This window comes from Callionymus lyra, chromosome 14, assembly GCF_982586985.1.
Source record: "Callionymus lyra chromosome 14, fCalLyr1.hap1.1, whole genome shotgun sequence".
Lineage (NCBI taxonomy): Eukaryota > Metazoa > Chordata > Actinopteri > Syngnathiformes > Callionymidae > Callionymus > Callionymus lyra.
Window position 1 is genome coordinate 15,560,302 of NC_141831.1, and position 243,793 is coordinate 15,804,094.

General features: G+C 38.1%; 5 protein-coding genes across 8 annotated transcripts; 1 reads left to right on the forward strand and 4 right to left on the reverse strand.

The window, feature by feature from the left end:
* Nucleotides 1–43,190: 43,190 nt before the first annotated feature.
* On the reverse strand, nucleotides 43,191–73,631 carry LOC148066132 (uncharacterized). The gene is made up of 8 exons (XM_087807868.1): nucleotides 73,579–73,631; nucleotides 70,510–71,023; nucleotides 62,812–62,956; nucleotides 61,787–61,880; nucleotides 60,479–60,517; nucleotides 60,361–60,399; nucleotides 56,057–56,327; nucleotides 43,191–44,760 (listed from the first exon to the last, which is right to left on the reverse strand). Exons 2-8 carry the CDS (start codon nucleotides 70,691–70,693, stop codon nucleotides 44,540–44,542), a joined length of 993 nt encoding a protein of 330 aa, XP_087663994.1. The 5' UTR covers nucleotides 70,694–71,023; nucleotides 73,579–73,631; the 3' UTR covers nucleotides 43,191–44,539.
* Nucleotides 73,632–74,978: 1,347 nt separating this feature from the next.
* puraa (purine-rich element binding protein Aa) lies at nucleotides 74,979–81,497 on the reverse strand. Its single transcript, XM_087807316.1, has 2 exons — nucleotides 81,376–81,497; nucleotides 74,979–79,047 (listed from the first exon to the last, which is right to left on the reverse strand). The coding sequence occupies exon 2, from the start codon at nucleotides 78,966–78,968 to the stop codon at nucleotides 78,108–78,110; it is 861 nt and encodes a 286-aa protein (XP_087663442.1). The 5' UTR covers nucleotides 78,969–79,047; nucleotides 81,376–81,497; the 3' UTR covers nucleotides 74,979–78,107.
* Nucleotides 81,498–83,104: 1,607 nt separating this feature from the next.
* nrg2a (neuregulin 2a) lies at nucleotides 83,105–192,525 on the forward strand. Of its 4 annotated transcripts, none has more exons than XM_087807863.1 (11): nucleotides 83,820–84,320; nucleotides 134,985–135,150; nucleotides 137,049–137,167; nucleotides 172,559–172,679; nucleotides 177,199–177,257; nucleotides 182,277–182,300; nucleotides 183,522–183,624; nucleotides 184,606–184,729; nucleotides 184,815–184,942; nucleotides 185,036–185,260; nucleotides 188,510–192,525. In XM_087807863.1, the coding sequence occupies exons 1-11, from the start codon at nucleotides 83,921–83,923 to the stop codon at nucleotides 189,162–189,164; spliced, it is 2,124 nt and encodes a 707-aa protein (XP_087663989.1). In that variant the 5' UTR covers nucleotides 83,820–83,920; the 3' UTR covers nucleotides 189,165–192,525. The 4 variants fall into 4 exon arrangements, with proteins under 4 accessions (XP_087663991.1, XP_087663989.1, XP_087663990.1 ...); XM_087807866.1 differs by lacking the exon at nucleotides 83,820–84,320 and adding an exon at nucleotides 122,004–122,235 and having other exon boundaries at nucleotides 188,510–190,261; XM_087807865.1 differs by lacking the exon at nucleotides 182,277–182,300 and having other exon boundaries at nucleotides 83,105–84,320; nucleotides 188,510–190,261.
* A 3,277-nt stretch (nucleotides 192,526–195,802) lies between these two features.
* Nucleotides 195,803–204,341, reverse strand: slc22a6l (solute carrier family 22 member 6, like). Its single transcript, XM_087807152.1, has 11 exons — nucleotides 204,168–204,341; nucleotides 202,330–202,730; nucleotides 202,166–202,269; nucleotides 201,935–202,089; nucleotides 200,171–200,339; nucleotides 199,131–199,254; nucleotides 198,364–198,479; nucleotides 197,736–197,950; nucleotides 197,544–197,652; nucleotides 196,183–196,386; nucleotides 195,803–196,105 (listed from the first exon to the last, which is right to left on the reverse strand). The coding sequence occupies exons 2-11, from the start codon at nucleotides 202,705–202,707 to the stop codon at nucleotides 196,018–196,020; spliced, it is 1,662 nt and encodes a 553-aa protein (XP_087663278.1). The 5' UTR covers nucleotides 202,708–202,730; nucleotides 204,168–204,341; the 3' UTR covers nucleotides 195,803–196,017.
* A 3,697-nt stretch (nucleotides 204,342–208,038) lies between these two features.
* On the reverse strand, nucleotides 208,039–220,655 carry pygma (phosphorylase, glycogen, muscle A). The gene is made up of 20 exons (XM_087807861.1): nucleotides 220,398–220,655; nucleotides 219,101–219,202; nucleotides 218,132–218,210; nucleotides 217,906–218,009; nucleotides 217,645–217,776; nucleotides 217,468–217,579; nucleotides 217,316–217,398; nucleotides 215,771–215,914; nucleotides 215,453–215,545; nucleotides 215,229–215,375; nucleotides 213,888–214,051; nucleotides 213,690–213,804; nucleotides 213,503–213,604; nucleotides 211,021–211,168; nucleotides 210,899–210,957; nucleotides 210,690–210,831; nucleotides 209,394–209,601; nucleotides 208,474–208,608; nucleotides 208,317–208,383; nucleotides 208,039–208,257 (listed from the first exon to the last, which is right to left on the reverse strand). Exons 1-20 carry the CDS (start codon nucleotides 220,638–220,640, stop codon nucleotides 208,108–208,110), a joined length of 2,529 nt encoding a protein of 842 aa, XP_087663987.1. The 5' UTR covers nucleotides 220,641–220,655; the 3' UTR covers nucleotides 208,039–208,107.
* Between the last annotated feature and the right edge of the window lie 23,138 nt (nucleotides 220,656–243,793).

The window sequence follows — 243,793 nt, forward strand, 5'->3', positions numbered from 1 at the left end:
AACATCTGTTCGTAGCATGACCATTCCGAATTCTGTGAATTGCCAATGCTGTTGGTGTAAAGTCCATCCATCCATCCATCCATCCATCCATCCATCCGGGTTCCATGGACATAGTCAACATTGTTCCCCGTGTCCAGGGCAGTCTCTTCCTAGCTTACCACGAGTTTTAGGAAATTATTATGACCGAGGCGAGAATAAAAAAACACTTTTAAGCCGGTCTTATTTCTGGCATGATGTTACTGTGTTTTGTCTTTTCATCGCTAATTTCAGTCAAATTACTGAACATGAACGTGTCATGCTATTTAGTTCCGAATGTACAATAATTGGCAGATATTGGACATTGATATGTACTGGAAAACATCATGGTATTTCAATGTTTTTCCTCGCATAATTAACACAGTCTTATCCTTGTCCATAATTTTGTTGAGGACTGTCAGTACACGGTCCAGGAACACATGCCTAATGTACTGTTTTGATTTGCCATGTTTTTATAGCAAACCGATTTGCAGGATAGTTTTCATCTAAACTGACAAAAAAAACTTTACCTGGAACGCCTAAATAGTTATCCTGATTTTAACCACTAGATGGTATTTCCTCTTTATCTTTCGTAAAATCTATATGTTGAGACCTCGAGGAGACACTTCGTTATCGGTTATATAAATAAAGATCGGATTTTTGAATGCAACGCAAAATGCGCAAATGGATCGTTTGTTTCCCAGATTTTGTTCTACGCTATATATTTGGCCGAATCTTGTTGCCGAGTATCGAAATATGCCACTGCACATTTCCCAGATCGTGTACGGACAAGAAAATACCCAATTCCGGTTTTGTCCTTACCTACACTATAGTTTGTTATGGGTTTCAAGCCATTGGTGATCTCTTATGTCAATACCACTACTTTTATTGCTAATGCTAATGCTAATCTAGTATTTATCCCACAAGTCATTGAAACAGTTTTAAAGTTACTTAACTGCGCACTTATCCTAAAGCGTAAGTTCACTCAAAATTCCAACTTGGTATATATGAATATTACGTTCCTTTTTGGAGTTATAGACAAAAATGTATGTTTATTTTAACGACTGTGGACCAACTTAAAAGCATCCAAATACCCTTGAAATGAGAAAATATTCCGGGAGAAATAAAAATCACAATTTTACGCCCGTTTGTGGCAAAGAATAACAATATAAACCGGAGAACTCGGGAAGTACTCTGAGTAAATATCGCTAGCGTTTCAAGGGCGCATTCAGTCTATGCTAATGCTAATCTAGTATTTGTGGTTAATCACAAAAGAAAAGAAGCTGCTGGAGATTCCAAAAACATGGAGGGGAAAATTTTTTGGAACTAGTGCGTTAAGGAGTTGCCAATTCCCGGCTTACGAAAGAAATCCTGTGATATTCCCACACGGTTTGTAAGGAATGTGGGATGCAGTGGTCAAAAATGTTGTTTTTTTTGAACGTATTTGTGGGCTTTTTCTTTGTGTACTTCTTTTGTGTGCGACGTTCCACGGTAGGTCCGGGTCGGTAAAGACGAACCAACTGTGCGGGTTCTTTTTTTTTTTTTTAACTGCGTTGTTTACAAGCGCTCGCACCGACGCTTCACGAGCGACCACGGTAGGAAACGGCCTTGATGATATAAAGCCTAACCTCCACGAGCGCCTCCGCGGGGGTCTTTCTCCCTCGTCACACACACACACACACATGCGTTTTTGGAAGGTGGGGGGTTGGAAACTGCCATGGCCCACAAGGTCAGAGATGTCAGAACGCCGGGTTTGTTTTTCTCGTTTTTTTTTTCCTCTCCCTGGGCTCGGCGTCGGAGCTGCTCGTTCGCCTTCCCCGCATCTCCCTTCTATCTGGTCAATACCGCCGCGCAGCTTCGGCCGATCAATCCAGGGTCAATATCTCTCAGACGCCTGCCTCTTTATGCTCTCACGGACTTAGCTACCGCCAACCCAGGACGTCCTTTTTTTTCTTTTTTTTCTCCCTTTTTTTCGATTCTCTTCTATTTTTTAAGAGCCTCGTTCCTGCCTTAAAAATAACCAAACCCGAAGCGCACGGAGACGTAAAGTGAACGCGGCGCTAATATCTATCAAATCTTAAAACTAACTTAACCATCACTGGGATCAGGTGACGACGGCGTCTTCGGAGAAGTTGCTCGAATCTGACTCACGGCGCTGCTTTATTAAGCTTCCAGCGCCGGCTTCCTTCCCCTTTCGCTTCATTGATTCTGCTTTTAATTCGAGACAGCCTCCTCGGAGCGTGATGTTGTGGACGTGTCCGCTGACTATTGAACCAGTACTGTCCAATATACCTTACGTGGGATTATAGCCCAGAACGTTTCCTCACTTCTCACGACCGTGGGGCGATCAAAACCCCATGAAGTACTACATGAATTTGAAGATTATTTAAATGTTTGATTGTTTTTATTGGTGTAAACATGATCTAGAAGCTACATTTTTCTGTTCATAGATCACAAGATTTGTTTTTTTTTATGTCTGACCAATAAGTCTAACATGTGATCTGATAAACTAATAAGGCATACATTTCCAACAAACATGCTGTGTAGTACATGACAGTTGTGTTGTTATGTTGTTTTGTAGTACATGACAATTGTGTTAATGTGTAGTACATGACAATTGTGTTAATGTGTAGTACATGACAATTGTGTTAATCTGTAGTACATGACAGTTGTCCTGTTGTGTAGTACATGACAGTTGTACTGTTTTGTTGTTGTGTAGTAATGACAGTTGTGTTGTTGTGTAGCACATGACAGTTGTCCTGTTGTGTTGTTTAGTACATGACAGTTGTGTTGTTGTGTAGTAAATGACAGTTGTACTGTTTTATTGTTGTGTTGTACATGACAGTTGTGTAGTACATGACAGTGATACTGTTATGTTGTTGTGTAGTACATGACAGTTGTAGTGTTGTGTTGTTGTGTAGCACATGACAGTTCTGTTGTGTTGTTGTGTAGTACATGAAAGTTTTACTGGTATGTTGTTGTGTATTACATGACATTTGTGATGTTGTGAAGGACATGACAGTTGTACTGTTTTGTTGTTGTGTAGTACATGACAGTTGTACTGTTTTGTTGTTGTGTAGTACATGACAGTTGTACCGTTTTGTTGTTGTGTAGTACATGTTAGTTGTACCGTTTTGTTGTTGTGTAGTACATCACAGTTGTACTGTTTTGTTGTTGTGTAGTACATGACAGTTGTGCCGTTATGTTGTTGTGTAGTACATGACAGTTGTGCCGTTATGTTGTTGTGTAGTACATGACAGTTGTACTGTTGTGTTGTTGTGTAGAACATGACTGTTGTACTGTTGTGTTGTTGTGTAGTACATGACAGTTGTAAACAGTTATGTTGTTGTGTAGTACATGACAGTTGTATACAGTTATGTTGTTGTGAAGGACATGACAATTGTGTTATGTCGTACATGACAATTGAACTGTTATCTTGTTGTGTAGTACATGGCAGTTGTACTGTTATGTTGTTGTGTAGTACATGGCAGTTGTACTGTTATGTTGTCATGTAGTACATGACAGTTGTGTTGTTGTGTAGCACATGACAGTTGTCCCGTTGTGTTGTTGTGTAGGACATGACAGTTGTACTGTTTTGTTGTTGTGTAGTACATGACAGTTGTACTGTTTTGTTGCTGTGTAGTACATGACAGTTGTGCCGTTATGTTGTTGTGTAGTACATGACAGTTGTACTGTCGTGTTGTTGTGTAGTACATGACTGTTGTACTGTTGTGTAGTACAAGTCAGTTGTATACAGTTACGTTGTTATGTAGTACATGACAGTTGTACACAGTTATGTTGTTGTGAAGGACATGACAATTGTGTTGTGTAGTACATGACAGTTGTACCGTTATGTTGTTGTGTAGTACATGACAGTTTTGTTGTTGTCAAGTACATCACAGTTGTGTTGTTGTCGATTACATGACAATTGTACTTTTATGTTGTTGTGTAGTACATTACAATTGTGTTATTTGTAGTACATGACAATTGAACTGTTATGTCGTTGTGTAGTACATGATACTTGTACTGTTGTGTTGTTGTGTAGAACATGACTGTTGTACTGTTGTGTTGTTGTGTAGTACATGACAGTTGTAAACAGTTATGTTGTTGTGTAGTACATGACAGTTGTATACAGTTATGTTGTTGTGAAGGACATGACAATTGTGTTATGTCGTACATGACAATTGAACTGTTATCTTGTTGTGTAGTACATGGCAGTTGTACTGCTATGTTGTTGTGTAGTACATGGCAGTTGTACTGTTATGTTGTCATGTAGTACATGACAGTTGTGTTGTTGTGTAGCACATGACAGTTGTCCCGTTGTGTTGTTGTGTAGGACATGACAGTTGTACTGTTTTGTTGTTGTGTAGTACATGACAGTTGTACTGTTTTGTTGCTGTGTAGTACATGACAGTTGTGCCGTTATGTTGTTGTGTAGTACATGACAGTTGTACTGTCGTGTTGTTGTGTAGTACATGACTGTTGTACTGTTGTGTAGTACAAGTCAGTTGTATACAGTTACGTTGTTATGTAGTACATGACAGTTGTACACAGTTATGTTGTTGTGAAGGACATGACAATTGTGTTGTGTAGTACATGACAGTTGTACCGTTATGTTGTTGTGTAGTACATGACAGTTTTGTTGTTGTCAAGTACATCACAGTTGTGTTGTTGTCGATTACATGACAATTGTACTTTTATGTTGTTGTGTAGTACATTACAATTGTGTTATTTGTAGTACATGACAATTGAACTGTTATGTCGTTGTGTAGTACATGATACTTGTACTGTTGTGTTGTGTAGTACATGACAGTTGTTCCGTTGTGTTGTTGTGTAGTCCATGACAGTTGTACTGTTATGTTGTTGTGTATTACATGAAAGTTGTATTGTTGTGTAGTCCATGACAATTGAATTGTTGTGTAGTACATGACAGTTGTTCTGTTATGTTGATGTTATTTGTCTATTGGTCATTTATACAAATATTAATAATAAAATATAGCTTAAAATACATATTTACTGACTTAAATTTCTAACACAAAAAAACAGAAAATTAATAAATATTTTGTATGAATTCCCATCAATTAATAATTTTAATCAGTTTAATCAGTTATTTCATGGCTCAGCAGCTTCGATAACTCGTTGAAACGTCTCTTGTAGAAATGAAATTGTCATTTGAATCAGAAACAATTGAAGTTGAATTTGGATAATCACGACTTTAAAACTAAAAAAAAAAAAACAACCTCAAACCCGCCGTGGTAGCAACAGAGAAGCGAGTGAAGGAGATAAAAGAGAGATGCAGCAGTCTGGGAGGAACAACTGCTCCTCAGACACTGGTGTCTCCTCAGAATGATAATGGGAAGACAAACTTTATTGCCGTAAGTTTACGACTTCAAGACATTTGGCCTCCAGAAAACTAATGCAGATCGAGACGCTGAGAAGGTGACGGAGCACCCGTCAAACGCAAGGCCGAGGGGCCAAATCTGGCACGTCTGTACCTTCATGCGGCCACTGGTGGATTGATCCTCATCTTGATATTGATACGATTGATTGTAAAAGAGGAAGAACACAGACAATTAGAAAGACCAAGTTGTGTTGATGTGTTGTACATAAACCTTATGTTGTCGAGTACATGCCAGTTGTGTTGTTGTCGAGTACATGACAGTTGTGTTGTTGTCGAGTACATGACAGTTGTGTTTTTGCACAGTTGTGCTGTTGTGTAATACATGACCATTGTGTTGTTGTGCAGTACACGAAAGCTGTGCTGTTGTGTAGTACATGACAGTTGTGTTGTTGTGCAGTACACGAAAGCTGTGCTGTTGTGTAGTACATTTTATTTTATTTTATTTTATTTTTTTTTTTTTTTAGAATCCCTTATTATGACAGTTTTGCTGTTGTGTAGTACAAGAAAGTTGTGTTGTCGAGTACGTGACCGTTTTGTTGCTGTGTAGTACATGAAAGTTGTGTAGTACATGACAGTTGTGCTGTCGTGTAGTCAATGAAAGTTGTGCTGTTGTGTAGTACATGACTGATGTGCTGTTGTGTAGTACATGAAAGATGTGCTGTTTTCGAGTTCATGACAGTTGTGTTGCTGTCGAGTTCATGACAGTTGTGTTGTTGTGTAGTACATGACCATTGTGTTGTTGTCTAGTACATAACAGTTTTGCTGTTGTGCAGTACACGAAAGTTGTGTTGTTGTGTAGTACATTACAGGTGTGGTATTGGGTAGTACATGATTGTTGTGTTGTTGTCTAGGACATGAAAGTTGTGTTGTTGTGTAGTACAAGAAAGTTGTGTTGTTGACGAGTACATGACCGTTGTGTTGTTGTGTTGTACATGACAGATGTGCTGTTGTGTAGTACATGACAGTTGTGTTGTTGTGTAGTAAATGACAGTTGTGATGTTGTGTAGTAAATGTTAGTTGTGTTTTTTGTGTTGTAAATGACAGTTGTGTTTTTTGTGTAGTACATGAAAATTGTGTCGTTTCCTGGTACATGACAAATGTATTGTTGTGTAGTACATTGCAGTTATTTTCTTGTGTAGAACATGACTGTTGTGCTGTTATGTTGTTGTGTGTGTATATATATATATATATAAAAACAAAAACAAATGTTGGCTAAAACATATATTGATAAATCAACACGAAGCTCACCTACATGCGGCTCAAGTTTCCTCCCAGCGAGTCGTTTCTCGACATGTTTTGAGGGAAAACAAGCAGCAACAGTTGAGCGACGTCCGGCCACGTAGGTGACGAACGATGGCGGCGCCGCCGCGGAGTCCGGTGACATTATGGTAATTGTCATTAGCGGAGGTTTGAGTGCGTGCGTGACTGACGCCATTAGAGAAAGTGCAATTACAGTAGGCTCCGGTGACCTTGCTGACTAGTGGAGGTCAGGGCTTCTCATTAGAGTGCGGTGGAAGGCAGCCCAGTGTCTCCACTGTGCCAATCAATAAGAGCGTAGCGTGGTCGCTGCTAATCAGAGCTCTGACACAGCCTCACGCCCTGCTACCCCCCAGCGCCGCGCACATCCACCACTCTTATTACCGGCACAAGGGCAACGCTTCAGTCCAGGGATACGAAAAGGGCAGGATTGATATAGACGAGGCGTGCATTTTACAGGAGTTACGCGTTTAAGCTGATGAACAATAAAGGCTTCAGTGTCGTCGTCCGTCCACGTGAACATGTGAAAAAAACCATAAAGATGGAGCGATAAACACCAGGTTTGTTTCACCTGCTAACGTTTTATCTTATTTAAGTGGGAGTAGATGGTTGCGGAAAACATCGACATGGTGGTATATTGCAATATTCTTTTTTCTTTCAAGATACCATATCATATTTTTTTTTTTCCTCCATAGTTCTTTCATGGTTTACACTTTAATAAAGTGTGTTTAAAACAATTAAATTATATATTTGATCAATAACAGTATGGCAATATTCCAAGCTAAAAGGAACAATCAAGTCCCGTGAGATTTCCAGTGATGACTGAGGACGAGAGGATACAGTCGACTCCGGCAGCTTTTAAAATTGATGTTTGGACATATTTTGATTTAAAAACAAGTGAAAACAGTTACAACTTCGTCAAGATTCATGTGGTCTGGAAATTCTGAAACACCAGAGTCAAGTACTCAGACAATACTAGCAATTTATCTTTGTTCCTACAGAAATGTATCAAAGTACCGTATAGTTGTCTCTGTATTGTGATCCGTACAAAAAGAGAAATGCTTTGTTAGCTTGTGAGGCTAACACAGCATTTGTAGTATAACTCAAAGTAGTATTGATTAGATAAGTACTAGTGGACACAATTTCTAATGTTCATTAGTTCCCCCGAAAAAAAAATTACCCGAAGCAGTGGTACATGAGGATCTAAAAGTTACCTTGTTAGCATGGGTAGCAGTAGCATGCTGGTTATTATAAGTTCCAGTAGTAGTGTTGGTGGCAGAATGTTGTTAACATGTGTGGTAAGTATACAAGTAGTAGTGACAGCAGGTGCATTACATGCTAGCTTAAGCTAAAGGTGTTAGCATAGGTAGCTTCTTTGTCAATAGGAAAAGTATTTTATCACTCTTGATACTATAGTTGTCGCAATAGAGGCTGAAGTACTAGTAGTAACTTTCAAACTACTACGTAGTGCAACTAAAGGACAAAGTAAAGTGATAGAAGTTTTGTGTGTTTCGATTTGTGGTAGTAGCAGTGTATTTCTGTAAGTAGATGATGTAGCAGTAGCATCAAGGTTATCATTAAAGCTATGAATCCATCCATCATTTATAGATAGTACTTTGTTGTTGTTGAGTAACTGTATTATTAGAGATTTAATTTGTAGTAGTCAGCTAGTACTGGTAGAAGTTGTATAACTATTTTGAGTGAGTACAGCAGCAGTGCAGAAACTAGTATAAGAGTATTTATTTTAAAAACAAGATTGTAACAGATTAGGTAGTAGAAGTAGGATTGGTATGAGTAGCAAAGGAAGTATCACCAAGTGCGCCAGGATACCCTGAAAGTACTTCTACCACCTGAGATGGTATTTCATGTCACCAGCAGATTTAGAACAGGATGCGACGGTAGAGAAGTGGCCAGAATTGTGGAGCCGACGACGGCGTGTGGTGTTTGAGAAAACAAGACAATCTTTTAACATCACTCTCAGCTTTTCCTGAAGGATTTTTCCAAGAAAACCTCAAACACTCTTCTAATCATCCAGGTTTTTCTAGACGCAGCGTGAGGACTCTAAACCTGCCAACACGTGGCTGTGTTCCGCGTCCAATGAAGATGATAGGCAGAGGAAAACCTGGGTCTCAACAAAAAAAAAAGGACGGAAATATTGGTTCGAAGACGACTGGATTTCATCAGAAAACGTTTTTTTTTTTTAAATCTCATGGAATTCATAGAAAGATCCATAAAGAACTGAACTTTTTTTTGTTGGGTTTCTTGGTTATGGTTTCTGTGTCAAGTACATGACCGTTGTGTTGTTGTGTAGTACATGACCGTTGTGTTGTTGTTGAGTACATGAAAGTTGTGTTGTTGTTCAGTACATGACCGTTGTGTTGTTGTTCAGTACATGAAAGTTGTGTTGTTGTTCAGTACATGACCGTTGTGTTGTTGTTCAGTACATGACCGTTGTGTTGTTGTTCAGTACATGACCGTTGTGTTGTTGTTGAGTACATGAAAGTTGTGTTGTTGTTCAGTACATGACCGTTGTGTTGTTGTTCAGTACATGAAAGTTGTGTTGTTGTTCAGTACATGACCGTTGTGTTGTTGTTCAGTACATGACCGTTGTGTTGTTGTTCAGTACATGACCGTTGTGTTGTTGTTGAGTACATGAAAGTTGTGTTGTGGTGTAGTACATGACCGTTGTGTTGTTGTTGAGTACATGACAGTTGTGTTGTTGTTGAGTACATGAAAGTTGTGTTGTTGTGTAGTACATGACCGTTGTGTTGTTGTTGAGTACATGAAAGTTGTGTTGTTGTTCAGTACATGACCGTTGTGTTGTTGTTCAGTACATGACCGTTGTGTTGTTGTTCAGTACATGACCGTTGTGTTGTTGTTCAGTACATGACCGTTGTGTTGTTGTTCAGTACATGACCGTTGTGTTGTTGTTGAGTACATGAAAGTTGTGTTGTTGTGTAGTACATGACCGTTGTGTTGTTGTTGAGTACATGACAGTTGTGTTGTTGTTGAGTACATGAAAGTTGTGTTGTTGTGTAGTTCATGACCATTGTGTTGTTGTTGAGTACATGACAGTTGTGTTGTTGTTGTTGAGTACATGAAAGTTGTGTTGTTGTGTAGTTCATGACCATTGTGTTGTTGTTGAGTACATGACAGTTGTGTTGTTGTTGAGTACATGACAGTTGTGTTGTTGTTGAGTACATGAAAGTTGTGTTGTTGTGTAGTTCATGACCATTGTGTTGTTTTTGAGTACATGAAAGTTGTGTTGTTGTGTAGTACATGACCGTTGTGTTGTTGTTGAGTACATGACAGTTGTGTTGTTGTTGAGTACATGAAAGTTGTGTTGTTGTGTAGTTCATGACCATTGTGTTGTTTTTGAGTACATGAAAGTTGTGTTGTTGTGTAGTACATGACCATTGTGTTGTTGTCGAGTACATGACAGTTGTGTTGTTGTGTAGTACAAGAAAGTTGTGTTGTTGTCGAGTACATGACAGTTGTGCTGTTGTGTAGTAAATGAAAGATGTGCTGTTGTGTAGTGCATGACAGTTGTGTTGTTGTCGAGTACATGACAGTTGTGTTGTTGTCGAGTACAAGAAAGTTGTGTTGTTGTCGAGTACATGACCGTTGTGTTGTTGTTGAGTACATGAAAGTTGTGTTGTTGTGTAGTACATGACCATTGTGTTGTTGTCGAGTACATGACAGTTGTGTTGTTGTGTAGTACAAGAAAGTTGTGTTGTTGTGGAGTACATGACTGTTGTGTTGTTGTGGAGTACATGACAGTTGTGCTGTTGTGTAGTAAATTACAGATGTGCTGTTGTGTAGTACATGACAGTTTTGTTTTTTGTGTGGTACATGAGAATTGGGTTGTTGCCTGGTACAGGCAGTTGTATTGTTGTGTAGTACATTGCAGTTATTTTCTTGTGTATTACATGACCGTTGTGTTGTTGTTGAGTACATGAAAGTTGTGTTGTTGTGTAGTACATGACCATTGTGTTGTTGTCGAGTACATGACATCTGTGTTGTTGTCGCGTACATGACAGTTGTGCTGTTGTGTAGTAAATGACAGACGTGCTGTTGTGTAGTACATGACAGTTGTGTTTTTTGTGTGGTACATGAGAATTGTGTTGTTGCCTGGTACATGCAGTTGTATTGTTGTGTAGTACATTGCAGTTATTTTCTTGTGTAGAACATGACTGTTGTGCTGTTATGTTGTTGTGTAGTATATATATATATATATATATATTTATAAATAAACAAAAACAAACGTTGGCTAAAACCTGTATTGATAAATCAACACAAAGCTCACCTACATGTGGCTTAACTTTCATCCCAGTGAGTCGTTTCTTTACATGTTTTTTGGCGGAAAAAAAAGGACGGAAATATTGGTTCACAGACGACTGGATTTCATCAGAAAACGATTTTTAAATCTCACGGAATTCATAGAACGATCCATAAAGAACTGAAACATTTTTTTTTGGTTTCTTGGTTTTTGTTTCTGTGGATTCCTCCTATAATGGATGACTCAGCAGTTTTCCCACCTGTCGTTTCACGGCGTAGTTTGTTGGTTTCGACGGAAAAAAAGGTTCAATTCCTCCAAAGCGTGCATCACTGTCAACACTGATGTGAGGGTTTTTTTCGACGTGGCTGGAAGGCAAACACTTTGGCAGGCGGTCTTCAGAGAGCGAGCGATGGAGGGCGGACTGGGGGGGGGGAAGGGATGCAGGTCAGAGGACCACGCCAGATCTTTCCTGTGTACTCTGACATGGTGTTCGACCCGATCTCTGATGATGAAAGAAAATTCTCTCCGCCATGCCAGGCATCGTTAGAAAAAAAAAGCCTGGGTTTTTTATATCCGGTCTTGATACTTCCAGTTTCCGATTTTTTTTTTTTCTCTGGTGGATGTTCTGAGGGAAGGAGCGATGAAGGTTTGGCAGTGGAAGCTGTGATCGTAGCCGAGGTGTTAAACTAGCAACCTGTGGTTTTTTTTTTCCCTCCGTCTCGCTGGTGAAGATGTGCCACTTTGAGGAACATGACGGGAAGGAAGAGAACGGCTATTTTCGGGCGAGTCAACAGATCGGCTCTTAATCTATCCGTCGTTCCGTCTGATTTTATTCCAATCATTTTAACGTTTGTATGTTTTTTAACGTACACAACCACAACAAGTTTAGTTTAACGTGAGTGTGAAGTACAGAGATTATTAAAAACTAGGGCTGTTGGTGGATGGTCACTTTCCACCCTTAACGGCCGCCATCTTAGTGACGTAGATGACGCTAAACGGAAGCTACGTCACTGACGACAAGAAAGAAGAAGTCGAGAAAAACACTCATTTGACCACAAAACAACACAACAACAGTAATAACAAAAAGAAAAACAACTTTGAAAAGTACTGTCAAGTGTCGGCGATAGAATTCCAACGTCAGGTTGCGATCAGCGTTAAAAAGTTAGTAGTAAGTAAGTAAGTAATGATTATTTGTAAACAATCGAAAACAATACACAGTTAATATATATACTGTAACAGGTCAAGACATAAGACAAAAACAGAAAATCAGGGAAAAACCTGCACAAATTAAAATGTCGGTTTCTTGAATGTTTCAGTAATAACATCAGCAGATTCTGATCCACAGACCTCAGAGCCCGAGCTGGGGTGTAAAGCTGGATCAGATCACTGATGTAAGGAGGAGTCTGACCATGACTGGCTTTGAAAGTAAGAACCAGAATTTGATTAAAATTGATCCTGAAAGTAACTGGCAGCCAGTGAAAAGTTTTTAGCATCGGGGAAATGTGAGTTCTTCTACTAGAGCAGGTCAGAATTCTCGCTGCGAGTTTTGCATTAACTATATGTTATATAGTGGAAGAAGAAGCTGTGAGTCATTTCCGGTAAGTGTGTAGCAACAGTGTTTAATTTGAGACAGTACTACCCTGTTGAAATTTTCACACTGCGCAAGTGCACTGTCTTACAGTGTACTGTATATCAGTGCACATAGAGAAGTGCACGATATGAGATATGACAGTAGCTGCATTAAATGATAGCTTAATCTAAAGTTGTTAGCATAGGTAGCTGACTTGTCAAAAGGAAAAGTATTAATTACTTTTGGTTCACTTGTCACAATAGATGATGAAGTAATAATAGGATATAATAGTAACTCTTAAACTACTACATCAACAACTACAAAGCACAGTAAGTATTAATTTACCTAAAAGTAATTATGCTAATGATGTATGTGTTTTTATTAAAACAAATTTACCATAGAAGTACGTTTCCATTTGTAGTAGCAGCAGTGGCTTTCACAGTATTACTACTAGTAGCAGTGTATTAAGCCGAGCCCTGTGATTATTTTCAGGAGACAAAATATATTTTTAAAAGTAGGTTGAACTCAAAGATTAGTCGCAAAATGGCAGATCGAATGGAAGTACAGGGAAAAATTAAAGAAAAATATTGGTCCATCAGATCCTTTAGAGCCTCTTCTTCTGGATTAGTTTGGTCCACAACTCTGGATGTGTCATTTTGGGGGGTTTATACTACAAAAACAAAGTCATCGTAATGCATTGCAAATATGACTCAGTTTTTCTTAACATTTTCGGTCCATAGACTTTCTATGTGATGTCGTCTATAACGCTGAAAAGGCGAAGAACTTTGTAAATTACTTTAAGAGGAGTAAACAAAACTTCAATTTAAGAATTTAAAGGGTTAGTTCCCCCCCAAATATCATACTTTCACTCATTGTTTACTCACTCTCATGTCGACTAAGGGTTGGGATTATTTTCAGAGTAATCTGTTCTTTTTTAGAATTAAAGGCAAAAATGTATGTTCATTTTAACGTAGCGACTGGAGCTCAGTTTGTCCAAAATGACGCTCTTAAAAACATATAAATATCTCCAAACTGCTAATCTGTAACGTCCATCTTGTATTGAAGCCTCGACATGAGAAAATTGTTCCCAAAAAAAATTAAAACTCTATATTTCAAGCTTGTTTTTAGCGGACGATGCTAGGCTAGCTTCCTCGATCTTGCGCAATCGCACTTGCAATGTGTTTCAATGAGGAAAAGACAGACTCATAACTTCCTCTATTCCCAACTTAAAGTATACTAGGCTTAGTTTAATTTTTTCGGAAACAATTATCTATTGTCGCGGCCTCAATACAAGATGGATGATAATGACGAGCAGAATGGAGGTATTTGGAATTACTCTGAAAATACTCTCAGTAGTAGGGTGAGTAGAAAATGAGTGAAATTATTCTTTTTTTGCTGTGTACCATCCCAGTTTTTAAACTTCCTCAATACTTTTCATTATTGTCCAAATTAGAAAAGGATTCATTTGGTAATCACTGTTATTTACTTGAGGTTTTGTATTCAAGATAAACATTTTTTTTAGTCAAAAATGTTTTACCAAATGAGAATCATTGCATGTAGCTTTAGTGAAAGTTAACTTTGTTGTCAGACCAGGATGTTGTTCACCTAAATGTTTCGTTTGCGGTACAATCGTTCTGTTAAACGTCCGCTCGCTCATCGAAAGGCTTTTAACTCACTCGCACGGCGTAGGAAGTGCCGGAACCGAAAAAATGTAGGGCAGACCGATACGGTACTGATCCACACGAGCCACCATAGATCTTTTAAAAAAAAACCCAGAGTTTGAACCTAGATCAGCGTCGAAACGTGGTGAAAATAATTCACGAGACGGAACCAAAGTCACCTTCAGCTGAAGTGTTTTCCTGAGATTTCTCAAAAGCCCAGAAGAGTCAGGTGGACAGATTCTGGCCGACCGCTGTGATGTCTCTCCGTCCAGCGACTGCCGCCCGTGATTGCACGTAATGGATTGTAAACTGCGGCGCAGGCAGCCGAGCTGCACCCCCACACCTCCAGGCGATGCTCCAGCCCTGCGAGCAGCTCGTAGGCTACGCTCCGCTTGTTCGGCCATCGCTTTTCTGGTCAGCACTCCCGGCTCCAGCGCTTCCTCCCCCCCCCCTACATCCCAAACAGCCCTGTGACCTGGTGCCAGCTCCGGCTGCTGCCGTTCTTACTCTGCTGTCACTACAGTTACCTTTCAAATTTAAAAGGATTTAGTCCGATTATTATCACATGTTAGGAGATACAAAGTTACAAATAAAGTCCATACCAAAAACAAGTATGTATAGAACAAACCGTTACTCTACAATTTGGGGTAACGGTAGATTTAAGGCGTCATCTGAAGTATCAAACGCTCCATTTAAAATACCTATAATTGCAAGAGATTGACCTACTTTTTTTTTTGGATGTGTTTTGACACTTGATCCATCGACCACTCGGATGCGAGTACTGCAACAAAATACTGCAATTTGATGTGAAGACATTATTGTAGACACAGGTAGTGTGTGGTCCGGGGGCCTTGTGAGATCTTGGGAATCTATTTTACCGGCCCTTAAGCTACTCTTCACTATTAAAAAAATTAAAATAATAGTGTTATTGTTTGTTTGTTTTGACTTATGTTATTGTACAGTTTTTGTAAATAAATAAAATATATATATATACTGATTTTATATTTTTATATCGTTTATTTATATCAAGGAATGTTTAGATATATACTTATTACAATTAAACATTTAAACAATTTCCTGAAGGAGACCTCCTGAGGATCAATAAAGTTTTACCTTACCTTACCTTATAATAGAATATAATAAATAAAACCTATGAATAAATAATTAAAAGAAAAAATCTCTAAACAATTGAATTTTTTGTTGCTTTTTTGCCATTAAATCCTGTCATTTATTACAGAGCAATAACAAACTGTCTTTTCTTATTATTATTTTTTTTAAGTTTTTTATTGATATTCACGACTTAAAGATTAACCCAGCTTTTTCTCTCTTTCTAAACCGAATGTTTTTATGTCATTTTATCTTTTTTATTTCTATGAAATATTGGATTTTTTTTGCTTTTATTTCATTTGTTGAATGAAATTAATTGTTTTTTTTAAATCATTTATCATGAGCTCATCTTTTGTGACTTTCCTCATAACCAATTCTTCATGTAACACAAATATAATTTCATCATATATTTAAGAATAAACACTTGGTATTCTTCATTTTACTCGTGTTAGTCACTGGTAAAAACCTAGAGTAGCAGTTCACTGATAAGAATAAAAAGGTGTAGAACATTTTCATGAATGAATCCAGGCCGACATTAGGAAAATGTTAGATCAGAACTTGGACCCAAACCGTGTCACGGACTCAACAAAAACCTGCCGACAGACTCCGGAGAGGCTCCAGCGAAAACTCCAGCGAAGCCAAAATCCTGCTCAACAAGGCAATCAGAGCGAAGGAGTCCCGTCGCCAACTGTGACTCATGCTACAGAGGAAAGACTCGCTACTACCTCGACCCCCTTCTCGTCGGCGCTGGAGACGATCAATCTCTTCGACCTCCTCCCCCGCGACGCCTGGACACGGTTTGAACCCCCGGAACACGTCTTCATGGCGTCGTTTGGTCGAGAGTGAAAAACCATTCAATTGCTGTCGGAGGGAAGAGAAACACGTCCGTCGAACGTGGACGTGACACGTCGTGGGCGGCTTTAGACTCGGCTGTGAGGCGAATCCTTTCTGTGGTAATGTAGAGGAAATACAGCATTTATAGTGTTTTTTTGGTTTTGTATCGTTATTTTAGTGCTTTTATTGTGTTAAAAAATGTATTTTTCATCTTTAATCATGTGATTTATAAGGTTATAAGAGAGTTTTATCAAAGATAACCGACCTTAATAAGACCAGATGGGTCGAGAGGCCACATGGGGGCCATCGATTGTAATTATGTGGCCCCCCCGATGAGGTCAAAGGTCATGAGGAAGAAACGATTCATTTGGTATTCATCTATATTATTAATTCCTAGTCTCTTAATATGATAATAGGGATTTTGTTTAGGAATTAATTAAAAAAAATAATAATACTCTTTGCCCCTTGAGAAGATATAAATAAATATAAAAAAATATTCTGGAAAAATCAAAGATATTTTTTTTTAATAAAAGTTATGTAAAACGGAATTAAATCAATATTTTAGTATATTAGGCGTATTTTGATTTTATTATTTATCAGATTAATAATCTGATAATAGGGATTTTGTTTAGGAATTAAAATAAAATAATAACTATATTTCTTTATGTAATTGTGAGTATTTATTACCCCTTAAGATATAAACAAAAATAAAAAAATAGTTGAAAAAATATATATACATCTTTTTTAATAAAAGTGACGTTAAACAGAATTAAAAAAAAACATTTTAGTATATTAGGCGTATTTTGATTTTATTATTTGTCAGATTACTAATATAATAATAGGGATTTTGTTTAGGAATTAATTAAAATAATAATATTTCTTTATGTAATTTTGTGAGTGTTTATTGCCCCTTAAGAAGATAAACGAAAATTAGAAAAAATGTTGAAAAATATATATATAGCATTTTAAATAAAAGTGACGTTAAACAGAATTAAATAAACATTTTAGCATATTATCTTATATTGACTTATTTTCATTATTTGTCAGATTAGGAATCTAACTTAACACCTTTTACTAAAAGAAAGAATAGAAATCAGATCTGGTTTTAAACTTGTATACAAGTGAGAGAGAATATTACAGAGTTTACATGTCTGTCCAGTTCCTTTTTGAAGCACGGAGCTGTTAGTTCGACGTTATATCTTTGTCGCAGTTTTTCCATGTCGGCAATTATCTAAAGATTTCTAAACACAAACTTGGATGAGCTATTATCGCTCAAGGCCGGGGGTCAAGTTTACTCCATCAAAGATCATTTTGTGGTGAAAATAGAATCTCCAATCCTCACATTCCTTTCTCATACAAACACCAGTCAAGTAAAATATTTGTGACGATGAATTTAATTCCCACATCTAGACAACACTCGACACTGTCAACACTTCCATCACTCAAAGTAAAAAATCATTTAAACACTTACGAAAAGGAGCCCAGATAACGAATTAAATCCTTTGAATGTGTCGAATGAACCTCATCAAGTGCGTCCATGGTGTGGAGGCAACACCGGAGCCGCCGCCGACCAAATCAGACTTGATAACAGCTGCAGCTCTGATTGCTGATGGTGCACAGGTGAGCGTGAGGATCGGGGGCCATCTTTAAATCAACATGTGAGAGGGGGTCCGGCTGCAGAACTCTCTTCTCAGGCCCCTCCACCTGCTCTCTAAAGTCCCTTCTTTGCAGACCGCAACAGAATTTTTTCCAAACGTAGATGAAAATCCTGGGAATCTCCCTTAGTCTGTCGTCATGTGATACACGTACATGTTTCCAAAATGTATTTTTCTGACTCGTATCAAATACCTCACCGACTAGCAGGGGTCCCCGCTCCAGGAGTTGGGGACCACTGCTTTAGAACAGTGTCAAAATATCTTAAAACTGAATTTGATTGAAAATCGAAATCCAATTGACATATTTGAATTTTCAAAATATATATATATATATATATATATATATATATATATATATATATATATTATGTGAACAATAATACTTTATTTGTTTTATTTGTATTAATTAAGATGAAAACTGTTGGATTTTATGTGTTATTTATAACATATTCTATTATGAACCTGATAGTTAAAAAATGACTTTTATAGTGATTTTACCAAGAAAATGTATATTTTTGCTCCAATTTAGCTTCTAAAATATAGATTTGAATTTTGTATTAATGTTTTTCTTTTTTATTAGGGAGCTGAATCAAACAACATAAAGTCAATTTTTGTAGTAATTTATAAAGTGTCTTTGAATATTTTGCAAGTGTAAGTTATAATGACTGAATTTTGCAGATACAATCTGCAAAAACAAGCCAAAATATTGTACATTATCAGGGGAAATATGAAAGAAAAAAGTTAAAAAAACGAAATGAACCTTTATAATATATTTAACACATATAATTATACAAACTAAAAACATGGTTAGCGACCTAGTGGAGGAGGTAGCTAGAAAAGTAGGGGCTTGAGAGAGCAGGTGGAGGGGCTTGAGAAGAGAGGTCTTGGTGGACAAAGAGCTGAGCTAAAGGACTAAGAATCAAGAATATATATATATAAATTTTATGTGAACAATAATACTTTGTTTGTTTTATTTGTATTTATTAAGATAAAAGTTGTTGGATTTAATGTGTTATTTATAACATATTCTATTATGAACTTGATGACTTTTATAGTGATTTTACCAAGAAAATGTATATTTTTGCACCAATTTAGCTTCTAAAATATAGATTTGAATTTTGTATTAATGTTTTTATTATAAGGGAGCTGAATCGAACAACATAAAGTCAATTTTTGTAGTCATTTATAAAGTGTCTTTGAATATTTTACAAGTGTAAGTTATACTGACTGAATTTTAATTTATTATTTTTAAATAATGCAGATACAATCCGCAAAAAATAACCCAAAATATTGTACATTATTAGGGGAAATATGAAAGAAAAACGAAATTAACCTACTTAATATATTTAACACATAATTATACAAACTAAAAACATGGTTAGCGACCTGGTGGAGGAGGTAGCTACAAAAGTAGGGGCTTGAGAAGAGAGGTCTTGGTGGATAAAGAGCTGAGCTAAAGGGCTAAGAATCAAGAATATATACTTTGATAAATGAGAAGAAAGAGTTGTTTTTCTTTAAATATTTCACTGATCAATTGCACTAGTTTAAGGAAGTCAGCAGTAAATAAAGATCCTGACCAGTAGGAAACATCTTCTCGGTGAGAACACGTCCATTTCTATTCTTCCAGTGGTGGCCGGGTGGACCAATGGAGACCAGCTTATGAGCTTAAGCCTCTAATGAGGGAGAAGTCCAGGAGGAGGACGGGCTTCTCACTGGAGGAGACGGACGCTTGTTTACTGGCCTCATTATGTCAGCGGCTGTCCACGGCAGGTCTTCAGCGAGGTCCGGTGTCCACTGACTCAGAGCCCACGAGCAACAGCACCTGACAAAAGAGTGTCTGTGAAGGCTTTCAAACACCAGCGAGTTCCTCTTTCGAGTCGCTGTCTCTTGACCTCTGAGTGTCACCTATTTGCCGCACGAACGTAAAAAAGACTGTCACGGCAGGTATTTCTGGATTCACGATGGTTGTCGGGGGCGACGGTCCAGGTGAGTCCAATCAGTTCAGGGTTATCGTTGGCTCTGAGATGCTCTGGAAAAAAACATTTATTAGATATAAAGGAATCGAGTTTCTGTCTGTAAAAAACAATCATTTTGAAGAAATATTGTAGGAGTCAAAATGGTCCATTTTCTTGATATAACTATAGATTCAAATTCACTACGACACAAATAAAAATCAGATTAAAATGATAAAGTACTCCGAAATATCTCTGTCTTCATAAGCGTAACCATGTTTTTAGTTTGTATAATTATACGTGTTAAATATATTATAAAGGTTCATTTCGTTTTTTTATCTTTTTTCCTTCATATTTCCACTAATAATGTACAATATTTTGGGTTGTTTTTACGGATTGTATCTGCATTATTTGAAAATAATAAAATAAAATAAATTATAACTTACACTTGCAAAATATTCAAAGACACTTTATAAATAACAACAAAAATTAACTTTATGTTGTTTGATTCAGCTCCCTAATAAAAAAAAATTAATACAAAATTCAAATCTATATTTTAGAAGCTAAATTGGTGCAAAAATATAAATCTTCTTGGTAAAATCACTAAAATTTGTCACTTTTAACTACCAGGTTTATAATAGAATATGTTATAAATAACACATTAAATCCAACAGTTTTCATCTTAATAAATACTTTTTGAGCGTTCATAAAGTGTAGTAAACACACAAAAAAGTATTATTAATTTACATAAAATATATCTATATATATCACTCACTTTTTACTAAACAAAGAATAGAAATCAGATCTACATCTTTTACTTGTACACAAGTGAGAGAGAACAACACAGAGTTGACATGTCTGTCGGATTCCTTTCTGAAGCACAGAGCTGTTAGTTCGCTGTTATATCTTTGTCGCACATGTCGTCAATTATCTTAGTCTGAAGATTTCTAAACACAAACTTGGATGAGCTATTAATCACTCAAGGTCAAGTTTACTCCTTCAAAAATAATTTCCTGGTACAAATACATCTCTAATCCTCACATTCCTCACTCAAAAATATTTATTTCCATATCCGCTTAACAGTATTTTTTTGTTAATAAATTTACAATATTTTTCTGATGTTCTTGCATTTAAAATAATGATTTTTCTCACGTTGCCCTTGTTTATTTTTTTCAATTAAGAATTTAGTTTTTTTATTTTTATTTTAGTAGATAAATGCAAAATGTATTATTTTTCTGTGACGTATTTGCTACCAAATAATTTATTTTCATTTAAAATCTTTCACTTCACAGTATTTCGTTAAATTCTCCCATTTTTTTCCTGGATCAAACTAAATCAGCAATAACCTGATACTTACTGACATTTGAGCATATTATCTATCAGACGTTCGTCCGTATCAGCAGCAGTTCGTTGGTTGCGAGCTCTGAACATTGAAAGGTTTATTTCTGCCCCGCGTGTGAACACGACTGTTGTTTTCCGTTCCGCAGTCCCCACATCTATAATCCCTTTTATTGAAATCCGTGTCACCTGCCGCCTGCGCAGTCCAGCAGCCTGAAGCATTAGACGACTGGCATGGTGACGGTCTCTGCAGTGAGAGGAGGAGAGACACCAGAAGACGACTCGGCTGCTGTGGCAGCTTAGAACGTTTAGAAAAAACAACTCTTTTTTTTTGAAGGGATCGACAACAAAAGTGAACAGATTGGTAGTGAAAAGTGAAAAACTAGCTGTTTGAGAAAAGTGGTCGAGAATCTTCATTTTATTTGTTGTCACTTTAAAAATACGTTTTTCGACTTCCTCTCTCGCTTGAGCTGCACTGAGCTGAATTGATGCCTTGATCACATGACGTTGATCACATGACGTTGATCACATGACGTTGATCACAGTAACGAAAAAATTCTGATATCTGATCTATTTTTGATATATTTGAAATATACCAACAACAAAAAACAGCGATATTGTTTTTACTATAGCGAGAAATACAGTATATGCTATTTAATTTATACAAACGAGAAAGCTATGGGATGTACTATTTATATACAGTACAAGACAATTATCTGGTATAGTTTTACTGATACTGATAAGATAAACATCGAATTTTACATATAAAAGATCTACAATCGTATTTTGAATAATGTTATAAAAAACTTTCATTTTAAATATACTTAATTGTGCAGTTATATTTTGATTAAACTAATGGAAAAAAATCTGCAATATAATTTAATATATGCTAACGAGAAAATTAATAACACATTTTTCACATACTAACAGGAAAATTAAGGGTATATCATTTTAAATATACTAACAAGAATAATATGATCACACATTTTAAAAATACTAACTAAAAAGTTATGAAATAACATATTATAGCAAGAACATGTTTTATATAATTTCATGTATACTAACTTGAAAAATCTTAAATATCATTTAACAAATATCAACAGAAAAACAAATATCCTATATAATTGTACGCATACAAGAAAAGGATGTAATAAACATAAAAATGTACAGAAGGAAAGATGCATTATATAATTTTACAAATACTACGAGGAAAATTTGTGATATAACTGTAGGTTTACTAACTGCAATGTGCCGACGACGGCACATCCAGATGACGTATTAATCCAAAAATCTTTCTCTTTCTTCCTTATTGAACAAACATTTTTGCCGCTTTTGAACTGGTCTGAGCTTCACTTTATTGGCTTCCTGTCAATTCAAGAATTGATTACAAGATTTGAACCGATTACTTTTAAAGCCCCGTCTTGGTCCGACCCTCGATCAATAGATCCCCAGACAAGTTCTCGGGGTTCACAGGACATACAGTACGTACTGCAAGTCACTCAAGCCCAAACTTAACATACACTGTTATAGTTGTTGTTCTTACAAATGAAGTAAATTAAACAATGGCAACATTCAAGTAAACTTTCTTTTGGATTTAAGTTACTTTTACTAGCTTAACCTCAAAATTGTACCTAAAACCTGTCAATTTTAAAATTATTTTTACACCTTTTATTTATGGACTACATTTAAGTAACAACAACAAATTCTCTGCAGCTTATATTTTTTATTTATCGAAACAATGACTTGAACAATGAGGAAACTGTTAAAAATTAACATTTTTTTTTACTACTGAAAATTTTTTCCATAAAAACTTTATTAATACTTTAAAATAACCTTTTTTTTGGAAATTATGGCGAAGACAACCCAATCTTTTTTCCATGAAAGCAACAAATTGGGCAGAATGTATCTTTTATATATACAGTATATATTTATATATATATATATATATGTATATAGCAGGATTACTATCGCAACAATATGGTAAAACTAAAAGAAAAATAAAGACTTAAATGGAAAGTGGGTCAAGAACTTTCCATCAGTCTTTCTCAGGCGGTTTATCGATATAAATCTACATTTTGTCAGTGACGTATTTAGTGTGTTTGGGCCTGTCAAAAAGTGTTTCGATGGTTCTCACCCCAACTAGCTGGGATAGTCTCGAAGCCTTGATAATGACTGTTAGCAGTGTTGGGAAAGGGCTGTCTATGTGAACAGGTTCAAAGAAAAGTTCACCAGTTTTAAGTAAGTAAGTAAGTAAGTCATTTTTATTTGTATAGCGCTTTTCTAGACCAGGGTCACAAAGCGCTTAAACAATCAGAACAATACTCAATAAAGTATATACTTTAAAGGTCAAGATAAAACTGATAACACAACAGGAGTTCCAGAAAATCAAGGAAAAGCCTGAACAAATAAAAACGTCTTAAGATGTTTCTTGAAGGAGTCAGTAGATCCATCAAACTCAAAGAGAAAGGAAGATCGTTCCAAATCTTAGGAGCAACAGCCTGAAAAGATTTCTCTCCTATGGTCCTGAACCGTGTTCAGGAACCATCAGTAGATCCACAGACCCTAGAGCCCGAGCTGGGGTGTAAGGCTGGATCAGATCAGTGATGTAACTAGGAGCCTGACAATGAATAGATCTGAAAGTAAGAACCAGAATTTTAAAGTTGATCCTGAAAGAAACTGGAAGCCAGTGAAGAGTTTTAAGGATCGGAGAAATGTGAGTTCTTACAAGACATGAAAATAAACTGTTGCAATAGTCCAGGCGAGAAGACACAAACGCATAGTTTTAAACTTGAACTAGTCCATAGTTCAACATTTTCAAAAGTCCACATCTCCAAGAATAAACTAGTTTATGGTTCTTTTTCGTCTATATGTTGCTCCGAGCTCTTTTGTTTTAGAAGTCATTCATTGTTATTATCAGTATTGTAAAAACAACTCAGGAATTGTATGTGTTGTTGTGGAATACGGTAAATAATATAAGACATGAAGTAGATAAACTAAATAAGATTATTAAAATACAATACGATACAACAGGGGTGGGCAGTTAAAAGTCTTCAAGGGCCACATTAAATTCTATGAACGTTGTTAGGGGCCGTCAAGCAAAAACAAAAACGAAAAAATCCCTTAAAAAAATAGGACACTCGTCATTAGGCCGTGCCATTTATTAACCTAAATAAGCTGCAATTGTATTCTTGTATAGATGAGTTGTTTTTTTCGAAAAATTTCTTCAATTAACTTAAAAAAAAATGTTTTGAGGGATTAGTATATTCACAAAAAATTACACACAAAAAGGAGGGAAGTGTTATGTGAAAATGTAAATGAACAATAAATACAAAATACATTTGTTAATGCATTAGAACCATTTATACACGATCATACTTTGACATTACGAGGGCCGCATAAATACAGTCAAGAACTTCAAGAACTATCGTTCAATGAACTTGTTCCCGGCACAACGCTGGAATGTTAGCTAGTGGCCAAAACAACATTTATTTACTAGCCGTGCTAGCATGAGTCAATCATGGAAGGAAGTCATCGGCGGGATCCTTCCTGACAAGTTTTCCACTGCGAACCCGACACCTCCTCGCTGTTATGACAGCCCACTGTCACCAGACCGGGGCCCACCAGAAAAAAAAGGAGTCGGTGGGCAAACCACGAGTCCATTAGCATTCCGCGTCAACTTAACGCACATCGGACTCGACTCAGAGTCGGCGTGAAAATAAAAGGGACGCCAGACAAGAGAGGAAAAGCTCGAAGGAAAGGGGAAGAAGAAAAAAGATCTTCCAGGCAATTTTGTAAACCTGTGACGCATTAATTATTAACAAGCCGAACGCATCGGCTTCGTTCTCGCTCCTTCTCCTCGATCCCTCATCCTGCAGGAAATGGTCACATGCGACCCAGATGTGCTTCGCCGAGTGACGGTCGCGCCGTGAGGCTGAGCGTGACGGATGGGCCTCACGTGACAGGAGGTGCACAAACACTGACAGGGAATCTATTCAGGAAAAGACACAAAAAAAAGGGGGGATTTTTCACGATGAATAAGTGAAAATATATCTTTTTTTAAAAGGTGTATTTTTCTCCGTCCGACGGCAGGAAATCTTCCGCTGATCACGAGGAGGTGTCAGGTTTATTTTGGCGTGAGAGGCTTCTTCTAATCAATTGACCGTGTGTGCATGTGTGTGTGTGTGTGTGTGTGTGTGTGTGGAGGCAGGCGCTGCTCGAGCGGTCACTCTGCCCCTGAGGCAATGATGTGTGTTTGGAAGGAATGGATCCTCCCACCGGAGTGCTGAGAGAACTTGTGTGTGTGGATGTCCCCACAATACTTTTTTGCTGCAGTGTGTTGCCTGGTAGTTGTCGACTCCACAACAAAGCCCAGACAAACAAACACACAAAAGGACTCCAGAAAATGTTGTTTACCAAGATGTACATCATTGAGGGGACTGACGGGGGGGTTGGTTGCCCGTGAGCTTCAACTCCTTCTAACCTTCAACAAGTGAATGTTAGTTTTAAGAATACTCCTGCCAAGGAGGTCAACTTAATCATTCAAAAATGTCTGAGTGTATATCAACAAAGTTTTCAGGAAGTGTTCATAATCGGACCTGGAACAGACGATTAAAATTCAGTGGTGTACTAAAATACCATCTGGATTAAGGAAGGTTTTGAAGATGTTCACTTGTATGGCTTCTAACCGCTGCTGCTCAAATGCTCCGCTACTAGCTAAAGAAAGGTTTGATAAAAACGGAGAATACAGATAAAATCATGAAAACAAATTAACCTGTGATTTTTTTAGAGATAAAATGTGTTTTTTAATTAGCTAGCTAGGTACCTAGCTACACTTCAGGCTAACTTTATTTCTTAACACAAGTGTTCCTAATTCTTGATTCTCATAGGTTCTTAACTTGAGATGTGCTCCTTGGCAGAGATATGTACCGTCTCAGTGCTTTTCCTTCATTTTTACTTCCTCACTATATACCGCTCAAATACCCTGCTATCTTCAGGGCCTAGCTACCTAGCTTAGCTACCTAGCTACAGCTAGCTCTTTTCTTTTATCTGAAAATATATAATAAAAAGTAACTTGTCTTCAGTTTTTGAAATGAGCCCCTTGGCAGAGATATATGTACGGTACAGTTTAGCTTCAGTTTTCCTGTTTAAAATAGTTTTTAGTAAGGATGTGAGAAAATATCGATAAACCGATATATTTCAATGGTTTTACCGTGTCGATATTTAAAAGAACTGTAACGTATTTTTTCTTTTAAATCTTATTTTCAATATAGTCATTTTATGATTTATATTTCCAAAATGTGTGTATAAAATAAAATAAATAAATCAACAATTATGCAAACATTCACACTATTGTTTCATTTTTGTGTTGCAATTAAACTTCCAGCTACTTCATGACGTACTTCGCAGCTAAAGGAACAATGAAATCCTGCGAGATCCTGGCGATGACTGAGGACGAGAGGATATGGTCAAGCAGCTTTTAAAGCTGATGTTTGGACAAATTTTGGTTTCAAAACAAATGAAAGCAGTTACGACTTCAACAAGAGTCATGTGGTCTGTAAATTCTGTAACACAAGATTCAAGTACTCGACAATACTACAAATATATACCTGTTCCTACAGTATCACAATATATTTTATTGTTCTAAACTGGCAGGTTTGGACCTTTTTAGGGTTTTTTTTGTCGATCTTGAGAATATTTTTGACGATTTCATCCAAATATTTCCTGGATTCATCTAGACAGTCAAATGACCTCCTTGGCAGAGGTAAATATGACTGAAACGAGCTGCATCATATGAAAGCGTAGGACATATATTGGATCGGATTTGTAGTATTTTGACAAATTGCGAGACGTGGGGTTGTCGGCTTGATGCCCTGAGAAACGAAGCTGACATCCTCCTCGTCACACATGGATGAAGGGAACAGCGACGATGCCCTCTGATCGTGTCACTTTGGGCTTCGCCTCCGTGGTTTTTAGTCCCCGAGGACTTGATCTGCGAGGACATCAGCAGCTGCGTGAGAGGAAGAGTCGACGGCAGGAAGGACGTTTGAAGGAAGCTAATAAGTTTGAATTCACTCTCTCGGCAGATGTGAACACTTTTTCAAACAGGTTTGTGCGTCACATCTGCCTCACTCACGAGTAAAGTGAGACTTGTCCCAGCTACTTGGGGGCAGATGCGGGAGTGAGGGGACTCTGGACCAGACCTAGGGAAAGTGCAGCATCTGGGGCCACGTTTGGCTATTTGACTGTATTCATGTGGCCCTCATGAGGTCAAAGATCATGTACAAACTAACTTTTTTTTAAATTTTATTTCACATTATTATTGGTAGTCTCTAAATATGAGTACATTTTATTGAGTATTTATTGCACCTTTAGATAGTAAAAGTATTTATTGACCCTTACAAAGAAAGATAAAAGAAAGAAAAGAAAGAAAAAATATATATAAAAAAAAAACAATTCAATATTAGATTAAAAAATAAAATAAAATAATACAAATAAGAATATAAATAAAACATTGAAACTTTTTAAAATAAATAATAAATAAATAAATAGATAAAATAAAATAAAATAAAATAAAATAAAATAAAATAAAATAAAATACAAATAAAAATTATAAAATGAAATAAAACAAAATTTTATTAAATAAATTAAAATTTAAATTTAAATTTAAATTTAAATTTAAATTTAAAATTAAAATTTAAAATTAAAATTAAAATTAAAATTAAAATTAAAATTAAAATTAAATAATTATTTTAGCATAATTAGCTCGATTTTTGGCATAACAAAATGTGGTCTTTGAGAAAATGTTTTCGTGTATCATAGGATACAAAGACGGACAACCGCTCACATGCACAGAATATTCCTCAAACTATAAACTGTATGTTTTTGGACCATTGGAGGAAATCAGAGTGCCTGACAGAAACCTCTGCATGCAAAAGGAACCCAACCTGGGATGTAAACAAGTTTAAATTGAATAAGAACCAGCAACTATTTCCTTTTAAATTGAATTGTTTACCGACAGTTTTATTCAGAATCGCATTCTGGGATAATCCCGTTTAAAGGTGTGAGAAGAATTCGATTCGTACTCCACGAGATACTGAGGCAGAAGTGGCTTGAACACAGGGGAGGACAATAAAAACCAGAACAATAGAGAAGTGGGACATCGATACTCGGATGTATCAACTCGTGTGCATTTTGCCGACTCATCAAAACGATATAAACCGCCAGTGAGACATAATGAAGTGAAACTTCCGAGCGAAGGGTCCGGACGGTGTCAAATACGCTCTATTATATACGATTCCTGACTTCTTTTTTCCGACGACGTATACACACATACGGAGAGAGTCGTGCACACAAACACACACCGAGCCCCTAGTTTGTCCCCCTGCCCACTTCCTCCGCAGCCTATGGTGTTTCCGCTGGGGTGAGACGGTGCCAGCTCCCTCCCTCTGCTTCCCAGTGGGGTCCTGCCTCCCGGCATCTGTCAGGGCAGCTGTCTCTCCTCTCCACTCTGATACACACCATGCCAGGCCTCCGCACAACAACACACCAGCAACACACACCGCCACACTGAAGTCCACCAAAGCACGGGAGGACCTGTCGTCATCCGTCAAACAAAACAACTGGTCCTGATAGACGTTAACAATTGATACGTTGATGCTATTAAAGTCAACAAGTGTTTTCGTCAGTTGAGTCGCTCGAGTAATTTTTTTACCCAGAATCCTCCAATAAATGCTACAATGCTAAGATAACTTTTAGTCTCTGAAGCAGTAGCTAAAAGCTAATAGATAGCATCAAAAAGATTGATGGATGGATGAGTGGATGGATGGATGGATGGATGGATGGATGGATGGATGGATGGATGGATGGATGGATGGATGGATGGATGGATGGATGGATGGATGGATGGATGGATGGATGGATGGATGGATGGATGGATGGATGGATGAGTGGATGGATGGATGGATGGATTTATGGATGGATTTATGGATGGATTTATGGATGGATGGATGGATGGATGGATGGATGGATGGATGGATGGATGGATGGATGGATGGATGGATGGATGGATGGATGGATGGATGGATGGATGGATGGATGGATGGATGGATGGATGGATGGATGGATGGATGGATGGAAGGATGGATGGATGAGTGGATGGATGGATGGATTTATGGATGGATTTATAGATGGATGGATGGATGGATGGATGGATGGATGGATTGGATGGATGGATGGATGGATGGATGGATGGATGGATGGATGGATGGATGGATGGATGGATGGATGGATGGATGGATGAGTGGATGGATGGATAGATGGATGATGGATGGATGGATGGATGAATGGATGAATGGATGGATGAGTGGATTTATGGATAGATGTTTGGATGAATGGATGGATGGATGGATGGATGGATGAATGGATGGATGGATGGATGGATGGATGGATGGATGGATGGATGGATGGATGGATGGATGGATGGATGGATGGATGGATGGATGGATGGATGGATGGATGGAAGGATGGATGGATGAGTGGATGGATGGATGGATTTATGGATGGATTTATAGATGGATGGATGGATGGATGGATGGATGGATTGGATGGATGGATGGATGGATGGATGGATGGATGGATGGATGGATGGATGGATGGATGGATGGATGGATGGATGGATGGATGGATGAGTGGATGGATGGATAGATGGATGATGGATGGATGGATGGATGAATGGATGAATGGATGGATGAGTGGATTTATGGATAGCTGTTTGGATGAATGGATGGATGGATGGATGGATGGATGAATGGATGGATGGATGGATGGATGGATGGATGGATGGATGGATGGATGGATGGATGGATGGATGGATGGATGGATGGATGGATGGATGGATGGATGGATGAGTTTATGCATAGATGGATGGATGATGGATGGAAGGGTGAATAGATGTATTATGGATGGATAGATAGATAGATATATAGTTAGATAGATAGATAGATAGATAGATAGATAGATAGATAGATAGATAGATAGATAGATAGATAGATAGATAGATAGATAGATAGATAGATAGATAGATAGATAGATAGATAGATAGATAGATAGATAGATAGATAGATAGATAGATAGATAGATAGATAGATAGATAGATAGATAGATAGATAGATAGATAGATAGATAGATAGATAGATAGATAGATAGATAGATAGATAGATAGATAGATAGATAGATAGATAGATAGATAGATAGATAGATAGATTGATATATTTTTTTGTATGGTAGCCATTAACTCTACTGAGCCTATCCTGGCGTCTGGTTCGAGGCCGACAGCAAAAAAGGTGATGGTTTCATATTTCCTCTGCTAAATAAGGCCCTAAAGATCCTCCAGATCATTGGTTATTCATAAAGTGGGAGAGGAAGCCGACGCGCAGACAGGAAAACATAAAAAGAGAAGAAGAAAAAAAGAGGGGAGGGTTGTCTGAGGTCCAGGTGTGCCAGGAGCCTCAGGAAGTAAACACAGAGGCAGGTGCTGAAAAACGACTCTCATCCAACAGAGGTTCCTGCAGACAGCGTTGAGAAAAACCCCTCAACGCCGAAAACCGGCGCAAATAAACGTCCTCGGATTTTCGGGGTCGCCTTCCCTGACCACCCCCCACCACCACCTCCATCAGACACGCAGCTGTGCTCGCACAGGTATACCTTCCGCACACACACACACACACACACTCTCATTTTCATTTCCTAAACCCTCCGAGTGCGGCGTCCATCGAACGCAGATGCAGCGCCTGATTAATTGGACGCAGCACAGGAGGGGAAAAAAACGGGGGTCTGGATATTACCTGACAATTTTCCGCAAGCTTTCCCCCCCTTCCTCGCCCAACCTTATTTCCACTAAAACCTGCCTCTCACATTTGGATCTCGCAAGAGTCAGCAGGTGGGCTTCTGGGAGGAGTTTTTTTTTTTTTTTTTCGGCGTTGATATTCTGCCCGCGTCCGGCACGCCGGGCGCCCTACATTTGCAGACACTCCCTCTGGCAATGCTTGCCTTGGCTCCGGGGCTGAGAGCTGGAAACGTTCAGAGTTCTGACTGGGCAGGTACGAAAACACACCGAGGCCAGTGGACCGTCCGGACTCACCCGGAGGGTCCCGGCGATGGGGGACACAGTGAGGCCCTTTAATGAAGGCGCAGGAAAGGGAGCAGCAGCTGGTGGCATGTGTTCGGAGGATAAGACCCCTCGCACCGGACTTGCCGAACCCCCCTTCCTCCCGACCTCCCCTCCTCACTTTCCTCGTCTCCTAACGTTCCCTTTTATCCGACTCCCCCTCCCCTCCGTCTCTCCCCCGTTTAGAGAATGAAGTCCTTTGTCCAGTTTCCACTTCTGCCCATCCTGGACTTGGGCCTGAGCTGCAGGGGCCTCCTGGTCAGCCAGCTCCAGAACCAGAGCAGCAGAAGCAAGTTGAGCCCTCACAGGCCTGGCCCACGTCTCCGCCGCCCGCCGCCGCCGCCGCCGACTATTCCCAAACTGCCCAGAGCTGGGCACGGAAAAGGGGGAAAAAAATCAGAGAAAAGAGACATCAGAGAAATGGCCGGACGATGCCAGTAGGAGACATGAAAAAGATGGAAACGTACAATAGTGTCGCCACAAAGAAGTCTGACGGTGCAGTGTGTCTTAAACTCCAGCGTGTTCTGTAAGTTAGGAGGTGTTTCTTGTGAAGGATCTGGCGATACAATACTTATCACGATATATTGCGATACTGTAGTATATATTACTTATAGTGTTGTCCAATACTTGACTCTGGTGTTGCAGAATTTATAGACTTATAGATTTATACTCCTGACAAAGTCGTAACTGCTTTCATTATTTTTTACACCAACATCTGTCCAAACATCAGCTTTAAAAACCACTGGACTGTTTCCTCTTGTACTCAGTCATCTTTAGGATCTAGCGGGATTTCATTGTTGTTTTTAGCTGCTGGGGGATTCAAGGACTGCTGCCATCTAGTGGTAAAACATTAAATTGAAACACAAAAATAAAAAAAAACGCTGTGAATTATTGCATGTTATTTGTAAACAAACAAATAAATTGCATTATTTTATTTCATATACACTTTATTGAAATACAAACCGTAAGGAACTATGATAACATTAAAATTAGCTGTTACATTATGAAGGAAAATAATGCTGAAACAAATCACACAAAACAAAATGTAGATCGCACACCCAATAGAAACGTCCGATCTGATTGGTCCTCGTTAGGGAGGTACAACTAATGAACCTTCGATATAAACATTTCAATTTGTCGTATAAAAGTCAAAGAACATCTGAAGGATTCGTAGCTTTGTGCTGTTCCACCATCATTAATAATAATAAAAACCCTTGAAGATGAATTGAAAAAAGAACAAACACAAATAAAACAACTTTACTCAAGGCATAAAGTTTTACCTTACCTTACATTTAAACAAAATATTGTGGTTATAACTAGTTAAACTGGTTAACTAGACTAGAAATACTGAATAATTATGAATTATTTTAAAGTTGTGCTAACAGCTAAACCTCTGGCATCAATACCTCGTGTGAGCGGTAAGTTTGGCTGAAAATTCACTTGTCACCAAACCTCACGCACAAAAGGCCCTTTGTGTATTTCAGTAATTGGACCCATGTCACCTTGTTGCACCTCTGCCCAAAAACCCCAAAGTCCCTCCTGCCCGCGGACGCAGCCACTTTGCTTTGTTAGCTTAGTGCGCTAAAAACAATCGAGGCAGGAACTGGAAAGTTCTTGTTTTGGTCTGTAATACTTTTACTTCATAACATCTCAGAGGATTTGTGACTCTTTTATTTGGAACTTTTATCAAGAAAGTTGAAAAGCAGAACGAACAGGACATTTGTCACTTTTCTTAGGCGCTACTCAAGGTCCCGTCTCAGGTTCTCGTGGTTTTCTAACCCAAACATTTTTCAAACATGTTTTCAGATGCTGGGAAACGTGGTGCCAGGAATGCTTCAACAAATCCTACAGGAAAGAGTATACTTTCGACACCTTCACACCTCTTTACTCAGGTCAGAGTCAGGCTTTGGTATCTCGCACCATCTCGACCCACAACGCTACGTGCTTGGTGTGCAGCGGCTACTATAGGACTAGCTTAAATGTAAGTAATAATCAAACTTATCATACATTTCATAGCTTGACATAGTCATCATCAAATTCTTGTTCATTTTAACTTAATTCTTATTTATTAGCTATTGACTTAAAATTAAATGAAATTAATGTATAAAAAAGAGAGAAATAACAAACAAACAATAATAGAAAGTGATGACAATACCTTGTGACAGTCCGATGCGCTACTAAGAGAGCTAGTTGAGTTCAATGGTGACAGGTGGATAGTAGCGTTGATAACGCTGGTCGGACGGATAATGCAGTTAGACGAGCATAACTTCAGCGTCACGTCCACATACAGCTACAGTTGTACGGAGTTATGCCTGTTATGTAACAAGTAACAATCCTGTTTAGATTGCGATAAAGTAATTACTTACAGTGCTTGTTACTGCAAAAAGTATTGCAGTGAGCTATTAAGGTATAACGTTGTAATGCGTCACCAAGTAATGTGTAAAATAGTAAGCGTAATGTAGTATCATGACCGGTAATAACACATAGCATTGTAATGGGTAAAACATGCAACATAGTAACACTTAATAAAGCAACACATAGCATAGTAACACATAGCGTAGTCACATTTAGCGTAGTAACATGAGTGTAGTAACATGAAAGGTAGTAACATGTATCGTAGTAACACATAGTATAGTAACATGTATCGTAGTTACACATAGTGTAGTAACATGTAGGATAGCAACATGTATTGTAGTAACATGTATCGAAGTAACACGTAGTGTAGTAACATGTATTATATTAACACATAGCATAGTAACATGTATCGTAGTAACACGTAGTGTAGTAATATGTATCCTATTAACACATAGCATAGTAACAGTTATTGTAGTAACACGTAGTGTAGTAACATAGTATAGTAACATGAAGCATTGTAACACATAGCGTAGTAACACATAGTTTAGTAACATGTATCGAAGTAACACGTAGTGTAGTAACATGTATCGTATTAACACATAGCATAGTAACATGAAGCATAGTAACACACAGCGTAGTAACACATAGTTTAATAACATGTATCGTAATAACACATAGCATAGTAACATGTATCGTAGAAACACATAGCGTAGTAACACATGGTGTAGTAACATGTATCCTAGTAACACATAGCATTGTTACATGTATCGTAGTAACACATAGCATACTAACACATAGTGTAGTAACATGTATCCTAGTAACATGTATCGTGGTAACACATAGTATAGTAACATGTATCGTAATAACACATAGTATAGTAACATGTAGGATAGCAACTTGTATTGTAGTAACACGTATCGAAGTAACACGTAGTGTAGTAACATGTATCGTATTAACACATAGCATAGTAACATGTATCGTAGTAACACATAGTATAGTAACATGTATCGTAGTTACACATAGTGTAGAAACATGTAGCATAGCAACATGTATTGTAGTAACATGTATCGAAGTAACACGTAGTGTAGTAACATGTATTGTATTAACACATAGCATAGTAACATGTATCGTAGTAACACGTAGTGTAGTAACATGTATCGTATTAACACATAGCATAGTAACATGTATCGTAGAAACACGTAGTGTAGTAACATAGTGTAGTAACATGAAGCATAGTAACACACAGCGTAGTAACACATAGTTTAATAACATGTATCGTAATAACACATAGCATAGTAACATGTATCGTAGTAACACGCAATGTAGTAATGTAGTAATGTAGTAATGTAGTAATGTAGTAATGTTGTAATGTAGTAATGTAGTAATGTAACATTTCTTATGTTCCATATCAACAAGCTTCCTTAATATCGTTTTTAATTTCGTATTTTGCTCTAGGTGTCTCTTTTTATTGCACTTAATTTGAGACAAAGCCCAAAAATGTCTGTCCTACTTAATGTACATTTGAGCTATGATCTCACAGTATCACATATTTTCAGAATAAATGTATTTACCGTTAGTATTGGGTTGGTGAGGCCTCATAAAAAAAGCTGTGAAGTGAAGACATTGTATCATGACACGGTGTTATACTTTTGAAAGGCCACTAGATGTCACTCCTTGCTTATTATATTATTATTAATATCTGGCTTTAATCAACTAATTGAATGTGTTGACGTTGTTACATACTAATGTTTCTTCAATAAACAAAACACATTTCAGACAGTAATAACCAACAGAAATGAATATTTCTTTCTTTCTGTGCGGCCCGAGCTCAACTCCTTCTGTCTTGTTGTTGTTTAGCAAGTTTTTGTGGGAAAAACAAAAATCCTCCTCCTGCGTCGCTCTCACAGCGGTTGTACTACGTTTGAACACTCCTTAGCTCGTCTCCTTCGAAGCACTTAATCTACTTCACAAATGTTCAAACGCTCTCTGATGCAACGAGGGGGAAGAGAGTTTGACTGTGACTCAGGTGCTTAGAGTGCCCCCTAGAGAGGGGGTCGGCCATTACCGAGGCCCCGCCGACGACAACGGGAACACTGTTTATCTCCTCCTCTCCTTCCACACATGCCCCGGGAATGAGTATTGAATCTCTGTCCTGCACATCAGAGCATGGCGAGCCGCCGCCGCCGCCGCATCCACGCATGGCAACACAAGCCCAAGAAGCATCTCCTAGCAACGTCTGTCCTCTGGCCCCGGGAGGAATTCGGAGGTCTACGCTAAAGTCGCATTTCCTGGAGGCCAATCAAGCTCTTTTTTTCTCTCTCTCTCTCTCTCTCTCTTTCGCTCTCTCTCTCTCTCTCTCTCGTCTTCTTCTCCAACTCCCTCATCCTACCTCTCGGTCATCATCACTTCATTCCAGCTGGCTTAGCAGTTCTGGAGCTCTCGCGGGACTGAAATAACCAAAATGTTTGAGAAACCGAGAGTGGGTGAGGAAGGGGGGGGAGGAGGGAGGAAGAGGGGGGGGGGGGGGTCGCTGATTAGAACAGAAGTTACTTTACTTTACAATTATCGTTGTATTATTAGTTCATTTGAAAGTTAAGCCAGAATTAGCCATAAGGCTTGTTCTTGTCTTTAGTTCGTTGGACGTGATGAAAAAAAAGCCATGAAATTACATTTAAAGAAAGAAGAAAAGAAAAAAAAGAGAGAGAGAGAGAAAGAAAAAAATGAGCACACAATATATGTACAATATGATACAAACCTACAACACAATATAATTTTTTGTTTTCACGATACTATGTCCATTTTACTGCATCGTATTCATTTAATCTTCAAATCAAATTTTCACAGTTACTTTTTTATGGTGTATATTTAAGAAGAATAAGAATAAAATAAAATACTTTTTTATGTTTTATATAATATTTATATTCAAATATTGCCAGCTTTTGTTCATTTTTGTGTTGCAATTCAACTTCTGGCCACTAGATGTCATGTCAGTCATCACGTCCTCCGCAGCCAAAGTAACAATCATTTAGTAGGTAATATTTATTATAACTATTATTATTATTATCATCCATATTCAACAGTACTGTATTAATACTTTTGTCAAATCATATTTCATTTTCATCATAGTTTTTTTATGTTTATAGTTTAATGAAGTGCAATTTGGAGATTTTTTTTTATACATTTATTTACAATACTATATTTATATTCAACATTGGTGTACATTTGTAAATACCCAATTAACCTCTTTATGTTTTTGGAGTGTGGGAGGAAACCGGAGTGCCCGGAGTAAACCCACGCAACACAGGAAAACATACAAACTCAACACAAACGCCACCTAACCTTGCAAATATTCACTGAGTTTATTTTTGTGTTGCAATAAAACTTTTGGCCGCTAGATGGCAGCAGTTTTTACTTCTTCCTCAGCTAAACACGATAACAATGGTTATCTGCCAGATCCAAATGATGACTGAGGACGAGAGGATACAGTCGACTCCAGCAGCTTTTAAAGCTGAATGTTTGGACATATTTAGGTTTCAAAACAAATGAAAGCAGTTACGACTTCGTCAAGACTCGACAATACTACGATTAATTGTCGTTCCTAAAGTTTCGTAATACATCGTATCGTTGCCCCCTGTATCGTGATACTTCGTATCGCCAGATTCTCGCCACCACACGAGTCTGATTATTCCTCACTGCGCCACTCGCTTGTTTTCCAGCAGCGCTCCACGGACTTGAATGACCTTTTCGGATTTCACATTAAGTCAGAAAAACCGCACACAAAACTGCGAGTCCCCTTCCTCCCAGCGCCGTCGCCACAAACCGCTGCTCCCACAGTATTCCCAGGTCCCTCCCGGACTTCTACGGAGAGGCAGGAAAGGTTGGCGAGCCGCTTTAGCCCACCTTCCACACATCTGAGAACCTCTGTGAAATCCTAATCCCCAGAGCAGGGTGAAGCACAGGCCCAGCTAGCCTGACCTCTCCGGTTGCCATGGATACAGCGCACTATAAATAAAACAGAGGGGCTTTTTTTTTTTTTTTTTTTTCCAAGCAGTTTGGCAGAGCTGTGTGGCCTCGCTCACTGGTGGGGCTTAGTTTCTCTCTCCCTCATTCTGTCACTCCGTACTCTCCCCTTTCACTTGTTCTCTCCGTCATTAACACCATTCTCTGGTTTCCTTGGACTTTCTTGTCCGACAACGTGGATTAGAGGTTCCTTCATCCTGAGAGCGAGAGGTTTTCATTTCCAAATGACTTGCTTTTCAACTTTTTACGACTTTTATTTATTTATTTATTTTTTAGATTTTCTTTTATAAATTCTTTTTTTTTAATTTTTTTAAATTTCAAATGACTATTTTTTTTTATTTGGTTTTCACCTTTAAATATTTTATATTTCTTTGGATTACATGTTTAAATTACTTTCTTTTTATAGACTTTTAAATTACTTTTTAAAAACATTTTTACAAGGTTTTTACTGTTAAACTAGGTGTTTTTTTTTTTTTTTTACATGGTTTTTACTTTTAAATTATTAAATTTATTTAAAGGTTTTCACTTTTATTACTTTTTTTTTTTTAAAGGTTTTCACTTATAATTCCATTTTTCTTTAAAGGTTTTTATTTTGAAATCACTTTTCTTTAGATTTTCACTTTTGAATTACTTTTTCAAAGGTTTTCACCATTTATGACTTTTACAAGGTTGTTTGTTTTAAATCACTTTAATCAAATATATTTCCTTTTAAATAACTTTTTTTGCCCCAAGTTTTTCATTTTAAAATTACTTTTTAAAAAAGCTTTTCCGTTATGCTGACTTCTTTAAGCTTTGTTTTTAGGTTCACACTTTTTAAGACTTTCTTTTAGATTTTCACTTTTAAATGACTTTATTTCAAGTTCTTTAGACTTTTTTTTAGGGGTTTTAACTTTTAAACGACTTTATTTCAAGTTTGTTATAACTATTTTGTAAGATTTTTGTTTTTAAATTACTTTTTTTAATTTTTTTTTAAGATTTTCACTTTTAAACTACTTTTCTCAAGTTCTTTATAACTATTTTTTCAAGGTTTTTTCTTTGAAATGCCTTTTTTTTTAATTTAATTTTCGTTTTTAATTACTTTTTTCTTTTTAGATTTTCACTTTTAAATGACTTTCTTCTTTCGATCCCTCGCCGGGGTCTCCTGGAGGACTTTGCGAATCAACCATAGGTCCGGGGTCTCCAGTCGTGGTCTCTGTCGTGGAGTCAAGCGGTTCCAGAGTCCGACTGTCAGGCCGAGCGGCAGAGTTTCCGTCAACAGAAGCCAATCTTCTCTTGACTTGCTGGTGCATGAAGGGGCGACCGAGGTGGAGCGTGTTCGCTGGATCACGACGCTGCCGCAGATTTTTGTCTGGCGAGGCAAATCTCAGGAGGCTGGAAAATAATTTGGTCACGGCCGTGGGAGGTTTATACTCGGGTGAGGCAGGGGGGGAGAGAGGGGGGGGGGGATCAGGAGGTGACCGCTTGATGGAGAGGAGGGCGGGGGGGGGGGAGGTTTGACCGTCTCGCTGGTGAAAACACGCTCGACACTTCATTCCTTTCCAGTTGATGTGGAGCCGACTGCAGGACGTTAACCCTTCGAGCTGCTTCCCGTCCAGTGATTCCAGGAAGAACGTTTGAAGCTTCGACGTCATGGCGATGGAGCCAACTTTCAAAAGAAGCCATTTTGGTTTTCTTGAGTCATCCATGGAAGTTAAAGCATCAGTGCCATCGCAATATTGAATGGTCGGATTTTACAGTTGTTTTAAGCATTAAATGATTATTTTTTAAATTATTAAATCAATAATTTGGTAGTCTGTAGGTTGAATTTGTTTTTCAAAATGTCAAATTTGAATACAATAATTGAAAAATATATATTTTTAATTCATAGCCTGTTAAATTCAATATAAAAATGTAAATAGTGTTTCCAGACAATAGCGCCAGTGCTTCCTCGTTTGTCACGTGATCGTCTGCGGGACACGTGATTGGCTGAAAGTTCAATGAAGTGGCTCGGTAATCGTTTGATATTGTCTGGTGTCACTATTATAGCAACATTTATATATATTGAATTTAAAAGGTTACAAAGGTTAAAAAAGATTAAATTTAGAACATTCATTTTTGAATTATAAGAATAAAAATATCAAATTATATGTTTAAAAAAATAATCTTTAAAAAATATTTCAATTGAATAATTATTTCTTAAAAATTAAACCTTTCAATATAGTAATATTTGATGAAATGATTCAAATAAATATTTGTATTTATCAAGTTTTAATTTTATATTATGTCAGTGATCTTAAGCCCCACCCACTGAAAACACGTTTCCTGGAGATTAAATCTTGTTTACCATAACCACTCCCACTGTGCTATGATTGGTTTGTCAAGCAGCGTCATCAATCCAGGAAGTCTTCACTTCCCATACTTGTTGTATAAACAAATGTGGGGCATGATTACATCTGGCTGGCTGGAGGAGTGAAGCCATTATCTTTAAAGTATGTACTTTTTTGAGTATTGTTTTGATTGTTTAAGCGCTTTGTGACCCTGGTCTCGAAAAGCGCTATATAAATAAATATTACTTACTTACTATTATTTGACCACAATGGACTCCGCTCTCGTAACCTCTCGTTCGCTGAGATTTTAGATTAGCTCTGCCGTTAAAGAAAGTTTTATATGTTTGTGTTTATGATTTTAATGTGAGGTGACGAATCATAAACGCTACAGAAGACAAAAAAAAGTTTAAATCAAAGAACATCATGAACTTTTTAAAAAAAATGTCCGCTGCTGCATGTTCCAAATAATCCCACAATCCCTTGCAGCATTGAAGTAAAACGTCAATAAAAAAAAGATAAAAGTGTCCCATTGATTTGATTGAGTGCTGTGATGTCAGAACAATCATATTTATTTATTTCTGACATATCAGAGTCATCACTTCATTCACTTAGAACGTGTTTAAAAGTGTTTAAAAGTTTTGTAAGTTGTCAATCATCTCTAAAAAAAAAACACTTTCACCGCAGATTCTCATAATGCACTGCAACAGGTGAAAATCGGTCAAATTATAATGACCTGATATTTATAGAGATTAAACCAAAATCCGATTCATATCTCATTGTATTGTATTGACGCCATAGATAAAATGAGGATAGTCTGCAGCTCACTGTTGCAGCAGAGAACCAGACAGTGATTGACGGAACGAAGATCGTGTAGTAGTTCGGACGTTTAGAGACGAAGAATGACGACAACAGGTGACGCCGATCGTGACCGATCTTCTCCCAAAGTCTCTGAATATTTCAGACCGACTGACGATTGGACGCGAGGCACTTGGATGGATATGGAAGAAGACATGGTGACGCGCCCGTGGCTCACTCGCGAGTCCAGAACCGTCACGTGTCCCAAGTTCGTTTTTTTCTTCATTCTGGACCATCTGGCTCTTGTGAATAACACCAAAAACATCCCGTAAAAAAAAAAAAAAAAAAAGGTTGCCTAGGAGACGGAGGTCACACGAGAGGATGAGTCATAGAAAATACCTCGGAACCGACCGAGCGTCATCATCATCATCATCATCATCATCATCATCATCGTCGTCGTCGTCGCGGGGATCGGCCGGTCAAGTGACAGCGAGACGGCGCTCTTGGCAAAAACAAGTTCAACTGGATGCAGCCAGAATCTGATCCCTCGGTGGGAATTTTGCTCCGGTGTCAAACACACTCGCACACACACTTGCATTAGTATGTGCATATCAACCAGTGTCTGACCATGTTGTGTGTGTGCGAGTGTGTGAGTCTGTGTGTGAGTGTGTGTAGTTCACGTGGACCTGGAGAGCAGGGAGTTAATGCAGTCCTCCTGCCCCTCAGCCAGATTAATCATGCAGGAGAGACACAGCAGGCCCCCGTTCATTCTGCCTGGGGGTGAAGCTGTGCCCGCCTGCTCTCCGTATCACATGACCCGCCTCACCCACCCCTCGCCCCCCCATCTCCCCCTCCATCTACTGGGGGTGATGTGGAAAGTGCACCGGTGGAGAACGTCAAAGCGTGCAGTACAGGTTTCTTTCTTTTTATTTCATTCACTTCTTCGTTTTCTGTCCCTTCGAGGAAAGAGAAAAAAAAAAAGTCCACTTTTTTTTCCAGAAGACAACAACCTCCTGGTTTCGTCCCCTGTGGAGACGATAGCAGGAGAAGATGGGGATAGAAGAAAAAAAATAATAAAGGGGGGGAGACTGCCGAGGGAGTTACCACAGATATCTGCGGGACATTAAAGGATAGAAAAAGTATGTATTTGAACACGTCAGAGCGTATCTCAGATGTGGTCGAGGGGGCAGCAGCAACAGGTGAAGAGGTGCGCTGTGGTCCCCGACCTCAGGTGCAGGGGCCATGTACATATATTAACATATATATTTGAACATGTTTTATTGATTACTACTGTTATTTTATTCTGAAAATCAAAATTTTCTCTAAAATAACATTAACCTGCGACTCTTGACGCTCGTTAACTACAAAAAATAAACCTGCAAACTAGTGAAAATTAGAATAAAAATCTCTAAACAAGACATTCTTGCTGGTCATTATATTTTTTTTGTACTGTCCGTGAATACAATGCTAATATCTAACTGGTCCACGTTGTAATCAAATTAGTGGGTCCGCCCCGGGGCCTCCTCTTTTTTCAACATTCCTGGAACACCTCACTAAAGCAACCTGGCTTCTTGATAAACTTCTTCATGTGGACGTGTAGTGGTTCTATTCCGAACCTACCAAACAAAAAAGTGATCAATCATGTCTTTTTGGGTTTTGTTTTGCTTATTTTCTGAAATCCTAGACAGAGGCAAAGAACATTTCAGTTACAGGGACCAATGGTGATCTGATGATCTTGAGAAGTACTGGGTTTGATAGGGAATAAAAGAACAATTTATATCACATGCTTACTCTTAAGCTTTAAATATAAAGACACTACCATGATATTCTTGATACACTGATGTAAGTGTAGTAAGAGTAAAAAAAAGCTCAGCAACTTCATCTCTAAACTGAAATCTGAATCATATACGTAGCTGAGTATTCTTGCCGCTCATTGGCTTAGAAAAGTAGCCCCCTTATCATACCATTCTTAAGTTAGCATCCTTAAGATAGCATCTTAAGTTAGCATCTTGAGTTAGCATTCTTAAGTTAGCATCTTGAGTTAGCATTCTTAAGTTAGCATCTTGAGTTAACATTCTTAAGTTAGCATGTTAAGTTAGCATCCTTAAGATAGCATCTTAATTTAGCGTTCTTAAGATAGCATCTTAAGTTAGCATTCTTAAGATAGCATCCACGCTTGATAGCTGCACATTGCTCTATTGTGTTTTTGTTTGATTTTGTGTATGGGGCCAAATCTGCCAAGCCATTTTATGTGGCCCTTAGATTAAAGTTATATATTGAGGAGATGCCAGTGTTTAAAATACTTATTTCAGAGAGGGATTATGGACGTCAAACAAAAGTGTCAAACTTGTATTACGGGGGTGTTTGATGAAGATGGATTCCTGTTAATGTTCGGTAAATTCACATATTGTTCCGTCGGAGACCTTGAATGTCTCTTTTTTTTTTAAAGCCTTGAAATATGAAAAAAAAGAAGAAAAAAGTTCAGGATTAAAACTAGCAAAGTCTTTTTATTTCATGTTTCTTCGATTGCACCACAGACAAAGATACATGTGTCTTCAAGATGTACAAGAATAGTGAAATATCCCCTTATAGAAATGTAAAAAAACAAACAAACATCATGTTTCAACCACAGGTCCATAAACCAGAAATATATAAAATAGTAAGAAATGGCAAAGTGGAATTATTTGGCAAAGAAAAATCCTCAGCGAAGCGTTTGGCACGTGTCATTGGTTCATAATAGCAAGTGGGGTCGAGGGGGGGGTCAGGGGTCGAGGGGGCGTGAGATACACTTTAATACATCAAAAAACAAGCGACACAACAGTGACGACAGCGGGATGATTGACACGACTGTACCTCGTTCTCGTTTCTCCGGAAAGATCAAAACTTTTGGCCGATATTGGCTGGATTAAAAAATAAGGGATCGACACGCTTGGCACGAAAAGTGATATTTACAAAAGATCCTTCAGATGACAACTGATCCCAGACCTGTTTTGTACTTTATATTTTATATATAATAAAAGAGTGGCTGCTGTCTAAACAAATCGCCGCTCCCTCATCGATCGGAGCAACAGGATGTCGCGTCACAAAATATTACTCCACGCATAAATAAACCGTCTTCGACACGGAGAGATCAGCTCAATCTTTCCACCGAGCGGGAAGATATCCATCGTAAAAAAAAACGGAGAGCGGCTGAAAATTGATGCGGGAATTGATTGCACGTTAAAAAAAAAAAAGGAAACTCCCCGGAGTGTGAAAGACCTTCAAAAGGTTTGTGTTGATGGTGAAACTCGCTCCAAGGTTTGACTTTTTGTATCGTCCAGAAGAACCAGTCGAACCGGTGCGTGCGGCGACTTGCTAATAGCAGGTACTTGATTTCGTAGGGAAGGGAGAGTAAAGCCAAACAATTTTGTAGTCACATGACTACAAGTTTAAAAAGTGGTTCTGACATTAGATCAATTCAACTACAACTACTAATAAGGCCACATGTCTCCTTAAGCATCTTATACTCGTTTAAGTTTTCTTTTAAATCTATTTTTTCAGGTGAAAACCTCAACAATCATCATAAAAGTTTTTAGCGAATGTAGTTCAAAGTTTCACCATTAGAGGGCGGACTTTTTGAAACGCCTTTTTTGTAAAGATTAAACGAATGTTTTTTTATTTCCTTCAGAATAAAGTTTAGAAAAGTGTCTTCAATAGAAAAAGAGTGTTGACAGTACTGGTTACATTCAAGCATATCCACTGCTGTGCTTTGGCAGTAGGTGGCGTCGTAACGGCCGGCGTTTTCGTCCGTTAGGGGGTTCGGGGTCGCCGGTGCACCAGTGTGGCTGAATTACCTGACGGTCGGCGAGGTCGTGACCCGCAAGTGGCTCGGCTTGGAGGGAAGAGGGGGCTTGATGCCGCGCGCGGGAGTCTTTGTGGGGGGGTTAGTGCTTTCAGTGCTGAATGTTTTCATGAGCTGCGCCACCCTGCCTCGCCCTGCAGGGGTCGCCGACACCACCGCCGGCGGCCGGTCGTCCTCGGAGGCGGCTCTGCGGAGAGCTGGCGCGACACCTGGTGAGACGGGACGAAAAACACGATTAGGTCAAAAATCGTAAAAAAAAAAAAAGTGTAAAGAAAGTGAATACCAATCACCCTCTGGTGGTGAGTGGAGGGAAAAGTCAAATTCACCTATTTCACTCCATCCTTAAGGCAACTAGATGGCGCTCTATCCTTTATTATATTTGTCCTTAATACTAATTATATTTCCAAACTGAGCGCCATCTAGTGGCCTTTCAAAATGAAGACACTTTCTTCAGCTGTTTCATAAAGCCTCATCAACCCATCGCTAGTTACTAGTTATTATTATATTAAAATAGTTATAACTTATTGACAGTTCGGATTCACAAAATAACTCAAAAACGGATAAACAGATTTTGACTACTTTTTTAGTGAACAACAAACAATCTTTTTTGTACAATATAGAACAGTGGTGGGCCATTTCCTGGGGGCCACATTTTGTACAGTGGCTGTCATGAGGGGCCATTTAGCGAATATAAAGGAGTAAACATGAACATATCAAGCTATTTAATCAAGCTAAATGTAATTAAATTATGATTTTATTTTAGAAAAATCGGATAAAAAAGCACCAACTTTGTATTATATATTAGTTTCTCCTTGATCTCATGTCTGATCTAGATCCAAAGATCTTTTCAATGCTCTCCTCATTGCAAGCAACTCTTCTTCGCTTACTATGCAAGAGTATATAACACACTACTGCCACCTATTGTCAAGTTAAGCTCACTGCAAGCCCTGATATCCGAGCAGCATGTCACCCCGTGTAGCTGGGATGAGCCTCAGAGAAAAAAAAAAAAAGAAAAGAAAAAACATCTGCCGGACCATCTGACCTTCAAGCGTCGTTTTTTTTTTTTTAAAGAAATAAATCCGGATGCAGTTTTTCTTGCGTCACCTGAACGATTTCCCCGCTCGACTCTCTTCCCACTCTCTCCTTTCCTGACCTCTTTTTTCATCCTCCTACTTTTCTCCAAACTCTGGCCGAGCACAGGTCATCCTGAGTGGAAGTGCACCGGGGACACAGCTGGCTGAAGTTGTGTGTGTGTGAGAGTGTGTGTGTGTCTGTGTGTGTGTGTGAGTGTGTGATTGCTGAGGTGCCGTGCTTGGAAGAGGGTGTAATTGAGGGAGGAATGGAAGGGAACAGGAGTAGCGAGGGGCGGGCGAGGGGGGAGGCGAGGGGGGAGGCGAGGGGGCCGCAGGGACGGCAATGGAGAGCAGACAGACGCTGCTCAGACACCAGAAGGCTTGAGGAGCCACATATTTTTAGCGTCATCCCCGGGGGACGGAGATATGTGAGAGCGGGCGAGCGTGCACGGCTGCAGGAACACGTGCACGCTCGCACAACACGCACAAACCAAGGGGGGGGGGGGGTCGAGTTTTCTTCAGCCACGCAACGCGACCCCTCTCTCCGACGGACACGTCTCGCCGAAAACATTTTTTCTTTAAGGACACTATTTTTTGTTTACTCGCTCCGACTACTTCCACCGTCCCTTTTCATCTCGCTCGGCCTTTCCGCCGACCTCTGACCTTCGGTTCCCCGTCTTAATGTCCTCTCGCCGCGCTGCGTGGGTTCGCCGCTGATTGTCTCGTTGTGTTGTGCGGTCACCACGGAAACCCTGGACGGGCTCCAGCAGTGGAGGCCGACACGCACGCGCACACGCGCGCACACACACACACACACACACACACACACACACACACACACACACACACACACACACACACACACACACACACACACACACACACACACACACACACACACACACACACACACACACACACACACACACACACACACACACACACACACACACACACACACACACACACACACACACACACACACACACACACACACACACACACACACACACACACACACACACACACACACACACACACACGGCGGCGCTGGTGAACACAGGCACGAAAACACACCTTTTTTTTTTTTTAAAGCACTCTGTCTGAGAGGCAACGCTTCATTAACAAGAGAGTTTTTTTTAAAAACACACCTTCAAGCTCGTCATCAGGCGTCACACGCCCAGACAAACCTTTTTTTGCATGTGTCACAACGTGTTTATTAGAGTAGACTCTATAATTTCAATATAATTTCTTTAATTTCTTTTTATTAATAGGCCTTTATTGGCTTTCAAATCACTTCTGATTTTTTGAATCACTTAGTTTTTTATTGGTTTACATTTAATTATTTTATTCTATTCCTTTAGCACAAAAAAAAAAATCCCATGTTGCGTTTACAACACTGGCAATAAAGTTTCTTAAAAAAAACAATTCGATTTTTTATTTACAATACTCATTGTGAGTGTCCATTTTTGTGTTGCAATTTAACTTCTGGCCGCTAGATGGCAGGGATCGTCATATTTAGAGACTGGTAATGAAAAATAGTTTCTCCTTGATCTTTGACCTCATGTCTGATCTAGATCCAAATATATTTTCAATGTTTTCCTCATTGCAAGCAACTCTACTTCGCCTACTATGCAAGAGTATATAACACACTACTGCCACCTGTTGTCAAGTTAAGCTCACTGCGAGCACTGATATCCGAGCACCATGTCGCCCCGTGTAGCTGGGATCCCATGTTGCGTTTACAACACTGGCAATAAAGTTTCTTAAAAAAAATTAAACAATTCGATTTTTAATTTACAATACTCATTGTGTTGTCCATTTTTGTGTTGCAATTCAACTTCTGGCCACTAGATGGCAGTAGCCATTATATCCTCAGTGGCCATAGGAACAAGGACATCCTGTGATATCCCGGCGGCGACTGTGGACGAGAGGATACAGTCGACTCCAGCCCCTTTTTTTCCTCTATACTATATAAATATTCAAAAAGCACTGTATCGATTTAAAAAACAATAATAGTTTTAGTAGTCGATTTTTGCTTTTTAAACAATGTTTTTTATAGTTCTATTATGGTTTTGTATTTTAATAAAGTGTGTAAAAAATTAAACATTTATATTTTGAAGTTTACAATTAACACGCAAATATACACAACGTTAGTTCATTTTTGTGTTGCAATTAAACAGCCATAACTCCGCAGCTAAAGGAATAATGAAATTCCCTAAGATCAGGGCTATGACTGAGGACGAGAGGATACAGTCAACTTAAGCTGATGTTTGGACCCATTTTGGCTTCAAAACAATTTAAAGCAGTTACGACCTCGTCAAGAGTCATGTGGTCTGTAAACACCAGAGTCAAGTACTCGACAATACTACAAATACATCCTTGTTACTACAGCAATACATCGTATCAGTACTATAAAGGAAAAATAAGAGGATGGACGATACATCTCCACCTCTCCTCCCCAGATTTGGTGAACGAGAAGGACAAAGAACAGAAGGAGGGACTGGGGGCACCGAAATTAAAGACCAATCTATCTTTTCAAAGACCGCCTGGTCCGTGGCGGCGGCGAAGAAGAAGAAGAAGAAGAAGAATGCGCAGATGGGGGCTGAAATGGGTATCTGGACCAAGGGACAGGGCGGACGAGGAGGTGAGCGAGTTGCATGTTTGCATGTGTGTGTGTGTGTGTGTGTTGTGTGCGTGCATGTGTGTGTGTGTGTGTGTGTCTGGGGCCCCTGTCACTTATCAGCTCTGGCTGAGCGTCGCCCAGGGCTAGAGTCGGGAAGCGGCGCAGGAATGCGTGTCCTTCCCTCTGAAGGTGAAGAGAGAGAAGAGCGAGCGACTGACAGCGAAGGTTTTATAAACATCAACACACACCGAAGCGCCAGGAGACAAACACGCTCTTCGTTTCGACGCCAATACAGGTGGTTGTTTTTTTTGTCGCTGTAATAGAGCGATTACCGACACGCCCGAGCTTCAAGTTGAATTACCTGAAATGACTTAATTAAATACGGAGCTGAAACATATCGGGGGCGAAGGGTAATTATATTTTTCTGAGAGACCATTATATACTGTCCAAGAGGAAGGGATAACAAGAGAAAAATGGCCTTAATATGATGGGAAACATTTTAATTTTAAGTTAGGTTAATAACATGCACTGCATAATGAAAATAAGCTAAAGCTAAGCTAAGTTTTTGTCTGTGCAGTCAAGCTAACACGAGGGGCCAACATATTTTAGTGTAAATTGAGGGTCAAAATGAATGTACATCTCCCTGATAAGATGTACTAGTGTGGTTCTGACATTGTTTGAGGTTTCAATTCTTTTCATTATCTCGATGTTTGTTATCATATCACAAAACAATTCCCTTTAACTGCAGATTTACTTTAACTTTTAACATCAACCATCTTTATTATTCATTAATTCTACTTATATTTTGACGGATTTGGAGTGGAGGAGGTCAATATGATTGAATTGTATTGACATAATATATAAATAACAAAGGACTTTATATCAATTAAATCCAGATGAAGCATTAGTTTATCCACAAACTCAAAATAGCAGAACAACATTTACACCTGAAGTCATTTAATCACCGAATAAGGAACGAAAAAAAAGTGTCTCTTTACGATCATTTCAACCTGTGGCCTTCGTCAGATGATTCCACTGGAGCTTTGACCTCCTTAAACCTATTTCCACGCATGATTCTGTCGCCCCTGAAGTGACATTTCTGCTTTTCTAATGAGTTAAATACTTACAAATTCATATTAAATCCTATTCAAGATTCACTTTATTTCCCTTTGCGGATGCAGGAATTTATTTCGGGCGACCTGAAGCGAGCGGCTGATAGACCATCTTTTGTCACCCTCGCCTGCTTCCTGCCATTGTCAAGGACGGACACTGTCTGTATTGTCGTCGGACGGTTTCCGCGGCTGCGCCAGATGTGCCTTCCACTTCCTCGTGCCAGTCTGCCATTTGTAATCACGACATTCACCTCTGACCTCCAGCCGCCGACGTGCATCATCACACAAGGCCGTTTAGATTCAGCTATAAACTGTGCCTGAATAACGACAGTTTCAGATGAAACTTCAAATCATCTTTCATACTAGAAATACACCAAGTTAAGTTTCTGTGTAATTACAGTGACATGTCATATGTATTTCTACGCATTATTTTTAAAGACATGCAGTACCACATTCCACCACTAGATGCTGCAAACAACCCCTACTTATGATGAGTTTATCTGCTTAAGTGGGTCACCGTGCGGTGAACGAGTGTTTCCCTCAATTCATAATATTCTGCTGCTGTTCATAAACGGCCACATAGAAAGAACTCAAGTTTAGTTTTTAATTTTTGTGGACAACAAGTCCCTCTGGATCAAGGCAGGGTGAGTTATTTAAACCACAAGTCAAGGCAAGAACAATTACGGATGTAATGACTAAAATAAATGTTTAAAAACCATTGTAATATTATTGATTACTTTATATCTAAATAATGTTTACAAATAAAATCGAGTATGGATGAGTTTAAAATGTTATTTTCCAAGTTTGACATCTAAGCCAGGTTCAAAAGTGATCAGGTTAAACAATAAAACATCTTAGTATTTATTATGTATAGTGATCATTTTTGCACCTGGTTTTACAAGTTTTTGAGTGACAACTATCACTTTGACATTATGTTACAGCAATGACAAAAGAGAAGATGGAGCCTTGGCTCTACCCGAAGGTGGCAGATTCTTCCTCTATGGCTTTCGTGCTTAAATATGATTCAAACTATCACTCAAAACTATCAACTCTTTTGCTACAGTTATGTACAGTTTGACAAGTTTTATCATCTGAAGAACTGTTAAAAAATGTGAATTGATGATTAAAATAAGGAAACTATGATGACAAACTTGAATGATTTTTACACATCATGTATTAAGTGTTGGTATTGGCAAGAATCTGACGATACAAATCACGACACAGTAACGATACAATATATTATGATGTATTGCGATACTGTAGTTACAAGGATATAGTTGTAGTATTGTCCAGTACTTGACTCTGGCGTTTACAGACCACATGACTCTTGACGAAGTCGTACGATGAATATAATATGAGGTACAGGGGCAAAACAATATTAAGATACTGTAGATATTTGTAGTACTGCCTGAGTACTTGACTCTGATGATGCATAATTTACAGACCACATGACTCTTGACGAAGTCGTAACTGCTTTAAATTGTTCTTGAAAATAAAATGTGTCCAAACACCAGCTTTAAAAGCTGCTGGAGTCGACTGTATCCTCTTGTCCCCAGTCATTACTAGAATCTCGCAGGATTACATTGTTTCTTCAGCTGCACAGGACGTACCGGCTGCTGCCATCTAGCGGCTGGAAGTTAAATTGCAACAAAAAAAAATTAACAAACCCTGTAAATATTTGCAAGTTAACTGAGATTTAAAAATGCTATTATTTCATTTTAGCACACTTCATTGAACTGCAAACACTTAAAGAACTATGGTTAAAAAAAGAGCAGTGCTGCCAGATACAGTGTTGTGAAAAAAATAATAGAAAATATAGATTTCGGCGATATATCACACTAGCACCCATATTGAGTATAGGACTTGCTGAACTCCTGGCCAAATATTATTTACATCTTCTGCAACTTCCACACATTCTTCAGAACCCGTGTCTTCCTTTAACACTCGTTCACTGACGAAGCGTGAATTTGAGTGAGACTCGTGATAAAAAACCTCTTAAAATGACCGCCCACACTACCTGAAATAAAATCCCTATTAGTCACTCACAACGTCGCCAACTCTTCAGCTCACTCCCTCTCAGTGAATGCATCAGTGGAGCGATTAAATATGATTAAAAGCAATGAACTTGTCAACTGTTTTTGCAATAACGGGCATGTTGCCGTCTGAACACACACAGAGACCAGTGCTGTGTCTCAAATCGCATACTAGCGTACTCAAAGTTAGTATTTTTAGCGCGTAAGTGCGTCTCAATTCTTAGTACGCGAAATTTAGTGCGCCATGCACACTAAATTGGCGTACTAAAACACCCACAAACCTGAGTATGGTTCGATGTACACTATCTACCCTAAACGGCTGCCATCTTAGTGACGTTGTAAACGGAAGTTAGGTCATATATATATATATTCATATACTTACAGTTGCATTTTCAGCAGCAGGAGGATGACACGTCTTTGGTGCTGATACCAGCTTAAATATCTCGCGAATATTTCGATTCTCATATTTTTTATTTATTTATTTTTCCAAACTGCCAGCAGGTGTCAATAGCGTTCCAACAGCTGGTAGCAACCATCGTTAAATAGAAGTAGAGGAAGAAGCTGTCGCGTCATTTCAGGTTAGTGCGTAGCGACAGTGTTTGATTTGAGACAAACTATCTGTGGAGAATTTGCGTACTAGTTAGTATGTACACTATCCTGATGCATACTCACTTCTAGTATACTAAGAGAAGTATGCGATTTGAGACACAGCACAGAACTCACGGTATTTAAAGTAATTCAATCTGATTTTTTAACATTTATTGTGGTTACAAGTCTAATTTATGGTTGATAATGGACATACTGAAGTATTAATATTCATTAAAAAGGACACTTTATACTAAATTATAGAGAATTTGAAGGAGAAAAGCGTCTTCTTTCACCTAGCACGGTTTAAAGTACACCTTTGGACTGGAGACAATTATTATTTAACTAATATTATTTAACATTATTGAGCAAAATAAACTTCTGCTACTTTCCTCTATGCTCACACTTCATCCCGGATGCGTCATTTTTGCGAGAAAAGCTGGTCGCAGACCGGATCAAATAAATGGGTGGAACGAAGTGAGAGGTGTTTTTCACCCACGACGCCGCAGCAGGAGCGAGCAGGTGTGCGCTGGCACACAGGGGCACAAAACACCAGCCATCTAAGCTTCTTCCCCTCAAGGCTGGCCTCTTTTTTTTACTCTGCCACTCCATAAAGATTCCAGCCGGCTGAGGCACGATTTGGCGAGCACATTTGGTTCCAGGAAATAAATCCTTCGTCCTTACTGCAGCAGTGAAAATCTATCCAGCCGGGGCCTCTCTCTGCTCCTCGGCCAGGAAGTCGCTGTTTGGCTCGAGTCAAACGTCTTTTCACTTCGCGTGACGGTCGTTCGACTTTGATGTTAACGACGGGTGAGACGTGTATTACGCAAAAAATGATCACATCTCTGATGGGATCGTGTTTTTCAACACTTAAAATACAATTAAGATGAATGTCGACTAAGCCCGAGCACAGTGGTGTCAAACTCAATCACACAAGGGGCCAAAATCTTCATCATGGTCAATGAGAGGGGCAAACTGACTTTAACGTTTACCATCTGTTGAAGAGTGAATAAAAGAACTAGTGCCAAGTTTTAATTCTTGCTCCACTATCTCTGTGTCTTTAAAAACCGCTGACATCACAAAGCTCGGGTTCTTAGCTTATTTTAAACACAAGCATCTTTATAGGTCGATATATCCACAACAATGGAAACTATTTCCCGAAGGAGACCCTCTCCTGAGGGATCAATAAAGTTCTACCTACCCAACAACATTAATCTGTTTGGATGCTAATTTTACCCGCAGGATTTGACCCCCTGACCTTTAGTTGGACACATGTGCATTAGCATCTAGGTCTCAATCACTACATTACATTTAGTATTTTCTAATATTATTCATTACTACACTACATTTAGTATTGTCTAATAAAACTACATTTTAAGCTTCAAATGAATACACTACATTTATTTTTTCAATTTCTATTTTTAATTACTAGTATACATTTTATAATGTATGACAATTTATAATAAATTAAAAACATTTAATTACTGCAGTGCATTTTGTATTTTCCAATCACTACACTAGCTTTTGTATTTTTCAATCTCTTCACTACATTTTGTATGTTTTAATCACTTCACTACCTTGTGCATTTTTCAATCTCTTCACTACATTTTGTATGTTTTAATCACTTCACTACCTTGTGCATTTTTCAATCCCTACACTACCTTTTGTATTTTTCAATCACTTCGCTACCTTTTGTATTTTTCAATCACTGCACAAAAGTTTGTATTTTTCAATTACTACACTACATTTAATATTTTTCAATCCCTACACTACAATTTGTATTTTTCAATCTCTTCACTACATTTTGTATTTTTCCATTACTCACAAAATTTAGTGTAGTAATGTAAAAGTAATGAGGTATTTTTCAATCCCTATACTACATTTTGTATTTTTCCATTACTCACTACATTCCCCCCCCCAATAACTGCACTAGGTTTTGTATTTTTCAATAACTACACTACTTAAACCGTTTTTTAAATACTACACAACATTTTCATTTTTTATCTCTTGTACATACTCAGGGTCAAGGTGACCCGTAGGCCCAAAAACAAATGTGTTGTTGGTATCCCTTGTGTCTCTGGGTCAAAGTGAAAAACCTCCACCACTGCATATGTATTTCTGGAAGCCAGGGAGGTCGTTCACCTGGACAACGGCCAACAAAACAAGGGATAATATTATTCTTTAATTACTTTGCGACATTAGCTTAAAAAAAAAACATTTCTCCCACGTGAAAGCCCACATAAAGAACACATATACACTGTATATACGACAACGAACGGTATCTTATCCAGAGTGAGACGTTGAAAGACAAAACATGCTTCCAAAATTCCCAAACTGACCTTGACGGGTAGAATCAACTGTCAAGGGAATCCACAGTAATGCTGAGTAACTCCCACGCATCTATAACTTATCTCCCAAAAAACCCTCCCTTCACCAGCTGTGAAAACCAAAAGGATATTTAACCGAAGCGGTAATAAAGTTGTAAGAGAGTTAATAGCAAGTGAATGACAGCGATTTGTGGACACTCCACTACAGGTGTGAGGAAATATAGATAAATCGATATATTTTGATGTTTTTTTCCTACAAAATACTGTACAGATATTCAACAGCAGTGCATCGATTTTTATCAAGAAATTACTTATTTTATTTTATAGAATAGTTCTATAATAGTTATTAAATTATAAAAATGCAAGAGCATGAAAATGACTGAGGACGAGAGGATACAGTGGACTCCAGCAGATTTTAAAGCTCATGTTTGTAGATATTTTGGTTTAAAAAAGCAGTTTTGACTTCTTTGAGTCAAAAGTACTCGACAATACTACACGTATCCTTGTTCCTACATTATCAAGATACATCGTATCGTTGCCTCCTGTATCATTATTATATCACTAGATTCTTCTTGCCGATACACAATGATCACATACTAAAAGCAGTTATGACTTCTTTGAGTCAAAAGTATTCGACAATACTACACGTATCCTTGTTCCTACAGTTTCACGATATATCGTATCGTTGCCTCCTGTATCAATATTGTATCACTAGACTCTTGCCGATACACAATGATCACATACTAAAAGCAGTTACGACTTCTTTGAGTCAAAAGTACTCGACAATACTACACGTATCCTTGTTCCTACAGTATCACGATATATGGTATTGTTGCCTCCTGTATCATTATTGTATCACTAGATTCTTGCCGATACACAATGATCACATACTAAAAGCAGTTACGACTTCTTTGAGTCAAAAGTACTCGACAATACTACACGTATCCTTGTTCTTACAGTATCACGATATATATCGCATCGTTGCCTCCTGTATCAATATTGTATCACTAGATTCTTGCCGATACACAATGATCACATACTAAAAGCAGTTACGACTTCTTTGAGTCAAAAGTACTCGACAATACTACACCTATCCTTGTTCCTACAGTATCACGATATATGGTATCGTTGCCTCCTGTATCATTATTATATCACTAGATTCTTCTTGCCGATACATAATGATCACATACTAAAAGCAGTTACGACTTCTTTGAGTCAAAAGTACTCGACAATACTACACGTATCCTTGTTCCTACAGTTTCACGATATATCGTATCGTTGCCTCCTGTATCAATATTGTATCACTAGATTCTTGCCGATACACAATGATCACATACTAAAAGCAGTTACGACTTCTTTGAGTCAAAAGTACTCGACAATACTACACGTATCCTTGTTCTAAAGGATAACGATATATCGTATCGTTGCCTCCTGTATCATTATTGCATCACTAGACTCTTGCAGATACACAATGATCACATACTCATTGGACAATAAAAAAAACACACAGACAAATGAGTCATCAATTAAACTAGAGGAGATAATCTCATGCATGTTGCTCTGAAACATGTGTTGCCTAAAGCTGAACCCATGATTTACCACATGCTTCCCTTCAATACATAATGAATGCATCACTAAAAAGTCGTCTAAGGTGACTTCAGGGAAATCTGGATTCAAAAGATATTATTTATTATTATTACTGCCTCGCATCAATTTACGAGACGTCTTCAAATGGAAACGCTCACTGACCTTTCTCCTGCGGCTCCGCCGCCCAAGAGTCACCTCTGCCGGCTGACGTCGTCGGCCCGGGGTCCGTCCTGACGCCATCGCCGCCGGGTGATGGAGACGCGGCGGCGGCGGCGGCAGCAGAGGCCAGCAACAGATTTGCGACGGAGGGTCTGGTGTTGACAGGACCTGGCGCCGCGCTCGCGGAAGCCGGTCTCACGTTGACAGGACTGGTCCTCGAGGGAGGCCGCGAGCAGATGGAGGAGGTCTGGGGAGCGGACCTCTCTTCCGCCGACTGAGGAGGAAGAAGGTGGAAGAGCTGTCAGCGTCGACGACGGATTCTCACTCTCGCAACAAACTCTGGGATTTCGGTCATTTTCGATTCAGCAGCTAGACTTATTCACAAGCAGATTACACCAGGGTCGGGAAATTAAATCGCCTCAGGGGCCACATTATAAACTGAGACTTTAGTTAGGGGCCGTCAAGCCAAAGGAGAGAAAATAATAATGTATAAAATAAACATAATTACACCTATAAAATATTTATAAACCTCTCATAACAATAAAGAAAATAGAAAATAACTTAAAATAAAAAATCGGGGGGCAAGAAATATTCATCAAAAGTTCAAAGAAAAAAAAAAGTCTTAAATAAAGAACATAAGCTAGTTGTATTTAGTGTTAATTCAGTGATAAATACAAGATTTGTAAGTCTACATGTAAAAAAGTCCTAAATAAAGAACATAAGCTAGTTGTATTTAGTGTTAATTCAGTGATAAATACAAGATTTGTAAGTCTACATTTAAAAATGTCTTAAATAAAGAACATAAGATAGTTGTATTTAGTGTTAATTCAGTGATAAATACAAGATTCGTAAGTCTACATGTAAAAAAGTCTTAAATAAAGAACATAAGCTAGTTGTATTTAGTGTTAATTCAGTGATAAATACAAGATTTGTAAGTCTACATGTAAAAAAGTCTTAAATAAAGAACATAAGCTTGTTGTATTTAGTGTTAATTCAGTGATAAATACAAGATTTGTAAGTCTACATGTAAAAAAGTCTTAAATAAAGAACATAAGCTAGTTGTATTTAGTGTTAATTCAGTGATAAATACAAGATTTGTAAGTCTATATGTAAAAAAGTCTTAAATAAAGAACATAAGCTAGTTGTATTTAGTGTTAATTCAGTGATAAATACAAGATTTGTAAGTCTACATGTAAAAAAGTTTTAAATAAAGAACATAAACTAGTTGTATTAAGTGTTAATTCAGTTATAAATACAAGATGTGTAAGTCTACATGTAAAAAAGTCTTAAATAAAGAACATAAGCTAGTTGTATTTAGTGTTAATTCAGTTATAAATACAAGATGTGTGAGTCTACATGTAAAAAAGTCTTAAATAAAGAACATAAGCTAGTTGTATTTAGTGTTAATTCAGTGATAAATACAAGATTTGTAAGTCTACATGTAAAAAAGTCTTAAATAAAGAACATAAGCTAGTTGTATTTAGTGTTAATTCAGTGATAAATACAAGATGTGCAAGTCTACATGTAAAAAAGTCTTAAATAAAGAACATAAGCTAGTTGTATTTAGTGTTAATTCAGTGATAAATACAAGATTCGTAAGTCTACATGTAAAAATGTCTTAAATAAAGAACATAAGCTAGTTGTATTTAGTGTTAATTCAGTGATAAATACAAGATTTGTAAGTCTATATGTAAAAAAGTCTTAAATAAAGAACATAAGCTAGTTGTATTTAGTGTTAATTCAGTGATAAATAAAAGATTTGTAAGTCTACATGTAAAAAAAAAGTCTTAAATAAAGAACATAAGCTAGTTGTATTAAGTGTTAATTCAGTGATAAATACAAGATTTGTAAGTCTACATGTAAAAAAGTCCTAAATAAAGAACATAAGCTAGTTGTATTAAGTGTTAATTCAGTGATAAATACAAGATTTGTAAGTCTACATGTAAAAAAGTCCTAAATAAAGAACATAAGCTTGTTGTATTTAGTGTTAATTCAGTGATAAATACAAGATTTGTAAGTCTATATGTAAAAAAGTCTTAAATAAAGAACATAAGCTAGTTGTATTTAGTGTTAATTCAGTGATAAATACAAGATTTGTAAGTCTACATGTAAAAAAGTCTTAAATAAAGAACATAAGCTAGTTGTATTTAGTGTTAATTCAGTGATAAATACAAGATTTGTAAGTCTACATGTTGTAGGAGGATCCCCAGGGTGCACTTTGCTGATGTGTATGAGTTTTTTAGAGCCTCTTTAAATGCTGGTAAAGTGACTTTAAATGTTTAAAATCTGGTCTTTAACATCAGGTTTGATGAAGTAGGTCAATGTCTGATAATTCAAAACCATCTGAAGCTTCTTGGCACGAGTTGTATTCTCCCCTTTTTTTTTTTTCCTGGGGTTTAAGAAGAGAGAGGGAAGACACTCTTCCGTGCTGGAGGAGCGAAAGAAGAAGGAAAAAAAAAACACAAAACAACTGAGAACAGAGAATTTTCTCCTCTCAGCGCCCGAAAAAAACAAAACCTCAGGAGACTTTCCTCCACAATCCCATCCATCTGCGACTGATGCTTTCCCTCTCTCTGGCATTTTAATTCCCTGATCAAGTTCATCAACCATCTGTTCCGGGGGCCGTCCACAAATCCTGCCTCGCCCGACTCTGATTCAGCTTTTCTCGCCGAAGCGAGTGTGTGTGAGTGTGTGTGTGTCACCTACACACACATTTGCATTGGCACGTACGCACACCAGGCAGGAGTGGCGGCGGCGGAACAACTCAAGGCTGGAGCCGTGATTGAACCGGTGGGAGGACAGTTTGGTTCAGCTGTTCCTCAGAGAGAGAGGGAGAGAGGGAGAGAGAGAGAGAGAGAGAGGGAGAGAGAGAGACACAAGGGGGAGAATTCTGGGAGAAATATGATCCACGGAGAGAGGGAGAGAGTGAGAAAGAGAAAGAAAGAGAGAGAGAGAGAGCGAGGGGGACAGCTGGCCCGGGCAACCATTTCCTGCGAGTCACAGAGGACGGGATTGTCAAGACACAAAAGCCTACAGTTGGAGTTGCCGTCACATGACTAGTGACATCTAGTGGGGTGTTTGGAGAATGACATAAAATACCCCCCCCAAAATAAAGTTGTGGGTCCAAATAGCTGCAGCTGCTGAATCATGACAGGCAAGACGCATGCAAACAAGAAGTGCATGCTTCAAAAAAAAAGAAAAAAAAAGGGCAAACATGTTTAGAAATTGATCAACTCATCCAGGGGCCACATTTTTATACAGTGGCTGTCGTGAGGGGCCATTAAGCAAAAAATAAAGCGGCGAAAAGTGTAATCTCAAAGGATTGAACTTGAAATTTATATAATATTGTATTTTTATTGAACTATATTCATATAAAAACAACTTCAACAACATTCACTTTTTGAGGTGAAATAAATACTCACCAATATTTAAAAAAAGCAGATCACAAAAGTAAAATAAAAAGTCATATTTAGAGCCAAGTAATGAATAATTATCTACGCTATTTTTTACCTCGTGAGGGACAAATAAATACAGTCACGGGGCCAGACTTTGCCAAATGTCTGAAGTCATCGGAGGCAAGGAGTTCCCTCTTCCAAGTTTAGTTCCTATGGGAAGTTCCCAGGCTAGCAGAGAGGAAATAGTTTCAACACGCCATGGGTCTTGACTAAGTCAACATCCCCCTCCCCCCAAAAGGATGCCCAGAAAAGGGGGCGACCAGAGGCACCTCTCAATGTAGAGGAGCAGTCAGAGCTATACTGACTATATTGTCACTTAAACCTTTTTTAGGTGTATGTATTTATTATTTGTGTATAGTTATCTGACCTCGACAAAGTGCAGCCCAGGTTGTCACAATAAACATTTAAAAAATCCTGCTTTTTTTTCCCCAGATTATTTTCTTTTAATGAGCATTTTGAATTAATAAAATTTTGTACGAAATCTTCTACATTCAACTGTTTTGCTAACTACACTTCATTTCTTGATACAAAATATATGAAATATGAAAAATAATCTGTGAAATCTTTAAACAAAATCAAGAAAAAACATTTAAATGAATAAAGACAAGCATACATTTTTAAGTTCTTGGATTGATGGCCCCTCGCCACACTCACAGTGGCCCCTGAGGAAATCTAATTGCCTTCATTAAACATTAATGTGTCATTAAGTCCTAATTGTCTCTGTTTTTAAAAGAAGCAAAATTCTTTCCTCGACTGAATCGAAGAAACTTCCCCTTTAAAAGCATTTATTTTTAGTTAATTCAAAGCATTGTTTTTTTTTATGACCAGAAAATATAAAAATCACTTTGGTACCTTCTCAGTCGCTGAAGATGGACGCTCGCTTGCTGACACCTGTGGGTTCAACAAAGACATTACATCACTGTTCACACCGTCGAGGGTTCACTCTACACCCGCAGTTCCCCCAACTTACCAGCAGAGGGACTAAAGATCTCGTCTGCTCAGATTTCCCCTGTAATTAAAAGTGTGTTAGAAACGCCAAAACAAACATGTTTTCTCGTAGATCAGTAGCAGGTAGACTCGCTCGAAGGGGAGAAGTTTGATGTGTAAAAAACCAGACGGGAAGCGGTGACGCGGTATCTGGGTTGCGACTAAGCGTGCAGCTGCAGATTTACCTCGTCGTGGTCAGGCCAGATGAAACCATCCGCGGTTGCTATGACAACACTGGAAATCTCTTTTAAAGATAGCGTGAAGCGTCTTCCCAAACACCGCTGCCACCTCCGGCTCCAAATAAAAAACAACAACAGCTCTCCCACTGACAAAACACCTCCAACGCGGCCGTGATCCAAACTGAATGAGAATCTTGACGGCGACTTTCTTTTAAATAGTTTATTAATGATAATTAAATGGTCGATTTTATAAAGATAATGATTGGATTTATTGATTCTTTAAATTATGATAAATTACAAGTGGAATAAGACGCATGAAAGACGCATGAAAGGCTCATGTTTAGCGTTTCTATGTAAGTAAGTAAGTAATTTTTATTTATATAGCGCTTTTCCAGACCAGGGTCCCAAAGCGCTTAAACAATCAAAACAATATTCAATAAAGTATATACTTTAAAGATCAAGATAAAACTGATAACACAACAGGAGTTCCAGAAAATCAAGGAAAAGCCTGAACAAATAAAAACGTCTTAAGATGTTTCTTAAAGGAGTCAGTAGACTCCATCAAGCGCAAAGAGAGAGGTAAAAAAAAAGGTTTTAAAAGTTTAAAACTCAGGATTAACAGTGACTCGACCAACAAAATGTGTGATGACGTCAAACACACAGATGAGAGTCTTTTCCTCAGATCTAAAAAAAGAATTAAAACCATTGACGCTTCACGGAAACTCGCCATCCGAGCGAGTTTAAATCCACGTGCGACTCAACCAGCACAACAAGAAACGATCAAAGGATTATTTTTATCAAGGTGTGACAAGAGGAGAACGTGACATGTGATGACATTTTTTTTTTTTTAAATAATCTGAGCATTTTGTGCAACAAAGAGATTTGGGAGAATAATTCCCTTTTGAAGTTTAAAGCGCTTGTTTTAGATCTTATAAGTACGGAGACAAACATGTTTAGTAGCAGCTGTAAGCGACACGCATTTTTTGCCTTCTTTGGTCACAGAGTGAGATCTAATACTTCAGCCGCTCGGGTAAATATTTGCAGGGAATCGAAGGAAAACAAACTTGGTTTCACTTTTGTCAATCTGTCCGCCGCATCATCGCAAGATGTACCTTCAAGCTCAACGAGATGCCTGCTTGTGTCGTCGGAGAAAGATTCTGCCGCTCGGTTTTCGCTTCTTCTCGGCTCTTCAGGATGGTTCGATGGCTGTGGGACGAAAGTTTAAAACATGATCCCAATCAGATACTTCATTATTCCCGCTGGACACATAAAAGTTTTGTGGATAAAAATAAGACAATGTTCACATTCCTTAAGGCTCAGGGGTCAAATGTAGCAGAAACTTTTGGCTTGTGACTTTTAAAACAGACACGTCTTGTCAATTATCTTGTATCCGTTCCCCCCGGGCTGGACTCTCCTCTTGACCTCCCGCGACCTCTTTATCATAACAATGTAACTAACTCATCTTTAAAGACATTACAACACTATAGAACTTCATTTAGGTCAATGAAGAAGGACATGACTCAGACCACACGTTTGTGCAAGAGTCTGAGGAAAGAGGTCGTGACGCGTTCAATGACTTATTTAGAATGTTTCTTCTTGAAAAACTAGTATGAGGTTAAAAATGAAGTGAGCAATGTAATAAAATATCAATTTCTTGTCCTAAAGCCATCTTACTATGTCCTAAAACAATTTTTCTTGACTGCCTGAGGGCAGAAATGTGCTTTGTAATTCCTTCGCGGCAAATACAGAATGTACTTAGCTTGCCAGTGAAATGAAAGTTTTACTACATGCGGACAATTAGAAAGTAAAACGAGCAACATCATCCAGAATAGTAGACAACAACATTGCCGGGATAGCTGCTGTGTGTTAAGGAACTTTTTGTGCCACATGTCATGTAGCAGTGAGCAAATAAATAAATAAAGTTGGAAAGACAATATATTACGCAACTGATGTAGAATTAATTCTGGAATGAAAGTATGAACAGACGTTTAAGTGGTGTTACCGCACGCATCAAGTGAGTCATAGAGCGAAGAGAGTAGGCGTTCGTTTTTTCAACTCCATCTTTTTTCCTACACGTCGTTTCGTAATCCTCTATAAAACCTTGAAAGGACGGAAAGTATTTCAAAGTGTTGTTTACTTTGTGCTGTTCTGGAGACTCGGCCCCATCTTCTCTCCGAATCCTGCGCAGATGAACTTGGAGCTCAGCTCGTCCACCTCTCCGATCACGATGACGGCCACGTCTCCGTCGCGGCCGAGGTGCCAGCTCACATTCTTGCTGTTGGCTGTGGAAGAACAACACGATTATTACAGGTTGTTTTATTTGTCAAAATCATTCATGAGCTCATTTTTTTTGAAGAAAAAAAAACAACAAATGGCTGCTCAAATAAATTTTGACCAAATCAGGTTTTGGACGACAGACTGAGAAACAGATGGAGCGGAAGAACAAACATGAGCAACAACCGTTTCAAAGACCACTTGTAAACAAATGCAAAGGGAAATCCCCTCTTCTTCCTGCGCTACCGTTTGGAATTCATGATCATATTTACAGACCGATTCAACTTTCTATTCTCTTGGCACAAGTTTCAGTTTAAAAAAAACAAAAACATTTGTTGACTGAGAACTGAAGATTCACAGCTGAGCAGAAAAAGTCACACAATATAATAGAGGTATAATAAATAAAGATAATACCTAAGAATTATGGTTATAACTCATGAGTTTAATCAAGCCTTTGTGTTTTAAAATAGGGCACACAACAAAAACTGAAAAATGTGTTTAATTATTTTTAAAGAAGTTTAAAAGTATTGTTAGTGTTAAAAATATACATCTTATTTTAAGAATAAAAAATATAAGCAGGCTTTTATATTAAGGTTTGTATGCATGTATTTGTTTGTTTTTGAGTCACCGTAGGTTGACTGTGCGAGTCCCTGTTGTATTACTCAGTAAGTCACTTTAGTATTTCTTTACAACTCACCATAGTATTTCACCCTGAGTAACAGTAGTATTACTCTGCGAGTCACCATATTATTACTCCACGAGTCACCGTAGTATTACTATGTGAGTCACCGTAGTATTACTCCCAAGTCACCGTAGTATTAGTCAGTGAGTCAATTTCTCCGCGACTCATCGTAGTATTACTTTGCGAGTCATCATGGTATTACTCCCCGACTAAATAAAGTAAATATAATAATTTCAGATTCCATTTATGACGCCTAAGAATCTTATTTCTTAAACTGAGGGGATTTTTATTAAATCACTTAAAAATAATTTAATGAAAATAGATGTTCTTTGAGAAATTAATAATAATAAATAAAAAAAAGACTAGGCAAGTTTTCCCCCAAATAATTATCTATAAACTACAACTGTCTTCATCGATATATGAGTGAGGAGTTACATGATTACAGCAAATGAAATACATGTGTTGTGATGTGCTTAAATATTTATTTCTATCGTGAACAAATATTTGATTATTTCTCCCCTAAATAAATATAGGGAAGAAGAAAAATCTTTGAATTTATTTTAAATGTATTTAAATAATATCAGGGTTCTCAACAGGATTTTTTTTGGGGGCCAAATTGTGTGAAACAAAGGCATAAAATAAAGCAAAAAACCCTCTACGCCACTTGAGACACAGCATCGGGGCCCAATTTGCACCGTAGGGGATCAAAATCACAGCGTAGGGGGAATATTTAATACATAGAAATAAATACGTAAATCTGAAATCGACTTTTATTCGAGTTATTAACACAAAAGCTTACAAATCCTAATTCAAAACATGATAATAAAGAAGACTAAACTGAATATTAAAGGGAAAAGCGAATACCAACTTTCTAGCAGACGTCATTGTGACTCATTACCAAGTTTCTAAAAACAACCCCGTGACTGAACAGATGCGAAGAGACGACCCAGACGCGCAGCTGACGCAGGCTGATGGAGTGAGACGCTGAAAACCTGATGGGATACTTTGGAGGTGAACTGGTTCTGCCAGCCTGCCCTGCAGAGGACATTCCACCGAGCCATCAGGAGAGGACAACCCAAAACTAAAAAAAAAAAACCAGCAGGCAGGACATGCCTTAATAAACGGGCTCACATTCTCGATTGACAGCAGCAGTCACTACATGACTTGGGTCACGAGTGTAGCTGAGATCGTTTCTTCACACGCAGAGTTTAGAACATCTGTTAGGTTTGTCGGTGCTGACGAGAGCTGAGAGAATGGATTTTAATGTACTAACACCCAAGTGTTTTCAGACTTAAAACTAAACATAATAGTACACTAGTAAAGTATTTTCATCTCAGGGTTGGCTTCAGAACCATCAATTTTCTTACTGTTGTGTGATCATGAAAATGACAGCTAAAAAACCCAAAAGACAAATAAGAGATGGTAAATTTAAATTATACTGTTGCCCCCTAGAGTAGGGGAGGTCAAATTGCATGACTAGCTTTACTGTTAACTATTCGAACTGCACAACAAGTACAAAATTATAATATTAAGTATTATTTCTAAGTAAAATGTTCCACATTTGTGTAGTTATTGTTTAAAAACAGTGGAATTTCCAAAAAGTGTCTTATCTCATCTTAGTTGGGGGGTGAGAAAATATCAATACCTAAATATCTCAATCTTTTTTTCATAAAACCGTATGGATATTCGACAGCACTGTATAGGTTCTTTTTTTTTTTTTGCTTTAATATTTTTCATGGTTAACGTTTCAATAAAGTGTATAGAAAATAACATAGTTTCTAAATTTACAAATAACATCGGAATATCTGCCGCTAAAGGAGCAATTAAATCCTGTGCAATCCCGACGTTGGACTGAGGACAAGAGGATACAGTTCACTCCAGCAGATTTTAAAGCTGATGTTTGGTAATGCTTCGGTTTCAAAACAAATGAAAGCAGTTAGGACTTCATCAAGAGTCATGTGGTCCGTAAAAAAGTAAAATAGACAATACTACAAATATATGCAGTATCGTAATACATCATTGCCTCTGTATCGCGATACGTTTCATATTACCGATACATTGCTTCTTCTTAACAGTTGTACTGAATTAGTTCAGATTATTTTGATGTTTGGTTGGCCAAAATAACTCTTGGTCATCCGTACATGGGCTGTGGGTCACCTATTAAATAGCCTTGATATAGAGAATATTATGGTGTAATTTAGTAATATATTTATAACAAATAAAGCATAAAAAAGACAGCACCAAATTTGAAACTCAATTTGTTAGATTGGGGGTCTTTATGAAATATGAAGCTGAATAATGTAGTAATTAAATAAATGAATAGTGATCAAATTGTAACACAATATAAAATGTTTTGTTTGACGACAGCGACTCCTTAAAAATAACACAAAATACTCAATAACGAAAACCACTTGGGACCATCGGCACAGCAACAGCTACGCTCACGATAAAAACAAGGTCGCGCAGATCCAATCGTTCTCTCTTTGTGTTTCCAAACACATAACTTTCCTGCTCGCTTCCTGTTTTGCCCGCCGACTGATTGTTTGAAGGATCCAGTTTTGACACACTTCCTATTTGAAACAGAAAATCTAAACTATCCAGCGTTTCCTCTGCAACTAATGAGGAACCAGACTTCGTCACCACGTGAGCTGAGCCAGCGGCTGCTGGTTGTTACCAAATAGATACAGCTTTGTTCTCTCCAGCCAAGTTGATAGTGAGTCATTTGTTATTGGGGGGGGGGGGGGGGGTGGCGGGGTTGATTAGCAAGGCAGTTACACTCCCTTCAATGGATCGACTGAAGCAACACCAGAGCCGACAAGCCTTTAAAAACTCTTAATGACGGCGTCCATGATTCATCTTCATTTATGACACGCACCAGCTATCGTGGGTCACTTAACTGCTCTAACCCGGGCAGATAAAGCTGCAACATCCTCTTTTCATTCTCATAAACAGTTAAATAAATGAAGTTAAAAAGATGAACAAATCGGATCGGCAGCTCCCACGCGGACGACTATTTTTGAGGATCTTTCGAGTTCATTGCATAAGAGACGGTTAATGACACATTTCACACTCTTGAGTTTCTCATACGGGCTTCTGTCGACGAAATGCGGACGGACGAGTTTCCGTCACACGTCCGACCAGTTGCAGCTGTGACTTGCAGCTTCCTGAGTTTCTAGTCGTGTCACGTGTTTAGTTTCTGACTTCATACCCATAGACGGCAGTTTCTGATAAATGTCATGTTTGTTGTGTCACATGCTTCCTGCGAAAAGTATTTTTAAAACATCTCCTCTTTGTGTTTTGATGTTTGCCAACTTATAAGTGAAGCAACAGCCACTAGCTTTGAATTTAGACAGAAAAACGTCATGGAAATTTTACATTTCGAACACAATCTTAGTTTAAGACGCACAATACAACAATAAAATCTAGTTTTTCTCAAGTTCAAATATAAAGACAAGCACACGTTTCTTTTATCCCTCGTTGTCTTAGTGGATGCGAACCAAACTAGCTACCAACTAATAAACAATATTTTTCAATCTTTGGACAGGTTTCTCCGATATGTTTAAAACATGTAGTTTTGTGTTGAAAGCGATCAAAAGCTGCTTAAAACTTTCTGGGCGGTAACTGATTTTGAGCTTCCTCCTGGATGTTCTTCTTTTAACTTCACGACTGAATTATATTTTATCATTACAATACAATACATTCATTTAGTTTTCAGAGCCAATATGAGTTATTTTCTTATTTTTTTATGTTCACAGTAAAGCAGATTAAAACAGAGGAAAAAACAATGATTAACATTTATTAAAAAAACTATTTTTAATTGATGGAAAAGGTTTTTTCAATTTACTTTCACTCGTGGCTTGGAAAAAAACCATCAACCAAAATTAAACTAACTGATTTTTTAATTCTTGACATATCTTCTAAACAGGAGGAAATACTTGACAGACAGTTTTTTTCTGAATGCTGTCGACCAATGTTTTGTTTGATGGATTTTGATCTGGTTACGCTGTGCATTTGAGCCGTTTTGTCATTTTATGCATCATTATATTATCATAAATCTGTTCTTTCTGATAATCCAGCTAAATAAACATCAGTATTTTATGTGAAATTCTTCATTTCTCAACTATTGATGTTGAACCAACATCGAGTCCTCACTCTGCCTGCACTGATAAAAACTTGGAGAAAAAAAATTCAGGGCCCTGATGTAGACTCCCATTTATCCAGGTCATGGTTATATACGCCTTTCTAGACCAGGGTCACAAAGTGCTTTAACAATCCAAAACAACACACAGTAAAATATACATCAAAAGGTCAAGACACATAAGACAGGAGTCCCAGAAAATCAAGGAAAACCCTGCACAAGTAAAAAGGTCTTAAGATGTTTTCTTGAACGAGTCAGTAGATCATCAAACACAGAGAGGAAGATCATTCCAAAGCTTAGGAGCAACAGCCTGAAAAGATTTCTCTCCTCTGGTCCTGAACCGTGTTCAGGAACCATCAGTAGATTCTGATCCACAGACCTCAGAGCCTGAGCTGGGGTGCGAGTCTGGATCAGATCACTGATGTAAGGTGGACCCTGACCATGAATAGATCTGAAAGTAAGAACCAGAATTAAATAATTGATCTTGATTGAAACTGGCAGCCAGTGAAGAGTGTTAAGGATCGAGGAAATGTGAGTTCTTCTACTAGAGCGGGTCAGAATTCTCGCTGCAGAGATTTGTATCAACTGCAGGCGAGACAGATCCTTCTTGTTTAGACACGAAAATAATCGGTTACAATAGGGTGAGGCAACAGGAATGTGGAGTTTTGGATAAACAAGAGAATAGTAGTCAAAAGTGACCAGAAAAAAGGACTTCACTGAACAATAAAATACGGACAGATATAGTCATTAATCCGAGATATGATGGCAGTTGTCTGTTGTACGCTAGATTAAAATAAATGTTGAACAAAATACTCTGCAATACTGAAACATTGGGGAGCAGAAATATTTAAAGTCGAGCTTGAAGAGTATAACCTTGAGTTGCCACTTTATCTTGAGAGTGTGTTGTTCCACAAAACCCAGAGCAGACCTTCTTCAAACACAAGCAGAGACCGCTTCACTCTCCTTCACTTCGCCAGTGTAAATATTAACATGAACCACGACGTGAAGACGCATCGTCTAAACCATCGTCGGTGCCGCCGTCAATCCCGGGGACACGTTCTATTCCGAGCAGATGGTGTTTGTTAGCGCGCGATTTCGCATTAGCTTGAAAGTTGAAACTTGCACAAATGGGACAAAAACATGCGGCGTCTGCGTCGGCGAAACAGCTGCCGAGACATCGGCGGGACAGGAGCTGACGCCCGGTGCGTCTGTCACAGCCATTTATTTAAAGTGGACGGGAAAGAATCACGTTGTCGTTCGCGACAGCGGGACAGATGGCGTTTGCGTCTTTGTTTGGAAAGTTTGACCTGTCATGGGAGACGTGATGGAAGAAGTAACGCGAGCTTGTTAGCGAACTAGATCTTCATTGTACACAATCCCGGAGTAATGAGGGGCTGCTTCTCATCTTTTTTTTCTTCAAACATGAACTTGGTCGTTTCATGTTGCACCAACTACCACTTTACTATCAAAACTACAATATGTGAGTAAAACAGGGACAAACATTTTTTTTTATCCATTAGGGGTGTGGGGAAAATATCGATCTCTTTGCGCTTGATGGATCTACTGACTCCTTTAAGAAACATCTTAAGACGTTTCTATTTGTTCAGGCTTTTCCTTGATTTTCTGGAACTCCTGTTGTATTATCAGTTTTATCTTGATCTTTAAAATATATACTTTATTGAATATTGTTTTGATTGTTTAAGCGCTTTGTGACCCTGGTCTGGAAAAGCGCTATACAAATAAAAATTACTTACTTACTTATATTGTGATGTTTTCCATGATACCATTTTAATATAAACCAGCAATGCATCTGTTTTTTATTTTTATTTTATATGATCCTTTTTGCTTCCAAATCATATTTTACTGTTATCATAGTTATTTACGGATTTGTAGTTTGTAGTAGATTTTCCATTTTGAAAACAACATGCAAATATTCAGGGCATTTGCTTATTTTTGAGTTGCTATTAAACATCCGTCACGTCCTCTCTGCAGCTATAGGTTCAATTAAATCCTTCGGGATCCTGACAATGACTGAGGACAAGAGGATACAGTCGATTCCAGCTTCTTTTAAAGTCGATGTTTGGACATCTTTTGGTTTCAAAACAAATAGAAGCAGTTACGACTTCGTCAAGAGTCATGTGGTCTGTAAATTCTGCAACACCAGAGTAAGGTACTCGACAATACTACAAATATATACTTGTTCCTACAGTATCACAATATCATGATCCACAATATTCAATAGCCCTGTGTCTATTTTTTTGTGTGGTGTCTTTTGGCATTTTAGTATTATATTATTGTTATAGCTCTTTAATGGTTTATAATTTAATAGTTAGACGTTTTAATTTACAATAACATGCAAATATTCACAGCGTCTGTTCATTTTTGTGTTGCAATTCTACTTCCTGTCCGTAACTGACAGCAGTTATTACGCCCTTCACATTTAAATCCTGCAAGATACTAGCGATGATTGAGGATGAGAGGATACAGTCGATTCCAGCATCTTTGAAAGCTGATGTTTGGACATATTTTGGTTTCAAAACAAATAAAAGCAGTTAAGACTTCATCAAGAGTCATGTGGTCTGTAAATTCTGCACTAGAGTCAAGTACTTGAAAATACTACAAATATATCCTTGTTACTAAAGTATCATAATATATATTATCGTTGCCCCTGTACTGTGATACATATAATTTTGCCAGATTGTCACCAAAATTTAAATTAAGGAAGAATCAGCTAAAAATACCTTTTTTTGGCTTTGTCCGGTTGAGCTCAGCATCTCCGTCCTTCTCCAACTTTTCCTCGCGTTCCTTCCAGCGCCGCACTTGCTCCTGCCTCATTTTCTGGAACAGAGTCTTCTTCTGGTCCTCGTTCAGAGCGTCCAGCACGTCCGGGTCAATGTACATGTCCTTCAAGATCTGCTGCAGCATGTTGGCAGTCGGCGTGGACGGCAAAAATCAAGAGTCTCTGGAAGTGCTGGTACAGAGGTAGTGGTTTCCTGGACAGTGTTGATCTATAATCTCATCGTATCACAGCAGGACCAGTTCAGATTCTTGACCCGCTCCGAAGGTGTGAGATGAACTCATTTTTGAAGGTTTTAGGTCATTCTTTTTTGTCAACACTCACTGCAGGCACTCACACACAAGCATGCACACACTCTCACACACACACACACACTCCCTCACTCACACACACACACACACAGAATGACCCCCCTCCCGAACAGATTCCAGCTCTTCTCAGATCATCCTTGACAAGATCTACAACACAAGAAACATAACACTTTTAAGCATTCTCATGACCACACTAAAGCATACTAATAATAATAATAATAAGTATCAACAAAAAACAAAAAAAAACAAGTAAAGATATGCTTTGATTCTCTAACACATACATATTTAAGAAAAAAATTATAATTTGCAGTTAATGAAATGAATTGTCCAAGGGAAAGATAAAGTCTGCATTCTGGTACATCAATAATAAATAAACATAGTAACATAACTTTAAGTACTAAGTAAATATTCTCACTATTACCACTTCCAAGAATGGGTGATATATGTATTTCCTCAAGATTAGATAAGGTCTAATTTCTTTATAGATAAGGATATAACACTTCAACTTATCAGGAACTAAAAGATTAAATGTGTAAACTTAAATAAAATGTGAAAGATATTTGTATAAAACAAAGTAAATACTAAAGACTCAAAGAATCAAAGGGTCTTTGTTGTCATTAGAATTATTTTTAGTACAACCTGTCCAAAAGATGTATAGAATGATAGATGCTTTATTGATCCCCGGAGGAGAAATTATTTTGTACAGCAACAATAAAACATAAATCCATACAAACATCCACAAATACATGTAAAAACTATCAAAATAAATACATGAATAGAATCAAATAAATACGTACAAACGTATTAACATAACAGGACCAGGCTACTATCATCAATGACAGTTTATTGCATTATAAAACTCAACTTAAAATAAACAATATCAAACCAAAGTGTCTCTGAAGTATCTCCTCACCTCAGTTAAACTGAGAAGTTTAAACACTTCCTTATGGAAGTCGTAGGAAAATGTTGTCATCTAGTCTGGACTATTGTAACATTTTATTTTCATGTCTTAAGAAGAAGGAGTTGTCTCGCCTGCAGTTAATATAAAACTCTGACCCGCTCTAGTAGAAGAACTCACATTTCCCCAAATCCGTAAAACTCTTCACTGTCTGCCGGTTGCTTTCAGGATCAACTTTAAAATTCTGGTTCTTACTTTCAGAACTATTCAAGGTCAGACTCCTTCTTACATCAGTGATCTGATCCAGCCTTACACCCCAGCTCGGGCTCTGAGGTCTGTGGATCAGAATCTACTGATGGTTCCTCGCACACAGTTCAGGACCAGAGGAGAGAAATCCTTCCAGGCTGTTGCTCCTAAGCTTTGGAACGACCCTCTGTGTTTGATGGATCTACCGACTCCTTCAAGAAACATCTTAAGACATTCTTATTCGTGCAGGATTTTCCTTGATTTCCTTCAGACTCCTGTGTTGTTCTCGGTTTTATCTTGACCTTTTAAGTATATATTTTATTGAGTTTTGTTTTGATTGTTTAAGCGCTTTGTGACCCAGGTCTAGAACAGTGCTCTACAAATATAATTGACTTACTTAGTTATCACTGAGAAGTTGAAACACTTCCTTATGAAAGTCTGGTGGATAAATATAGACACAAGTCCCTCGACTATCATTTAGATTTAACAACAGTAAAAAAAAAGTGACACGCTAAATCGACTCTGACGTCGGTGTTTCATAAATGTATTTGGAAAATGTATAAAATGAAATCGATTTACTTTGAGACTTTGTGTATGAATTGAAATGAGTAAGTAAGTAAGTAAGTAAGTAAGTAAGTAAGTAAGTAAGTAAGTAAGTAAGTAAGTAAGTAAGTAAGTAAGTAATTTTTATTTGTATAGCGCTTTTCCAGACCAGGGTCACAAAGCGCTTAAACAATCAAAACAATATTCAATAAAGTATATATTTTAAAGATCAAGATAAAACTGATAACACAACAGGAGTTCCAGAAAATCAAGGAAAAGCCTGAACAAATAGAAACGTAACCATAAGTAGATTCTGATCTACAGACCTCAGAGCCCGAGCTGGGGTGTAAGGCTGGATCAGATCCGTGATGTAAGGAGGAGCCTGACCATGAATAGATCAAATGAGCAAAGAACAATAACAAAACAAACTAATATAGTGATCTTGGTAAAGTGGCTCAACGGTTTGACTCTACAAATCTTAACGGTTTGACTCTACGATCTGCGATCGTGACATTAAAAAGGGAATCTAACTCGTCAATATATTTTATTTTAAAGTTGGCATTTTCGAGCCCATAAAAGAGCATCTATTGGGAGGAGACTGTGAAGGAATGGAGTTCCTGTCATCCTTCCACCCGCTGCCCCTCCTTCTCTTTCCCACCGCACATCCCGTTCCCCACGCGAAAAAAAAACCCCTCAAAACGCTCCACATCCCCCCACCACACGACAACCTTTCAACGCGGTCACTTTGTGCTCCTTTCGGGGTTCGAAACCCGACCAGGACTCCGGCGCTGGAAGTGAAGTCCAGCAGCACCAACCGCCGGGACTTCTTGAACAATGGCTAACATATTAGCAACACTTGGAGGGAGAAGAAACGCGTGTTTCTCGCTCCAGACTGACCGCGGAAAGGAGGGAATATACAGCCACGAGTGTCGTCTCGGTGGAGGAGAGGAACCGGCGGGGAAAAAGTGGAAGAAAGTGTCGAGACGAGGGCGGTTTTTAAGGCGAGAGTACTCACGGGAGGATGATGGCAGCAGCTCCACAGCAGAGTAAAGCTAACTAAGCTGAGACTCTCTCTGTAGGACTGGCTGATGACATCACTGCATTCTATAAGCTCGCGCGCTTCCTCCCTCTTTCTCGCACACGGTCAACACTTTTGGAAAATACTTTCATTTTTTTTAACAATTAAAATGGCACAACAAAAGCATCTGTGGTCTATAAAAATAACTTCTCTTAGATTCTAAAATAAATTTAGAATTAGTTGTACATTTAAAGCTTACGTTTTTTTTGGAAATGTGGCGTTTTTTTTGTAGTATTACTTAGTTTATTTTGAATTATTGATACACATTTATTATCCCAACATATTAAAAAAAACGATTATAAAAACAACAACGACAAAAACACATAAGCAATTAAAACAATGATAAATATATTAACAACAATAAACATTAATAAAAGACAGCAAACATCTGTACAAGTAAATCAATAATAAAATGTTATTAAACCATATTCGTAATTAATTCTGATTATAACATTTATATTAATACATTTCAATAAAGTTCTACCTAACCTAACATTTGAAATGCTATTTGGGATAGGATTTGCTTTTAATTATTACAGTGTAACACGAAGTAATAGATTTTAATTAATTAATTTCTTTGTTAACTTTACTTTTTAAAAAAAAATCTGGATTGAGTCATCTATTTCCAAAATGTTCTTTTTTTTTTTTTTTTGTCCTGATACTGAATCAATATCAATATTATTTGTGATGGAAGGAAGTGGGTGAGCCGGCTGTAATGGTAGTGGGCCAAAAAATGTCGTTTCTTTGTGACGTCATTCGAGGGAGGATTTTAGGAACTTTAAAGTGCTGGTTATAGTTTAACAAATAAAGGATAAAACGAGAATGATAGGTTTGTTTTTTGTCTCGTCGACGCGTAGCTTCAAAATATATTCAATAATATACATCTATGTACACGTTCAAGTAGTTCGTTACACCGTAATGACGCCAAGACGGTAACGTAACGTAACGCCAGTCGAACGTGCATCCTTGAAGGCTTCTTTCTGACGTCATTTATTTTGTTTCATGCGTAGACGGCGGGCGCCCTCTAGTGGCAGAACGGAGGAGGTAAAATGACGTCATCTTGAACCCATTGCACTCTGGCTATTACACAGCTAAAACACAGACACGTGCTTTATAAACAATCATCTTAAGTATCCTCTTATCTTACATGAAAAACACATTTTAATTGATCATATAAATACCTTTACTATTTATTTGATTACTGCAGTAGTATCTGCACACGTTCTAGTGAAATAAACCTTTTTAAAATGAATGTAAAATCCTGTAAACATGATCTTTACCTTTGAATAGTAAAAAGGTGTCGATGAAAGGATCACAAAGAACAGTCATGAAGGGTAAGAGAACCAAGAAGAGCTTTATTTTACAGCCTGAGGTTACACATACAATGTCGAACTATCTGAAGGAGTCATGGTTGTGGATTTCATTGCAATGTTTCTATTGGACGAGGCTGTAAAATTAAGCTTTGGTCATTAGTGTCATTGTAAATGTAGAGCCAGACGTTGTGGACAACACTACATCAAAATTAAACATACTGTTCTCATCATACTGGATTTTTTTTTTTTCTCTTTTCCAAAAATGAAACAAAAACAAACAAAAAAAAAACATTACTTCCCTCACAGGAAAATATTCTCAATTTGTTGAATGTACATGAATTTCATTAATACTCTCTAATTTAACAAAAAAAGAAAGAAAAAAGGTTATACAAAATAGAGACATTCTTTGTTGAGATGTCAGGTAAATATTTACCTGTGAAATCAAAGTGCTACTGTTACCGACGACAACCGTTGAAGACAGAACAAACACCAAAGTTAGGATCGACTGAAGCACCTTTTATTAGCAGAAAGCTAATAGAGATATTTCACCGTTTCTGCTTCACATAAAAACATTTTGAATCCATCCTTTCAAAACTACACCAACCTCTTAAGGGTCACTGGTTGTGTGGCATTGTGAACTCTTTGACCCCTTCACACTGTAAAATTTTTTAGTTCACTATAGTTCCGCTCCGTCCAGGAGCTTTTTGAAGTGCAAATAACGGAGAAATAAAAACATGGAAATTGAGCCACATGCTGTTCAAATAGTAATCATATATTTAATCGATATACATATATTGCCACCATTGGCACATACGATATTGCACACAGTGATGAAATGTTGCACATAAAAAATAGTTATTTTTTCTGGGCGAAAAACATTCCAAATAATGACAAATAATGTGGAATAACGCTGAAAGGTAAAATGATGTAAAACTGAATAAAATCAAGACATGCTCGCCAACCCCCCCCAAATCCCACCCTCCCGATTAATTTTAAAAACATACATGTAACTTCCTATGCCGAATAACAAATCGCTCAATGGTTCAACCATTTTTGAAATAAACCGATGTTTTCTAAGTTGGCCCCGCTCGCCTCCGCTAGTGTGCTTGGCTAGTGAAGAGCCGACTCTTCGGCATCGTCTCGCATCTCGGTGACCACCCGCTTCCATGTTTACATGTAGGCCGTATACCTGGATGGCTTGGCAATGAAGTGGAGGGAGAAGGAAAAGTGGAAAACGCAGAAAAAGGGGATAAACTCTGCTTCTTATTTTTCCAAAGAGTTTTGCGGGCGAAACTCTTTTTTTAGCACCACGAGTCGTGCGCTAGCACACAAGGGGGCTGAGATGCAAAGGTGAGCGAAAAGAAAAGAAAAAGAAGAGGAAATGACGACAAGTAAGCCAACGATCCAAAGCACCAGGCCAGCGTGTAAGCATGCAGAGTGTGTAAGGCACCAGGTTGTCTTTATATGCTGAAGAGGATGCTCCCAAAATCGGTTTTAAGCGTCTACCACTCGGGTTCCGAAAAAAAAAAAAAAAATACATGGTCAAGGACAGTCTAGTTGCTGGTTTCCAGTCAATCTAAACGTTGGGAGCAATCGTTGGAACTTCGCCGCGCTGAGGTAAAATCTGACATTATCTGATTGTTGCCAGTTTCTCTGGAGTTTATAAAACTGCAAACACACATCTATGAGATGCGACAGAACTGGATTACGACCAGTTGTTTTCCGTGTGGCAGCCCCAAATATTTACAATTAGACCAAAAAAACAAACAAACAAGATCTCATCACCGCCAGGTAGATATTTGGACCAATGAATCTTTAGCGGAGTGACATCGACGTCGACCAAAAAGTACACACACTTGACGTCACGCCATCGTCGACGAGCGTCTCACTCCGACAAACCCAGTGACACATGGTACATGACCGAGTTTTTTTTCTTTAGTCCAAGTTACTTCATGTATAATCACGCTTAGAAACAACTTCCAACTACAACTACATCAAGCCTTTGGATGGAAATCACTCAGAAACTTCAGATTTGTACAATATTAGGCAGATAAAGATATATATGGAAGGGTCCTTGAGCCAATATTTTTGGGAAAACCAAACGAAAAGATATAGTGCAGGTTAACATGCAGCAAACGGCGCTCCTTGGCACCATTTTAAACTTTGAAAAAAAAAGAAAAAAGTAACACCTTAAGATTCTCTACTGGATTTTTTTTAGCTCGTTGTTCATCTCGCAACTTTTGCTACATGTGGTCACCGCGTTTTCCTTTCCGTCCGATGCGCGTTTTTTAGTACCTTTTTAAAAAAGATGAACACAATGCATTGTTGACGAGACACAAAAGGTAGTCTATTATGTAACCATGGCAACCGTCTCAACTCAAACTTGTGATCTTGACCATTTTTCTTTTCTTTTTAAATGCCTCTCATCGCATCCATGTACCAGATCAATAAATTTGATTTTCCTATGTATATTGCACAAGATAAAATGCCAATAATTTCCTTTTTTTTTTTAAACATATATATATATTTTCTCTATGAATGGACCAAGCCCTCATCGTGATTAATGTATAAACATCTCGACTCACAAATAAATAGAATTGTAAGTGATAAACTTTTATAAAGTCGTCTCTTTTTTTTTTCTTTTAGAATTTTGGTTTTTAAAAATTAAAATATCTGATTTGTGCTGAAGTCCTTTAGCTCACATAATAAGGGTAGCCGACCCCCCTTCCCACCACATATTCCCCCAGAACATCGCAAACACTTTTTTTTTTTCTTAACAATAGCTTTTAAGTGGTAGAAAAAGTCGTCTTGTTAATAAGGGAGATAACACTTCAGTTCATGTTTGTCAAGTAGGAAAAAAACAATGTTTCAAAGATAAACATTATTACTCGGTTTAGCAGCCTGTTAACTGTATTAATGGTGGTATAAGTGGTGGTAACATCCAGCAGATGGGTGACAACAACATGTCAGAACTGTCAGGGTTTGTGGTTTTTCTTCTTATACTTGTGTGTGTGGGGGGGTGATGATGCTCCCTTGGAGTTAAAACCTTTACAGTTAAAACTTGTATACAGTAGAGTTTTAATTATACTTCTCTTTTGTTATTTTTCTCGTCACTCTTGCATTGTTATTTTTTGTTGTAGTTTGTGGTCTCCATCAATCCTCGTCTCCATCATCCGGCTGCATCTCCTCCTGTTGCTGCTGCAGCTCGCAAGCCCTCTTCTCCCGCTGCTTCTCCTGGATCTTCTTCATCTCCTCCGCGTATTTACTGAAGGTGTTCCCGAATTTGGACCAGACTTTGTACGGGACCGTGATGGAGTTGCGGTAGGTGGGCTTCACCTCGCTCACCCGCATGAACACCCCGTACTTATTGGAGCCCACGTCGAAGAAAAAGCGCTTGTTGTCCACAGTCAAGGAGGACCCCTCGGGCAGCTCCGCCGGCTCGTCCTCCACGCCGTAATCGTCAATAAGTTTGGCCAAAGCGTCGCGAAACTCGATAAGTCCCTGGGCCGGTAGCGCGATGGTCTGGCCCTGCGTGGACCCCAAGCCGGGCCCCCGGTTGACGGTCTGCCGGATCCGGAGGAAGCGTCCCCGCTGGTTCTCCTTCAGGTCCATGTAGTACTTCCGATTCTCCCGGACCAGGAACTCGCTCTTGAGCGCCCGCCGCGGCTCGTCCTGGACCAAGCCCGGGTTGCTGGGTCCCAGCTGGGCGTAGTGTTCGATGAAGTCCCCCAAGTAGTCGCGGAACTCGACCGCCACCGACATGGAGAGAGTGAGGCGGCTCTTGTTGCCGCCGGCCCCGACTTCGGCGATCTTTAAGAAGCGGCCCTTCGCGTTCTGCTTCACGTCCAGATAGAAGCGTTTGTTCTGGATGTCAACCCGCTTCGACGCCAGCTCCTGGGTCTCGTGCTGGAGACCGGCGGCCGAGCCCGCCCCCGCGCCCGCCAGGTGCATGGGAGGGAAGCCCGGGCCCGTCGCCGCTCCTCCCTGCTCACTGCCACTGTCTCTGTCCGCCATGATGCCTGCCTTGCCTGCCTTTCTCCCTCCTGTCTGCTGCAAAGCCACGGCCAGTCACAGCCCGGAAGTCTCGCGAGATCTACGGCAGGGAGGGGGGGGGGAAGACATTTAAAAAGCGAAAGGATTCATCAGAAGCTAAAAAAAAAGAAGTAAGCCTCTAAAAACACGTTTTCTAAAATACAAAACGCGATTTAATCCTTCGGAAATAAAAACATTTATTTTTAAAATAAATTCATCATCGCGTCATTCAGCTAATCTAAGTTAATAACGCGTTTCTGGGATGGACGAACATGGAGTCAGAGGGTCAAGATCTTAACACAACGCATTACAAATGGTGATCTTTAAGGGAAGAAACTTCAGGGTTGAGCAAGTGTCCCTGTTCTGGGGTGAGTTTTGAGTTGTTTAAAATGATTTAAAAGTTTTAAAAAGTGTCCTTTAAGCAACACTATCATTAAATTAAGATCCAAGATCAGTTTCCTCTTGACTGTCGGGACAGTCGGGCCTCGAGCTCCGTTACACCCTGTTTAGGGAATTAAAAAAAATACTATTCGTTTTATAAGTTTAATACAAAAAAAAAAGGATTTTTAAAAATTAGAAAATGGATTTTAGTTTTTAATGTTTGATCTCTTATATTTAAAAGCGGCACGCATAGTAGAAAACAAAAAATAAAAGTCGCCAACTATATAAAATAAAGCATTGATATTATTGTAGTCATAATATATATAATTTCACTTGATGTGAGTAAACATTTAAGAACAAAAATATTAAGTAAATTAAGAATTTCATTAACTAGACTAGAATAATCTTTCGGAGACGGACTTTATAACGGAAAACAAACTGCAGTTCTTTACAAAATGATTGTTTTTTTTTGTTGTTGACACGTATTTTATATTTTACAACTTATCATTTTTAGTTTGACTCAAAAACGTGTGATATGTTTATTAGAGAGGTGGATGGGACTGCCGCCGGTATTTACATGCGAGGACATTTTTCAAGTTCCTCTCACTTATTTTACTTGGCTTACACATTTAAAGCACACTGTCGTCATACTGTGTTTTTTATCTTGTAGATTAGGTTAGAAAAATCTAATCCATTGACTTCCTATTAATATTTTAGCATTCAGAGGCATAAATAAATGGTTTAATTTAAATACAATTTTGGTTGGTAAAAAAAATAAAACAACATAAATAATATAAAGAAAATATCATTATTATTTTTTAAGTTAGTTAATAAGTTAGTTAATAAGTCATACATCTTTCTCTCCCTCTTTCCCCTTTTTTCTTTATTGAGCCCGTTATTGTTGTTGCACGTATTTTAAAACGCAAACACGATGTGCTGGTGTGATGTCTGTTGTACTTTTTCAATTATTTTCGTATGTGAGGATTTTGCATACATTTAGAGTCCGAGGAAGACAAGGCCTTTGACTTTATTCAAAAACCTAAATTGGTAAACAAAAAAAAAAAAACACAATATATACAGTATATATAGATAAATATATTTTAAATTAAATGGAACTGCTTTATAAACCTCCCAAAACTTGTATTGAAGGTCGGCAAAAGCTTTGACAGTTAAATCCCGCTGTGTTGTTGGGTAAATGTCCTAAATGGTTAAATGTCTTCATCTCACTTAAACAACAATGATTTATATCATTTTAAACTGAAATATTACCCATATTTTTTTGTTTTAATAAAACAGTACTCTAGACTAGACAATATGATTTACACCGATTATTGGATTTACATATAAAATAACTGGGCTTGGGTTTCACTCGAGTTATTCCGATTAAAATATTTATTTAATTTAAAATAAAATAAACAATAAATACATAGTGTTTTAATAATGACGTTTTTTTCAATGATATAAACTAAAACACTGTGAGGTAGATCAAACATTTTGTTAAACTAAGGCCGAAGTGTCGATTTAAAATATTATTTTCGTGTAACTTAAATAAAAAAAGTCCTTGTTATAATATTTAAATTGAAAATAATAGTAAGAATAAAACAAAAAATAAAAATAACGCAATTCAACCTGGAGTAAAAAGTTTATCAGCTCACACACACAAAAAATAAAATAAATAAAGTGTCGCTAATTTATTTTTACGACTTTCGTAAAACAGCAAGACATTTTTTTTAAACAAAAAAACAAAACACATTACTTATGTAAAGAAATAACAAACAAAAAACACATTAAATACATTTGAAGTTGAATCTACCCCCAGGAGTCCCACAAGCTTGATCCAAAACAGACACTTATTTTATGAAAATGAGGACGTATTTTATTTGATTAACTCTTTCTGATCTTTCCAAATGTTGACAGCAGCTCACTGAGAGAACACACAAGGCTGCTGGGAAACGGGATCTGTTGGTAAAGTGTCACTCTTTCTCTCCAGGACCGGCTCAGTACTTACCTGCGCAGGCTTTTCAGAGTCGAGGCGGGTTCTGGACCGAAAACCCGGAAACGAAAGAGTTGGATCGGAGGCCTCCGCATCGACAAGTAGCCCTGCCTAGGATTGCTTCACAAAATGGACAAAAAAACGTCGGAGTCGTGGCACAGAGGGAGAGACACACGCACACGCAACAACTCTGATGTCAACACGCAGCGTGGGAAATACCACCAGCGCCACTGGATGGTCGTATTGGGGAACTACACCCTATGCCTTCTGATACTAACAGGTGGGTCTGAAAGTCATTTTGTTTTACTTGTTTTAGAGATTAAGTTAATTTAAAAATGAAATACATATTATTATTGGATACTTAAATTTCTGTTTTTTTTTAAATATTTATTTACTTTTTTAATTTTTTTAAACTATAAAAAAGGAGTTTTTTTATTTGACAAAGGACTGCTATTTATCTGAATGTACAAAGTTAAATACGAGTTAAAAAAAAAACCTAAAAGCCAAAAATACTTTGTCTCCACTTGTTTTTTTTTAATGATTTTAATCAATGTCACATGTATAAATACGATTAAATAAATTACAATAAAATTACGATTTTACTATAATTTAAACCAATTGCCCCATGGGGAAAAAATAAAAATCTTCAATCTTAAATCTTGAATTAAACTTAAAATCTTCTATCACACCATATTAGATTATGACCAACTGCCCTTGTAAATGTCTCTTTCCTGTCACGCGTAATGTCTAAAGTCTAACCAAATAAATAAATATAATATTGATTAATAATCACAAACGTTTTTCTGTTCTTTTGTTAAACCAGCCAAACAACCATTGGGAACATAAATGATTATTATTTTATAAATATATACCTTTGTTGTACTGCAAATAGTCCTTTTCCCCATGCTTATCCAAAGTTGGATCGCAGGGGGCAGCAGCTGGACAAAAGAAGTCCAAACTTCCCTCTCCTTAGATCCAGCTCCTCTTGTTCTCTCTCTAGCAACACAATGTTAACATTTTCTAGACAACATCTGTTTTTATGTCTTAATTCAACTACGATTATCTCTGTCGTTCATGCCAATTTTGTTGCTATATATAACCAAGGGAAAGTCAACTCTACTGCTCGGATTGTTTAATGCAGAAAACCAGATAGAACCAGACATATGGCTGCAAATAATATGGGTAAATACATTCAACAAATTGCATTTGTACTCACATATCCACTAAGAGATATCCAATAATACATTAATAGTATCTTGTATTTTGTTAAGCTAGTATTTATATTTACGTTATTGTTTTTCGTTTTGCCCTGATTTAGACATTAAATACACAATAGACATGAGAATATTTCATACACGTTTCTTGGTAGCACTGGCTGTAACTAAAGTGGTCAGCAGATGTCGCTCTCTGAGAAAGTTGTCGCTATACTTGAAATCATGAATCCGCATTAATCTGTTCCAAGGCGAAGCTTTTGACTTAAATATGAGTGTTTATGGGGTTAAAAATCACAATTTGTTCCTCGTCAAAATAAAATCATTTTTTTAATAAAGTCGTTTTTATTTTCTCTCTTTATATAACAAAAAAAAAAAAAGTGCAGTACTTCAACGTCAGTTTTTTTTATTTTTTTATTGGTAGAGCAAAGTGTGACCAGAATGCAGGGCTGGACTTAATGTGCTGAGACGCAAAAAAAAAACTCATTGAAAGCAGTCTCTTGGAGGAGCTGGAGATGCTTCTTAGTCATCGCAGCTCCATGATGTGTTCAGGCCCAGTGGACCGTATGCGTCTGTTGCCAGTGTGATGCTGCTCCTCATCTCTGGGAGTCATGCCTCGGAACCAGTAGGGCTTTTAGTCAGGGATGGATTATGGATTACGGATTTGGATGATTTTTTTTCCATTTTTTTTTTATATATAAAAAAAGCTTGTGATCCTCAGCACCATGGAGTGATTGACACACGGCAGAGGATTCGGGAGTGAAGGAGGAGATCGACCCTGTGGTCCATCTTCTTCGTCAGAGAAAAAAGGGAGGCGGATTTAGGAAAAAACGGAGAAATAATGTTTGGTTTCGGGGGATGAACCGTGGCTTATGTTTTTTTTTTTTTTTACTACCAAACTTGTGGGTCCACTGCAGCATTTCTGGCGCTGCAGATGATACAGAAACACCATCATAGAGGTGCCAACCACTGCGATTTTTTTTTTTTTTTTTTTTTTTGGGGTGGAAAATAGATAAGAGTGGCGTCGTCTAGAAGTATGGCAGCAGCAGCGGATCTGGAGATCTGCGGCTTTATAACCACCGGGACTGGATCTTAAAAAAAAAACAAGTCGCTTCCCCCTGGTCTGGAAACACTGGGACTCAAAGCAGTGGATTCCCGATGGCATGGACACTTATGCAAGGTCTGTCGCGCCGCCACCACCACCACCACCACCGCCGTGCTACTGGAGCCCACTCGCCGCGTCTTTTCTCGTCCCGGATCCTCTGCCATCGCCCCGCCGCCGCCGCCGCCGCAGCCCACCGAGCCGTGCCGCAACGCGACCCGCGACCACCGAGCCAAAGCAGGACGGCATGAGGCTTGATCCGGTCCACTTCTCCTCCATGCTGCTCATCGGGGTCTCGCTCGCCTGCTACTCCCCGAGTCTAAACTCCCTGCAGGACCAGGCTTACAAGTCGACCGTGGTGATCGAGGGCAAGGTGCAGTCCGCGCCCGCGAACCTCTCCCGCGTGCACGTGCGGGTGCTGGAGGTCTGGCCCCTCAACAGCGGCGGTCTGGAGCGGGAGCAGCTCGTCACCGTGGGGGAGTTCGGCTCCGAGGCTCCCTGCGCTAGAGTCAAGAAGAACCACAAGTACATCTTTTTCATGGACCCGACCGACGAGCCCCTGGTTTTTAAAGCGTCCTTCGCGCCCCTGGACACGAGCGGGAGGAACCTGAGGAAGGATGTGGGGAAGGTCTTGTGTGTGGACTGCGGTAAGTGATGGTGGATCACAGCTGAGTTCTTTAGGGGGAGTCAGATATGTGCTTTAGGGGCGTCTATGCAGCAATTTTCGACAACTCTCGCAGACTCCCCTGTAACCCACATGATCCATCAAACTCTCTTTCTCTCCATCCCTTTTGAGCTGCATCAAGACGAGCGCCACGCACTGTTGCTTTAGAGGAACTGCACCTGCTGTTTATTCAACTATCTGCATTCTCTGCAAAGCTGCGTTACAACTTTAAGAGCCTGTTCAACAAGCAGAGCTTCCGCAGAGCTGCTCAATAGTGCGTAGATTCCAGGTCCTCTTTGGCATCTCTGCTCGCAGTGGTCGGTACCTGTTGAAGAGGGGAGTACTATTTAATACTAAAGTTTAAGTTGGCATAGTATACTTTTTAAAACAGACGAACAATATACTTTATGAAATGTAACCAAAGTATTACAACTTTTTTACTTGACAACTGTATGATAGTGGTGATCCAGAAGTAAACCGTGCAAAGGATTATGGGAGTGGGTGGCAGAAAACAAACTTATTGTTAGAAACACACATTGAACTGTTAAGTAAAGCAACAGAATTGCTCAATAGTGCGTAGATTCCAGGTCCTCTTTGGCATCTCTGCTCGCAGTGGTCAGTACCTGTTGAAGAGGGAAGAACGATTTAATGCTAAAGTTTAAGTTGGCATAGTATACTTTTTAAAACAGACGACAAATATACTTGTAACCAAAGTATAACAACTTTTTCTTTGGGCAACTGTACTATTGTGGTGATCCGGAAGTAAACCGTGCAAAGGATTATGGGAGTGGGTGGCAGAAAACAAACTTAATGTTAGATACACACATTGAACTGTTAAGTAAAGCAACAGAACTGCTCAATAGTGCGTAGATTCCAGGTCCTCTTTGGCATCTCTGCTCGCAGTGGTCAGTACCTGTTGAAGAGGGAAGAACGATTTAATGCTAAAGTTTAAGTTGGCATAGTATACTTTTTAAAACAGACAACAAATATACTTGTAACCAAAGTATAACAACTTTTTCTTTGGGCAACTGTACTATTGTGGTGATCCGGAAGTAAACCGTGCAAAGGATTATGGGAGTGGGTGGCAGAAAACAAGCTTATTGTTAGAAACACACATTGAACTGTTAAGTAAAGCAACAGAACTGCTCAAAGGTGCGTAGATTCCAGGTCCTCTTTGGCATCTCTGCTTGCAGTGGTCAGTAACTGTTGAAGAGGGGAGTACTATTTAATGCTTAAGTTTAGAGTGGCATACTTTTTTGGTGTAGTATACTTTTTAAAACAGACGACAAATATACTTGTAACCAAACTATAACAACTTTTTTCTTTGGGCACCTGTACTATTGTGGTGATCCGGAAGTAAACCGTGCAAAGGATTATGGGAGTGGGTGGCAGAAAACAAGCTTATTGTTAGAAACACACATTGAACTGTTAAGTAAAGCAACAGAACTGCTCAATAGTGCGTAGATTCCAGGTCCTCTTTGGCATCTCTGCTTGCAGTGGTCAGTACCTGTTGAAGAGGGGAGTACTATTTAATGCTTAAGTTTAGAGTGGCATACTTTTTTGGTGTAGTATACTTTTTAAAACAGATGACAAATATACTTGTAACCAAAGTATAACAACTTTTTCTTTGGGCAACTGTACTATTGTGGTGATCCGGAAGTAAACCATGCAAAGGATTATGGGAGTGGGTGGCAGAAAACAAGCTTATTGTTAGAAACACACATTGAACTGTTAGGTAAAGCAACAGAACTGCTCAATAGTGCGTAGATTCCAGGTCCTCTTTGGCATCTGTGCTCGCAGTGGTCAGTACCTGTTGAAGAGGGAAGTACTTTTTAATGCTAAAGTTTAAGTTGGCATAGTATACTTTAAACAAAGGATTATGGGAGTGGGTGGCAGAAAACAAACTTATTGTTAGAAATACACATTGAACAGTTAAGTAAAGCAACAGAACTGAAAAACACTTTGGAAACCTGACCCAGTCCTTGTCTGTCTGGCCTCTGATGCATCTATTGTGACTACAATTTAATGTACATCCAAACACCAGAATCTACAGGTGACGTACGCCAGGAGAACTTGAGGTTGTTGGTTTGCGTACCGTGTGAGTCTTTTAAATATCTGGCAATTGACTGTGAGTTTGCAGTTGTTTATTGAAGTAGCTAAAATATAACTATAATTATAAAGCTTGTACATTGGCAGTGTAGAGAATTGTGTACATAGAGTATAATTGAAGTATACTCTTGTTAACTAAACTAAAGACTAGGAATGTATACTTGGTACACTTGGTACTACACAATTTAGTCTGAGTGCACTACAGGTACATATACATTTTTATTCGTGCAGGCTTTGCCTTGATTTTCTGAGACTCCTGTGTTGTTCTCAGTGTTATTTTGACCTTTTAAGTATATATTTTATAGAATATTGTTTTGATTGTTTAAGCGCTTTGTGACGCTGGTCTGGAAAAGCGCTCTACACATATAAATGACTTACTTACCTACTTACTTATACCTTAGTATACTTACTATAACTATATATATTCTCAAGTATAATCGATGAAAATAACTACTTTTTGCTAAGGGTTAACAAGCTAGCTTTTTCAAAGCTGTCGAGACCCTTCTCGGCGCCTGTGCTTGCAGTGATCAGTACCTGTTAAAGGTAAGAATAGACAGTAAACAAGAGACATAAAAATATCATCACCCTACTTTGATAAAAAAACAAAAACATGGAGGGTGAAGAGCTTAGCCAAAATACTAGCTATGACGGCTCAAATAAAAGGTGAATGCTAATTATTTTAGCATAGTCTAAAGTTCCTTATATTTCTGGTCTAAGTCTGAATGTGTTTGTTGATTGACAAGTGCAAAGTGGGAATGGTGACCATTTGTATAGAATAAAACGTACATTTGTGTACGTTAGAAACAAATATTAATGGTAATAATTCAGTTTTCTTAATCTTGGCATTGGGAATTCCCACCAGGGGCTCATGTCAGTTTCAGGACCAGGGACAGCGTCGAGTATGTCACATGTGCTATATATAGCATTATTCCCTTAAAGCTCAACACATTAAACAGGCTTTGCTAAATACTGAAAGTCTAGAGTACAACATGCTAACGCTGTATGTATCTTCATGTATGAAATATTGTGCCTCTAAAGTCAGTCGTGAGAATTAATTATTTTCTTTTTTCTTTTCTCCGGGTTGTTCCACCAACATTTGTCTTAAAGGAACATCGACTGTGATCCTCACCTGTCAGTTTATTATTCCAGTGAAGCTTTCAATGTAGCAGCATGTCAGTCAAGAACTATCTTTGTTTCAGATCAATCTGCCTAGAGCGATTACAGTAGCAAAGATAGACAGTCAAACAAGTTACTCTCATTTCAAAGCATGTTAGCGGCTAAATTACAATCTAATAATAAACTATCAAAACCACTAGTGTTCATAGTGTACATTCTTATGTATTACTAATTACGAATGACATCAGGACACAAAACCAGGAAACGGACCAACACAAAACAAAAGTTTAAAGGTTGTTTAAAGTCCAATAATAATGGTAACAAAACAAAGCCCGGTCCTAACATTTATAACGCTGTATAAATGAAAAGTCCAAACAGAATAACAAATGAAAAACAACTTATAGTACTAACTAAAACACTAGCTAGAACTATAACAATAAATACAAAATTTTACATGGGACCGATCCATCTTTCACTTGAAAATAGTATTTAATTATTTTCGACTCTTTCTGCGGAAACACCATCCATTTATTTTTATTCAATTCCTTTTTAGGTGTAACCAAGAAGGAGATGTTTTTGGATTCTATCAACCAAAAATGTTGCTAAAGCTGATCACTAGCCGTGCTAGCAAAAATATCTTGATTTAAATACACTTATCTCTGTCCTTGAGAGTGTGTGACGATATACTGTGTGTGACCATAGCGATCGTCTTAGCGATTCTATGCTAATGCTAAGCTAATACACGCTAAAATGACAATTAAACATTGTGCCATTGTCCACCAAAAGTGTTTATATCCCATATTGCAGTACTATGACAGTTGAGTTTTAAATAAATGAGGGGATAATATTCTAAATATTTCAGCAATATAATTGATTTATTAAAGGAATAAGTTATTTTAACTGTCACTGTAAATGTAGAATACTGTTGATTGAGTCATATTTGTGTTTCATACTTTGTTTTAAGTCATGTCCTCTTGGAAATTATTGAAATTATCTTTTAGAATCTTTCCTAAAACTCCCAAACTCACTTTTTCCTACTGACCATAGTGTCTGTTCTCTGGCACCATGATAGATGCGGCGATGTTGGCCACTCGACAAACAGTGTCATCTCAAAGTGGTTTGTCTTCATTTCATGCCATGAGGTGATTTTTAACGGCCGCTGCTCTCCGAGCTTCTGTTTTTTTATACCCCCCATGTAGCATCAAGCTAGCCGTTTGACAAACAAACTAATATGATAACAAAATGTTTTTAAAGATCAACGACAATTAGCTCGGCTAATTGTTGGCCTGTTCAGCTCATTGTTTTCAAGCTGTTTCACTGTATTTGTCTCGAACATGACTGTGGTCTCTGTAGGGCACCGGCTCCCCCTCCGCCCCCCCCAGGGTAAACCGAGTACACAACGTACAGTTCTCGTCGTGATGCTGTTGTTGTCCTCTATTGCTCCTGAGAGCTACCTGGAGTACAGGTGTCCTTCGCCGCCTCTCCTCCGACACTGAGATTCGTGCCAGCAATTAAATGAAAACAACAGGTATTAGAAGGCATACACCCATTTTTCCATAAAGACAAAAAGCCAATATAAAAAAAAGTCCTCTGTCATTCCCGGGAGATGGATGGAAGCCCAGACCAGTAAATGTCAGGCAGGTGATGTTCGCTTACAAAACTACCTTGATAAGAAGGACATGGTGAGACAATGAGTAGCACGGCAAGCTGTGATGTAAAACTGTCACATTCAGGTCCTCAAAATATTTTATTTTACGTAAACCAAAGTCAATTAGGAGTCACCAATCTCCGTGTGTTCTCGTCAGTGTTGCCTTTAATATATTTTACGCTTTTTTGGTGTGATTAAATTGTTTTGACACCGAATTATCTCTTTGGTTGAGGGACTTTTGTTTGTGTTGCAATATAAACTTTAAAAAAAAGTGTATTTGTAGGGACAGAACTGGGTGTTGGTATGTAAAAGCAAGTAATACAATTTTGGTTAAAATAAATAGAATTCTGATTCAAAATATTAAGTGCTTATTCTATGTGGGATTTTCTGGACATAAGAATCAGAAACTATTATTGCCAGTGTTGTAAACACAACATTGTGGCATTTTTGTAGTGGAAGTACAGGATATAAGAATAACACAAAATAAGCAATAGAAAAACAGAACCAAGCACCAAGGCAAACATTCGGCTGTGCCAAATTGTCCTTATTTATTTTTGAAAACATGTTTATTTGTAATAACAATTACGCTGAAATTCGCATTATATAATCCACAATATTTTAATCATAGTTTTTATTCGATTGAATACAACTTGTTACACATTTTTACGTTTAAAAAAGACTCCATTTTAGTTGTTACCAAATTATGTAAAGCAAAATGATGACAAAAAGGACATTTTGAAAATCCACGAATAGACTTTATCAATCCAAACCAGGAAACAAACTTCTCTATTTACTTATACTGACCTTAAAAAATAATCTGATTTCTATCGTAAATCATTTGTTATATTTTCTTTACTCTTTGCTGCTTCCATTGCTAGCATTGTTAGCATTGCTGATCATGCACTTGTATTCACTTCAGCATGATTTATAACTTCACTTAAACTCCAGAAATGTAGGTTAAAATTTTTTTTTTTGATATATATTATTTATATATATATTAAGAAACCCACATGTGAACAACACAGGCAATGTCATCACATCTAAAAATGTCGACAAAGCTCAGCTGTTTAAGAGAAGATGTGTGATGTGAGAATGATTAGAGTGTCTGGACTCACCTTAGGGGTAGAAACGACCTCTTGGGATTAAACACATTTTTTTTTAATAAGTAAATTTATGAAAAACAAATGGACATTTTGAAAAAAATGTAGTAGTTGAGAGCAAAAACAACCCAAAGTGAAAAAATATTATTTAAAATGACATGTTGTGATGTTAAAAGTTATCTTGACACACATTTATAAATTGAATCTATTTTCTGCAGATACTAACAACGTGGCTAATCGAGCGATTGGTTTGAAATAACATTTATATTGTCACCAGGTGCAGATTCAAAAGAAGCTTTGGTAGTTGGACAAAGAAAAAGAAAAACTTCTAGGTCGGTTATTTACGCTTGCACAATACATTTGTGCTTTATTTGAAAGACTATTTACAGCCTCAGTCTCCCAAATAATGCATAAATTCAGTTGTTTTTTTGTGATAAGTAGGAATTGTACGCACAATAAAAAGGTTTCTCTAGAGGTCACTGTTATCCGCATGTAAAACACTTGGTTTAAGCACTAAATTCAGTTTGATATGGCATTAAACTTCCACGAAAACACATTTCAAATGATGTATTGAGGTTGTATCAGTAGCAAGATCTTGGGACGGCATTAGACGAACGGGTCAAAAAGTTAGTCTTTGGCAGGTGGACACAATCTTACTTGCACATCGTGATGACCGGAAAGGTCATTGAGGGATTAAAAAAGTGGGATTATACGCTTTAAAACAAGGTAGTAATCTAGTGTATTAACTTTATTTTGAAATGTAAATATGCCAGGTGGCCAGAAGGCGACCTTTTAAACTTTACAATACACAATTCCTTTATCAACTATTTTAAGTTACAGAACTGTGATTGATAGTTACTTCCTCTTTTACGTTGTTTATGCTCCCTCAGTGAGAGGGTTGGGGGGGGGGTTGCGTGTCTGGATATCTTCCTAAAGTCTCCACTCATTTTCTTTGTCTTTGTAAGCTGTTAAGTCTGCATCAGGTCAGCGAGAGGTCAGTCCTTCCAAACAAGCGTGATGACGGCGGGGTTGGTCTGAGGACGATGTCGCAGCGAATGATGTGCTCTATAAATCACTTGCATGTTTGAGTTGGAGCTGCAACAGAGAGCGGTTTGTGCGAGCTTTGAACAATCTTTGATAAGAACAAATTGTTTGTGGACGACATTTGTGGAGCAGCTGCTTTGGATATAGTTGTTTCTTGAAGAAGATTCCGTTTGAGATTTAGGTATTTTTTTTTTCCCCCTTAAAACATCTGTAACAAATATATTTTTTTAGTCATGCCATCAAAGTAGGTGCTTTTTCGAGAAGAACTCAAGATTTAATTTGATTAAAGCGTCTTTATGAGCTATATATTCTGTTTTAAAGTGCGTAACAATCATACAAAGTCAGTCATTTAAAATATTTATCTGTAATTTAAATTATTTACTGCTCCATACTAGGACTGAGATGTTAAACTAGTACAACAAACACGATCAGAATTAAAACAATGTTGAAGCTAAGCTACTTTTACTGCCTGAAATATTTATATTACAATTACAGCTACAAGACTTTAAGGGATCGTTCACCCAAAATTCAAACTTCACAAATCTTCTACTTACCATCATGTCAATTTAGGGTTAGGATTATTTTAATTTTAACAGAGTAATCCATTCCTTTTTAGAGTTTTAAGCAAAAATGTATGTTGATTTGTCTCCAAAAAGACACTTAAAAACATCCAAGTACCTTCATGGTCTGTGAAGTCCATCTTGTATTGAAGCCTTGACATTAGAAATGGTTCCAAAATTCTTTTATAAGTCTATATTTTAAGTTTGTTTTTAGAGGAAGTCTTCAGTCTCTCAGTTCTTGTCTGAGTTCTTTGTTATTTAAAACACATTGCAAGTGTCAATGCACAAGATTTAGGTTGCTAGCCTCGCAACGTCAGCTAAAAACACGCTTAAAATATAGACTTATTTAGTGTTTTCAGGAGCAATTCCTCATGTCGAGGCTTCAATACAAGATGGACATTACAGACAAGCAATATGGAAGTATTTGGATGTTTTTAATTGTTTCTTTTTGGACGAAGATGAAGCTCGTCTAACAGCTAGCCTAGCAATGTCTGCTAAAAACAAGCTTAAATATAGACCTGTTTAATGTTTTTTCGAATCAATTCTTCTTGTTGAGGCTTCAATACAAAAGGGGCATTAAAGACAAGCACCACGGACGTATTTGGATGTTTTTAAGTGTCTTTTTGGACAAAGATGAAGACAACTTAGCTTCAGTCGCTACATTAAAATGACCAAACATTTTTGTCTATAACTCTAAAAATGTGGAACTATTTCTTCTACAGTAAATGTTAAAATTAAACTAAAATATGTTTAGTTTCTGACACAGCCACCTCTATAACTATATGTAACCCTTTGTGTACTTATTCAAATAAAACAAAAACACAAAGAAGAACAACAATTGCTTAACTAATCTTAAATATAATACTTGCTCTAGTACCAAACTAAAACTACCACCAATTTAAGTACAATTATGACCACCATTAGTACTGTAGCTGCTACTAAAGAAGCCAAAATATGTAGAGCTATAACAAAAAAAATAATTTACTAATAAATCGTCTCAAACTTTGTGGAAATTAAAAAATGCAGGTTATACAACATTTACAACTACGATCTTGAACTACAGTTATTATTAACTTCTACACACAAAAAGAATATTACTATTACAAAACTAGTTTGACAAGCTAACACAATAAACTGAATTACTACTACCATAAAACAAAAATCTAAAACATTTTGCACACTTTTTATATTTATTGTTTTTGGTATTATTTAAATACCGAGGATCAAACATATAAGAAACTTAAATTAAAAAAAGGAAAATACAAGATATATTTTATCATCGATTCAATGTTTTATTTAGTCTTCTAGCGAGTAAGTTTCTTATCTAAAGTTAAAAACACTAAAAATGTTGTTTCTATTGTTATGTTTGATCCCATCTTTAACCTTTGTGTAGTTTTTTAAGTCATTTTTTTGACTTTTGTTCCAGTGAAGAATGTTGCCTTCACCACAATGAGGCAGTATACGATCACAATCAGGAAACAGGAGACACACCAGGAAAAAAAAGAAAAAAAAAAGAAAAAGTTGAAAGGGGTGAGTCCATTGGGAATGTCAGCAGTTGTTCAACTCGCCCCCGACCCTCGGATCACAGTCAAAACACTGAGCCGTGGACGCGTTTCAGTCCCGGATAAATGTACGACGAGCGTGAAATTCACAATGAAGGCTTGTTTTTGATGCTGTTTACAACTTTATCCATAAGCTGAGAGTTTTCCCCTTCATTGTCACATCGTCCATAGAACATAAAATAAAAGTAACATTTGGTTGTTGTTGTACGGTTGTTGCCGTCTTTAGTTTGACTGAAGAATATTTAAGAAGAGACTTACATAACTCTCAGATGTCCAGGGGGCAAACTCTGGTACTCCATCATCATCATGAAGATGGAATCAAACATTACTACACAACCCGGTGATGGATTTCTTTGCTGCTCGCGTGTTTCTGAACTTCTCTCCATGCGCCACGTGACTTAGTCACGGAGTCCACCTTATATTTTGATGAATTCTTATAACAGTAGGATAAAGCCTTTGTCTTTGTAGTCCAAAATTAACCTTTTTTGGTAGTTTTTAGCTGCTTATTTCTTTTGATTGAATTGATCGTGGTGATCTTGTTCAACACTATTTATCCCAGGGGTGGATAATTCCATTTTTTTAGGGGCCACATTTTATACTTTGACATTTGAAAGGGGCTGTCAAGCCAAAACACTTACGGAAAATAATGTTTTTCTCTGACTTTTTATTGTGTGACGATCAATAAAGTTGAATTCAAACATGTAAATAGGACTTGTATGAATGCACTTCAACAGTCAAGAAATGTTTTAATCATTTTTTTTTGGTATTATTTTAGTTGCTTACTTTAAAATATTAACTTCAAAGATAAAACTCTATTTTTGACTTCCAACACATCCTACTTAATAAGTTAAAAACAATGTTTGGTTTGCCATGTATTACTTTAAAACACAATTATATCAATACACGACCAGTGAATTCAATAGTATTTTGTTGATTGTTAATATCATTTACAAATGAATCCCAATGGAGTTGCGACTTGTTTACTCACTGTTGACTTGAGACAGACTTGAAAAAAAACTTTTAAAACAATGTTTTTTGCAGAGAAATTAAACTGACACAAAGACATTATTTAAATCATGACCTTATCGTAACAGAGTAGGCGTCGTCATGGAGGCCATTTTGAAATTTTGCTAACCCTTAATAAGTATGACTGTGTTCTTTATCCAGTAAATTGTTATAAAATGTAATGACTTCGATAAATTTAGAGCAAAATACGGAATATATTTTTATATATTTGACTCTTCATCGCAGACAAACGCACCAGAGGGCAAAAAATAACTTTATATTGTTCTATTGTTTAATAATATGTGATTGTTTGCGTGATCGTTTGCTTAAAAAAAATATTTGGATGATCAATAAATATGTAGTATATACTTCAAATCATAACTACGGAGTCATGATATTTCTGGATCATTTACAGATATACTGTACATGGCAGAAATGTATCATCATTCACTAGTAAAGTTTTAAAAACTGGTTATTTATCGAGGTTAATATTTCCCACATCCATATTTTAACCCTAAGTTGTTAATGGCCTACTTTTTTTGATCTCCCCCTCCTCTCAACAACTGCTCTTCCGTCGTCCTACTTCCCTGTGAAAGCAGTTTAGGTTTACACAGCCGTTTAAATCATTCAGTAATTTGCAGCTATCTTGGGCTGCAGTACTCATCCTTTGCAGTCCACGGCTTGTAAAGTTAATTAAAAATTCAAGACTTCTTTTTTTTCCCCCCATGCTAAGAATTTGAAGCTCTGGACGGAATTCAAGTCAACAAAACATGTGTTCCATAAGTACAAATCAAGATGAAATAAAAGAGGTACTTTTCACACACACATTAATAGAAGAAAACGCTGAAACATTTATCATTTTTCTGTAAAAATGCATCGACTTTTGAATTTTGAGAACTTCAAATCTGCCAGCCAGCATATCTTCGATGATGTAATATTTGATTCACAGCTTCTCTCCCAGTGCTTCGCTGAAGGCTTCATTTGAAGTCTCCCGCGCTCTTCACATGACGCCGTCGGTATAATTTTTCAGGAACACTATAATTAACTCCAGGTTTGTTCTCAGCCACGTCAAGATCACACATTCATCGAGGGTATTAACATTGTTTGGACATGTACTAGGATCCTCTTTGTCTCGGGCGCAGATCGCTACGTGGAAACTTTCACTGTCAATCTGAAATGATGATCTTTTACCCATTCACACACAATGATAGGAGTAGGCTGCGACGCAGCGTGTCAGCTCAGGAGCAGTAATTGTTAAGTATCTTGCAGAAGGACACAACAACACAATCTTATCAAGGGCTGGGATTTAACCCGCAACTTCTTTGGCTTCAAGCCAAACACTTTCACTGATTCTGAAATATAATTTGAAGTAATTTTCTTATTATTTTCTCATTTGATTGTTTCTGTCTTGTTCTCTATCAGGAAAAGTATTTTTTTTGGGGGGGGGGGGTCTTGTTCTAATATTGTCCTTGATCTTGAAACTGGTCTTGGTCTTGGTCTTGGTCTTGGTCCTGTCTTGTCATTGTCATTGTCATTGTCATTGTCATTGTCATTGTCATTGTCATTGTCATTGTCTAGGTCTGGATCTTGGTACTGTACTTGTCCTGTGCTTGTCTTGGTCTTGGTCTTGGCCTTGTTCCTGTCTTGGTCTTGTACTGGTCTTGGTCTAGGCCTTTTTCCTGTATCGGTATTGATCTTGTGTTAGTTGTGGTCTCGGTCTTGGCCTTGTTCCTATATTGGTCTTGTACGGGTCCTGGTCCTGTACTTGTCTTGGTTTTGGTCTTGTGTTGGTTGTTATCTTGGTTTTGGTTTTGGTTTTGGTTTTGGTTTTGGTTTTGGTCTGGGTCTTGGTCTTGGTCTTGTACTGGTCTTGTATTTGTCTTGTGTTGGTTGTGGTCTTGGTCTTGGTCTTGGTCTTGGTCTAGGTCTAGGTCTAGGTCTTGGTCTTGGTCTTGGTCTAGGTCTAAGTCTGGCTCAGGGTCTTGGTCTAGGTGTTGGTCTAGGTCTAAGTCTTGGTCTTGGTAGTGTTCGGTGTTCTTGGCAGTTTCAGCTGAGCAGGTCTACACCACAAAAATATACCGTCACTCTCTTCTTAATGATACTCTCAGCTAGGAAAATACACGAGTGTATTTGCTTAATAATAATCTTTTCTTGTTAAATTACAAGTTGCTCTTATAAATCAGCTTCATAGATACTGTAGATTAGCAGGAATTACATCTTAACTAACTGATATTCCCGCCCCCTTAAAGTGAGGAAAAGAAAAAGCCACTGCTACTCTCTTATTGTCCTTTTTCAGCACATTCATGATGCTCTTTGGAACCTTTTTTTTCTGGAGTTTCCATCGCTAACATTCTTCATCCAACACTATTTATCCCAGGGGTGGATAATTCCATTTTGTTAGGGGCCACATTTTATACTTTGACATTTGTGAGGGGCCGTCAAGCCGAAAGAGCGGAACAAGATGGAATAAAGGCCTTAAAATGCAATGCAATAAACATGTAAATATGACTACTAAGAATGTACCTCAATCCTTTTTTTTTTAGTTTTGAAAAAAACAATGTAATTAAAATGTATTTTAGTTCCTTATTTCCGCTAAGAATGGAACAATATCTTCAAAGAGGAAACTTAAATATTGACTTTAAACAAATCCTACCAAATGAGTGAAAATCAAGTTTTAAGTTTGCAATGAAATACTTTTAAACAACATTAGTCGATTCTCTAATTCAATACCAGCAGATTGTGTAAGATTAATACATTAATTTTCAAATTAAGCGCAGTGTAGTTTCTACTTGTTTACTCGTTGTTATACAGTATATTTAAAATATTTTTCAAATGATACATAACCTTTTCTTTAGATTAACTTAAACAAAAACAATGCAAGGTACTACCATTATATGAGTCGTCATAGACATTTCTGCCAGTTTTTCTTTGGGGTCAAATCTCACTGAAACTCACAGACGATCAGGTTTTGATTCATGACATGAACCTTATCGCAACAGAGTAGGCGTGGTCATGAAGACCGAACAAAATTCCACTAAATCTTGATCAGTAAAACCACTATTACTCTCGAGTACATCATTAGAAATGAAAGTATTTAATAAAGACAGACTCCTAAACTAAAACTAAACCTTATTTTATTGGTCTCCATACAATAAAAACGTTTTTCTCTTTTAACAAAACATGTAATGTCACAACTTTTTAAAGGCTCTTGTTCTTGTTCTTGTCTTGTTCCATCCGTCTGGACAATTTTAAACTATGTAGCTATATATAGTTGTAGAAACAGAAGAATCAGATACAAATAAACGAGGAAGAAAGTCATAAAATCAGCAGTTATTTTTGGAATTGACCTCAAGACGGCTTCTCAAATCGTGTGTTTTTTTGTCTTCATGCTAAAGCTAATAAATAGCTTTTCTCTAAAAGGGCTTTGCAGTATTTTAGAACAAATATATATGAATAAATAATTATATATATATTTTTTCAAGCAAGATTCAATGGACTTTCCTTAATATAAAAATCTATGTAAATTCTTCACCTCAAATGCTCTCGCACATTTCCTATTTTCCCACAATACATCATCTTGTCCCACTAAATCCGAAGTCTAATTACACCATCGGCGAGCCCCCTTCCACAGAGGCTATCTTCCGGGCTCCTCCGGGAAAATTATTGCCTCCGCTGTAGATCGCGCTCGCGGCGGGCACAGGACACTCCATCATCTTCCTCAAACTGGTTTAGGGTCGACGCCAAGAATCTTGAATCACAGGGTGTCAGCGGTTTTATGTAAACAGCTTAGGGTCTACACCGCGCTAAGTACACCCTATTTTCAGCGGAATTATACACCAATCGACCATAACTTTATGACCACATGACTACTATTTTTTTAATGTCGGATGTTCCCTAGTCTGGATTGACAGGAAACGGGATAACATGCTGTCATCAAAAATTTAATGTATCCTTTAAAACAAAAGTTTTATTTTTATTGTAGCGCTTCGACAAAAGTTATTCTTCAACTTGATGCCACTTCAGCTCAGAAAAAAACAAAACCTCCCAAGAGTTTTAAAAGCCGAGTCTGGAACACGACGTGTCAACGAGCTAATGAGTCTCTTACCTCATTTAAAAAAGGAAGGAAGTTCTCGACTGGAAAAAAAAACAAAAAAAACGTTGTCTGGAGAATGAAGCGTTCTGATGTTCAAAGCCTGCGAATGATTACAAGCTGCTTGTTTGTTGAGAGTTCTTTTTAAAGGGCGAACAATGCGCTCATGGCGGCGGATTCAAACGTCCACCGTACAAATCTACCGGATCGCACGAGCCAACGATGTTAAATCCAGCTGTTCGTCATTTGGTGGAGCTCGACTTCAAAGACGTCTTTCTAGTCTCGTTCATCCGATTCGGTCGAGCCAGGAACTCGACTTTCGCTGCTGAAGGATTTAATACAAATGTATTTTCGATTGACTAAGAAGTACATTTTTAGATATACTTCAAACATTTGCTTTGTCAATTGTTTAACAAGAATGATGAAGCTTCAAAGTCTACTACCAAAAAAAAACAAACATGGTGGTGAAGTGGTTTGTGCAGCGCCATAGTATCAGTTCGAGTTCAGGAGAAAAAGAAAAATATTCCTGTGATTCCCGAACTCTTTAGCATTCATTTTATATGGTTCGCTGGATGGTTGTCTAAATAGATAAGATAAGATAAGGACTTTGATTAAGAGTAAAACTGACGTCAAAAGATAGAATTTAATGTTTTTTTGATAATTGAGTACAAATAAAAAGATGATTAGGTTTATAGACGCTCCACGAATGAAAATAAAATATCATAATCAGACACATTGGTAACATGATACATTTTTCTGTGCTAATATAACATTTTGGCCCCTTGTGTGATTGAGTTGGACCCCCATGGTCTGAAGAATATACACATAAATACACACATGAACACAATAAAATAGGAATACATATGAAGGATTACCGTGTATTATTTTGAATTATTTTTACTAGTTTAAGGTCTATTATTAATGAATAATATTTACTTACTTAATAAATTAAATATAAAATAAATATGGAAAGAAAAGCAGATCAAAAAATAAATTCATAAATGAATTGCAAAATAAGTAAAATAACAAGTGTATAAAACTACTGTATATGGAAAATAGAAAAAACTATAAAAGTGATTTAGTTTATAGTGAAAACTCAATAGATAAATACAAATAAAAGACAAATATAGATGGATGGATGGATGGATGGATGGATGGATGGATAGACAGATAGATATACAGATAGATAGATGGATAGATAGATGGATAGATAGATAGATGGAGTGAGTTAAAAAATTGGAAATCAGGTATTAAGCAGCAGTAACAGGGTAAAAGGTGAATACTGTATATTAGTGAAATCAATAAATAAATCTAATTTAAATGAATAAATATGGAAATAAATATAAATGTAAACATTATAATTAAATTTGTGGGGAAAAAAATTAACTTCTTGTTGTTAAAAAATATCAAAATAAAATATTGTTGTTTTTCTATAGCAACAAAAAAGTTTGTGTTTCCCGGGAAGTGAAAATAAAATCACAGACGATAATTGACTTCCTGTTGTGAGCTCACGGTGAAGCCAAACACTTGACGAGGGGCTCGTGTGACAAAGCAGGATCTACAGGTCAACAAGTTGACATCAGGACTTAACCCCCCGTTTTTTTTTGGGGTCGTGGCACAAAGGTGGTCCATGTGTAAGAAGACTTAACTACGGAGAAGACCTCGCCCTTTTAACCCGGAGGCCCATCCCAGCTTGATGGGGCGACGGGCGGCTCGGGTCACAAATCCACTTCTGTATATTTCTGGAAACAACACTTCCTGACATGAACGTTAAAAAAATATTAATTTGACATTTCTTAGATGCTTTAAATGCTGCTGAGTTTACACATCCCAGAGTTATTATGAATAAAAGTCAACGCCTGGAGAAAAATTAAAGAAAAAAGACGAATGTTTTCAACACTGATTGACGGAGTTGCTTCATGTCTCGCAATGGATTGTTGACAGAGCTGCTATTATGTCCGTGTCAGATGGATTAATGCGATGCATTTTGGAGCACTTCACCCTGGAACTGGAGTATTTAATGAACACAATTTTGGCTTTTGAACCTTGACACCAGGGATTCATGACACGACGCAGACTACGCTTTGAGAGCCTGGAATGCAGGTTATTTCCTCCGAGTCTTGGCTGGAGTTTGTAAACGTGTTTAAAAAAAAACCCCAAAACATGCTAACTGGATTTAGCACGTCTTTATCGCGTTCGGCTTTGAAAAGGCAAGCGCCTCAAATTGATTTCTTCCTCGCCTGCCAGATTTTGGGTGTGTTATGATTTGGGTAATTGTCTGCTTTTTTTTTTCTTTTTGTTTCATGCATTTGCTATAATTCTGCAAGCAGACGCATGTTTTCCGGCGTCGATCTGACGATGCCAAGTCTGCAGTATGTGCGTCGTCTTTTCGTCGTCGTCTCCGGATATTTCGAAGGCACGCCGGGCGACGTCTGCGTTTGTGTAGAAGTGTAAACGTGGCTGTCGGTCTTTAAATGCTGATCGTGTCAATGACATGAAATTCAACAAACGATCGGGGAACAAAAGGACTCTGGGAAAGGCAACTGTGTTTGTGTGCAGCGTGTTGAAGTGTTGAAAAGAGGGGCTGCCGGCACTCCCGCTGGGCGCCTCCCGGTGTGTTTAAGGGACGTGTCCGGCCATGTTCAACCTAACACACACACACACACTCACACACACACACACACAGTACATATCCCGAGAGAAGGTTTGTTTCCTCAGGTATGCTGTAGGTGTGGATTGATGTGTGTCTTAACATGAAAAGACTTTAAACAGAATGGAATGGCTCGTTGGCGGTGACGTTGACCAAGAGTGAAACGACGTTTCCCTTCAGCGTCGAAGGGGTCGTCTGGTCTCAAAGTGGAGGTTTTGTTTCAACACGGTGGGAGAAAATCAGCTCGTCTGTCGTTGAATTGCCTAATTCTGCGGTCGGTGATTGACTCCGACGATCCTGAATGAAACAGAGGAGGAGCCGGTGATACATTATGACGCTGCTGACTCACGATATAACAACTTGTAAACATCTCGTAGCAGAACTTTTTGTGCCCTTTTGATTGATTTGTGATCGGCACAAACTTTATGGCTCCGTGCATTGCTAACCAGGAGCAATTCTGACACTATGCAGAGCTAACCCATAGCAATGCTAACCCATTGCAAAGCTAACTCAGTGCAATGCTAACACTATGCAACGCTAACTCCATGCAATGCTAACCCTTTGCAAAGCTAACCCTGTGTGATGCTAACACTATGCAATGCTAACTCTGTGCAATGCTAACCCTTTGCAAAGCTAACCCTGTGTGATGCTAACACAATGCAAAGCTGACAAGGAGCAATGCATTAAACAATTTCCCGAAGGAGACCTCCTGAGGGATCAATAAAGTTTTATCTTACCTTACCTTACCTTACTATGAAAAGCTGTCCCTGCGCAATGCTTACGCTATGCAAAGGTAACCCACCGTAATGCTAAACATTTTTCAAAGCTAACCCTGTGAAATGCTAACACACCATGCAAAACTAACCCTGTGCAATGCTAACACAATGCAAAGTTAACCCGGTGCAACGCTAACCATTATGCAAAGCTAACCCTGTACAATGCTAACACTATGCAAAGCTAGACCAGAGCAATGCTTACACTATGCAAATATTTTCCTGTGCAATGCTAACACTATGCAAAGTTAACTCAGTGCAATGCTAACCACTAAGCATAGCTAACCCTGTGCAATGCTAACACTATGTGAAGCTAACCAAGAGCAATGCTTACACTATACAAAGTTTGCCCTTTGCAATGCGCTATGCAAAGATGTGACCCTTTGCGATGCTAACAATATACAAAGCTGTCCCTGTACGATGCTAATACTATGCAAAGGTAACCAATGGTGAAGGTAACCATTTTGCAGAGCTAACCCTGTGAAATTCTAACATAACATGCAAAACTTACCCAGTGAAATGCTAACACTAAGCGTAGCTAACCCTGTGCAATGGTAACACTGTACAAAGGTAACCTTTAACAATGATAACCATTTTACAAAGCTAACCCTGTAAAAGGCTAACACTATGCAATGTTCACCCATGGCAATGATTACACTATGCAAAGCTAATGCAGAGCAGTGCTAACACTATGCAATGCATTACCCAGAGCAATTCTAAGACTTTGCAAAGCTAACCCTGTAAAATGCTTACACTATGCACAGCTAGCACAGAGCAATGCTAGACCTTTTGCGAAGCTCTAACCCTGTGGAATATGGACATATTTACTTTATTTATCCAGATGATATTATATTTCTATAATTTAATAAAAAAAATAATGTCTGCGTACATGGAGATCGTCACATATTTCATGTCATACTCTAACTCAAACGTGCAGTTTTCAAGAATGAGAGATCTTGATTGACACATTTAGATGACTATTTATTATCTTTAGCACACTTCACAATTGTGCCGTGACCTGCTCTGTTGCAACACCTACTAAACACAAATAGAACAAGCATGGAGTCATCTCTGTTGCTGTGGCAACTTAAGTATCACAGCTGTAAATATGAATTAAATTGTTAAGGGGAAAAAAATCTGTATTTTTTCCAGGTCAATGAGAGTAATTTCAAGAAGCAGAAATGAGTCGCCTATCGTGGTCTCGGAGCTTATGGGAGACAAATGTCGACACGCATCGCGTGTGTTTGAAGTCAAGATCAAATACCAACAAATCCCATCTCAAAAAAAACAAAAGTTCACAACAGGTGTGATTACTGGATAAAGGCCTGCACAAAGACCAGAGCCTCATGACATCACAGGAGATGACCAGATGCTTGAAGTCCATTATTCTCAAATAAAGCATGATGTCACCAGGGCCCCGCGAGTGAACGGTAGCGTTAGTTTTCGTAAACAATATTTCTGCCGTCGGACGCCACACATATATTTAAGCGTGATGTACGCCAGGACGAAGCGGATGTGTGGCTGTCGGGTCTTGTTTTGAGAGCGGTCTGTTACTCGATCCCTCAGCTTTCTTCTGCCCTTTTTTTCTCGCCGGAGCCTCTGCTCATTATTGCGAGGCTCTAATCTGACGGGGACAGGACTGGGTGCAGAAGTGTATTTATCTTCCTGCACAAATAGGACCTCTTTCCGTCTGGTCCCTGCTCGGCTTGTTGTTGAAAGATAGTGAGCAGCGGAGGTTCCAGTATGTGCTGGTGTGGGGTGATCTCAGATGTGTCCCAGCTGGCCCACAGACCCAAGCGCTCCAACCATCACCTCCCTGCACCAACTGGAGACAAAAGGCCTGAATATATATCTCCCCTGTGATACTGATACCCCTCAACCTCGGAGGCTGTTTTACCCCCCAAATGAGGGGAGCGGCATTCTTTCCCTGATCTCTGTTGTCTGCGCTCCGAAAGAGTCGTGGCGCGATCGCTTGTTGTGTTTGAATGATTCTCCGTCACATCTGTTGTGAACTTTTGCCACACATTGTCTAGACATGTTTCTCTTCACTCGCTGTTTTTTCTTCGTGGCGTCAGGTGGGAAGTTGAGAGTGGCGGAGGGCCAGGAATCCACGGCGGGAGCGTCAACAAACTGTGGGTGATAACTGCGCAGCGTAAACGTGTCACGATATTTACAGTATTTTTAGACGGTTTTCAGATAATTGACAAGTGACCGTCCGGACACTGAACCCGGATGTATGATGCATGTATCTCCCACTGCTTCCGGAACTTCTGCTCGTTCCTAAAGCTTCAGATAGTAGTCGAGTTTTTTTTACGTCCTAAGGGTCAGTCATCCTACTTCTGTAAGCATTGTAGCATTTTCTTCAAAACAAATATTTAGATTTATTTCAATAATATATATAGATATTTTGTACAGTTATGCCTCATTTATTGTTTTGAAACAGGAAGTACTTTCTGTCTGTGTAGGATGTTGGCCTAGCGGCTAAAAACTGCAAAACTTACCCAGTGAAATGCTAACACTAAGCATAGCTTACACTGTGCAATGGTAACACTATACAAAGCTAACCCAGAGCAATGGTAATACTATGCAAAGGTGACCTTCAACAATGCTCACCACTTTACAAAGCTAACCCTGTAAAAGGCTAACACTATGCAAAGTTAAACCATGGCAATGATTACACTATGCTTCCTGTTTGTGTAGGATGTTGGCCTAGCGGCTAAAAACTATCTTAAATTACAGACTTGTTTAAGTTTTTCAATACAAGATGGACGTCACAGACGAGCAGTATGGAGGTATTTGGATGTTTTTAAGTGTCTTTTTGGATGAAGATGAAGACAACTGAGCTCCAGTCACTTCATTAAAATGTACTCACATTGTTACCTATAACTCTAAAAAGGTATAGATTACTCTGAGAATAATCCCAACCCTTAGTCGACATAAGGGTGAGTAGAAAATGGGTGAAGTTTGAAATTTGGGTGAACTATCAGTTTAAACAACATCCGAAAAGTAGCGACCATCACATTCTTCACTTAAAAAATTTAATTTATTTAACTACATTTATATAAACTTGCACACTCCCGTCGATCCCAACAACCCTCTCACTAAAGAGTCCCACTTAATGCTTTGCCGCCCAGACAACTGATCATTTGACTTTCGACATAGCAACATAGAGGTCGAATTTAATTAGAGTATTTTGTGTGCGTGCGTGGAAAGACAACATTTCCGTTCACTGTTTTGTTGGCACCATGAGTAAGGTGGGTGCGGTATGTATCGCCTCCCACTTAGATTTGTGTTGAATTGAATCTGTTTCCTGTTTGTGTGTACTATGTCAAGGGCCTTTGTCGATGATAAAAAAAAAAAGGTTCTGTGAGACTGCTGTAGGTGAACCATGAAATCTAAGGCTCCACTTGAATCAGATACTAGTTCACTTTTGTACAGCGGGATGGACCAGAAATCATACTTTTGTCCCTTTTCCCACAGAAGTAAACTTTCTTTTTTAAAAAAAAAAAAAATGTATCTAAAAGTTTTAAATACCACTCCTGACAAAGACACTGTTTTTTTTAAGTCATCAGCGGACAAGACCAGTGCTGTGTCTCAAATCGCATACTACTCTTAGTATACTAGAAGTTAGTATGCATCAGTTTAGTGTACATACTAACTAGTACGCAAATTCTCCACAGATAGTACGTCTCAAATCAAACACTGCTGCTACACACTAACCGGAAATCACATGACAGCTTCTTCTTCTACTTCTATTTAACGATGTTTCAACCAGCTGTTTGAATGCTATCGCCGACACCTGCTGGCAGCACGTTTTGCAAGTTTGGGAAAAGAAATGAATAAAAAATATGAGAATCTAAATATTCGCGAGATAGTTAAGCTGGTATCAGCAGCGAAGACGTGTTTATCCTCCTACTGCTGCGGAAAATGCACCTGTAAGTATATTAATATATATGCATTTATATATGACGTAACTTCCGTTTAAAACGTCATTAAGATGGCAGCTGTTTAGTGTGGTTAGTGTCCATCGAACCATGCTCAGTTTTGTGGGCGTGTTAGTACGCCAATTTAGTGTGCATGGCGCACTAAATTTCGCATACTAAGAATTGAGACGCACTAACGCACTAAAAATACTAACTTTTAGTACGCTAGTATGCGATTTGAGACACAGCACAGTATGCACTATTTGTTAGCCTGTTAAGCTAGGATTAGCATATTAGCAAAAAGAGAAAACTTCTACATAGAGTTTTGCCAATTTTGCGTTTTGTTAGGATCGAGTCATTGTATTTTTACACACAAATACGAAAATTTCCGAGTTTTTTTTAGAATTGTAATATATATTTTAAATTCAATTTCTAACTACAAGCGTTCCTGTGTATCTTTCTCAATTAAATCTAAATAGATAGAGCTCAACATTGGTTTTAATTTCCTGTTTTACCGCTTTTTTATGCTTTTCTCGATAATTTGGACGCCGGACGCAGCTCTGTGTGAGGCCTCGTGTCGGCGACGCTCTCCTCGACCGCTATCAGGCCGGACTAAACTGTCGCTGCCTTGATCTAAACTCCGGCAAAAAGCATGATCCGAGCTCAAACATGCGTAATAGCTCATTTTCCAGGAAAAGCCTTCATTGGTAGAAAAAACAAACAGCGAGATAAGAGCCGCTCCGATAAGACCAAACTCAGACATGAGGGGTCAAAAACAGAAATGCAAATGATTTCGACCGCGACGCTGGCTTCACTCTCTGTGAAACTCCTCGGTGTCCTCATCGTGACATGTTTGTGCTGCTCTAAAAGCACATTCTGCAGATAAAGGACAAGTGCAGTGTGCCAAAGGAATTTGATTTGATGCGAAGAATGCGGAGCAGAAAGCGGATGCATGTATGTTTTGGAAGCTTGAGATAAGGAGCGCAGCCGTGTCACATGTTTTCCATCCTTTATGTTGGAGTGGGTTTTTATAAGACTCTCTTCAGGCGCTGACACATGATTTCTGTTTAATTGAGTTTGATCTCAACATGTTTTCTCGATGATAGTTAGGTTTCACATCATGTGGACAGCAGGAGGGGGAGATAGATGATAATCTGAAGTGCATTTCTGTCTTATGATGTCATTTAAAGCAACCCCTGGTCCGGGGAATGGTACTGCTCCGTGAGGTACTTGTTACCGGGCCATAAGTCTGCGAGTCTTGACACGTAATGATGCTTGTTCCAGTAAAGTTTACCAAAATTCTAAAGTAATAAAAAAAATTGTTTCACTTTTTTCATCTGAATGTCGGTCCTGTCATTGAAACTGTGCAAAAAAGATTGGGAATCCCTGATTTAAAAGGATTTAAATGTCATATATTTATTTTAACATAATGATTGTTAATGTATGTATCTATCAAGTTAAAGTAAACTCTCCTGACTCACTCACATGTTTTAAATGTTGAAGTCTTCCTGTCCAAGATGCAGTAAGTCCCTCATCAAGACCATGTTCTGAAGTTACTATTTTATAAAGATCTCCCATATCTGAAATCTGGGCGAACAAGAGGTTACGAGAGTCTATTACAAATTAATAATGGCTTCACTCCTCCTCCAGCCAGAAGTAATCAACCTCCGCTTTGTTTATACAATGAGTCACTTGGAGGTGCAGACTTACAGTATTGATGACGCGCTGTGACAAACCTCGATGTTTGGCCTATCACAACAGGGTAGGTGTGGTTATGGTAAACAAGAGTTTATCTCCAGAAAGACAATGTGCACGGGGCTTAAACACATTTTGTTTATTTATTTCAATATTTCCATAAAAAGAGAGTTTTGTACAAACAGACACATAATGATGATACATTCGAGTTTCAAGATATATTAAAGATACACATAAATCATCCCTTTAAGAAACATATTCAGAGCCTGGTTCAAAAATTCCTTCGGTATTTAACTCATTGTCTACTCGCCCTCATGGCAACTAAGGGTTGGTATTATTTTCAGAGTAATCTTCTCCGTTTTGGAGTTATAGGCAAATATGTATGTCCATATATTGATAGCGAACAGTGCTACATTTTATTCATCCAAATAGGTCCATACTAGTGTAGACACTTGACACTTCTGTGTAGCACGTTAGCATTTTAGCTTCCGCCAAAAAACAAGCTTAAAATATACTTTTTTTTCCAGAACAATTTCAACAGTTTTAGGTTTCAATACTGTATGTGGAGGATTTATTTGTATTTATTATATTCCCGTTCACCAGTTTCGGTGAATTTGCGCAATAATTGCCATGGTTTGACTCGACTGACAAGTTAGCCACTGTAGCCTCTTGACTGGAGTCTGGCTAAAACAGGAAGCTTTTCCAAGATGGCCGTGTTCACTTTCAAACAAAGGTTCAGTATCAAACAGTTTATAGTAGAACCTTTATTTTCATTATGCCCTTCAGCGGATGTAGATTAGGATTTTGATGGATATACAAACATCCAGACCCGGGAGGAATAAAAAAAGATACAAGTGAACGCCTCAGCGTCTATGTTTGGTACTTTATCCACCACTACGACTGTAAGCAGAGAACATTTGTTAGGCTAATTTTAAAACAAACTTCTAATTGCAATCGTTCTTTCTCATAACAATCGGTCAAGGTGATGTTTCGCTAACGCTGTGTATAATTCTTAAACCTCCCGAAGAAAACAGGGGAGGACATTTTTTGGGGTAATTATCTGGGGTTGATTCGTGGGCAGCTTTCATGTAAACTTTATATCAGTGCTGTATATATTAGAGCAGTGTTTGAAATCCTCGTTTAAGATCCATCTGTTCAACGCTGTGCAGACGAGTCACGAGCGGGTTTGTCGTCTAAGGCACGGGTTTCTAATGTAAATGTGTGTGTTAACCAAACTCTCCTTTAAAAGGTGTCAGTTTAAAAGGATATTATCTTTTGGAATTTTGGTGTTTTGGTCCTTGTATGTACTGTTTTGAGTATTGTTTTGATTGTTAAAGCGCTTTGTGACCCTGGTCTCGAAAAGCGCTATATAAATAAATATTACTTACTTACTTACTTACTTCATCTAGTTAGGGTTAAGGATTAGGGTTAAGGGTTAGGGTTAAGGGTAAGGGGTTAGGGTTAGGGTTAGGGTTGAGGGTTAAGGGTAAGGGTAAGGGTAAGGGTAAGGGTTAAGGGTTAAGGGTTAGGGTTCCATTCCAGTTTTCTTTAATTGCAATTCTCGAAGTTCACAAAGCTACAGATGTCGATAATCTTTGTCTCTTATCTTGTTTTAAACACTGGCATTTCCACATGTCACCATAGCAACCTGAACCAAAAAGTTTTTTTCTTGGCAGACCAGAGTTGCCACAAGTTAATTTACTTACATATGATGATCTATCGTATCTAATGTATTTTATTACAGTAATTAAAGATCTTTCTTGAGGATTTTTTTCATTTTTTGGTCAGTTTTTTGGGGACATATTTGAGAATTCTAAAGTATTTAAAACGAAATATTTCAGAATAACTTGTTTTATGAAGTCATGGTATAACTTTTTGGAGTTGTTGTAACAAAAAACATAAAAATATATATAAAAAAGATTTCTGTTAAAATACGTGAATCAAATTCAATTTTAAGCTAATTTTATATTAGCTAAATTTTATGTATTTTTTTATGTCCTTTTTCAATTTGAATGGCCCTTCAGTCACTGTATATAATATATGGGAGGAAATGTAATTCCCCACCACTGCTCTAAAACATTATGTGTGATTGTAAACTGTGCCGGAACTTTTCCAAAAAAAGGTCTGGCTTCCGCCCCTCGTGAATGACCGAATAAGAAACCCGATTCTGAGGAAACTGTGTACTTTTTGACCTTTTCAAGTCAATAACAAATTGTGACCCATTCGGTGCGTCTCATTTTTTCTTCCGTCACGGAACCCATGATGCTGTGATTCAGACGAGAAGTTGTGTAACATCGTTTGTGTTAAAAGCTCCAAAAAGTGGAGGAAAAAAAAACTCCCGCTTTGAACGCGAGGATGACCCATGAGTGTCGTCTATTTACATGTGGATGCACCTGTGCGTCGGGCCTGCGTACGCGTTTGTGCGTTTGCGAGGGGGGAATGTTTGTGTTGGAGTGCATCAGTGTATACTCGCTCGGGCCCCGAGGACACTTAGATTGAGTGTGTGTTGTTCTTCTGGGGCAAGAACACATATGTGTTTGCCTGACGACCTGCTCCTATGTGGGTGTGTGTTTGATAAACTGTGAGAGTATGTGGGAGACTGTTTGTCTATTCATCGGGGGGTGAGAACGGGAGAGAAAGAACAGAATGAGGAGGTGGAGGAGATCTGCTCGCCGCCTCTATCTTCAAGTCAATCTGCTCACAGTCACACAAACCTCTTTATCTCGCCCGAAGAACGAGGGAGACAGGAAGAAGAAGAAAAGGATCCACTCGAAATCAAAACATTTCCCATCAGAGTGTAAAGAAAACAGATCGGTGGTCGGGCTTCCTGTGTGTCATCGTATTAACAATAGTTAAGATGATTGAAACGTAGGTTAAAGAATGTAAATCATCTTTTATAATCTCGTTTCCATTGCTGGAAACGACACACTTTCCGCTTCCAACTGTTTTCTCTCTGTCCCTTCTGCCAGGCGTCTTCCCTTCTCGCGACCGTAAAACGCTTTAGTTACTATCTGAAGCGTGTAAAATAGAATCCCTCCGACACACGGGTCGGGTTGAAACAGATTTTTTTTCCCCGATTGATGCAAAAGTTATTTTTTCCAGGTTTCAAAACCTCAACGTGGATATAAATGCCAAATAAAAGTTGAAGTTCATAAAATAATTATGCCCGGTTTACTTTCCTGCCACAGTTTTGTTTGATTTATGATCCTATTTTTCTCTTTTTCCTATTGAAGGCAGTGATGTTTTTGACTCTATTCATGTGGCCCTCATGAGGCCAACGGAAAACTCATAGATCACGTAGAAAGTAACGATTTTATTTTGTATTTTTATAAAAAAATCAATCATTACTAAAATGACTAAAAAATAGTTTTTGTTTTAGGACATTGTCATTATTATGAAGAAACAATTTATAAAATAAAGGGCTCTCATCAAATAAAAAGACATGTGTGTATATATATATATATAAACAATAAAATATTTTTTTATAAAAATGCCCCCAATTTTTTTTGTAGCTTTTTTTTTCTCATGTTCCTACTATGTTTCAGCTTTAAATGATTCAATGTGGCCCCTGAGGAAATTAAATGGCCCATCACTGAAAGGGTGTCACCCAGATCTTGCCCCAGGTAGCTGGGAAAGGCTCCAGCCATATTTGAGAATATGTAGAAAAGTTATGTAAATAATACTGAATAAACGTTATTATATTTGGCAATACTTCATTTTTGCTAGATGTTATTAAATGATCTTTTTTATTTTAAATTAAGATTATTTTCCGGGATAGCCTTGGTAAGAATCTTATTTACCTTTAAAAAATACATGAAATGTAATTTGGTGGATGGATCAATGGTACTTCTCTTCTCTTTATTCCATGCTTGTTATGTTGCAGGAGCAGGAAATGGCTGCTGCTCTTGATAAGTTACATGTTTATATATTATTCACCACAGATATGTATCTGCTTAATCGGCTTTTATAATTGTGAAACGGAGAAGCTGTATTTATTTATTTGGCTTTCAAATCATAGCAGCTTAACATGCAAATATTTGTGATCGTTTGTTCGTTTTTGTGTTGCAAATAAACTCCCGGCCACTATATGACACCTACAATTACGTCCTCCGCGGCTAAAGGAACAAAAAAATCCCCCAACATACCAGTAATGGCTGAGGACGAGAGGATACAGTCGACTCCAGTCGCTTTTAAAGCTGATGTTTGGACATATTTTGGTTTAAAAAAAAAAAATGAAAGTAGTTACGACTTCATCAAGAGTCATGTTGTCTGTAAATTGTCAAGTACTTGTACAATACTACAAATATATACTTGTTACTACAGCTCCTGCCCCTTTATCATAGGGGTGTTCGAAAATATCGATACGGCGATGTATTACAATATTTTTTCCCGGAAGTGTATCGATATTCGGCAGCACTGTAGCGATAAAAATAAATATTCATATCATTTAAAAAAATGTGGCTTTCAAATAGTCTATAATTTTTTACAATAGACTGAGGACAAGAGGATACAGTCGACTCCAGCAGATTCTGAAGCAGACTTCAGAAACAAATGAATGCAGTTACGAATTCGTCGAGAGCCATGTGGTCTGTGAATTCCGCAACAGTCAAGTACTCAGACAATACTACTACAAATATTTTTTATGGTGGCCCAGTCATAAAAAAAAAAAAAAGAATGAGCATACTTAAGCAAAATTAGAATCTAAGAAAATCTTAAGCTGATAAGCCATAGAAATTATTATTTTATCTAGAAGTTATATTTTTGCTACTTGATAACAACCTTTTCTAAAAGACCTTTTAGTATTTATTTTTCCTCTATTTTCCTTCTTTTCTTTTTTCATCACTCATAATAAATAGAAAAAGATCATGACCAAACATCCACCATGGTATGTCATTCGTAAATTTTGTGACTTTTATGATTTATATTGAGAATCTTTCAATGAAATTTATTTTAATTATTTATATTTACATTTGTTACTCACAACCTTTCCTCTCGTTTATTTCCTTCAAACACACCATGAGTATTAAAGGATAGCGAAGGATATTAATCCAAACTTCCTCGACAAGCTCCGGCTCTTTTGTGTTTCCCTCTCTGAGACGCCACTGCAGTCTTTCCCAGCATGCTTTGCGCCGACAAATCTTTTACGTGGCGACACAACAAGCTGCAACAACCGCAGCTTCTTCTTTCCATCTCTCCGTGTTCACCCCACTTTTCCTCGTGTCTCTCCTCTTCCTTCTCCTTCTTCGGTTTCCACGCTACGATCATACGCCGTCCCCTCGTTGCTACCCTTAAGACCAGAGTTCCCATGGCGACCGTTGCGGGAAAATCCACTCAGGATCACTTCCGCGTTTTAACACTTTCCAACAGTTTGAATATCAAACCACTTGATGCCTGAACAACGGAGACGACTCCTCTCTCTCTTTTTCTTTTTTTTTTTCCACTCATCTCAGCTGCCTCCCAGCAGGGCTGTTCGTAACGCTCGGATTTGAAGTCAAAATTGACCTTGGAATAGCCGACCTTGAGCCAATAGCCCCCTTTCCTCGGTCCTCCAGATGTCACAGGCTTTGATTTGTGTCAAGCCTCCCCTTCAGGGGGCTCTTTTTTGCCGCCCGCCCAATGACATCAGCCTTTGGTGTATCATCACATGCTGCGTTTCTCTCGGGCTGTCACTCACGGAGGGAGCCAATGACGGATCTCTTCTCCGAAAAAAAAAAACGACACCTGGTTTGCAGTATTTTGCTCAACGGGAATAAATTGAAGAATAAAGTGGAGATGTTCCATATTTATTTGTGTTTGTTGAGGTTTCGTGGCTTGTGTTTTTTCGGCTCACGAAGCAGCTGCGTGGCGGTAAACACGACCCGAACCAGATCATCTCCGGACTGTTTGGACTTGAGAAGACAAAAATAGGGGTTTTTGAGTAAATCTCCTTTTTTTGGTGGAGATTGTTTGATCTCCGTGTGTGTTTTAGGTTCTCCTGCGTACTTTTCCTCCAGGCACTCTCGTTGCCTCCCACAGTCCAAAAAAAAACACACACATAGGTTAACTACTCGCTATAAATTGACTGTCTGGTTAAGCCCTTGGGGATTCTTTTCCTACCTGCGATGATGCGGGATTTTCTTTTAAGGACCAGGCAAACATCGCCTAAACCGTCTTGGATAAAGCTAGCTTACGTTAGCTTCACCCCGTAAGAAAATATTTTGCCAAAAGAATGTAGCAAGAATTCGAAATCAAGATCGTAAATTCCGAGACGAACATTCCTATTGTGTGTATTCGACAATGATTTATTTGTGTCTCATTTGCGTAGTATTTCTGTAGAAACACCTTTTTTTTTTCCTTTGACTGCTGCCTCTGCGACCTGACCTCAAATAAATTGTAAAAATACATTTCTATGAACTTTGTGGATAAATAAAATATAGTCACTTTTTGGGTTGCATTACTTATCACATTGTGAGTTAATAAATATTATATTATATTAAACATCTGTTTTCTTTTTTTATCTTTAAAATCACCTTTTCTGCCATAGTTATTTTATAGTTTACATTGTTTAAAATAATATATATATATTTTTTAGTTTGCAAATATTAAGAGCAGGTTTATTTTATTGTATTTTCTTTTTACAATTAATAATCCGGCCGCTAGATGACGACTGTCCTACACAGCACAAGGAACAATGAAATCCTTCAAGTTCCCTGCAATGACTGAGGACGAGAGGATACAGTCCACGTCAGACTCTTTGAAAGTTGATGTTTGGATATTTTCTGGTTTCAAAACAAATGAAAGCAGTTGCAAATTTATATTTATATATGTTGTATTTATTTTTTTATATACATATTTTTTTGGTTTATTTGTTCTATCATGGCCCAGAATTACAAAACTGAATTTGAGAAAATGTGAATTTTGTATGAGGTTTGTCAGAGTTTGTACATTTGTTTTTAGAAATTAACATATTGTTTCAAAGATATTAAATGTATTTTACAAAATTATTGATTTGGTTGGTTTGGTTTTATTGGTTTGTAAATCAAGTTTTGTAAATAAAGAAATTGTAAACTGAATTTGTAAATTAATTTTGCACTTCTGGGCTACCAACGTTTTTTCTAATTTTTTTTTATTATTATTATTATTTTTTAAACAAGCCACAAGTACCTATAGATTAGCGTAGAATCTAGTAAACAATGTAATAGTTGGTATTTTCCAAGTTACACAAATTATACCAAAGAGACTACAAAAATGGCCGATGGAGAGAATCCTTGATAATCCCCAAATCCTGTCAAGGGTGTTTATGATTTGTTTAAAACTCTAATTAAGTTTCTTTATCATTACCCCCGGGAACATTTGGTTGAAAACTGTATTTCTCAATGAAAAAGACAGAATTATATTAATTTCAGCTGAAACTGTTCCAAGTTTCAAAAATGTAACTATTTCAAGACATTTTTGTTGCCAAGTCAATTTTCACCAATTACCCTCCGAATGTTTTGATCTCGACAAACACCTGTTTGCCCCAGTTCAACTCCCCGACAGGTCTTTTCTGCGTGTGTTCTCTCGTCTGTTCCACTTTGTTTCGTGGCCGGAAAAAATAAATGAGACGAGGGATATGAAGAAGATGTGTTCGCTGTCCATCTGGCCCGAAGATAGAATCCGGGCCAAAGCTGACACTTCAGACTTGAGGGGGGAACAGAGGATGATGTCATGTGTTCGCTTAAGTAAAAAGGCGTGTGGGGAATCACAAGCAGATCTCGATGTGGTCGCCGGAGTCTTATGTTAATGCCGTGTGTAAATAAATGTGCTCGTATCCCATTGCGGCGTCAGGTGTGAAGGAAGGCAACATGTCTGACTCAGAGATGTTTGTTATGTTTGGCTGTTTTGACTTCATGGAGTTTAGTTTCTTGACATTTATATCATCTCGTCCCAGTGAAGATAATGCTGCGATTGTTTTTGTATGAGATCACGGGGGCAGCAGCCTAAGTGAAGAGGCCTAGGCTTCCCGCTCCCTACAACCTCCGTCAATATATCCAGGACCTTCAGAGGCACAATCCCTGCCCTGGCTATGCCCTAGGGCCTCCTCCTATTTAGACTAACCACAGAGATAACCAGGAAGCAATCTGACCTTCTTTATGGCCATGTAGGGTATGAAGGTGACCCAGGGCTGATCTAACATGATCGCAAAGGTGCGGCTGCTTTTCCACTTACCGTATTCTTTGGACTATGAGGTGTAATAATTGCGGTGTGGCTTTGTAGTATTACTTCACTACTGGAAGCCTCACGGATTAATACCTGGAAGGCTCAAGGGTTAAAACGACAGAGCCTTGTAGTTGAATACTTTCAAGAATCACAGAATCCTTGCACAGCCGCTAGAGCAGTACCACAGATCCTCACGGAGTAATACTACGAATCTGTGTGTTGTAATACTACGGACCCTCTCGGGGGAAAGGAGCATCACGCTGTAATACTACGAAAGCTTGCGGTGTAATAGCAGGAATCTTCACTCTGTAATACTAAGGAACCTCGCAGAGTAATACTGCGGCAGCTCGCGGTGTAAGCTACTATTCATCGCGCTGTAATACTACGGAAGCCTGTTGTGTAATACTGCTAATCCTTGCGCTGTAATACTACGGAAACCTGCGATGTAATACCACAAATGCTTGCGCTTTAATACTAAGGAGCCTCATGCAGTGATGCTACAGAGCCTCTGGGATTAATACTATGAAACCTTGCGGAGTATTACTTTGGAGCAATTTTGCTGAGCCCCGCTGAGTAGTACTAACGCTACCTAGCAAAGTAATACTACAGAGCCGTGCAGAGTTATACTATAGTAGTTAAAATACAGATCCTCATGAGGAGTACGACAGAGCACTATGGAGTAATACTACAGAGCCCGGTGGAATAATTCTACATAGCCCATGGAGCAAACTGCGTATCCTTGCGGAGTAAAACTACAGATCCTCGCGGAGTAATACTACAGAGCCCGGTGGAGTAATACTACATAGCCCCACAGAGCAAACTGCGTATCCTTGCGGAGTAAAACTACAGATCCTCGCGGAGTAATACTACAGAGCCCGGTGGAGTAATACTACATAGCCCCACAGAGCAAACTGCGTATCCTTGCGGAGTAAAACTACAGCTCCTCGCAGAGTAATACTACAGAGCTCAGTGGAGTAATACTAGAGATTCCAGTGGAGTAAACCAAAAGATTCTCGAGGAGTAATACGACACAGCGTCCAACAGAGTAATACTACAGAGTCTTGCAGAGTAGAGTTACGGATCCTTGCGGAGTAATACTACAGAGCCCCAGGGGAGTAATACTACTAAGTCTTCGGGTGTGGCTTCGTAGATAAGACATAATAAGGAATATAAGTTCGCCTTATTGTCCCAGAACTCGTGATACAAACTTGCCAAACTCAGTCTCTTATAGAACCATTGGTCAAATAGATCAAGTAGCCGTCGGGGGCCACAAAAAATGACTTGGCAGGACGGATACGTCTTCTGGGCCTCAAGTGATTGTTCTGTGACTTTTAAAAGACTCGACTCTAAGATAGTTTTCTGACGGTCACTCCACTGTGTCGTATGAACTCTCGACTCTCACTTCTATCTCTTCTCCTCCGGCCAAAAAAAAAAAAGAAAAAAGAAAGAAGGAATAACAGCAGATGGGGCTGTTTTCTGTCATGTGATGCAGACAACAGTGTTTCTACTTCCAAAATCTCTTTTTTGTATTTCTTCCCTATTTCCACGATCATTCCCTTCTGTCCATTTATCCTCATTTGTTCCTGTGACCCCCCCCTACCCCCCACTCTCCCTCTCCCCACGAGTCAACAGATGTGTGTTTAAAAAACAGACGCTATTCTCATCCTTAAGCCACCTGAACCCAAATGCACTTTCGCTGCAGAAGCGCAGACAGATGTAAACAACATCACCTAATGGCGGGTCGAGGGCCATTATTGTCTATGGAGATAAACTGGCGGGACGTTGGAGAGGGCAGAGGTGCCGTTGAGCGGCGTCGACGTGATGATGTGCAGGTATGAAGGGAAGCTCCTTCTCTGGGAGGTAGGATTAAGAGGGAGGCAGGGGCCCGCCAGGCATTTATGAGCCGGACCTGCTGACGATCCGTGTCCGAACTTTTCATCTGGAGATTCCTTTTTTTTTTTTTCCTCTCCTTTCGTTGAGTTGCTCGTTGCGCTCCTTAAGGACCGCCCGTGTGTGTTTGAGATTAAAAGGAGTGGACTGGAAAAGGCAGGAGAAAGATTTAGACGTCAAAATATTTACTTGTTTTCCCCTCATTTTGTCTGGAATTCTACATTATTATGAATAATTTCCAGCTTCGATCAATTAAACTAAGTCGCATTTATACCTGGCGTCGGAAACGCGTTTCCTGACGGCCCATTACGAGCTCTTTTCTCACGGCAACATCAAAGCGAAAAAGGTGTGTTCGCGTCCAAGAAGCCATTTAGGATGTTTCCAAAAAATCTGATTTTTTTTGAAGCACACAAGGATTTGGAATGCATTCGTAAATCGTGCAAGTGGATCATCCTCGGATTAAAAAAACAGAAAGAACAGATGTTGGTTGGGATTTACAATTCCTTGGTTTATTAAAATATATAATTTTGACTTAAATGTGTTTTGAAAGCCTGAAAAATGTTTGATCAATGTTTTTCAGATGAGCTGGAAATTCAAAGTAACTAGAAAAGCATGGATACGAGCGCAGACATCTGCCAAGCAGCTTTTTATCACAATCATTTATAGCGACATATTTCAGTTTTTCAGAGTTTTTAATATTGTTAAGAGCTTTGGTCTTACTTGCACAACACACTGCGGTCAAGAGCAAGAATAGCTGAACCACTAATAGCAAAAAAAATATTTTAAGGATTTTTTTACTTAAAACTTTATTGAAAATGTTCTTTCATTCTTTTTTTTGTTCTACTTATTCCAAAACTCTACTGCTTCTGTTTTTAAAAGATAACTTCTCTTTATTTCAGGAAACAATCTGTCCTTTTATCTATTTAAAACTTAAAACTTTCCAATTTTCCAATATTGCACTGCAACACTACGGAAGCCTGCGATGTAATACTCATACTGAGCCTCAACGATTATACTACGAAACCTTAAGGAATATTACAATCGAGCAATATTGCTGAGCCCTGCGGAGTAGTACTACGGTGCCCAGCGAACTAAAACTGAAGAACCCTGCAGAGTAATACTACAGAGCCCCATCTAGTAAAACTACAAATGCTCACGAAGTAGTACGACTAAGCACAGTGGTGTGATACTACATAGCCACATGGACTATATCTATGTTTCCTCACGGAGTAAAACTATGAAATCCTCACCGAGTAATACTACAGAGCCCTGCAGACGAATACTACAGATACTACGTAATAGTTTTTTTCTTGCGTTTCTGTTTTTGATAATTTGCTTAAAGACACCAACATAACTTCCTTGAACGAGGTGTTAAATAATCATGGATTTAGAATTTATACTTAAAAGGTTTTTGAAAACTCTGCAACTTCTGACGTACTTTAAAGTAATTTTGTTGAATTTTTCTTAGTTATTTTGTACAGAACATTATCTCCTTGGAGGAGGTATTCAATAGATAAAAGGAAAGTAAACCAAGATGATTGTTGCCCAAACTGAATAGTACTTTTTTGAAAACTTTATTTTATAAAATGTGTTCTTCTCAGAGAAGGAATTCAATCTAAAAAACGGGCAGTAATCCATTTTTTTTTGGCACGAATTGAAGGGAATTTGTCTTTTAAAGTCAGACAGAAGTGTTTTTTGTTAAGTACAACTTTTCAAATGTGTTCTACCTCGTGATTTCACAACGAGTAGAAAAATGTCCATATCTTGCTGTTTGTGTTTTCCATCTGTGTGGCACTTTTGAGATCACAACAACAATCTGGTAAACTATCTTAATGTTCTACAATAACACTTTAAATCGCAAAAAAAAGGACAGAGGAGAATGGATAGGGCTGTTTTTTAAGACATATTTATTGAAGAATAACGACGTAAATGTGTAATAACTGCTTTGTTTGTTGGACGCCTGACAGGAGCCGTCGGATTGTATCACAGTGGGATCACTGGAAAGGCATGTTGTTGACGGATGTGGGCATATTTCTTTGAGTTTTGATTGTATCAGCCAAAAAAAGAAAGGAAATCTATGGATTCAAATCGAGTGTCGTGCGAGTCATTTGAGAAAATCATGTAGTGCAGCTTGAATACGACCCCCGAAAAGAAAACAAATAAAATTTGACCTACAATTTCTCATACCTGTAGCACATTCGACTTCCACCTTGTGATCCTGACGTCAAGTTTCAGACCACATTCCCACCCACATGCGACCCAGTGACAAGTCTCGTCCTGCTGAAAAGAGGAAGTGAGCGTTAAGAAGAGAGGGAGGTGTAGTGTGTGTGGGGGGGGTTTGCAAAAGTGGTGCGCAGCTTTCTGACGGTCCCTTGCAGTTCCCTCTCCTAGTAGCTCAGCTCATCCAAATCCACCAGGAGGAAGAATTAGTTTTGTCGAGGGCGTGACCCCCTAAACCCGACCCCCCCCCACCCCTCCGATCTGACCCTTCAAATGAAGTGTCTACGTCACAGATCTCCGTGGGCAGGATCGAGACGAACCCTGGAGGCCCCAGAGATGACTCACCGTACAAGTTTCATTGAGAGTCGTCGCCCCTGCACAGTTTCAATGGGTTTCGTTTTTCAACGCCTTGTTTTTATTTTTGACTATTTCGTCAGCGTGAAGTGTTGACGTATCACAGACTGAAAAAAATAATAATCTTGAGGAAAAGTTGGCTGTTGTGACTTTTTAAATATACCTTTAATTTAATATATATAGTTTAATGTTTTTTAATTTCACATATCTTACATTTTCTTGTTGAAGAAATTATTAATGTTCCAAAATTAGATAAGAATATTAATACATATGTTTTTTTGTTTTTTTTTATTGCGCTTTTCAGGATACTCAATGACAAAAACACAAAAACGTAAAATTAATACATTTAAAAACTACAAAAAAATAAAATAATAAAAGTTAAAAGGTACCGGATCAACCATGACAAAGTGTGGCTCGGGGGCCACATGTGGTTCATTATCAGATCGTCATATGGTCATTGAAAAACGATGACGCATTTTGTAAAATTCCGTAAATTAACAGTTAATTTCTTTAAAATTATATTATTTTAACGTTTATTATAAAATATTTGTCTAATCCAATTTTTTTTTCCTTCTCTATTTTTTGCATTTGTTTTCCTTTTTCTCGAATACAATTTTTAAATTACGTTTTTACAACATAAGTGTGAATATTTTTTTACATTTTATTTCCCCATTTAATTTAATTGTAACAGGTAGTCACTGTATTTTTTTTTAACCGTTTCCATTTTAAATGTGCTGTAAACTATGTATTGTTAATTTAATTGTATGGTTTTTTAAAAAAAATATTCTACCAAAAACTTTTCTTCTTCAAATTATTATTTCTATTTTATAATTTTCCATATAAATAAGTCTACGAGAATATAAATTTGACAAGTCATTCTAAATATAAATCGTTGCATCAATAACGTCAGATAATGTTAATATTCCTGACTTTTAATCCTCACTTGAAACATGAAGACAAAGCATTTTACAGGGTCACCACTAGATGTCACTGGAGTTTCCTCGTTCTAAAGTTTGCTCACGTTTCTAATCCGTCCAGCCCCCCGGGAACAGAACTTTTGAGGACGATAAAAATCTCGTTTCGATGCGAGACCCCGTTTTGTGTATATATCGGCGACACCTGGCAGCGTCAGGGAGCTGCATGCATCCCCGACGAGCTGGGACTCGTCTGTAGTGCCGCGAGAACCCTTTGACAGACGGGGGAGAGTTGAGGATGGGGGGGGGGGGGGGGGGGGGGGGGGGGTGAGGGTGTTGAGGGGGGGGAAGCTGAAGATGACTTGGTCTAATTTTCTCCCGGGAAAAAAAAAAGAAAAAAGCCGCCTGTCACTGATTCGGATCGCGCTGCACTTTCCCTTCCACATGTGTCCTCAAACGTGAACCAGATGTGCGCTTGTTCGCGACCCTGACATCCAATTGGCAAGGGCAGGTCTCTGTCTGAGTTATCTGGGTGGGGTCAACAGGGCATTTGTGAGGGGTTTACGGGGGGAAGATGCTCCTGGTGCAAACTTTAACATATCCCTCCCGAGATGTGGCTGCAGGGCCTGGAAGAGCCGCCGGTCATCTGATAGTCCTCTGGACTTGATTGCCTTACAGCGATGGGAAACCGCACTCGCCTGCTCCTCCCTCTTTCTTTGCCCTTCCTTCTTGTGTTTCTCTCACTTTTTTTTTTCCTCTTGAGCAGTGGCTCTCTACCTTTTTCTCTTGCCCACTCCCTCCCTCCCTCCTTCCCTTCCTCCCTCCTTTCCTCCCTCCTTCCTGTACTTGATTGGTGTGTGGTGAGTCTATATAGGAGGAGAGTCGCTGTAACATGCTCAGTCTGGTGGTGCCCACTTGCCACACATTCCCAATAGGACTATTTTTTTTGGGTCTTTTCCTGAGAGGATTTACTGACAGCATGACAGAGTTCAAGAAGAAAGAGAGGAGAGGAAGAAAGAAGGGCAATAAGAAGGGACAGAGGGAGAAGGAGCCGGATTTGACTCAAGGTAAAAAAAAAATCCTGTATGACAGTGCATGCGTCTACATGTCTTTTTTTTTATTTTTTTTATTTTTAGTGTCGGATTTGTCACCAGCAAGTGTCAGTTTGAAGTCGCGGAAGTGTGGGACTTGTCAAAGCTCGCTGCCAGGTTGTCACGTGGATCAGGGGCTCAATGTGGAGCATAAAAAGTATATTTTAAAATATATATATTCAGAGCTAAAGCGTTATTTAAAACAAAAAAAGCATGATAGTTGCAGTGTATACTTTCAAGAGCTCAATGATGCACGGACCGCATGAGTTGGCAGGATTAGCGATCGAATCATCGCCTGTTTCCTTAATTCTGAGTATTAAATGAGTCATCTGGCGTACACGTCCGTCTGTCGCTCGCGACGGAACATGGGATATCACCCGAGCAGCTTGTCTTTCAGAGGCTCAAACACGGCGCTTTGCATGCTGAGTGGTGGATTTCTACAAGCCGCAGCATGTCACTGTAGTTTGACCTCAGGTCATAGGGAAGCCCAACCCCCGTCCCAGTGACAATACTACCAACTCTACTGTTTGTCGTTTTGAATAATCCAACCACCTTTCCGCGTAACTCGCCGTCACTCAAAGATAGTTAACATACCTCTGCCTGAATTAGGCGTGTTCTCCATTGTTGGTCTTAAACTAAATGGAGCTAAAATGAATGCAATTTTACTCCTCATTTTATCACCTTAAAATAGTCTTAAAGCAACAAGTTTATTAAGATTTTTTCATTTATTATTTTAAAAGACTGTGATGACAAAGTAAAACTTTATTTTGTCGTTAAAAATGAATGGCCCGTTTACTCCAAATACTGGCACTCAGAAAAAGTCTGTAAAACCTAATGTTACACTGAATTAAAAATGCATATCAATCATATCAAACTTTTTTCGTTATGCCTTGACTGGGTTTAGAAGTGGATTGAATTACACAAAAGATAAGCTGAAAATAAGTGAAAGTTAAACTTAAAATCTGTATTTAAATTTCAAAATGTTTATCTCTTTTCAAACGTGTGTTATTCATAAATTTGGCAGCAGCTTCAGAAAAATTATCTCGTGTCCAAAACTGTGAACACAGTCTGGAATTTTTCACCGGGGGCTGAACCCAAGATTACAGTACTAAACAGGCTTGTATGTACGTAAATTGAGTTTAAAGTATTCATAACGATCTATTTAAATCAAAAATGCATTCATTTTGATGCTGCCTAACAGAATAATATTTTATAATAAATAATATAACAACACAGACACCATACTTCACTTCAAAAGGTCCCTTATCAGGACTTACTGCAGCCATGTGTGCACAATTACGCATCAAGTGTTATGTCCCGTGAAAAATATGCTAAAACATGAAAAGAAAAAAAACCTTTATAGTGTATACGTAATAACTGACCTGTTCTCCTTCTAGAAAATTGTGTGTTAAAGTGCGTTATAGCTAGGATGTACACCTTTGAAAGTGACAATCTTTATGTATTACTTTATGTTTAGTAACACATGTTTATTTCTACTGTAGAATAACTCACACCATAGAGTCAGCTGCAAATTTGAAAATTAAAAGTGATATAATGGATTATATACATTGTTATTCATTGGATTATTGAGCATTTGTTTTAATGTTTGGTCAATAATGAAGCGGGAAAATCAACATTTGCATTTAATCGGTTGATAACAAATATTTAAAACTGTTTAAGAGTCCAAAGAACTGACAAATATGGAAAAAAATACACGATAAAATGTTGCATCCAGTCGAAACATCAACTCTGTGAAATAAAAAAATTGGGACGAACAATACGCAACATTTAGAATAATTTCACTGACGTTGGGCTGCATGTAGATGCACGTGAGATCGTGATTATATGGATGATGAATAATCATATGGATTCCAGACCCTTGAGCGCTTTGTTGAGAGTGTGAGACAGAGTCTGATTGCCTGTCACTGAAATATTTCCAAATCACAGAAACAAGACAGTGCTGCCTTGTGTTTATCAACTCACCTTTGATTGAAACCTCGCTGTGGATTTAAGCTTCTCGCGCTTCTTTGTGATCCAGCCAAACTGATTAGCCAAGTCTTGTCCTAGAACGCTAGAATTATATTCCCCGTTTATTGACATTAAATAGTGTATTATGGGCTGGGAAAGCAGCATTAGGACCTTTTGAAGGGAAAAGACACCTGAGGGTGGGAAAAAAATTAGACCTGGAAAAAAAATACGCTTGCGGCATTTTTCATCCAATCCGTCGGCATCTCAATGCTACATAGCCGTCGTCTTTTTGTGTTAAAGTCCTAGAGATCCCTGTATAGTCTACCTGACCTACTTTATGAGACAGAGGACGTCGCAAAGGTATCGTTCATCCATCTTTGGGAAGCGAAACTTTCTCTCTGTGAGAGCGGACTTGCGTGCACAGACGTAATGATCAAGAGTTTTCAAATCTTTACTCAAGACAGAATCCTCACTCAAACCTTCCGTTATCACCTTAGGTGTTATATTAGGACGCGTAATTACTCTTGTAAAAACTTTATTGGAAGCAAGGTGAGCATGACTAAAACTAAAAGAAAAAGGCGCATTCAAAAGCAATTTTATGTACTTTCTTGGAGAAATATTGCAAATATTTTCACATAATTTAACACATTTTAAGAACTATTGTGTAAAATGTATTCATACTAGACAAAATTCAGCTTTTTCTTTTCACTGTAATCATTTTAAAGCAGGTTTTTTTTAAGCAGATTTAGGCCTCAGCAAACATGTAAATATTAACAAACGGTATTTGCTTCTTGGAAATTTGAATTAGGTTTTTTATTAAAAAAGTCTACACCCCTGAAATAGACATTCCTGAAATGTTGCTACAAGAAAAAAATATCAAATTGATGCTGAAGGGAGAGTCTGAAGTAAGGAGGTTGAACTTTTTCAATTCCAAATGGAGCTTCATTAACATTACCTACCACTCCTTTAAAAATCAAGATATTGAGTATGAATTAAATGATGCAAAATCGAATCTTTTTTGCAAGTTTTCTGAAATAACACAAGATTAAAAAGTGTGGTAGACGTAGACAAGTATCTGTAGCAAACTATTAATTCACAAGATCATGATTTTTGAACCAGATATCAAGGCTTCTCAATAAAACAAATGATTATTGACGAGGTAAAAAAAAAAAGTTGGATACTTGAGTCACCTTTGGCCACCTATAGATGACGATTTATACCAAATTGTACTGGTTTTCTTGGATAAAACGTTTTTTAACCTTCTTTAAAACAACCGTCATGAATTCCAGTTTGTTACTAAAAGTAGAAGGTCATAGATGGAAGTTGCCAAAACAAGTTTCTTTACGTCACCTGAAAAGTAAAAGAAAGTAAAAAAAACAAAAAACATTTCTACTACAATGCCTCTTTAAATCCTTCCCAAGTTGTCAACTCTTTTAGCATGAACAACGTTTCTCACCAATGTCCTTTTTTTTTTAGGTCATAAATCATTTAACGAACAGAAAAAATGACTTCATTGATGATGTTAATCAGATGGCTTGACCAAAGTTGGCCCCTGATCCCGGGAATGTTGGAGCTAAACTTGGATCTCGGTCCACGCCGTTAAAGTGTCACAATATTTTATTGATTCCCCGTGTACTGAAAGTCATCAGGTGGCCGCCGTCGAGAAGGGGGGGGGGGAGTGCTGGAGCGCTTGTTTTTTTTTATCCAGCGGTTTGAAATGTCAAGGAAGGAACTGTTCTCCTTTAGTATTTGCATGTCGCTTTTTGCGGCACAATCGGGACATTCAAGGGGAAAATCATGGTGACACTGTAGACAGTGGAACGTTTTTTAAAATAGACACAATGACTTTCTGTAAGAGTAAGTAACGGCGAGTTGGTCCCGGCTAGTTATGCAATCATCGGATTCAAAAAAAGTTTTAGTGGATTCATTGCGAGTTTTATCACGGGAATTCACGTCACTTTTAAAGCTGGATCGAATACATATTGATTACGACATTTTAACCCTTTTATGATGACCGCGCCAAAGGGCCTGGAGAATATCACTATGTTTTTTTTTTTCGAGCTACTGAATGCAGTTCTTTGACGCACCCTAGCAACCGGACCAAGTCAAAAGTCAGGGACCTACTTGTGCTTCTTCAAAGGCAGGGACTGGTTGCTTATGGGTTTGGTTGTTTCCAAACCCATAAATTTAGATGTCTCTCCGTTTTGACTCTTGCCTCATGGAACAGTTGGACAATCCTAATTCAATCGCTGGAAAGTTGTAGTGGAAAGCAAGAATTTTTATTATTAGAAAAGACGGATCCAATTATAAAACAGAATTTTAGCCGTTTATTGGCTTTACTCCATCCTGAAATGTGCTAATATATGTATATAATAGAATAGAATAATATGTACAAAACACTACACCTCCCCCATTGTCATACTGTAACTCCGCAAATTTTGCCTGTTCTAAAGAATGCAATCGAAAACACGCAATTTATGCTATTTTCCTTGAATTATAAAAGTAGATTTCCTGTCCTAAATGTGTCCGAATTTGCTATCTGTGAACCATAAAACAAATAGAAAATGTATTTCTATTAGTTTGGGAAAAGCTACAGTGACAAGTTCGACCACAATACAAATCATTCTTGCGTGTTTGACCGTTTAATCTATGACAGGTCTTCAAATGTATTTGGGGAATAGTCGGAACTGTACTACTTCACGGGGGTCTGTTTGTTTTCATTAACCGAGCTTTATAGAAATATTAAGTTTAAGACGAACCTCGTGGGAGTTGTGCGCTCACTATGTTGTTGGCTACGAAGTTTCCCTCGTGATGGTTTGACAACCCTTTTCCTTTGGTGAAGCGGTTCACTTTCCACATCCACATCAGTGGCCGGTCCGAGGGAACTGACAGTTTTATTGATATTCTTCGCAGACCTGTATAATTTACACATTTGAACAGTGGCTGAAGGTTGTTGTGGTTTTCGTCAGAGCACTGGTTTGTAGATTTGGTTGCATCTCAAACGGCAATATTGAAGTTAAAAAAGACACAACGTTCTTTTTGTCAAACACGTTTATAAGCGCTTCAACTGTTGTGATGCATTATGGGACTTGAAGTTTGAGTTAAAGTCGTGTTTTTTCCACTGAGTGAGCTTTTTAAACTATTTCCAGGCCATTTGAGCTTACGCCTCAGACTCAATTGAGCCCGCGGGCCATGAGTTTGCCTTTTTTACAGCCTGTTTTACAGGTTGATGGAAGGAATAGTTTTGTTTACTGATCACAATCATGTGATTCATTGTCGCCTGCTAGCCATAATGTTTAGACAGCATGGTGTTAGCATGGCGTCTCTTATCTGATGGTAGACTATTTAGATTTAGCATTTAGCATCAGATAAATGAATACATTGAGTTTTTTTTTTGTTTTTTTTGCTACATTCTACACAAGTGGTAGTTTGAAAATTTTAATTTCAATCATTTTCTTCTCACCCTTATGTCGACTAAGAGTTAAGATTATTTTCCAAGTAATTGGTTCCTTTTTGCAGTTCCAGGCAAAAACAGTCGCGAACACTCAAATTTCTTCGTCCAAAAAGACACTTTTAAAAACATCCAAATGTCTCCATTTTGCTCTTCTGTAATGTCCCTCTTGTAATGAAGCCTCAACATGAGAAATGGTTCGGTAAAAAAAAAGTTAAAAAGGTCTATATTTAAAGCTTGTTAGTTGCAGAAGCTAAAAGGCTAACATGCTAAACACACATGTACCGGGCGAGTTCTCAGTGTCTACTGTCTACACTAGTCGCTCAATATTTGCGTTTTTAATGAATGTAACTCCGAAAACACACAGATTACTCTGAAATGAATCTAATCCCATACTCAACATGCGTAGAAACAACAGAATACATGCGTTACGTTGTTCCGCAACACATTTCAATATTAGTTTAGTTTAGAAAACTTACTCAAATTGTAAATAAATTGAATTAAATGACAACAAAACAGATGCTAGTTGATTCTATTTCTTCCAAGACTTTTCAAATGTAACATCTGAGTCCTCCAGTAGTCCGAATGAAAACATTATTAGCGGCGTGTCATTAGAAGAAGACAGCCGCCGGTGTCGTATGTAAACAATCTTTTGGCTAATTGTTTGGTGAAAGTACATCAGTCGTGCTGGCGGTGGAATGATCTCCCCGAACAGATGTTTTGTTACAGGGACTCGCGCGCCGTGTTTGAAGATCATTCCCACATGCAAAAGCCATTTCTCTCGCTGTCTCACCGTGTAATTTGTCTTTTGAAAACGTGCACCGAAGTGACATAACACCAGAGTAATCAGGGTTACTTTGTCTAGAAGGGAAAAACACAAAGGCATGCTTGGGATTCCTGCTCTAAGCCGCTGGATGTAAAACAGAAACGTTAACTCAATAATCTGGCCGATACGTTGTTAATTCATCAAGGTTTGTTTTTTTTTTAAAACACGACTTTCCGGACTGAGTTCTCCAACTGTTACCAGAGGTATGAGCGGTTGACACGGTGGATCGGCCTTTATTCTCAAATTAGTTTTTTATAGTCCATGTCTGCAGCTGCCGCCTGACTTCAAAAGGAGACTCATGCGAGTGTTCATCACCGCTGACACGTTTAAGGATGGTGTAATGGAAGTGAGTCAACCGTTCGCCTCCCGGAGTCTTCTCCGTATGATAACTTGATTCTAGGCACAATCGGAGTAGTCTCGCCGACTCCGGATGGTTTTCCCATCACAGATGAGCGACAGCGGTACATCCCCGGCTTGGATGTCACTCTCAAGCATCCTGGAAGATAAATTTAGAGATTTCTGGAGTAATTCATTTTCAGTACGACCGCCGCTGTGTAGGTGATGTCTTTACCTGTGGCTGTTTGCTTGCCCTGTACTTTGTCATGTGAAATAGATCAATTCATTTTCTCAACTTGCTTCCGGCAAGTTTTTAAGGCGGGTGTGTAGAGACAGAGATGGGGGTTGGGTGGGGTGGGTTACAAAGGTTGACACACGAAGAGTGACAAACAATTATTCACATACTTCGGAGTCTCTCATTTAACCTGTCTGGACATCCTTTAGTCTCTCCGGGGGGAAAAAACCAGACAGCAAAGAGGTCAGGTTCAAAACTAACTAGCTTTTTTCCACGCTAAATGTTGACGAGGGAGTCGTCTGTTTTTTACCTTAGGCGTTATCTTAATGGGTCTTGTTTCCCCGAAGCTTCCTATTGCCTGTCCTGGACTTCTCATTCCTCCAACTTCAGATGCTAAATATGTCCTCCACATTACATGCAGTTCATTACCGATAGGCTAGACCCATTGTAAGCGATAGCATTTAAGTAATAAGCTTCCTAGCATAAGCCAAAAAACAACTAGTCTTGTGTCTGATATAGGATTTCTTCTTCACACTTTTTCCTCTTATTCACTTCACTTCATTCTGCCTTCACCTTACTTCATTGAGACAGGTTCTGCCAAGGTTTCTGCCTCAAAGAAGAGTCGCTAATTCCGGCCATAGTCGCCAGGTGCTTGACTACTACAGCTTCTACTATTCATTTTCAGTTTCGTTCAAGCCCACCATTTGTCTCCGCACATTTAGACAAACATTTTTTCCCTTAAATCAATACCTTTGCCCGATGTTTTAAACTTTTTGGTGTTTGATTCTTCAGCAATATCGATGTCATTGTGTCAAGAAGATCAGAAGAATGTTCTGAAAAAAAGAAAATAACACCTTTCAGACCCAAATAATCAAGAAAGAAAAGTAGAAACAGAAAAAGTGAACTTTTTCTTTAGAAAACTGTGACAAATGCATCACGGAATGTTCCACATTTTGGTACATCATGGCGACATCTCAGCAACAAAGTATTTTGTAAAGAACTTTTATTTCAACAAATATGCATCACAAAAATGATCCAGTACCGTGTTAAATCCCAGAATCCATCGCAAGACAACAAGATTTCTGTTCTCGCTATGCGATGTGAAGGTGTATCTTTATATATGGGCTTATTTTTCCATGGTTTAGGTACCGTTATGAGTCGTTTTTGAGGTTGTACTGGAAGTACTTGCTTTCCAGGTATAGTTCGAGTCAATAGTAAAGAAAATTGGATCAGGGGCCACAACATTACGAACTGAATGTGCAAAGAGTTAATAGAAATCTGAGTTCCCTCGTTTTCTGTCCACTATTAGGTTTTCTTTTTGTAGAGGAAAAACAAACATTGGTCGCCATAATTATAGTTAAATTAATTTCACAGACGGCGTCTCGGTTTCTTTGTTTTAAAACGTCAACATCAATTGAGTCGGTTTTGAGGAGAAATATCAATTTCTCTCTGGTATGAATATTATGTTCGGCGGAGATTTATCAGATGGTTATCTAGCGATGAGAACCGTTGTTGCGAAGTTACAGCCGTAACTTATCACGTCGAAACATCTGCGCGTTTGAGGCGGGATTGTCTGATCTTCTCTTGTGTCTTCATTATAACGGCGGATCAGGCTGACCTTCTTACACATCTGGCCCTCGTGCGTGATGAGAAGTGCAGTCCTGTGTGTCAGTAACTCTTCCAGGCGAAGAACAAAAAAAAAAAAGATAAAAAAACCTGTTTAATTTACTTGGCAAGGACAGATCCGTGTCCAAGCAAAGTACAAAACATTTCTCTTCGCGCAGCAACTTCTCTCTCTCTGCTGTTTTTTTTTTTTTGTTCGACTATGATTGACACGATGTTCTCTGGCTCCGAGCGGAGGATGCGTGGCAGGCCATTACGGTAGTTTGCTTATCCATAAAAATAAAACCCCGAAGTCCATCTACTCTAATTGAAGGCAGAAGAAGACTATCTGCTGATTGAGATCGAAGGAAAGCGTTTCAGTTTAATTAAATCTCTCGGTGAGCGACGGAGCCCTTTTTTTTTCCGAGAGCGTCTTATCCTGACATCACATGTGTATGTTATGGAATATTCCTTCGCACACCCTAAACATTCCATTAGATGTGTTAATACAGAAGACGTTTAATGAAGAACATCTGGGGTATCAGCCGTCTCACGCGCACTATGTGGTCTCGCTGGAGGGCGATCGATAAACCAACACCACTTGCGGAGTTTATTTTAAAAGGTGATGTACATTAAGTCGGGGGCCTGTATTATGACTATCTACTATGAGAGTCAGATTTATTGGCTGGACTCGCCAACGAGGGGTTTATTGTCGTGAGTCCAGTTTCGAACGCTGGCGGCTCATTTTCGTGGAGAGAACTTCTTAAGGTTGCAGCAGCACAGAGGGACATCTGTCTTTACTCCTTCATTTTCCAGATGCCATGAATATCATCAGTCACTTCTTCCCAGAAAAAGGACGTCAACAGATGAAAGTCCTCTTTCTTATCAAGACGAAGAGCAATTTTTAGGAACCGAGCTCTGTCTAAATATAGTGGATGTTCCACTGATCCGAGTCGTCTTTGAGGTATTTTTGGTTTTTGACATTTCACTATCTGTGATGTTCTTTTGTTAGAAAGTTTCTCTTTATTTATAGAGCAATAATATGGAGACTATTATTAGCTTTATGGCTACAAAGTATACGTAGCCTGACAGGAAAGAGTCCGTCAAACTCGCCGTTGAAAGGTGCTCATTTGGAAAGACGTGTTGGGTGTTGATTTATGCCTTATGTTGGGATCTATGTGCCGTGATAATGACACGCTCCGTGGTTTAATTATACACCTTTCAAAAATAACCGTCGCAAAAGTGCTGACTTGACAAAGTTGAAATCCTAAATAATTTATTATGTTTTTTTGTATCGATAGATTGGAGATTTATGAGATTTTTAGAATTAACGCTGATAGAAATATAGACTATCTAGAGATGACATCACAAGTTCTATAAGATGTTGTGTTAAACCAGATTTAAGTTTGACACATGACGAAATGATGTATTTTAAAAGACACACAGGAGGTCCGCCTAAGAAAGAAGAAAAAAAAAAAGTCACTTTAGAATTTTGGTAAGGGTTAATGTATTTTAAGATAATGAGTGTTGTAGAGTCATTTATAGTCATTTAATAATAATATTGTTTATAATATATGGTAATGGTTACAAGGTTTCAAATACTTTAATTATTTTTAAAACCTATTTAAAAAAAACATTAAAAAGGCAACTTATTTGTTGATTTGAGTATCTATTAAAATAATCTTGGACCTCTATTGTACTCATCAGGATGTGTTTATACAAAACTCTCTTTTCATTAAGATATTTATATTAGGAAATGTACTTAAGCCCCCCATTGAAAACACTTCGTATTTCTGGAGTTGAAATCTTGTTTACCATGACCACACCCACTCTGCTGTGATTGGTCAAGCATCAGGGTTTGTCACCGCACGTCATCAATCCCAAAAGTCTCCAACTCCAACGGACTCGCTGTATGAACAAAGCGGGGCGTGATTACAGCTGGCTGGAGGAGGAGTGAAGTCATTATTACACCATAATGGACTCCGCTCTCGTAACCTCTCGTTCGCTGAGATTCCAGAGGGGAGAGAACTTTATAAAGTAATAACTTCAAAAAATGGTCATGATGAGAGACTAACTGTATCTTGGAGAGGAAGACTTCAACATTTGAAACATTTGAGTAAGTCAGGAGAGTTAGGTTTTTACATTAGATGCTCTTTAAACATGTTATTACTATTGATATACTGTTATAAAAGTAATATTTATCTGGATAACCTTTATCAGACCTAAAAAGATGCACAGTCTGGACATCATAAATAAGTAAAGTAAGTGAATTTATGGGTACAGTTTTACACTGTTTCCCACCCTATAAAACCTCTTTTAAAATGCAATTACGAAGCATTTCCAAGAAGGCTCTATGCCTGTAACACTCTTTCTTCTGGCATCATCACTTTTCTAGATAGCGACAGAGAAGCCTGGACCTCTTCTCTATGCATTTAACCGAGACAGAACCAGGAAATACGACCTCTGGCTTGTGTCAGCGGAGCCGGAGCCAAGTCAAGGATCAGAGTTATTGTGTCACAGAGTAAACCAGAGGTTAGAGCCGTAAGTCAACTTCATCTCACTGTATTTAATTGACGGATTGATGCGAGCGGAGCATCAGCAGAAGTGCAGCATCATTAAAGTTCCGCCGGCGTTGCCAGGTCGCTGATGTAGGACAGAAGAATAAAAGAGGACAGTCGGATAACGGTGGACCTCTTTTTTTGTTTCTGACTTCTACTTTATATTCCAGCTTGTTTGTGGAGAATGTCCGTAAAAATGAGCGTCTCTGTGAGATTTTTTTTTTTTTTTCTGGTCATCCCCCCGTTGACCCTCCATCACCCCTACTCTTGTCCCGCCCTGCATGAGTCGTCTCCTAAACGTGTGCAGCTGTCAGCTGGATAGCGATTGTGTGCGATTGGCCGGCGATCGTTTTACACCGACGACTGCGAGAGCTTCACACGGCGCTCCGATGAACCTCCATAAAGAGATAATCATTTCTTTTTTGAGAATGTATTTATTCGATGTTTTACGAGGGGCGCTCTCCACGGGGCCGCCCAACACGACAAAGCCGATTCATCGCGTGCCAGTCCCGAATTCACACAATCTTAAAATACTACACGCATAAAAACTTTCTTCTCAGAGTGATTCCCCCACATGCTGAGTTTTATACCTCAGTCCGAGAAAAATGATCCATTGCAGTGATCTGTGGTGAAAAGGGCATCTCATGCGAGGAAAATTTCCCAATCACAAATTCTTTCGGAATCTGAAGACCATTTGAGTTTTTGGGTTTGTGCCCGAAAATAGATAAAGAATTGCATTTATATTGCGCCATATAAGTGAATAAGTTTCCTGCTAACTATTAGAAATAATTATTTGCCAATATAGAACTACAATTATACTAAATTTTTACCAATTTTTGTTGCCCCACTTTTATTTCTTTGGTACCTTTTTAGCATTTGAAATATCGTGGATAACATGTGATCAATAGGACAACAGGTTTCAGGACTAACTTACATAACATACTGCACACAAAAGCAGGACAAGCTTCTGGTTTTTCCACAGAGAGCGAGGGACTAATCTTCAAATGATTTGCGGCTCCAGATGGTCATTTGGAAAATCAATTATTATGTCATTGAAATTCCTTGAAAACAGTTAATCTTTTTTTGTTATAGACAGATAATTCCTTCCCGGAAACTTGTTTTTTACTGTATTATACACTCTGATTGTGGCCTAGTTTTGGTGGTGGTGTCAGGACTGCAGACTGTTACAATTATTCTTATGCCAGGTTGCTTCCCCTGTGTTCTTAATGTATATAATTCTGGATCTGATTCATCAGTTGGAGTGAGAAAAAGAAAGGATATTTTCTTTTTAAAAGAGTGAACTAACACTAAATCCCCCATCAAAAGGGTCACTGAGGCTGAATCTGGAGGTTGAAGCCCCCCGAAAAAATGTCATTCCATCACACCCTGAAACCATCTTGCCAAACACGCCAGCAACTCCAGATTAAAAAGACAGATACAGATTAAAAACAAATCCTCCTTTTGCTGACTCGGCTCATACCAACTGGCGGGCCGCCACCAGGAAACATCGGACGATTAAAAACGACTTGTTAAGTCGGAGCTTTGGCGGGTTTATTGGTTCGAAAGACTGTTGATATCCCGACGCACGAGAGTGATGTTTTCGTTTCTCTGCGGAGGAGAGATTGCCGTCTTGCTCTCACGCCTTCGGATTGTTTCTCCTATTAGCCAATTACACATAAATACGGAAACATAATCCATAATCCAGTTTGTGTCTAAAGCATGTGATAACATTTTCTTCTCTTTTTCCAGCTGCGGCTCCAAAGTTAATACGAATGAGGAGTCACGTAATAGCGGACGAGGGGAGCAAGCTCACAGTCAAGTGTGAGGCGACGGGGAACCCTCCCCCGAACTACACGTGGTTTAAAGACGGCAACGAGCTAAAGAAAAGCAAACAAATCAGAATTAAGAGCAGCCAGTAAGTCCTTTTTTTTTCATACTCTTTGCATAACTGCATGATGCTATTTGTTGATTTTTTTTTTCTTCCGTTGGTGTTCAAGAGTTGTCGTTGCGTGCCGTGTTTTCAGCCCCAAAACCTCCCCGGGGTTGCGTGATCCCTCCCCTTCAGTTGAATAGAAAACATTCTGCTGAGCACACAAACGTGGAAATCTAATCCGGCACAAAAAATAACTTTTTATACACTTGAATATCTCCCAAATTTTTTGTATTTATTTATGGCTGAATTTATGGCTCAGAGGGGGATAACTGAATTTGCTTACAGCTCAATGAGTTCAACAGATGAGTCTCCTATGATAGCAGCGTGAGGACGAGCTGAGGTTTTCAGTGTTTGGATTCCTGAAGCTGATGACAATAATCAGCTGTCAGTTCTGTTAGCAGTTTGTCTTAAGAGGAGAAATGATCTCACTTAATATCTGAGTCTCAATACAGGATCCAAATCCAATAACTAGGATTTAGAAAGATTTACTTTTGATTATATTTTGATTATCATCCTAACAAATAAATCACCAGTAGTGATTTTTATGTAAGTATGGCCGAATTTGAATTTGTAAGTATGGCCGAACCAAATGGTAATACAAGCATATAGTTGACGATTATGTTTAGGTTGATTGGAATATATTGATAGAATTTTTTACTTTATTATGTAACTCAGCCACATATTTGTGCAAGAATCTCACAATTAGCTCAGCAGTTACGTTCTTACCCCTCAAAAGAAACAAAATCCATTGATCTAACATAATATATTTCAGAATTTGACCTTTAAAATCTATTTACTAATGTTTTTTTAAGACGTATGTATTGCTAGCTCAATATCCTGCCAAATAACTAAAGAAAAATACAGCAAGAAATTGGAAAAAAAACAAGATCAATGTTTTTGAAGTGTAAAAGTTGAACGGCAATCCGGAAAAGGTATTTGTCAAAAATCCCTTTAATTTTAAACTAGGAATCTTCATCTACATTCAAACAAAATCCCCACAAAAAAAGTTCTTCGAAAAGAAGCCGGATGTTTGCTGATTTCGCTGTAGTTGCTAACCAATGTTAACGCTAATGCTTACCAACATATTTCACATTTAAAACCATGTCCACATTTTATACAATCTATTTTCTTGGTGAATATGGACTCCAATCTTTTGTTGCCTTTAGAGTTCCAAATCAAATTTTAAAGGATCCTTCATTTGTGAAGACATTTGAAACACACTTTGATGTTTGCCATGTAATTCTTCTGCCATTTCTGTTACTTTAACGTCCAGAAATACTGTTTTTAGTGTTTTTTAAAATAATTTTCCAACATCTTATGTCGTCCTCTTATTACTTCTAAGATGACTGTCTTTGTCTTAGGACGTTTTGAATAGTTTTTTTGAAAAAGTTAATTACTTAGAAATGTTAAGAAAATTATGATAAATCCATGTGTTTAAATAGTATTGTGGAGGTATATATTTCAAAAATAAATCAAAGCAAATATTTTAGAGGTTCAACGTTTTTAAATGTTTATAATTTCAGCGTTAACATTTAGGTTCAACTGTTTCAGTGCAATTTGGGATTTGTTGTAGGAACATCTATAGATGTGTATACTAAAGATAATTTAGGAGCAAGCTGTAGTTAAGAATAAAAAGGGTATCTAAAATTTTGAAAATATATTTAACCCTTGTGTTATCTCAGGGTCACGGTGACCCTGATTTGTGTTTGTGTTATCCCTTGTGTTTGTGTGCTTTCTTGCACTTCTAAAAGGCTCAGCCATCTTTGCGAGCGATATGTTGGCTCTTCGTGTCCCTCATGTTTCCACTTGTTGCGTTTCCATGTAACTTCCTCCCTGTTCTCGTTCCCCTGACTCAGCTGTGCAAGTGTTGTCTCCCACAGGAAAAACTCCAGAGTCCAGATCAGCAGAGCAAAACTGGAGGATTCTGGGAATTACACATGTGTGGTGGAGAACGAGCTGGGAAAGGACAACTCCACGAGCACTGTTAACGTCCAAAGCAGTAAGTACAAAACTCCTCGGCAGCGAGGGAAGTCTGACAAATACACAGGCCTTGTTACTGTTAGCGTCTGTTCTCCTGCCAATGGAACGGTCCAAAGTACCCACCGCAAACAGCCGTGCAGCGTCGGTAACATGCGTGAAGAACAACTGTCCGTTCATGTGGATCTTTCCCATTTATCAGAGCTGAAGGTGTGTGAGGGTTTGAAGGCGTACGATGCAAACACTCTCCCGAGAGAATCCGTGAAACTAGAGACATAAAAAGGCAATAAAGCACTGGAAAAGTTGTTGGTCCAGATTGAGAGTTGCTGGAAAGTCAATGGCTTCTACTTCTTTTTCCAAAAGCCAGCTTGAACAAAGTGAGGACTATTTTAGGAAGATTTAAGTGTAATCGCAGGTTGATATCAGGAGAAGCCATCAGAGTAAGTGGAGTCGTAAAAGAGAGGGACACTCTGAGCACTAATGGAATGCAATGAACAGACAAATCCATCTTTTCTCCTTTTTTTTTCAACTTGTGCCGAGAATTTTGTAGATAACTGGAGCACTCAAAATGTACTTGGGAAAATCTATCTTGGAAGCTTAATGCTGGTCTATCATCTGTTTTCTTTGTGAATGTGGACTTGGAGGTTCAATCTTTTTTTGCTTTTATAGTTCCAGATCAAATAAGATCTGGAAGTTAAGTTGGATCAAGGATCCTTCCTTCGTTTGTGGAGGCATTTGAAACACACTTTGGATTGTTTCGATCTTTCTGCCTATTCCTTGCATTAAAGTAATAGGAACTCACACCGATGTCTAGATTAACACCATCTTTTTAGTGCATGTTTAGTGCAAGATAAGTTTTTATTATCTTGTTCCAACATTTTAAATATTCCTTACGAAAATTCATATTTCTTCTGCATTTCTGTAAGCAAAATAACTCCAGATAAATGCATTTTATTACAATTTTCCCCAACAAATGTTTACACTTTTCGTCGACTTCCTTTTGAATCTGTGAATCTAATGAAGGATGTATTTCTTTACTTTGTGTGTTTGAGGTAATCCTGGAAAGATTCTTCCCCATTAAGCTCATTTGGATTTAAAATGTAAACAAAAATGTGTTTATAAACAGATAAAATGAATTAAGGAGAAAGAAACTTGGCCGGGTTTCCCAGATTTGATCGTTCCTAAATACGTAACAAAGCTCCTAAGTATGGTTCGGGTAAGACAGGGCTAAGATACTGGTGTTTCCCAGACGTGTTCATAACTGCCTTCTTAGGAGAACCTTTAAGATCAAGCCAAAGAACCTTCATAAGAAGCTCTTTGTCGGCTTTGGTAACGCCTTCATAAGGTGGACCCTCTCTGGAACTCTTTCCCTGTGAAATGCCACAGAATTGTTGATGTTTTCTATGCCTAGTTGTTTTCGAAATCTCACGTTTAACAGGCTTTATTTGGTTTATTTTTGTTCTAAAATTCCTACAACATTGAATGCATCATACGCTTATGAAGATCGCGTATGAAGTCTCATATGTACAGTTTATATGTTGATTTATTGTATCATGTAAATGTTGTTTTACAGATTAATCAGGTTTGCAAAGATGATTTAATGGTACGGTTTTAGTAGTACTATAAAACTTGTATATAGAAAAAATAATTGTGTAATTTAAAAAACACTAAAAACCTATTTTTCTTCATTGATAATTGTTTTATTATTTGAAAAAGTGGAGGAAATACATTTCCCTGATCTTAATCCCTGAGCAATTAGTAACTAAGTAAGTAAGTAAGGCTATTAAGAGTGGCTCAATCTTAGTGAGAAGATCTTCTTAAGCTAAGAGTGACTCTGAATCTCCAAAGAAGATCGTAGCACTTATCTCCGGCGATGGACAGACTTAGAGAAAAGTTCAATGATGTTCACGGATGATATGGTGATCTATAGTGAAGCTGGAGAAAAAAGGAATTTAAGTCAGTACATACAGAGGCAAGAGGAGGTATATGGAAGGTCAATCATCCAGAGAAGTGGGAGGTGAAGAGGAGAGTGCTGACAGGGTGGAATGAGTGGAGATGAGGGGGTGATCTGTGACAGAGGACTAGCAGGACAGTAGTGGGACCTGCCATGAAATATTGGTTTACAGGAAGTGGGGTTAAAAGTGGCAGAGACTTCAAAGGAAATAGTCGAGTAAAAGGGAGAAATGCGAACCAAATATGCTTGAGTAAAATTGTGGAAGAACATCAGAGAATCAATGGAGGTTTTCCCCTCCAAAAATAAAGCTCCAGAGCTGCTGGTAACTAGAAGTCTTTGTTGAGTCGTGAGTGTGTAGAGTTGGAAAAAAGTGTAACTGATGAAGGAGTTGAGATAGCAGCTGCTTCCATGTGGTGGGGCGATGAGTTTGTGTTTGTTCCGCGAGTGTGTGCGGGTAGCTTGTTGTCTAAGTGGACGAATATGATGTCTTTAAAGAGCAGATACCATTCATCTTGCTTCGTTTTTTTTTTCTTTGCAAGCAGGAACTTGATACTATCTGTTGTTTGACTGTTGAAGGACTTGCTGGGAGTTTGTCTGGCACGCATGAATCGGAATCTGCCTGATGCGTTCGAGGAACTGTGACTTCCTTCCTACACACGGAGTTCAGCAGAGCGCTCTGTCAGAAGACTCGCGGAATAATGTCTCGGGACGTTGACGCTGCGCAGACGACAGAGCCGTGATAAACAGCAGACGGCCGAGGTTAATGATGACGTCTTCATATTTTAGGTATTACAAGGAGACATGTGCCCGACCCCAGGAAGGGAATATCTGCACAGACATAGAGACAAAATATGTTACTTTATATGAATAAATCTACATTCTGGAACTCACACCAGTATTCAAAAGTACTTTTTTCTGAAATCTAAAAACTTAAAAGACAAAAATAATATTATATTAGTAGTAAGTATTATATATATTTGGCTCATTCAACTCCAAATATAACTTGTTTAAGATCTTTGTCCTTTTTTTTTTTATTTGTCCTTTTTTTATTGGTGACGTTTTAAATTTTCTGCAAATAAAATCCTCATATATTAAATAAAACGGAATTTGTATTAAATTAAATATTAGACCAACTTATTTTATGGCCTAAAAACATTTTTTTAATTTTACATAAAATATATAAAAATGTGGGTTTTTTTGGAACTTTTTATGAAATACTTTTTAAAATTGAATAATATACAATCAGATTAATGCCAAAGCTTATTTAAGAATGCCATTTTATTTATTCATTTTTTCTTGTTTTTGTTTGTTCTTTCTCTTTGCTTGACGGCCCCTTATAGTAATATAGTAATAGATAAATAGATAGATGGATAGAAAGATAGATCGATGGAAGTTATTAAAGAAAAAAAGTTGAAAAAAATCGTAGTAAACGTAGAAATGAGCCCAAAAATAGTAAAATACAGACACTCATATCAGTAGAAAACTAAGTATTACAGAGAAAAAGCTGTCAGAACACGAAACATTGTCTTGATCGACATAAAAGTTTTTCACTGATTGATGTTGAAGGGCCTGATTTAAAGTGACTTACTACTGTTTGAACAACTGGGGCACCAAAACCAGGTCTTAACTATATGTCATATTCGTGGTTGCTGCTTTTTGACAGCAGGTTTGTTCCTGTCGAACATCCCACGCTGCTTTGAGAGAAAAAAAAAAAAGGAGAAGAAAAAAAGGGAGGTGTCTTGAGTTAAGCCATCACTCACTGTCCTTGTTTTGTCATCCAGGTACAGTGGTCACTCCCCTTCTGTCTGTGCGTCTTCGAACATCTTCTGCAGGAGATAAGAGGCTGCAGCTTATCATGAGTATTGTCGGATCAGTCTCGCCACAAAAGAAAGGGCCCTTTGTGTTTTCTCTGCCGCCCCGACACGCACACAGAAAAGATGGCCTCCTTCGTGATGACATTCGATTTCACGGTCAACTTGTGGCCGTTTTTTTTTTCAAGTCGTGATCTTTTCTTCTTCTGCAATATTCAAAGGGTCAGCGCGGATCGCTCGCGTTAATGAAATATGTATTCGATGAATGTAAATCCGAGAGACGCTCAGGGTTGAAGTGCAATTACATAAAGTAGGTTGATCCGTGTTAGACGGCGTGTAAAGGTCACGGGGATCCCTGGTGGGGGATTAAGGGCATGTGGCAGGGAACCCACGACGCTTGATATTATGATCTGAGGAACGTCGTCGAGAGTTCAGTCGTCTTTGAGAGACTCAGAGTACAAGAAATCGCTTTTACTGAATTTCCTTGAACTGGAACAGGTTTCGATCAGGAATTCAAATTCGATTTCAAAGCTGTTCTGGTGCATCATGGGACTTTTACTTCCTTTATTTCAAATTAAGAAAATATGGGATGTAAAGTGATGTAACTAACCTTTGATAAGTTCAAGAGAAATGAGAATTGATTGCACTTATTTGTTCGGCTCCATTAAGTTTGTTTTATTTGATGTTTTCGGTGAAATAACAACAACTCCACTTGGCTCGACCAATCAGCTGCACCTGTGATGATGTCATGAGTATCGATAACCCTTAATGAACTCTTTTTTTAGAATCTCAAGAAAGCAAAAAGATAAATCGTTGTGAACGGGTCGTTTGGTGATGAATACGTCCTTTAATCAGTAACAAGCATGTGGAGGGGATGGGCAAAAACAAGCGATACGATACGTATCGCGATACAGGGACAACGGTTTGTAGTATTGTCGATTACTTGACTCGGTTGTTGCAAAATTTACAGACCACACGACTAGTAAAAAAAAGTGTTTTAAAATCAAAAATATGTCCAAAGATCATCTTTATTATCTGCGGGAGTTGACTGTATCCTCTCGTCCTCAGTCATCGCCCGGGATCTCGTGGTGCGGAGGAACGTAAAAGATGTGATTATTATTTTAAACACACTGTATTGAAATATAACCATAAGAGAACTATGGTTAAAAATAAAAAATATAATTAAAAAAAAACAAACAAAAAATGTGTTGTTTAAGGCATTGCATTGTTTTTATGGGCGTTCTTCCTACAAATCTTTAAACAAGCTAATAAATTGGCTATAAACCGACCAAACTTAATTATCCTTCTGGAATATTCCGTCACAAAAACACAGTACGGAGGGTTCTACCATAAACTATGTCATGAATACATAAATATAACACATCTCAAGACGTTTTTATTTGTTCAGGCTTTTCCTTGATCTTCTGGAACTCCTGTTGTGTTATCAGTTTTATCTTGACATTTAAAGAATATACTTTATTGAATATTGTTTTGATTGTTTAAGCGCTTTGTGACCCTGGTCTGGAAAAGCGCTATACAAATAAAAATGACTTACTTACTTTGGACAAGTGCCTTGAAACTCAATCACACAACCGGCCAAAATCTTAAAAAATTAAAAATCTTTATTCCTCATTTAACCTTCAACACTGTCTTCTTCATCGGTTGCAATAATAATGTGAATATGAATCAATTTTGAATTGAACCAATTATACGACACATAAAATTGCTTTGGTGGGCCAGGTTTGGCCCCCGGGCCTTGAGTTTTAATATATTTGAGAGTGACGTCGCACAATTTAATCAATAAATATCTTGGTTTTTTTTGTTGTTGTGAATGAGTCTTTTGTGTTAGTGAAGGGAAACGTGATGCATCGGAGGACGAGGTCGACTACCTGTCGGCGCCTCTGGTCGCCCCTGAGTCTTCAAACAATGGCATCACTGTACGTCCCGCGATGACTCGATGCCTGTGCGATTTTATTTGTGCACATTTGTTTGCTTCAATAAAAACAGCCCCATTGTGTTACAACAGCGTGCATAGTTCCGCCATGCTTCAGGGGAGAAGGCAAGATGGGGCGAATGTGAAGTGGGTGAGGGTGGGGTGGGGGGGGGGTGCAGAAAAGGTAAGGGAAATATTGCAAAATTGCAACAGTGTTTTTGTTAAGATCCTAAATACGTGGATGAAGAGATACAACTGTGGGTTTTGAATCAGATGTTTATTTCGGTCACGTGATGTAGTGATTGTGTTAAAACGCTGCGGTAAAGTGTCGCTGCAGTGTGTTGCCGTGGCAGCATGTAAGCTGCAGTGTTATCTGTGTGTGAAGGGGGGGGGGGGGGGGTGCAGATGTAGATGGTCGAGACCGAGCGAAGACGAAAGCGTGGATAAAGGGAGAGCAAATACAAAATGATGGAATGCATGACAGAAAGCAGACAGAGACGTTTTACAGAAGAGGGGTCCGGGGGGGCGGGTGGAGTGGGTACTGAGGGGCGAGGTGCTGCAACACCGTCTTATTCATCCTTACTTGGTAACAAAAAAAAAGAAAATACTAAAAATGACTCCCACCATGTTGGGGCTGTTTTCCGCCTGCTGGTGGGAGGCTTCAGGAGAGCATCACTCAGCTCCACCACATGGCGACTTCAGGCCACCACAACGCAGCGCTGCGTGGCTCCTCTGCAGTCCCTGCAAAACGTCTTCAATTATTTATTTTTCTGCGTGAGCTTTAATGACCTGTTTACCTCACACTGTCGCATGAAACAACTGTTGGGTTCAAGCGTTTTCAGGGGAAAATAGTCTAAAAAAGGCATGATATTCTTTGATAAACAAATAGGCCCCTAATTAGCCTCAATTGGCCTTAAAAAGATCTGGAGCTTATTTTCCATGCGTTTGTGTCTTCTCGTCTGGACTATTGTAACAGTTTATTTTCATGTCTTAACAAGAAGGATCTGTCTCGCCTGCAGTTAATACAAAACTCTGCAGCGAGAATTCTGACCCGCTCTAGTAGAAGAACTCACATTTCTCCGATCCTTAAAACTCTTCACCTGCTGCCAGTTTCTTTCAGGATCAACTTTAAAATTCTGGTTCTTACTTTCAGATCTATTCATGGTCAGGCTCCTCCTTACATCACTGATCTGATCCAGACTTACACCCCAGCTCGGGCTCTTAGGTCTGTGGATCAGAATCTACTGATGGTTCCTGAACACGGTTCAGGACCAGAGGAGAGAAATCCTTCCATGCTGTTGCTCCTAAGCTTTGGAATGATCTTCCTCTCTCTTTGCGCTTGATGATCTACTGACTCCTTCAACAAAAATCTCAAGAAACTTTTATTAGTCCAGGTTTTTCCTTGATTCTCTGAGACTCCTATGTTTGTCTCGGTGTTATCTTGTCCTTTTAAGCATTTATTTTATTGAGTATTGTTTTGATTGTTTAAGCGCTTTGTGACCCTGGTGTAGAAAAGCGCTCTACAAATATTGTGTATTCAAAAAAACCGTCTTCAATTTAACTTGCCTTAAGTTTTAAAAAACCCTGTACATGAAGACACTAAAATATATTCCAAGTTGAATATGTAGTTTCCTTATTTTAGTTGAAGAGCTCCCAGAAATCTGCAGCTTTAATTGTCATAAATAGAAGGCGCTATAATGTGTTTTCTCTCTCAACTGAAAGAATAATAGATTGTATATTTATGTAGGAGTATTACATTTCTTAACGGTTTATAAATAAGTAACTTTACCAAAATAATACAACGAAAAAAAGATAAATATCGACCAAACAGAAACATTGTCAAGTGTATTTTAAACTTAAACTCCAAAATGCCAACTATAACCATGAATTCAGCTTTTTAAAAATTGTTATTCTGATGCAGCAACGACTGCGACCAGTACCACGTGTAGGGAAAGTACTTCTGCCGTTCCCCTTCCTAATGTTACAATAATTACAGATAAAATCCAAATGGAATGTCCACTGACCTCTTGAGCAAAAAAAACCCCAAAAAAACCCCAAAAAACATTTCTCCTGAAATCCCAGCCGCAGATAACACACCTGGACACGTTCCAGTCCACCTCGGGATTTACAGCCTGGATATCGGCATGTCGCTCCACTGGTCTGTCTCGGCTCACTTTAATGTTTGATTTAGAGCAAAAGACTCGGAGCCTTTTACCACTTAATGAGGCCAATTAATAGTCTGGTTTTGGACTTCAGGTGGAGTTTTTCTACAAGTCTTGCACGCTCAGCAAACCTGCTGGAAATAAATCTGTTCAGCCTCGCTTCGTAGTGTTCAACACGGAGGGTCGGAGATACCGAATTGAGTTTTTATTCTTGTATTTTTTCTTTCCTAAAATGAAGTTTGACTTAAAGTTCTTAACGAATATCCATGTATTTAGTCACTAATACACAGAGATCAGTACAGTGTTGGTTTGTGCTGCAGCTTCACAACAAGAAGGTCATAGGTTTGATTCTCTTGGAGTTCTTTGTAAAGGATTGTTTGTCCTCCTTGTGCATAAATGGTTCCTACCAGCACTCCGCTTTCCTCCCACTGGCCATAAACATACTGATGCTAATTGATAACTCTAAACTGAGTAGTATACAGAATGTCTAAATAAAGAAACGAAAATACATTTCTTCCTGATACAATTAAAGGACCAAAAATGGGTGCAGAGAAAAATAAATATATATAAAACATATTCAAATGTTATATGGTCTATTATCTGATGAAGAGAAAGACAAAAGATAAGGGAACTTCTTTTACACTTTTAATACTTAAAGTCAAAATATAAAACTTCCAGTCATTCAAATGAAAACCCTGGTTAATTTTGAGTTTTTTTTTTTTTATTTACATCTCAAAGACAAAACAAAATCATCAAAATAAATAGAATTAAGGGTCATAAATAAAAACAAGATCTTTTTTTTTATATGGCTCCCATTTAATCTCAAAAGCAGGGGTAAAAAATTAAATCACAAAATGAGCAAAACAACTTTTAGTGGTAGAGGCCGAACAAATATTTTATCAGCTTGACAGTCAAGTATTATGAATTATGTGTCTGATTGTGTTGTTTTTTTGTGGTTGTAGGTTCTTTATATATATATATATATATATATATATATATATATATATATATCTTATCTTATATATATATATATATATATATCTTATCTTATCTTATATGATATCTGTTTTTTTCTCGTCGACCAAACCAACATTTTCTTTCTCGTCGGTTTTACTCTTATTGGAAGTTTCTGTACAATCTGTTCCTTATCTTGGCATCTTTGTAGGACAATAAATCAACCTGAATATTAACCTACTTTGATTTTGAGCCAATGTCCCAGCGGGCCACATAAAATCACTTGGCGGGCCAGATTTGGCCCCCGGGCCTGAAAACTTAACAAAAAAAAATTAGCATCTGAAGACTTCAAAGGCTATGGGTTCAAATCCTGCCGCCGTTCTGACCTTACTCTGTGTCAATAAATAAAAGAAATACGTGTTTTTAAAAGAGATTTCCGGAGAAAACGTGGACTCGCAGCGAAGAACGATGTGGAACGCCATCGTTGTTACTCGCCACAGAGTCACAAGCCCATTAACCGTGATCGATAATACTTATAACAGCTGGTCATTACTGCAGCCCAGCTGGATACCATCAATATTTGTGCAGCAAGACAAACGCAACACTCCTGTGACCAAGGGGAAAAAAAGAAAAAACGAAGCAGGGAAAACACTGAGCTATCCCCTCGTGGATTTTAAAACATGTGTGGCATCACGCCAGACGTTGGACGATATTATTTAATAGTGGCTCTGGAGGATATTGGATGTCTCTTATTCAACCAGGAGGTGAAGACACACTTGCTCGCCAGTGTCATGAGAGATTTTTCTATATGTGGCCTCGTCCTCCTCCTCGCTTAGACTCAACAGGGGTGACGTAGGATTGTGTCATCACATCGTAGACACATCTCCGTGAGCTCCAGGGATTCTATTCCAGACAATTAACTAATCTCTTCCCACTTCTTACGGTAACTTTAGAACACTTTCTTTTTCTTGGGAATAGGAAACGCTCTAGACTGAGTTACAGGATGTTCATAATAAATTGGGTTGTTTTTTTTCATTTTATTTTTCTATTGGAAGGTGTGACATGATATGTCGAGAAATAATCATATATATTTCAAAAATGTAATTAACTGTAAAAGCGAGAAAGCAGGTCCAACTCTTATTTTGAAAAAAAAAAAAAGTTTTTTAAATATAGAAATAAAAAATAAAATATATAGAGTGACATTATACACAAAAATGAACTCACAAACTCAATATAATATACAATTTAAAATGTAATTATTGTCAAGAGAGAAAGCTTGTCTAACTTCCAGACACAGGAAATATAATTAGTAATCAACAAAAAACGAATAATAATAATAATAAATAATTCCCTGAAAAAAAATTATATATATATATATATATATATATCAACATTATACAATATTAGTCTGGGTCAAGAGATTAAAAAAAAACTAAAACGTTCTTCATTTTCCAAAAAACAATTCAATGTTTGCTTCATTTTGTCTAATTTCTAAAAAAGGACGTTTCTTTGAACTGGAGCGAGAACCAGAAATCAAGAATATTTGAGGTTTTGATTAAACGTAACGTTTAAAAGTCGATGAAACTGTGACACTGGAGCTCTGAGGCTCTGGGATGCTTTGGCCAGTGTTGCCACAGTTACAATGAAATAGTAATCTGATTACTGATTACTGATTACTTACTTAAAAAAGTAACTAACATCCAACAACACTTTCTTTTGCCACAAAACAACAACTTGTTTCATTAACACTCACTTTATTGGTGCATCACAAATGAATGTAACGTTGAACCTTAAAAGATATTTTCAAAAAGTAACATGTTTTCATATTAAAAATCTCATTTTAAAAGTGTTTTTTGGCATCACAACACAAATATTCTTTAAATAAAACAAATAGACGGACTATAACTTCAAATACCTTTTTGAAAAATGTTATAAAGACAGTCTTTCTTTACTTCTTTCGACATAACTTCCACACTATAAATAAAAAAACAATTGTTTTGTGGCAACAGAAAGTCTTTCAAGCTAACGTAGTTACTTTCAAAATCAAGTAATCAGTAAAGTAATTTTTAAATGAGTAATCAGATTACTATTTTATTGTAACCATGGCAACACGTACGTGACGTTACTCCCGACGATGCAAGACAACAACAATTATAGAGTCAAAAATTAGTAATTTAGAATGAATTAGAATAAGTAACTTTAAAAGATGGGATTACGAGTTACTGGTATCTGGTATCGGTTATGCAAATGGTCAATGGTTTCAGGTTGGGGTTAATTTGCTGAGTCAGCGAATGGTCCATCTTTATCAATCTTTATCATCCAACATCCAAAGATCTCTATCTGGCTTGTCCCAGACTTTGCATCCAACTTTCTCATCCGACGACTGTTTCATCTAATGAGCTGTTTTTTTGTTGTTGTTTTTTTTTTTAACCAAAACTCAAGTCAATCGTGGCGCTTTAAACCCATTTGTGGTCCATGTGGTCTGACCTCCGGCCCGTAATCACTCTAGCATGGTAGGACCTGCTGGCCTTCTGCAGCGCGGTGTAGTATATCACGGGCCATGTTTTCTATAAGGCCAGCGTGAGCGCTCGTCCGACGTTTGCTGGACTCCACGTGGCTCCAGATTAAGGCCTCCCATTATCCTGCGGGGCTGCCGTGTTGTGATAAGCGCTGGCGAGGCAGCCATGTGTCTACAGGCTGCAGGTCACATCCTCGGGGGGTACTCGGCGCAGCTCCACTGAGGGAGTGTGTGAGCGTCCAGGAATGTGTTGATGGAAATCACAGCTGAACATATGATTGCTCCAACTTCAGCAGTCATGCTGGGGCCCACCACCAACAATTTCACGCATGCACACACACACACATAAGCCCACACACACGCACATGCGCCACAACACACATCCCGACACATACCTTTACATGATGTTTTTTTTTGTTTTCCTTTACATGAAGCCAAACGCACACCCACCCCTGTCGGACGTCCATCCAAGTCCACCAACAAAATGAATGACCCGATAACTATTAGCGACGTATCGCGGTCGTTATGATTCGGTCGGTCCAAGTTCTTTGGAGCCTTTACGCTCCATCCGTCATTATTCAATCACATCATCGTCAGAAAGTGAGTTTTAAGTCGGAGTAATTGCTGAAGAAATGGCACGAAGGCCGCGATTCAACTCCAATTTTTTTTGGACGTCCAGTTTTTTCACCCCGTCTGCACTTTCTCCTTCACTTCTCCGATGCATAGTATGTTGACCTGCTTTTGCTTCTTTGGTATAACTTGAAATGCACACGAAAATTGAGTTTTAGGTGCGATAAAAATGTACATTTTGACACTTAAGGTCAAATAAATCTGAATTAATAAATGTAATGTAACAGTACTGGGTACTTTGTCTTTAATCTGGTACAAATCTTAGTTACTTGTGTGTGATGTACGATATGTCATTCTAAATTTATCTCAAAGAAACATCTTTCCCTTAAGAAAAAATTGTAAAATTGTAAAATATACATTAAATAATAACTCCTTTAAGCAATTTTCACTTATATTAGGGATTTTAATTCAGATTTTCCAACAATTTTTCCAACAAGTGATGTTGATAATTGTGTCTGTAGATAATTATGATCATAAAAATGTGTTTATGCAATTAACTAAACATGTAAAGATAGAAGTACTTTGTTAAATTCAAAGGGTTTGGGATGAAATTGAAATTCACCGTGTATTTACAAAATACTTTTGGACTAGACATTTTTAAAGACATTCTGCAAGAAACATGGCAAATATTTTCACACCTTAAGCGTAAAAAAAAAAAGAAAAAATATATTTACATTATTTATATTCAGAAATATTCTAGCTAATAGCTGTAGCTAGCATAGTTGGCCTCAAGCTAATTTTGCAAGTACATATTTTCATTAAAAAGTTGGAAAAAACAACCAATTGTTAACTAATTTCTAACGGTGCCGGAACTGGTTGAGACCTTGGCTCCTTCAGGGGTTTGAAGTATTTCTGTGATGCGACTTAAAGAGTCAGTGTCTTTGTAAAAGCCAAAGCTTGTCAGTGATAGGATTGTGGGTGGACATAAATCATGTTTGTTAGGTAAGAAATTATACTTTTGTTTGAAAAATGAAACAATAATTGACACATTATGGTTAAAAATAATAATTATAATTAATATGTGGGGTGCTAATTATACCTGGGGCTTTTTTAACCTGGTAAAATTGTAAGTTTTCTTAATCAAATTGAATGAAAAAGTATAGATTGTTGCTTACAATGACACTGAATTAGATACTGTACAATTCACAATCCTTCAATCAGCGATTTTTGTTCTTTTTAAATACATTTTTAATTCAAGATATCTCATTAAAAGGACCTGAGACAGAGAGCAGTCGTTCTATTGAATGACCCAATGTTGTTACGAACGTTCCAGGATAAAGATTAGATAATTGTGTGGTTTGAATCATCAGTTTGTGTTTATGTTTATCGGGGGGAAATCAACTCTAAAAGACATTAAAGAACTCCTCCAAGTGTTTTTGTTTCCAGGCAGTCCCACATAAATCAGAGTGTGTAGTGAGTAAAACAAAAAAAAAAAGCTTACTCACTATGTCAGCAATTTGGAAGTGCCTTATTTGGGGTCGTCCGGTTTCTCCACTGTTTACGGCGCTGATCCGAGCGGGTTAGCGGCGTCGCCGCTCCGAGCAGAACCGAGCTTCACATCTGCTAAGCGTTGTGTATTTACAGGCCACTGGAGATCCGCTTGTCAGGTTCTATGGATCAAACCACCGGGCCATTAGTCAAACCACGTCTGGATTATTCTCAGCCCCCCCCCGGGGGGGTCACGGGCATTCCTCCGAGGTGGCCGTGTGATTGCAGGGCTTTGGGTTTCAGGTCCCGTCAGGTGATGCCGTTTGACCCCGAGAATGGGATGCGGGGCCTGGAAATGTAGGTTAAAAAGCCGCTGTTGTGTCATGTTCAAAACAAACCTCGACATCGCACATGGCAATTATCGGATTTTCGGCTTCAACAGACGATTGTGGTCTGAACCGAAGCATGACTGTAGCATCCAGCTGTGACCCGCTAACATTGCTAACTTCATCATTGTCAGGGATTGAATTGGTTGAGCCAACATGAGCTAGAATGCTAACCTACCATCATGTAGACTATATTAATATCTTCAGAGTATCGTGGGATTACAGTGTTGCCTTTCTTTAGTTTGTTTTTGTTAAGTATCAAGTATACAAGTATTACTATCTGAATTTTACTCCAATAAACTTTATAAATAAATACACCCAAATTTGTCAAAGATATAGCTGCTTTTTTAAGCCTAATATTATCTGTTATCTATTATTTATTTCTTTTTAAAGGAACTTTTTTAACTTTTTTGGGGGGATAAATTATCCATTTTGGTTGTATTTTCTTAAATTTTTTCCACTATGTCAAGACTTTTTCCTTCGCCTCTTTTCCTCTTTTAATCGTTATTGATCTCATAGGAATCTCTTTATCGTTTGTTTTTTCAACAGTCGTCATTAGAATATTACCTAATTCACCTCAATGAACAGTTTTTTTTCCTTTTAAATACATTAATTTTGATTTTACGTAAGCTATTGCAGTTTTTTTTTAACTCAATATAAGTAGTTTGTTTTAATATGAGGATATTCGTCTCATTTCTTAGAAACAACTGTCTCTTAAACTTGTTTCACCACGTCTGCACCTTGCTCTTTAGTTCCTTTAAACTCTTTGAACTCTTATTGGGTACTTTTCCACAGTTTGTTTTCTCAATAGTTAGAACGTAGCTATGGAATCATAGTCACTATATTTGACAGAGAGAACGAATAACATTTCTTTAAATTTAAAAATTTAGAAAGTAAAATTGCTACTCCAGGTTCTAACAAAATAATTCTGAGCCGTCTGTTCAATGACGTTCCTTCTCAGTGCGTGTAATTTTGAAAGGATTAATTATTCAATTATTCCCGGTGATTTTCCGTAGAACATTCGCCCCCGTGATTGTTGTGCTCATTCCTGGGGCAGCAGAGAAAACAATCCCGTCGCTCCCAACTTTGTGTCAAGGTGATTACAAGACGTCACGCTTGAGCGAAGTTGTTGGACCTGCACTTCTTTTCCTCATCGCCGCAGGCATCAAAACAAAATCTTGTATTGAATTGATGTTCAGGGCATTCGTCTGAACAGGAAGTGTTGCCCAGTTAAGCTCTTTTTGGCTGGTTCTACCATCCTTCACAATTCATTTTGACTTTTCGATTTTTTAAACTAGTTTATAAACAGTTTTAGCTAAGCTACGCTAGTTAGCATAACACACTGGATAGACTTAGCGTAGCTATTTGGGGTGTGTATTGGCAAGAATCTGGTGATATGATACGTATCACGATATAGGGACAGCGATACGATGTATTGTTATATATTGTGATAAAGTGGGAACTAGGGATGTGTATTGGCAAGAATCTCGTATCGTATCACGATATAGGGACAGTGATACAATGTATTGCGATATATTGTAATCTAGGAGTGTGTATTGGCAAGAATCTGATACGTATTACGATACAGGGATGAGGATAGAATATATTACAATATATTGTGATACTGTAGGATCACATCATATTTGTAGTATTGTCTGAGTACTTGACCCTGGCATTGCGGAACTTACAGACCACATGACTCTTGAAGAAGTCTTAGCTGCTTTCATTTGTTTTGAAACCATAATATTTGCAATCATCTGCTTTCAAATCTGCTGGAGTCCACTGTATCCTCTCGTCCTCAGTCATTGCGGGGATCTTTAGCGGAGTTCGTTGTTCCTTTAGCTGTGGGGAATGTAATAACTAATGCCATCTAGTGGCCGGTAGTGTAACTGCCGGAAAACAATGAACAAATGCGTGAACATTAGCATGTTTATTATAAATAAAAAAACAACAACAAAAAAAATATTTTTAAACACATTTAATAGAACTGTAAACCAGTAAAGACCTATGGGGAATTTTTTTTTTATTTGAATCGATACAGTGCTGTCGAATATCAATATCATGAAAATTAATATCGATACAAAATAGAGAAATTGAATATCGATACAGTATCGTGAAAATAAAAATCGCAATATATCGCAGTATCTATATTTTCCTACCCCTGCTAGTAGCTATTAGTCACACAGTTTACACCATGTTTGTTACGCAGCAGTAGCTGTGGGCTTAGTTAGCTTCTTCCTGTTAGCCTAGCAACATAAAACCAAGGCTATAAGAGTATTAGCATGAATATTGGTTCTTTATCCAACAGCTTGTGTCTCTCTGATGTCACCATACCTCCGCCTACGCCGCCGTAGAATCGTCAACGACAGACGCTGTTTTTGAAGTTTTACCCTCAATAACATCTCTGTGTCATTTAAACACACAGCATTTGTTTTTGTTTATTGTGAGTGTTTTCCATTCAGAGCGCAGCATCTGGTCTAGTGGAGCTTTAGATGGAAGAGTTTATGTCAGCGGCGTAAACACACTTGACTGTGCAGCGTCACCGCGGCGCGTCATCCCTTGAAACACACGGCCGGAAACGTCAGCGCCTTTAACACAACAACGATGTGATACATGAAGGAAAATTCCCGATTATAACTCAATATATGAGTAAAAATGGTAAAAAACTGAAAGTTACAAACTATACAACCGTTCTGTTTTATTGTAAATCTCTTTTCCACTCTTTGCCACTTATTTTATTCTTGTTTCTTTCATTACCAATTTATTTATTAATTTATTATTGGTTTATTTTTATTGCAACTTGCCCAATTAAGAATGAAATCTGGCTGAAATGTGACCCCCCAAAATATCTATTATCTCTTGCTTCATGTTTTAAGTCCCATATTAGCTGACACGTCATGAGGAAATTAGTTTTTCTTAACTTTAAAAACAATTTAAAAGCGCTCGTTTCTACACTTGTTTCTACGCTTTTACTACGCTTTTTTTTTTACGCTCCTTTCCTTCGCATTCTCTTACACATGTTCCACCATGTCTGCACTTTCCTCTTTACCCCCTTTCATCTCTCTTCATTTTTATAAAAATCCTTTCATCGTTTTCAATAGTTACAACCTGAGATTTGTGTGACCTTTATTTACAAAATGTAGAGAAAAAAAAAAGCTCATTAGATTGTGTAGCTAATATGAATTTTCATTGATTGATTGCCACATATTATTATTATAATCATTGAATGAAATCAATATGAATAAAAATACTTGGTATGCCTTCTTAGAACATTATCTTTTAATCTTTTTTTTAATTATTTTAGTTTTTCCATCATATTAAGGCTTTGTTTTCCACTGTATACGAATGTTTTATCCATAAATATGTATGTATTGAGAAACGGCTGATTCGTTACGACACTTGATGATGGAAAAACAATTTCTTCATGGTCTCGATCATTTCAAATCCTACTTGATTCATAATTATTGTTCACTTCGGCGTAAGTTAGTTGCAAAACCATGTTAAAAAGGAAGCGCGTCTGACTGTGGATCCGCAGTAATCTGGCTGTTATGAGGGACAGTTAAGCCCTGAGTGTGAACAAGCGAGGATATTGCCATGTGTGTGTGGAAGGAAGCAGCTGTTACACTTGAAACGCTGAGTGATGTGAGCAGGAGGTGACATGAGGTTTGGCTGTGTGTTTGTTAACTCTTCCCCGGCCACATCTTATCTGTGTCTTAATTTAATGGAAGCATAAATGAGTCCCATTCATGCCCCCCCCGCCCCCCTCCCCAACAGCTGTCCTGGTGGTCTTTCCTGTTTTGTTGACCCTAATTTCGGGGTGAAGTCTTCTAATAAGAGGCCTAAGTGAGTCACCATTTGTTATTTTTAGACGGGGTTTTCCTCGTCAACAGATAAAATGTAAATGAAAGCATTTCCCGACTTTATGAAGACAACACTAATGGTTGAAATATATACATTTAACCTGGACATGTGTGTTTTAGTACCACAGCCACTACTGCAGGTACTACTGCAACGATTACAACTAATAAAATAATCGTAATATTCGTTATAAACCTGAGTGGATATTGTTGCATCATCACATCATCAGTCAATCGCAGCTTCAAATCTTTGTGTCACGACAACACAAACAACAACAATAACCAGAACAACAACAAGTGGGAAAAAACTTAAACTCAAAAAAGTATTAACTCAAAAACGCATTTGTTGCAGTACGTTTATGTTCACTAATGAAAGTAGATAAACAATGTTCACTACTACTACTATCACCTATCCTACGATTACAACTGAAACTACTACAACTACTACCATGACAGGAACTACTACGATTACGACTACTACTATGATTGTAACTACGAAGCCTGTGACTACTACTGCGACAATAACTACTATGACTACAACTACGAATGCAACTGCTACGACTACTACTATGACTGTTACTGCTAGGACTATGACTACTGCTACTACTGCTACTGCTACTACTACGACTATTACTATGATTGCAACTACTACGACTACTACCATGACAGGAACTACTACGATTACGACTACTACTATGATTGTAACTACGAAGCCTGTGACTACTACTGCAATTTAACTACTATGACTACAACTACGACTGCAGCTGCTACGACTACTACTATGACTGTAACTGCTAGGACTATGACTACTTCTACTTCTGCAACTACTACGACTGCAACTACTACGACTACAAGTACTACTACGACTGCAACTGCTACGACTACTACTACTATGATTGCAACTACTTGGACTATGTGAACTACTAAGACTATAACTACTACGACTGCTACTACCACTGAAACTATGATTAGAACTACTACTACTACGACTGCAACTACTATGACTAAAACTACTACTACTACGACTGCAACTACTACGACTACGGCTAAGACTGGAACTACTGTGACTACGACTTCAACTACTACTACAACTGGAACTTCATTTACTAAGACTTCTATTACTACGACTGGAACTACTGTGACTACCACTCAACTACCACTACAACTACAACTATGACTTCATCTATGACGACTATGACTACAAATACAACTACTACAAATTAAAATTAAGTAAATAAGCAATGTTTACTAGTATGAAAAAACTATTCAAAATGATCATTTTACTACTTACTTACTATACTATAGGCATTATTTTCATAGAAAGTTGCTTAAAATCCAAATATTCAGCGTCTAACAGTTTTTTTTTTCTAAAGCTGGAGCAAATACGGATACTTCTACTACAACTACCAATAATAATAATTGTTATATAAATAGTAGGAAAAACACCAGTTTATTTTTTAAAAGAAACAACATGTTGGATTTTCCATGAAATACACAACATCTTATACTTCATATTCCCTTTTATTTCTTCACATGTTATCTGTCAAAGTAGGAGGAGGCCACGGGTGAAACCTGGATCCACGTCATCTCACTCATAATCGGTGTCGAAACACTCGCGCACATCAAACGAAACCGTGCTGCTTTATCATCTTGCAGTTTTCACAGTAGAGCCCAAGCTAGTGTGTCTTTGCAGTCTTTCGGCGTCATCTTTGGAGCACAAAAGCAACATATACTTACCATTCCATTGCTTAAAGCTCAGGAGTCGTGTACTATAGTTTGCCCGCCACAGCTGTCTCTCATCCTAAACCTCCCATTACTCCATCACGCAGCTTCCTTCGGGTTTTTCGCTGGTGTTGCAACGGCATACACCAGCCCGTTGGGGTGAGTAAGTTCTTTCCGGCTCCAGCCGTGGATATGAATATCCAAGCAGCCGCTGTGTAGGTGTGAACTGTGGATAGAATAGTTGTCACTTTAATCGCACACACTCACAGTGTATACAGAGGCCCCGCTCTCCTAATAAAACAGTTGCCTGTTTTCGTCCTGGAGTGTAGGTGGTGTGTGTACACGAGTGTAGGAGTGCTTCGCTGCACACATGTAAGCAGAGCGTGTGTTTTCTAGGCTTTCAAGGAAGAGTTGTAGACGGGAAAAACCTTGGGTCTCAGCAGCTGGCCACTAGCAGAGAGCGTGAGACCCAAATAAGGAGCTGTGGTACTGTATATGTCTTCTGTTTCTGGTACATGGTTGCGAAGGCTACCCGTCCTCCGAAATGAGGGCCAGCTGTTGAAGATGACGAACGATGAAGGCGCGAGTGCCTCACAATTTGTCCTTTTATAGTGATGACACTCCTTAGTGTCGGTTGTCTGGAGATAGCGAATGGCTCGAAATCGGACGCAGTCGTTGAGTTTCATCATCGTATAAGATGGCTTTTATTATTTAAAAAAATCACTTCCTGATTATCAACCAATGATAAATCACTTCATCATAATAGAATGAACAAAGTAGTCAAGACAGTTGCAGCGGGATACCAGGTAGTGATGGCGCCGGAAGGTTCCAAATTGGTGTTTAACCATTTTGTCTATCAATTTTACTCCATTGATCATGAGCAACACTTTACTTAAATCTTTGTGGGCGAGCTATAAGCTAAGTTTTAATAAGTTTTAACTGCTCATCATTTTATTTGACACATTTTTTCGAAAATAAGTGAATAATAAAACATTGTGGACAAGAAGTTTTGATAAGAAAGTACAGATATCGTTTACCTTCATCTTTAATAATGTAATTTTTAAACTTAAACTTTGTAAAATCGATTTTACAAATTGTATTTAAATTTGGAAAAACTATCTTTCGTATCAGTCGCACATCCAAATCAATTGACCAGCAACTTTTCTGACTTGTTGTATATCGACCGAATTTCATCACCAATTTATTTTTGTTTAGTCTAACAGTTTTCACTTTTTGTGTTGTGTTTTGACAAAAACTTGATTTACTTTCAATTTTACTTTCATGTTTAGACAAGAATAAAAGATTGGTGATGGATTAGTGGAGTATTAATAAGAGCAGATTGATACAGTTATAAGTCAACTTTCTCTTTATTAATGTCATTTTCTGTAACTCAAACTTTCTTTTTAATAGGACTAAATTGTATTTTTTAGCGGAAAATTTTACTGGATGGATTTAAATGGAGAAAAATAACTTTACTAAGAGTTAATTCAAATTGATTGACCAGTAACTTTTCTATGTTGTTGATTTTGTTTGCACTGTGTCAGCCAGATGTGGCTCATGGTATCTTATAACTATATTATAATATTACTAAACATGCTTTTCAAATCATTTTAACAACTGAAACTGACATTTTAAGAACCCAAAGTTAAAATTGTAATCCATAATCCTGACTATATTAAAGTTGTCCTTAAATAATTGACATAACCTTACCTCCTGATCATTTATTTATTTTAAACAAAATGGTTTCTAATGTCAGAGCTTTGAGTAAAACAGACATGAAGTTTAGTGTAAAAGATACTGTTTAGAAAAATAATATTTCGTTTTTTAAAATAGTATATTTTGGAAAGTTTCAAAGTTAAACTTTATAAATGTTTATCCAAATGAAAGCAACAAAAACATTGATTTATAATTACGATAAAGTATTTATGTAAGACTGTGTGTTTATAAACAAAAGTGATCAGAACCAGGACTACAGACTCGGGGAGGTCAACGTGAAGGTCTCTCTAAAAAGACCCGGAGCCGGGACCTTCCCCCGTCTGGGACCAAGCCAATAAACGCACCACATGTCGCTGCCAACTGCACAGACTCCGGGCGCTTGCCAACGTCCGAAAAAACCAGCATCCGCTCCAGCACCCGCCCGTACCCTGGCCCGGGTCTAAGTGCTCCTCACATCCCAGCAGTGTTCGGAGCAGCTGTTGTGCAATCGCTCTCCGGGCTGCTCTTTGATTTCAGCGCCGGGATGAGGTTGAGCGGGCAAGACCAGGCATATCAGCTATGCGAGTGAAAAATGGTAATAAGAGTGGAGAGTATAAAAGAAGACGCACTCGCCGTGATGGTGGCGGTCCTGCTGAGGAGTGGGTGGTAGATTAATAATCCTGACAGGCTCTATTTTGTTTCGCCTCTAAACAGCCATGCTTCATACTTCATGTGTTTGAACTGCGGAGACTTTCCCTTTGGAAAATTAAAGCTTTAAGTGCTTCCTTTCGTGCATCCTACCTACAGTCAACATCACTTTAATTCCTCTTTGACGTACTTACCGCTCGCCCGTTTTTTGATCCGGGCAGAAAATGCTTGGAGACATGAATGTTGGATGTTGGATTGATTGGGCGTGTCGATATATCACAGGGATGTTGGTGCGTGCTTGTTTTCTGTTGGCTTTGGCAAGATGGAAAAGTTTCCATCTTAAGATCCCTGTCAACAGACTATCTTTGCAGCTTTTTTCAGCTGGAATTGTCCACGTATTTCTTTTTGTGTTTTTTTGTTTTAATTGTTTGGATGGATTTGAATGAGTCTCGTCTTGTACCCGCAGAGAATAAAGAGTTTATCTAAAAAAGTAATTCATAATCCGATTAAACAAAATGACCAAGACAAATCCTTCAAATATTTATTTTGCTGTTCCAAGAACAAAGACCAGGACCTTTTTAATAAAAAATCTGATTGTAATGTTTCAGTGGAACACTCCTTAAGAAATAAGCAACGTTTCTATACCTGGATAATAAGATAATCCTTCCTTTTATCATCAATATACTTTAAAATTTGTATCAATTTTTACCTCAATAAATTAACCATACTCACGTCAAGAAAGATCTCTTGTGAAACTTAATAATGTCTATTAAATGTAAATAAATAAAATGCTGATTAAAAAAACAAGATCAATGATTACTTTTATAAAATGTCATTCAAAATGTGTATGAATTATAAACACAAAACAATCAACAAAGTAGCATAGATGGGTTTTACTCGTTTAGAAAACATGTTTGAACGTATCAACAAACATGTTGAAACGTATTTGAAACAAGTTAAATCGTATTAACAAACAAGTTCGAACAAGTTTCTTAAGAATCAATCTTATGTGAAATACCGTAACTATAATTTTATACTTGACATACTGTATGCATTGAATTAAGGAATGCAGCCGTAACATATATCAACAGTAGCAGTAGTAGTAGTAGTAGTAGTAGTGGTTGTAGAAGTAGTAGTAGTTGTAGTATTGGTAGTAGTAGTAGTAGTGTTTGTAGAAGTAGTACTATTAGTGTTTGTAGAAGTAGTAGTAGTAGTGGTTGTATAAGTAGTAGTAGTTGTAGAATATTAGTAGTAGCAGTAGTAGTAGTGGTTGTAGAAGTAGTAGTAGTAGTAGTAGTAGAAGTGGTTGTAGAAGTAGTATTAGTAGTAGCAGTGGTTGTAGAAGTAGTGGCAGTAGTAGTAGTGGTGTTAAAAAAGAGTTGTGGTAGTGGTTGTAGAAGTAGCAGTAATAGCAGTAGTAGTAGTTGCTGTTGTATTATTAGTAGTAGTAGCGGTTGTAGAAGTTGTAATAGTTGTGGTAAAAGTAGTTGTTGTAGTTGTAGTAGTAGTAGCAGCAGTGGTAGCAGTGGTAGTAATTATTCAACTTTATATGTATGTATACATTTAAGCTATTATTCTATTAGCTCCTTCCGATCCTAAACCCCCGGAGACGTATAATGAAAAACACACCCGACAAAACCACAAGTTAAGAGGAGGAGATTTAATCCTGGCTCTTTGGTGGTTTTTCAAGGCTTATTGAGGACAAACTTCTTGGTTTGCCGCTACAAAGCAACTGTCAACACCTGGAGTATGAAGCACATATTTCAGCCACGATACATGACGACCCCCCTAAAAGCCGAGGCCCGTACGTTTGCGTGTCAGAAGTTCATACACTCACTACGAGATTATTCTTTATGTCTTTGAGGATGAAGTCGAAAAACCCAAAGAACATTATTTATGACTATTATTAACTTTTGACGTCGTGTACAATGAGGTTAAGGTGAGTTTTTGTTACCCCATGTTTTTTTCATTTTGGCATCACTGAGCCATTTTTTCTGACATCCATGACAGCAACGATCTCGGGTGCTTTACAGTCGGAGGTTGAGCAGAGGGAAGACGAGCAGACAGACAGATAAAAAGGCAGTAAAGATGGAGAAAGAGTGATTTTTATGAGCATAAAAAAAAAAGAGGTTAGCGGCTGATTCTCCCCAACAAGATGATTGTTCTTGACGTTCCGAGGAGCGCAGAAGATGAAAAGACGGCGAGATGAAGGAACACAGCTTGAATCCATGCGTCGTAGAAAGTCGAGCAAACATTTATAAGCCTTAGGAGAGAAGACCGTTCAAGAGATGGTTGCGTCGTATAGTACGAACGAGTCAAGTTGAATGAAAGAGTTTAGCAGAGACCTTCAGGGTCGGTTCACTGGGGGTGATAGAAAATATTTATACAAAGATATATCGCAATATTCTTTGGCAATATTGTATCTATATTCAACAGTTATTCAACTTTTTTTTTTGTTATTTTACTTACAATAACATGCAAATATTCTACTATGAAACCCAGTGAGATCCTGGCGATAACTGAGGATGAGAGGATACAGTTGACTCTAGCACCATTTAAAGCTGATGTTTGGACATATTTGGACTTCATCAAGAGTCATGTGGTCTGTAAATTACTGTAGCGATATTTAGCAGCGCTGTATAGATTTTAACATGTTTAATGGCCTTCAAATAATTTAAAAATCATAAATCTTTTATAGTTTATATTTTAAAAAATTGTGTACAAAATAAAACATTTATTTTTTTTCATTTAAATTAGGATTAACATGCAAATACTCGCAGCCTTTGTTCCCTTTTCTGTTGCAAAAAAAGTCCAACGACTGGATAAAACTAAGACTAGAAAAACTATAACATCCCGCAAGATCCCTGGCGATGACTGAGGATGAGAGGATACAATCGACTTCAGCATCTTTTAAAGCTGTCGTTTGGACATACTTTGGTTTTAAAACAAATGAAAGAAGTTACGACTTCATCAAGAGTCATGTGGTCTGTAAAATCTGCAACACTAGAGTCAAGTACTTGACAATACTACAAGTATATCCTTGTTCCTACTATCACAATATATTGTATTACGTGTTGTATCACCAGATTCTTGCTAAGAGACATCTGTATTATTCAGTTGCCCATAAAGTATAAAATATTAAGCATGTCACCATTTATGTCCCATTTTGCACGGCAACAGTTATAAGAACATCAATGAATCAATATGACTGTGTTTAGCTAGCTATGCTATACATTGAATATTTTTCTCTTTGGATTTCATCTTTCTTCCCAAATCTCCTGATTTTGTGCCACTTTGGGAACTGCTCAATGAATCCATGTTCATTCTTTTAAACATTTTCTCTCGAAATAAGTTGCCATGTCAAGGATAACCCAGAGGAAAATGTATATAAATATTATATTAATTCAAATAATGTTGTTTATTTCCTTCTCTCTCCTACATGCTACTTTCCGAACATCCAAAAACTACTGTAGAAGAACGGCGCTGCCAGAATTAGAACTCTGCACCGTATCTGTTTATGCGATTTATTAAATCCATTTGGAGATTGAGTGAGAGGAATTACAGTTGAAAGAAAGAAATAAACTTTCACCGTGATCCAAGTCCCTGTTCCCCAGATATTCATCAAACTCCAGAAGAACTGACCCAAATGTAACACAATTGTGTAAATGTGTCCGTCAGGCCACAAGATTCATGACAACCGACTGTTTATGTGTAACCAACCCAGCTGGGATGAAGCGGCTGATGGTGCCGGCTTCACCGGTGCGAGAATGAACCGGACTCTCTGGAGATAAAAGATCTTGGTCCGAGTTGCAACTGGAGACATGTCAGACGTTCCCTGCCAAAAAGTCAAAGTGGTTTGGGGGGAGTGTTGGGGGGGCGAGAGGGGAGTTCTTAATGTTTTTTTTTCTTCTCAGCACATAAACCTAAGTCGTGGAAAAGAATGCATGGGTGGCGGAGTGGTGGCTGATACCAATCATCTTCATGGCTAAAAGGACATTAAACATTTAATGGTTTTGAATTAAACTTTACAGCCCATTTAACGTGTTCGCTTGTTTTAACTCTTGGACCTTTTACTGTATAGATGTAGATCACCCGACACTGTCGGGTTCCTGTGCGAAATGGCTTTAACCTAGGAGGTAGAATTATCGTTACACCGGTAAAGAGAAAAAAAAAAGAGAAAACAAAACAAAGAAAAAATATGTAATTAAGATTGTTGATACAAAACATTGTCTGTCGTAGATGCTGAAAATGATGCGTTTCATTATCGGTCAATCGTTAAGTCAACTTTGGGTGATGATGTTTTAAGTAACAGCTGGTGGGGATACGTGAAGCTGCTGGTGAGGGTTCATGAAACAGCGGATGGGGCTACAAGAAACAGCTGATGGGGTTACATGTAGCAGATGAGGAGGTTACACAAAAACAGCTGATGAGGTTTCATGAAACAGCTGATGAAGTTACACAAATCAGGTGATGAGGTTTCATGAAACAGCTGATGAGATAACAACAAACAGCTGATGAGGTTACACAATAAGAGCTGATGAAGTTACACAAAAACAGCTGATGATGTTTCATGAAACAGCTGATGAGGTTATACAAAAACAGCTGATGAGGTTTCATGAAACAGCTGATGAGATTAAAACAAACAGCTGATGAGGTTTCATGAAACAGCTGATGAGATTAAAACAAACAGCTGATGAGGTTTCATGAAACAGCTAATGAGATTAAAACAAACAGCTGATGAGGTTTCATGAAACAGCTGATGAGATTAAAACAAACAGCTGATGAGGTTTCATGAAACAGCTGATGAGATTAAAACAAACAGCTGATGAGGTTTCATGAAACAGCTGATGAGATTAAAACAAACAGCTGATGAGGTTTCATGAAACAGCTGATGAGATTAAAACAAACAGCTGATCAGGTTTCATGAAACAGCTGATGAAGTTACACAAAAACAGCTGATGAAGTTACACAAGTCCACTAGATGGCGCTCTTTGCCTTTTAGCTTTTGTTTCTGTTTGAAACTGAGCCTTGAAAAATTCAACACTGTTTGATGAAACCTCATCTCCACACATAATCCGGTCCAGATGTGGCCCACAGGCCTTGAGTTTGACATGATTGTGTAACATGTACAGAAGTTATTAAGTCCAGCTTCGGAGTCTCTCCCAAGTCGTGGCCAGCTGTTGGTCAGATGGCTTCTTGTTCATCCACTTTTCCATTTCAGAGTTGTTTTCAAAGCCTTTGAACCTCCTCGTGGAAAATAATGCAACTCAAATTGGTTTCCTCGTCAACACATGGACTTCTGCAAGCAATAACGGCAGCAGATTTCCTGTCTTTTTCCTAAAGATCCAGATCTATTAGGTGATAATGATGACATCTGGCCCGAGTTAACTGGCCCACCTGGCCCGGCTTCAACACCCTCAAGGTGTCGCGGACTGTCCAGGGCTAATTCGATTGGTGGTTATTGGTCTGTCAATCACATTTCTCGCTTTCTTCAGTGAGACCCGAAAAAGCAGGTCACAAGGTCAGATTACATTATTATAGTCACGACTAAGTGCTTCCAAATTTTCTCCAAAAGAACTTGGATGAACTTTAAGGATACAGTTTCCACGTTAAAAATTTGGGCAGAAAAATACGATTTATTTGTTATTATAATCGGCAACTTAATCTACCTGCACCTTTTTGGAACAGCAGCTTAAATGTTAAACCTGGTCAACAGGCTGAGCGACTCATATGTGTTCATGTCTCAAGGTTGATGAACAGTGTTTTGACAAAAAAAATAATCTTAATTTATTTGATTTGCTCAAGTATTTTTCTGTGTGTTGCATGAATTTTAATAACAATATTTTTAAATATCTGTAAACATAGTGTAAATGATAATTATCTGAGATTATGTTCTTTTTTACGGTTTGAATAGGAATACAAATTTCAATACAGTTATGGCTCTTGGTCTACTGTAGGTGCTTCAATTGTTGCAGTGCATTATGGCACTTTTGAGCGGTAAAATATGATTATTTTGCTGCTAAATACAACTATATATTGAGTTTAAATGGGCCACAATTGCATCACACCCTTAATAAATGCAAAAATTAAAATTAGCCTCAAATTGATAGTATTTGAAAGATCTTAAATTTGATGCAAAATGATCTGCTCTTTTCAGAGGTTTGTTCTAAGAGTGAAAATAGTGAGTATTTCCACTCTCCAGATGTATACGATCCACCAGTGCTTGAAATACAGCTTTGGCTTTTTCCCTGCACAGAATCAGATGCTGTCATGTGTTTTAAGATCACTCTCTTTTCAATTGTTGCGCAGAAGTGAAAGCTATTAAGCCAAGCTGCAGTCGGTTAAAAACCCTTTTCATAAATTTGGTGGACATGTGTATAACTCTGCTCCTTCGACAGAACGATTGAAATGTATTTCATTACACAATCCGGTGACTCGGCCTGGGTGTGTGCCGTACAGCGTACAGGGCTAGGATTCAGGGTGAGCACTTTTCTAGTTGCTACATATGCACCGGGCGCCTCAAGAGTAAGGAAAAAAAAAAAAGTGCAATAGGGACCTCTCTTTTCATTTTTACGATTTTCCTAGAATCCTTTGGAAAGCGTGGACAGACAGGCATGTTTATGAAGGTTTCCAGATGGTCCAGCTTGCACCCCCAGCTTTTCTTTTCAGTTCTTGGGCCATGAAGGATTAATCAAAGTCAGTGGTAAGGGGTGATGGCTAAACACTGTGGCTCTCGCTAACCCGGCGAAAACCTCTCTTCAACTCCAAAACTCCGATTCAGCCCCTGGGCTACAGTGCCGATGAAAGTTGAAACCTGAGATAAGAAAAAAGGAGAACTCAACTAAACCCTTGTGAAATGAGCAGAGACAAATCGAACCCTGACTCTGTTTGGCTGAAACGATTAGTATTCAGTTATGTGCATGGGATATGTGACCAACCTTACACCTGACCTCCAGCTCTCCTCGCTCCCTAACCTTTGTTTGGCAAGATATATTATCGAAAATGAAGATAGAAAGATATGATAAACACTCAACCATGCATGGTCCTTTAATGTTACAGTGAGAAATTGAGTTAAAGTCAAGTTAAAACATACTGCACTGAAGAAGAAGAAAATAATATATATTTCTGAAAAAGATTTTCCAATATGATCATTCTTGGCATTACTTAGATGAACATAAATGTTTACAACATATTTTGTATCAGGTTTTATGGTCACTACATGCGAAAATTCACAGATTTTTCTAAAACATCAGTATCATCAGCATAGAAAGACGTTTTGGTTATCAACAGTTAGATTAAAAGTTTTGATATTTAAACACTTTTTTCTAACTAAAACAACTTAAATTGATCCTCATTCATCCAATAAAAAGAATCCTAATTAAACTGTTATTTTTAACGATAAATTTGTATTTTAACCCTAATATTTAAGAAAAGAGTTGTTTTTAAGGCCGAAAAGCGCCTTGTTTTCGAGGAAATGTTTAGAGTTTACAGCTAGTTTTACCGGGATAAACATGTGAGGCAATGTTTAACCAAACATAATCAACCCAGGAAGAAGAAAATCATGACCATTTGAGGCCATTATGAAAAAACTTTATTTTCCGTCAGGACTTGTTGTGACTTTTATTTTAAACAATGATACTACTAATTGCACATTTGTTTTTTCTACCAAATGAATCATTTCAATACAAATTTAATCTGTTTATCTCTTACAATTTAGCATTAAAAAGGTCATTTGATGCAGTGCCAAGCAATAAAAAGTTCCTCTAACGCTACTACACACAAGTCTTTTACACACTTCCTCACTTGTCACTCAGTTTATTTTGACATTTTACAGTAGTTTGATGAAGACGGAACGACTGGAGTCAGATGCAATGGCCAGGTCCTGTCTGGATGTTTTACTGCTTCTTAGCAGTTTGCGCACTTTTGTCAAGGTTTACAAGTTTATTATAAGACGTGAAGTGGTTGGACATGTGGAATTTACAAGTGGTCAAAGGATCAGTGTTCTCCCGTCCAGCTGTTTGAATCAATGCACTCATAATTCAAGGTTTACTTATTTTATAGGCGTGTTGTAAATCAAGTCTCTTTTTCAGTATTTCAGGTTCAAACAGAAATAGATAGAGAGATAGATGGATAGATGGATGGATAGATAGATAGATAGATAGATAGATAGATAGATAGATAGATAGATAGATAGATAGATAGATAGATAGATAGATAGATAGATAGATGGATGGATGGATGGATGGATGGATGGATGGATGGATGGATAGATGGATGGATGGATGGATGGATGGATGGATGGATGGATGGATGGATGGATGGATGGATGGATGGATAGATAGATAGATAGGTAGGTAGGTAGGTAGGTAGGTAGATAGATAGATAGATAGATAGATAGATAGATAGATAGATAGATGGATGGATGGATGGATGGATGGATGGATGGATGGATGGATGGATGGATGGATGGATGGATGGATGGATGGATGGATGGATGGATGGATGGATGGATGGATGGATGGATGGATGGATGGATGGATGGATGGATGGATGGATGGATGGATGGATGGATGGATGGATGGATGGATGGATGGATGGATGGATGGATGGATGGATGGATGGATGGATGGATGGATAGGTAGGTAGGTAGGTAGGTAGATAGATAGATAGATAGATAGATAGATAGATAGATAGATAGATAGATAGATAGATAGATAGATAGATAGATAGATAGATAGATAGATAGATAGATAGATAGATCCCCTTGATTATAGTTACTAAATAAGTTACTAGAAGTGTTTGTGTTAAAATTCAAGGGTAAATACATAAACATACTAAAGTTTGGATCTGTGTGTTTGCTTTTGGTTGACAACCTGTCAATCGGAAACGCCAGTGGAGACCTCCCTCCGCAAAAATACACAAATAATATTGAGGCAAAATAATCCTTGATGTGTGTCTGAAGCCAAACTGTCCGAAAAGAGACCTTCCCAATCTTCTCAGAGGTTTTTTTTTCGCATCCAGACACAACGATGTGTGTTGTTTGAGGAAGTGAACCTCGTTGCCCTTCGCCACATGTGGTCGCTCAGTTCACTGAACACACTAAACAAGCTGGGTCTTAGAACCAAGGCTGTATTTTCAAGGTACTGTCTGGACTGTACAAGAGTTGCGTTTCAATTGGTATTTTAACTGAAGAAGGAAGATTGTTAATTGATAAAAGATGTACTTTAAATGTGGTGAGTCTTTGATGCATCATAAGTCTTAGCCATTTATTAGATGACCATTGAATCAGGTTTTTCTTTCAGCATTTAAGTCAGAGTATCCCTGGACTCCTATCCTCCAGCTGCTTGAAATTCTTTCAAGAAGGTTTCGTAGTATCGAGATACAATTCCCCTGTTTAGTTCTACCCTGGGCTTCCTTGAAAGTAGGGTTTATTGCATACATTTTCAATGTTCTTCATGGTCATTTTTTCGGTAAAGAGAGCCAACTGAATGAATAGTGTTTGAAAGACAAAATTACCTTATGGAATTATTGTATGCAAGCTTGTGAGCCAAAAAAAAAAGACTTGTAACTTTAGTCCAACTAATGTCAGACTTAGAAAATCCATGTTGAGAAATATCTTTGACTTTCAGGGAAAATGTTGCTAAACTTCCATCCAGGTATTAATTCAAAAAGCAATAAGGGCGGGATGTGTGTGTAGGATACAATCGGGTTGATTATTTTGCACCTATGCTAGCTGATGTTGCACCTCAAACAGAGTCACCCTCAACAGCTATTTCGTGCGATGATAAGACGTTGGTCTGTGCTACAACCACCTTTACATAGTCCAGTTTATTAGAGCTTTAATTCACAACAGCACATGATATGATGTATTAGTTTAATGGAAATGACATGACAATTCTAGCTAGCATTAGCAACATTGCTAACTTTGGCGGATAGTCCAACTATGTTTTGGTTTTTTGTATATTTGAAAATAATATAGAAGAAACTGAATCAGGTCATCCATGCTAAAGTTCCTGTTTGACCTTGAACATTCAAGGTATTTTGACTGTCCCACTTACTTAAATTTAAAGCTTTATCAACCCACGTGCAACTATTCTGACATTGTAAAATTGTTCTACAAGTGGTATAAGTGAGGTTTCACATGAACCTGAATGACCAACATTCCAAAAAAGATGAATGATAATCATATTAACGTAGTATTGAATTCAATACATTTCAAACTATAGTGTTTTCTTAAATTAATTAGACGTTCCAAGCATCTGATAATTAAAGAGTTAATGAAACAATGTTGGACAATGGACAAATATCTAATAATGGGATTATAAAAGCAGCTCTGTGCTTGTCATGGTTTTAACCTTGCCACTTTGAGTGATGAGGCAGAAGGTCAATACAGTGAAATGGATTTGGTTTGACAAGGAGCCAAATAAACTTTGGCAGCCGAACATGACCAAGGTTCAAACCTCAGCCTTGATCCTGTCTGTGTGAAGTTTACATGTTCTCCCTCTCCTTGTGTGGGTTTTTTTCCGGGTCATCTGTTTTTTCACCCGCGGTCCACCCACATGTAAGCCAGGTGGACTGGAGATTATGTACGACTGTGTATGCACCGAGGAGGACTGATGGTCTGTCCAGAATGTTTTCCTCCCTCCTTCTTCCTATATTAACTTTCTGGGTTCACTTCTGCCTCAACTAGTAAATTAGGATGCAGTCAAGCCCGTTTGGCCACTTTTTGGTTGTGCGTCATGTACAGTTCTCCCAAGAACTCGGCACAAGGTTGCTATTTTGAGCGTAGGAGGCTTTTTTTTTACAATGTTTTTAAGGTTCCCTCTCCCGACAGGTTTGTCTGATCTTTTTATGAGGCGTTTTACAAACCAGCACTCCTGAAAGAGGTCAGGTGTGGCAGAGAGGCAGTTTTGATTATCGACTAGACGGCATGGAAAACGTTGTTTGGGTGTTGTCGGATTTACGTTGACAGAAAACATAGTTGTTATTACTGATTTATAATTGGCTGCGTAAATCCCCGCCTGTTCAAATGGACCCCGACAGAAGTAAACGAAGCTTGAAAACCCACACAAAACATGTTTTTGATGGCATTGAAACACACCTCAAAACAAAGAAATCTTTCGAATCAGACTTTTCAACCGCCACCATTCCCACCCTTTACAGTTAGTCATCCCTGATGAAACAAAGCAAGCTTTCTGCCGGAGGGCTGAAGAGATGTATAGAGTCAGACGTATAGAGTAAACGCAACATTCATCCTAAATCACCATACTAGATAATTTATTATAGTTATATAAATATTTGTACACTTTTTTGAGGTAAAACTGAAGGATAACAGAAAAGTAACATTCCTTTCCTCAAAAAGGCTGGGGAATACCAAATTGTTTACAGGACAACGAGAGACCCCAAAGCTCCCTCTACGATGCTCACGTTAAGAGGCAGTTGTAGCTGAGCCCCTTCTGGTTGACCAAGCTCCAAATTCATTCATTTTCTGCCGGTTTTTCCTTCATGGATGTCAAAGGCAGGGGCTAGAGCAGATCCCAGCTCCTTGAGGGGAGAGGGACACCCTGGACAGCACATCAGGGCACACAAAGACATAAAAACACGGTTCCCCCACAGGGAAGCAAACCCACAACCTTCTTGCTGACAGGCGATTGCCTTTCAATTACAACTCCTAAAGTAATCTTGTTTATCTCTGGCTTCTGGCTCAGCCCCTTTTCCAGTACAATGTCGTCCTTACTGAAAATGGTTTGGTCCATTTGTGTCACATTGCAGCTTTACCTCAAATCTGATCTCAACTTTCTTAACCCCAATCTTTGGATACGACATGGACCGTTTATCTTCTGAGAACCAAACTCTTTTTTGGTTACTCTTGGATGAGCAAGGGATGAGTTCATCGAAGTGAATACCTTCCCAAGCCTAGAATCATAAGAAGAAAAGACCACAAAGACAAACAATCGTCCTTCACTGTAATCATTGCAGTAGAAGATCCGGTTGAGTCAACCTTTCAATGAGAGGTTGAATCCAACGAAACAGTTCTTCTCTGCTGCCGTAATCTTCTACACCACTGATCTAATGTCCTATTGAATGCCATGTTCCATGCCTCTATTGACGTTCAGAGATTCAATGCTAGGGAGGGTTGACTTTGTTGTGGTGACCTAACGCCTTATTTACAAGCCCTGTGGTGTCTTTTACCTTCAATTTATCCTTCATCAGTCAGTGAAGCAACATGGGAAGTAACTCTTGTTGTTTCAGCTAAACCAGAAGTGTTCTCCTGAGCGAGGCAGCGCGTCACCATCCAGATGAAAGAATTTGCCAGACAACAAAACGGGAGTTGTGAAAGCTTGTCCCGATGGCAGCGAGCCTAATATGTGTCAGACGCAGTGGCGCAGCTGAATAAAATCTCAAGCGCGATATGTCTGCAATAGGTGAATATCGGCCGATGATAGCCGGAGCGTCGTGTGTTGACGTTCCGATCGGAAACACCTTTAATGCCCCTCTTCCCCGGCTGTCAAACGTCCTCTGTGGCGCTAATATACGGCAGGTAAACACGCTCCCTCACGTGTCGACATCGGATGTCGATGCACGCTCCCACTCCACGCCTCGCTCAGCACTCACGCTTCAAACGTTTCCCCGCTTTTCCTTCTGATAAGCAGTTTTCATCCCAAACAAATTATATCTCTTCAGTGGTGGGATTAAGTGCAGATACATGACATTTTGGGCCATTCCAAGGACCTGAGTCAACGCGTAAACAACTCCTACGCTATGTCAGGGAACTGTTTATCTTTGTTCATAGACGTTCTTCAGATAGTGTCAACACGGTTTGAAGACACAATTACACTTGTGGATGGAAAACTAAGAGTCCTTCTGCTTCTACGAGAGAACTTATACTACTTTATTTAATATTGTTAGGACTTGAGGAAATAATCCATTAAAAGATATTGAAGCACAGACTTTCCTATTCTTAGAAACCTGCAGGGGGGCCCTTCTTTTTTTTTCATTCTGGACCGTTTAAAGGATTTATATTTACAGATCAGCCTTCAAGATATTCAAAGAAACTCTTCAAAGATGTTTGTTTTCAAATTTTTTCCGCTATTACAGACTTATTTTTGAGCAACGTTTGATCAAGACAAACGTCTTGAGGTGTCAAGCGACAAAGGCGAATATTACCTAGAGAAATCCGGTTATTTTTCCACACCTTTTCAGACTTTAATCATCACTGTAACAGTCATCGTGATTCTGAGTCACCAATCTTGGTTCCTCTTTTGAACACTTCCCAACTGATTATGATATTTTCTTAGTCTTTTTGGATCTGTACCAACTATTCCTGCACAAGGACAGATTTACTCCTGACATTTAAAGACACAATCCATCCATCAACCTCCTTCATTTTTGACCTTGGACACAATGTTTTCTGACCGAGAACCATGGTCTGGGATTTATTTTTAGAAGCTGATTCTCATCTTAGCTCAACTTTTAATCATCAAATCCATTGAACTTACTTTGAGTTGAAAATTGTTGGACACTTTTTACTTTTGATTAAATGCTTTTGTTTCAACACCGAGATGTGAAATTAGGTACTTGGCAGAGGTGTGTGATGTTTTAGTGCTTTTCATATCGTCATGTTATACTTCATAAATAGGTTGTTTTGATTGAGAATTTCAAGAAATATTGTTAAAATGAACATGACTAATATATTTCCTTGTCTTCTCTTGCAGTAACCACAACGTCATTTCCAGGCTCAGGCCATCGCAGAAGATGCAACGAGACAGAAAAGACCTACTGTGTGAACGGCGGCGACTGTTTCTTCATACATGGTATCGATCAGCTCTCATGCAAGTAAGCTGTTGTTTTTAATTCCTTAATATTACACTTTTGAGAAAAAAAACCTTTCTCCACTTATGTCCTATAATATATGTTTCAATATCCGTGAGAACACTTGATTCCTGTTCTTCTTTTGTTCCAGCAGCAGCAGAAACACATCACAGGATAATGCTACACACTTGTTGTGTAGCTCTACAATAATAGTGGGATGGGGCCCTCGTCCTTTTAAGTCACGTTGAGTGTATAGGAGGACTTCACATTAAAAGCCTTCTCCAAATGTCATGAGTCATAGGTTTAGTAGAGAGCAAATATTTACGCTGGTTAGAGGCCCCCAATGAGGTAAATAGAATCGTGTTTACGTTAAAGGCCCTTGGAAAAAGGGGATCAAGATTCACGACTAAAGTGCGCAGAGAGGTAGAGGTTGATATTATCCCTGGAGGAACTCACACAACGGTCGGAAGCGGCTCTTCAAATAAATGAAACAGGCGGGAAAAGTTGTTATTGTCACGGAATTAATAACAAATTTCCCATTTTTAGATCAAATACTGTTGAACAACTTAACATTTGAGAATTACTATTTCAAGTATGATTAAATTAGCTGTTAATGTTAATACTGACTGAGTAATTGCATATATTATTAAGATATATTATCTTTAGTCTCATTATATAAAGTTAGATGGTTACTTTTAGTCAATTTAAAAGTTAATATCACTTTCGGTTCTGTTTTTAACTTTCACTAGCATGTTGTGTATTGACAAAGTCTGTTAGCTAAACGCAAACAGGCATTGTTGACTTTCCACCTAACTAGTCGTAGTTTCGCTAACTCTTGTTAGCCAAGATATTCATTTTACTAAGCTTAAAACAAATTACTTGTTGACATAGTCTCTAGTAAACAAACAACTACTTTGCATGGACAAAAAAGATGAAAGTTTGGCATTTTGCTGTTAGCCAAAAATGCTAATGTTGACACTTTCTGTCAACTTTTAATTGACAAACACAGCTGTTAAAATGTTTTTAAATATGCTTAAGATTGTCAACAGAGCACATATTTGTGCAACGATTTATATAAACGTATGTATATTTTCAGACAAACACGGAATAGCGTTGTGGTCACACGCTAACACAGTGGTCTCCCCTGTGAACTGGGAAACACTGACACAGCCTTTGTGTGCAGTTGGCTTGAGCAGGAATGCTTGACAAGCACATGTCTACGACAGCCGTTCAATACGCTGTGTACAAATAGGAGGCAACAATAACTCAATTGATGTGGCTAATTCACTCAGGGCCGAGGCAAAGGTCCAAAAACGTTGGAGAATGGCCAACCTTCACTGGCTATCACTCACCGGCTAAACAGGTCCTGCAGAAGAACCAGACCCAGGGTTTTTATGTCAAGCTCCTTCTCGGCATTTCAGTGGTTTATCTCATATATGCTTCAGCATAATACAAATTGCAGTCTTGGGTAACATTAACAAATATTGGACATGTCAAACCAGGGGCCTTTTAATAAAATAACTACGTTGTTGGATTAAAAAATGTAAATAAATAAAACTATTTTCATTGAAATTCATAAGTAAAAAAAGAGAGATTTACTGTGTTTGTTTAAGTTTGCGCTTTAACTTTGTCGCCACATTTGTTAAATAAAAACGATAAAAAAAACAAACGATATCTGAATAAAAGTGTTTCATTGACACCATTTAACCCTAGTGTTATCTCAGGGTTAAGATGACCCAAAGGCCCGACACAAGTTAAATACATATATATATTATTGTTACTTGTTTTAATTCATTTATTTTTCTATTGAAGCCTAATTCTTCATTTTTCTAAAGAGAATACTTTTCCTGAAACATTTTGCTTTTACAGTAGGAAAACTAGGCGGTTCAACTATTGCAGTGCATTATGGGAATTGTCGTTAATAATTGAAATTATGGAGAAGGCGAAACTTAATCATGTCTGGTACTCAAGGTAGCCCACAGGCCTTGTGTATGTTTATAAACAGCCCATTACATCATGTGTTACACCTCTCATATTTCCTGTTTTACAATCAATTCCCTTACACAATTTAAAACGGTTGAATCCCGATGACGTCTAGAAGTCCAACTGTTAATGAGCAATACTTGAGTACCCTTTTTAACCAACCTTAGGAAACAGTTTCACTTCTCAAACGGAAGAAAAATGGGATTTACCTGAAGCCAAGTTTCAAAGATTACAAACATGATTTAGTCGACAACCGTGAAATAAACTTAAACACATTTCCTTCTGAAGTGAAGTCCCAGTGTAGTCTCCTGAACATTGCTCCAGTTCTCAATCTTTGGAGAAAGAAGACTCCGGAGTAGGAATCCTATACACCCATGTCATTCAAATGTAACAATTTAAGTGCATGCCATAACTTGTAATTGGGCGTAGAGCAATAGAGGCTGCACTGGGATCTTTTTATAAAGTTCCACGACTCCCCGAACTGTGGGACGTTGGAGAGGAATGTACGTCCACTGTTTATTCTTCTTCCAGAATACGTTCAAACCCGACCTCTTCCACATCTGCTAACACATGGTCGCCTCCCAGCCCAACTTGGGGTGTTTATTTTCTCTTTAGAAATGATGAAAAATGATGTATTTGTGGCTTCTTTTTTTTTTTTTTTTGCCTGTAAAGATAAAGTGCAAATAATGGAGTTTGCAGCTGCGTCGCTTTAAGATATCCGCAAACTCGTCGGATTTTACGATTACGTGGCGACAGCTTATTTCTCTCGTCTTTCAGTCGAGTCTTGCCGAAGTCTTTCCTCCACTTAAGACGCGATCACTCAGGGTGAGTGATTAAACGCTGAATGTTATGGTGCTCCTGGGAGGCGCAGTGAGGAACAAGTAAATCAGAAGCAGTGACCTTTGTCGGTCTGGTGGTCCAGTTGTGACTCGGGTGGAATGTCTGTAACCCTAAAAGAACAACTGGGCGCCCTAATGGGATCATAATGAGGAAATATGGTTTGGCCTAAAAGAGACTCGATGATAGTCGATCTTCAGCTACGATAATATTACTTTGCGAAGCGAAAAACAATGTTGTTCTTTTAAAGCCTTTACATGTGTAGATTGCTGACAAAGCACTTTGTGATTAATGGCCAGATCCATTTCCATAATCTATCCAAATATTGTCCTTCCATTCTCGTGCCCCAAAAGTCCAGAGCATCAGTAGTCATACTCTGTAAATCAACCAAGAACAACCCTTTTTTTTAACCACTTCTCGAAGTGGAGGAGAAACGTATTCCTCGTAGTGTAGGACATAGTAAAGAAAAAATACTTCATTTAATAACTTATGTGTTAGTTGGGTCTAAAATGTACTTCTGTAAAACATGGGATGTGTTTGTCATTGAACTTTTGAATAAATCAAGCAATTTATCTTAAAGATATCTGTGTATTAATCAGCCTTTCTGCTTTTTGTAATTATTCAAATTATTTAAATTTAGTTTTTTATCAATTTTAGTTATATAAACAAGGGTTTCCCGCCTTTAGAATCAACATTTTTGCTACTGTCGTAAACATAACATGGGATTTTCTTGTGGTGGCAGTAGATAAAAAATAATTGTTGTTTGTTTAAGAAGAGTGATAGAGGTGATGAATTAAAGTGGTATAAAATAAAAAAAAATGTTGTTACCCTTCCTCTGAGTTAAAAGAGAAAAAAATAAATGTATGGTACAGCGAGAAAAGTATTTTGTTTTTTTTGTTGTTATTTTTACATCAAACGGTATTGAAGTTAAATAAAATTAGATGGTTTTCCACCTAAAAAAACAGTAGACAAGTTTTATTTTAATGAAGCTAACATAATAGTTTTAATAGCTTTTTTCTAAATTATTTGTACTTTATTTTAATATGGGAAAACTAACATCAAGTCCTCCAGGTAGCCGTCCGCTTGTTGGGCACAATACTGGTCAAAACACAACATTTTTTGTCCATGTTCAGTGTTCTAGTTCGACTCATGGGGGCCACATAAATGCAGGTAAAGGGCCACATCCGAAGCCTAATGAGGCGACTCCGGCAGAATTAATTTGTGTCAAAGCGGCCTTTTCAGCCTCTCGATGTTTTTCGTGCAATAACCGTCTTCTGTTCCTTCCTAGATGTCCGAAAGGATACTTCGGCCGGCGCTGCTTAACGGCCGACCCTCTGCGGTTGTACATGCCCAATCCTAACAAAAGTATGTTCACTTAATGCGAGCAGCTGAAACCAGAGACACAGTTGTCACTCTCTCTGGACTCCCCCCTCCACCCTCACTCCGGGCTGCTCTCTTTTTCCCCCTTGGTCTTCCTCCTTTTTCTCAGGTCCACATGTTGGCGCTGGTGTCATTCACGGGGAACTCGCTGCATCTGCTGCCTGTAGTTTTTTGCTGGTGGTCTAATTTACTTGTTCTCTCTCTCTCTCCCTCCCCCCTTTTTGTCTCCCTTTTATCACCCCTTCTTTTCTCTCCTGTTCACACCCTCTTTTTCCTCGCTCACCCACCCACCTTCTCCTCCCTCTCTCTCCTCTTTCTGTTGGCTTTTGTTTCTTCCCATCAGGTGTCCAAATGACTTTACTGGTGATCGCTGTCAAACCTACGTTATGGCCAGTTTCTACCGTATGTCGACTTCCTCCTCTGTCCTCGTCTCGTCCTTGCATGTCGTCCGTGTGGAATCAGTAGATTTGAGTTAAATCAATTTAAAAACATTGATTATATATATATATAAATGTATCCAAGTCTATGAACTGATATATTACCGGTAACTCGCTTTCAGAATGTACATTTTAATACATTTATTTCAGAGGAATAATATAATTGATTTCATTAAAACATCAAATTAACTAACAGGCATGATCAGTTGTAAATCAGTTGCTTTCAGAAGATGCACTTTTGCTTATTTTTTTACATTTGTGTTGTGTTTATTTTTGTGAGGATGTTGCTGTGGAGTCAGAATGTAGGTCACACATGAGCCGGCATGACTGAATTCCAGCACAAATTGAGCTCATGACGACTTTGTTTTCACCTGAAGTATGAAGAGATATTCACAATACTATGATCTTTAAATCTATTGAACACTTCAGCAGATAAGATACTGGTTAGCATCAACACAAACTATCTTCATATTCAGATTGAAACTGAAAGCAAAACAGAAATCGGTCACATTTTGCGAAAATACATTTTCTTGTGGCGTGTTTAGAACGCAACGATAGCATTTTGTAGCATTTGTGTTAGCGTTTGTATTTGTTCAATCATTTTTTATTTATAAAACACAATGTGTAAGCTGCAGCTCAGAGTTCAAACAATGGCTTTAAAAATGTTTTTGAAATAAATTGAAAAAAAACAGTAAAATAACAACATAGGGAATGCTAACTCATTGCTTCATGCTAAACAAAAATAGCTAGATTAAGTAGAAGAACAAAAACCACATGTAATAAACAAATACAATCTAAATAATTTAGATCTTGTTTACCAACTGATATTGCATTACATGTTTCTAAAATATGATAAAAAATGTTTTTTTAATCGATGCAACAGCAGACTTCTGCGTCCACTAGCTTACTTAGCTTTAGCTGAATTTTAGCTTTTAAAATGACTATAACAGACTATGTCAGACTTAAATACAGATGTACTCTGATGAACATGATTATGAACAAGATAACTACAAAAAAAGTTTATAAAATGATTCTTTATAAAAACTACAAAACTAGCTTAGCGTAGTCAAAGTGAAACTAGCTTAAAGCTACAGCTTTAGATTGGCTTGTAAATACCTAATGAGTTAGTTTGACAATCTGTGTCTGAAAATATTATATATTTTTGTCTTTGATACAATTGTATAACACGTTTATTAAAGCAGCAAAGTTTTGAATAATTTAAGCATTAAAAATAATGATAAATGGGTATATTATATATTACAATTTAATTATTTAATTTAACCTTTTTTTATCCATCTTAGTTCTGCTGTGTTAGAGTTGATGTATGGAATTAAAGTTCTAGTCAAAAGAGAGAAAAAAGACAACTAAAATATTTCAGACTCAAATACACATTTACTCTAAACATAAACGTGATATTAAAAGGGTAACTACAAAAAAAAGTGAATACAATTCATTTTAAAAGCTACAAAACATGCCTAGCTTAGTTTAGCAGGTCCTTTATTAAGTTATAGCTTCTATTTGTTTAACCATCTTATTTTTGTTTGCCTTTCATGTTAAATTAAGTGTAAACCACGATTAGTTTTATATGAGATAAGAAGATACGTAAATAAGTAGTATATTACTATCAGACAGTAGTTTCACTAGAAGAGATTATTTAAAAACTCTCTTTGAAAGTCAAACTGAAAATGTGTCTAATTCCTCAGTTGTTAGCATCAAACGGTACACTAGACCCACCTCGACGATCTTCAACGTCCTCATCACCAGGTTCACACGGTACATCACAACGCCATGTCAAACACCCTCAACACCCCCGAGGAAAGAAAAGTAAACTCCTCTCCGATTCCAGACGCGAACATCAGCAAACACATCCATCAAATACGGAATTATACCAGCAACATGCGCTCTATCGTCGCCTGATTGTACTCGCCTCGAGGGCGTTCGCTTCCTCTGCCAGCGTGGAAAAGCGCGCTGAGGGTTGTGAACCTGACGAGGCATTCTTTCTTCTTCCCCGAGCCGAGGATCTGAACTCCAATCCTTTGCGTTATCATGTAATAATAAAATCTAAAGCCTGTAATTTACGCGTTGGATTACAGTAATTGTTTCGACTGGTATGCATATTTGCAAGTATCGTGTCTTTGCAGGCCCCATTTTGCTTCACTTCAAGGTCAAATAGTCGTTTCTGGAACTTTTTTGGAACAAGTTGTTTCTGTTTTATTGGCTGATTCGTAGAGATTCGGTGAATCCTTTTTTATTCTGTTGTTGTTATTATTACAATTTGTTTTTTCTCGGAAGATGCGATCTCAGCTAGCATTAAAGTAAACGTACCATGTTGTAACTACTTGTTTTTTGGCAGCGGCCGGCGGGTGAGTGTGTGGGAGCTGTTTCTCTCTGTTCAACTTCAACACAGCTGCATCAAGGACAGAGTTTATTCCTGGTTTTCATCCAGACACATGAGCGCAGGCCAGGACTCAATAACTTAGTTTACATGCTCCCGTGTTCAAAGGCTGAGGCGCTCCCGAGGCTCAGATATCATCTGAATGAAGAAAAAAAAAAAAGAAAAATCTGCTTGAGATTTAATAACATACAAATGACATTGTGTCTTCATAAAACTGTTAGGACACTATAAACTATCCCGTCTTAGTAGGGAGTCGTTGAAGTCGCAGCTGTTGTGGGTGTAGGTACGAGTTGTGGATGGTTCCAGGGCACTTCCTGCGTGTCGCCCTGTCATGCTGGGCGAGTCCGTTGTCGGATTGACGCAAGGATTGCGACTGTGCCGTTGTTTAAACTGTTAAGTCATTATTTCCGATCAACTTTAGCAGCTATTTAGTTTACTTTGGCTTTAGATGTTTTCTTTCTTGTGATAAATGAAACAAAATGCTACCAGATTTGTCACTAAAAAGAAAATAGCAACATATTGACGTATTGATTTATAGTGGATTAAAGATTTGTTCAAAGTTCCAGAAATTACATTTTAAAACAGTATCTAAACATATTAGTTTCTCGAGAAAATAATCGTCTAATAATCTTCGGACTTCTAAGTACCAACTGCCAAATTTAAGCGTGGACCTTCTTGTCAACATTTTTGCGTCACCCTCCACACTTTTTCTACATTTACTTTATATTAAATGGCAACTTAAGACAAACACTCACATGTTTCAAATGGTAAAATCTTCCTCTTCAAGAGAAGTCCCTCCTCATTACAAAGTTCTCCCTCGTCTGAAATCACCGCGAACAAGAGGTTACGAGAGCGGAGTCCATTATGACGTAATAATGGTCTTGACTCCTCCTCCTACAGCTGTAATCACACCCAGCTTTGTTTTAAATAACGAGTCCCTCGGACTTCCCGAAGTGATGACGATAACCCTGACGTTTTAATAATCACAGCAGAGTGGGTGTTATTATGGTAAACAAGATTTAATCTACAGACAGTGTTTTCAGTGGGCGGGGCTTAAGCACATTTTCTAGCGTAAATATTTCAACGAAATGAGAGTTTTGTACAAACAGACACATACTGATGATACAATAGAGGTACAAGATCTATTTAAGACACACTTAATATAAGTATAGATAAGTTTATTTTACCTTGTTGACTTAAACGGCAATATCAATTCTCACCAGTAGGTGTCAGTAAGTCGGACTGAGAGGAAGATCTGTTATTAGTCACTAAAATTAACTTTTTTGCCATCAGTACTGGAGAAAATCTCAGGTCCAGTTAGTCTTAAAGGGATAGTTCACCAAAAATTCGGATTTCACTCATTTTCGCAACCGAGGCTCAATTGTCTTTGTCCAGAAAAACACACTTAAAAACATCAAAATACCTCCATACTGCTCGACCATAACGCCCCTTTTGCATTGAAGCTTCGACATCAGAAAACGTTCAGATAAGTCAATATTTTGAGCTTTTATGTATAAGGATGACGAAGATAATAAGCACCAGATATAGCGACATACATTTTATCTAAAATAATCCCACCCCTTAGACTGAGTAGAAAAAAAGTGAAATTTAAATTTTGGGCGAAACTATCACTTTAAGTTCAGTGGACTGACAGAAGAAAACCATTAATGTCACCTTTAATTATTATTATTTTCACATATTTGTCCAAGAAATCTGACATTTTATAGCCATTAAATATGATTTTGTAATCCTGATGAGACCCAATATATAGCATGTCAGCATGCAAGCACACACAGGCAAATTGACACACACACACACAATTCCTCACTTAAACACCCGCTTCCTGGAGGGGCGCCTCCCATTCCCAGGAGGCGCCGCGGAGCGCTGGAAGGACGGCTCCTGCTCCTCGGCCGTAAGGGCTTGGCCGCGACGTCAGAAGGAATGAAAGAGCTGCCAGGGAGATAACAGCCTGTGATTGGTGCTCCCCAGCGACGGCCTCACTCTGCCGTATAATATAAGCTCCAATTAAATGATTCCTATTCAGGCGCCCGACTCCAACAAACACACACACACGCACCCCGTCCAACTTGCCTGTTCATGTGATGGGTGTGTTCGAGAAACTCACTGTTACATTTTTAGGAAAACGCAGCAACAGTGAAAAGCTCCGATAATCTCAGCAGATGACGCATGTTTTTCCTCAAATCAGTAGTCAAGGTTTTTAGCCTTTTTTTCTTGGACCGTCAGATCTGAAATCAAAAGTCCCAGGCGGACGATGATTTGTGGAACTTTCTAATACACGTCTGGCTCTAATCAATGGTGCTGGAACTGTTGCAGTACATTATGGGACACTGCAGAAATCAATGATAATTTACAAGCATCTTCTGAAAGCAAATATATTTGTGTGTAGAAAAGTCTGTAGAATTCATGTCCGTGTGTGTCTTTTTTTGTTGCATGTCCACTAACTACATTTCAAGTGTCTCACTATGATGTCTATTTGTGTATCTGATCCACGACACGACGGACGGTGGCTTTTTCTAAACTGTTCTTATTGTGTCTCTCTCCTCCGACTCCTTCCCTCTGCCACGGCAGAGCATCTTGGGATTGAATTTATGGGTATGGAACGATCCGTTTTCATTCTCCGTCCTAAAAAAAGCAAAAAAAAATAATAAAAGAAAATAGCTACTAAATGGATGTTGCTCTTGTTGACATGCTTCTGTGGTTTTGGACCCCGAAATCATATTGACCCCTTTGTATTAACTGATTCTGACGTAACGACTCATTGGACCAGTTGACACTAAAACAAACGTTATTAACTGCATCTCTCATTGGTTCATCTGTAAAAAAAAAAAAAAAAAAAAGTAGTTTCATTAACTGCCTCACTCACCGTAGCATATTTCCCAGTGATATTTGTACTGTAACAAGCATGATGTATCATGTTTGATAGATTCCTTTCCTCCTTGATCCTCGATCTCCTAACTATCCAAATCCGTTTTCCTCCGTCTGCTGCTTCCCTTTGATATGCAACCCTTCTCCTCTTTGGCTCCAGAAATCTTGTTTATGTGTCTTGCATCAACCCCTTGCTTTTTTTTTTTTTTTTTTAAAGTAAAGTTTGAGTAGTTTTGTCTGTAATGTTATTTCCAGCATGTTATTTCAAGTTTAGATCAAAATCTTGTTTTTCTTTCAAGTTCTGCTTTTCAATTCCTGTCAGCTTTTTTTTTTCAATGGAGAGCTTCAGAACAAAAGTCCAGAGACAGCTTTTATTTATTAAAGGAAGATGGACCTGGTGTTACAAACCTGGTGGATGAGGAACAAGGGAAGAAAAAAAAGAGAGTTATGTTTACCTCTAATGTTGCCAATATTGATACCGATCGCAGTGTGAACTCCCTAAATATGCAGAAGGAAATGAACAGCAGGGATTTGTGGGAGTCCACAAAAAGGTTTTATTTGGCTAACATTGTGAATACGTAAAAAAACACTGTTTATGGCGTTTTAGACCCTAAACATACCATAATATACCTAAAAAACTGAAAGAATACAAAAAAAGTCTGGATATATTGAACATACTAGACATTTTGATGGTAATACATACAGTCAGTAGATAAAAAACTATGATATCGTGACTTAAATCTGAAAAAAAAAGGTTACAAGATACAAGTGAACAATAGTAGATCATCCACGTATTGGTGAAGTTGTCATTACGGCCAAAAGAAGCTCTTCAATGAAAAAGTAGGAATTGTTTGAAATATATATGAATTAATATGAAATCAATACTTATCTTTTAAGAGTGTTCATGCGGGTCCACTTGTCTTGACCGTCATGTTCTGTTGCCAACAGAGGCAGAGGAGCTCTACCAGAAAAGGGTCTTGACAATCACGGGTATCTGTGTGGCTCTATTGGTGGTGGGCATCGTGTGTGTGGTCGCCTACTGCAAAACCAAGTAAGTCAATCGAAGGGTTTTTGTTCGACAGGGATCCTCTCCCGGTCCCCCTTTTCTTTTGTTATTATGATGGACAGACTCCAGGGACCATGATGTCTGCTGATCATATGGTGATTTGATAAGAAGCTACCTTAGAATTGCAGATTCTGCTTATTTATTTAAATTATTGCTGGTTAACCTTACAGAAATTTACTTTTCTATCATATTTTTTATACTTTTTATTTGCTATTTGTGAGCATTTCTATCTCAGGGTCAAAGTGACCCGGCCACCGAAAAACAAATGTGTTTGTGGGATCCCTGGTGTTCCCATCATATCAGGGATCAACTCCAAGTCCCTGTCTTCTGTAATGATTATAGACTGACTTCAGGGACCATGATGTTTGCTAATGATATAGTGATTTGTTAATTTTAAGGAGTAGGAGAGTTTCCCCAGCCAAGAATAATATTTTTTACTTATTTTTACTGTACCAGTTAATAAAACAAACTATAAGTGAATATTTTATCTCAAAATAATTGAAAACAAATGATTAAAGTTGTTTATTTTACCATATGAAAAATAAATCATGTATATTCTAGATTTTGTGCATATTTTTACTCAAATATAATGACCTCCACAACTGCATATGTATTTCTGGAAGCCAGGGAGGTCGTTCACCTTGAGACAACAAAGGGGATACCACAAACACATTGGTTTTCGGGCCTCCGGGTCACCTTGACCCTAAGATAACAAGGGTTTAAATCCAGAGGCCCTCAGGGGGATAAACTTCCAGTCCAACCCCTTTTTTGTTGTGATGTCGGATGGAATAAAAAACAAGGATGATTCTCCAGGGACCATGATGTTTTCTTATGATATAGTAAGGAGGAATTCATCGTCATTGATGAAAGGAGGATAGTTGTTATTGGTCTGGCAAATGGGAATGCCCAAAGAAAAAGATCAAACGTTAAAATAAAGGCATAATTCTATCGATGTTTTCTCTCCAGGAAACAGAGAAAGAAGATGCACAATCATCTGCGACAGAACATGTGTCCAGAACACCCCAATCGAAACCTTGCAAACGGACCCAATCACCCAGGACCAGGACCAGAGGAGATTCCGATGGTAGATGTGAGTGACTCATAGATTCCCTCACGTTAAATAATCCATTTTTTAAACTTTAAACCATAACAGTTTTTCTCTGTTCCCGGAGCAGTACATATCAAAGAATGTTCCAGCCACCGAACGAGTCATACGGCCGGTCACGGAGGCGTCGTTTCCAGCCAGTCACGCTTCTTCCAGATCCCACAATTCTTCCACCCGCGCCCACTCATCGACTCACAGGTAAACCGAAACATTTCCTTCGCCAACTCTACGATTGGCGGACGTATGCAGTGGGACGCACAGGGGTGTAACGCACATTTTTTGGGTTGTCAGACATGAAGAACGAACGTGGAGCCTGGAACATTCTGACAGCATCCTCTCCGACTCGCCGGGAATGATGTCATCGTCCGTGGGGACCAGTAAATGCAGCAGTCCGGCGTGCATGGAGGCACGGGCCCGGCGTGCCGCTCACTGTGCTTCTTACCCCGACCCCCATCGGCCGGGGCTCCAATACGGGGACTCCTTCGACTCTCTGGGAGACTCTCCACACAGCGACAGGTGAGAACTTCTTCTCCTGTGGCGGCTTGTCCGGACTGGTTGCCATAAAAAAACAAAAAACCTCAGATACAATTTGAGTACCAACATTCTTAAATATGTTTGGGGCTCCAGGTCATGAAGGATGACAGAGACGTTCTGAGCTTTTATGTTTAAGCTAAAAGACAAAACGGCAAACATTTAAATAAATTCCATACAATTCGGTTGAATTTGTTGGTTTTAAATAATCCAGAACCATTAAAAATACATATATTTCTATAGTCCATGTGTTCACAAACCATATCTGGGTTGATAATGTGGCATAAATGTTGAGTTTTACAACTAAATGTCTGGTCTAGAACCACTTTTATATCTAGTTTACTTTGTCATTACTTACTCGTATTTGCCTTGCAATAACTTTGGTTCTAAGAAAAGACTTGTGTAGTGTGTCGATCATACCTCGTCAAAGTGTGGCCTGGGGACCACATGAGGCTCTTCAAAACCGCATTCATGTGGCCCTCAGGAGGTCACAGTTAAAACCGCAAGACTGATCATGTTTTCGAACAACTACCTTAGAGTTGTGTTTCGTGCTTGTTTCTATCTTTTATTACAAGTTTGTTTTGCTCCTCTTCCAAAGAACAGATTAGATTAGATTAGATTAGATTGACTTTATTAATCTTTCTGGAGATCTCTTTTGAGAAATTAGGGTTCCAGTTTACAGCACACTATAGAAAGAACAGTAACTTTCAAGAACAAAGTGCAAATAACAAAAGCAAAGTGCTAATAAAAAGCAAAGTGCAAAGCGATAAGAAAGTGAAAAAATAAAGAGCATATATCAAAGGAAATTACACAAATACCTATATATTTGTACCATATTCAAATGTAATAATACACAATAAAATAACTTATTTGTTTGCAAAGATAAATTTACACAACATTATATATCCATACAGTTCATCATGTGGCCCCTCAGGGAATACATGCCCACCGCTGTTAAAGATATAGTGAAGTGATATACAGCTTGTTGAATTCCTAGCCATTGCGTTATCTCAGGGGTCAAGGTGACCCAGAGGTACGAAAACAAATTTGTTTGTGGTATCCCTTGTGTTGCCTCTGGGTTAAAGGTGAACGATCTCCACCCCTGCATATGTATTTCTGGAAGCCAGGGAGGTCGTTCACCTTATCCTAGAGGCAACACAAAAGAATACCACAAACGCATTTATTTTCGGGCCTCCGGGTCACTTTGACCCTGATATAACATCCATCTCTTGATAGCATCTGTCATCAACGTATAATCGTCTGTCAGTTTTGGTGTCAACGGCAAAGTCTCGGGGGCGAATTCTTTCTAAGTACTTAAATGTTGCTTCTTTAAATATGTATAATTTGCCTTAAAAAAACAAACCAAGGAAACTTCACAGACCACAAGTGGAGTTTTTTTTTTTTTTTAAAAGGCTTTTTTTCTCTTTCATAATGAAACTTGAAAAGTATGAATTAGTTTTATTGTTTCTTTCTCATAAAATCCAACGAATAACTGAACGTCATGTCCTTTCGGAAGTTATCTAAGGTCGCTCGAGTTCAGTCGAGTAGTTTGTTCCTTTTTTTTTGGCCGGACTCTTGAGTTCTCATCATTTTTAACAACATGCACAAACAGGCTGGTTTGAACGTACAACACTTCCGTGATCAGGTCTGGAGACATGACGCTCAGCACATGCTTGGAGGGTTGAATTATGCAATAATAATCAGTTATAAAGTTCAATTCAAAACAATTATTATGACATTTTGTCTTCTTTTTCTGTTGGCATCTTTAGCCTGTCAATGGAGTCAGAGTGATTTGAGATTATAGTGCTTAGTTATGGTTGTAATTTAACAATAAAGGCGAAATAATAGTTACTATTCCTTATAATTTGTGAATACATTTGTGTGTACTTGTTACTTTAAATGTTGTTATATGACGTTGGTGAGCAGATTTATTGTTCAAGAACATGGTAGGATTGAGACGTTAAAAGTGGCACAAGAACAGTGTAGCGGAGAGACCTCCACTCTGCAGACCATCAGCAACACGTTACCTGTTTAAGATGAAAATAATGAAAAGTGAAAGGAGTCAGTATCCATCCCTGAGGGACGCTTCTGAGATCATACATGCGATGGAAACTTGATTATGTCAGTGGTTCGGAAACATTGTTAAAAAAAATTGCGTAAGAGAGCAAAGTAGCCACAACAATTTTCTGATTTAGTGAACTGTAATTTGACAATGTAGACAAAGACAGATGTGGTCGAAAATCAATCTAATTTTAAGATGTTGCGTTATAAGTGTTATAAGGGGCTATAAACCAAAAATAATGAAAGTACTCAGAGATGCCCATAATATAGATGGAATTAACAAGGACATTTTTACAATTATGTTAAAGTATTACTTCTTGATAAGGTTTTTAAAATTGGTAAAATATTGTTTCATAGAGGCAAGAAATACTAAATACTAAATACTAAAAGACAAAGAAGGAGAATGATAAGAGAAAAAATGAGTCGAAAAAGAAGTAATGAATATTCAAAATAAGTAAAAGTTAGCTTATGCTACGCATTTCTTTTTTGTATTATTACTATTGCTAGGTCAATACACTAATATATCAACAAAAAAAATGATGTCACAAAACTGTCTTGATATTAAATTCATATAAGCATTTTAACGTAGTTCTTTTATGTTAAACTTTCAATTAAAGTGTGTATAAAATGTAATAATTATATTTGTCTTACAATTAAAATGCTAATATTACCACCTGTTTGTTCATTTTTGTGCTGCAATTAAACTTCCAGCCAAATAGATGGCAGCAGTAATGACTTCCTCTGCAACTAACCAAACAATGAAATTGCGAGAGACCTCGGCGATGACTGAGGACAAGAGGATACAGTCGACTCCAGCAGATTTTATAGCTGATGTTTATAAAATAAATAGTTACGACTTAGTCCAGAGTCATGTGGTCTGTAAATTCTGCGACACCAGAGTCAAGTACTTGACAATACTACAAAAATATCTTTGATCCTTCAGTATGGTAATATATAGCGATGTATCATGTATCGTGATATGTATTGTCGCCAGATTATTGCCAATACACACCCCTGATATTCGCTCTTCCTTCTTACGAAGCCATTTAAATACAGTCAAAGGGCCGAATTTGGCCCCTGGATCAAACTTTTCTCAGGTTCAGGGCCTCGGACATACTGACCCAAAATTAAAGAAGTACATTTTTAATGTTTTTCTTTCTGGTTTCCCCACAGATATGTGTCTGCTCTGACGACACCAGCTCGCCTCTCGCCAGTGGACTTCCATTACTCGTTGCCCCCACAGGTGCCTACCTTCCAGATCACGTCACCCAATGCCAGCCACGCCATGTCCCTCCCCCCCGCCGTCCACAACCCGTACCCCCTGGAGGACGACCAGCCGCTGCTGCGCCGCTACCAAGTGCCCCTCCACGACGCGCAGTGCCAGGAGGCCTACCGGCAGCAGCGCCGCACCTATCTCAACGACAGCCGGGGCAACCTCCCCGCGAGCCCCTACCGGCTGGCCGAGGACGAAGACTATGAGACCACCCAGGAGTACCTCTCCTCCCGAGAACAACCAAAGAGAAGTGGATCCAGCGGGGCTGGGAACCGGCGCTTGAGGAGATCCAGACTGAACGGCCACGTGGCCCCCCGCGGATACGAGGCGTCCCGGGACTTCGGGTCCCGGAGCTGCCTAACGGACAGCGAGTCGGAGGAGGACGGCGAGAGCACGCCCTTCCTCAGTATGCAGAACATGAACGCGGAGCCCTCCACCATCTACAGGCCGGCCGACACTCGGACTTCTCACTCCTCGGGGCGGCAGAGCGCGCCCGGGAACATGCATACGAGACTCACGCACTCGCGCTCCAAAGCGGACAAGGCGCCCCACTAGAGGAGCCGGGGGGGAACCCATCCGACGGGGGAAGCAAAATCGATATAGCATAGATTGATTTCTCATCCTCCGAGAAATATTTTTATTTTATATAACTGACAGATATTCTAAACAAATGAAATATTTATTTTCATTTTAGCAAAAGTTGTCTACTAGTTAACAGCAAAGACTTTTTTATAGGGAAAACTCTATTTATATGTACATTTTGATTTACAGCATAAAAAAAAAAGACCGTTTTTTCACAATGTTAAGAAAAAAAAATAGAGTAATATTGTGGTGCCTTTTGCTGTATGCCGATGCCCGAGGGCCAGTGGAGGTTTTTGTAGCCTTTTCTTACATGTACGCCTCATTTTTATACACATGTATGTTTGATTTCTTCCACTATGCGTTTTTTGTTTTATTTTCGAGGAGTCAAGCCCCACTGGAACATACTCCCTCCATGTCATGCAATATAAACCAATTTAACATAAAGTTTACATGGATATAAATCGACTTTATGATTTCAGATCTTCGAGGAAAGAGAGTGTGTTTTTTGTGTGCGACCGATTCCCGTTGTTTGTTGTGGTGACGCCCCGGCGAAAAAAAAAGAAGAGGTTCACAGAGCAGCGCTTTTTTTTAAATCGGAACCTCCCGATAGTGGGCGGAGACAGGTGGAGCCGGCTGTAGGTTTTCCGTGTGTTATGCAGGTCATCACTTGATGTGTTTACAGCTATTCTACCGTTTCACCCCCGCCCACCCACTCACTCCCCCCACCGTGTTTTACGAGGCCGACAAACACTGAGCCGCCTGGCACAGGTTGACCCCTGCCATTCAAGGTGGCAGAACAAAAAAAAAACAAAAAAAAAAACAACCTTCCATCTGTTTCCACTCAACCCGTCGTCTAATCCCCGTCATCCGTCTGTGTCCATTCTGTGTTTTGTGGCTCGTGTTAAAAAAAAAGAAAAAAAAAAAAAGGCCACACAGTGTCTCAGGATTTCCACACATTTCCCCCCAACATTTGTCGCCACAAACAGACGAGCAGTGAGAGGCAAATATATAAACGATATAGCTGTGAAACTTTGGAAGATCATATAAAGCAAAAATATGCAAACTTTCTATTTTGCTGTTTGATTGCGTCATTTTATAGTCGTCTTCTTAGAATTGAAATGTCATATTAATGCATATTTACCTGAGTTTATAAAGCAAGTTATGCAGTTCACATGTTCCTATATTCACTCGATGACATCGCTCCAGGTGTGTTTTTTGTTGTCGTTGTCGAGATTACACTGCTCGTGTGTTGTTGTTGTTGTTGTTGTTGTCGGCTTTGTTTACACGGGCAGCAGCGGATTTCGAGTCACTTAAGACTCAATTTAAAGAAGAAGAAATTTAAAGGCTATTAACCGTGAATTTTTTTTTTTTCAAATAAATAGATTGCTCTGGTAAAACAAACCCACCCCCAAATAAATATCCATGAATTTTTTTTAATATTATTTCAAAAAGAAAATGAAGTCCTTAAACACAAAAATTAACAAATTATAGTTAAAGCTGCAGTTATAAGAAAAAAGTCCAGCCCCCTTTCTTCAGACTTTCCCTTTAAGCCACACCTCTAGCACATGTAGCATCGATTTGCTAGTCATCGCCATCCAATAACTACAACGGTTTCGACGATTCAAGATTTTCTCCGAGCAATCTTTGTGTTTTTTCTTCCAATACATTATAGGACAAAACAAAAAAAAACATTTCTGGAGTCACTTTCAAAAACGCAAAATAACCAAAAAAATGTGTCCAACTTGAGGAACAAATCTGACCTGGTATATAATTAAACGTGGTCCAGACGTAGCTTTTACTATTTAAATGAAAACAAATTAGATTTAAAAAAGTGACAAAAGTAGGGATGGATACTGATGGTGACATCAACGATAGACCCAAAGTGAAACTTGTCTAAAAAATCTAAAATCTAATCTAAAAAAAAACTGCTTTGGTCAAACTATCGTATAACCCCAACCGTATGAAAGATCACAACCAACACTCGTAATAAAAAGGACCCATAATGCATTGCAACAGTTGAAGCTCTTAAGAAAGTCAATGGTTTCAAGAACTGGATTATGTTTTGATTTGCAGTGAGTTAAGTTAATACAAGTACTATTTGGCTTTGACTAGTTCTTACCAAAGAATTTGGTAACGTCACTAATATTACTACAGATTTGCACAGTATAAAAAAGGTCGGTATCAAACGCTGAACATTCACCAACAAAATAATAATAAAAAGAGGAGGAAGTAAAAGATAGGAAACCTTGTAACAATATATTTAAACTCAAAATGTGGTATGTTATTAGTTCAATGTATGGTCTATGCTCACTGCACCAGCTATAACTGGGGTTATTTTCTGGTTTGACTTTTATTACTATGCTATAGCTTGTTAGGTTAAACCAACCGATCGAAATAATGCTTTATATTTACCGACAATTAACCCATCTTTCCTTGACCTCATGTTTTATTTAAGTGTGTTGTGTGTTTATGTCCAAATAGTTATCCTATATATTTCTTAATTATGGATTTAAAATAGTATGTTTTACAATACATGTCAGTTTGTCTTTTAAAAAATCCAATTATTGAATTAACTGTGTTTTTATTTATTGATTGATTCAGATTTTAGCTAAAATTAGATTAAACTGTTACAAGTTTATCCTAAAAAAACTAAACAAATTGTGAAACGCTACAAAATTCTGCTGTCCGTTTAAACAACGTCAATATTTATTATCCAACAAAAAAATGTTTTCTTTCATTCTTAACCCCTTGTGTTGTCTCTGGGTCAAGGTTACCTGGAGGCAACACAAGGGATACCACAAACACATTTGTTTTCAGGGCCTTTCGGGTCACCTTGACCCAGAGATAACGCAAGGGTTAAAAAGGCATTAGGATTTCCCTGCAAATCTCGATAGTCATAAGGATGGAGACCGACAAAACATCACCAACAGATTTTTTTTCCATCAACATCTGAGTATGATTTGAACATGATCTCACCCTCCAAAAAAAAAAACACCCCACTTTGCCCCGCTCGAAAAAAAAGTCACCTTTCCTCTGCATGCCCTTGTGGTTAGACGGGTGCATGGTCAAACGATCGACAGACAAATCGGATTTTTCCCTCCTCGGTCGGTAAAAAACTGTATTTTCTTTTAACATCCAGCAATAAAAAATACCCCCCCCCCCCTCCCCCCCAAACCCTCTCACTCCCCATCACGACCACGACCCTCCCTCCACATGTCATCCCTGAAATATGCTAGGGGGGGGGAAAAAAATGCCAGATTGTCATAGATTGTAAATTAAAAAAGAAAAATGAATCCACCTGTTCATATGAGAAAATAAATCTTTATTCATATCATTTCACGACGCAGTGGTTCCTGTGGTGATTCACACGATACGCCTCATCATGAGTTCCCCTCAAGAGGCTCCTGGAGTGATTGTAAATTTCAAGACAACAAGGATGGATCGTGTTTATTTTATCAACTCCAATAAAACAGCCATATTGAAGAAATATATTATCCGACGGTCGTTCTATCTGCGGATGAAACCTGGTGGAGATCAAAATAGATCAGGGCTGGTAAATAATACAGGTTTTTTTTGGGGGGGGTGTGGGGGGTTGAAATAGTTTTCCTGGAGACGATCGTGAAGAACGAGGGAGTTCATGTTCTGACAAATCAAAAAATGTTCCACCGGAGCAGGAGGACGGAAACATTTGAAGAGATTCAACTGAAATATCTTCGACACATTTTGATTATGTTGATCAACAAAATTAAATACAAGTTCAATTTCCTACTTCTTTTTCATGATTTGGACAGAAGGTGGCAGTAGAGATCAACGACTCACAGAAACTGACGAGATTAAATGATCTTTGTCGCCTTAAAGCCTTAAATCGGGAATGACAGATTCTTCAAAAAATGTCTAGATCCAGATTGTAGACTAAAACAATGTTATCATCTCTTACTTGTCTCATTATCAACATTCCTTTGAAGTTACATTGATTTAATGAAATCTGAGGTTATTTTTATCTTGTTAATAGAAACAAAATGAAATAAAAGTGCATCCAAAATAATATACATTTTTTTTCTTCTTTTAAAAAAAAAGTTAAATTCAATTCAAATGAGCTTATTTGGACAGCAGGGGGCACTAGAGATCAATAGATGGCCTGAGTAACCCAGACACTAAGGAGAAAAACATCTTTATAGCCTAAAAGACTTAACCAAGAATGACATATTCTTCAAAAGCTTTCCGGATCCAGACTGTAAATGGGAAGACTAATAACATGTAATCATCTGTTACTTTTCTAACTATCAACATTTCTTTGAAGTTTCATTTATTCAATAAATCAGAGGTTATTTTTCATCTTGTTAAGAGAAAGAAACAAAATTAAATAAAAGTGAATCCATCATCTGTTACTGGTCTTATTATCAACATTCCATTGAAGCTACATTAAATGATAAAAAAGGGTTTTCTTGAGAGACATTGCATGTGGTCTGCATGTGCTTTAAGAATCTTTTGAACACTTGGTTTAACAAATACTAGCTACTTTACACGTTGATAAGTTGTCGAGATGTGGGAACATGTCACTCAACTGCCTGTTTCACTGATGCTGAAAGTACATCTTGTGAAATACCTCGTAATTATCCTAAACTCTTCCTCTTCCTCTTTAAACTCTTGGTTCGAGTTCAAACATTTCTTGCATAATGGAAATTTAAAGGCTATTAACCGTGAAAAAAAAAGAAGAATTTTCAAATAAATAGATTGTTCTGGTAAAACAAACCCACCCATAAATATCCATGATTTTTTTTAAATATTATTTAAAAAAGAAAATGAAGTCCTTAAACACAAAAAATAACAAATTATAGTTAAAGCTGCAGTTATAAGTAAAAAGTCCAGCCCCCTTTCTTCAGACTTTCCCTTTAAGCCACACCTCTCGCACATGTAGCATCGATTTGCTAGTCATTGCCATCCAATAACTACAACGGTTTCTACTTTTTAAAAGTACATTTCCAAGCAGTCACTGTCACAAGGGCCACATCTTGAAATTCAAAGGGCCGCATGTGGCCCCCTGACCACTGGAATTGAATGGAATGGAGACATGGAACCCTGGGATGACTGAGGTAGTCGTAAAAAAATCCAAAAAATCTGTAGTAGCAAAAAACAGGCCGAGGATTCTGGCTGGAGATGTTGGATCTCATCACCGTGATAAGAAGTCTGGAACGGTATCAAGAGAAGTGCATGATTTACTCGCGAGGTGCCGCAGAGGAGATGTAGCCGATTGTCAAACCGCACATCAAAGAAGATCAATGTTTAGCCCGTGTTGGTCGATCAGCAGCTCCTTGAAAGGAGGATGATTTATGACTCGGCGGATTCAGTCGAGGAGGAGCACCTGGAGGGAGTTATGGCTGTATCTGTTGGGGGCCGTCCAAGTCCTGTCCACGCAAAGTAGGGGTCGTGTTCCACAGCTCAGGAAGTGATGAGAATCCTTTTTTTTTTTAGTTTACTGTTTAGAATGGGGTCGATCGGTGCTTCAAATGTTGCAGTGCATTGTGGGAGATTATGTTTGTGGTGCATCTGAAATGTATCACAAGAAATATTTCTGGGTCTTCTTTTATTTGTGAAATAATAACTAGTTTTCTATTTATAATCCATTATTTGAGTCTTGACTAAAACAAAGGAGGTTTTTAATTTGATCCAAAATACTTTAAGTAAACTAATTCAATTCAGGAAGTGAGGTGTTGTTGCGCCAACTCACAGCCTTTGCTCAAAAATATAGCTTCAAGCAATATAGTCACTACCTTGAAACCACCACTAGGAGGCAATAGAAGAACAGAAATGCTTCTTCGTGTTGAGTTGGCTCAGAGGGGAAGTGCTGCCACCAAGAGGACGAAGAGAAGAAGTTCAACTGAATTAAATTAAAATTAGATAAAAATCCATCAGACTTTTTAATGTATGATTTATAATTTTATAAACAGGTATTTGACTATGGAATATATTCATGTTTTCATCATTGATGTGAATCAAAGTATATATTTTTAAAATAATAATGTAAAGTCAGATTCAAACTCAAATATATTTTACATTTTCGTAATTTATGACACAACGTATCTAATGGTAAGTGAGTTGTTGTGTGTTCTGCAGTGGTCAGGAGAGAAAGTAAACCTGAAATACCGAGGGTCTCTGCTGACCCCTACCTGCGAGGTGTAATATTAACAATAAATTAATAGCAAATGTTCATGTCGGTTTTCTCACGGTACGTGCGATTGGAATTGACTTAAACATCCTACAATCTTGAAGGAACGTCCTTCACGTTTACGACAGGATGACTCAGATAAGAGACGCAGATTATTGACTAGTTGACAGAAAGACCTGCAGACACGAGAAGTTAAATATTCCAGGACGATCACACAAAGGTAAACATGGAGTTTAAGATAGTTTGAACACGTGTTTGCTCAAGAATAAGTGACAGAATTTAAAACAAAACCACTTGATATTGAAAATAAAATGCGATATTTTGTTTTACCTTTAGGTGTCACTGTGAGATTTTTTTTTTTTACTTCAAAATTCGTTTTAAATTACTATTTTATTTTACTTTAAAGCAAAAGTAACGTAACATTTTTGAATAAATCACAGAAAACTCCAAATGTCTTACATTTATTTGAATCACAAACAATCCCAACATTGTTTTTTTTTTTAACAAAATAGATTTGATTTTCTATCTAAAGACAAAGCTCTAGATGTCACTGAGTTGTCTTAAGTCATCTTCATTCCAGCATTCAAAAGAAACAAACAGACGCATACGTGAGCAAACATCAACCTGTCATCAAGTACGTCAGGAGGTTTTTAGACGCCTTCAGGATCCTGGCTTCAGGAGATCCGCCTGGATGTCTTTAAGATTTATTGCTTCCTTCGATAAAGTTTTGGAGCGTCTCCCAGATCCTCTGCGAGTAAAAATAGAAAAACAGTCCGGTGTCACGTTGAGCAGCTCAGGCTCAGGTGAACGTTTGCTTGTCGTTACCTGTCCTCCACGTCTCGTATCGTGTCGGGGAGCGGGGAGCCCAGTGTCTCCGGAAGGAACATGGCGGCGACGCCACTGATGATGGGGGCCCCTCCGTAGATCAGGCCGGGGAGCCACGGGAGGTCGTCGTCGAAGAGAAGCATCATGGGGGCCACCATGGACCCCACTCGAGCCATCATGGACACCCAGCCCATCCCGTTCTGTCTGCAGAGACACACGTCAAATAATATTTAACATAGATTTCATTCAGCCCAACGCCTCTGTTGTAAACTTTATTATTAAACCAAATATCAATAACATAATAATAATAATAACAATAACATAATTCAAATGTTAAACAAAAATAAGTCAAATTAAAACACCACAAAGTAAAGCTGCTAAATGCTAATGCTAAATTAAAAATATACACATTTTTTTACAGTGTTTTTTCCTGTGTTTCCTGTATAATTTGTTGAAGATAAATATGCTTTTATTTTTTCTTCATTTGGCCCCCATTTGTTTGTTTTCTCCAACATGTGGCCCTCATCCAAAAAGGTTACCCTTGTTTATGTGAATCAGGGTTACTACAAGATAACTGCACACTTTAGAAACTATTATTGTTTTCATAGTAGCACAAATAACGATACTAACAATTATTATTGTATGTTTTATTATGTCTAGTCGACGGAGCCCGTTGAACGTAAGATAAGCATGTTACCTCAGTCTTATTTTCATCACCTATTGCTATAATGCAAAAAAATATTGTTTAAAATAAAAGTAAATTTCACAAAATTCTAATGACATTTCACATAAATTGCAACAAAACCAAATCAATTAATCAAAGTAAAAAAAATAAAAAATTGAATCACAGTTTGCTATTTAGAAGTTTAGTTAAAATTAGTGAACATGTTATTTCAAGAGAAAATTAACTCGAAAAGTACTTTTGTGATATTAATTACGACAAAAACCATTTAAAAAATAGTTTTTTTCACAAATTACATGAAATGAGTACGTTGTCCAAGTACGTTTCTGTAAATGTATATATTATTTATTTTTGATTAGATCAAAGAAGAGGAATAATGGAATAGGACAATTGTTGAGTAGTAACTGAAAACCCAGTCAATCAATTCTACGGTGGAGAGAAAAAAAAACCTTAACTGTGGCTCAGGAACCTCTCGTGACCCTTTGGTATAAACTGGCAATGGATGGAGTCAGCAAAACTCTTTCTAAACTCGAAGGACTTTAAATAACTGTAATATTCGATATTTTTGAGACCCTGGGTGGTATAAAATAGATTATCCAAAATAATAATGCGATTAATCCTTCTGGCCCAATTATATGAGAATCACAAGATCACGAAGGTGGAGCCAGAACACACTCACCGAATGATGGTCGGGAAAAGTTCTCCTGCGTACAGATAGCAACAGTTGAAGGACGCGGCTAGCAAACCTTTACCCACAACAGCCAGAGAGGTCCGGAGCACCTGCTTCTCTGCACACATAGGAAACATAAATGCACATTTTTTATAAAAAAAACATAAAAGGTATAAACTCGTATTTTTTTTTTGGACGTACCGAGAGGCACCAGCAGGTTGACCAGGATGGTAACTCCTGCCAAAATCAGCGCCGCGGCCTGTGACGGGCGCCTCCCGATGAAGCCCATGCACAGCGTCATCACCAGTTTCGCCGGAATGTCCACGGCCCCGAAGATCACCTGGATCAGGTAGATGTTGACGCCAAACTTCTGCAGGTCCATCGCCAGGCCGTAGTAGGCGAAGCTGGTGGATAACCTGTGACGAGATTAGCTTTCAGACCATTTTGTCCTTTTATTTTTCCTGTCTGTGAATATTTCTTGAAAACTGAAAACTAGTGATGGTCTGACGAAGCTTCATGAAGAAGTGTCATGTTGTTTAGAGGTCAGTAGGTGGCGCCATCAGTTTAAAAACGATGTGATGTTTCATTTTGACAGTTGATCAAAACAGAGGAAGATAGTGCAGGGACCGCCATCTAGTGGACTCTGAAGATAATGACACTGCTTCATGAAGCTTCATCGGACCATCACTACTGAAAAAACCTTTTACATCATGTTTAACTTGATTTTGGCGAAGGGTTAAGATAGTTTAGGATTTATCTGCTAGTAGATGTCGGTGCTCAAAGAATAATCTCAAAATTTGACCTGACGACGCGATAAGGAGGGAGTTACCAGACGGTGCTCAGGAAGAAAGTCATCTTCCTCATGGTGGGAGTTCGGAACAGATCGATGGCGCTGCGAGACTGCTGAGAGGACGACATCTCCTTCTCCATGGATTCCTGTAACATCTGTGGTAAAACAAGAATTAGAGAGCTGGTTCTCAACTGCAGGGTCGTGACCAAAATCTTGTCATTTAGAGGTCGTTGATTGTCAGTCTTTTTATTCTGTGTCCAGCCAGCTGACATTGATTGGGAAGCTTCTCATGGGGTTTGATGCACGGCTCAATCAGCCCGGCCCTATTGTAACGCTGTACTTTCTTCAGACCGGCGTCAGCTCGTTACTCAGTTCCACAAGGTAATTCCGGAGAACTCGAAGTTCGTCGCTTTTTTCTGTACTTTGATAACTTTCTGGCAGTTTAAATTTATCAGTGCTTTATGTTACAGTTTTTATGGTACATTTGACTTTTATTTTCTCTCTTTTCATATTCCTCTCTCAGTGGATTCTGTGTCTTAACACCTACCTTAGTTTAGGAACCCCCCAGTTTCAATTTTTTTGGACTTCTGTTGTTAGAAAGAGTCTCTTTCTCGACTCGTTGCCTGAGAAAGGACTCTGTGGACTTGGTTGCCATCTTGTGGACGTTTCGCCTCTTTTATTGTGTCTGATTACATTTTCACAGTTTATATTAAAATCTCCGCTTTGCATCCTCATTGTCTTTCATTGTCATTGTTATCCTTGTTTATGGATTCATTGACGACTCTTAAATTTATGTTTTGACTTACTTGCATATCAATTTTTTCCCCTTCCTCGGCGCGACCGTTAAACCTGGCCACGCTCTTCAGGTTCTTGATGGCCAGGTCGGATTTGTTGCTCATGACGAGCCACCGCGAAGATTCGTGGAACCACCTGGAAGATATTTGTATGTTTTTTTTCAAAGAATAGACAAAATTGATTTACCGTAAATTCCGGACTACAGAGCGCACCCGATTAAAAGCCGCATGCTCAAATTTTAGAAAGAAAATCAATTTTGTAATTATACAAGCCGCACCGGATTTTAAGCCGCAGGTTTAAACAGCCAAAAAAAATGAACTACCGGTAATTCACGTTCATTTCTTACACTTAAATAAATAAAGCAGTGTGTTATTCTTCTTAAGCATTGTTCAGATATTTACAGTCCGAGGAACCAGCGACAAAAGCACGAGGCAGGAGGACAAACTGTCCGTGTCCTTCAACCGGGGAATTATTTCTTCATCACGCCGGCAACACGGATGAGTTTTTTCTGGACAATAATGGACTTGAACATTGGACACTGATCGCGGGGATTTGACTGTGGGGTGTCGTGGGTGTTCGTTGTTTTGTTCATGTTTGATTGATCCTCCTTTAAGGAGCGATCTCTCGAGGAGTTATGTGAGAAGGTCCGTTACAAAACGTCAGAGGTACTTCATCCATATTTACGATTTCATCTGGCCCGATGGAATTCTCCGCTATCTTTGTTTGAGTGAATGTGCGGAATGAAGTAAGTTTCTCCTCGTAGTCGGGAGGGAGCTGCTGACACAAAGTTACTCATTCATTCTATTGGTCTACTGTTGCTGAGCAAAATGTTTTTCCCGCCACGAAAAAAAAATGAATAAGCCGCACCGTAGTATAAACCGCAGTGTTTAAAGTGTAGGAAAAAAGTAGCGGCTTGTAGTCCGGAATTTACGCTACCTATTACACTTTTTTTTTACATTATTATAAAAACGATTTTGTGATAAAAGAAGGTATTGAGTTTTGAAAGTTCCTTCATGGTTTTTATTCCATTTTATTTATTCACATGACTCACCAGGCGTAGAGGAAGGAGACGTAGAAAGGAAGGGAAACCGCCAAAGTTAACCACCTCCAGTCCCGGATGTAGTATGCGATCAGAGCCAGGAGCAGCTGACCCAACGTGTAACAGTAGCCCACCATCGTGCCCACCACGGTGCGCACACGAGTGGGAATCCACTCCACAACTAACAGAGAGAAGATGGTGAGTATAAGTACTTTTTTAAATACAGTAGTGTTTGTCAATGTTCAGAGGACCAGATAAAGTTGTAAACTAAGGCAAAATTTAATTTATTTAATTGATAATTAACTTTTAAATTAATGGCGACAATTTTAATATTCCAAAATATGTATATTTAATACAATTTAAAGATCTATATCAAAGATTTTCGCAGGGATTATAGTTAAACTGTTAATGACTGAACTTTTCAAAAACTGTGTTTAACTTCGTATTTGATTTGGAGGTACAGTAAAGTATATAAACTGTCTCAAATTTGGCCAAATGGAATGTTTTTAATCATTACATTATTGTGATTTGTGCTAACTAGTGTTTTTCATAGCATTAGTAAATCTTTCAATTGTGACCTAAAACAGAAGCAGGTTGACTTTTTAATCGGTCACTGATGACACAAAAACAAACACACAAGTTCAACATTAATTCCTATAACTGTCAATGTAACACACATCAAAATAGAAGAGAAAAAAATCCTCAAATGATCTCTAAAAAGATGCAGTTGATGGAAGTTCATTAAGTTACAAAGAAGAACTTTTGTTTCACTTTCACTTTCAAAGACTTTTAATCAGATTTTCATTTAAGGACCAAATATGTTATGTTTATTTAAGTTTTTTTTTCAAGTTTTGCAGTTTGCTCTGAATTGTTTTTTACCCATGAAGCTGGACAAAGTCACCAATGTTCAATTCTGTTCTGCACACCAGCACCAGGTCTTTTTTGTTCCATGTTAAAAGGTGACTAACTGTTCATCCATTCATTCAGGCCTCAGACGGTGAAACTAGCACAGCGCACGATCACGTGTTTGATAATTTTAAAACATGCCACGTGTTCAGTCACTACAAGCAAAAAAACATGTGTTCACGAAGAATCGATGAATTACAAGAGAAAAGTTTTCCATGTTTTCCAAAATACCCGAGAAAAGTCGTGTTATGCGTTTCATTAAATAACAATTCCTGTTGCCAGTTATAGGTTGGAATAGTTTATGACTCTAATAAAGACATGGCTCCGGGGCCAAATCTGGGCCACCAGCTCATTTTTTTGTGGCCTGTATAATAGTTACACTGATAATGATATTTAACTAGATCAGCTGAAGTTGATGTCATTATCTTGATGTTTTATAGGTCGTTTTGACTCTTATTTCCTGTTAACCATTGTGTTATCTCAGGGTCAAGGTGACCCGAAGGCCCAAAAACAAATTTCTTGAGGTATCCCTTGTGTTATCTCAGGGTCAAGGTGACCCGTAGGCCCGAAAATAAATGTGTTTGAGGTATCCCTTGTGTTGTCCCAGGGTCAATGTAAACGACCTCCACCACTGCATTTGTTTTCGGGCCTTTGGGTCACCTTGACCCAGAAAAAGGTTAGTTTACCTTAAAAATAAACCTGGTAACTAGTCAAAATAAGTCAAACTAAAACTCTATATCATTAATTTTTATCTGTTTTTATCAGTCAGTCGGTGAATATAATTCCGACAAAAATAACCGGTTCCATGGTGCGAAATTGGTCGAGACCCCTGATGTAGGAAACACATGGACCTTCTCTTTAGGGACCTACTGAGAGAGAAGGTGTTGAGGCTGATGCCCGACAGAGCCATGCCGCAGAAGAACCGGGCCAGGCAGAACATGGTGAAGGAGCTGGAGAAGGCCACACAGGTTCCAGCCACGGCCATCATCAGCTGCGAGATCAGCAGCAGGATCCGTCGACCGTATCTTGATCAGATGATGTTATCATTGAAATCAAAGCATTTGTTTGACCTTCAGATTATATTTCTAAAAGGGGGTTTACTTGTCTGAAAGACCTCCAAACACCACCGCCCCCGCCAGGACTCCTCCCATGTAGGTGGTCTGAGCCATTTGCTTCAGGCTGCGAAGGTCACACACCAGATGCCACTGAAAATAAAAACAGTGGATTTAACCTAAATATATAATTCCAGGAGAAGTCATCCTCACGTCCGATATGATGGTGGTGCTCATCTCAGTCATGTTGTAGGACCATCCGTCGGCGCAACCCTGGACCTCCGACGCCTCCTCGTCCCAGGCCGGCGTGCCGTTGAGCAGGTGCCACTGCGGCGTGGCGTAGCGCTGGCATCTGTCCGGCTTCCCGGCGGCGTCCAGCGGCACCGTGATCCTCAGCTGGTCCTGAGGGCTCAGGCGAGAGTCCGAGACGTTGGAGTGAGCGCTGCAGTAGTGCGAGGGAACCAGGGCCACGAAGTTCTGCAGCAGGTTGTGACTGGCCATGAGCAGGACCGGGAAGCAGAGCAGGCTCACGTGCAGGATCTGGAAGCGACCCGTGCTGCCCACCAGCTCCAGGAGGTCGCCGAAAGACATGGTTGGCCCGCGGAGCCGCGACGCTGAGAGGAAAGATCCTTTATTTTCCGGACTTTGTCGCCACAGATCAACCCTGCCTGCACTCTCCTCTTCGCCTGGTTGAAACTCTGGTCGTTACTCTCAAGTTGTTTGGGAATTAAAGTAATAAATTATAACTTTTTAAAAAATGAATATCTATATAAAGGTTAAAAGAAAACCACTAAATAGTAATAGTGTAATTTTGCAGATATTAAAACTTTGTTACACTTAAAATATGAGTTAAAATTACAAAATAGTTTTTTAAAAAGTGTATGAAAAACAAAAATATCACAAAGTAAAATAACGTATAATAAGACATTTGAAAGATTCAAGTATGAATTAATAGACGATTGTTGGGTCAATATTATGCAAAGGTTTACCAAAGAATGAAAAAGATTAAAAAAAACCTTAACCCTCATAAGTTATCTCAGGGTCAAGATGTCCCGAAGGCCCTAAAAACAAAAAAGCTGATTTTTAAAAAACATAACTAATTTACGGGATGATGCAAAAAAAAAGAAAATTTACAAAAATATATTTAATTATTTAGGATATTTTATTTTTAAATGTTCTGTATGCATAAGTTGACATTTTTTTTATTTTTTTTATTGTCAACCTGAATGTACGGTGGCTGGCAGGTGCCAAAAAATTGGACCTAGTCAGGAAAAGCTTTTGCCAATTATTAAAGAATTTACCACATTTTCTAACTACTTAAACAAACTAATTAAACTCTGAGGCAAAGTTACAAACCAATTTTTTTTTGGGTAATAATTGTTCTATGAAGACTTTCCACTGAGTTTGAAAATGTGTTATGGTGGTTTGTTGATTTGATTAATTAGAGTTTATTCATTTCACATTTTTTTACATAGTTTTTAAACATGTTTTAATCGTTTTTTTTAATTTGGTTCAATAGTTTGTTAATATATGTATATAGTTTATTTTTTACTTTATTTTACTACTTTTACTATAATACTTTTTTAATTTAATTTGTTTTAATCCTTGGTCAATACGTTTTAATACATTGCAAAGTTGTTTCAATAGTTTGTAAAGTTTGATCATTTGTTTTTATACATGATAAATGTATTGAAATAGTTTTGTAAATGTATTTATATTGTTTTTAACTTTTTTACAATAGTTTATGAGTTTGTTTAGTCAAGTTTGTTTTGCACTCGCCAGAGAGAAATGAAAATAAAAAAAAAATAGAATAACCGGATAATATTTGCTAAAGAATATTGTAATTTAGTTTAGTTTATTTATTTAAAAGGACAATGTAATGAGACATCAATTGTTCATACACTACTTTATACCAGCCCCATATTAACCCACACCTCCCATCTGCGTGTTTGTATAAATGTTACACACTTATTACAAACATCATTCAATCAGCAACATTATTGGATGTCCGTTTCATGATCGATCGTAATGGATGCTGTAGGTGGACTTACCGGTCAGGTGAGAACTGAGGACGACCAGTTCTTACGTCATTGTCCAAACATCACCTATCCCACAATAAAAAAGGGAGAAAAACTGGAGTCGGAGAATGTTCCTGGGCTAGTAATCGGCTCGGACAAGCTTTTCCTCGACTGTGGATTATGAGAAGTGCAACACAAGCGAACGGAATGAAGTGGAAACACCGTGTTTCTGCAGGATCAGAGTCAGGAGTGAGACTTTAACTCTCGAAGGCTCCCTTTTCACCCCCCTTACCGAGGAGGGGGGGGAGGTCGAAGTGGATTACTGGGATTATGTGCCGCGAATCTATCAAAACATTTTAACTAAATTAATTAGTTATTTCTTATTCCCAGTATGTCAGGAGCACACCCTTATGTTTGAGAATGAAATTAACTAGAGTTTAAGTTTTATTTAGACTCTTTTCTTGTGTTATCTAAGGGTCAAGGTGACCCGAAGGCCCCCGAAAAACAAATGTGTTTGAGTTACCTTTAGTGTTTGAGGGTTAAGAATCCCAGCTACACAGGGGAAGAGAGAATAAAATGAAAGTCACGAAACATCCAAGCTGTGCATTTAGTAAGGTTGGAGGAAATCAGAGTGCACGTAAGGCTACAAAGTGCATATGCATTTCAAAAGAAACTGGATGAGCCAGCTGTCAACTGGAATGTTTTTACTGTTGAGTTAAGAAGAAATGTAGTTATTCACCATTATTTTCTTTTTTTTCTAAATGAATAGAAATGTATATTTTATTTATTTAACTGATCGATTAAAATGTATAAATGTTAAATTAATGTTTAATAAATGAATGTTTAAATGTGTTTTTCTTTATTCCAGAAGATTTATATCTTAAAAATGCTAATTTAGTCGTTAAATTAGACAACGCAAGCTACTTACAAAAAGTTTCTTAAAACAAATTTTAAAAAATACAATAGGGCTTTGTTTAGTTATATCATGTGAAATATAAGTAAAGCAGATTGTCATAAAACCTCAATTAAAGATTATATCAATTGATTATCAAAAAAGCAAATTTAACAACTTAACGTTTATCAACACAAACAAAAGATAGTAAAAAATATTTTTTAAATACTCTAGGAATTTGTTTCTTTATGTAATGTGATATAAAAGTGAAGCAGATTGTCACAAAACCTAAATCAAAATAGATTTATCATTAGATTTACAAAAAAATATGTCTTTAAATATTTTAAGACATTTTGAATTAGTTAGCAGGCATGCTAATATTTGCAGACTAAAAATATATATATTTAAAAATACACTAGTTCTTTTTTTATTTATGTAGGATACATCATTAGATAAAACAAAAAATGCTAGTTCAACTGCATAACGTTTCTCAAAATATTTTAAGGCGATTTAGTTAGCATACATGCTAATATTTGCAGACTAAAAAAAACAAAAAACAATATTAAAAATAGACAAGTGCTTTGTTTATTTATATAAGATTACTTCATTAGATTAAAAAAAAATAATTTAACAATATAATGTTTCTCAAAAAATGTTAAGGTGGTTGAGTTAGCATACATGCCAATATTTCAGACAAAAAACAATATAAAAAATACACAAGAGCTTTGTTTAATCATATAAAGTGAAATAAAAGTGACAAAGATAGTCATAAAACCTCTTTAAAAGATAACACCATTGGATTAAACAAAGCAAACAGGTCATACAAGGGAGACGGTCCATGGTCCAGGTGAGTTAACGAGTCACACCTGAAGTAATGATCAGCCTCAAGGTACAGTTTTCCCCTCTTAAATCCATCAGGCTGACGGGTCAAAGGTCACGTGTACAAATGGCTCTAACTCTGGATTCAAGGCGGGTAAAGAAGAAGCGACTGTATAATTAACCACCGGTTAAATGTTTTTCCGACTCATTTCTCAGCTTGTTAAAGTTTGACGGAGACAAATGTGTTTGTGGTGGAGTTTTGTCGCGGAGAGCTTTGTTGTCTCAGCTCTGGAGCTTCAGATAGAAGACTTTGGATGAGCAGCAGGAACGTTCTCGCTTCGTTCCCTCTTTTGAAAAGTTGTCGCAAAAAGTACTGTTGGAATAATTTACACTCGACGACGTCTGTGAGAGAAATTGTTTTCTTGAGTAAAATAGTTTTGTGACTTGATAAATAATCAGATTAATTATATATATATAGTATAGATAGATCTTATAGTAGGTTAGCATACAGAAGGTTAGCATACAGCAGGTTAGCATAAAGAATGTTAGCATATAGTAGGTTAGCATATAGTAGGTTAGCGTATAGAAGGTTAGCATACAGAAGGTTTGCATATAGTAGATTAGCATAAAGAATGTTAGCATATAGAAGGTTAGCATACAGAAGGTTAGCATTTAGTAGGTTAGCATAAAGAAATTTAGCATATAGTAGGTTAGCATACAGAAGGTTAGCATATAGTAGGTTAGCATAGAGAAGGTTAGCATACAGAAGGTTAGCATACAGAAGGATAGCATATAGTAGGTGAGTAACAGATGGTGAGCACACAGAAGGTTAGCATACAGAAGGTTAGCAAAGAGAAGGATAGCACTCAGAAGTAAGTAAGTAAGTAATATTTATTTATATAGCGCTTTTCGAGACCAGGGTCACAAATAGAAGGTAAGCATACAGACAGTTAGCATAAAACAAGTTAGCATACAGAAGTTTAGCATACAGAATTTGTTCTCGCGTCGTTCGCTCTTTTGAAAAGTAAAACTACTTTTGGAATAATTTACACTCGACAACGTCTGTGAGAGAAATTGTTTTCTTGAGTAAAATAGTTTTGTTACTTGATAAATAATCAGATTAATTATATATATAATATATAGATAGATCATATAGTAGTTTAGCATACAAGAGGTTAGCATACAGTAGGTTAGCATAAAGAATGTTAGCATATTGTAGGTTAGCATACAGAAGGTTAGCATACAGAAGGTTAGCATATAGTAAGTTAGCATAAAGAAGTTTAGCATATAGTAGGTTACCATACAGAAGGTTAGCATAAAGAGGGTTAGCATACAGAAGGTTAGCATATAGTAGGTTAGCATATAGTGGATTAGCATACAGAAGGTTAGCATACAGAAGGTTAGCATACAGAAGGTTAGCATATAGTAGGTTAGCACACAGGTGGTGAGCACACAGAAGGTTAGCATACAGAAGGTAAGGATACAGAAGGTTAGCATACAGAAGGTTAGCATTTAGTAGGTTAGCATACAGAAGGTTAGTATACACAAAGTAGCATACAGTAGGTTAGCATAGAGGTTAGCACACAGAAGGTTAGCATACAGAAGGTTAGCAAAGAGAAAGTTAGAACTCAGAAGGTAAGCATACAGACGGTTAGCATACAGAAGGTTAGCATACAAAATGTAGCATACAGAAGGTTAGAAGACAGAAGGTAAGCATACAGAAGGTTAGCATGCAGAAGGTTAGCCTATAGTAGGTTAGCATATAGTGGGTTAGCATACAGAAGGTTAGCATATAGTAGGTTAGTGTACAGAAGGTTAGCATATAGAAGTTTAGCATACAGTAGGTTAGCTTACAGAAGGTTAGTATATAAAAGGTAGCATACAGAAGGTTAGCACACAGTAGGTTAGCATACAGAAGGTTAGCAAAGAAAAGGTTAGCATTATAAAAGGTTAATGATGATTAATATCAAGATGATGATAATAAAAAATCAAACTTTTTCTGGATTTTTAAAAGTTTTATTTAATCACTTAGAAAAATCTGGAGACAAACTCAAAAACCAAGCTTTCTTTTTCCAGATCTGAGTGCCACTGCATGCAGTCGGGGTGTTGGTGGACATGGGGTTGTTGGAACAGCTGTGCAGCTGGTTCTGGTGGAAGGATGCAGTTCAGCCAAGAACTTGAACCGTAAACATCAGCCCTCGCCGTGGTTCTGTACAAGTTCTTGATGTGGTGCAAGTAGGTGAAAAGTCAGGAGGTTTTTTTTTAGGGTTTCTCGTCGGGGGCCGGGAGTTTCTCAAGAGTGGGCTCCATCCCCCAAATCTCTCGGGCGTACTGAGCGATGGTGCGGTCGCTGGAGAACTTGCCACATCCGGCGATGTTGTGAATCACCTTCTTGGTCCATTCTTTGGGGTTCTGGGGGATCGTGAGAATTAGCTTTTGTGACGCTCAACGTTTAAGAGTCGCGGACGTACCTTGTAGAGTTCGTTGACCTCCTCCTGACATTTGATGTAGTCCTCGTAGTCGGCAAAGACCTTAAACCTGTGAAGTGTCAACAGAGTTGTTCAATTTTTTGTTGTTGTTCAAAAACCCATCATGAAGATCCACGTGCGGCGCCTCAGGTGTGTTCACCTGTCGTGATGCATCAGCAGGTTGACGATCTCCTTGAACATGTCCGGCTGCTTTGGGCTGTAGAAGCCGCCGGCGATCTGGTCGATGGCCTGTTTGAGCTCCGGCAGACGGTTGTAGTATTCCTGAGCGTTGTATCTGAGAGAGGGAAGTAATGATCACGGCGGAGAAAACAGAGGCGTGTTGCCATGGTGACGGAGGCATTAACGGGCAGGCTATTGGAAACAGCAGAGCGCTAGCCAAGGTCATAACCCCGAGATGGGAAAAAACAACCATATATATATATAAATACACACATACATATATAAATAGTATACAAAATATATGAAGGTAGTTGAATATACTACCAAAAAAAATCATAAATGACGATATTTTGGAAAAAGAACTATCAAAGTAGATGTAAGTACAAAGTAAAAAAGATTAAGGTAGATGTATATATATTTAAATAAAAAGACTATTTATTAAAGTGATTGATTTTCTTTCATAAATTAATAAAAAATAACATATTTATAACGGTGGATGTATATAGAAAAAGTGAAGTCAACAAAAAAAGATATATATAATAAAGTGTACTCAGTAAAATAAATCAGTAATAGATAGATAGAACAAATTTAAAAAAATATATACTTCTAATACAACTATACCAAAACTTCTATAATGCACTAATTAAAGCTTTTAACAATCCAAATTTTTGCATTTTGATCTAGATATTTTTTTTTACCTCTGCGGCACCAATGTTGATAGGATCCTTGAGGCAGGGAAACAGTTTTAAAAGTAAACTACAGCCAGAGCATTTTTTATATAAAGCACTATATGCAGACTTTTAACTAGGGATGCACTGATCCGATCCTGGTATCGTTCCGATCCTGGATCTCAGAGTTAGATCTGGGATTGATTTAAAAAAAAAAAAAAGGTCATCCTACCCTTTTCTCTCAAGTGCATCAACATCGTCCACCCTCATGCCGAAGATGAAGAGGTTGCCGTCTCCGGCCTCCTCTGCCATCTCAACGTTGGCGCCGTCCATGGTTCCGATGGTCAGAGCGCCGTTCAACATGAACTTCATGTTGCCGGTGCCAGAAGCTTCAGTTCCAGCTGTGGAGATCTGCTCCGACAGGTCAGAGGCTGGGATGACTGAGGGAGGACAGGGACAGAAGGTTAGCACAGAAGGTTAGCATATAGTAGGTTAGCATAAAGAAGGTTAGCATATAGTGGTTTAGCATAAAGAAGGTTAGCATATAGTAGGTAAGCATATAGAAGGTTAGCATATAGAAGGTTAGCATATAGTAGGTTAGCATAAAGAAGGTTAGCATACAGTAGGTTAGCATAAAGAAGGTTAGCATATAGTAGGTTAGCGTACAGAAGATTAGCACAGAAGGTTAGCATATAGTGGGTTAGCATACAGAAAGTAAGTATATAGTATGTTAGCGTACAAAAGGCTAGCACAGAAGGTTAGCATGTAGTAGTTTAGTATACAGAAGGTTAGCATATAGTATGTTAGCGTACAGAAGGTTGGCACACAGAAGGTTAGCACACAGAAAGTTAGCATACAGAAGGTTAGCATATAGTAGGTTAGCATACAGAAGGTTAGCATAAAGAAGGTTAGCATATAGTAGGTTAGCATGCAGAAGGTTAGAATATAGTAGGTCAGCATTAAGTAGATAAGCATATAGTAGTTTAGCATACAGAAGGTTAGCATATAGAAGGTTAGCATACAGAAGGCTGGTATACAGAAGGTAAGCATACAGAAGGTAAGCATACAGAAAGTTAGCAAACAGAAGGTTAGCATACTGAAGGTTAGCATAGAGAAGGTTAGCACAGAAGGTTAGCATGTAGTAGTTTAGCATACAGAAAGTTAGTATATAGTATGTTAGCGTACAGAAGGCTAGCACAGAAGGTTAGCATGTAGTAGTTTAGTATACAGAAGGTTAGCATATAGTATGTTAGCATACAGATGGTTGGCACACAGAAGGTTAGCACATAGAAAGTTAGCATACAGAAGGTTAGCATATAGTAAGTTAGCATACAGAAGGTTAGCATATGGCAGGTTAGCATACAGAAGGTTAGAATATAGTAGGTTAGCATATAGTAGTTTAGAATACAGAAGGTTAGCATATAGTAGGTTAGCATATAGTGGGTTAGCATTCAAAAGGTTAGCATATAGAAGGTTAGCACACAGGTGGTTAGCATGCAGAAGGTTTGGCGCCATAAGTAGGATTTACCCCTCTCCGCCAGTGTGACTCTGTAGTTCTCCAGGAAGATGACTTTAAGACGGTCTCCCACCACCGGGTCGTTGTTGACCACCTCGCCGATGGCCGTGATCAAACGGATGATCATCTTGGCGGTGTGGTATCCAGGAGCCGCCTGGAGGTGCAAGACTCATTCTAGAGCTGACCAAGCAACAACAATAGTGCTCGAAAAAACTACAAACCTTTCCTCCGATCATCACGGTTCTTGGAGTCCACTGCTTGTTCGGCTCCTTCCTGATACCTGAGACGTTAGGAAGTTATGAACCTGCTCGACTCATCGAGCCTCTGATAGTGTGCGTCTCACGGTTGAAATAGGTGATGATGTGTAGACAGTTGAGCAGTTGCCTCTTGTACTCGTGGATTCTCTTGACTTGGAGGTCGAACATGGAGTTGGGGTTGATCTTCACCTTGTAGTGTTCCTCCAGGTGAACGGAAAACTTCAACTTGTTCTCCTGTCGTTGAAAAGAAGATCCATTGGAGCAAACTTTTGCACAAAGTAAGATGCTTCACAAAGCCCTTTTTTATTTTAAATTATTAATTACTAGTTTCTAAATATAGGGAACTATAGGATTTTTCTTTTAGGGCTTTTGTCATTCTTATGAGTATTATTGACCCTTTAAAAATATTTCAGTGATTATCAAAATATATACTTGTATAAAAATCATTGCTTTCATAACAGATTAAAATGTTTAAAAAATACAATGACATAATCATTCAAGAATATTAATCTGGATTTTATACTTTTCGCTCCTTTATTTTTGCTCGATGACTCCTAACAACTGCCACTGTAGAAAATGTGGCCCCTGAGAATATTTCAATTTCCCATAACTGGTTAAAGAGTGTCACTATAGAAAAAAATCTCAGTAGAAATTTGTTTGATCTTTTACTAACACTGTCATGTTAAAATAACATTTCAAAGTTTTTTATCTTTCTTGTCGTATTCCTATTAAGAACAGAAACAAGTGTATCTTATTTAGATTGTATCTAATGTTATTCTTTAATATTCTGTCATCTGGTGGTGCGACTGAATATTGCGCTGAAAATGTAGTTATTTCTTTAATGTAGATGAGAAGGAAGTCAATTTGATTCCTGATCTTAATCTTATCTTATCTTAAAACACTGACTCTTGACCCGGAGGAGCTTTAGGCAGACGGAAATCGATTTTCAAATTAAAAGGTCAGTAAGTTGTCAATAGGAGTCTGATCCACTATATAATGAAGAGTCAGCAGCTGAGAGAAGAGAAGCAGATAATTTATCAACACAAAGTAGAACTCGACTTTTATTTAATTTATTTTTATTTTAATCAGGCAACATTAAATAATTTAAAAAAAAAATCTAAATCCCTGTTGAGACTTTACTTTTATTAAAGTGGAGAAAATTAATAAATTAAATAAAAATAATGAATTCAATAAAACGTCACTTTTCGCATCACTTTTAATTTGTTATTTTATTCCGTCAATATAAATAAATCTACAACTTTATTTAAACCTCAAGATCCCGGAAGAGATATGTATTAAGGTAGAGATGATTGGACGAGACATTCTTATAGTAAGAAAATTAACCAATGAGCTTCTTTCTTTGTAATTAAACCCGCCCATTAAGTTTGAATAGAAGATTTAATTGGACAGAAAACAGCTGTTTTGGCTTTTAGCGGATTAAATCGACACGGAAGTCCTGATAACAAGTTCAGTATGAAATAAATTGTTGACTCTGGACCCTTAAAATGAATCTCCATTCGACCATGTTGTCAAGTAAGTGAAGCGAGACTCTTTTTCACGGAGGATGTGTTGGTGCAAATATTCACTTTCTTGCCCAGATAACAGCGTCTGTGCTCTGAATAAAAAGCAAAACATAACTGAATATAAAACTACAGAGTTGTTTTTTATTCATAAAGGTGTTCAAATATTTACCTCTTATTTTAGAAAATACATTTGAATTGTCACCTTTGTTTACTCTATAACCTGTGTCTGTTTTCTAAACTATAAACAAAGTGACAATTTATTGAAGAACACTAAACACCAGGCACGTTTTTTCAATAAAATGGCCTTTAATATATATATATTTTTTGAAGTACTGTATATCTAAAAAAAATCAACTTAATAAACAAATAAATAAATCTAAATCAACCACTTTTCCATTTATTTTTAACTCTGTGGTCGACTTGAGCCTTTTTCCTCTTCTCTGCAGAATAATTGAACGGCTTTGTTTCGTCTTAATAGTTTTCCTTTTTCTGCTCATATTCGTAGTCGTGAGACTCCTTTAGAGGCTTAAATAAGTAAGTGGACATGAATCTAGTCGCGTGACTTCCTCCCATTAAAACATTAAAACTGAAGAGTTGATGCTGTTAGAAGCATGACATGTGACGTCAGAGCAAACGTAGAGTTGCGTTGCCTAGATCGACCTTTAACCTTTTTCACAGATGCCCAAACCAACTTTTCGATTTATAATCAGACCGATCGGATTGTATCGTGGATCCCTAGTTAAAAGCGATGAATAATAATAAATAATGCACTTGACGTACTGTACTTTACTTTTATAACTTCTTTCCTGCCTGAACGATCCTATTAACATTGGTGGGGAAGTTGACGATATTGTTTCTGTGGCGCCACGCTTTCCGTGCAAGTCTTCCGATTCAGTTGCATAAGTTCTATTTTAGACATTGAAAATATGAGTTTTCTTTTGAGTTTGTTGTTTCTGTTGTGTTACGCAATTGAAGTCTAAATGTTTTTTTTATTTAGTTTCTATAATAAGCAGAGACCCTCATTTGAAGCCTTCTGTCTGCTCACCTGCTTGACTTTGGCGATGTCCCGGATGAAAGCCTCGTCGTTGACAAACTGACGCAGACGCTGCAGCTGGTCCAGGTCGCGGATGAATTCCTCCCCGATTTTCTGTTTTAAAAAAAAAAAAAGACAATCGTTAAAAAAGATGCATGACATCAAAATGAACATTTTTCTTTTTATCACCGCTCCTGACCTCGGCGATGACCTCAGCCAGGCCCGGGTTGCACATGACCAGCCAGCGTCTCGGGGTGATGCCGTTAGTCTTGTTCTGAAACTTGTTCGGCTCCATTTCGTAGAAGTCCTTGAAGCTGCAGCAAAAAAAAAAAAAAAGACCCCATGAACACTTATTTTTATATTCAGCGCGCCACACGCCCGCCTCACTTCAACGCACATAGTTGCCTTCAGGATGTCGGAGTGAATCTGGGCGACGCCGTTGACGGCGTGGGACCCGACGATGCACAAATGAGCCATGTTGATCCTCTTCTGCCCTCCTTCCTCGATGAGTGACATGCGGCTGAGGCGATCGTTATCGCCGGGATACTTGGCAGCCACTCTCTGGCAAATAAGACGACATCAAAGCGCCTGTTAATGGCTCTAATTTTCATGCTGAGAAGACCCTTGTTAAGAAAATAAAGGTCAACCCGGCTCATTAAGACAGAGGTTGTTTGGAAAAAATGTTCTCAAAAGCCAAGAAAAATAACAAGATTCCTCAATTAGTCTTGCACGGCTGCATGTACTTCTAGTTAACAAGACATCTTAATATTGTTAAACACCATTTTTTTAATGTTTAATTATTAAGCATTTTCTCTTTTGTTATCCTATATTTATATTTGATGATAATGTACATTGTCTTTGATTCAATAAGTCATTTTAATACGTCTTTAAAACTATAAATTCTCATCGTACAAATTGATGTTTTCGCCAGAGATAAAACGTGATCAGAGGTAGTGATGAGGTTTCATGAAACGGCGTCGCCATTTTTGTAGCTTTGTAAGCGATGCTTAGCTTTAAAAATGATCTTATGTTACAGACGACAAGGCTTCATGACACAGTGCCATCTTTTTTTCTGAGCTAAGTAGATTGTGTTTTGTGAAAAACAACTGATGTTTAATTTGATTTAATGGCTCGGAGCCAATTATTAAAGCACACCGTTTTATGAAACCGACATTGAAGTTTAAAGAATATTTAGAATATATTTGACTTCCTGTTGTATTTACATTGTTTATTCACTTTTTTTTTTTTTACCCAGACATGTATTGATTGAAAAGAAACTCGGTATTCAATAAATCTATTCCTTATTTTTTACCCAAACTTATTTTTTTCTTCCAATATTAATGCTTTATTTTCTCATGATCATATTTTTTTTATTTTTTATATAGTCCAGGCTATCGCACATACCTCCTCCCTTCTTCACTATATCATAAACATCATCATCCATGAAAGCTCCTCCAACTATTGGACATATTGTCATTTTCTAATGTTATTTATGGTCATTTACAGGATGTCAAACATAATCCTGATCATTTAATCAAAATGTAAATATGTTAAAGACAAGCTAATCCTTCTTTTAACTTAATTTTGTTTTCTTACTCGTTATCCGTCTAAATTTAGCTTTCATACTGACACTTGAATCCTAAACAGTTGGTGAGATTTAACCTTTATAAACGGATGTTTCCCTGCGTCAGAGGTCATTGCATCTGCTGTACAGCACGTTGCAATGATCGCCTCTCACCTCTAGATGGCGTCGGTTGATCTCGTAAACTATCTCCAGGTGTCTGGGCAGCAGATGAGCAAACAGATCCACAGGCCAACGCTCCAGGGCCTCAGGCAGGACAGTGTGGTTAGTGTAGGCACAGGTGCGGACACAGATGTCCCAGGCCTGGAAAAACGACGAATATATTTAACAATTCTTAAATGACTCTTGGAAGATCTGGAGGTTTATTCGCAGACACTCGCCTGGTCCCACTGCAGCTTCTCCAGGTCCACCAGAACCCTCATCAGCTCAGGGATAGCCATGGCTGGGTGAGTGTCGTTCAGCTGGATCGCGACCTGCGTTTGTCAAAGTTAAATAAAAAGAATTAGAAAATACCCCCCAAAAATGGCTTCTTTGACTGTTTTTTTTCCGAGGGAATAATAACCCCGCTGCTATACTTCCAGCAGTGTGACAGAAGCAATTTAACAAAGGCGCGGAGAGAATATCGGGCGCTAATCTTTTCATTTAGACAGAAAATATCTTGGATAGCTTTTTTTTTTTCCCTTGTCTTCCTGCCTCACCTTGTCAGGCAGTTTGCTAAAATCAGTGCGAGTGATCTCCCTGGAGCCGAACTTGGAGACCTTGAAGCGACGGATGATGTCTTGCAGGGTGGCAGACACCACAAAGTATTCCTGCTTCAGACGGAGCTCCTTCCCCTCAAAGAACTGAAAGACAAAGACACACATTTGATGCTTTCACTAGAGCAAGCAGACTCGGTGGTGACTTCCATGTGTTTGACAGTTGATTATACGTTCGTGAAACGATACATTTCAATCAGAACTCCTTGTTTTTTTTCTGTCACTTTCATACTGTAATGCCTTTACTACATTGTTATAATATGAGGAATAGAAGTTATTATACTCTTAGAGTTTTCTTAACTACTTGTTGCAGGAGGCCAGATTATGTCCCAGCTCTCTGGGGCAAGAGGCAGAGGGATACCTTTGACACGGTTAAAGTACATCGTAGGGCAGACGACAACATAAACCTATATACCTTTGACCTGAAAAATCTGTATTTTCTTGTACTTGTCGGAATAATTCAGAGGGACCAATAAATACTTTTTGCTTTTATAAATTGTATTAAATCTGTACATATTTCACAGATGGCGATTAATTGTTGGATATTTTTCACGTAAGAAAAAGCATCTTCTGTATTTGTAAGTATATAATTTATCAAGGTTGTGTTACCATTTTTCAGTGGTGTAACATTCTGATGAATGAAAAAAACCTTTTTCTTGATGTATTAAATACAAATTCTGCCAAAAGGAAATTAATTTTTTTTTTTACATATTTCCAAATTTGATTTATATTCAATGTTTAATATCTTTTGATTTGTGTATGTGTTTTGGTGTGAATTTTCACCAGTTTTTGTTTAATTTTCAGTTTATTTAATTCAATATTTTTTTAATCTTGACTAAACAAGATGTATAAAGCATTTGACACAACAAAGAGTTCCATTCGTTATTAAACATTAGGGCCACAGAATGGAATGTGGTTGGCCAAAAATGGCCCACGGACCCCAAATTCGGGACAGACATCAATGATGATAGATAAATGTTATGTAGATCTATAACATCTTAACATGATCTTTAATATCAACAGTGGTTTAGAAATATCAGATCAAAAATAACTTTATAATATTTAAGTTTTGATTTTATATTGACAAAAATCATGATTTTTAACTTGTAGAAACACAATTTCAAATCTCATATCCGTCAATGTTTTCTGATAAGGTTTAAAAATATGTTTTCGCCTCGACTGTGTTTTATAGAGAGCGACCAGTCTTGGGACAGACCCCACGTTTTCTTCCCACTCCAAAAGCCATACATTTCCACTGTTGACATGAGTAATAGCTGCAGCCAGACGTTATCTCCCAGATGCTATCCCGGCTGCCTGTGGGGAGTCGACGCACGGTGGTCAGGTCCTGACTCGGATTTAAAATATAGTTCCAGTGGAAGCTTTCTGTGAGGATTCAAGGCTCTTTTTTTTTTTTTTAAGTAAAAATTGGGTAAATCTTGAATCAGGTTGGGGTAAACGCTACAAAGGTCAAGTGACTATTTCTCTTACGTTGTCGTTGGGGTACAGGACTCGGGAGATGTTCTCAGCCAGGTTTCTGTCCAGGACGGCCTGAATGTAGCCACCGACGTTGACTGGAATGAAAGGTTGCAATCGTCAGCGAAAGCTTAGTTGCTAACTTGAGGTTAGGTTCGGGAACGTACAGTCTTTGAGGTTGAAGTCGCAAGGGGCCTTGGCCGACCACAGCCTCATCGTGTTGACCACGTTGTTCCTGTATCCGGGCACCGGGGTGTCGTACGGCAGAGCCAACACCACCTTAAACGTAAATGAAGCGATGACGTCGTCGGATGAAATGGAAATGAACTAAATCGCCGTCTCACTTGAGAGTCGACCCATTTGACGCCGTCGGGGTGGTGCTCGGTTCTCCCGTAGAAGTGGACGGGGCGCATGTATTCGGGGCGAGATTTCTCCCAGGGGTTGCCGTAGCGAAGCCAGTCGTCTGCCTCCTCCACCTACACGATGGAATATTCATACATGTGCTTTACATTATTTATGACGACATAGAATCTCAGAACTGGACTGGATCTTGTGAAGAAAAAAAACAACAGTAGTGAGTGATGGCGATGAATGGTTTCTCTAACCTGCCATCCGTTGACTATCTTCTGGTTGAAGATTCCAAACTCGTAGCGGATTCCGTAACCGTAGGCGGCGAGTCCGAGGGAGGCCATGGAGTCCAGGAAGCAGGCTGAGTCGGACACGTTAAAGGGTCAGTCAGTGAATCAAGTCACTTCATTTACATCGTAGTCAACAATAGAATGCATATTTTTAAATAAGATTAAAATAATATGGTAGAAATAAGAGGCTAACCAGCGAGGCGACCGAGTCCTCCATTTCCCAATCCAGCGTCTTCCTCCATATCTTCCAGCTCCTCCATGTCCAAGCCCAACTGCAGAGATATTTGTTAAAATGTTAAAATGTAATATAATGTAAAATGACACCATATGTTTTGTGTTATTTAGTATTATATCTTATTCTAAATATGCTTTAAGCAACAGCGTAAAAGCAATGGAGTTAAGTTGATTAGCAACTAAGCTAATCGCCATGTTTTGTTTTTTAACTGCTGTTGCTTAAAATGTATTTATTTAAAAATCTTTCTACCGGAAATTCGAGTCTAAACATTGGCGGTCCCTTTCATCATGGATTTGGATCTTTCTAGACTCAGACGTCAGAATATTTACTGGTTTTAAACTTCAAATACTTTTGTTGAAATGTTTTTTTTTTTTTTTTAGCGTTCAATTTGTTCAACAATTTATTTCAGTAATTTCTATATTGAAAAGTTAAATGGAATATTTTCTTCATTCATATACAGTAGAATTTGATATTCTTATACCAATAATGCAAAATAAATGTTCTTAATCCCTTTTATTTAAATTTGTAGCTTTTTAAATTCAACATAAAATTGTAGGAACAACGGGTTCACAGGCCATAATAAAAATAGTACCAATAGTACCGATAAAACCTTTAGCCAATCATGGAACGCGCAGATGATCACATGACGACACCGAAGCACTGATGCGTCAATTCATAATGGCGGGTTCCAAAGCATGAACGATTTCAATACATTTTTTTTAAACTGAATTTACAAGGCTACGTATTAAAGAATATTGGATTTGGAAATTATATTTTTGAATTATTTGAATGAGAATATTAAACTGTATGTGTAAATAAAAGAAAAAAAAAAAGGTATACATTTGAATATTTTTAAATTACCTTTCAATACAGAAACTATTCCATAAAATAACTGCCTTTTGTAAAAGTTCTCTTTCACTCCGTCACCTGGTACGTGGCCTCGTCACAGGCGTTCTCCAGGGCGAGGTTGACCATGGTGTTCTGGAGGGTGCGTCCCATGTAGAACTCCAGGGAGATGTAGTACACGCGCTGGGATTATTGGGAAAAAAAAACATATTTTTTGGTCAATATATTGTGAGCAAACTGTTTAATACCAGAACAAACTGGTCGAGATGAAAGTCACATTACAAATGCAACAACGGCTCAGAAAATCCCCGAGTTTAATTATTTATCTGCGTGGTTTGCGGTGGAGAAATGTGCCACCTGAGTCTGTGTTTACCCTTTGCCATTTGGGATTTTTTTTTTTCTATCCTGACATCGAGGAGGGGGCTGCGGGCAGCAGTGGAGCGTTAGGGGGGGGGGGGGCCGAGGTTTAGATTGCTTTGAGGATTACATAACATCAACATTTTGGCGAGCAAAAAATAGCCCCTGCAGAGGTCGCTGTAAAGGTCGGTCTGTGACTGATACTTCTACCTCGAGGAGTTGAAGGCCAGAGTGGAACTAAAAGTGGCTCCGAAAATAAAAGATAGTAATATAGACGGGGAATATTTGATGATTAAAATTACATTTTCTTTCTTTCTTTTAGCTAATTTTCTTAACTTTGTTGTTTTTTTTTTTTTGTCCGACATCTTTTTTCTACCTTAGCTCGGGGTAGAAACTGGATCAGCCTTAAATTCTGCCCGTCTGCATCTGATTAAGCATTTTTCTGAAATGAGTTAGATACTTCAAGTCAACGTCTCTCCGCCGAGACTAAGACATTAGGGATTTGGCACATAAGTGACAGAAGAATAAGCCGCGACGTGCGAGGAAGCATCCCTTCGATGTTGATGGAGGCGCAGACTTATCCATAATTCCGGCGATAAATCTTCCTGCAGGGGACGTTTAAACGCAGCTTTTGTGGGACATTTTCTGAGCAATAATGAGGCCCAAACTGCAGTTTTTTTTAATCCTCGTACTGTTCCCTCCCGACTATTGTTTCTTTTATGGCTTCGGTTGTATAGATAGCTCGGTGACCTTGTGTGACCTTTAAGTGGCATGTTCTCGTGTGACACCTAGTAGAGGCTTTATGGTGGACGGGAGGGTAACAGAAGGTCAGGGGGGGTTTAATGTTTCAACACACAGAATGGAAGCCGAGACCAGAAGCCCTCGTCTACTTTAAATGTCATGACTTGGCATTACACGGATGTCAACTCGTGTGCAGCTGAGAGATGTTGTGATATTTGTGGTTAAAAAAAAATTGTCGGAAAAACATTCCCCGGATTTATTCTTGTCGTTGCAAACTTACTTTCGGGTCCTTCTCGTAGTAGTGCTGCTGGGTTCGGATCCACCTGCCGATCAAGTGGTCCCGCACGGTGTTGGCCAGGGCGAAGTAGTAATCCCGCTTGGTCGCCACGTTCCTGTCCTTGACCAGCGTGAAGTGCAGGTGCCGGTTGAAGTTGAGCTTCAGCTCGGCCACGTTCTCCACGCCGGCCAGGCCGCGCACGGAGATCTGTTTCTTCCGGTCATGATCGGACAACGGTTTGGACATGGTGGCGCAGTGGAAGCTGAGATCGGTTGTAAACAGAACGATGGTTTTTCGAAAACCCGGGACACGCACACGACAAGAGAAGAGGCGCCAACCGCCGGTACCGGATCAGGTTCAGCAATTTAAAGGCACGGCTATGAATATTACGCAGAGGGAGTGGTCGGGGGGTTATATTTGGAGGTAGGGGGACTGCCGCTTTCGGAATTTAAATACTAACAGAAGGCTGTCAGAAGCAGGGATGCTTTGGTAGTCCCTGAAACATGCTTAAAACATGTGGATTTTTCAGTATAAAGTGATGAAGGCAGTGAACATCAGAGTGATTTTTCACTTTAGCACATGTTATTTTGCACTTACAAATATTTGTATACATGTTTTCTGTAAGAAAACCACTTCGAGTGGAAGATTACTGAAGCTGAAAAAATGAACTTAAGATTGCCACTATGTGAAATTTCATTTTCGTTTTGTTAAAATTGATCTCATCATAGTGGTATCTTTAAAATGATCGAACAGTTAGTGGTGTCGAAGTGAAGGTACCAGTATCAGTACTACTTCAAGGTTGGCAACAATATGGATGATCATGTCGAGCGTTAAAGAAACTAATCTTTCCTCAAAAAAAAAACGCTGCTCAATTGAAATATAAGTAGTTTTTAGAGACCATTAAGGTGAACAAAAGAGGACACTAAGATAAAAATCTATTTTATTTTTTTTAAAATTGAATTAAAGACCAGTATAACTTGCAGCAGATGTCTGGCAGGAACTCTCAGAACGCCCAGTTTTCAATGACGAATGGATGTCATTCTTTCTTTCTTTTCCATGTGCGTTTGTCACTTCCTCGTGTCTAACCTTCGCAAGGTTGTCTTCTGCACAAGAGTTAAAAGCCTCACACTGTGATCTCAAGGTTTGTTCTCAAGTTGATCAATAGATACGTGCGACAATGAAGAGGGAAGAAAATGTGGCGAAATGGAGTTTATTTTACTGAGCTGCGATGTCCGGGGATTTCCTTTGCAAGCAGGTCTGATAATATCACAATAATTATGATGGATTATCTTGATATATAATGTATGTTAAAAAAAAAAAAACTTAAAATAAAAAGACATACTAATAAGTAAGGGATATATCCAGAATTTCATCTTCTTTCACCAATTGCAAGAGGCATACTTTGAGGCAGACAATTCAACCATGTCCACTTTAAATAAAATTCAAACCATATTCCGTATATTGCATAGTACGTTACAAATGTTTAGATAATTCCAGTTCCTTTTGTCAACTGTAAGGCAGTGGAAATATGGCTAGAAGACCCTTATGAGAATTAAAACATGCCTAATTTTGATTAGATTTGAATCATATCTATTACATACTTTGTAATACAGATGTCCACGATTTCAGATACTTTAGCAATAGCAAGGGGGCGCAAAGGAAGGTGGAAATTTCAATTAAATCCAATTTTGATTACATAAACTGCTTAAAAATATCTTGTAGAATACTGACCTCTTGGTTATTGTTTTGGTGGAAGGGAAAGGGGGCACAAAGGGGGGCAGGAGACCCACATGGAAATATGTCAAAATGTAATGAATTTAAAACGATATGTTTTACATACTAAGTAAGGGAGATTTCCATTAAAGATCAATTCAAAAATTGCAAGGAGGCCTAAATTGAGGCTGCAATTTAAACTATATATAGATTTAAAAAATAATTTGTTATATTTCCAGACCCCTTTTTTAGTTTTAAACCATATCAATCACTTACTAAGAATTGCAAGGGGCCACAAAAGACTTCAGAATATTTAGATAAATCCTTTTATGATTAACCCTTCTGTTATTTCAGTGTCAGGGTGACCCAAAGGTCAGAAAACAAATGTGTACCTGGCTTCCATAAATGCATATGCAATGGTGGAGGGTGTTTATTTTGACTCGGAGTCAACACAATGGATACCACAAACACATTTGTTTTCGGGCTTTAGGGTCACCTTGAGAGAACACATGGGTTTAAACCAAGTTGGTTTGGAAATTTAAACTACTAAAACATAATGTAGATTACTGACCCTTTTCAGTAAGGGTTTCAGAGGGGGGAAGCAATTCAACTGGTGGAGGGGTAAGGGGGCACAAGCGGAACAGACACCCCAATTAAAACTCAAATATATCAATTTTCGACGAACTTTAAACTGTAGCGTTGCATAACAGGAAAGGACATTTTTGCTAATTGCATGATTTAATTAATAGCATATTCAAAACCTATTCAATTATGATTCTTTTAATAATTTCATGAATTCTAAAGGCAGTAATCTGCCTGAATATAATATCTTCTCTCCTCCCCCTTCTCTTTTTACAGTTCTTGAGGATATTTGTTTTATTTCCAATAGTTACCATATAAAAACCGCAGAACTTTATTTAAAGAGTCGGTTTATGACTACGGAGAGGCTTGCCGCTGATATTGTCTGGCAGCTGCGCCGGATAACTAGTTTTTCTCCTTGTTGTTGGCAGGTAGGCTGTCGGTTCACAGATGGCGGATTGAATCTCTGCTGCAGACAAAATGCCGAGCTCGGCAATATCCGCTAATTAACATAGTGAATGGGAGCGGTTTTCAAAAATCGCTGCGTAAAAAAAAAAGGTCATTCGTATTGGCGCGAGGATGTTCATCGTCCATGCTCTGTAAAATCCCAGTTAGCTTTGCCACCCCCCCCCCCCCCCACCCCTGAACACAGAGCGAGTCGCCAAGGCACTGCAAGTGCTGCTAGGACTAGCTATAGCTTAGTTATCTGAGTGTAGCTCGCATCTGTTCAGGAGCCCGGAGCAGCGCAAACGCATCTACTCCCTGTAACCCCTCGCTCTATTTCCAGTTATCACTCACACAAGCCAAACTATCATGAAGTCTTAACCTTCTATTTATAGTATCCCTGACCCAGTCCCAAAGGCCATGATATTTGAAAGGCATATCCTGTTAATGTCAGAAGGAGCCGGCAGACAAGGCCCGGCGTAGTACCGTGGCTAAGAGGCAGTGACGGGCTTTTTTACGACGGTCGTAGAGACGCAGCCCTCGCGCGCTTTCATTAGTGTCTTAATCATCTTTTCGGAGGGTAATTGAAAGCGGTGACTGTTCCTTTTTTTTCTTCTTTTTCAGATTTAGTGGGAGCCTGTGAGCGTTGGATAAAAGGCGAACGTTGAGATTGATAGAGGGCGAAATGATTATCATAAAGCAGGTAGCGGCGATGAAAATAGAAAAATATGGATGGAGAGATCATGAATGATGGATGGATGAAGGACGATAATGGATGTATGCATAAATAAGTGGACGAATGTTGCATATTGATTCATACATGGTAGATGAAGAGATCGATGGGAAGGTTGGATAAATGGATGATAAAAGGCTGGTTGGATCATTCTTGAATGGACAAAGAGATACATTACAGTATGTGATGCATCGAGGGTTGGTCGGTGGTTGAAAAGATGGATTTATAGAACCGATATATGAAGGATAAAGAGGGGAGTATGCTGTATGAAAGGTGGGTCAGGATAGAGGGATCAATAGAGGGAAGGATATATTAATGGTTGAATAATCAAGGGTAATGAAAGACCAATTGATTAGCTGGATTGATGAATTAAATAAAAGGCTACAATTAATAAATAAACTACAGAGGCTGGGAGGGTGGAAGAAAGAATTTAGAAAATCTAGAAACAAGTTTAGAAACTGAATGAAGATGAATGAATATTTCCATTTTATTGCAAACATGTACATACAAACTGTTTTACATACAAAATAAAGAAATACAAATGACTACAAATAAAGCACATCACACAATAAGTAGAAAAAAGTAAGACACTCGTCAAAATTTCCAACCCCTTTTATATAATATTGCTACTTAGTTGTAGTCCATGTACTGTAAATACATGATACCTACATATAAAAACACCCAGAGCAATATATAACACATTTACATTACATAAATATATCTATGAACAATAATTTACAAACAACTGTGAAACAAATGTAACCAATCTTAAAATGAATTAAATAACTTAAAATGGAACTTATTTACAAAGTGCTACTTAATACATTTGTAATACATTTTGTAATTTTTATTTCCAGATCTTGGAAAACCGTTTGTAAAGCTGGATAAATAGGTGAGTTATTTGGTTTCAAGAGATTACAATTGAACTCAAGAGTTGGTACATTAGTTACAGATGGCATTTTCTTTACACCGTTTGTAAGTTAGTTACAGATTTTGTAAATTTGTACCAGGAGTTTGGAATTTGCTTTTAGAATTTTGGGAATTTGTTTCAGATTGTACCTTTCCAACTGGAAAAAACAACAAAAAACATCTGGAGTCAGTTTGTAAATGGACTCATATTATTTTTTATTTTACTTTATTTTATGTTTTAAAGTGTATTCGTTTTGTTTTTTAGGATTTTTTATTTGTATTTTTTCAGAAATTTGCAAAGTTGCAAATTAGTCTCAAACCTTGTCAATTTGCTGCAAGAGTTTATGAATTTAACATTTTTATTTTTTGTCCATACTTTATGAATCTGACTCAATATAAATGGTAATTGGATTTAGGAGTTTCTATATTTGTTTCAGGAGTTTTCCTTTGATTTGTGGTTTTAAATATTTGCCACAAAAGTTTGTAAAATAGTTTAAGTAAATACTTTCTTTTTTATTTTCCATAGTTTGTAAATCTGATTTTGTAAGCGGTTTTCCAAATTGGTTTCAGGAGTTTATAAATTAGTTTAAGGAATTCGTAGCTTTGTCTCTTTAGAGTTCGTAAATCTGTTTCCGGGGGTTTTAAATGTGCCTCGAGAATTTCTAAATGTGTTTATTACAGTTTGTAAATGTGTACTCCTCTTCCCAGCCTCTGTAATGTACAGTCGGACACGTTCAAAATTCCCAATCCCAGCAGAGTCCCTGCTCCATTTTTAATGTAAACTCCACCCACTCAATGAGCAAGAAGATATAAAGATGGCGCTCTCGCAAAATACAAACGGCCTCTAGTCATTCTGACATCTTGTATTGAAAACATGGATGGGCAGATGGATTACGGGTGGTTTAGGGATGTAGACATTTATAGGATGGTGAGAAGCTTTTAGTCCACCACCCGCGAGGACGGACGACGTGGACTTTATTTCTGGTCGGACCGTCAATGGAGTATGAATAAATTCGGCTAATGTGCTGTGAATTAATTCCCTCTACACCATTTGCCGTTGTGTTCCTTTGCATGCCAAATGACCCCGAGAACAGCGGAAGCATCACACAACAGATGACGGAGATTCAAGCTGGCGTGCCCCTGATTTGTCCATTATGATGAGCAAATTACTTCCTTGCATGTCTACTGGCTGTTCTGTCAAATGGTACATCAGGCATTTCAAGACCTCACTGGGCGTCTGATGGAAGCTGTAAGATGAAACATTTGAAAAATGCTTTTTTTTTTTTTTTTTAAGCGACAAATACCAGACAGTCGGTCGCCGAGCCGGAGTCATGCGACTCCCTGTTTTCCACTTACACTCCCAATCTTCAAGAACGTGTATAATGCTATTCCGATCAGCAGCAATTACTCCGAAAATCATTAAAAATTGAGCACAGCGAAGCTGGTAATGCATTTAGAATATATGTTATTTGAGTATTTATCTACTTAAGAGCCCCTCGCGGTGCTTATGCAAAACAAAAACAGACCGTTGTCTCTAAATGTTTATCGATTCTAGTTATTTCGCAGCTCTGGGTTAGGTTTGCGTTTCCTCCAGGGTCCAGTTTCTCCAGCAAGCATTTAAATTTTTTAATGGATGCACGTCAGTGTCCAAGACGCCTTTCACCCAATGTCAGTAAGAATCTGCTCCAGATGTCTCGTGATCCTGGGGAAAGAAAAACAAGCTGCTTGGTTGAAATAATAATTTTTAAACTATTATTGTGAGTCAACGTGCAGCCAGACATTCTGGGCCGCTGAGGAATGTTTTTATTTATTTATATCTACAAACAAAAGCTGTGTATATTAGGTTCGCATTCTAATTCTGAATTCTTCCTGTAGCTCGACCGTTTAACGCTCGGCTCTTCATCAAAAAGGTGTCAAACGAGGAACCGATGTAATGAACTGCTACTACTTTGACTGGAGCTGCTGAGTGACCTTCGGACTGATCATGGAAAGTAGAGGTCATTTCCTTCCAATCTAGTTTTCTTATTAACTCCTCTGTTCTATTGTCCCCGACGGAGTCTTGGAAATTCAATTACATTTTCCAGTGAAGCCAAATTAAATACAGGAACAAACCAATTATAATGAAAATGAACTCGATTGAGTGTGTTTTTAATTTTTATGATAATATGGAGGCAAAAGTGAATCCAGTGTATCCAACTCCTTATGGTGGTTTGCTAGTGAAATATTTAATATAATTTAATATTCTAAAACGAATTATATACTTATAAGACCATCAATTCAGATAAAAGGTTGAAACCTAAAAGAACAATAAAGTGCTCAAAATATTCTAATGAGAAATTGATAAAACTGAGGCCCGGGAGCAAAATCTGGCCTGCCAAAGCCATTCTTTTGTGGCCCGAAGAGCTTTTAACAACTATTAATTCTATTTTAATGCTATGTAGTAACTAAACTACCTACAATGCATTTTGATTTCATGACTTTGTCGTATAACAGGCTTTCTTGTTTCTCCTTAGCCCCGGGTCATTTTAATTTTTCGGGGTTTGACATGTACTCTTTAAATTTTAAAAACACATTTCTGCATTTATTCATCCGTACACAATTATTTATGTATTAAGTTTAGCAAAAATAATTCCAAAAAAAGAGCTATCAAAACAATAATGACAAGGAAATAACAGGAGATTCATCTCAGGGCCAAATTAATACAAGCAAACGGCCTCTTTTGGCATTTTTTGGCAACCTGTGATCTCAGTTACTGCAGCAATTGGGTATAAATTGCGAGCGATTTCGAATTAAATTCATTTTTATCTTCCTCAGGGATATGAAACAAACCTGATGAATGCATTGATCACAAAATAGTCAGAACATACCAGAGGAGATATTGTAGCAGCAGCTAAGAGCCCCGGCGGTGTTTCTGGGTTTGTATTTCACAGTCGATGCTCAACACAATAAAAAAAAAAAACTGGCAAGCAGCCTCACAGAGAAAGTTTTCAAAAGGTTTATTATAACGATTTGAATCAGTAATTGTCAGTCAACGATGCAGTGTTGTTACTGGAGGGTGTATTGTGGTCAGTTATCTGGATTCTGTTCCTCTTTTCACCGCTTTTTGGCTAAGCCCAGATTACACACACACACACACACACACGCGACATTTTGTGAATGTCTCACTTTGACATACAAACAACCTTAGATGCACAGTTGGCGAATTTATGTGTGGCAACCCCTCCTTTGGGAGATGGAAATATGCAAACCTGAGAAACTTGAGAATCTGGAGTTGACATTTAAACAAGACAACTCGCTGCCCTCTCACTGTTTGATTGATGTCTCTCACATCATTTCCTCACACATTTCAGAGGCTCAGATTTTTATTTACCCCTCTAGTGTCCACGTCTTACTTGGGGATCCTTGGTGGTCCCAGCCCAGCTGACAAACGTAGTACTTCCCAGATGTCCTACGTTTTCCAATCGTTATACTTCTTAGACATTTCCTGAACACCTTACGGTCACCATCTTACCGTGGTGGTGGGGTTTTGACGTATTTCCACTATACATTTCAAGCCCTACCCGGTTAAAAACTACTCCGTTTCCACCGGCCCTGCTACCTTCTTGCGTTGGGAGGGGTCGTCACAACATGGCGCTTCAAGACTTTGAGGCAAAGGTATACTTGCCATTCACAAAAAGATCTGGACCTTGACCACCAGACAACTTTTCGTACGACATACCATACTCATTCTAGCAGTTTATTTTTCTTTAAATGGCGGGTTTGTTTCTTGTGTTTGGAATTTGCGCTGATGACTCTTCAATAATAAAAGGAGCAAACACGACGTCGCTTCTTTCTTATGCTTTGATTTGTGGAGAAAGATGAACAATCCAGAGTATGTCTGGGTCGCTTTATTCACCGTTTCAAGTCAAAGAAAATACAAGCTTCTTATAACGATTGACCGGACCCCTTCTTCTAGCGACTTCACAGAATGACAGTCCCGGACAGAATGGTCCCGAGCTGTAGGAAACTCGCTGTATTTAAGTCAAATTTCCCCCCCAGGAGGTCGTCTTTTTTGGCCAAATTGTTCTTTCAAGTTGCCTGTGTCACCGGCCCCCTACTGAGAGAGTTCCTATTTTGTCTCCTGTAAATCAAATTATTTAAATGTCCTCGGGCGGACCTCTGGGGCCTGATTCGAGATGGTCTCAAACCAGTAATTGGTGTTCGAGAAATGTTGATTGAATGTGGGTGTGTGTTGACAAAAGTTTCCCGCTCTAACAAGTCGAGTCGCGCAAAGTAGGGCTAGCCGGTTGAAAAAGTGTATTTTGTTCCAGTGGCCACAGGCATTGGTCTAGAGATGTATGCCCCTGGTAGTGTTTACCAAGGGAAAGGGGCCTTAGGAAAGGACAAAGAATGGGTCAGGTTGGCCTTCCCCTAGATCAGGGGTGGCCAACCCGGTCCTCAAAGAGCTGCAGTGGGTGCAGGTTTTTGTTCCAACCAATCAAAAAGACACCTTTTCACCAATTAGGTGTCTTAGGAGTGTAATCAGTTGATTGTCAGTCTGGTGTTGCTTGTTTCAGCTAAAACCTCATTGGTTAAACTGGGCATGCTGGATCGGTTGGAACAAAAACCTGCAGCCACTGCGGCGCTTTGAGGACCGGGTTGGCCACCCCTGCCCTAGATGGACCGGGTCTCATGAATGGGTTTCAATGATCCTGGATTAAGGCAAGACAACATAGGAACAGCTTACCATTGGCAACACCTCAACACGAACTTGCATTTATCCAAGATTTGGTCATAAAACAATCATTTAATTTTCCCCTCCTGCTAAATCTAATAAAGTTCCGCATGTTTAACAGCGAGAAGAGCAAACTTGCTCAATTAATTTTCACACATCATAAAAAAATAGAAAAAGAATTATCTCCAGTTTCTCTGCAATGTTTTCTAATAAGGACCGACACGATAAGAAAGACTTTTTCACTCAGAGAATGTTATCTCTGAAGTTGAACCAAAGGCGTTTAATTGCATCACAATATCGCTACAGTAGGGTTAAATTGGTTTTTGTGTTTGTAGAATAGCAATTATTCGAGCGGCGGGTCATTTTTGACTCTCGCTCATGACCACTTCAGACGGTCCACATCACCTGCTGGTGGATCTATTAACGTGCGACACCCTGTTTGGTTTTTGTGTTTGCACGACGCCGGGGGGGGACACACAAAGCCGAGAGCTACACCTGGAAGGAACTGATAATTATTAAGCAGTAAGTACACGGTGCTGAGATGGGGTTTGATAGCTCCATTCCTTATGAATTCAGGTCATGATTATCAAAATCCCCAAGTGTATCCAGCTGCAGCCTCGGCTTGAATTAGTTAAGCTTTGGGTCTCAATCTAATAAAAGCTTATCAGCCCTGACAATAGGGAGACTGTTAAAATTCAGAAGTATCTACAATAAATACATTTAATTAGGTACGCCATCGTCTGCTCAGCATAGCGTTCTCTCTTGAGATTTGCTGTTCAATTACGTCTTTGAAATCTTTCATCTCTTAACTATGACTTGGTTGTGAACCAGTGGCAAAGATTTATATATTGGCATGCATCTTTTTCTTCCTCTGAAAAAGTTCAGATTTAGTAAGAAGTAATTTTCATAAGGGTTTAAATCATCCATTTGTGGCCCTTGATTATGTTTAATGTAAGTCTCCGCCTTTGTCATCCAAGATTCTTGTCAGGGCTCACGTCTTTGTTTGACCATAAAATCTTCCTGTGCTACTTATTGTGATGCTAATTCCTAATTTTAATCAAATCTAGCACAAAATCAAACATTATTTACAATTTTTAGGGTGTCGTCCATATTTCTTTTTAATATTATTAGATATATTAAATATTTGGTCCCCAACCTTTTTTGCACCGGGGCCAGTTTAATTTATATGTTATAAAATAACTTGACTATAATAGTTTTATTCAAGGATGTCTTTTTTTATTACCTGATGCTAGTAGCTAGCTAGCTTGCTTTTAGGAAAAATCATAAGCTGCAAAGATTATCAATCAATTCATCCATCACTGAATAAAATTGCTTTTTATCTAAATATTTATGCTTCCCTGGCTACGATATATCCTTAGTAGTTAAATTATTTACAGCTTGGGCTAAGATGCTAGTAGCTAGCAAGCTAGCTTTTAGGTAAAATCATAAGTGAAGATTATAAATCAATACATATACTACATACGTAGAAGTAAGATGTATTTATGACCCCAGCGAAGATGCTAGTAGCTAGCTACCTTGCTTTTAGGAAAAATCATAAACTGCAAAGATTATCAATCAATTCATCTATCACTGAATAAAATATATTTTTATCTAAATATTTATGCTTCCCTGGCTATGATATATATCAATACATCTACTACATACGTAGAAGTAAGATGTATTTATGTCTCCCGCTAAGATGCTAGTAGCTAGCTAGCTTTCTGGAAAAAAAAGCAAAATAATTTAAGATTATCACTGAAAAAAATTGCTTTTTATCTTAATATTTATGCCTCACTGGCTACAATATATCCTTAGTAGTTAAATTATTGACAGCTCAGGCTAAGATATTAGTAGCTAGCGAACTAGCTTTTAGGAAAACATCATAATCTTTGTTATTTTGCGGGCTTATTTTTGTAGTATCGCATAGACCAATGTTTGACTCGACAAGTGACAGAGGCGAATGTTGTATAGAAGAAAATCTTGTAGTCTTTTTTAAAATAAAACACCTTTCAGGTTCTATTTGCATTTAATTCCGTACTTCTTATTATGACCCATGGCGTCACTGGTAGTGGACCAATGTTTAGTTGCTGTCAAGTTTGGACAAGCCTTGTTAATATTTTATTTTTTTTATAAATAAAGTTGGTCCCAAAACACAGTGCCTGTACAGTATACAGTGTATCGATGACTCTTTTTAAACATGTATCATCAAAATAAAGTTTGCAGAATCATTGATAGTCACATCGCATCTACAACCAGAAATTTATTTCAGCTGTATCAGCAGAAAATACCCACATAGGAAATCCCCTCTTTCTAGCAAGCAGTTATTAAGGTGAAGGGCTCCCAAAGCACAGTCGTCCTCTACCTTGGCGCACACTTGAGGCTTACTTATGAGAACCCCACGGACCTTTAGATATGACTGTGGAGAAAACTGAAGATTCTCACCATCAATAATCCAAGAAATTGTTTCTAGACTATAATCCTGTTCTCTTGGACGCTTAAAGGGATAATTCAAATTTCATTTTCTACTCACCCTCGTGTCGACTAAGGGTTGGGATTATTTTCAGAGTAATCTGTTCTTTTTAGAGTTCTAGGCAAAAATGTATTTTAACTTTTACGTAGCGATCCAAATATCTCCATGCTGCTCGTCTGTAACTTGTATTAGTCAGTATATTTCACGCTTGTATTTCACTGCAAGTACTAGACAGTAGAATGAAAGCGCTCACGATATTTACCTGGAGTACTTCCTGTCTGTGTAGGATGTTGGCCTAGCATCTGAACAAGTCCTCTTGCCGTGGCTTTAATACAAGAGTGACGTTTAAGACGAGCATAATGGAGGTATTTAGATGCTTTCAAGTGTTTTTTCGGACAAAGATGAAGACGAAAACAACCGAGCATCAGTCGCTACATTACAATGTACTTACATTTTTGCCGGGAACGGATTACTCTGAAGTTTGGATGAACTAATTTAGATCTGCTGCTATGGTAACGCAACCTATAAATTGTCATGTATGTTGTCATATTACTGACTCTCCATCTTATAATTTAACAGTGCTCTTCTCTAAACCGATGGTTGGAGACGACGTTTGCATTCATTTCCTTCATGGCTATCATAGAGTCCACGAAGAAAAAAAAAAATGGAAACCAACTAAATAAGATCCTTTCTTTTCATGTTATTTAGCACATTTGGCCAATACATTTTTTAGCTAAATGAATATGAACAATAACTTGTTAGTCCCAGTGATGGGAGGGTAAATTCTTACCTTGTTGGTATCAAACAAAGCTAGTTCCAGAGTCTTGACTCGGAGGCAGGTCACTAAAGAAAGCCAGGGAATATGTGCAGGAGAATTCTGGGGCAGGTATAAAACCAGTAGAGCCGGTGAATTCTGGAGGGGAAGACGTTGCAGTAAGTGTAGATGTAAGATGACAAGAGTGTGGGCTAGAACTCGTGCTGCCCTGTGGGATGGAAGGATCCTCCTGATGTTTTGCAGCATATATCTGCCAAGATTCAGTTGTTGCCGCAACACTGGCAGTCAGTTCGATTTGCTCACGTCCGTTGCAGTCAGGCTCGGGGCGTCCACAGATTTGTCAAGGGTGATATCGAGGACTTAATATTCACAGTCCTCCCCTTTAAAGAAATCTGTCCTTTCCTTCACAGTGTCCATTCTGTGGCTGGGTTTACTGTCCATGTGGTATTATTATGACGGAGAAGAGTCTTGATCCTTAGTGTGAATATTTAAGGGAACATCTAAAGTATTATTGAGAGGCCATTGCCTGTTGACCAATCAAAACTCGGATATTTTTTTTTTGTTGTGCAAACCAGAAATGGATTGAGACATTGATAAACGAGACAAAGCATCGCTACAGAACAGAGTCCATAGCTTCCAAATATTACTTCCTTAAAAGTATAAAAAGCAATACATTACGATTGACCAATTTAACTTCACTCACTTCTACTCACCATTATGTCGACTAAGGGTTAATATTACATTCTGAGTAATCGGTTATTATTATTATTATTATCTGTTTCATTTTGGCCGAAGATACTGAGATTGATACGGACCAGAATATCCTGGCATCTGCTGTATGGGTCTTGAATATTTTTTTGATAAAACTTAATGTCCTTGTTTTTATTAATCATTTATTCATTTATATAATATTTTATGGCAATGCCCCTTTGTATTTTATATTTATTGTATTATTCATCTCTTTTTTTTAACATTTGCATTATTTTATTTTTTATATTCTGTAATGCCACGTTTACAACACTGGCAATAAACGTTTCTGATTCTGATAGACCTTTTTTTTTAGATGTGACTTAAGGTTTGTGTGAAAGGAATTTTGTCGTAGGGAACCAACTATGATGATCGTTATAACAATATGGTTGCTACGTATTTCTGTTTTTCTTCTTAAATTACATTTAAATAGCTAGGACTTTACTCTAAATAATGGTCGATCATAAAGAATGGTTGGCTTTCCATATCTTTTGGAAATGCAAAAAAACACCTAAATGGCACATACAAAACAAACTAGTGATGGGAACACCTAAAATTCACCTCATTTATTTCAATTAAATATAAACTTTTGTAAGGTTTTTCATTTATTTAAAATATAATTTAAACGTTGTAAGATTGCAAATTCGTTGTCATGAATCACTTAACAAGGTGACCCACAAGCAGAAGACAATAAACGGCAGATGGGGTGTCCACAGGATGGCAACAAGGTCCAAATCAGTATTTTCCAAAAAGAATACTCAAGTCCAGGGTCGTTTCTCTCAAAAAACGGTACAAGAAAAACAAGTGGAAATATTCCGACAGGGCAGCAAGACTCACAATCCACTGAGGGGGAAAGAATAAAAGTCAAATCAAACACTCCAAAAACGGAGTAATAAAAAATGCTGACTAGGAAAACGTCGGGAACATCAACGACCGCAGAACAAAGTTGGAACGGCAAGCAGGTAGAACGTAGCAGAGTCAAAAAATTACCAGGTAGGACTGGAAACGAGCTGACAACTGCTGGCTGGAGATCAGCACCTTAAATCTGTCAGGCCGGATTTATTGATCACCAGCATCTGTGCGACTTTACCAAACTACTTTTAGCAACCGGTTCTATTATGACTTAATGTGTTTCACTTTATTAAACTTTTACCGCTTACTGAACTAGTATACAAAAATGCCACTAGAATATTGAGTAATACCAATCCCCACATGGTTTGGGGGTGGGGGGTATGTGGGGGGTTGCAACTTTTCATGGAAAAACCTATTTTTGTCGACCCAGAAATGTCTGGCATCTACAGAATCTTAAACAAGGAGAGGCTCCAGAAGCTAATCTCTCAGTATAACTTCACGAATAACTTGTGATTACTCACAGAAACCAGGCGAGACAGATGCAAGAGAGCGAAGGGGACACAGAGGTGGGTAATTTCAAACTGAGGGACGCGGAGAAGGCGAAGTAAGCAAGTGCTGTGAGAAAGAATCGCCGCATCATCTGACTTACGGACTCGACAGTCATAAACAAGAGAAGGATCAGGAAAAATACCCTTTAGAATACAATTATAATGAAAGTGAATCACTCAACTCAGAAATGCCATTAAAATATCAACCACTGCAACAACACAAGTGTAAATCTGCTCTTTTTAGTGTCTCCATCATGTATTTTCATATTTCGTCTCCTTGTTTGTATTTATAGTTCCTTCCGCGCTTCCATCCTTTGTTTCTATATGTAATATCTCCATTTCATTTCCTCATATTTACCTATTTCAGAACATATTTACTGTCTTATTGCTACATTTATTCATCCATGTTTTCTCATACATTTCAATATACACTGAATATCTAGATTTATTTTCCATTTATATTTTTGGAATGTATTTTTTTGTATTACATATAATTAAATAAATACGTAAAATAAAAAGTAAAGAGTCTTCTGTTGAACCTGTATGAAGGGATTCAGTTCAGAATCGGTAACAACTTTATTGCCAGTAATATTTAAACGAAACAAGATTTTTTTTATGGTAGAAATCAAGTCACTTGAGTGATTTTTTTAATTTTTTTTTCCAAAATAGGCATAACCACTGGTTAATTATAGAAACGGGATAAATCAAATGAAGGGGCAAACATCTGCACTAATTTTAAATTACATAGCAATAATCAAAGCTCGTTTCATTTTAATTCACATTATCTCAAACCAAGCGACGCGAACCGTCCTCCAGTCTGATGGCATCACATCAGAGATTTCACACCATCTACACAAAATGATGTTCAATAATCTGACAAAAATGCAAACTTGCAAGAGCTTAAGCATCAGCTGGGATTTCTGCAACTTTAATACATCTTGACGCCGCTGTTTGATTTTATCCAACTGGATGTCGCCTCTCTCTCTGCGGCGCTCCGGGCGGTGGGGAGATCCTCCGGGAAGGAGCGACGACAGCCGTCAGCATCTGACTGTATGTCATTGAAAAAGTGAGTTTTTTTTCTTTTTTTTTCCAGCATCTCCTAAAGGCTGACCATTAAAGTCAGATGAGTGTGGATTTAGGAGGCTTCATCCCTTAAACCTTTTCTAAATGAAAGTCGCTTGGTAGCACCGGCAATGTCACGGAACAGTAAACACTTAAAATAAAGGTGGTAAACTTTAAGACGTGTATCGACTTAAACGCTTGTTATTTGTGTAGTCCATTTATGTAGCGTAAATTGAGTTTGTGCTTTAGCTCGGGCAGGGGGAAACTTAAGGACCGCAGGCCAGATACATCCCTCAATGTAATTATTTATGGCCCAGGAGCATAATATGATGTGAATTATGGATCGACCGTCAGGAACTCCCTTTAATATACTGCGCCTAAAATACATTAATGTTGTTGTTGCAAAGTGTTTAGAGAAAATAATGCACAATCGTATATATTTATATAATATGTCTCACAGACTCTCTCAAAAATATCAACATTTGCAGTGATGTTTTAATGGGGGAGGGCAGTATTGTTAGGTCAAGGGAAAGGGGGCACCAGGGGGGATGACGACCCCCATGAAAGTTCAAATTGACTAATTTTGATTAAATCTTAAGAATATGTGTTACAAACTAGCCAAGGGAGATTTCCAGAATTTCAGCTCCTTTCACTAATGACCGGGTGGACTCAAGGGGGCAAAAGGCCCCTGTGAAAATTCCAATGTCAAATTTCAATGACATTTAAACCAATTGTAATACATACTACATAAGTAATTTGTATAATTTCAGCTATTTATGGCAATTATAAGGCTCATAATCCATCTGAGCCTAATCTCTACTTTCCTCCCCCCATTCTTGGGTTCCAAATGTATTATTTCTATCATCCTTGTCACGTTTTTGTAATATTTGTTTGTCTTTTCTATTATATTTGTCCTTTTCTTCAGACCCTTTCCAAGCAAACCCACGTATCCAACTGACCCCAGCCATACAGAGTATTTTATTCTATATAAGGAAAGAAAAAAAGAAACGTAAATAAAAAACAAACAATAGCGCTAAAACCTTATTACATCCTTCACAACAAATGCATAATATGTTAAAATGATGGGCAGGTAGGAGGCTTTTTTTTTTTTTTTACTAAAATACGCAAGTAAAATACATTAATTTACATTTTTGTGGATTTTTTTGTATGAGCATTTAACTGTAATGTTGTACACTATACAGTATGTGCATAACAAAAGGAGTTCATACTACATATGACATATTAATTAAGGTTTTAAAAATACAAAATAAGCAACTCACATTTTGAAAAATAATATGTGGACATGTTGCAAAGCTCTTTTAAGTTACATATATTCTAGAAATTTCTAATGTAAATTTATGTTTAAAAGGTCACGTGGACGGTCAATTTTTTTAATATGCATTTATTGTTTGATTTTCCATTCTTGGTCTACGTCTATAATCGTGGCTCATTTTGATTTATATCCTCATTCTACCGTAAACTGCTGTATATCTGCCTGTTGTGTTCTCATCGTTTGGTCTACAGATGGTCGGTAGATAAAAAAAAGTCCCACCAAAAATACATCTTAAGAGCAGATGAAATGATTCAGAGCTTGTCGGAGCTCCCAGTAAACGAAGCGGGTGAAAAAAGAAAAAAAAAATCGGTTCGGTTTGGTTTGGTAAGCAGCCGGTCCTCTTTGTGTTGTTGACTCGTCCTTGACTTTGTGGAGAACGGGCACAAATGCTGTGGATGCTCCAGGGCGAAGAGGATCCACAGAGAATGCTGATCAGCCATGTGAACCAGCTTCACAGATGGAAGCGGTTGTAGAGTGGCCATCTCTGAAACGACATCCACTTGAGTGGAGAGACAAAACTATCACTTGATTCGGCCATTAAACCTATTTCATACGCGACGAGCCTCTCCTTGTTGTCTACAAACACCTTGTTAACAACCAGAGATGGACATTTCTTTCCTCGCTCTCAATTCTGTGTTTATAGTCACACGTCTTCTCTATCAAATCATAAAGTTTGTGTCTCTTGACTTTAACTTGTCCAATTGTTGGTATTACATAGTGTCTATTATTGTTGTGGTTGTATTGAAAAACATTCATACACGTTACAATGATCTATAGCCATAAAAGACCCACATTTATTTTTCCGCTCATTTACAATGTATTATTACAAAATTTTTCTTCAACACGCCGATATAACATGACAAGATCTGTTGTAAATTCTGGTCATGTGACACTAATTATAACCAACTATATAGTACAGAATTAAAAAACTGTTCGAAGGCAACTAATGTAAAAACTCTCCTGACTTACTCTCAAGTTTTATATGTTGAAGTTAAGATTCAGTAAGTTTTCCTACATCTAAAATCTCAACAAACAAAGGGTTACGAGAGTGTAGTCAATTATGATGTAATGATGGCTTCACTCCTCCTCCAGCCAGCTGTATTCACGCCCTGCTTTGCTTATACAACGAGTCCCTTGGAGGTGCAGAATTCCGGGATTGATGACGCATGGTGACAAACCTTGATGTTTAACCAATCGCAGCAGAGTTGGGGTGGTTATGATAAACAAGATTTCAGCTCCTAATGTTTTTCAGTGGGCGGGGCTTAAGAACATGATGTAAATATTTCAATTAAAAGTTTTGTACAAACGGAAACGTACTGACGAGTACAATCGAGCTCCGAAATCTATTTAAGATACACTCAAATCTACATGTTAGTTAACCTTAAAATTTTGTTGCGAAATATAAACTACATAAAAATACTTCTTTATTGACCTTGTCCATTCTATTAACTCAAGTTAATAAAAAATAATAATAAAAATGTAACAAATATGCTCCATTTAATTTGTATTGATTCTACTTTCTGAATCAGTAGTTTATTGTTAATGATTATAGTTAGTTCCACTGAAATTTATATCAACGTAATCATTGGTCATGTGACGTTAACTATGATTTGACTACATTACACTAACACGATAACTAAGCTAATCAAAGCTAAGCTAATTGTAAAACATTCCAAATGCGACATTTTTACATTTTGTTTAAAAACATTGCATTAACCCATAATAATATTAATATTAATGAATATTTTTTATGAATAATCGTCTGTTTTGCTGTGTTCTAATTGGAAAAAAACTATTTCATCAATAAAGTTCTACCTAACCTAACATAACATTTGCCGCTGTGCTGCGTTTTATGGCGTAGGAATATCTATAATGCATTCAACAGCGTGGGTTTTCTGAATAAACTCAACTAAACTATCAAATTGGAAACATATCAGATTGTGTGTCTTTTTTTAAATTGTTTCTCAGTCTTGGTCTAGACTCTATCCGTCTTCCAAGTGTAGCGTGTATCATATTTTCCTGTTTGCCCAGACCATTTTTATTACAAAAACCACATGAGCAATATCATTCCTGATGTATCAAAGAGTTGATATTGCTGCCATGGCAACAGCGTGGAGGTTCTGTGACAAGTCGAATTTCCTGTGGCTCACCTTTGACTGTAATTTGTTATTAAGCTCTGAACGTGCGTGGTTTTGATGGCGGCGTTCGTGCAGTTGTTTAGAGAGATCGTGGCATCCGAGGGTGTGATAACTAAAAAAAACAAACAGCATTTGACGATTATTGCTTATGACTGCAGGGAAAGGAGGTGTATCCGAGGGTCAGGCTGCAGCTTTAATCGCATTACGACATCAGGCTCCATATACGAGGCGGAGACATTAGTGAAGTGTGAATTTAAAGATCTTGGATAGTGTTACCGACGAAAACAAAAAAACAAACTCCTCATTTGATGCTTCTAAACAAAATAAAACATTTGACGATCACGTTGCTGCCCTTGGATGTGGATTCCCTGGACGCTTAAGTTATTTATAGCAGGAGTAAATATTTCAGGATAAAAACATACATTTCTAGGGTCAGATGACAAGAGCATGTTTACGGTTCAGGCCCAGCTTCATAAATACGTAACGGGGGAACTGACGTGTTCATTTAAGTGTATCTAAAATAGATGTTGGACCTCTATTGTACTCATCAGTATTTGTCTGTTTTTACAAAGCTCTCTTTTCATTGAAATATTTACATTAGAAAATGGTCTTAAGCCCCGCCCTGTAATGATTCCAAAGGTGACCCAGAAGCGGAGGATAATGAGTTACCAGACAGAGGTTTTTACAAAAGACAATTTCATAATCACAAAAAAATACATAACATGTCCACAAGATGGCGTAAGTCCCAATCTCGGTCTTTACGAGTCCAAGTAAAACCAGAGCTGTGTCTCAAATCGCATACTAGCGTACTAAAAGTTAGTATTTTTAGTACGTTAGTGTGTCTCAATTCTTAGTATGCGAAATTCAGTGCGCCATGCATACTAAATTGGCATACTAACACGCCCACAAAACTAGCATGGTTCGATGGACACTAACCACACTAAACAGCCGCCATTTTAGTGACGTTTTAAACGGAAGTTACATCATATATAAATGCATATATATGCATATACTTTAATGTGTATTTTCAGCAGCAGTAGGAGGATAAACACGTCTTCGCTGCTGATACCAGCTTAAATATCTCGCGATTATTTAGATTCTCATTTTTTTCTTTATTTCTTTTTCCAAAGTTGCAATACGTGCTGCCAGCAGGTGTCGGCGATAGCGTTCAAACAGCTGCTTGAAACATCGTTAAATAGAAGTAGAAGAAGAAGCTGTCATGTGATTTCCGGTTAGTGTGTAGCTTCAGGGTTTGATTTGAGACATACTATCTGCGGAGAATTTGCGTACTAGTTAGTATGTACACTAAACTGATGCATACTAACTTCTAGCATACTAAGATTAGTATGCGATTTGAGACACAGCACAGAAGTCCAAATAAACCAAAGCTAGGGTAGCTGCAAGGCGCGATCCACGAATGTCCAGAGATAGCGTGGCCAACGCCAACTCAGACTCTTTATGCACTGATCCTTTCTTCTGATCCATCTTTGGTGAGGACTACAGATGGAAAGTATCTTTATGCTAAATCTGGTGCAGCCATCTTTTTATTGTAACTGCACATTGTCCTTTTAAAAATAAACTGAAACTGATTGGCCTGATGGTCGACAGCCGTGGATCTTGCCAAGCAACGAGCTCGCTAACTGTCAAGATGGCAACAAAGTCACAGGAAACCCTGGAAAAGACTAAACAAAATAAAAGCTACAGGAAGGAGAACGTGACACGCCCACTAAAAACCCTTTGTTTATCATAACCTCGCCCACTCTGCTGTGATTGGTCAAGCATCGAGGTTTGTCAATACGTGTCATCCATCCCAGAAATCTCCACCTCATAGGGACTTGTTGTATAAACAAAGCAGGGGTCAGAGACTGCTCTTTAAGGTACTATGCTTCTGATAATTAAAAAATACTAAAGATCGAATGTTTTTTTTTGAAGAACAAAAGTGAAGAAGAGAGTGCAGACAAGGTGGGTGATTGGCGACGACTGACGGGGGTGATCTTTGTAACAGCAAAATAATTTTAGGTAAGTAAGTCATTTATATTTATATAGCGCAAAAAAAAAAAAAAAAATACTAATACTATATAAAAATATATACTAAAAAGATCAAGATAACACCGAAAAAAACAGGTACAGGTAATGAGAGATTACTTGATGCATGTCTAAGATGAGGGGTGAGCAATAAATATTGATACATTTTACTTAGCACTACTTAATATATTGCGACTGCTATTAGGGACCGTCAAGCCAAAAGAGAGGGAAGGTGAAAAAAAAAAGGAAAAGAAAATGCAAAAGAAATGTGTGAGTCATTTAAACATCAGAAGGTTGTGAATGACTGATAAAGGATTGACTGAGATACGTCTAATAATAAAAAAGTATATTGAATTCAGGCAGCTACCTGCTTCATAAGTATGTTTTTCATAACCATTATACAACATGAGGATCATACATCTAAGCTCGCGTTACAGGTATCGCATCACAAGATTAGGTTGCACATCTGAGGGTAAAATAAAACATTAGAAGATCAAGTTTCATTTTTCAGACAGTCGAGGCGCCGACGCTTGAGCTAAACATTTGATTAATATTTAAGTCACTCAAAGGCACAGTAAATATTTGTGGCTGAAAGCGATCGTACTACAAGATAAACGCACACATTTTAGGACCTCATTCCACAATAAGAGGAGATGCAACTAATCCAGACTCATCGTCTGCAGGTTCAGAACATCATCCTTTTCATCATCAAACTGATCACATCAGCAGATCTTGAAGTTGGAAAAAGTAAGGTTCCATTGTTATGCAGGGTTCCATTGAAAGTCTCGTTACAAACCCGTCTGTGGCGCGACTTCTCCAGATTATGTGAAGATGAAGGCTCAGACTCGATAATAGGTGTGTGTTGCCTTTGGAAAAAATAGACGAGTCGGGGTTTATACATGTCTGACGTCCATTTATCTGCGGATGATAACTTCACCTTGAACTGCGGAAGCTTTCATACGGCACTTTATTACAGGCAGAGATATCTATCTGATAAGCTGCTCGGTTTCCTCATCAAGGCCGGCGAGCTTCACTAGACCAAAACCGAAATCAATAATCTGCCTGGACAGGTTACTAAAACACGGAGACGGTGCAGATGGTCCCTGCTTGGACGAGGACTCGGGTGACACAATAAAAAGCCTGTATTTGTTTACCTGCGGTCCAATGGAACTGTACATTTGAGAACCTTCCATTGAATCCTGTTGGATCTTACAGTGATAGAGTGTAACACTCAAAACATACAGAGGTTTCCATGTTTTTTTTATATATTGTGATTGACTTGAGACCCTTTCCAGGGTGTCCTTTGATGAATAGAGAAGATACTTAAGATGCAAATTAAGATTTAAACCTATGCCAACTACATTGGACAAGAAGCAAACAAATTAAACCTTTTATTTTTTAAAGGTGACACAAAATGTTGTAGCGTTATTTCTGAATCATTCTCGCTGACGAAACCCGGCCAGATAAAAATAATTTAACATTTACCTCTTGGAATTGTATCAAACATAGTTTAAATTGAATTGAATTGAAATTGAAACTTTTCTTTCTACCCCCTTACAAGTGACAAAAGGAGCTCAAATTGTTGATATTTTCATGGGGTTCTTCTGCTCTTCTGTCTTGTGCACCGTTTCTCAGGTTCCCGTCCCCCCCAACCTTTCTTTGAGAGTTCAGTAGACGTGCTATGCATGCAATTATTTCAAGCAATTTGGTAGTTAATAAGACATTACGAACAGAAACACACACAAACATACACACAGACATGCACACATAGAGCTTTTTATTTATGAAGAGATATTTTATCCAAATAAAGATGATCTTCTTTATATATTGTGAATGACTTGTGGTCCTTTTACTCAAATTATCCAAATTAAATTGTATTTCTATTATTATTATAAATATTATTATTATTTATTTTTAAATCAAGGTCAAGGCTTTATTGTCAGTTTTTCTTTACATGTACCAGATATATAAAGGAAACCTAGAAAACGTTTTTGGTGGTGGTGAATAGATGAGGACAATAGTAAAACTATTTAAAAACTGATTAAAAAGTATGTTATAAATATTGCATACAAATATATATTTAAGAGTATTAACAGTATAAATTGCAAAATGAAATTTCTTCAAAAACTAATAATGGCAGTGGCAATGGTTCACATATTTGATTCTTTCCAGGGGGGTCTTCTGCCCGCCTTTCATTGGGATTGACTTGAGACCCTTTCCAGGGTGTCCCCTGCATCTTGTCCGATGAAGCTGGGATGGGTTTCTATCCAAGTTTAAATCTACAGCGTCTTTTATATACTGTATATATATATATATATATATTTTTTTTTAAACCCTTTTATATCTCAATTTTTATT

What these genes read in the sequence shown, in the direction of transcription:
- pygma (XM_087807861.1), bottom strand. Translation starts at nt 220,640, where the DNA reads ATGTCCAAACCGTTGTCCGATCATGACCGGAAGAAACAGATCTCCGTG. An exon ending in ACTACGAGAAGGACCCGAAA is followed by an intron (nt 219,203 to 220,397) that starts GTAAGTTTGCAA and finishes CAATAATCCCAG; the next exon opens with CGCGTGTACTACATCTCCCT. An exon ending in TCAACCGACGCCATCTAGAG is followed by an intron (nt 214,052 to 215,228) that starts GTGAGAGGCGAT and finishes CTTATTTGCCAG; the next exon opens with AGAGTGGCTGCCAAGTATCC.
- nrg2a (XM_087807865.1), top strand. Translation starts at nt 83,735, where the DNA reads ATGGACACTTATGCAAGGTCTGTCGCGCCGCCACCACCACCACCACCA. An exon ending in ATCAGAATTAAGAGCAGCCA is followed by an intron (nt 135,151 to 137,048) that starts GTAAGTCCTTTT and finishes TGTCTCCCACAG; the next exon opens with GAAAAACTCCAGAGTCCAGA. An exon ending in ATCGATCAGCTCTCATGCAA is followed by an intron (nt 172,680 to 177,198) that starts GTAAGCTGTTGT and finishes TCTTCCCATCAG; the next exon opens with GTGTCCAAATGACTTTACTG.
- LOC148066132 (XM_087807868.1), bottom strand. Translation starts at nt 70,693, where the DNA reads ATGCTGCAGCAGATCTTGAAGGACATGTACATTGACCCGGACGTGCTG. An exon ending in GCATCTCGTTGAGCTTGAAG is followed by an intron (nt 60,518 to 61,786) that starts GTACATCTTGCG and finishes TTTTAATTACAG; the next exon opens with GGGAAATCTGAGCAGACGAG. An exon ending in GGCGGAGCCGCAGGAGAAAG is followed by an intron (nt 44,761 to 56,056) that starts GTCAGTGAGCGT and finishes CCGTCTCACCAG; the next exon opens with GTGTCGCGCCAGCTCTCCGC.
- puraa (XM_087807316.1), bottom strand. Translation starts at nt 78,968, where the DNA reads ATGGCGGACAGAGACAGTGGCAGTGAGCAGGGAGGAGCGGCGACGGGC.
- slc22a6l (XM_087807152.1), bottom strand. Translation starts at nt 202,707, where the DNA reads ATGTCTTTCGGCGACCTCCTGGAGCTGGTGGGCAGCACGGGTCGCTTC. An exon ending in GTCTCCTTCCTCTACGCCTG is followed by an intron (nt 199,255 to 200,170) that starts GTGAGTCATGTG and finishes AATATCTTCCAG; the next exon opens with GTGGTTCCACGAATCTTCGC. An exon ending in ATACGAGACGTGGAGGACAG is followed by an intron (nt 196,106 to 196,182) that starts GTAACGACAAGC and finishes TTTTACTCGCAG; the next exon opens with AGGATCTGGGAGACGCTCCA.